This window comes from Lissotriton vulgaris, chromosome 3_1 (assembly GCF_964263255.1).
Source record: "Lissotriton vulgaris chromosome 3_1, aLisVul1.2, whole genome shotgun sequence".
In the NCBI taxonomy this organism is placed as follows: domain Eukaryota; kingdom Metazoa; phylum Chordata; class Amphibia; order Caudata; family Salamandridae; genus Lissotriton; species Lissotriton vulgaris.
The window spans coordinates 165,078,550-165,366,907 of record NC_141689.1 but is presented as its reverse complement, the minus strand read 5'-3'; positions in this window follow the sequence as shown (position 1 = coordinate 165,366,907).

The window sequence follows — 288,358 nt, the reverse complement described above, 5'->3', positions numbered from 1 at the left end:
TTTTTATTAACTAAACAAAGTCCATTAGCTGCAAAAGAATGTATTATTTAAGTAGGCATTCTTAAAACATAATGTGGTGACACATTTTGAAATGTGTGTCCCTGTATGTTCTCTCTAAGGCAAAGAAAAAAATGTGCTTTGTTTAAATGAAATTTTATCAACAATTAATATGATAAGGCTCTGAGGTTAGATGCTGTAAATTACGGCAGACGTCTCTATTTCTCAAGAGAGGCACATTCCATTTTATCTGGAAGGTCAAGTTAGAGCTCTACCAGCAAGTTTGCTGTTTTCTACACTTTCAAATGTTGTTTTAATTCATTACAAACTATATGCTACTACTTAACACATGTTTAAATATTTTTGTAAGTTAAAGCCACATTCTATAATGAGGACAAAATCAAAACTAGTCACATTAAGGTCAAACTATAAATGAATTATGCGGAGGGAAAGCTTCTGACTAAAGCCTGTGACTATCAAATCCCCATCTTTTCATTTGCAGCACCAAATGCCTGTGTGTCATGTTTTGAAATGCATTTTATGTTTGATGACCAAGGCAGGTTTGTCATTAGTAGGACTTCATTCTATAGTAAGTCTTTACTTTCTCTCAATCACTTTCTATTTGATGGCATCATTTGTTTTAGGCTGTTTAGTATGTCTTTATCTTTTCTGTGGAGCACACTGTCTTCTTCCATGAATACTCACTTTCTGTAAATAGGCGTTGAAATGTGGTCTTATCTTATCACATTTGCATTGCATTTGAAGGCAGATGTGCTGGATACTGGTAGAATGCCGGAGGAAGGCTGTACAATGTTATTGTTTCTATTAACCCCTTCCACACTCATGACGAGCTAGGCTCGTCATGGTGTAGCCTCCTCATACACTGATGACGAGCCCAGCTCGTCATAAAACAATGAAAATAGCAATTTCCCAGCACAGGAGGGGAATTGCCTTAGCAGCCATGGAGTTAACAACAATTGTTACATGTCTGTAAATGAACTGTGCAGATATTTCGGAATATATTAGACTTAGGAAAACACCAATGAAGCAAATGATTTTGTAATTCTGAAGTGTGGGGGAAACAAATATTTTAATACAATCAAACAAATCAATACACTAGGTTATGCCATTTCCACCTATTGTAAAGTTTTATTGGTAAAACTGTTTGTCCATGCAAATGTAACATCATTCCAATTGAAAATAAGTTGTCTGTAATGGCAGTGTGCTACCACACCCTCTACTCCACAATATTCCACAACACTATACTCCTCTCTACACTATGCCACTCTGCTCTATGCCAATCCACACCACCCTTCACCGCCCCACTTAACGACACTCTACACCAGTTCATGACACTATACTCCATTCTATGACACTCTAGTCCATTCTAAGCCACTCTACACCACTCCACTGTATGCCACCGTAACCCACTCTACTCCCCCTCTACTTTATGCCACTCTGTGCCGCTCTAGGCCACTTTGTGACACTCTACACCACTTCACTCTAGGCCACTTCACTCAATACCACTCAACTCCACCCCTTTCCACTCTACTGCACTCCACAATACTTCACTCTACTCCACTCTACTCTACTCTACATCCCTTTACTCTACTAAGTGCCACTCTATGGCACTCCGCTCCATGGCACCCTACGCCAATCTACACCACTTCACTCTAGGCCACTCTACTCCACACTATGTGACTTCATCCTATGACACTCCACAACACTCTAACCATTCCACTCTCCGTCACTCCACTCTTCAACACACAGTGCCACTGTACAACACTGTATGCCACTCTACACCACTTTACTCCACTCAACACTACTCCATGCTTCCACTCATCTCTCTGACACTTTACTCCCCTCTATGCTACACCACTCTGCTCTATTCTACTCTACACTACTCTGCTCCACTCTACTTCACTCTGTGACACTTTACTCCACTCTACAAAACTTTACTCCACTCTGTGACACAACACTCTATGCCACTCCACTCAACATCACTCCACTCTATGGCAACCTACTCCACTCTATACCTACTCTATGCCACTCCACTCTACTCTATGGCACTCCACTCTGTGACATTTCATGACACTCCACTCCACAGCTCACCACTCTACACCACAACACTCTACACCCCTCCACTCTACTCCTTTCCACTCTACTCCCATCCATTCTGTGCCCCTCCACTCTACGCCACTCTAAGACACTCTAGTTCACTCAGATTTACGCCCCACCACACTATGCCACTCTATTCCAATCTTCGCGCTTTCACTCTATGTCCCTCTACTTTATGACAATCTATGCCACAACAATCTGCAACACTCTATTCCACTTTATCTCCCTCCACTCTATGCCTTTGCCCACTTTGCCCCACCACTCTACACCACTCTATATCACTCCAATCTACACCACTCAACTCTACTCTAGGACATTCCATGACAGTCCACTCTACGACACTCCACTCCAGAACACTCCACAACACTCTATGCCACTCTACGACACTCCACTCCACTCTGCATCACTCCACTCCATGCCACACTACTTCACTCCCCACCACTCTACTCCATTGCACTATGCTTCTAACTTTAGCCATGCTGAACCACAGCTATGGTGGGGTACAAAATGGATAAATATATTGGCAAAGCCAATAGTTCTTGCATAGGCGAGACCTATTCGCTTTGCCAGTGCATGTTGACTTCTGTTGTTTTAACCCTGTCCCTTCTCTCTCCGCTCAGCAGAATCCTATTTCTTGCTCCAGTGCAAGTGAAGTGCCTTTCTTTTCTTTTCTACATCACAAAGCAAGTTGGCACCGAGAGGAACCTGCATTCGAAAGCCAAGAGGTGTAAGTTTCATTTTTAATTATAAGATAGACCTTTTGGCTATGGCAGTGCTTATTACTACCTGGAAAGCGCCCCTTTTATTTGCTCTGCTAATAATTGTGTAATTTGTCATGACAACAAGGCATTATACTCTGGATAGGCTGGCATGCAGCTGTTTTAGAGTGGGTGACATGTTATGTTATGTTATGTTATGTTATTTATTCTTTTGTATAGCGCAACGGTTACTCAAAAAGAGTGTCCCGGCGCTTTAGGTAAGGAGGACAGATTTCAGAATAACACAACACAGATAAAAGAGGTTAAAAAGTAAACAGAAAAAAAAAAAAAACAGAACTACTGGCAGACCTATTGGGAAAACAGCCAGGTTTTGAGACCTCACTCCAGGATAGACAAAGCAGAATAAAGGGGCCCCCTCAGGGTACTGATGCAGGGTAGACTAGCAGGGGAAAAAAAGAAGAAACAAGCAAGACACAGCAAAAGACTGCTCCCTGAATGATATATAGCGGCTCAAAAAGAGTCCATAGTTCAAGAAGATGCACAGAAGAGCTCACTGACTCCAGGAACCCGAACACAAATTTAGAAAAGTATAAACATATATTTATTCATGTTATCACTCCAGGATAGGCCGACAGTATTGTGGGTTATTCTACCCATTCAAGCACTTTAAAGTGCTAGGACCCTATACCGGGGGAGGAGAGGGGGGTGTTTATAGCTCAATAATCACCGACTTTTAATACAGAGTTTTTGGCTATTCTTTTGAGTTTTCTAAGCTCTTCATTTATCAAGTGTTCCTACCAACAAGTGGATTGCTGCTTAGTTTACCGACCTCAGAAGGACAGAAGCCAGAATCGGCTTTGCTGCTATTCACCTCGTATCCTGCGCATCGCCCCATGCTTCAACTCTGTGATCTGTGTACTGGAAATGTTCTAAATTTCATTAAAGACTGCATGCAGTGAAACCAATGCCCCCCTTCAAAGCAATGCAGTGCAGTCCACTGCACATCCAACGGTGCTTGACTGCAAGGACTCTGGAAGACGCCTCGATGGAATTCCAATCCGGAATTCTAACATTAGAGGGGCCCCTCTTAGAAGCCTGTGTTTTTGTGGTCCTAGGTCTGTGATCTACTGCACACTCATAACCAGGTAGTTTTCACGCACATTACAGACTTTTTAACATTTTATATCAGTGACCCTGAAATTGATCAAAAATATATTTCTACAAATAATTATAGCTGAGCGTCCATATTTTGTCCATACTTCGTTCTGTTTATTCATCAGCCAATGGTCAAAACGGCGACATCCTAACATGTGTGCAAGTTATTTTATTTGTAAAACACCCCTTAAGGGCCCTGCATGTACTGACGTTTCCCAAACTGCCTTGGCCATTTGTCCTCTAAGTGTAAGTGTAATTAATTTCAGAGATTTAATTCCGGTGCCATACATTCAAACTCAAACCCAAGTAGTATGTACAGGTTTAAATAAATGGATAGGGGCGCCCATACATTGATGGGAACCCGATTATGGGCTAAGCTGTCGTAGTCTATGCTCGTGGGGACATTTCGGAGTCGCCTTGTTTTCATAGTCCTTTATGTGTGTACATCTGGCCCAAAATCTACCCAGGGCCAGCTCATCCTCTTGACTGCTCACATTAGTGAAGGAAGGGGTGAATTACTCTCCACTGGTAACCCTGGGAAGAGCAGCAACAACTACCAATTATCTGACCTGCTCAGTTACCCATACCACCAGCCTACTCAACTCACACGAGCACCCTATCGCTCACTCATTCACCACTTAGCTGCTCATTTGGGGGCTTATTTATGAGTCCCTTGCGCCAGTTTTGCGCCGCCGTTGCGTCAATTTTAATGACGCAGTGGTGGTGTAAATAATGCGCCATGTTGCGCCTTATTTACGAAGTGACGCATCTAGGCAGATGCGTCACTTCGCAAGCCCAAGCGCTACATTATACCTGCGTCAGGTATAATGTATGCAGGGTGGGCGTTCCCCGGCAAGAAAGGGTCGTAGGAGTGGCGCAGCGAAATCTATGAGATTTCGCTGCGCCACTTCTAGGATGCTAATACGTCACAACCTTAGACCTGCCTCATGGCAGGCGTAAGGGTCACACAGGCCCTTTCACATGGTGCTTGCCCTATGTGAAAGGAACATTGCTGTATTTTCGTCGGGCTTCTGACACAACTCCAGCAATGCGCCACTTTTTGTGCTCACAGATACGTCAGTTATACTGATGTATCTGTCCTTCCTTGGGACATGATGCGTCATATTGTAAATATGACGCATCATTGGTGTCGCAAGGAGGGCGTACTGAGAAGTGGCACATCGCTGCTTTCACACAGCGATGCGCCACTTCTCGTAAATGAGGCCCATAGCCATTAACTCACTACATACTCACTAAACCTAATCCACCTAATCCAGCTCACTCTCTACTGACTACTCGCTCAACCCCTCAGTAATAACCCATTCACTCATTTATCACTTGTCATCCATTTATTCAGTCATTCACTGATTACTCCATTCTTACCAGATGTACTCCTTTACTGGCCAATGTCGTAACTCATCAACATAGTCCCACACACAGACTTCACTCACTTAGGTTGCCTGTGCTAATGAGCTCCATCCAGAAATCCTCAATTATAGAAGGCAAAGAATGTACACTAATTAATCATTCATTCCTCTGACCAAATAATGCGTTGTAATTGATGCAGTCTGGCAGATTAGGTTATTGGACCAATGAAACCCAGGGGGACTCAGAGATGTCCCATATAATTGGGTTCCCATCAATGTATGGGCGCCCCACACATTTAAATCAATGTACAAATACTACACTGGTTTGAGTTAGAATTTATGACAACAGACTGGAAAGGACATGCACACAAAAAACTCTGTCAAGCTACGCGGAGTTCTACAAGCTGTGGAGTGCGTTATCTTGCGCCGTTCACACTGAATTTTAGTGCCGGGTGTTTGTCCTGCACTGTAAAATCAGTGCAAACTGCATCGCATGCAGCACAAGAGGGCGCTGCTTCATTCTACCACTTAGGTACACTTTCAACTAGAGCGGCAGCTTCCTCAACGCAAACGAAAGGTTTCTCAACGCGTTCGGTAGCGACCATCTGCAACTGCCCGCATTGAGAAATCTCGCTGGGAAGCGGACTTACGGATTTTCCTCACTCATCAACTTACCATTGGTGAGAGCGAGCGGAGCAGAGTTTCTTGGAACTCTGCGAGCCCCGCGGAGCACGGAGTGCAAAAAACTCTGCACACTCTACAAATGGAGCTGAATTCACCACCCAGGCCTAGAAACTGGATCATCAAATATGAATTACAAATTTAAATATTCAATGATTTACTAAACAGTTTCAAAAAAAGCGACAAGAGAGTTTACAGTATGTTGTTAAAGAATTGTTTAATGACATTTGATCAATAGTGCTTGCACATTAAACATTCAGTTTTAATAGAAAACAATAATTTACTGTACATTCCACTAAAATATTAGGTAAAAACTCTTATAGTACCTAGTAGTTGCAAAAATAAAAAATTTAAAACGTGGGCCATCATTTAGAACTCTACAGAGCCGGAGCCCTACATGGTGGAGTTTCACTTTCCGCTCTGCAAACTCAGTAACCCGTTCCATTAGTAGGTGGGAAGGTAATAATATTATCATCTCCCCTCAGACATGGTATTTCTAATTTTCTCAGGACTTACAAATCAGCATCACTGGATTTTCCTTGCATTGCTCAGCTCCTTCCCTTTGCAGTCTTTGGCCCTGATTATAAATTGGTTGGAGTTTTCTGACCCCTGAATAAACCAATGTTAATGCAAGGATTGGAATTCTGGGTTGCATGATATTCACAGCATCCGGTAATTGCTACATATGTTAAATAGCACACTTTTCATTAAGTTCTGGTAGGTCAAACCTGCCAGAATTTAACAGGGAAAAAGTGTATGGAATTTACTATATCATGTGCACCAAAATCTGCATGCTTTTCCCCAAAAATCAGTGACCGGTGTCATTCAACAAACCTGCCTGTGCTATTATTTATCAAGTGCGATAAATAGCACCTTGATCCTGACAAACTCGAAATTGGGATCTTAGACATTTTTGAGGTGGGAAGGAAAAAATATGATGTCTGGGAGGGTGAGTGGGTGGGTAGGAAAGAAGGAAGGAAGGGATGGACGAATAAACTAAGGAAGTGTTAGAAATGGGGGTCTCTAGTTGGCAGTGGTACACACCCTGTTCAAGTAGGGACCCTTCCTTCTAGTCAGGGTAAGGGAGGATAACCCCTGCTTACCCCCCTTTGTAGCTTAGCACAAGCGGTCAGGCTTATCTCAAAGACAATGTGTAAAGCATGTGTACATAACACACAGGAACATAGTGAAAACACTACAAATGGACACCACACCAGTTTAGAAGAATAAATAATTTTTATCTAAACCAAAAAGACCAAAAGGAGAAAAATCCAGAATACATATATCAAAATAGCACTTTTAAAAGGAAAAAACAGTTCAGTCTTTTTAAAACTATGGATGCATCACATTTAGCACAAAGTACCTGGGATACATCGAAATTAAAGATGAAAACAGGAGCATGGAGGTGAGGCGCCGGAAAACAAAGCGATGCATTAGTTCCTTACATGCAGGGAAGGTGATGCATCGGTTCCTTGCTCCCAGGGGAGGTGATTCGTCAGTTCTTTAGTGCTATGCAGAGGAGGTGATTTGTCAGGTCCATTTTGTGAGAGGAGGTGATGCGTCGGTTTCTTACTGCGTGAAGAGGTGATGCATCTGTTCTCCGGTCATGCAGCCTTGGTTCCTTACTGATGCACAGTATTGCTGTAAACTTGGTGCATAATGATCTTCCGCAAGCAAACGGAACTCTGGGGCGATATGTGGTGGCCTCCGGAGTTGGGTCCCACGCCGATACCGGTGTTGGAGCTAAAAAATCTCAGGGTGTGGCTAGACCCTACCCTCAGCTTTGTCTGCCACACAAAGCGCATTGCGGCCTGCTGTTTTGGCATTCTGTGCGGTCTAAAACCTGTGCTAAAATTTTTTGATGCATCAACCAGGCAACTTGTAGTGCAGGCTACGGTGATCTCTCGGCTCGATTATGCCAGTTCCCTTTTGGTGGGGCTAAATCAGGCCGAAATCACCCGCCTGCAACGCGTGCAGAATGCGGCCGCCAGAGCAGTCGTGGGTCTTCCCAAGTTCTGCTCTGTTGTTAACACCTTGCGCTCTCTCCATTGGCTGCCGATTAAGCAGAGGATCCAATTTAAAGTACTCAGTGTGTCTCACAAGATCCTCAAGGGCTCTCCTGCCCCGATTCTTCTGAATCTTCTGTCTCCCTATACGCCGGTTCGCTCTTTAAGATCTTCTGACCTCGAACTTGCAGTAATCCCCCGCTTTAAGCGTAGCCGTGCTGGCGGCCGCTCTTTTCGTGCACGCGCTGCCGCCTTGTGGAACTCCCTTCCCTTAGAGATACGTGCCCTCGGTGATCTGCTCTCTTTTCGTAGGGCTGTCAAGACTTTTCTGTTTTCTTAAGTCTGCTTCTTTTCCCTATCTTCTTTAAGTTGTGTTGTGTTGGTACCTTGTCGGGCACCAGGATGCTCCTTCGCTGGAGCATCTGTGCGCATAATAAATAACCATAACATAACATAACATAACAAGTGGGTCGATGTGGCATTTGTAAAATGCACTACTCACCCGTGAGGGTCTCAAGGCGCTGGAGTGGGCAATGCTGCTACTGCTCGAAAGGCCAGGTCTTGAGGAGTTTTCTGAACATCAGCAGGTCTTGGATCTGCCGTAGGTGGATGGGGAGGGTTTTCCAGGTCTTTGCTGCGAGGAGGGAGAACGATCTGCCGCCGGAGGTCGCTCTTTGAAAGCGGGGTACTGTGGCGAGGGCGAGGTTGGTGGATCGGAGCTGGTGAGTGGGGGTGTAGAAGCTGAGTCATCTGTTGAGGTAGGTCGGTACAGTGTTGTGGAGTGTCTTGTGTGCGTGGGTGAGAAGCTTGAAGGTTATCCTCTTGTTGACCGGGAGCCAGTGTAGGTCTCTCAGGTGGGGTGTGATGTGGCTGTGGTGAGGGATGTCGAGGATCAGGCGTGCAGAGACCTTCAGGATGCAATGGAGCCGTCTCAGGAGTTTGGCCGAGGCTCCTGCGTAGAGGGCGTTTCCGAACTCCAACCTGCTGCTGACGAGGGCTTGGGTGAGCGTTCTTCTCGTTTCAGTGGGGATCCACTTGTAGATCCTGCGGAGCATGCGGAGGGTGTTGAAGCAGGAGGAGGAGACGGCATTGACCTGTTTAGTCATAAAGAGGGTTGAGTCGAGGATGACCCCTAGGTTGCGTGCATGGTCGATGGGTGTTGGGGCGGTTCCCAGTGCGGTCCCCCACCAGGAGTCGTTCCAGGCCAAATGGGTAGATCTGAAGATGAGGACCTCCATCTTGTCCGAGTTCAGCATCAGTCGGCTGTTCCTCATGCATTCAGCGATGGCCTTCATTCCTTTGTGAAGGTTGGTTTTGGCGGTGTGAGGGTCCTTGGCGAGGTAGAGGATCAGCTGGATGTCATTGGCGTAGGAGATGATGTTGAGGTCGTGCCGACGGGCGACGTGGGTGAGCGGTGCCATGGAGATGTTAAACAGAGTGGGGCTGAGGGATGAGTCCTGGGGTACGCCGCAGATGATCTCGGTGGCTTCGGAGCAGAAGGGGGAAGGGATGCTCCATGTTCTGTCGGAGAGGAAGGAGGTGGTCCAGTCCAGGGCCTTCTCTTGGATACCAGCGTTGTGGAGGCGTGTTCGTGGTGTGTGGTGGCAGACCATGTCGAAGGTTATATTGGTTGCTTCAGCTGTGGGCCGGTGCTGCATCAATTTCTTAAGCCATACGCTGGCGGTGCTAGGAAATTCCTCCCGCATGTCGGTGCTGTGTTGGAAAAACAGGCGCTGGAAGGGTGATACATGGATTTTCAGCAGCAGAAGCAGCAAATCAAGGGCCCAGAACTAGAATTGGCACCACAAGGCAGTTCAGAATTCCCAACAGTGGAATTCAGGGATGATGCAGGTGAAGTTGTTGTGTCCCTGATACTTCTTATTCGGATGCAAGCACACACAAGCCCTTGGAGAAACTTCACAAGCATAATACACAGCAAAGTCCAGTCATTGTCTTCTGCAAAGCATATACAGCAACTGCAGGCCAACCCAGCAAAGCAACACACAGCAAATGGGCAGTACTTCTCCTCACAGTTCTTCAGTTCTTCTCCTTGGTAACGGTTGCTCTGGATCCAGAAGTGTTCTAAAAGTCTAAGGTTTTAGGTCCACTACCCATTCCCCTTTTATTCTACGAAGTTGGCAGAACTTCAACGACAGTCTTTGTTGTTCACAAGTTGTTGCATTGGCCAACCTTGGCTCCAGACACATTTCAGGGGGGTGGAGACAGCATTGTAAGAGGACAGGCACAGCCCTATTCAGGTGTCAGTGACAACTTCTCCCACTAATCTAGTCCAGCAAAGACCCATCAGCCCGGTGATGGCTCCTCGGGATATACAGGAGACACCTCACCTCCTTTTGTGTGATTGACTAGGGTGAATGCACAAATAGCCCTTGTCAGTCCACAGGCAGGCAGAGACATGGAGACATATTATGGGAAAACAAAAAAATACCCACTTTCTAAATGTGGCATTTTCAAACATACAATTAAACAAGCATTTGTAATGCAATAGGTCTAGCATTCACACGAGTTTGAGCTATTGGCATTGTAAATGACAATGCCTTTAATTTATGTTTTGGATTTTAAAACATAAATAAAAGGCATTGTCATTTACAATATCAATAGCTTAAACTCTTGCACATACGAGACCTATTGCATTGCAATAAAATGCCTTTGTTACCGCTTGTTAGATTGTAAATATCAGAGGAAGAGACCGGCCTGCTATGTCTTCAAAGTTGTGATAAATAGTGCAGTAAAGAAGCTGTGTAAGTGTTGTAAATTACACAGACTCAAAGTGTGAAGTGAGTGTTACATATGATCAGAGCTAGAAACCCTAGCAAAGCATTCCAAAACCTTTAGCTCTGTGATTATACTGTCACAGCTCAGGAGGAAGAGTGGAAGGGGGCTATTTCCTGCCCTCTGTATTTTGAGTGTGCAGTGTGCATTGTGTAATGTCGTTGCTATCTTTGGCCTAATAAAAATCACTCCAGCTGTATTAGGGCCCTGGCTTCACCTCCTGGTGCAAAGTTGGCTGTGCTTCATGGCAGGCATGGAGAGAGGGAGGGATGGTCTCTCCTGCAGCTCTGGCATTGTACAGTGCCCCTGCTATTATTAGTGAGCGAGAGGTGCTGAGGTGGTTGTATTGGTATTGGTGGTTGTGGTGGTGGTGGGATTGGTGGGATTGGTAATGGTGGTATTGGTGTTGGTGGTATTGGTGGTGGTGGTATTGGTGGAGGTGGTGGTATTAGTGGTGGTGGTACTGGTATTGGTGGTAGTAGTATTGGTAGTGGTGGAACTGGTATTGGTAGTGGTGGTATTGTATTGATGGTGGTGGTATTGGTGTTGGTGGTGATAGTATTGGTGGTGGGGTATTGATGGTGGTGGTATTGGTAGTTGTGGTGGTAGTGTTTTGTTGGTGTATTGTCATTGGTGGGGCTGGTATTGGTGGTGGTAGTGGTGGAGGAGTTGGTATTGGTGGTATTGGTGATGCTGGTGGTATTGGTGGTGGTGTTGGTATTGATGGTGGTATTGGTATTGATGGTGGTGGTGGTATGGGTGGTGGTGGAGATTGTGGTACTGATTGATGGTGGTGGTGGTATTGGTAGTGATGGTATTGGTGGTGGTATAGGTGGTGGTGGTGATATTGGTGGTCATGGTGGTATTGGTGGTGGTTGTATTGATGGTGGTGGTGGTATTGGTGGTGGTGATATTGGTGGTTGTGGTGGTGGTGGTATTGGTGGTATTGGTGGTCGTGGTGGTATTGGTGGTGGTGATATTGGTGGTGGTGGTAGTATTGGTGGTATTACTGGTGGGATTGGTGGTGGTATTGGTATTGGTGGTGGTGGTGGTGGTGGTATTGGTGGTGGTGTTAGTAGTTGTGGTATTGGTGGTGGTGGTATTTGTGGTATTGGTGGTGGTGATATTGGTAGTTGTGGTATTGTTGGTGGTTTTGGTGGTGGTGGTGGCATTAGTGGTGGTGGTAGTGGTGGGAGTGTTATTGGTAGTGGTGGTGGTGGTAGTGGTAATAAATCTGTATTTGTTTTTTGTGAAGCGCAAACTACTCACCTTTACGGGTCTCAAGGCACTGATGGCCGTCTTGGAAATTAAGTGAGCTATTGCCCAGAGTCACATGGTGCTGAGCTGAGCAGCCGCCGGAGCCGGGTATTGAACCACGAACCCTGTGCTCTGAAGTCAGCTGCCCTGGCCTCTGCACCACGCCTCTCCACGTGGAGGTGATAGTGGTATTGATGGTGGTATTGGTGGTGATGGTATTAGTGGCAGTGGTATTGGTGGTGTTGGTATTGGTGGTGGTGGTATTGGTGGTGGTGGTGGTATTTGTTGTGGTGGTGGTATTATTGGTGGTGGGTTTGGTAGTTGTATTTGTGGTGGTGGTGGTATTGGTGTTGGTATTGGTGGTGGTAGTGTTATTGGTGGTGTTGATGGTGGTGGTGGTATTGGTGGTGGTGGTGGCATTGGTGGTGTATTGGTGGTGATGGTGGTATTGGTGGTGGTAGTGCTATTGGTGGTGTTGATGGGGTAGTGTTGGTATTGGTGGTGGTGGTATTGGTGCTGGGGGTATTGATGGTGGTGGTATTGGTGGCGACATTGGTGGTGGTGGTATTGGTATTGGTGGTGGTGGTGGTATTGGTGGTGTGTTAGACCTGGCATCTTTGGCGTGATTACCCCTATCTTTTTGCCTCTGCCTCCTGTATTTTTTTTGATGCCGTGCTGGATTCGTTTTTGCTGGTTTAGATGCTTTGGACACTCTGCCACTGCTGATCAGTGCCAGAGTGTAAGTGCTCCCTATGTAAATTGTTATTCTGATTGGATATACATGTTTGGCATATTTGTATCACCATGAAGTCCCTAGTAAAGTGCACTGGGTGTGCCAGGGCTGGTGATGTCAAATGCTACTAGTGGGCCTGCAGCACTGATTGTGCCACCCACAGGAGTAGCTCTAAAATGGTGTCTCGGGCCTGCCACTGCAGTGCCTACGGGCAGTTTAGAACTGCCATGTCCTCCTGGTCCGCGTCCCCCTGACCAGGCCTAACCCTTCCCTTTTCATGCACATCAGTCACCCCTATGGAAGGCCCAAGGTACCCCCCTGGGCAGGGTGCAGTGTATGTGAAAGGTAGAGCATGTACTAGTGCAGGTGACATGCTCTGGTAGTGAATTACAGCCATTTTCGTTTTTCACTATTGTAAGGCTATCTTGCTCCATAGGTTAACATGGGGGATGCTGGCTACAGTGGTTAACAGCATTTCTTCCCATAGGAACAAGATAGGACATAAGTATCTAGTATCCCTGAACTCAGAATTTAATAACACATCTTTTAGGAAAGGTGGTTTTTAAATCCTGTGTTTGAGAACAGCACTTTTAGAAAGTTGCTGTTCTCTTGTCTGACCCTTCTGTGTGCCTGGGCCTGTTTGTGTATTGACTGTCTGGTTTGTGAGTGACAGGGGCTGGGGAATTCTCCCAGAGGCTGGATGAGTCAGCACTAGGCTGAATGAATGCAATTGCAACCTGAGTGGTGGGAGGAGTTAGCACCTGGGCTGAATAGGGCTGTGCCTGCCTGCCACAATGCTGGCTCCACCTCCTGCTGGGCGGCTGAGGACTTTGCCCCTCACTCTGAAAGGAAAGATGCAACCAGCAAAACAAAGTGCTCAGGATCCACCCAGAACTGGTTCAGACCGGGCTCAGGGCCCACATGCACAGAGAGAACAAAGACTTTAGGGGTATAAGTACAGGACCCCTGACAACAGAAAATTAGATCATCCTGGAAATCAAGAAGGAACCTCTGCCAAGGAGAAAGCTGACTCTGAAGAAGGAAGACTGTCCTGCTGTTGCTCTGCTGGACTGACCTACTGTTGCTTTGCTGCCAAGGAGAGGGGAAGGACTTTGCTGTGAGCTGTGTCCCCTGTCTTGAAGGAATCTCCAAGGGCCTGAGAAGAGCTGGCTCCCTGTTTTTGAAGTCCCAGGAACAAAAGGACTTCACCCCCAGTCTCCCTGAACTCTGCTGAGAGAGTTCTGTCCTTCCTAGAGTGCTTGATCCAGTTGTTGGGCCTCTGGAAGTTGAACCTGAGCTGGGAAGCTTGAGACTAAGCTTGAGAGACTTTTGAAGCTGAGAAGTGTCGCATCGCTTGCTTGCGGAGCGCATCCCCGACAGTGCGAGAAGTTTCCCGCCGCTACGAAGGTCGAGATCGGCGCAGCGCCTGACGTCGCTGCCGGAGCCGTCGCACCCTTCGTTTGCGGGACGCACCAGACCGGTGCGGGAGACTCGAACATCGCTGCGAGTGTCGTCGCAGAGCCTGTCGTCGCTGGGTGAGATCACCGCACCGCTTGCTTGCGGACCGCATCACGTCGCTGCGAACATCGTCGCAGAACCATCGCATCGAGGAGCTGCGAGAGAGAGGATCACCGCTGGACCGCGCATCGTCGCCCCGGAGATCGTCGCAGCCCGTACGAGATCATCGCATCGTGCCTTTGCGAGAACAGACTTCCTACGGAACCTACGCACCGGAATCCACGCAAGCGGCCTTCCTCCCCATACAGACCGGATTTGTCGCAACACGCCCGCTGCTGCAGCGGGGCTGTCGCATCGCCTCCCCAGGGTCTCAGGAGTAACGCATCGCTTGTTTCCACTGCACCAGCTTCCTGCTTGTGGAACTTTGTTGCATCTAAAAGGTACTGTCAGTAAACGTGACGCAACTGTGAACTTTTCACGCATCTGTGGATTATTTGATCGCATCTTAAAGAACTTGGATTACAACCTTAAGAACTCTTTTGAAACCATATTCTTTTACTCTGTGTGTTGGATTTTTGTTGTTTTGGTCTTGTGTAGTTTAGAATAAATATCTTTATTTTCCTGAACTGTTGTGGAATCAGTTTGTGGTGTTTTCACTGTGTTACTGTGAGTGTTGGTACAAATACTTTACGCATTGCCTCTGGTTAGCCTAGACTGCTCAGGCCAAGCTACCTAGAGGGTGAGCAGGGGTTATCTTAGAGGGTTATCTCCTTGCCCTGACTAGAAGCAAGGGTCCCTATTTGGACAGTGGTACCTACCTCTGCCAACTAGAGACCCCCAGTTCTAACATGGTGATATTTGCATTGGTGGTGGTGTTGGTTGTGGTATTGGTGGTGGTGGTGTTGTGTTGTTATTTGGGGTGGTATTGGTGGTGGTGGTATTGGTGGTATTGGTATTCATGGCGGTGGTATTGATGGTGGTGTTGGTGGTGGTGGTATTTGTAGTGGTGGAGGTGGTGATGTTATTGGTAGTAGTATTGGTTGTTGATGTGGTATTTGGTGGTGGTGGTATTAGTGGTGTTGGTATTGATGGTGGTGGTATTGGTGGTGGTAGTGTTATTGGTGGTGTTGATGGTGATGGTGGTATTGGTGGTTGTGGTATTGGTGGTATCAGTGGTGGTGGTATTGGCAGTGGTGTTGGTAGTGGTATTGGCGATGGTATTGGTGGTGGTGGTGGAAGTGTTATTGGTGGTGTTGATGGTGGTGGTGATGGTATTGGTGGTGGTGTTATTGGTGGTGGTGGTGGTGGTGGTATTGGTGGGTGGTATTGGTGGTGGTGGTGGTATTGGTGGGTGGTATTGGTGGTGGTATTGGTAGTGTTGATATTGGTGGTGGTGATATTGGTGGTGGGTATATTGGTGGTGGTGGTGATGGTATTGGTGGTGGTGGTATTTGTGGTGGTGGTGGTATTGAAGGGTGGTATTGGTGGTGGTATTGGTAGTGTTGATATTGGTGGTGGTGGTATTGGTGGTGGGGGTATTGGTGGTGGTGGTATTGGTGGTGACATTGGTGGTGGTTGTATTGGTATTGGTGGTGGTGGTATTGGTGGTGATATTGACATTGGTGGTGGTATTGGTTGTGGTTATGGTATTGGTGGTGGTGTTGTTATTTGTGGTGGTATTGGTGGTGGTGGTATTGGTTGTGGTGGTGGTATTGGTGGTATTGGTATTCGTGGTGGTGGTATTGGTGGTGGTGGTATTGGTAGTGGTGGAGGTGGTGGTGTTATTGATATTGTTGATGGTGGTGGTGGTATTGGTGGTTGTGGTATTGGTGGTATCAGTGGTGGTGGTATTGGTGGTGGTATTGGCGGTGGTGGTGGTAGTGGTATTGGTGGTGGTGGTGGTGTTTGTGGTGGAAGTGTTATTGGTGGTGTTGGTATTCGTGGGGTTGGTATTGGTGGTGGTGGTGGTGGTAGTATTGGTGGTATTGGTATTCGTGGTGGTGGTATTGATGGTGGTGTTGGTGATATTGGTAGTGGTGGAGGTGGTGGTGTTATTGGTATTAGTATTGGTTGTTGATGTGGTATTGGTGGTGGTGGTATTAGTGGTGATGGTATTGATGGTGGTGGTATTGGTGGTGGTAGTGTTATTGGTGGTGGTGGTGGTATTGGTGGTTGTGGTATTGGTGGTATCAGTGGTGGTGGTATTGGCAGTGGTGTTGGTAGTGGTATTGGCGATGGTATTGGTGGTGGTGGTGGAAGTGTTATTGGTGGTGTTGATGGTGGTGGTGATGGTATTGGTGGTGGTGGTGGTGGTATTGGTGGGTGGTATTGGTGGCGGTATTAGTAGTGTTCATATTGGTGGTGGTGGTGATGGCGGTGGGGGTATTGGTGGTGGTAGTGGTATTGGTGGCGACATTGGTGGTGGTGGTATTGGTATTGGTGGTGGTGGTATTGGTGGTGATATTGACATTGGTGGTGGAATTGGTTGTGGTATTGGTGGTGGTGGTATTGGTGGTGGTATTGGTGGTATTGGTATTCGTGGCGGTGGTATTGATGGTGGTGGTATTTGTAGTGGTTGAGTTGGTGGTGTTATTGGTAGTGGTATTTATTGTCGATGTGCTATTGGTGGTGGTGGTATTGGTGGTGTTGGTATTGATGTTGGTGGTATTGGTGGTGGTGTTGGTAGTGTTATTGGTGGTGTTGATGGTGGTGGTGGTATTGGTGGTTGTGGTATTGGTGGTATCAATGGTGGTGGTAGTATTGGCGGTGGTGTTGGTAGTGGTATTGGTGGTGGTGGTATTGGTGGTGGTAGTGGAAGTGTTATTGGTGGTGTTGGTGGTGATGGTATTGGTGGTGGCGGTATTGGCGGTGGCGGTGGTGGTGGTATTGGTGGGTGGTATTGGTGGTGGTATGGGTAGTGTTGATATTGGTGGAGGTGGTATTGGTGGTGGTATTGGCATTGGTGGTGGTTTTAGTGGTGGTGGTAGTATTGGTGGTGGTGGTATTGGTTATGGTGGTGGTATTGGTGGTATTGGTGGTGGTGGTAGTATTGATGGTGTTGTTGGTGGTGGTGGTATTGGTGGTGGTATTGGTGGTGGTATCAGTGGAGGTGGAGGTGGTATTGGTGGTGGTGGTATTGGTAGTGGTGGTAGTGATATTGGTGGTGGTAATGGTATTAGTGGTGTTGATGGTGTTGGTGGTATTGGCGGTGTGGTGGTATTGGTGGTGGTATTGGCATTGGTATTGGTGGTGGTGGTGGTATTGGTGAAGGTGGAATTGGTGGTGGTATTGGTGGCGATGCTGTTGTTAATAAAACGGGCTTTTGAAAACAACCCGTCGGGTGACTTTAGTACAGATGACATGTAACACAGATCTGCTGTTGTCAGCTTCAGCACATTAGCACAGGATTATGTGCTACATGGAATTCACATGACTTAATTCGCTAATCATTTCTAAATCCATTTTACTTGGGGGTTGAAACTGACACAAGATGATGCCGGGTTAAAGTAATTGAAAGTAGGCCCCCTGTTACGAGGGCGGCCATGCTAAACCAAAAAACACAAGCGGTTTCAGCTGAAGCAGCACATGTCCGGTCTGTAGTAAGTGAAATTCAATTAAGTAAATGGTGCTAAAAGACTAAATAACAGGTCCCATGTAACAACCAAAGTAAAAGGGCCAGTTGCCATGTGATGGTACAAATGACAACAAGGCCGCACTAAGGAGGTACTAACAAGCCTATTATTGAATACAAAGGCAGAATTTACGAAAGACAATGATACAAGCCAATGACAAATATGGGAGAAGAGTGGGTGCAGCTTCTCTCCCATACTCCACTACAGCAGTCTCACAGAGCGAGCAGCGCATGCACGCTGTCGCTATGCTCAACCTAAAAATCACCTTCACTAAAAGATGTTTGCAAATCTGAGCTCAGAAAGCCCAAACTCCAATTCTCTCGCTGTTCCCAATTGAAAGTTACTGTTTTTACTTTTTTTTTTCTTTTTCTTTTAATTAAACAGTTCGACCAAAACACATCAAGTGGTTACAAGCAGGCGTCTCCATCGCTCCTCAGTAACATTTTACACATTTCAAAATTATACACAGTTATTACAGTAGGTAGGTCAAGGGGATTCAAGCGCATCGGCATCCACCGGATGGTCTGGCTGGGCACAAATATCCCCCATGTAACGGTTCTAAACTTATTTTATTTTATGTGGTTTATAGAGCGCACAGCTACCCCCGGAGGGGTGTCCCGGCGCTAGAACCTGAGTCTCCAGGGGGGAGGGAGGAGCAAAGAGAAAGGGGAGCAGCAGGGTAAAATCAGAGTCCAGAGAAGAGCCAGGTTTTGAGTTTGGCTCGGAAGATGGATTCGGAAGGACAGAATCTCAAATCAATTGGCATTGCGTTCCACAGTCTTGCCGCAATGACACTGAATCCTCTGCCACCCATTCTAGATAGTCTAAAACGGGGAGAGATCAGAAGGCGGAGGTCATTGGATCTCAAGGATCTGATGGAGCGAGATATAGAGACACGTTTTTTCAGGTAGTTGGGGCCGAGGTCATTGATGGCTCGGTAGGTAAGGGTAAGGATCTTGAACTTGATGCGGCTGGCCACTGGTAGCCAGTGAAGTTCCTTACGATACGCGGATACTGATTGGCGGTAGGGAATATTGCCAATCAATCTGGCCGACGTGTTCTGGACAATCTGAAGCCGGTCTAACAGATACTGGGGGGCACCAGCATAGAGGCTGTTAGCATAGTCCAGGTGGGACGTGATGAGTGCATGGGTAACTGTACGGCGGGAATCCAGAGGGAGATAGGGGAGTATTTTTTTGATCATGCGCAACTTCAGGAAGCAGGCAGATGTCACTTTATTGACCTGAGTTTTGCATGAGAGGGAGTCGTCAAATTGAAAGCCCAAGTTTCGAGCAGAGTGAACGGGAGAGGGAGCGGGATCAAGTGCCGTGGGCCACCACCAAGAGGAGGGGATGGGATCTTTCTGATTGAAAAACAGCACCTCCGTTTTGTCTGCATTTAGTCTTAGGTGGTTGTCAGTCATCCAGACACTAATGTTGTTGAGGCACTGGCGGAAGTTGGTGAATGCGGAGTCAGAGTGGTCTCTGAAGGAAAACACCAGCTGAGTGTCGTCAGCATAGGAGACCACCCTGACTCCGTAGGACTCCACAACGTCGGCCAGTAGGGCAAGATAGACGTTAAAGAACAGGGGGCTGAGAGCGGAGCCCTGTGGCACACCGCATGACAGGGGTTTTTCCTCCGATTTAAAAGGCCGCAGCAGTACCCTCTGACTTCTACCCGAAAGGAAGGACTCGATCCAGCTGAAGGCAGTGCCTCCAATGCCTATCTGTTTGAGTCGGTCAAGGAGGATGGGGTGGGAGACCGTATCGAAAGCTGCGGTCAGGTCGAGGAGAGTGGTTTTCCAGATATTCCGTGAGTTGCAACTGCACGGCTTTTTCCAGGACCTTTGCGGGTTTGGGGAGAAGGGAGATGGGGCGGTAGTTGGCGAAAACAGTGGGATCGGCATCCGCCTTTTCCCACCCCCTATTCCATTTCCCCGGACATCCCCTGGCGATATAGACTGATTTCTCCCTGAACATGCACAAGTCCAGATCCTCCATCCAAATCCCTACCTGAGCCGATTGGCTAACCCCCCCCCCCCCCCCCCCCCCCCCCCACAGATGAGAATTGTTACTCTTCCCTACCATGAATGCTAATGTTGCCCACTGCGTTGTGTAAGTGTTGAGGTCGGTGGGTTCCCAGACATTTAATATGCATCTATGAGCCTCTGGCTGCAAGTTAATTCCCAGAACCTCCCGCAATGTGCGATGGACATCCCTCCAATAGTATGTGTTGGCAGTGCCACAATATATGAATGAATGTCCCCTGGTCCCCACAGCCCCTTCTGCACTCTCCGCTTTCTGAATGACCCATTCGAACTAGGCGGGGACCCGTAACATGCGTCCTATGTAGTATTTTAAGCTGCACTAACCTCAGCCTGGCCTGGATTACAACCACACGTGGGGAAGAAACTGCCTCCTGGCAGTCTTCGTCATCTAGTTCTAGGTCATCTTCGTTCCAGTTTCTTTTGAGATTAAGCAATGGATCTTCCATGTTATTTATCAATTTCCTTTAAATCAGGGAGATGGTCTTCTCTGGAAGGTGTCCATCCAGCACCCTGTCTTCTAGGGGAGAGGCGTCTGGAAGTGTTGTTTCCCTAGGGATTTGGGAAAGTAGCGTGTGTCAAACTTGAAGGTAACGGAAGTACTCACTATCATTCAGATTGAACTGTAGTTTGAGTGAGTCAAAGGTGTGGACTGTTCCCTCCCCCCAGACGTCTTTTATTCGCGAGATCCCGATGAGGTTCCATTTGTCAAAAACTTTGGATCTCCAGAGGCTCCCTAGTTTCTCCGAGTTCCACAGTGGGGTGGCTAATGTAAGTTTGTTTTCCCACTTTAGGTGTCTATTGACTGCATGCCATATCTGGTCGGCGTGTGCCGTGGGTCCATTCAGCGGAAATCTGCGGGGCCCAGCATGTAACACTCTGGTGTATTCTCCCCCTGGGAGCTGCCGCCTATCCATGGCAAATCCAGGATCATTTGTTTGACCATAGATCCCGTGGTTGATAGCCGCAATCTGGGACGCCCAGTAATATTTCTTTAGGTCGGGCAACCCTATTCCTCCATCATACCAATTAAGAGTTAATTTTGAGAGCGCTGTACAGGGTTTACCATCCCAGAGGAGCTGTCTCTGGAGCCCCTCGATTTCTCTGAAATAGGACGCTGGGACTGGATCCATTGTATTTTGGAGTGCATATAAGAACCAAGGTAGAGCCATCATTTTAAAGAACACCGCTCTACCTAGCATGGAGAGCGGAAGGGATTTCCAATGAGCGATGTTGTTCCTAAGTCTCAATACGGGAGGGTTCAGATTCTTGGTGTAACATAGTTTCGAATCTTATGTAATGTAGATACCGAGGTATCTAAAACCTTCAAGAGCAATCTGGATCGGGCAGTACTTGGAATGGCCGGCGGGTCACCCAGAAGGACGTACAGCACCGATTTGGACATGTTTATCGCAAAGCCAGAGTATCTGCTGAAGATTGTCAGTACGTCCAGAAGGCAGATCAGTGACCCTCTCAGATTGGTGAGATAGAGCAGAATATCATCTGCGTACAGGGAGATCTTGTCCTCCCACTCCAATGACCACTGCATTCCGCATATAGACCGGTCCTGCCTGATCCACACCGCCAGCGGTTCCTAGGCCAGTGCAAAGAGAAGTAGGGGCAGGGGACAACCCTGTTGGGTGCCCCTGCTCAGGTGGAAATCGAGGGACTTGCAATTATTCACCACCACCCGGGCCATCGGGTCAGAATACAGGAGGCGTATCCAGCCCGTGAATTTCGAACCGAAGCCCAATTTGTCCAATACTGAAAACAGATAGGGCCACTCGACCAAGTCAAACGCCATAGTGGCATCTAATGATACTAGGACTGCCGGCTCCGTTATCGTAGGGGTCCTACCCTGCACCCCATGAAAGCGACGCGGATTGAGGGCTGTATTACGATGAGGCATAAAGCCCGATTGATCCGGGTGGATCAGGGTGGGGATGACTTTTGCCAAACGTGTCACCAGCAATTTCGCAAGGACCTTGGGCTCCACATTCAGCAACGATATGGGCCTGTAGGATGCGCAACTGGTTCTTGGTTGGCTTTCTTTAAATATGACCACTATGTTAGCTACTCGTTGGTCATACGGGAGCAGCCCCTTCTCCTTGCTTTCCTCTAACATGGAACGGAGGTATGGGGTGAGTTTTTTGGACATCAGTTTATATAGTTTGATGGGAATACCGTTGGGCCGTGAAGCTTTCCCCGAATGTACGACTCTGATGGCCTGGGCCACTTCATCGTCGGTCAGTGGGCATTCCAAATAATCTCTGTTTTTGCCCGATAACACGGGTATCTTAATATTCCTAATCATCTCCCTGTTTTCTACTTCAGTGAACCTGCCTGTTGTACTATATACCGCGCAATAGTGATCTGCAAACTTATCTGCAATGGCTTGCGGGTCCATAATAGCACTGGAGTCCTACCCCTGTATCTCGGGCACCAGTCTCAACGCCCACTCCCATCTGTCCAGCGAAAAAATCAGCTTACCTGCTTTATCTCCGTGTTCATAGATCCAACTCTGAACCTCTCTACTCTGCGCCCTGGCTCTATCCCTGACGATGCTATTAAATTCATCTTGCCGTAGCTTCAAAAGGAGAAGGCCCTCAGGGGTTACCGCTCGGGCCATCTCCTCTTCCGATTTTAACACGTCCTCTTCTGCTCTCTCAAGTTCAGCTTGTCATTCTCTCTTCTTCCCTGCAATCAAGGAGAGCGTCTCCCCCCGAATAACAGTTTTGTATGCCTTCTAGAGGGTCTGCGCTGAATCAACCGTACCCTGATTTTCCTGGAATTATCTATCAGTGGCTGTGGCAATGTTTTCCCTTGTAGTGGGGTCTTCTTAAGTACCATGGGTTAATGGGAGCTACCCTACCAGTGTTTACCTGGTCCAATTCCATCTTGAGCCACACAGGGGAGTGATCTGCGACGCCCTGACCCAGGTGATGTACCTCCTGGAGAGCATGGGTCTGCGCAGCCGGGACAAGTATATAGTATATTCATGACAAACTTTGGTGCACGCATGATAAGTGTGAGTACTGTGCTCTGCCTGGGTTGTGTTCCCGCCAGCCATCCACCAGCCCCATTGTGTCCAAAAAGTCAGGAAGCCACCTGTGTGCTGGCCTAAGTGCACGAGGCAGATATTGGTCTATTTCCCTAGCAATTATCGCGTTGAAATCTCCACCCAGTGCCAAGAGTCCCAGTGGTAGTATCAAGAAGATCAAACTCAGGTCTTTGAATGTGTCTGTCTGTAGGCCAGGCAGGACAACTATTGAGACAAATGTGGCTGTTTTCCCTTCCCTTTGGCTCGAAATCCCAACGTATCTACCCTGCTTTCCTGACCACGTGGCATGTATAGTGAGGGGGAATGAGTTTTTGATCAGTATGCCCACCCCTCGTGACCCAGAGGTGAATCCCGCATGTGCCACCAACTTATACCCTCCTGTATGTAGGGCCATACACTTGTTCCCAATTAATTGTGTTTCCTATAAAAGGACCACATCCGGGGGGTGTCTTCTAATAAACTGATGGACCATCCCCCTCTTTATTTTGCCTCCCAGTCCATTTACATTCCAACTCAGTACACTGATCCCCGATCCCCGTCTATCGCTTGTCATTATATCTGTGCGGAAGTCTCACCTGCTCTGCATTTTTGTTTGATGATGTTGAAACAATTAAAACTGTAAACAATTCAAATTTGTAATTAAGAAACAATATATACCCCTCCCAACTCCCCCCTCTCTTTATCCCTGCTTGCGGTAACCGCCCATTACAAAACTGACAGAGTGCCTGTCGCCCTACACACAAATACTAACTAATAACTAAAGGTAGTAAAAAGGAGGAAGGCCGGCATTCTATCCCCCACCCGCAAGTCCGTGTTCATATAAGCAAAGTGTTCCCTGAAGATTTACAAAGCTTGCGTCCCGTCCCTGGGCTCCCAACCCCTGTACCTGACCATTATCTATCCTTCTTTTCTTCCTGTTCTCAATCTTGTTCCTGGGTCGCACGTTCACCTCCGTTGTCTCGTGCCCCAGCGCCACCAGGGGGACGACTGTCCAGCCAGTCAGATGCCACTTCCGGATTGTCGAAGAACCATGCTCTACCCTCAACCTCAACTCAGAGTCTCGCCGGAAAGATCATAGCATATTCAAGTCCTTTGTCCCTAAGTTTCTTCTTGACAGCGAGAAAGTTTCTACGTTGTCTCTGCACCAGCTGCGTGAAGTCGGGAAATAAGGAAAGAGTGGCATTTTCATAGCGCAATGGGGGTGCCGCAAGGGCAGCCTGCAGGATTGCATACCTGTCTCTAAAGTTTAGAACCTGTGCAATCATGGGTCGTGGGGCGCTCCGGGCTTAGGTCGCCCACCTTGGACCCTATGCGCTTGTTTAATAGTGAAGAATTTGCCAAGCCCTTGGGCTTGAGATGCGTTAAAATAAGCTCCTCTACGAGCAAATCGGGGGCTGGGCCTTCTGATTTTTCAGGCACTCCCAGGATGCGGATGTTGTTACGCCTGGATCTCCCTTCATAGTCGTCCAGTTTCCGTTCGGCCGCTGCAGAGAAAGATTTCAGGTCACTTACTTCCTGCTGGAGCTGCGACACATCCTTAGTCAAGCTAATTGTCTTAATATCCAGTGATTTTACTTTTTCATTGACCTTAGTGAGGTCAGCCCGAATAAGATTCTCCTCGATTGAGACTGTGTCTAAGTTTATGATCCGCCAACTCCATTTTTTCCCCAATGACGATCTGACCCCATCAATGGCCACCATCATGTCCTGCAGGGTCAATTCCGAAGCGTGACTCGCAGAGTCGACCCCCTGCAGGGGCTTATCGAGAGTCCGTCAGCGAGCCTTTAGGCAAAGTGTAGTGGTCTACTTTGTTCAATTGAACTTGCTGCATACCCTTGGTCACCCTAGACTGAGTTTTCTCAGTGTCTGGCTTAGTTGTCATGTGTAGACCTAGTCTCACCACACTCACGTGTCTCCTGCACGGGGGTTTCTGTTTATGCTATCTATTGCCTGCAAGGACTCAAGGTGCACTCCACATAGGGCCAGATCCAGGGCAGGGCCCAAACCAACAGCACTCTAGTGACACCACTAGGGTCCGGGAACCGTGCCGAGAGAAGCAGCCCCTAGTAACTTCGAGCCGCACAACCCCGGCCTCTGTTGACCCCTCCACAGCTCAGGAGAAATGTCTTGTACACAAATTACGGAGAGTGTCTATAATATCTTCACCATAGTCAGGCACTTATCTTTGGGGGGGTTGCACTGGCCATTTTTGCGCCTCCTGTTTGGCTCCTTTCACTCCCTCACCTGCAGTAAAAAGGCACCTCTGGTCTCCCACAGCCGCCGTCCCCCACCGGCACCAGCTCTACCCCAGTGCCGAGAATCTTGGGCCGAAAAGCTGTTTGTTCCCCAAAATGGCGTCTCAGGCAAGAAAGAGGTCTATTTTCAGGGGCTCTGCCGCACCGCACCTCAGTCCCTTCAGGGGGTGGGGGGTGGGGGGGTGGGTCCGCAGTGTGATCCGCTCACTCCTGTCCTGGACCCGGGCCAGCTGAGCCCTGGTTTCACTGCTGCATTGTGGCGGGCTCCAGCGGCGCCGTATTAAGGGTCGTCACTCCGCTGCTGCCCCGGAGAGGGGGAAGGCAGACGCCAGCCGAGGGCCGTCGGGGAGGATAGGCGCCTCCCACAGTGCTGGTCCCAATATCTAGTCGGCTGCCGGATTTAGAGCCTCAGGAGACAGCGGCACCCGCTCAACTGGTGACTTCCGGTTCGGGCTGCCGAGGTCTTCTCGTCTTCCGGCAGCTCGCTCTGCACTCTGGTCCCCGCTCCAGTACGCCAACCAGGCCCAATCTTACGGGAGCCTTAACTTCAGTTCCCAGCCACGTCGGGACTCTGAAGTTTCACCCGATGGCAACGCAAGCGTCCCTCTTTCAATTCCAGTTCCTCAGGGGCAGGATGATGCTCATGATGTCGGATCCAAAGGATGGCAGTGACGGAGCTGAGGGGTTAAGCGGCCATCTTAGTCCGGCGCTAGGCTCTTCCTCTTCAAAAGTTACTGTTTTCAATGTCACAAGGCAGCTCCAATGGTAGAAGTAGTCCTTGCAATAGTGAAAAATTAAATTGGCAGTACTATACCATCAGGACATGTGAAATACATCAGTACATGTCCTACCTTTCACACACACTGTAACCTGCCCATGTCTTGGGCCTACCTTAGGGATGCTTTACATGTAGTGAAAGGGAAGGTTAGGGCCTGACAAGTGGGTGCACTTGCAATTTCAACATGGCAGTTTAAAACTGCATTCCTAGACACTGCAATGGCAGGCCTGAGACAGGTTTACAGGGCTACTCATGTGGGTGGCACAATCAATGCTGCAGGCCCACTAGTACCATTTGATTTACAGGCCCTGGGCACACATAGTGCATTTTACTAGGGACTTAAAAGTATATCAAATACGCCAATTAGGATAACCAACCAGAATCACAATTTACACAGAGAGCATATGCACGTCAGGACTGATCAGCAGTGGTCAAGTGCCCAGAGCCCTAAAAGCCATTAAAAAGAAACAGGGTCCGAAAAATAGGATGCAAAAGGCAACAAGTCTGGGGATGAACAGGACCAGGTCCAACAGAAAGGAAGAGAGGTAGAGAGGAACAAGGAGGGAGAGAGGCAAGGAAAGAGGGAGGAGAAAATATAGAATGGCTGAAACAAAGATAAAATAGTCCAACATATTACCTAAACAGCGTAGAAATATGTAGAAAAAGGCTAAACTACAGAAACGATACTGCAAATAAATGTAATGAAAATAATGAGAGAAAAAAGTGAGAATGGGCGGAGGGTGCGAGGAAAGAAAAAGCGGCGGGCTATGAAGGCGCGAGGAGGCTCCGGGAGTCAGCACTGTGCGCTCTAAAGAAATGCCAGCTCACGCGGAGAAGCAATTCAATGCCAACCAGGCTGTAACAGCAGCGGCGGTTTCAATACAGCAACAAAAGGCCGGCTCCTGATGTAAGGCAGTATGCGCTCGAAGCCAGAAGAAAAATACCACGGGTTAAAAGACAGCAGCACAAAGAAACGAATCGGCCTCTGCGCTGCAAGCTCATTAAAATCGAAGTAAAGGGGGCCCAGCTATGTCCTCCATCCTTCTATCTGTGAATGTTCCAAGAAAAGAAGGAATAATCATTTTCTCCTCATTTGAAAAATATATTTAAAAAAAAGAAGAAATGTTGCGTTTTCTAGTCTGCTAGAATCTTCCCTGATCGCTGAACAAGGAAAATGGATAGATCTGAGAAGTGTCTGGCAGGAAGATGTTTGTTAACATTAGACAAAATAATTGGTCCTTCTAACTCACAAGGAAGACTCACAAAGGGAGCGGGCTATCAGCAGCAAAACTGGCTAGGCCAATTAAGGCTAAAATATTTATTTAAGACCCTCCATGTTCTAAAGTTTTATGTAATAACACCCTCGTGTTCTAAAGTTTTTTAAAGAGATCTCAGACTTTACAAATGGCATTTTAAAAGTTCATTGGTTTAATGTCCTTTCGCTTAAAAAAGAAAGTTTCATTTGATTTGACATTTAAGTGCTTCGCCGTGCACGTCTGAGAGCAGTGCTTAATTTCATCAGGTGTTTGTCAGATTTCACCCCTGGAACTCAAGTCACATTAGCGAGCCTTGACTTAATTTATGTGTTTGTATTCATGATTACTCGCTATGTATGACATTGGTCCATGTATGTAATTGAAAGAAACTAATAAGGGCACGCTCGCATGGGGTCTGGTTCTGGCCAATTTTGTCCGTCACGTTAATGTCCTGTGTACCTTTTAGGCCCCCTGCCAGCGTATCCTTTGGAACCCGGATCTGTTTCAGAGCGATCTCTTGTATCCTTGATTTGAAAGTGACTCACAATGAGTGCTGCCACGATACTACCTGTGTCCCTCTTGGACCTCGAAGAAGTACTGTGCTGTGGTGTTGTTCTATAGCACCCCCATTGGTGTTAGGTGCATCCACAATGACTCTCCTACAGTTGCTGTTGTGCTTGGTTTATGAAGTACTGAAGTACTGCAGTATGAAGTACTGTGCTGTGGTGTTGTTTTACAGCACTCCCATTGACGTCAGGTGCACCCACAATGACTCTTTTACAGTTGCTGTTGTGCTTGGTTTATGATACTGAAGTCAAGGCATTGACCTTCCTGCGCTCAAGGTCATGGCACCATTGTTGTTTGTCGTTTATTGTTGCCAACATACTTGGCTTATTCCTTCACTAGTTTGGGATTGCAGCCCCAAAAGATTAATAGTAATGAGCAAGCTGCTCGGAGGCGGCCTCGTGGTCGTCATTCCCAAGTTGCCATGTTCTGTTGTTTCTACTATTGGGGAGGGAGGGGTGGGTTGTGGGTGAGGGAGGAGGGTGGAGGGAGGTTGGTGGGAATGAAGGGGGGGATTGTTTTTGCATTTTGTATATTGTTTTGTTTAGTTTTGTCCATCTTGCATCCTAATTTGCGTACATTGCACTAGATTGTGTTCCGGAGCTTAAACTCTGTCCGCCGATCCCCTACAAAGGGTACTAACCCTGTATTCAAGGCGAGATATGACTCTACTGGCTTTGACAAAGGTATGAGACCCTCTTCTCGATCCAACTTTTGCGCATACGCATGGGTCATGAGACGGTATCACTTATTGTATAATTGATGGCTCCTGTAATGGACACTCCAATAGGGACACCAACTATAGCTAATCTTCGAATATTATCATTAAATGTGAATTTAATGAATTTAATGAGTCAATGTATGAGATTGTTCTACATTCTGTCCATCAACTGTGTTTTTTGCAATTTTCACCCCGAGTGGGCTGGGTATGCTCAGACGTGAGCCCCAGGCTCTCCACACCACTGGAGTCGAGCTATCCAGGCTGATAGCCAGAAACCGGTCCTTGAATGCTTGATTCCAGTCTGGGAAAGACATGGCTTGGTAGTTCAGACTGGACTGTTCCCTTGAGGCACAGGGTCAGAGCTGATTTGCATATAGCCAGTGTCTAACCCAGGGTGGTGTGGAGTGCAAAAAAAGACGATGGATTTAGGCCCAGATCCTTGTACTGGGGTGAATATATGACATTGTTCTACATTCTGTCCATCAACTGTGTTTTTTGCAATTTTCACCCCGAGTGGGCTGGGTATGCTCAGACGTGAGCCCCAGCATCTCCACACCATTAGAGTCAAGCTATCCAGGCTGAATGAAGGCTGATAGGCAGAAACCGGTCCTTGGATGCTTGATTCCGGTCTGGGAAAGACATGTCTTGGTAGTTCGGACTGGACTGTTCCCTTGAGGCACAGGGTCAGAGCTGATTTGCATATAGCCAGTGTCTAACCCAGGGTGGTGTGGAGTGCAAAAAAACGATGGATTTAGGCCCAGATCCTTGTACTGGGGTGAATGTATGACAATGTTCTACATTCTGTCCATCAACTGTGTTTTTTGCAATTTTCACCCTGAGTGGGCTGGGTATGCTCAGACGTGAGCCCCAGGCTCTCCACACCACTGGAGTCAAGCTATCCAGGCTGAATGAAGGCTGATAGCCAGAACCCGGTCCTTGGATGCTTGATTCCGGTCTGGGAAAGACATGGCTTGGTAGTTCGGACTGGACTGTTCCCTTGAGGCACAGGGTCAGAGCTGATTTGCATATAGCCAGTGTCTAACCCAGGGTGGTGTGGAGTGCAAAAAAACGATGGATTTAGGCCCAGATCCTTGTACTGGGGTGAATGTATGACATTGTTCTACATTCTGTCCATCAACTGTGTTTTTTGCAATTTTCACCCTGAGTGGGCTGGGTATGCTCAGACGTGAGAACCAGGCTCTCCACACCACTGGAGTCAAGCTATCCAGGCTGAATGATGGCTGATAGCCAGAAACCGGTCCTTGGATGCTTGATTCCAGTCTGGGAAAGACATGGCTTGGTAGTTCGGACTGGACTGTTCCCTTGAGGCACAGGGTCAGAGCTGATTTGCATATAGCCAGTGTCTAACCGAGGGTGGTGTGGAGTGCAAAAAAACGATGGATTTAGGCCCAGATCCTTGTACTGGGGTGAATGTATGACATTGTTCTACATTCTGTCCATCAACTGTGTTTTTTGCAATTTTCATCCCGCGTGGGCTGGGTATGCTCAGACGTGAGCCCCAGGCTCTCCACACCACTGGAGTCAAGCTATCCAGGCTGAATGAAGGCTGATAGCCAGAAACCGGTCCTTGGATGCTTGATTCCGGTCTGGGAAAGACATGGCTTGGTAGTTCGGACTGGACTGTTCCCTTGAGGCACAGGGTCAGAGCTGATTTGCATATAGCCAGTGTCTAACCCAGGGTGGTGTGGAGTGCAAACAAACGATGGATTTAGGCCCAGATCCTTGTACTGGGGTGAATGTATGACATTGTTCTACATTCTGTCAATCAACAGTGTTTTTTGCAATTTTCACCCCGAGTGGGCTGGGTATGCTCAGACGTGAGCCCCAGGCTCTCCACACCACTGCAGTCAAGCTATCCAGGCTGAATGAAGGCTGACAGCCAGAAACCGGTCCTTGGATGCTTGATTACGGTCTGGGAAAGACATGGCTTGGTAGTTCGGTCTGGACTGTTCCCTTGAGGCACAGGGTCAGAGCTGATTTGCATATAGCCAGTGCCTAACCCAGGGTGGTATGGAGTGCAAAAAACCGATGGATTTAGGCCCAGATCCTTGTACAGGGGTGAATGTATGACATTGTTCTACATTCTGTCCATCCACTGTGTTTTTGTGCAATTTTCACCCCGAGTGGGCTGGGTATGCTCAGACGTGAGCCCCAGGCTCTCCACACCACTGAGTCTAGCTATCCAGGCTGAATGAAGGCTGATAGCCAGAAACCGGTCCTTGGATGCTTGATTCCGGTCTGGGAAAGACATGGCTTGGTAGTTCGGACTGGACTGTTCCCTTGAGGCACAGGGTCAGAGCTGATTTGCATATAGCCAGTGTCTAACCGAGGGTGGTGTGGAGTGCAAAAAAACGATGGATTTAGGCCCAGATCCTTGTACTGGGGTGAATGTATGACTGTTCTACATTCTGTCCATCAACTGTGTTTTTTGCAATTTTCACCCCGAGTGGGCTGGGTATGCTCAGACGTGAGCCCCAGGCTCTCCACACCACTAGAGTCAAGCTATCCAGGCTGAATGAAGGCTGATAGCCAGAAACCGGTCCTTAGATGCTTGATTCCGGTCTGGGAAAGACATGGCTTGGTAGTTCGGACTGGACTGTTCCCTTGAGGCACAGGGTCAGAGCTGATTTGCATATAGCCAGTGTCTAACCCAGGGTGGTGTGGAGTGCAAAAAAATGATGGATTTAGGCCCAGATCCTTGTACTGGGGTGAATGTATGACATTGTTCTACATTCTGTCCATCAACTGTGTTTTTTGCAATTTTCACCTCGAGTGGGCTGGGTATGCTCAGACGTGAGCCCCAGGCTCTCCACACAACTGGAGTCAAGCTATCCAGGCTGAATGAAGGCTGATAGCCAGAAACCGGTCCTTGGATGCTTGATTCCGGTCTGGGAAAGACATGGCTTGGTAGTTCGGACTGGACTGTTACCTTGAGGCACAGTGTCAGAGCAGATTTGCATATAGCCAGTGTCTAACCCAGGGTGGTGTGGAGTGCAAATAAACGATAGATTTAGGCCCAGATCCTTGTACTGGGGTGAATGTATGACATTGTTCTACATTCTGTCCATCAACTGTGTTTTTTGCAATTTTTACCCCGAGTGGGCTGGGTATGCTCAGACGTGAGCCCCAGGCTCTCCACCCCACTGGAGTCAAGCTATCCAGGCTGAATGAAGGCTGATAGCCAGAAACCGGTCCTTGGATGCTTTATTTCGGTCTGGGAAAGACATGGCTTGGTAGTTCGGACTGGACTGTTCCCTTGAGGCACAGGGTCAGAGCTGTTTTGCATATAGCCAGTGTCTAACCCAGGGTGGTGTGGAGTGCAAAAAAAAGATGGATTTAGGCCCAGATCCTTGTACTGGGGTGAATGTATGACATTGTTCTTCATTCTGTCCATCAACTGTGTTTTTTGCAACATCCTAGAAGGTGGCATCTTAAGCCCCTGCTTAACAGATATTTGTCGATAATTTACGACACAAACCCTAGAGGCGGAGTATGGGAACGTTGCTTATATTAGTATGGATTGTACTAAAGTTACTGGTATGAACCATGCTTAAAAAAATGAAAAAACATGGTTCAAACCAATTCAAATCTTTCAAACAGTGATTGAGTTGCCTCAATTTGCATATTTGAATAAAGAATACCATGCCCCCTTTTGCCAGTTCTATTTGGGTCCCATGCAGTTTCATTAGCTTGAACTTTGGACTCCTATTGACTTGAATTAGTTTGCAATCGGGTGGCATACTTCTGTTTTTCTCGTTTCCAGTTGGGTACGTAGGGAAATCTGGGAGTGGGGGTCGGGGGAGGAGATTGTAGTAACTCCAGAGACCCTGGATATATCCTATGGCTATCGGCTCTTTGTACAAGTTTGAGACAATGGGGCAAATTGCCAGACAGAATGTTACAATGTATCTGCCTTGCTATTCCACAGAAACATGGCCAGTTTGTGGAAACCCATAATATCCTCAGGGCCCGGCCACTTAGATTCAGAACTGGCACTGAAACCATCCTGACATTCATCAAGGAGAGTGCCCCACCCTTACTGGATGCAAATCAAACACGCTCATCCTTTTAGATTTATTGGTGGCATTTGGCAGACTGATCATGAAACGTCACTCAGTGGCATCTTCTTTGTTAGGGCACAGGAGCGTCGCCCCACTGCTCTATGAGCTGCGCAAAAAAAAAAAATTATAATCAGCTATTTTTATCTTTTTATTTATTTTTCTATGCAGGGCTCAGAGCCAGGTCAGGGAGGGGCTGAGTTCGCCAGAGCAGAGTGAGGAGTGGTTTGCATTCATTGAGTGCACATTACTGTTGGACTGGCCAAACAGTCATGCGCACTTAGCATGTTCTCCACTTGACTGTGTTGACCAGCACGGTGGAGAACATTCCCAGGCTCCCAGTCACTGCCTGAGCAGCCAAACAGGCCGATCAGACCAATCATGAAGCTGGGTGCTTCCGGCGCTGAGAGAAGAGGAGAGAGGAGTGCGGCAGCGGGGAATGTAGGTTAACCTATTTTTTCAGCAGCCCCCCCCCTAGCCTCACCATCTCCATACCGAGGCAGCCACCACTGTGTAAAACGGAACTGGCATCAGCAGGTTAGCCCTCCAATCTTTGCTTGCAGAACCCACCCTCACCTTAAAATAGGCAACTCAACTTCTTCCACCAAAGTTGTCTCATGTGGTGTTCCCCAGAGGTTATCCGTGTCATCGCCTCTTTGCAGGATATATATGTGGCTGCTAGTTGAAGCGATTTCACAAAATGAGTTACAATGTCAAATGTACACTGAAGATGAACCTGTTTAAGTGGAAAATATTACTACATTCCACACTAGGATTTCAGATGACATCAATCCCAGAGTTTTACTGGATGAGGAACCCTTTTTGTAACTTAATTGATCAAAACCAAGGTCATGATTGTTCGGAAACACAATCTATATAATCCTCTTTAACTGGCCATCAGAGTTCCACCCAATCGTTAATACAAAAGTGGCTGTATGCTTCTTCCAAGTCCTATCCTTGGAGCAAAGGGCCTTTGCTGTGCTCAGGAAGGCCAGTGCCCACTTGAGTGCCCACTTGAGTCCACGGAAGGTTCTCCCCTCGCTCCACGCAACCATGGGGTTGAAGTTACCAGAGCCCTAACTTTGCCCCGCTCAGACTACTATAACTCAATGTACTTGCTTGTACCAAAGAAATACACGTAAAAGCTGAAGAGGCCACATAAACAAGCGAGAAACCATTGATGAGATGCAAAAAATGGGAGGACAGGTGAAGTGACCTAAGCCACATGTTGGTATGAAATTATTAAATAAATAAATAAATATGTGATATCTGTGGCTGAAATCTGTTAATCAGGCCTGGTGCCATCAGACATTACTTGCAAAGACCCTCTACTTGTTACAAGTGAGTAGTTAAAGTGTCGAGGGAGCTTTTAGTGGGTGCTGGCATGAAGCTATGAGTAGGTGAAGTGTAGAGGCAGCTTTTAGTGGGTGCTGGCATGAAACTATGAGTAGGTGAAGTGTAGAGGCAGCTTTTAGTGGGTGCTGGCATGAAGCTATGAGTAGGCGAAGTGTAGAGGCAGCTTTTAGTGGGTGCTGGCATGAAGCTATGTGTAGGTGGAGTGAAGAGGCAGTTTTTAGTGGGTGCTGGCATGAAGCTGTTAGTAGTTGACGTGTCGAGGCAGCTTTTAGTGGGTGCTGGCATGAAGCTGTGAGTAGTTGAAGTGTAGAGGCAGCTTTTAGTGGGTGTTGTGCATGAAGCTGTGAGTAGTTGAAGTGTAGAGTCAGCTTTTAGTGGGTGTTGGCATGAAACTGTGAGTAGTTGAAGTGTCGAAGCAGCTTTTAGTGGGTGCTGGCATGAAGCTGTGAGTAGTTGAAGTGTAGAAGCAGCTTTTAGTGGGTGCTGGCATGAAGCTGTGAGTAGTTGAAGTGTAGAAGCAGCTTTTAGTGGGTGCTGGCATGAAGCTGTGAGAAGTTGAAGTGTCGAGGCAGCTTTTAGTGGGTGCTGGCATGAAGCTATGAGTAGGTGAAGTGTAGAGGCAGCTTTTAGTGGGTGCTGGCATGAAGCCACAAGTAGTTGAAGTGTAGAAGCAGCTTTTAGTGGGTGATGGCATTAAGCTATGAGTAGGTGAAGTGTAGAGGCAGCTTTTAGTGGGTGCTGGCATGAAGCTGTGAGTAGTTGAAGTGTCGAGGCAGCTTTTAGTGGGTGCTGGCATGAAGCTGTGAGTAGTTGAAGTGTAGAAGCAGCTTTTAGTGGGTGCTGGCATGAAGCCATGAGTAGTTGAAGTGTCGAGGCAGCTTTTAGTGGGTGCTGGCATGACGCCATGAGTAGTTGAAGTGTAGAGGCAGCTTTTAGTGGGTGCTGGCATGAAGCTATGAGTAGGTGAAGTGTAGAGGCAGCTTTTAGTGGGTGCTGGCATGAAGCTGTGAGTAGTTGAAGTGTAGAAGCAGCTTTTAGTGGGTGCTGGCATGAAGCTATGAGTAGGTGAAGTGTAGAGGCAGCTTTTAGTGGGTGCTGGCATGAAGCCACGAGTAGTTGAAGTGTAGAAGCAGCTTTTAGTGGGTGCTGGCATGAATCTATGAGTAGGTGAAGTGTAGAGGCAGCTTTTAGTGGGTGCTGGCATGAAGCTATGAGTAGGTGAAGTGTAGAGGCAGCTTTTAGTGGGTGTTGGCATGAAGCCACGAGTAGTTGAAGTGTAGAGGCAGCTTTTAGTGGGTGCTGGCATGAAGCTATGAGTAGTTGAAGTGTAGAGGTAGCTTTTAGTGGGTGCTGTCATGAAGCTGTGAGTAGTTGAAGTGTAGAAGCAGCTTTTAGTGGGTGCTGGCATGAAGCTATGAGTAGGTGAAGTGTCGAGGCAGCTTTTAGTGGGTGCTGGCATGAAGCTGTGAGTAGTTGAAGTGTAGAAGCAGCTTTTAGTGGGTGCTGGCATGAAGATATGAGTAGGTGAAGTGTAGAGGCAGCTTTTAGTGGGTGCTGGCATGAAGCCATGAGTAATTGAAGTTTATAAGCAGCTTTTAGTGGGTGCTGGCATGAAGCCATGAGTAGTTGAACTGTAGAGGCAGCTTTTAGTGGGTGCTGGCATGAAGCTATGAGTAGTTGAAGTGTAGAGTCAGCTTTTAGTGGGTGTTGGCATGAAGCTATGAGTAGTTGAAGTGTGGAGGCAGCTTTTAGTGGGTGCTGGCATGAAGCTATGAGTAGTTGAAGTGTGGAGGCAGCTTTTAGTGGGTGCTGGCAGGAAGCTATGAATAGGTGAAGTGTAACGGCAGCTTTTAGTGGGTGCTGGCATGAAGCTATGAGTAGTTGAAGTGTAACGGCAGCTTTTAGTGGGTGCTGGCATGAAGCTATGAGTAGCTGAAGTGTAGAGGCAGCTTTTAGTGGGTGATGGCATGAAGCTATCAGTAGGTGCAGTGTAGAGGCAGCTTTTATTGAGTGCTGGCATGAAGCTATGAGTAGGTGAAGTGTAGAGGCAGCTTTTAGTGGGTGCTGGCATGAAGCTATGAGTAGGTGAAGTGTAGAGGCAGCTTTTAGTGGGTACTGGCATGAAGCCATGAGTAGGTGAAGTGTAGAGGCAGCTTTTAATGGGTGTTGGCATGAAGCTATGAATAGGTGAAGTGTAGAGGCAGCTTTTAGTGGGTGCTGGCATGAAGCTATGAGTAGTTGAAGTGTAACGGCAGCTTTTAGTGGGTGCTGGCATGAAGCTATGAGTAGCTGAAGTGTAGAGGCAGCTTTTAGTGGGTGATGGCATGAAGCTATCAGTAGGTGAAGTGTAGAGGCAGCTTTTATTGGGTGCTGGCATGAAGCTATGAGTAGGTGAAGTGTAGAGGCAGCTTTTAGTGGGTGCTGGCATGAAGCTATGAGTAGGTGAAGTGTAGAGGCAGCTTTTAGTGGGTACTGGCATGAAGCCATGAGTAGGTGAAGTGTAGAGGCAGCTTTTAATGGGTGTTGGCATGAAGCTATGAATAGGTGAAGTGTAGAGGCAGCTTTTAGTGGGTGCTGGCATGAAGCTGTGAGTAGTTGAAGTGTAACGGCAGCTTTTAGTGGGTGCTGGCATGAAGCTATGAGTAGCTGAAGTTTAGAAGCAGCTTTCAGTGGGTGCTGGCATGAAGCTATGAGTGGTTGAATTGTAGAGGCAGCTTTTAGTGGGTGCTGGCATGAAGCCATGAGTAGTTGAAGTGTCGAGGCAGCTTTTAGTGGGTGTTGGCATGAAGCTATGAGTAGGTGAAGTGTAGAGGCAGCTTTTAGTGGGTGCTGGCATGAAGCTATGAGTAGGTGAAGTGTAGAGGCAGCATTTAGCGGGTGCTGGCATGAAGCTATGAGTAGCTGAAGTGTAGAGGCAGCTTTTAGTGGGTGTTGGCATGACGCCATGAGTAGGTGAAGTGTAGAGGCAGATTTTAGTGGGTGTTGGCATGAAGCTATGAATAGGTGAAGTGTAGAGGCATCTTTTAGTGGGTGCTGGCATGAAGCTATGAGTAGGTGAAGTGTAGAGGCAGCTTTTAGTGGGTGCTGGCATGAAGCTGTGAGTAGTTGAAGTGTCAAGGCAGATTTTAGTGGGTGTTGGCATGACGCCATGAGTAGGTGAAGTGTAGAGGCAGCTTTTAGTGGGTGTTGGCATAAAGCTATGAATAGGTGAAGTGTAGAGGCAGCTTTTAGTGGGTGCTGGCATGAAGCTATGAGTAGTTGAAGTGTAACGGCAGCTTTTAGTGGGTGCTGGCATGAAGCCATGAGTAGTTGAAGTGTCGAGGCAACTTTTAGTGGGTGCTGGCATGAAGCTATGAGTTGGTGAAGTGTAGAGGCAGCTTTTAGTGGGTGCTGGCATGAAGCCATGAGTAGTTGAAGTTTAGAAGCAGCTTTTAGTGGGTGCTGGCATGAAGCCATGAGTAGTTGAAGTGTAGAGGCAGCTTTTAGTGGGTGCTGGCATGAAGCCATGAGTAGTTGAAGTTTAGAAGCAGCTTTTAGTGGGTGCTGGCATGAAGCCATGAGTAGTTGAAGTTTAGAAGCAGCTTTTAGTGGGTGCTGGCACGAAGCCATGAGTAGTTGAAGTGTAGAGGGAGCTTTTAGTGGGTGCTGGCATGAAGCCATGAGTAGTTGAAGTGTCGAGGCAGCTTTTAGTGGGTGTTGGCATGACGCCATGAGTAGGTGAAGTGTAGAGGCAGATTTTAGTGGGTGTTGGCATGAAGCTATGAAGAGGTGAAGTGTAGAGGCAGCTTTTAGTGGGTGCTGGCATGAAGCTATGAGTAGTTGAAGTGTAACGGCAGCTTTTAGTGGGTGCTGGCATGAAGCTATGAGTAGCTGAAGTGTAGAGGCAGCTTTTAGTGGGTGATGGCATGAAGCTATGAGTAGGTGAAGTGTAGAAGCAGCTTTTAGTGGGTGCTGGCATGAAGCTGTAGTAGGTGAAGTGTAGAGGTAGCTATTAGTGGGTGTTGGCATGACGCTATGAGTAGTTGAAGTGTAGAGGCAGCTTTTAGTGGGTGCTGGCATGAAGCTATGAGTAGTTGAAGTGTAGAGGCAGCTTTTAGTGGGTGCTGGCATGAAGCTGTGAGTAGTTGAAGTGTCGAGGCAGCTTTTAGTGGGTGCTGGCATGAAGCTGTGAGTAGTTGAAGTGTAGAAGCAGCTTTTAGTGGGTGCTGGCATGAAGCTGTGAGTAGTTGAAGTATCGAGGCAGCTGTTAGTGGGTGCTGGCATAAAGCTATGAGTTGGTGAAGTGTAGAGGCAGCTTTTAGTGGGTGCTGGCATGAAGCTATGAGTAGGTGAAGTGTAGAGGCAGCTTTTAGTGGGTGCTGGCATGAAGCTATGAGTAGGTGAAGTGTGGAGGCAGCTTTTAGTGGGTGCTGGCATGAAGATATGAGTAGGTGAAGTGTAGAGGCAGCTTTTAGTGGGTGCTGGCATGAAGCTATGAGTAGGTGGAGTGTCGAGGCAGCTTTTAGTGGGTGCTGGCATGAAGCTGTGAGTAGTTGAAGTTTAGAAGCAGCTTTTAGTGGGTGCTGGCATGAAGCCATGAGTAGTTGAAGTGTAGAGGCAGCTTTTAGTGGGTGCTGGCATGAAGCCATGAGTAGTTGAAGTGTCGAGGCAGCTTTTAGTGGGTGTTGGCATGACGCCATGAGTAGGTGAAGTGTAGAGGCAGCTTTTAGTGGGTGCTGGCATGAAGCTATGAGTAGGTGAAGTGTAGAGGCAGCTTTTAGTGGGTGCTGGCATTAAGCTATGAGTAGGTGGAGTGTAGAGGCAGCTTTTAGTGGGTGCTGGCATGAAGATATGAGTAGGTGAAGTGTAGAGGCAGATTTTAGTGGGTGCTGGCATGAAGCCATGAGTAGTTGAAGTTTAGAAGCAGCTTTTAGTGGGTGCTGGCATGAAGCCGTGAGTGGTTGAATTGTAGAGGCAGCTTTTAGTGGGTGCTGGCATGAAGCTGTGAGTAGTTGAAGTGTCGAGGCAGCTTTTAGTGGGTGCTGGCATGAAGCTGTGAGTAGTTGAAGTGTCGAGGCAGCTTTTAGTGGGTGCTGGCATGAAGCTGTGAGTAGTTGAAGTGTAGAAGCAGCTTTTAGTGGGTGCTGGCATGAAGCCATGAGTAGTTGAAGTGTCGAGGCAGCTTTTAGTGGGTGGTGGCATGAAGCTATGAGTAGGTGAAGTGTAGAGGCAGCTTTTAGTGGGTGCTGGCATGAAGCTATGAGTAGGTGAAGTGTAGAGGCAGCTTTTAGTGGGTGCTGGCATGAAGCTATGAGTAGCTGAAGTGTAGAGGCAGCTTTTAGTGGGTGTTGGCATGACGCCATGAGTAGGTGAAGTGTAGAGGCAGATTTTAGTGGGTGTTGGCATGAAGCTATGAATAGGTGAAGTGTAGAGGCAGCTTTTAGTGGGTGCTGGCATGAAGCTATGAGTAGTTGAAGTGTAACGGCAGCTTTTAGTGGGTGCTGGCATGAAGCTATGAGTAGCTGAAGTGTAGAGGCAGCTTTTAGTGGGTGATGGCATGAAGCTATGAGTGGTTGAATTGTATAGGCAGCTTTTAGTGGGTGCTGGCATGAAGCCATGAGTAGGTGAAGTGTAGAGGCAGCTTTTAGTGGGTGCTGGCATGAAGCTATGAGTAGCTGAAGTGTAGAGGCAGCTTTTAGTGGGTGATGGCATGAAGCTATGAGTAGGTGAAGTGTAGAGGCAGCTTTTAGTGGGTGCTGGCATGAAGCTATGAGTAGGTGAAGTGTAGAGGCAGCTTTTAGTGGGTGCTGGCATGAAGCTATGAGTAGCTGAAGTGTAGAGGCAGCTTTTAGTGGGTGTTGGCATGACGCCATGAGTAGGTGAAGTGTAGAGGCAGATTTTAGTGGGTGTTGGCATGAAGCTATGAATAGGTGAAGTGTAGAGGCAGCTTTTAGTGGGTGCTGGCATGAAGCTATGAGTAGTTGAAGTGTAACGGCAGCTTTTAGTGGGTGCTGGCATGAAGCTATGAGTAGCTGAAGTGTAGAGGCAGCTTTTAGTGGGTGATGGCATGAAGCTATGAGTAGGTGAAGTGTAGAGGCAGCTTTTAGTGGGTGCTGGCATGAAGCTATGAGTAGTTGAAGTGTAACGGCAGCTTTTAGTGGGTGCTGGCATGAAGCTATGAGTAGCTGAAGTGTAGAGGCAGCTTTTAGTGGGTGCTGGCATGAAGCTATGAGTAGTTGAAGTGTAACGGCAGCTTTTAGTGGGTGCTGGCATGAATCTATGAGTAGGTGAAGTGTAGAGGCAGCTTTTAGTGGGTGCTGGCATGAAGCTATGAGTAGGTGAAGTTTAGAAGCAGCTTTTAGTGGGTGCTGGCATGAAGCCATGAGTAGTTGAAGTGTCGAGGCAGCTTTTAGTGGGTGCTTGCATAAAGCTATGTGTTGGTGAAGTGTAGAGGCAGCTTTTAGTGGGTGCTGGCATGAAGCTATGAGTAGGTGAAGTGTAGAGGCAGCTTTTAGTGGGTGCTGGCAGGAAGCTATGAGTAGGTGAAGTGTAGAGGCAGCTTTTAGTGGGTGCTGGCATGAAGCTATGAGTAGGTGGAGTGTAGAGGCAGCTTTTAGTGGGTGCTGGCATGAAGATATGAGTAGGTGAAGTGTAGAGGCAGATTTTAGTGGGTGCTGGCATGAAGCCATGAGTAGTTGAAATTTAGAAGCAGCTTTTAGTGGGTGCTGGCATGAAGCCATGAGTGGTTGAATTGTAGAGGCAGCTTTTAGTGGGTGCTGGCATGAAGCCAAGAGTAGTTGAAGTGTCAAGGCAGCTTTTAGTGGGTGTTGGCATGAAGCCAAGAGTAGTTGAAGTGTAGAGGCAGCTTTTAGTGGGTGCTGTCATGAAGCCAAGAGTAGTTGAAGTGTAGAGGCAGCTTTTAGTGGGTGCTGGCATGAAGCCAAGAGTAGTTGAAGTGTAGAGGCAGCTTTTAGTGGGTGCTGGCATGAAGCTATGAGTAGGTGAAGTGTAGAGGCAGCTTTTAGTGGCTGCTGGCATGAAGCTATGAGTAGTTGAAGTGTCGAGGCAGCTTTTAGTGGGTGCTGGCATGAAGCCATGAGTAGTTGAAGTGTAGAGGCAGCTTTCAGTGGGTGCTGGCATGAAGCTATGAGTAGTTGAAGTGTAGAGTCAGCTTTTAGTGGGTGTTGGCATGAAGCTATGAGTAGTTGAAGTGTAGAGGCAGCTTTTAGTGGGTGTTGGCATGACGCTATGAGTAGGTGAAGTGTAGAGGCAGCTTTTAGTGGGTGTGGGCATGATGCTATGAGTAGGTGAAGTGTAGAGGCAGCTTTTAGTGGGTTATGTCATGAAGCGAGCATCCAATAATTCATTGCCTAGGACTGCCAAACCTCTCACGTCCCATTCGAAACACTGATCAACTTTGTTCATGGTTCACAGTTGGCAGGACACACAGACAGACCCAACAGGTGACGGCCCAGTTATTAAAATGTAATTTACCCTCGGGTACTGGGACCACCACCAAGCCGTTTTAAATCACAACTCACCCAACCTCACTGCACTCTCAGCAATATACCAGCTCCGCTGTAATCAGGCGTCGTAGCACACCCGGGACATACTAGGTGTCACTGGGTGGGCCCGATGATGAAGCATGCCACCAACTAGGTTGGTGGGTGAGGGCTTCATGAATACACCAACAAGGTGCCCGTGACAGAACTAATTTGAGTACTGTAACACTTTGGTCAACTTAACCTAGTCCTCTTTGTTTAATCACGGTTAAATTTAGTGCCATTTCTGAGAGCAAAATGCATTCTTGTGTCCATTTTGGACGAGAAGAGGCATTTTGTGCTCACAAATAGCGCTAAATGTAGAATTATTCTTTTCTGGTTATTAAGCGTGATCTCATGGAATTCACAGGTAATTCTGCGTAATTGCGCTACACTGAATTATGCGAATTACACCCACCCCTAAATTGTAAACTAGAGCAAAAATCACATAGAAATCTGGAGCCTGAGATCCTAGTGATCCATGCTTTCTCAATTGACCACACTGTGTGACCCTGGGCAAATCGTGCATCTGGCTGAACCGTAATCGTCTTGTCTGCTTAAATCTGGAAGCGTTTAAAAACAGCATTTCTACAAACATTAAGCATTGTAACAAAAATGAACAGTACTCTGGACTGCAGATATGTTCTGGATGTGCCCAAACAGGTTGGTTGTGATACACTCCGAGTGCAGTCATTGAGACACTCAAATATATGTCCCTCCCCCACTCACTGATACAGAAAGAGCACGTTTTACTCACAGGTTAAATTAACAACTCTAACGCAAGCAAGGAAAGTGTGCCATTTGCCCCTGTTGCAATGTAAAAGACAGCCACGTCTACAATACGGCAGGCCCTTAACACCCCTGGGAGCTGGTGTCACTGCACCTTAATCAGTGGCGTAGCTTGGGTTTAAAGCACCTGGGGCATGGGAAGTATACTTCCACGTTTCTTTTACATTTTTACGCCCTTGAGAATGCCCCTGCACCCACGCCCCACCACTGACTTGAATAGCTGTGTTCACTGAACATTTAGGATGTATCAGTGATTACAATGCCAAGAATTGGCATGAATCGAAAGCAATGGGATTGCAGCTCATGGATGAGGTGCACCTGGCCATGTGTCACAGTTTGGGAGCAATTCTGCGATTTGATTACAGGCACTTCACGAGGCATCAGTGGCTGCAGCCTCATGTCGTTGGATGAATCAGCCTCGGAAGTATTCTAGAGCCGCTCGATACAGCACAGATTTCGCTATCATGACTTTAGGTGAATTCACAGCACTGGAATGACAGACAAGACGGAGGGCATTGCTGTGGGGAGGGGGGGCGGAGAAATGCGACACGGCCGCAGCAGGGGGCGGAGCAGGGAGAGTGGCCTTTGAAGTGCACTTCACACGGCCGGCTGGCCGTGAAACTAAAAGCACGGCCGGCCGGCCGTGAAAGCCTTTGATGCCGCAGGGGGTGGAGCGGCACCAAGCTGGGCAACAGATGGCTGACAATTAAATGCTGTGCACGCGCATTTTAGGTCAATGCGCTTGCGCAGTGACCTAAAAGTGCACAGGCACAGCACCAAATCGCCAGTTGGGTAAAATCTGTTTAAGTGCCCATAGTCTCGCTCTGCTCAATGCGCATGCGCATTGCAACTGGACATTTCTCCTGCTCGTTTCTGTGGAACTTCTCCCATATGCCGGGACAATGCAGAAGGTTATATGGTGCATCTGCAAACAATTCCAGGCAATTTGTAGAGGTGGTCGAGCCAACAAATTAACATGATGGCATATTTGCCAAGGGCCATATCTCGCTTATCTCGCCATATCTCGCTTTTTTGGCTTTTAAAGCTAAAAAAGCAGAGATAAAAATATCGCCCTATTTACAAGAGGGTGATAACATGCATTAGCGCGTGTTAGTAACCTCTTACCCGACGTCTCCCTTTGCCTCTCTAATGAGATGCAAAGTGGGCATCACTGGGCAGTACAATCTTGTAAATATCACTGATGTGCACATCGGATATCTACAAGGCTGCCCACGCATTTTAGCAGACGTTAGTTTTTGGAGAAAACCGCTATTTTCGCTAAAAACTAACGTCTGCTAAAATGCAGACTTAGCTATACTTATTATTTGGGGTGGATTATGCTGATACGACCACAGGGTCGTATCAGCAAGATTATCGCCGTTTTCCATGGAAAACCAGCGATGTTCCATGGCAAACACCACTATCGCTGGGAAATTTTCTGCGATAACTATTTTCCCGCTAAGCACGGCCAGCGATAATTATCGCTGCTGCTTGTAAATATGCTCAATGGAGATTCAAGCCAGAGTCAAACCAAGGGTCGGGCTCGGATATTGGAGCCCGTCCAAAGAGCTTAGCTCTGAAAATGTTTGCTATGTAAATTACATAACAAATATCACCTAAAATATTATAAAGTTATTCAAAATTGAAAAAAGTGTATTTCTTTAACATGTGGAAGCGTTGACATTAATACAATATATTATAGCACTGCACTGAGTAGTACTTACTAAAAGTGATAGTTCTTAAACCTGAACCGTGTCATACAAACCCTGTACATGGCCCATATTATTGTAGAATATCATTGTAGTCTATTAAATCAATGTAAAAGGTTTTTGCACAAAGGGTATTCTAAACTCACATCCTTGAAAGCGCTTTCATACGCGATACTGAAGAATAATACGTTTTGCCAAATAAAATATACGCCTAAAATCACACAATTTTAAATGGGGAGCCTACATTTATCCAGGTTTTTTGGTTTGACTTTGTACAAATAAGCCACCACATTTTACCTATTTATCTTGATTTATCAAGGCTTGTTATTGTCTCTTGTGAACTTTTCTACAGTTTTTATTTACTCAAAACTCGAACTGAGGGTTCTGAAGTTTTTTTTGTATGTAGCACAATTACATTGCACCAGTTTACATTTTTTTTTAAAGTAGGGAGATATTGAGTGATTTGTCCAAAATCACCAGGATGTTGAGTCAAAGTCAAGACTCAAATCTTGTCCACCAGGGGGGGGGGAGGGAGGAAGGGGCGGTGGCAGGAAGCAGCTGAAAGCTTGGCTCGTTATGGGCTCCATGGTCTAACAGGACTCGAGCTAAGCCAGAGCCAGGCTTCAGGCTCTAGCCTGGCTCAAGCTTTCAGTGGCTCACCCACTACTAAATGTTTGCGATGGTCCTGAACTACTGCCACGTGGAGCTCTTTTGCGACTGACCAGGATCTGATGAACCAGTCATGAAGATTTGAATTAATTTACAAAGAAAGAATATTGCTTGCAAAGTTGTGTCATTATAAGAATTTTTATTCAGTTGATCAGAGCAACCATAAAATAACAAAGTACATTGCAATGTCATTATGTAAATAAAACGCATATAAATAACACCATAAAAGTGCAATTAAAGCCGGTTAAAACACAGTACATACACATTATTATCTAGTGGGTCTTAAATGTCGAAATGAAAAAGCGGAACGTAAAAAACTCATCACAGCACATAAACCACGGGCGGTGGGGAGCAATACACGAGGGCAGGACGAACTTGATTAAAATTCAAAATCCTCAAGAATGGTGGCAGAAACCTCTTTCTAGGCCAGCTACAGTGATTACAAAACCTGACAGAAGGAAGTGTATCCTGCAGAGACTTGTTGTCGCAGCCACAGGATAGCCTGTTACCAGAATATATACCCAGGACTTAGGAGTGGCCAATAGATGGTGTATTCGTTAAAACGAAACCCCAACAAAATAAACTGGTCTTGCCTACAAGTCATTCAATAGCAAGGGGAGCTTAGAGGGAACTGTGGGTACTAATAGGGAAAAGCCCTCCACTCAGTGAAAATCAATCCAAAAAATCCCTGTACCCAGGGCACTGGTTAGTAATTATCTAGCGGGCATGAGACCCTTATCCGCCTGAATTTTCAATCGTAAAATTCCGGAAACACCTCTTCTTATTTCTATGTTTAGGTGTTCATTGTCTCTAATGCCCTACTGTCCCAAACAAACAAAATAGTTTGTAAATACTACTAATTGTGGGGGGTTCACTATGTTTTCAACTCGGCGCGACCTAAAAAATGGCAGCCCTACATAGGACCATACATATACCCACACATACACCAATTAATCCAGAAAAAATGTGTGGCGGAGAGGAAGGCACCTCACGGGCAAACACCCTCGGGGCGATCTGGTCAGATGTTTACCAGAGACTTGGCCCCTTTCTCATCATAGAGGACCATTCCTATTCCAGAATTTAGTGAGCAAGTGAAGAAAAAGAAAAGTAAAGAGACGGTGCAAAGCAAGGAGCTTAGAGCGTGGCTCCTAAAACAAACAAAACAGAGTGAGAATAAAATCAACAGTCAGACCGTATAAACTACTTTATTACTAACTGAGGTATGCACAGTTGAAATAAAAAGGTTGGTAGCTTAATGTCGCATACCACTACCTGCAACCGACATGTTTCACTGCCCAATGAACTTTATGGCAGATTCATCAGGGTTAGTACTCTGTTGCTGCACCCACTTCCAACATCTTTAAAACAGGAAGCTGCCGAGTTGAACAAATAATAATAAAATGTAATTAAGACCAATTCCGAACTCCAGACATCTTAATTATTATGCTTCTTTCAATATATAAACAATTTCTTGCTCCAAGAAATTGTTGTCCTCCACCAGATTACCGTATGTATAACACAGACAAGAACAAGCATTTACAATGCAATAGGTCTCGCAGCATTAAAGTTTGAGTTTTTGGCATTGTATATAACAATCTTTTGCATAAATTCTTTGTTATAGTCTATATTGATGTTTGATGATTATTTGGAAGTTGCTACTTGTTGTTGAATAGCAAGCAATGCTGTCAAACATATTTATAGTCATGTTTTTTTTCTGCGTTTGTTAGTTAGTATTGTAATAGTGAACAATGTTATTCATATTTGTGTTGTAAAGTTCAGGGAGCTGTAGAGTGCAGGGCGCTGCGGTGCGCTGTAGAGTAGGTGCGCTGTAGAGTGTGGTGCGCTGTAGAGTGCGGTGTAGAGTGCGGTGCGCTGTAGAGTGCGCAGTGCTGCGGGCGCTGTTGAGCGCAGGGCACTGTAGAGTGCAGGGCGCTGCGCGGCGCTGTAGAGTGCGGGGCGCTGTAGAGTGCGGGGCGCTGTCAAGTGCGGGGCGCTGTAGAGTGCGGGGCGCTGTAGAGTGCGGGCGCTGTAGAGTGCGGGGCGCTGTAGAGTACGGGGCGCTGTAGAGCGCGGAGAGTTGACAAATATGTAGTCACACGCTATAAATGTTTAAAAAGCCAGCTGCCCCTGAACAAGTAAGAACGAAACTGAAACTTACAAACTGCAACAACCTAACGAACTGTGGAAGCGCGTGAGTAAATCTGATTCTGCGGACGCGCTGTAGAGTGGCGGGCGCTGTAGAGTGGCGGGCGCTGTAGAGTGGCGGGCGCTGTAGAGTGCGGGGTGCTGTAGAGTGCTGGGTGCTGTAGAGTGCGGGCGCTGTAGAGTGTGGGGCGCTGCGGGGCGCTGTAGAGTGCGGGCGCTGCAGGGTGCTGCAGAGGGCGGGGCGCTGTGGGGCGCTGTAGAGGGCGGGGTGCTGCAAGGCGCTGTAGAGTGCGGGGAGCTGTAGAGTGCGGGGGGCTGCGGGGTGCTGCGGGGCGCTGTAGAGTGCGGGGCGCTGTAGAGTGCCGGCGCTGCGGGGCACTGTAGAGTGCGGGGCGCTGTAGAGTGTGGGGCGCTGTAGAGTGCGGGGTGCTGCAGAGTGCGGGGCGCTGTAGAGCGCGGTCGCTGCGGGGCGCTGTAGAGTGTGGGGCGCTGCGGGGCACTGTAGAGTGCGGGGCGCTGTAGAGTGCAGGGCGCTGTAGAGTGTGGGGCGCTGTAGAGTGCGGGGTGCTGCAGAGTGCGGGGCGCTGTAGAGCGCGGTCGCTGCGGGGCGCTGTAGAGTGTGGGGCGCTGCGGGGCGCCGGGCGCTGCGGGGCACTGTAGAGTGCGGGGCGCTGTAGAGTGTGGGGCGCTGTAGAGTGCGGGGTGCTGCAGAGTGCGGGGCGCTGTAGAGCGCGGTCGCTGCGGGGCGCTGTAGAGTGTGGGGCGCTGCGGGGCGCTGTAGAGTGCAGGGCGTTGCGGGGTACTGCGGGGCGCTGTAGAGTGCGGGGCGCTGCGGGGCGCTGTAGAGTGCGGGGCGCTGCGGGCGCTGTAGAGTGTGGGGCAATGCGGGGCGCTGTAGAGTGTGGGGCGCTGCGGGCGCTGTAGAGTGCGGGGCGCTGCGGGGCGCTGTTGAGTGCGGGGCGCTGCGGGGCGCTGCGGGGCGCTGTAGAGTGCGGGGCGCTGCGGGGCGCTGTAGAGTGCGGGGCCCCGTAGAGTGCGGGGCGCCGTAGAGTGCGGGGCGCCGTAGAGTGCGGGCTGCTGCGGGGCGCCGTAGAGTGCGGGGCGCTGCGGGGCGCCGTAGAGTGCGGGGCACTGTAGAGCTTGGGGCGCTGCGGGGCGCTGTAGAGTGCGGGGCGCTGCGGGGTGCTGTAGAGTGCGGGGTGCTGCGGGACACTGTAGAGTGCGGGGTGCTGCAGGGCGCTGTAGAGTGCGGGGCGTTGTAGAGCGTGGGGCGCAGCGGGGCACACTGAAGAGTGCGGGGCGCTGCAGGCGTTGTAGAGCACGGGGCGCGGTGCGCTGTAGAGTGCGGGTGCTGTAGAGTGCGGGCAGTGCTTAATTTGTGCCAGTGCTTGCTGATGCTTAACATCGGCACTTAATTATCAGGGCCGGGTCTACACGAGTTTAATGCCCTTAATTTATTTTATAGTATTACGTGGCGCACAGAGTGAGTACAGCACTGCTGTTCTACGTCATACGTCATAAGTGTTGTGCTGTTGTTACTGTAGAGTTATGTTCATTAAGTACTGTCTGCTTCACGACTAAGTCACAGCATAGGCTTTTCACTTACTTTGTATTTCAGTCTAATAATGATCAATCTCATTATCTCGACGACATGTTGAATGCAGAGGCTGCAGCTCAATGTTGCCAGCCCAGTGGGCGGGACACTGAGTTGGGCAGGGCTTTGTTGAAGGTCTTCTGCGGGGGTTGGGACTGTGCGCGGCAGCAGGCAGCGTGCGCAGATATTTTTTTAGAGTGAATGCGCGCGCATATGCTGCTTTGTCACCACTCCCCAGCATACCCGCACGGCCCTTCACCTCACCTAGTCATCATCGTGGACGGCCGCCCTCGCTCCCTCTGTGTAGTGAGAAGTGAGCGCGATCTGAACGACGTTGGTGGTTATACCAAAGTTACAACCAGTCAGGCAGCACAGCTTCAGGTGAGGCAAGGCCTGGTGGTAGGCCTAATCATCAGTTAAAAATAAATAAAGGTACGCAGCAGCACGTACCAGTGAGGGCGAGGCTGCGGCCCTGCCCTGATCAGTTAATGAAGCTGCGCAGCAGTCTGCCTAACAGAGTCGAGTAATGATTGTAATCCCGAGTGAGTGAGAGTCCGACTGTTTAATGTATTTTTCGATTCGACTGATAATAATATGTTGATTGAGTGTGGCGTGCCTGTGGGTGATTATGATTATTTGCTGATGACGATGGCGTGGCCCGGACGCCCGGTGGCCACGGGCCCTTAGTTTGATGTTGAGGTTGGATTCTGTTTTGGTTTCCATTTTACAAGTCTGTGGGTGACCCCCAGTCATGTTACAAAATAAGTCGTTTGTTCACACTATATTAGTTTTATTTATTCGAAATAAAACACTTACATGCAATGCTTCTTGCTGGCTGAGAGGCTGCTGCACTCGGGGACGTAGGTGCATCTTCTATTTCTGCTGATTTAAACATGTTGCCCCTGGTGGTCGGACCAGACTCGAGAGTATTTGCCGGGCGGCTGATCTCACATCCCTGTGAGGTCATCACTCGGCAAAGTCAGGGCCTTTCTGACCAGTCTCCACCCCCTGAAGACGTGAGGGTACAATTTGCCCTGGGCGTCTTAGACAGAAGCCCTATAATGCAGGGGCCTCACGTCAATCAGGGAGTAGATACAACGGTCACCCCACCCTTTCTCAACACGACACAAGCAGGTGGATCCCTCCCTGTGACGATCTGGAAAAGGGTGGGGTTGAGGCTACAGGCAGACAGAAAGCAGAGAAATGGAGTCTGCGCAGTCTGTCACTTTTGAAGACACTGCGCAGACTCGAGGTGTCTGCTTCGTGCTTCTCACGCTGCTGTTATGCAAGACGCCATTTCCAGCTCCAGACTCGTGGTTTCGGGAGAGGCTGTGTGTGCACTGCAGATGGCCTGTGAAGATTAAAGGAATCACTTGAAGGCTTGCAGCTTTCCTCAAGTTCCGACGAGCAGGTATGTAAAAAAAAAGGCGTAGCAGCCCCCATGGCAAAGCAAGTAAGCAATTTCTCGGGCCTGCCCTATTTAAAGTTTTTCGCATTAACTTCTCTTTCCTGCTGCTTCAACTCCCGAAGCATTAAAATGAATGAAACCTGCTCTTTTTTCATGGCGACAGCAATTAATACGTTTATTCTTTATGTGCAGCTCCCATACTCCTCGTTTTCCTCACAGCCGCTCCTGTAAAGTTAAAAGTGCAGTGTCATTTGGTGATGAGAGGCCTCTGCAGTGCTCAGTATGCTAACGAAGGGACTAATTCTCATGCACCAATATTTTTGGTGAAACCTCACGGACTGGTTATTGATGGATTCACTAATACTTTAGTATTCCAGATTTCCGGTCCTCCTCAGACATGGCGATTTATTGATGCATTTAAGATTTCTGGCAGTGACATTGATAGAAGTGTAAATCTATTGTATAACGAAATATCGCATTTTCTATGCGTTGTCACACCCGTGGTGGTGAAAACATTAAGATGTATTTTGTGTCTTAGTACATTTAACAAACTGTACAGTCGCCTAAACTAATTCTATTACACCCACTTTCCATGAAAGCTGTTTACTCGTAATTTTCAAAGGCCTTATGATTATAAAGGCAAGTGGCTGATTTAGAGCTTCAATACTCTTTCCCTGTTGGAATCATAAGGTAGGAATTAAAACAAGCACTGTTTATTTTACAGATATCGTGACTGAATTTTACAGCAGAACCACATTAATAAACCAAATGCCAACAACTTGTGAGTGGATGGGCAGGATAACTTAAGCGTTGATACTTTTAGAGTGCAACACACTTTTGCAGAAGGAAGATTTCTGTGATAGCTGAAGTCTTTTGAAATATAATAGCTGTATAATAGCTGTAATTAATCCCGTGATAAGCATCCCTGAGTTGGTGGGTAACGTGCTTTCTGGCACTTTAATTGAAAGACTGTTGAGTAAACACACCCTGGTTAGAGCACAGTGCCCCAATTCAACAAATGGAATAAATAGACATTCAGAGAGAACGGATTTTAGATTTCTGATTTTGTGTGATTGCTAATAATATAAACAGCCTTGCCTGCACGTGCTCATTGCTATTAACCTACCTGGTGTTGAAGAGTTATCTGTATAGGCTGTGCATGGAGCTGTCAGTAAGTTGTGGTACTAGCTCTCTATTAAGCTGTCCCATAGCTGCACACTTGGCTACTATAGTCTGTGTGAGAGGCTCGCTAAGCTTTCACTTATTTTGATATTAAAGCTGTGCGTTGAATGTGAATTCTTTTTGCTGTATGTTATGTTATGTTATGTTATGTTAGTGCTATTTGTATTGCGCACGGCTGCTCCAGAGAAGGAGTGTCCCGGCGCACCGACAAGGTGGCGAACACAACACAACAGGAAAACAGAAAATATTAATAAAAATGCGGGAGTTGAGGTTTTAACATAGCTCAGAAAATAGATGAGTTTTAGCGGCCTTGCGGAAAGAAAGCAAGTCGCCAAGGGTCCGGAGTTTCAAGGGGAGAGAGTTCCAAAGTGCGGCTGCCCGCACCCTAAAAGAGCGACCCCCCGCCCGTCTGAGTTTGAACCGAGGGGCTACCGCTAATTCTTGGTCCAGCAAGCGCAAAATGCGGCCCGGGATATAAGGGCACAAAAGTTGGCGCAGTAAGGGAGGCGATAGGCCCTTCAGAATCTTGAAGGAAATTCACAGTACTTTAAAGTGGATCCGCTGCCTAACGGGTAACCAATGCAAGGCTCGCAAAGTTGGACCGGCCGAGCAGAACCTAGGAAGACCTACGATTGCTCTGGCCGCTGCGTTCTGCACTCTTTGAAGTCGGGTTAGCTCGGCCTGGTTTAACCCTATAAAAAGGGAGCTGGCATAGTCCAGCCGAGCCAAAACCGTTGCTTGTACCACCAGTTGACGAGTTGCGGCATCAAAATATTTAAGGGCAGGTCGCAGATTGCGCAAGATACAAAAGCAGCACGCCGCCGTCCTTTTGGTGTGGCCAACAAAGTTGAGGGAAGGGTCCAGCCAAACACCAAGATTTTTGATCTCCGCAACCGGAGTGGGGGTCGGCCCCAACTCAGGACGCCACCAAGTATCTCCCCATAGGTCCGTCCGCTTCCCAAAGACCATCACCTCCGTTTTTATGGCGTTTAGTTGGAGACAGTTGGACGTCATCCAACCAGCCACCGCCCTAAGTCCTTCTCTGAATCTTGGGGCATCCACCCCAGAGTCCCCGCTGATCGTGGCCGCTAGCTGGGTGTCATCTGCGTACGACACCATGGTCATACCACAGAGCCTCACAACCTCAGCCAGCGGCCTCACGTAGATGTTAAACAACGTGGGACTCAGCGAGGAACCCTGCGGGACCCCAAGAGACAGAGGGTGACATTTGGACTGATAGGGCGGGGACGCCACACAGAAGGAATGATCCCCGAGAAACGAACGAAACCACTGGTGTGCAGTGCCGATCACCCCTATCTCCTCAAGACGCTGCAGGAGAATATCATGGGAGACCGTGTCAAAGGCGGCGCTTAGGTCTAACAAAACAAGCGCCGCCGTTTGACCTGCATCCAGAACTACCCGCAGGTGCTCGACCATAGATAGCAATGCTGTCTCCGTACTGTGGCCGGCCCGAAAACCATTCTGGGTGTCGTCCAGAATGTTGGCACGCGACAGATGATCAGTGAGGGCGGTGTTAACATGCACCTCCGCGAGTTTGGCTGGCCACGGGAGAAGCGAAATCGGGCGGTAGTTCTCCGATTTTGTAGGGTCGAGAGATGGTTTTTTCAAAATGGGCATTACTACCGCATGCTTCCATTTCAAAGGCACCTGGCCAGATGATAGCGACATGTTGATTAAGTCGCAAACCGGGCGAGCAAAAGTCTGGTCTCTGAACATTGGTGGCTTGAGCGGGTCGACCGGCGACCCAGACTTAACTCGAAGAGCCAGGGCCGTGTAAGACTCCAAAGAGAGATGGGGGAGAGAGTCTAGCACCACCTGATCCGGCAGGATGGGTGGCCCCATACTGGTTTGTGCAGTGGTGGGGAAGGCCCTATAGATGGTCTGGACCTTCTCCAGGAAGAAAGCCGCCAGCGCTTCACAATGGGTATTGGAGCTGATGGAATTACTGGCAGGCTTCCTTGCCACAAGGTCTTTAAGGGCCTTAAAGATGGTTTTAACAGGATTCCCACTGCTGCGAAACTCCAGAGCGTAATATGCAGCCCGGGTTCTACAAACCGCGCGGTGATAAAACTTGACCGTACTGTGTCCTTCAGATTAACATATTACATGCATTTGCCAACTCCACAACAGCTCCTATAATGCAGTTAAGGGACACAATCTGCCCATTGTTTGAGGGTCTAGATCTCGCTGGTGGCAGGTAACTTTATTCAAAGTGCATTTACTATTCATTTATCATAGGACACATCCAGCTAGTACTTAAAAACTGATTTCGGGTTATATAACTAGATGTATACTTGAGAAGTCTAACTGTTAATCAATTAGCTTTGAGATGAGCAAATAACTGTTTTGTTTGATTTCTCCATGATGTTCTTTGATTAACCATGAAAATAATTTACAGATCCTCTGTTGAAGCTTTTGCTGCATAAAGTGCCAAGCGAGCGTGATAATTTTCTTTTGCACAGCCATGCTTTCTCAGCAGCATGGTACCTGGCTGTTTGTTGTCTCTCAAAAGCCTTTTACTTCAACAGAGTTTGTTTGCTTCAGCTCATCACCACTATTATTGTGCTCAATTCTTAGCTGATTTCCTATGACATTTTTACTCTGCAGTGCATAAATATGACAAATGAATGGCTTCCATTAAGTTGGAAACAACTAAGATAAAAAACCTCACCTATTTTATAAAAAAATAATTACCAAAAGATGTGCATAGGGAATTGTGACTAGGGTCCCAAAAATGCATGCCCCCTAACGTGAACACCCCCCGCCCAACTCCAGCCCACCACTCTCAAATTTCACCAGCCGCCACTGGGTGACGGTGACCTAACCACAAGACCAAAGGCTGAGTGTATGATGCCAATTTAGGACCATATTCCACATATTACCCATTATGTATTTTTAAATTATTATTTTGGGGTAGTTACCTAACTTTATTCTTCAAATTGCACATAACAATTGGCACTGGTGGTTGTAATTAGACTATATAAGTAGTTTACCTTTCTTTTATGAATAAACATTTGATAAAAAATAATGTAAATCTGAGATGACACTGGCAGGCGCAAGTTAAGCGCTGTGAGCACCGAGCCACCTAGCTCGAATCCCTCTTCATTCTTTATGGCAAATAACGTGCATGCATCACCCTGCCATTCAGGACCCCTAAAGAAAAGGGGGCGTTGCTGATCCTGAGGGGGCCCAGACTTGGGTGTGCAGTGCCCTGAGGGTGGACCGAGTGCAGTAGGACTGGAAGGTTGCCCAGGTCCTGCTGGTGAGAGGGAGGAGCTCAGCTGCCCTGGACATGCGTCGTGCTGTGCGGCCTCCGAGGTGTCGCACTCTGACCAGCCTGCAGGTATCGCACACATGAAGGGAGCTGTCAGCCAAAAATCGATAATTTGCACCCTTGTGCAGCTGTAAAGTGCGGGGCGCTGTAGGGTGCGGTGCGCTGTAGGGTGCGGTGCGCTGTAGGGTACGGTGCGCTGTAGGGTGCGGGGCGCTGTAGGGTGCGGGGCGCTGTAGGGTTCGAGGCGCTGGAGAGTGCGGGGTGCTGGAGAGTGCAGTGTGCTGTGTACTGTAGAGTTGTGTGCTATAGAGTGCAGAGTGCTGTGTGGCGAGTGCTGGGCACTATTAAGTACAGAGCGCTGCAGAGTGCGGGGCGCTGCAGAGTGCGGGGCGCTGCAGAGTGCGGGGCGCTGCAGAGTGCGGGACGCTGCAGAGTGCGGGGCGCTGTAGAAAGCGGGGCGCTGTAGAAAGCGGGGTGCTGTAGAGTGCGGGGCGCTGTGGGGCACTGTAGAGTGCGGGCGCTGTAGAGTGCGGGGCGCTGCAGAGTGCGGGGCGCTGTAGAGTGCGGGGCGCTGTAGAGTGCGGGGCGCTGTAGAGTGCGGTGCGCTGTAGAGTGCGGTGCGCTGTAGAGTGCGGGGCGCTGTGGTGCGCTGTAGAGTGCGGGGCGCTGCGGTGCGCTGTAGAGTGCGGGGCGCTACGGTGCGCTGTAGAGTGGGGGGCGCTGCCTTGCGCTGTAGAGTGCGGGGCGCTGCGGTGCGCTGTAGAGTGCGGGGCGCTGCGGTGTGCTGTAGAGTGTGGGGCGCTAGGGTGCGCTGTAGAGTTTGGGGTGCTGCTGTGCGCTGTAGACTGCGGGGCGCTGCGGTGCGCTGTAGAGTGCGGTGCGCTGTAGAGTGCGGGGCGCTGTAGAAAGCGGGGCGCTGTAGAAAGCGGGGCGCTGTAGAAAGCGGGGCGCTGTAGAGCGTGGTGCGCTGTAGAGCGTGGGGCGCTGTAGAAAGTGGGGGCGCTGTAGAGTGCGCTGTAGAGTGCGGGGCGCTGCGGTGCGCTGTAGAGTGCGGGGCGCTGTGGTGCGCTGTAGAGTGCGGTGCGCTATAGAGTGCGGGGCGCTGCGGTGCGCTGTAGAGTGCGGGACGCTGCGGGGCGCTGTAGAGTGTGGGGCGCTGCGGGGCGCTGTAGAGTGTGGGGCACTGCGGGGCGCTGTAGAGTGCGGGGCGCTGTGGGGCGCTGTAGAGTACGGGGCGCTGTAGAAAGCGGGGCACTGTAGAGCGCTGTGCGCAGTAGAAAGTGGGGGCGCAGCAGAGTGCGGGGCGCTGTAGAGTGCGGGGCGCTGTAGAGTGCGGGGCGCTGTATAGTGCGGGGCGCTGTAGAGTGCTGTAGAGTGTGGGGTGCTTTAGAGCCGGGGCGCTGCGGTGCGCTGTAGAGTGCGGTGTGCTTTAGAGCGCTGTAGAGTGCGGGGCGCTGTAGAGTGCGAGCGCTGTAGAGTATGGGGCGCTGCGGGGCGCTGTAGAGTGCGGGGCGCTGTAGAATGCGGGGCACTGTAGAATGCGGGGCGCTGTAGAGTGCGGGGCGCTGTAGAGTGCGGGGCGCTGTAGAGTGCGGGACGTTGCGGTGCGCTGTAGAGTGCGGGGCGCTGTAGAGTGCGGAGCGCTGTAGAGTGCGGGGCGTTGCGGGGCGCTGTAGAGTGCGGGGCGCTGTAGAGTGCAGGGCACTGCGGGGCGCTGTAGAGTGCAGGGCACTGCGGGGTGCTGTAGAGTGCGGGGCGCTGCGGGGCGCTGTCGAGCGCGGGGCGCTGTAGAGTGCAGGGCACTGCGGGGCGCTGTAGAGTGCGGGGCGCTGTAGAGTGCGGGGCGCTGTAGAGTGCGGGGCGCTGCGGGGCGCTGTCGAGCGCGGGCGCTGTAGAGTGCAGGGCACTGCGGGGCGCTGTAGAGTGCGGGGCGCTGTAGAGTGCGGGGCGCTGTAGAGTGCGGGCCGCTGTAGAGTGCGGGGCACTGCGGCGCGCTGTAGAGTGCGGGTGCTGCGGTGCGCTGTAGAGTGCGGGGCGCTGCGGTGCGCTGTAGAGTGCGGGGCGCTGCGGTGCGCTGTAGAGTGCGGGCGCTGCGGTGCTCTGTAGAGTGCGGGGCGTTGCGGTGTGCTGTAGAGTGCGGGGCGCTGCGGGACGCTGTAGAGTGCGGGGCGCTGTAGAAAGCGGGGCGCTGTAGAGCGCTGTGCGCTGTAGAAAGTGGGGGCGCTGTAGAGTGTGGGGCGCTGTAGAGTGCGGGGCGCTGTAGAGTGCGGGGCGCTGTAGAGTGCTGTAGAGTGCGGGGTGCTCTAGAGCCGGGGCGCTGCGGTGCGCTGTAGAGTGCGGTGTGCTGTAGAGCGCTGTAGAGTACGGGGCGCTGTAGAGTGCGGGCGCTGTAGAGTATGGGGCACTGCGGGGTGCTGTAGAGTACGGGGCGCTGTAGAATGCGGGGCGCTGTAGAGTGTGGGGCGTTGCGGGGCACTGCAGAGTGCGGGGCGCTGTAGAGTGCAGGGCACTGCGGGGCGCTGTAGAGTGCAGGGCACTGCGGGTGCTGTAGAGTGCGGGGCGCTGCTGGGCGCTGTCGAGCGCGGGGCACTGTAGAGTGCAGGGCACTGCGGGGTGCTGTAGAGTGCGGGGCGCTGTAGAGTGCGGGGCGCTGCGGGGCGCTGTCGAGCACGGGCGCTGTAGAGTGCAGGGCACTGTGGGGCGCTGTAGAGTGCGGGGCGCTGTAGAGTGCGGGGCGTTGTAGAGTGCGGGGCGCTGCGGGGCGCTGTAGAGTGTGGGGCGTTGTAGAGTGCGGGGCGCTGCGGTGCGCTGTAGAGTGCGGGGCGCTGTAGAGTGCGGGGCGCTGCGGTGCGCTGTAGAGTGTGGGGCGCTGCGGTGTGCTGTAGAGTGCGGGGCGCTGCGGTGCGCTGTAGAGTGGGGGGTGGTGCGGGGCGCTGTAGAAAGCAGGGCGCTGTAAAAAGTGGGGCGCTGTAAAGTGCGGGGCGCTGTAGAGTGCGGGGCACTGTGGGGAGCTGTAGAGTGCAGGGCGCTGTAGAGCGCTTTAGGGTGCGGGGCGCTGTAGAGTGCGGGCCGCTGTAGAGTGCGGGGCGCTGCGGTGCGCTGTAGAGTGTGGGGCGCTGCGGTGCGCTGTAGAGTGCGGGGCTCTGCGGTGCGCTGTAGAGTGCGGGGTGGTGCGCTGTAGAGTGCGGAGCGCTGCGGTGCGCTGTAGAGTGTGGGGCGCTGCGGTGCGCTGTAGGGTGCGGGGCGCTGCGGTGCGCTGTAGAGTGCGGTGCGCTGCAGTGCGCTGTAGAGTGTGGGGCGCTGCGGTGCGCTGTGGTGCCCTGCGGTGCGCTGTAGAGTGCGGGGCGCTGTAGAAAGCGGTGCGCTGTAGAGTGCAGGGCACTGCGGTTCGCTGTAGAGTGCGGGCCCTTCGGTGCGCTGCGGTGCGCTGTAGAGTGCGGGGCGCTGTAGAAAGCGGGGCGCTGTAGAAAGTGGGGGGCGTTGTAGAGTGCAGCGCGCTGTAGAGTGCGGGGTGCTGTAGAGTGCGGGGCGCTGCGGGGCACTGTCAAGCACGGGCGCTGTAGAGTGCAGGGCACTGCGGGGCGCTGACGAGTGCGGTGCGCTGTCGAGCGCGGGGCGCTGTAGAGTGCGGGGCGCTGCGGTGCTCTGTTGAGTGCGGTGCGCTGTAGAGCGCGCTGTGCTGTAGAGCGCGGGGCGCTGTTGAGTGCGGGGCGCTGTAGAGTGCAAGGCGCTGCGGGGCGCTGTCTAGTGCGGGGCGCTGTGGTGTGCTGTAGAGTGCGGGGCACTGTGGTGCGCTGTAGAGTGCGGGGAACTGTGGTGCGCTGTAGAGCACGTGGCGCTGTAGAGTGCAGGGTACTGCGGGATGCTGTAGAGTGCGGGGCGCTGCGGGGCACTGTCGAGCGCGGGGCGCTGAAACGCGGTGCGCTGTACAGCGTGGTGCGCTGTAGAGTGCGGGGCGCTGTGTTGCGCTGTAGAGTGCGGGGCGCTGCGGTGCGCTGTAGAGTGTGGGGCGCTGTAGAGTGCGGGGCGCTGCGGGGCGCTGTAGAGTGCGGGGGGCTGCGGGGCGCTGTAGAGTGCGGGGCGCTGCGGTGCGCTGTAGGGTGCGGGCGCTGCAGTGCGCTGTAGAGTGTGGGGCGCTGCAGTGCGCTGTAGAGTGTGGGGCGCTGCGGTGCGCTGTGGTGCGCTGCGGTGCGCTGTAGAGTGCGGGGCGCTGTAGAAAGCGGTGCGCTGTAGAGTGCAGGGCGCTGCGGTTCGCTGTAGAGTGCGGGCGCTGCAGTGCGCTGCGGTGCGCTGTAGAGTGCGGGGCGCTGTAGAAAGCGGGGCGCTGTAGAAAGTGGGGGGCGTTGTAGAGTGCAGCACGCTGTAAAGTGCGGGGTGCTGTAGAGTGCGGGGCGCTGCGGGGTGCTGTCGAGCGCGGGCGCTGTAGAGTGCAGGGCACTGTGGGGCGCTGTCGAGTGCGGGGCGCTGTCGAGCGCGGGGCGCTGTAGAGTGCGGGGCGCTGAGAGCGCGGTGCGCTGTAGACCGTGTTGCGCTGTACAGCGCGGGGCGCTGTAGAGTGTGGGGCGCTGTAGAAAGCGGGGCGCTGTAGAGTGCGGGGCGCTGCGGTGCTCTGTTGAGTGCGGTGCGCTGTAGAGCGCGGTGTGCTGTAGAGCGTGGGGCGCTGTTGAGTGTGGGGCGCTGTAGAGTGCAGGGCGCTGCGGGGCGCTGCGGGGCGCTGTCTAGTGCGGGGCGCTGTCTAGTGCGGGGCGCTGTCTAGTGCGGGCGCTGTGGTGCGCTGTAGAGTGCGGGGCACTGTGGTGCGCTGTAGAGTGCGGGGAACTGTGGTGCGCTGTAGAGCACGTGGCGCTGTAGGGTGCAGGGTACTGCGGGACGCTGTAGAGTGCGGGGCCCTGCGGGGCACTGTCGAGCGCGGGGCGCTGAAAACGCGGTGCGCTATACAGCGTGGTGCTCTGTAGAGTGCGGGGCGCTGCGGTGCGCTGTAGAGTGCGGGGCGCTGTGGTGCGCTGTAGAGTGCGGTGCGCTGTAGAGTGCGGGGCGCTGCGTTGCCCTGTAGAGTGCGGGGCGCTGCGGGGCGCTGTAGAGTGCGGGGCGCTGCGGGGCGCTGTAGAGTGCGGGGCGCTGCGGGGCGCTGTACAGTGCGGGGCGCTGCGGGGCGCTGTACAGTGCGGGGCGCTGTAGAAAGCGGGGCGCTGTAGAGCACTGTGCGCTGTAGAAAGTGGGGGCGCTGCAGAGTGCTGGGCGCTGTAGAGTGCGGGGCGCTGCAGAGTGCGGGGCGCTGTAGAGTGCGTGGCGCTGTAGAGTGCGGGGCGCTGTAGAGTGCAGGGCGCTGTAGAGAGCGGGGCGCTGTAGAGCACTGTGCGCTGTAGAAAGTGGGGGCGCTGCAGAGTGCGGGGCGCTGTAGAGTGCGGGGCGCTGCAGAGTGCGGGGCGCTGTAGAGTGCGTGGCGCTGTAGAGTGCGGGGCGCTGTAGAGTGCGGGGCGCTGTAGAGTGCGGGGCGCTGTAGAGTGTGGGACGTTGCGGTGCGCTGTAGAGTGCAGGGCGCTATAGAGTGCGGGGCGCTGTAGAGTGCGGGGCGTTGCGGTGCGCTGTAGAGTGTGGGGCGCTGTAGAGTGCAGGGCACTGCGGGGCGCTGTAGAGTGCGGGGCGCTGTAGAGTGCGGGGCGCTGTCGAGCACGGGCGCTGTAGAGTGCAGGGCACTGTGGGGCGCTGTAGAGTGCGGGGCGCTGTAGAGTGCGGGGCGCTGCGGGGCGCTGTAGAGTGCGGGGCGCTGCGGGGCGCTGTAGAGTGCGGGGCGCTGCGGGGCGCTGTAGAGTGCGGGGCGCTGCGGGGCGCTGTAGAGTGCGGGGCGCTGCGGTGCGCTGTAGAGTGCGGGGCGCTGCAGAGTGCGTGGCGCTGTAGAGTGCGTGGCGCTGTAGAGTGCGGGGCGCTGTAGAGTGCGGGGCGCTGTAGAGAGCGGGGCGCTGTAGAGCACTGTGCGCTGTAGAAAGTGGGGGCGCTGCAGAGTGCGGGGCGCTGTAGAGTGCGGGGCGCTGCAGAGTGCGGGGCGCTGTAGAGTGCGTGGCGCTGTAGAGTGCGGGGCGCTGTAGAGTGCGGGGCGCTGTAGAGTGCGGGGCGCTGTAGAGTGTGGGACGTTGCGGTGCGCTGTAGAGTGCAGGGCGCTATAGAGTGCGGGGCGCTGTAGAGTGCGGGGCGTTGCGGTGCGCTGTAGAGTGTGGGGCGCTGTAGAGTGCGGGGCGCTGCGGGGCGCTGTAGAGTGCGGGGCGCTGCGGGGCGCTGTAGAGTGCGGGGCGCTGCGGGGCGCTGTAGAGTGCGGGGCGCTGCGGGGCGCTGTAGAGTGCGGGGCGCTGCGGTGCGCTGTAGAGTGCGGGGCGCTGCAGAGTGCGGGGCGCTGTAGAGTGCGTGGCGCTGTAGAGTGCGGGGCGCTGTAGAGTGCGGGGCGCTGTAGAGAGCGGGGCGCTGTAGAGCACTGTGCGCTGTAGAAAGTGGGGGCGCTGCAGAGTGCGGGGCGCTGTAGAGTGCGGGGCGCTGCAGAGTGCGGGGCGCTGTAGAGTGCGTGGCGCTGTAGAGTGCGGGGCGCTGTAGAGTGCGGGGCGCTGTAGAGTGCGGGGCGCTGTAGAGTGTGGGACGTTGCGGTGCGCTGTAGAGTGCAGGGCGCTATAGAGTGCGGGGCGCTGTAGAGTGCGGGGCGTTGCGGTGCGCTGTAGAGTGTGGGGCGCTGTAGAGTGCAGGGCACTGCGGGGCGCTGTAGAGTGCGGGGCGCTGTAGAGTGCGGGGCGCTGTCGAGCACGGGCGCTGTAGAGTGCAGGGCACTGTGGGGCGCTGTAGAGTGCGGGGCGCTGTAGAGTGCGGGGCGCTGCGGGGCGCTGTAGAGTGCGGGGCGCTGCGGGGCGCTGTAGAGTGCGGGGCGCTGCGGGGCGCTGTAGAGTGCGGGGCGCTGCGGGGCGCTGTAGAGTGCGGGGCGCTGCGGTGCGCTGTAGAGTGGGGGGTGGTGCGGGGCGCTGTAGAAAGCAGGGCGCTGTAGAAAGTGGGGCGCTGTAGAGTGCGGGGCGCTGTAGAGTGCGGGGCACTGTGGGGAGCTGTAGAGTGCAGGGCGCTGTAGAGCGCTGTAGGGTGCGGGGCGCTGTAGAGTGCGGGGCGCTGTAAAGAGTGGGGCACTGCGGGGCGCTGTAGAGTGCGGGGTGCTGCGGGGTGCTGTAGAGTGCGGGGCGCTGCGGTGCTCTGTAGAGTGCGGGGCACTGCGGTGCGCTGTAGAGTGCGGGGCGCTACGGTGCGCTGTAGAGTGCGGGGCGCTGCGGTGCGCTGTAAAGTGCAGGGCGCTGCGGTGCGCTGTAGAGTGCGGGGCGCTGCGGTGCGCTGTAGAGTGCGGAGCGCTGGGGTGCACTGTAGAGTGCGGGGCGTTGCGGTGCGCTGTAGAGTGCGGGGCGCTGCGGTGCGCTGTAGAGTGCGGGGCGCTGCGGTGCGCTGTAGAGTGCGGGGCGCTGCAGTGCGCTGTAGAGTGCGGGGCGCTGTAGAGTGCGGGGCGCTGTAGAAAGCGCGGCGCTATAGAGCGCTGTGCGCTGTAGAAAGTGGGGGCGCTGTAGAGTGCGGGGCGCTGTAGAGTGCGGGGCGCTGTAGAGTGCGGGCGCTGTAGAGTGCTGTAGAGTGTGGGGTGCTGTAGAGCCGGGGCGCTGCGGTGCGCTGTAGAGTGCGGTGTGCTGTAGAGCGCTGTAGAGTGCGGGGCGCTGTAGAGTGCGGGCGCTGTAGAGTATGGGGCGCTGCGGGGCGCTGTAGAGTGAGGGGCGCTGTAGAATGCAGGGCGCTGTCGAATGCGGGGCGCTGTAGAGTGCAGGGCGCTGTAGAGTGCGGGGCGCTGTAGAGTGCGGGGCGTTGCGGTGTAGAGTGCGGGGCGCTGGAGAGTGCGGGGCGCTGTAGAGTGCGGGGTGTTGCGGGGCACAGCAGAGTGCGGGGCGCTGTAGAGTGCAGGGCACTGCGGGGTGCTGTAGAGTGCAGGGCACTGCGGGGTGCTGTAGAGTGCCGGGCGCTGCAGGGCGCTGTCGAGCGGTGGGCGCTGTAGAGTGCAGGGCACTGCGGGGCGCTGTAGAGTGCGGGGCACTGTAGAGTGCGGGGCACTGTAGAGTGCGGGGCGCTGCGGGGCGCTGTCGAGCGCGGGCGCTGTAGAGTGCAGGGCACTGTGGGGCGCTGTAGAGTGCGGGGCGCTGCGGTGTGCTGTAGAGTGCGGGGCACGGCGGTGCGCTGTAGAGTGCGGGGTGGTGCGGGGCGCTGTAGAAAGCAGGGCGCTGTAGAAAGCGGGGCGCTGTCGAAAGCGGGGCGCTGTAGAGTGTGGGGCGTTGTAGAGTGCAGGGCGCTGCGGTGTGCTGTAGAGTGCGGGGCGCTGCGGTGCGCTGTAGAGTGCGGGGCGCTGCGGTGTGCTGTAGAGTGCGGGGCGCTGCGGTGCGCTGTAGGGTGCGGGGCGCTGTAGAGCGCTGTAGAGTACGGGGCGCTGTAGAGTGCGGGCCGCTGTAGAGTGCAGGGCGCTGTAGAGTGCGTGGCGCTGTAGAGTGCGGGGCGCTGTAGAGTGCGGGGCGCTGTAGAGAGCGGGGCGCTGTAGAGTGCTGTAGAGTGTGGGGTGCTGTAGAGCCCGGGCGCTGCGGTGCGCTGTAGAGTGTGGTGTGCTTTAGAGCGCTGTAGAGTGCGGGGCGCTGTAGAGTGCGAGCGCTGTAGAATATGGGGTGCTGCGGGGCGCTGTAGAATGCGGGGCGCTGTAGAATGCGGGGCGCTGTAGAATGCGGGGCGCTGTAGAGTGCGGGCGCTGTAGAGTGTGGGACGTTGCGGTGCGCTGTAGAGTGCAGGGCGCTATAGAGTGCGGGGCGCTGTAGAGTGCGGGGCGTTGCGGTGCGCTGTAGAGTGTGGGGCGCTGTAGAGTGCAGGGCACTGCGGGGCGCTGTAGAGTGCGGGGCGCTGTAGAGTGCGGGGTGCTGTGGGGCGCTGTCGAGCACGGGCGCTGTAGAGTGCAGGGCACTGTGGGGCGCTGTAGAGTGCGGGGCGCTGTAGAGTGCGGGGCGCTGCGGGGCGCTGTAGAGTGCGGGGCGCTGCGGGGCGCTGTAGAGTGCGGGGCGCTGCGGGGCGCTGTAGAGTGCGGGGCGCTGCGGTGCGCTGTAGAGTGCGGGGCGCTGCGGTGCGCTGTAGAGTGGGGGGTGGTGCGGGGCGCTGTAGAAAGCAGGGCGCTGTAGAAAGTGGGGCGCTGTAGAGTGCGGGGCGCTGTAGAGTGCGGGGCACTGTGGGGAGCTGTAGAGTGCAGGGCGCTGTAGAACGCTGTAGGGTGCGGGGCGCTGTAGAGTGCGGGGCGCTGTAGAGTGTGGGGCACTGCGGTGCTCTGTAGAGTGCGGGGCACTGCGGTGCGCTGTAGAGTGCGGGGCGCTACGGTGCGCTGTAGAGTGCGGGGCGCTGCGGTGTGCTGTAAAGTGCGGGGCGCTGCGGTGCGCTGTAGAGTGCGGAGCGCTGGGGTGCACTGTAGAGTGCGGGGCGTTGCGGTGCGCTGTAGAGTGCGGGGCGCTGCGGTGCGCTGTAGAGTGCGGGGCGCTGCGGTGCGCTGTAGAGTGCGGGGCGCTGCGGTGCGCTGTAGAGTGCGGGCGCTGTAGAGTGCGGGGCGCTGTAGAAAGCGCGGCGCTATAGAGCGCTGTGCGCTGTAGAAAGTGGGGGCGCTGTAGAGTGCGGGGCGCTGTAGAGTGCGGGGCGCTGTAGAGTGCTGTAGAGTGTGGGGTGCTGTAGAGCCGGGGCGCTGCGGTGCGCTGTAGAGTGCGGTGTGCTGTAGAGCGCTGTAGAGTGCGGGGCGCTGTAGAGTGCGGGCGCTGTAGAGTATGGGGCGCTGCGGGGCGCTGTAGAGTGAGGGGCGCTGTAGAATGCAGGGCGCTGTAGAGTGCGGGGCGCTGTAGAGTGCGGGGCGTTGCGGTGTAGAGTGCGGGGCGCTGGAGAGTGCGGGGCGCTGTAGAGTGCGGGGTGTTGCGGGGCACAGCAGAGTGCGGGGCGCTGTAGAGTGCAGGGCACTGCGGGGTGCTGTAGAGTGCAGGGCGCTGCAGGGCGCTGTCGAGCGTGGGGCGCTGTAGAGTGCAGGGCACTGCGGGGCGCTGTAGAGTGCGGGGCACTGTAGAGTGCAGGGCGCTGCGGGGCGCTGTCGAGCACGGGCGCTGTAGAGTGCAGGGCACTGTGGGGCGCTGTAGAGTGCGGGGCGCTGCGGTGTGCTGTAGAGTGCGGGGCGCTGCGGTGCGCTGTAGAGTGCGGGGTGGTGCGGGGCGCTGTAGAAAGCAGGGCGCTGTAGAAAGCGGGGCGCTGTAGAAAGCGGGGCGCTGTAGAGTGTGGGGCGTTGTAGAGTGCAGGGCGCTGCGGTGTGCTGTAGAGTGCGGGGCGCTGCGGTGCGCTGTAGAGTGCGGGGCGCTGCGGTGTGCTGTAGAGTGCGGGGCGCTGCGGTGCGCTGTAGAGTGCGGGGTGGTGCGGGCGCTGTAGAAAGCAGGGCGCTGTAGAAAGCGGGGCGCTGTAGAGTGCGGGGCGCTGTAGAGTGCGGGGCACTGTGGGGAGCTGTAGAGTGCGGGGCGCTGTAGAGCGCTGTAGAGTACGGGGCGCTGTAGAGTGCGGGCCGCTGTAGAGTGCGGGGCACTGCGGTGTGCTGTAGAGTGCAGGGCGCTGCGGTGCGCTGTAGAGTGCGGGACGCTGCGGTGCGCTGTAGAGTGCTGGGTGGTGCGCTGTAGAGTGCGGAGCGCTGCGGTGCGCTGTAGAGTGCGGGGCGCTGCGGTGCGCTGTAGGGTGCGGGGCGCTGCGGTGCGCTGTAGAGTGCGGGGCGCTGCAGTGCGCTGTAGAGTGTGGGGCGCTGCGGTGCGCTGTGGTGCGCTGCCGTGCGCTGTAGAGTGCGGGGCGCTGTAGAAAGCGATGCGCTGTAGAGTGCAGGGCGCTGCGGTGCGCTGTAGATTGCGGGGCGCTGTAGAAAGTGGGGGGCGTTGTAGAGTGCAGCGCGCTGTAGAGTGCGGGGTGCTGTAGAGTGCAGGGCGCTGCGGGGCGCTGCGGGGCGCTGTCGAGCGCGGGGCGCTGTAGAGTGCGGGCGCTGAGAGCGTGGTGCGCTGTAGACCGTGTTGCGCTGTACAGCGTGGGCGCTGTAGAGTGCAGGGCGCTGTAGAGTGCGGGGCGCTGCGGTGCTCTGTTGAGTGCGGTGCGCTGTAGAGCGCTGTGTGCTGTAGAGCGCGGGGCGCTGTTGAGTGCGGGGCGCTGTAGAGTGCAGGGCGCTGCGGATCGCTGTCTAGTGCGGGGCGCTGTCTAGTGCGGGGCGCTGTGGTGCGCTGTAGAGTTTGGGGCACTGTGGTGCGCTGTAGAGTGCGGGGAACTGTGGTGCGCTGTAGAGCGCGTGGCGCTGTAGAGTGCAGGGTACTGCGGGACGCTGTAGAGTGCGGGGCGCTGCGGGGCTCTGTCGAGCGCGGGGCGCTGAAAACGCGGTGCTCTGTACAGCGTGGTGCTCTGTAGAGTGCGGGGCGCTGTAGAGTGTGGGGCCCTGTAGAGTGCGGGGCCCTGTAGAGCGCTGTAGAGTGTGGGGCGCAGCGGTGCGCTGTAGAGTGTGGTGCGCTGTAGAGCGCGTTGCGCTGTAGAGTGCGGGCGCTGTAGAATGTGGTGCGCTGTAGAGCGCGCTGTACAGTGCGGTGCGCTGTAGAGTGCGTGGCGCTGTAGAGTACAGGGCGCGGCAGGGGCGCTGTAGAGTGCAGGGCGCTGTAGAGTGCATGGCGCTGTAGAGTGCAGGGCGCAGCGGTGCGCTGTAGAGTGCGGTGCGCTGTAGAGTGTGGTGCGCTGTAGAGTGCGGGGCGCTGCGGGGCGCTGCCGAGCGTGGGGTGCTGAGAGCGCGGGCACTGTAGAGTGCAGGGCACTGCGGGGCACTGTAGAGTGCGGGGCGCTGCGGGGCGCTGAGAGCGCGGGGCGCTGTAGAGATAGGGACTATGGGGTCACTGTGGTAGGTTATATTTAGCACCATTTAAGAGTTACCTGTGTACTAAAACAATCTGGAGAGGGTTTTCCATCAGACCCCTGCACATCACCTTCAGACTACACGAGTCAGGCTACCCTTGTTACAGGCATTAGCCATTGGTATGGTGGGGGTAAGATAGACCTTTCGGTTGTCCGTTGCTACTTCCAGCTTGCAGGTCCTTCGTGGTTTGTGCGATTAGACTCGAGGCACAACACGTACTATTGAGATAGGGACTATGGGGTCACAGTGTTAGGTTATGTCTAGCACCGTTTACGAGTTACTTGTGCACTAAAATAATCTGGAGAGGGTTTTCCATCACACCCCTGCGCATCACCTTGAGCCTGCATGAGTCAGGCTACCCTTGTTACAGGCACTAGCCATTGGTATGGTGGGGGTAAGATAGACCTTTCGAATGTGTGTAATAAAGAGGTTTTACTTCATTCTATTTTATTTTATCCAGATTTTCTCTGTGGATGTGCTTTCTGACTAAAGGTGTACTTTGGAGTGATAACTCTGTTAAAGTAATGATAGCCCATGCACCGGAGTTTTGATTCTATGAGCATGCTATTACATGCATGTTGTATTGACTGCACTTAAATGTTCTACAGGTTGATATTACAACCGACAATCAGGCGGAGAATTGCCTTTTCAGCTGGTGCGAGGGAGCATAGCTGAACTAGGGTAAATAAACACCCCCTCCTTTTTTCTTGTCTGTGTTATACATACGGTAATCTGGTGGAGGACAACAATTTCTTGGAGCAAGAAATTGTTTATATAATGAAAGAAGCATAATAATTAAGATGTCTGGAGTTCGGAATTGGTCTTAATTACATTTTAATATTATTTTTTCAACTCGGCAGCTTCCTGTATTATAGATGTTGGAAGTGGGTGCAGCAACAGAGTACTAACCCTGATGAATCTGCCATAAAGTTCATTGGGCAGTGAAACATGTCGGTTGCAGGTAGTGGTATGCGACATTAAGCTACCAACCTTTTTATTTCAACTGTGCATACCTCAGTTAGTAATAAAGTAGTTTATACGGTCTGACTGTTGATTTTATTCTCACTCTGTTTTGTTTGTTTTAGGAGCCACGCTCTAAGCTCCTTGCTTTGCACCGTCTCTTTACTTTTCTTTTTCTTCACTTGCTCACTAAATTCTGGAATAGGAATGGTCCTCTATGATGAGAAAGGGGCCAAGTCTCTGGTAAACATCTGACCAGATCGCCCCGAGGGTGTTTGCCCGTGAGGTGCCTTCCTCTCCGCCACACATTTTTTCTGGATTAATTGGTGTATGTGTGGGTATATGTATGGTCCTATGTAGGGCTGCCATTTTTTAGGTCGCGCCGAGTTGAAAACATAGTGAACCCCCCACAATTAGTAGTATTTACAAACTATTTTGTTTGTTTGGGACAGTAGGGCATTAGAGACAATGAACACCTAAACATAGAAATAAGAAGAGGTGTTTCCGGAATTTTACGATTGAAAATTCAGGCGGATAAGGGTCTCATGCCTGCTAGATAATTACTAACCAGTGCCCTGGGTACAGGGATTTTTTTGGATTGATCTTGCCTACAAGTCACCTGCAACAGAAACTGCTCCAGGCCCTGAACAAACTCGAGAAGCATATGGCCCCTCACTAGGGGTTTCATCAGTTCTGCCCCTTCTCTGGTTGACATTTCATGAGATTTTCTACATTTTGTTGGTAATTTTTGTTTTTTTTAACACTCATATTTTAAATAATTAGATAGTGACACATACATTCTTTACTTTCTGAACTGAATGTTTTTTGGGCTATTTTTTGCATCCAAAAAGTTGATGGCAGAGGAGCCTATGCACAAAGGCATTTTGGAGACTTTAAAAATGTAGTTTGTACTTTTTTTTTAAACCTTACATGCCTTTTCGAGTTAGCCTCAAACATGTTAAATGGGAATATTCAGGAATGATCCTTAAACAGTTAGTAGTGATGGAGCGAGGTGAGGAAACAAAGGGGCATATTACCAACAACTAGCGATAATTTTTGTCTCTAACTTGTTTAGAGACAAAAATTATCGCCGCACATCGGCGATTTTTATCGCAGATAAACCTTGCTATTAACAAGGTTTATCGCAAATGCGATAAAAAACGGCCGAAATGCATGAATATCGCTGAAAAGTCAGCGATATTCATGCATTATCGAGCAAATGCTCTTAGCCATGTTATCCACCTCCCATTGGATAACATGGCTAAGAACTGCTCAGGGCAGGTGTTAGCTTTTGGAGATATTCCCGCTTAGCGCGAATATCTCCAAAAGTTGGTAATAGGAGATAGCGATGTTAGCGACTGTTTTCAGTCTCTAACATCCTGGCACGCCCACTTTGCATCTCATTAGTGATAAATATCACTGACATGCAAAGTGGGGCCCAAGATGGTCGCTATCTCCTACTAGCTGTCGCTAACTGGTGTTAGCGACAGCTTGGTAATAGGGAGATAATTTTATCTCCGCTTTCTTGGCTTTTAAAGCCAAAAAAGCGGAGATAAACCCCCTTGATAATATGCCCCTCAATTTTGTATACACCTTGTGAAGTAATTTCCTCATAACTGTAACCTTTATTAATTGTGTGGTTTGATATACTAATCAACATAGTATAGAATGCACACACAAATACACGTGGGAATATTAATCTGCTTGCATGGAAAACTATAATTTGCTAATTTAGTAATGTTGTCATGGTGTTTATTAATGCAAAGCTTTAAATTACTCAAAAGCGGCATAAATGTGCTTTCTGTTTATGTATTTCGTGGCAAAAACATGGAGACAGGCGAGTATACCATCCATATGTGTTGCTTATTTGCTAGGTAACAACTAATAGGGAAAACCTTAGTAAGGGGGGTGGTAAGCAGAGGGGTTATATTTCAATAATTAACATTTATTTGTGTTTGTTTCTATGATAGTTCCCATTCTGGCTCGTGAGGCCTACCTAAAAAATTGAGGTTTTCGATTACTGTGACAGTGAAAGATACTGCGCACGCGCGGCTAGAGCCGAGATTGAATGTGAGCTGCCTGTGCCCGAGCGAGAGCGGTTTAAGGACAGCTTGCCCTGAAAGTCCAGATGACTGCCAACAAAATGTGAACGTCTGAATTTCAAAAACGTGGGAAAGGAACCACATATAACAAGTTGAGGATGTGACTAGGCTGGATATTTTTAAAACCATGAACTCTTTAATTTCCGCTGATGCTACAGAAATTGAATATTAGAATGATGAGGTGATGCTCATCCACCCTCAGATTGTCCAATCAGGACTTGAGTCTGTACTGATAGTTACTTTGTAGATAGATAAAGTTAGTGAAATAGGGTATAAAAAGACGTGGCTTTTCTTAAGAAAAACTCTCTTTTCGATTTCCTCCTGAAATGCGTTCGGAATGTACATTTTTTCTGAGATGTAAGACTTTGAATACATTTTCTATTTTCTTTGAATGAGAATTGAGTTTTAGATGAGGATGTTAGTTAGGGAGCTAGGAGAAAATGAACTTTGGGAACTATCTGTCTTTTGCGAATACTTGTGACCTGAAAACTAAATAATAATGTCTATTTCTGAATCTTTGAAATAAATGAATATAACTGTTTGAGATAAAACTTTACTCCTCTAAGGTTATTTTTTGAATAAAGAAATAAATAAAGCGAATTACCTGTTAGACATGCTAAACTTTGCTTTTAATAAAAATTAGACCAATGGAGAATTAATTTGGTCTTTTTTTTTCCTTAGCCTCATTTTTTACTAGCAGAATTATTGACCATAATGGTGGTGTGTCTGAAGAAAATGCCTCATTAATAAAAACCATGGTAAAATTCCTTTAAACTGCAGGTGTATATAGTATAAATATTTAGTTTTGATCTACACACTCCGCTATGATCCAGCAGCTCTCCTTTGAATCACACCGATCCGTGAAGTAGGGTGAAAGTGTTTGTGAGTAACTCGCAGTGTCATGGGCCCCACTGATGAGTAATGTATGATTTGGTACTTCAGGGAAAGGTGATATGGTTTTAGAAAACATTTCCGGAGTAGCGCTGCATCAGTAGCAATAGGAAAAAACTGCACCCTCTTGCACTTTTACTAACAGGGAGTTGAACGTTTCGGGGCCAATTCACAAACGTGTGCAAAAGTATGTACAAGAGGACTACAGGAGACACGTTTATGTCCTCCAAAGTGCCTTTGTGAATGAGTAGCCTAGAGTTCAGGTAATAGTTTTATTTTTTTAACCATACTCTCTCTAACAAAACAATAAATAAAACAATATTATAAAGTGCACAAAATTTTGTTAAAAAATGTAGACCAAAAGCAATCAAATTAATACAGATGTATTGACCATCAAACTTGAAAGCTGCTAAAAAAATCTTAAGGTTATAGCCATGTCCATAAAATAAACACTAGACTGCTTGCTCCCCGAGACACCAGTGTGCGTATCACCGAGGACTTCTTTGATTTGACAAGCTACTTCTTAGGTGTGCATGTCACTGTAAACTTCCACACTAAAAGAGGTAAGAGCATCACTGTGACATATGTGTGGTACAGACAGCACACAGAACTCATAGAATGTGCAGCACAGGTGCAAAAAGAGCAATGCCCTATCTAGCGGTGGCATTGTGGAATTAAAGATGGCTGGCGACCTCCAGCTGCAGTCAAGTGGTGATATTTGTGGGCATGTCACAGTCCCTGATGAAAGAGAGGCTTGGAATACCAAGCACCAAAATGAGGCTTGGGATACCTGTCAATCTTCTGCGAATATAAGCCTAAGCAAGCTAGTGCCAACTGGTGTGCATCGTACACTCCCTCTGTGATGGAAAATGAAAACATTGGGTGGTCCTCTGTGTTGTGTTCCACATGGACTGTTGGATATGAGGAGATTGAAAGCTAGCTTGATGCTCCCTCAATCCTACTTAAGTACTCTCTCCACCAGGCTACGAGCTACCTTCGTTAGATGACACCACCATCGTCTTAATCAATAGTTAAACTATGTAAGACCTTTGACCAATTGATGGAATGATCTTACCAATGCAAATGTCTGAATTTAATTGCGGTAACTCTCTGTACCCATGTGTCATTACTTTTTTTTTTAAATGGTTTTATTGGTATTTTCACATTACAGTATATGACATAACATATAACAAATAGCACAATTGGCAGATGTTTCCATCTGGGCGATCGCGTTACAGTTTTGGCTGCTTGTATTAGTGGGGTATACGTTTCGGCCTACCGGGCTTCGCTTATCCTCCCTACTGACCTGTACACATGTAACGTAGAACATGTAAGCATGTGCGGTTATTTTCGTGTCTAAAGGATACATATATTATAACACAAAACATAAAGGTCCTTGGCGGCTATTTTGTGGTTGACCGTCTGTCTCGCGTGCAGGTTTTAGACCACTACTCGTTTGCCACTTCGTCCTGTACCTACAGCCTACAGCTTAGCCGATTACTTGTGGGAGTGTCTTCCTACAGCTTTATCCGATCTCTTGGGGGAGTGTCTTTTTGCCGGTATGGCCTATTTTCCGTTTTTCATGGGGGTTTGTGTGGAACTAGGAATTTCTCTAGTGTCGACCACATCCCTCTGTTGGGGTTCTTCCATGGTGTGTTTCTTAGTGTTGTGCTGTCAGCCCCCCTTAGGTATGTCACCCAGTTCAGCCACCCCTTGAAAGTGGCTTTGGTGATATCCTTCCATTTGGCTAGCACTGTTTTGACTGCTGTTGTTGGGGGGAAGTCCAGGAGGTTTCTGTCCTGATGTGTGGCTATGTCCACCTTGATGTTTGCTGTGGATATTGCGGCAAATTCTACCTTTAGGTTGCAGCCTGGGGCCTTATTAATGAATTCAAACACCGTATCACAGAATTTTCTAACCTTAATGCATTGGAATGTGGGAACTTGGGCGACCAGGTTTCCAGGAGCCCTTTGATCTTTTCTAGGGTTATTTTTTTTCTGCTCTAGGGTGGTCTTTATATTCTTATAGAATTGGACTCCTAGGTATTTAACGAACCCTGGTTGCCAGGCTAACCCTGATCCGTTTGCTACCTCTCTGGTTGTGTGAATGTTGAGTGGCATACATTCTGACTTGTCTCTGTTGAGTTTGTATCCGGAGTGGTTGGAGTACCTCTCTATGGTGTTCATGAGTGCTGAAATGGAATGATCTGGGTCCTCTGTTATTATGAGTATGTGGTCGGCATAGGCTGCAAGTTTGGCTGTGGTCTTGTCGATGAACTATTGTAAAGCGCTCTGATGCCTTCAGGCCATGTCCGCACCACATAAAATTGCAAAAAAATAAGTAAAAGGTTTTTTTCCTAAAGGAAACCCATACCTTGCGTAGGGTAATGTTAGAAGGTAATACTCAAATCCCTTTATCTTCTATTTTACAAAACTTCTGTGAAGATGCTGTAATAGGCAGATGACACATGGGTTATTCGATGTGAGGTGGCTCTTCTGGGAAAACATTCGGCCATTAGTAAATATTAATGATGCATGGAGGCGCTTCATAGGATTCTTCCAAAAAAATATCCTTAAGTGCCAGTGATGATAGAGTCCCCCCAGTGCAGTGGGATGTCACAGCAGAGATGATGGAGTCCCCCCAGTGCAGTGGGATGTCACAGCAGTGATGATGGGGTCCCCCCAGCGCAGTAGGATACCAGAGCAGAGATGATGGAGTCCCCAGTGCAGTGGGATGTCACAGCAGAGATGATGGAGTCCCCCCAGTGCAGTGGGATGTCACAGCAGAGATGATGGAGTCCCCAGTTCAGTAGGATGTCACAGCAGAGATGATGGAGTCCCCCAGGGCAGTGGGATGTCACAGCAGAGATGATGGAGTACCCAGTGCAGTGGGATGTCACAGCAGTGATGATGGAGTCCCCAGTTCAGTGAGATGTCACAGCTGAGATGATGGAGTCCCCATTGCATAGGATGTCACAGCAGTGATGATGGAGTCCCCCAGTGCAGTAGGATGTCACAGCAGAGATAATGGAGTCCCCAGTGCAGCGGGATGTCACAGCAGAGATGATGGAGCCCCTAGTGCAGTGGGATGTCACAGCAGAGATTATGGAGTAGAACAGTGCAGCGGGATGTCACAGCAGAGATGATGGAACCCCCCAGTGCAGTGGGATGTCACAGCAGAGATGATGGAGCCCCCCAGTGCAGTGGGATGTCATAGCAGAGATGATGGAGCCCCCCAATGCAGTGGGATATTGCCACTTCAACCACTGTGGTCAGATTTACATTCCATCAATTGCAATATCTGAACTTGGGATCTTGATGACATTAAAGTCCTAACAGAACACTGAGCTATGGTCCAAGATCATCTGTGGACAACACACATCAACATACATAAAGAAATACAATTGAACTAAATACAGTTGCGACCGGCATAGCTCAGGGCAGGGGGGCTGGTGCAGGGTAGTGAAGAGGGCTTAATAAAAAATAAAAACATTTAAACCTACTTTTCTGCTGGCCCGGGTCCCGCAACAGGAACAGGAAGCAGGTATCCAGGCTCCCTCCCCTAAGCCAATCACAACACTCCAGTGGAGCGCTGTGATGAGTCGGGACGCCGCCCAGCCAGGTGCTTTAGGGGATCTCATGTTCTCCATGCAGGCTGCAATGCAGCCTGCTTGGAGAAGGGCAGAGTGCACATGACTTGTTTGGGTGGCCCAAAGGGGCTGACCAAACAGATTTTGCACAGTAAGAAGTGGGCAAAATACTCCTGCCCTGCTCAGAGAGCAGGGCAGCTCTGCCTGCAATGAGCAAAGAAACATAAAATGCTAATAATCAAAAGTTACTACCATTTTATGTTTTGCTTTCTTGCACTGCGAGAAAGCACTGGGGCGACGCTCCTCTGCCCTAGTGGATGAAATGCAGTAATATCATCAAACAAAGAAACATTCTAGTATGCTTATTGATGGTGATTGTTACAGATGCATAGCTTGGTAATGAAAACTTGTTTTTGATCTCTACACTAAATGGACCCTTTGAATTTAGTTTATGTTTAGAGGATTTCTGGAAAAAGCCTGTTAACAGGAGGCCTTCACTGAAAACAGTGTGTGCATCAGAAAGATACATTTCCTGGTTATTTCTGAGAGTAAATCCGAGAGGCGCCAACCTCCTCCGCCTGCACGCTTTGACACGCCATTCTCTTGACGCGTCTCAGATCTCATATCATGGAAGTGCTCTCGGCACCATTGATTTTCTCCATAATCAAAGGGTCAGTGGCCTCTCCTTATTGCTTCAGACTCCATTTGCTGGACCTCCACAGGTCAGTGGTTCCTCTACCTCTGGTTTCCTCTCAGCTGTCTCCTGCAATGATCCTCTTGCACGGAGAAATTCATATCTCCCTGTGTTGGAAGACCCACCCTTGTCCTTTAGAGGACACCATTATTGTTCTTGTGGGTGCGACTATTGGTGCTGTATAACAAACTACTGAAGAGTAACAGCATGCTTGTACACACAACGCTGTTCTAAAAGTATGCACAAATTACCTACATACTGTGTCGTGTTTTAAAGTGCTCCTGTTATCTGATGTCATTTTTGTTTCAGTCCCATAGCAAGCATATCCTGTCTTGAAGTACATTGGCCTGATTCACTGAAAAAGAGATACGTCACGAGTCAAAGGTATAGACAATATTTTTGGAAATGTACTCCTTGCTTTGGATCGGACAAAAGCAACACACCTATATCAACTGGACTTCTACATTTCCGCTTGTAACCTAAACTAATGCAGCAGGTCAGCTTAACATTACACTGTTGAATTGTAAGGATTAAAAGTAAGAATTGTCTTTTATAAGAAATGCTTATAAAATATTTATTTTCTATACATTCTTGGGGCTATGCAGTAATGCAAATATTCACAGAAGTAAAGCTGCACGTGTAAGTTTACTCTTACACTTTGTAGTACGTATGCTAGTTTAGACTATTTTCCATTTATGAGTGGATATTTACTACAAAGTGTAGACTTACAAGTCTCCACTCCACCCATTCACTTTAGGGGGTGCAGTCTGAAAACATGTAATTTCTGCCCATAACGTTACTTCTACTGCTACTTTGCAACCATACTGTTCATATGGTACACTTTATGGGACCACCGGACTTGAGGAAGAGACTATTGCATACTTTGCAGAAGCTCCACAACCAAGGCGTAGACCTCCACGTGGAATGAAATAGGCAAACTACAGACACCTGAAAGCAGTCCTAGTCACCTAAGACCCATTCCCTTCCAACAGCATAGACACTGCCCATACCAGAGGATCTGATTTATTACTCCTCGTCTTTCTTACGTTGAAACAGAAGCATGCAGATCACTTTACTCAAGGTGAGAATACATTTCACTGGGGAGGAGACAGCCCTTGTAGGTACGCTTTTGTAAAATACAACAAACTGATGCATAGGCCGCCTTCATGCTCCCTCAGTGGAACACAGAAGGCAGCCTTCTGTCAGGAGGTGACAGACACTCTCAGTGGAACCCAGAAAGCAGCCTCATGCCAGAAGGTGACAGACTATGCCAATGCATTAGGGGAAGAGGGGGAAGCCCACACCGTAGGGGACATTATAAATAAATAACAAGATGAGACAGGAAGGGTGAAGGAGAAGTTCTCCAGGTCTCAGCAGGCTGAAGTTCTCCCTGGAGGGCCAACTGGGTCCTGTCTCCATCTCACCCCACCACTTTGAGAAGACTCTACTCTCTGCAATGCACCTCCACCTGTTACATAGGTTACTTCTTTCTAACAGCACTAATTGGAGAGGATGTGGCGCAGCAGCCATAGCTGCTGCGCCACATCCTGGGGACTGGGGTTCGAGTCTCAGTGTTGGCGCAACATCATGTGGTTCTGGGCAAATCACTTAATCTGCCTGTGCCAATGGACAGTGCCTGGATCCCTCACAGGTGACAAGCTGTACTATATAAATCTACAAACTTACTAATGTGGTGCCAGGTAAAAATCTCTCTCTCGCTCGCTCTCTCTCTCTCTCTCTCTCTCTCTTTCTCTCTTTCTCTCTCTCAAAGCAAACCTGCTAACACTCACTAGTATCTGCCTGTTACTCATACCTGATTTGCTTGGCACTTATGTACTATTCTAAATCATCCTCTAACAGAACCACTATCAATAGCATGTTTTATAAAAAAAAATGATATAATCCTTTCATACAATAACTTTTACCAAGTGAAGCGGTAGCTTCAGCTGGAAAAGGAGTCATTGCAATAGCCACAACACAATGAGGGAGGTACCCAAAGACCAGTAAGGGACCGGGTAAACAAATATGCAAAAAACACAAAGAGTCCCTGGATGGTGGGGGTATATACCCTACAGCGTAGACTAACCCAACCAAAAGGCTCAATGGGTAGCTACGATGTCAAGGACAAGATAGTCTTCAGCTTCAAATACACATAATATTCAAATATAGGCTAACAGTCAGTATAGGAACCCTGTCTACAAGTAACCACATTAGTTAGGAGACTATAATCTTTACCAGTGTACAAAACAGTTTATTAAAAACAATACAGTTTAAGTTTGCATACATAAAACAATTATACATTCAATTATACAATATTTAAAAAAACCAAAGAGTCGACGCGGCGTTTCGGTGTCTTGTGTCGATGATAACACCTTCTTCAGGACAGGGTTTTTAGTTAAAAAAATCTCTAAAAGGCAAGATTACAAAAACATAATCAACAGGGGCCTATTGTATACTGACGTTAGCATTGATATGACATTATCGCAAATACAGACTTTTTTACAAAAATTAAAAACATTCATGATCCCTACATTCACATTTCCCATTTGTATGCAGAGGGAGACAGTCATTATTGTCTATACATTTATTACCGATATAAGCACCAGGTAAAGTTACATCATCTCTAGGGTCTCTGTTATTTATACCATAATTGAGTGTTTGATACAAACAGCCACATTCGACCCTGGTAACCAGAGATGTTGTCTAAGTCAGGGTTTTATTCTTCTATCTATTCATTGTTTGCTTGCATCACATATACCCTTTTGTCGCAACAAGATTAACTCTATATTATCTTATAGTTATCATTGTTGTCTCATGTAATATTCTATTTTATCAGTCAACACTTATAAACCTACCTCAGAGATTGAGGGATTTAGGGCATATGAGGTCTCATGAAGGTACAGTTTTTTTCAATCATTAATCTGACTCTCATGGACTTATCTTCATTCGATGTTGTATAAATAAAATTGTTCCACCTAGAGGGTAAATTTCATAAATCAGATAAACCCAGATTCTATTATGTTTACTGTACTTCTTACTCCATGGTAAAAGTAGGGGTTCATTACCTGGATATGGGTATTCATTTATATTATCTGTGCTGTATCAGGGGTGACCACCGTATATCATTTCAGCTTGTACAACATGTAACTGCAAAGGACAGAAATACAATGTTCCTTTTGTTAAGACACAATTATAGAACCAGAGTCTAATGAGTTAAGGTCAGAAAATTAATTATTATCCATGTTACCTTTAGTTGTGTACTGTTGGGGAGGATCCAACTTGTCTTGTGAGGGTAGAGGTCTTCAAGTTTGTTTCATTCCCTTCTACCACTGTGATTTCTATTCCTTCCTGATTCTCAGAATAGTGCTGTTTATAAATGCAAGAAATAGATAGAGATATCAATGAAATATCTGGCTATTTTCTTAACCTTTAGTTATGTCTTCAGATTTTATAACTCATTTGAGTAGTGATGTGGCTACCCTAATTGAATCGGTTATCGCTTAATGGGCTTTAAAGACTTATTAGTTAATTTGGAACATAAAAATTTAACACTTTTTATTGTTTTAACATGCTTCTATTTAAATTAGGATATATTCTATAATACCCCTACTTATCCTGGCGGCAGGAGCTTTTGCCAGGATTCAAGTTGTTTGACTTGGTACACATTTATGTTCACGATATTCCATCATTCGGTGGTCGCAAGCCGTGCCGTCATTTTTAGATAGGGGCGTATCATGGCACGATATATTCTTACTAGTTTCTAAGCAGGGTATAAGTACTTTTAATAAAATATGCGCACAACTTTTTGTTTGGGCTCTATTAATTTACTGCTACGCTATTTCCAGAGTCCCCTTGCTGCCTCTGCAAGTATATAATGGGGCGCTAAAGTATTGTCATAAACCAGGGCTTACATGTAAGATGTATAGTTCAAGGATATTCTATCAATAGTTTGCGGGTAGCGGTTGTCCCATCGTTCTTACCTTATTCCTGCGTATCGGCCTCCCTGTCACCTGGTCCTCATACAGCTTCCCCATGGAATGCTTGTTACTCGCTCCAAGCTCCCTTTTATTGGGAGATTGGGCGCAATGTTTTCCCTCGTTAAGCGTGTGTGCTATGTTTTTTATGGTCTGTCTCTGTACAGAGCGTCGGCCATTTGTATGGGTCTAAACAGTGTCTAACATCGATATAAGATACTCCCTTATTCTTCTGATGTTAGGAAATGTTACTGGAGTTCCTTTATTTTCTAATCGCCCATTTGCTGTATTTTTATTTATTATAAAGAAATTGGCGCGCAATGTATATAGTGTAAGAAACACGCGATGTAAAATAATGTAATATACCGGATTTTGCCTAGTATCTGATTCACCTTGTGTGGTGATTATTTTTAATATACGAATATTAGCACTCAGTCTATGGTATTTGCGAGCGTGATATTGGGATTGCGTAATCGCGTTTTGTAGCAGGAATGCGTCGGCCATCTTGGAGTGTTTAAACTCTAATTATCTATATTGGTTCGAGATCTATTTCGGCTGCAAGTTTAAGTTTTATAACATCCCAGGTGTTACTTTATGCAGATGTTAGACACACTAAATGTGTTACTATGAGTATCTATAATAATCACAGAAGCGCCTGTAAAATTAATTAGTCGGGTGTCTTCCGAGCAATACGTCGGCCATTATTAAAAGGGGCTGTCATCCTGGACTTCAATATACGTCCCCTGTTGTCCCTATTATCCAAGGGGCTATAAGTCTATGGTTAATTTAGAAGCAATTGATGCTTGTGTTTCAGGTGCACCTTTTATAGGATTCACAACAAAAAAAAAAAAAAAGGCTCAGTTGGTTGTTTAGTAGATATACCGGATTTTACCTATTATTGGATTCACCTTGTATGGTGATTATTTTTAATATATACGAATATTAGCACTCAGTCTGTGGTATTTGCGAGCGTGTTATTGGGATTTCGTAATCGCGTTTTTTAGCGGGAATGCGTCGGCCATCTTGGAGTGTGTGAACTCTAATTATCTATATTGATTCGAGATCTATTTCGGCTGCCAGTTTAAGTTTTGTAACATCGCAGGTGTTACTTTGTGCAGATGTTAGACAGACAAAATGTGTTACTATGAGTATCTATAATAATCACAGAAGCGCCCGTAAAATTAATTAGTCGGGTGTATTCCGAGCAATACGTCGGCCATTATTAAAACAAGGGCTGTCATCCTGGGCTTCAATATACGTCCCCTGTTGTCCCTATTATCCAAGGGGCTATGGGTCTATGGTTGATTTAGAAGCAATTGATGCTTGTGTTTCAGGTGCACATTTTGTAGGATTCACAAAAAAAGCTCAGTTAGTTGTTTAATAAAGGAGATCACATTGCGGCGTCTCGTATCTGCCAGATATCACGGTCTGGTGCGTCCATACAAGCTCCCCTGTTCTGGGCTATAGTGGATTTTTATTGTGGGGGTGTCTATAGGACCCTCTCCCAGTCTTCTTTAATATTAAGTCCCTGTCGTACGGTATTAAATTTAGACATATAAAATTGTTCACGTTTTTTGCGCTTGGTAATCACATCTCCTCCTCTTGTGTTCATTTTTATGGATTCAAGGACGCACCACTTAAGATCTTTGTTGGTGTGTTTGGCCAGTAACCAATGGTCTACCAAGGGTGCGGTGCTTTTTTTGGTTCTTATGGCTGACCTAAGTTCATTTAATCTGATTCTTATTTCCCTGGATGTTTCCCCTATATAGGAGAAATTACAGGGACACTGAATAAGGTAAATGAGATTTTTTGACCTACAATTGTAAAAATCTGCAAATCTGTGGCTTGTACCATTTATTTTTATTTCTGTGCCTTTAATAATATCATTACAATTGCCGCATCCACTGCATGGGAAAGTACCTTTGGGTAGAGGGTTCTTGTCTATGGTCGTTTGTCGTTCATGGTTGATGTCCCTATACGTTTTTACAAGACTATTTCTGATTGTTTTATTCCTCCTGTAGGAGAACATGGGTTTCAGAAGGATATTACCATTTTGGTTGGACACCAGATTCCAGTTTCTATTTATTATGTTCTTTATTTTGTTGTTAATACTGCTATGGTTTGTTACAAAAATCAGTGGTCTGTCTGTTTGAATCTTCTCACCTTTATTAAAAAAGTCATCCCTATTGTAGTATTTAGCCCTTTTGTAAGAGTGGCGTATTAGTTTCTTAGGGTACCCTCTTTCTAGGAATTTTTCAGTGAGGATTCGAGCGTGTTTATCATAGTCTGTGTTCTTGGTACAGTTTCTTCTCAATCTTAGAAACTGTCCATATGGTATGTTATTTTTTTGGCAGGCCGGGTGGTGACTATTGAAATGTAACATTGTGTTCCTGTCTGTTGGTTTCGTATACAGTTCCACCAGAAGTTTGCCCTCACTGTGTTTGATTGTTATATCCAGAAAGGCACATTCCTGGTTGCTAATGCTATGCGTGAATTTTAGGTTAGTGTCTCCTAGGTTGAGCCAGTCTATAAACTCAAGTAGAGTTGCTTCTAAGCCAGTCCAAATAAAAAAGATGTCATCAATGTAACGTGTCCATTGTGACATGTTTTCAAAAAATGGTGCTACAGAGTTGAAGATGTGCTTGTCTTCAAATCTTGATACGTAGAGACATGCTAGGCTCGGCGCACACGTGGCCCCCATGCTCGTCCCTTTGGTTTGCTTGAACAGGCTTTTTTCATACAAAAAAATATTATTTTTGAGTATCAATGTTGCACACTCCACTATGAAAGTTGAGTGTGAATTTAAGTCATGGTCATCAATTTGTAACATATCGGCCACCATGTCTATAGTGTCGTCCTGTGAAATATTAGTATATAAGGCCTCTATGTCTAGGGAGACCATAAGCTGGGTGTCTGAGTTAAAAGGAAGACCTTCAATCTTACCGATCATTGATGTGGTGTCTTTTATGTATGCCCTTTGGCTTTTAACGAGAGGTTGCAAGAAGATATTAATATATTTACTTAGGGGTTCCTTTATGGAGTTGATGCTTGACACAATAGGTCTCATCGGAGGATCTAATATATTCTTATGCACTTTTGGCAGGCCATATAGCGCAGGTATGGTGGGGTGTTCGTTATGTAGGAAGAGGTATTCCTCTTGGCAGATAACCCCATCTTCCTTCTCCCATTGTAATAAGCTAGTAATCTTATCTGCCAGTAGTTTGAGTTCCTCTTTTGTGGATGGGCAGTAATGTTCCTTATTATTAAGCATAGAGTACATACGAGCATTATAGTCCTGGGTGTCCATAATGACAATGCTCCCCCCCTTGTCTGCTGGTTTTATGGTGATTGACACATCCTCTTCCAGTGATTTAAGTGCATGTCTTTCTTTCTTTGAGAAGTTGTGTTCTACCCATTGTTTTTTATCTAGGAGTTCAGAAATACTTTTCTCCACAACGTGTTCAAATACTTCCACATCTTTTTTTACCATACTAATTTGGGGAGTCCATTTTGACCTAGGTTTTAAGCCTGATTTATTCTCATTTGTGGTCCTAGTTTTACCTTCAAAAAATGCATTCAAACGGACCTTTCTAAAAAAACTTTGTAGGTCGCGTTCTAGGCTATATTTATCTATAGGATTTGCGATGGCAAACCCCAGGCCCTTCTCTAAGACACTTTTGTCATCATCCGAAATTGATCGGGACGACAAATTGATAATGGGTGCTTTCCTATTTAATCCCAGTTCTTCTTGCTTCTCGTGTTGTAGTGACGTGGTTGGTATTGTTTCTGGGGGATATATGTTCCCCTCCCCCTTCCTCTGTCTCTCTGAGCTCCAAAATTCTTTTGACGTTCTTCTAAAAAAGGAAGACTCTGTCTTGTGTTATTAGTAGCTGGGTCTGCCTCTTTATTGCTATTTTCTTGTTGTGCTTCATTTTCTGATTCAGAACTCGTGTACGAGGTATCAAAGAAACGCACCTTTCTATTTTGGAAGTTTCTATTAGGATGTGTCCACTGTCTCTTATTATTGTAGTCTTCCTGAGGTTTCTCATAGAAATCCTTCTGCAGATAAGGATAGACCTTTTCTATATCATATTGTGCTACGTCCTTTCTGAATTTATTGGATTTTTTGTTAGTCATAAATTCAAGATACCCAGCTATGTTTGCTTGGATGTCTTCCAATTTACGCTTAGCGTCTTCTAGCGCATCACAGTCCTTCAGTTTGGCTTCTAGTTCTTCTATTTCAGCTCTTTCTATGACAAGGACATCTTGTGCTGTCTCAATTATGAGTAGCATCCAGTCTCTGCTACACCTGTTTGCTATTAACGTCCAGTTCTCAATGAATTTTTTGACCTTAACAAAGACTCCAGGTTCATTTGTTATCTGCAACCCCTTGGGGATAATACCTTTTTTGCAGTATTCAATCAGAAAGTCAGCATGTAGTTCTGTCCTTATGATTTTCTTTTTAAGGTTCCATAATTCTCTCCATTTTTCATCTTTACTGTTATTAATGATTACAGTTGGAGTTTTCTTAGAGGCACCATGTATCAATTATTAAATTGGTCCTCTGAGAATCCATACGTTTTAATACCTTCCATTTTTCTATGCCAGAACAAAAGCTCCCCAGCTGAAAAGCTGTATTAATTCTCACAACACAATGAGGGAGGTACCCAAAGACCAGTAAGGGACCCGGTAAACAAATATGCAAAAAACACAAAGAGTCCCTGGATGGTGGGGGTATATACCCTACAGCGTAGACTAACCCAACCAAAAGGCTCAAAGGGTAGCTACGATGTCAAGGACAAGATAGTCTTCAGCTTCAAATACACATAATATTCAAATATAGGCTAACAGTCAGTATAGGAACCCTGTCTACAAGTAACCACATTAGTTAGGAGACTAATCTTTAGCAGTGTACAAAACAGTTTATTAAAAACAATGCAGTTTAAGTTTGCATACATAAAACAATTATACATTCAATTATACAATATTTAAAAAAACCAAAGAGTCGACGCGGCGTTTCGGTGTCTTGTGTCGATAATAACACCTTCTTCAGGACGGGGTTTTTAGTTAAAAAAATCTCTAAAAGGCAAGATTACAAAAACATAATCAACAGGGGCCTATTGTATACTGACGTTAGCATTGATATGACATTATCGCAAATACAGACTTTTTTACAAAAATTAAAAACATTCATGATCCCTACATTCACATTTCCCATTTGTATGCAGAGGGAGACAGTCATTATTGTCTATACATTTATTACCGATATAAGCACCAGGTAAAGTTACATCATCTCTAGGGTCTCTGTTATTTATACCATAATTGAGTGTTTGATACAAACAGCCACATTCGACCCTGGTAACCAGAGATGTTGTCTAAGTCAGGGTTTTATTCTTCTATCTATTCATTGTTTGCTTGCATCACATATACCCTTTTGTCGCAACAAGATTAACTCTATATTATCTTATAGTTATCATTGTTGTCTCATGTAATATTCTATTTTATCAGTCAACACTTATAAACCTACCTCAGAGATTGAGGGATTTAGGGCATATGAGGTCTCATGAAGGTACAGTTTTTTTCAATCATTAATCTGACTCTCATGGACTTATCTTCATTCGATGTTGTATAAATAAAATTGTTCCACCTAGAGGGTAAATTTCATAAATCAGATAAACCCAGATTCTATTATGTTTACTGTACTTCTTACTCCATGGTAAAAGTAGGGGTTCATTACCTGGATATGGGTATTCATTTATATTATCTGTGCTGTATCAGGGGTGACCACCGTATATCATTTCAGCTTGTACAACATGTAACTGCAAAGGACAGAAATACAATGTTCCTTTTGTTAAGACACAATTATAGAACCAGAGTCTAATGAGTTAAGGTCAGAAAATTAATTATTATCCATGTTACCTTTAGTTGTGTACTGTTGGGGAGGATCCAACTTGTCTTGTGAGGGTAGAGGTCTTCAAGTTTGTTTCATTCCCTTCTACCACTGTGATTTCTATTCCTTCCTGATTCTCAGAATAGTGCTGTTTATAAGTGCAAGAAATAGATAGAGATATCAATGAAATATCTGGCTATTTTATATATACCCCCACCATCCAGGGACTCTTTGTGTTTTTTGCGTCATTGCAATAGCAGCAGGGAAACACACACGACAGGCCTTGCTTACACACTGTAGCCTATTTTTATAACTTGTTTAGATAAATCCTAACAGTATGTTAGTTATATATTAATGTATTTTAACTGTGGTCAAATGTAACCTTGACATTTATGACCTTACTCCATAATATAGTCACATGTGTTGTTATTACATCCACCAGCAGGTGACTGCTCATAGGAGTACACCAACACACACATCGTCACCTTACAGCAGTGGACGGTAGAGACTGGTAACTTACATGATTTCTCTTTTTGCCATTTTTCACACATCCTTATTAATCCAATATCCAATATGTTATGAATTTGTGTTTGATATTATATATTGGCCTATCAAATAACATCTAGATTTGCAAATTAAAGCGAAGAACTATTAGATATCTATTAATCTTTACCTTAACTTCCAGGACAGGAACACTTTTGCGTTTCAAAAGAGCATTTAAATCTTTTATATAGCACATTCCTGTATGATTTTGAATGTCTTACTTCCCTATGTATGTCTCTATGTCTTGTCAGATTCTGTGATATAACAGCCCCTGGCATCCACCTTCACTACATCAATACTGCTGATATCAGTGAACATCCTTGATGCAGGTATGATGCCCTCTACCATCCATCAGTCAGGTAAGTCTGGGAACCCTAGTTCTTTCTTTTGTTATCCCATCATTATTCTTTTCAATAAGCCACTTAGATATATGTTGAAAGTATTTTAAATGTTTAAAGTCTTTTGATTGGTGTTGGTTGTTTTTCTTTTATGTGCTTATATCTAATCTGTCATCATTTCTGCTCCTTGTGTATTTTATGGAGGGATAATGTTCATTTGTACATATTTTAAAACTCTGTGGCTTCTGGACATACTTTGACAGCACAAACTACAACACAGGCTCAGCAGCTGAACTCACAGGGGATATCAAACTCTTAAAGATCTGTGGTTGGAGCGGGTGAGTTCACATTGTTGAGATATAATAGTTCTATCCCTGGATCGTCACCTAATTTTATAACGTTTTTTTGCACACATGTTCATAACTTTATTTTTTATTTGCAGAATAATTCTTATTAAAGTACTGTGTTGCAATGTAGACAAAACTGGATTTGATGTACCTCAGCTGTTGAAATCCTCTTCTTTCAGGTACTGGGACATCGCGTTGGGTGATGACGCCGAGCCATCTACAAGCAGAGGACAGCGGCCATCTGAGGAGAGAAGCCAGTCCTCCTCCAAACAACGTCAGAAGCCAGTACTGATTGGCAAGAAGTGGAATAGGTTAAGGAGCTGGAAGAGGAGGTGGAGGTGGTCATGGATGAAGAGGAGGAGGACTTTGTTGGTCTGAGGGGGACGGTGTTCTGCTGGTTTAGATCTTTTTTGGCGGGGCGTTGTAAAACGGTCTGGGCCCCCCCTTTCTCCGCTGTGGTACCGCCATTGGAAGTCGGAGTTCCTCAGGGCTCTGTTTTGAGCCCTACTCTTTTTAACATCTTTATGACTCCTCTGGCGACACTGGCGGAGTCGTATGGGGCCCAGATCGTTTCATATGCCGACGACACCCAGCTCCCTTTCACTTGTGGGAAGGAGTTGGAGTTTGACGGAGAGAGCATCCGAGGGTGCCTTGGCTCTGTTTTTAAATGGTTCCAGCAAAACAGCCTCAAGTGCAACTCAGATAAGTCTGAGGTGCTCTTCTTCGGTTGTCGGTCTGATCTGAGTTGGCAGGACTGGTGGCCTGTTAATATGTTCCCTTCATCGGCTGCATCCACGATAGCTAAGAACCTTGGTGTGAAAGTCGATAACGGTCTGACATTGAAGCCCTAGATTCTTGGCTTAGCAGGAATATGTTTTGGCCTTCTGAAAATGCTCCGCAAGTTTCTTCCTCTGCTCCCGCTGGCGCATAGGAAGATCACGGTGCAGGCCCTCATTGGGTCGCGGCTTGACTATGCCAACGTCCTGTATCTGGGCCTGCCGGAGTACCTTTTGCAACGGTTGCCGGTGGTCCAGAATTCGGCAGCGCAGGCAATCTTTGGCCTACATAGCAGAACGAAAGATTCCGACCTCTTGCAGTCCCTACATTGGTTGCCTATCCGTAAACGGATAGTTTTTAAGGCACTTACTCTGGCCCATAAGGCCTTTCATGCCTCTGGGGCCAAATATTCAAAAACGGTTGGCTCTCTACCACCCTGTTAGATCTTTGAGGTCAGTGTCGCAGTCTCTTGCTGTGGTCCCAGCTATAAGAAGAGCATGGACCGGGGGCCGGTCTTTCAAGCGCCTGGCGCCTCAGCTCTGGAATACCCTGCCACTTGATCTTCGCAGGAATTCCGATCTGTTGGCTTTCAGAAAGGGCTTGAAGTCCTGGCTATTCACTCAGTAGGCCTCTGTTTCCTTGTTTCTCTTTTGCCTGCCCTTTTGTTTCTGTTGTAGGTCATAAAGCGCCGGGACACTCTTCGGAGTAGCCGAGCGCTATATAAAACACCCCTTAACATTAACATTAACATTAACATTGTTGACCCCACACAGAACATCATCAAGAAGGCATTCCTAATATAGGTAGCAGTGTTCCTTCTAAACCACTTATGAGGATTGCCAGTCCCCAGCCATTGGCTAAGCAGCTACGAATGCTTGTTCTGTCTACGCAGCCCTCAATTACCTGGTACCCATGAACAATGCCCTACACACTCCTCTCTGCATCTCTATTCTGCTCTTAATCATCTGAGGGACTGATTGTCCATGATGAGGAGCAGGCATTCCCCATTCATCAATTTCCACCTGCAATCACCCAGATGGCACCCCTCGCCAAGCTGGTCAACCTGATGGCCATGTCAGATTGTTACGCATGCGGTGGTTGGTATTGTACTTTTTTCCATCAACATTCTAATGTCACTACAAGGATATTCATGCAACAGGAGCTACTCTCTATGAGATAGCTGCCTCCTTTAATGGACTCACTCTGATAATTGACAGGCAGACTCATGCCTTGGATAACATTACAAAATGTTACTAAGATGTGGCAAAGACGCACCAAGAACATCTTTGACTTTTCAGGTAGAGAGTGCAAGGCAAATTGCTTTGGCCATGAAGATGATAGAGGCACTAAGCGAAAAATTCCAATATCACTTTCGGCCAATGCATGTAGGAGTTTTCGCAGAGGCATTTCATCCTAAAAGGGCAACACCACCTGCCAACCTCCCACGTATGCCAGCTCCACCAGCACCAACCCCACTTCGTTCACCTGCTTCCTAAATATGTCTGGGTGCTTACACTAATATTTTATAGTTCTGCCAAAATTATTCAGAATACTCCTGGTAATTTGATTTTCAATAGAGCAGCATGTTAGAGGTCATCTCTGACCCTTACATAGGCCAGGACTGCTCACTATATGAGGGTGTATTCTCACTGTGGCCAGTGGAGTGGGTGAGCAGCACCCAAAATGCGAGGGTCCCTACTCTTTTAAAGGCCACCAAGAGAAAAACACCCCACCCAAAAGAATCAGTACATCATAAACCTCTGGACCGTATCCTCTCTGGAAAATAATATGTTATTCAGGTGCATTTACAATCCCTATGGCATAGATGCCTTTATCCAGGAATACTCATGCTAATAATTCTATCTCATTTCGAAATACAACAACTAGTGATAGTAATGCTTAGATTGGTCTTAACCACCTCTAATTACTCCAGCAGCCTTCAATTGTTTAACCTTTTTTGCTCACCATGCAATTAGAAAGTCCAAGCTAGAACAGGAAGGCTGAAACATATCTAGGGTTCCAGAGTGTACCTGGCCTGACGATTCATTTTGGTTTACCCCCTTCGTCTTGGGACCACGTCAGATTTCTGCAAGCTTGCTTTGTAAGGCTCCGGCTGACTAAAATACAAATAAAATGGAATAAAACAGTAATTACGGATGGTTCATGTTGATTCAGACATTCCCATTGTTTAATTCAACTTAAACTGTTCCATCACAAGTATCAAAAGCAGAACACCATTCTCCACATTTGTGCTATCATAGTGGCTATATTGTATTGCCTTTTTGTGTAACTGCATTTAAATAGTGCTTGCTACTCCTGACGAGGCGTTGACATGCTTTACATCAGATAGCATTTTGCTAGTGGGTAATCCAGTAGTTATTGGCGATTGTTGGTTATTGTAAATTAGGTGGATTAATCTTGTGTTACAAAGCAACTATTCTATGCATTTACTTCAGTTGCAGATCCACCTAAAACCTATTAATTCAAGCTATGAATTAATAGGTCCTAGCTGTGATCATTAGTGGGAGCTAGGGAGGGAAGATGAGATCCTGCAGACGGTCGGATTCATAGAGGAGCTAGAGGAGGTTCTGTATCGTTAGGTTAAAGGCAATGACTTTCAAAGAAGGAGATGTAGTGATCTTTGAAATGGGGTGTGGGTAATTTTTAGAACTACAATAATATAGATTATTGCAAACATGCATGTGACTTACAAAAGGCTATGCTCAGAAAGAGGAGGCAAGTAGAGGATGCAAAGTAGAGTGTATCATAAAAAAGGCGACTATCAGATGTTTAAAGTCAAGCTCATTTTTTATGCACAGTTTTAGCAATGCAGAGGAGTCTATTGAAATAGCATGCAATCTGAGGATGAAAAATGTAGAAAGAAAATGACATTAGATGCATGTGATCTAGACTTATATTTGGTACTTTTCATAGGCACTGCAAGTAGGAGAACAGTCTGTCCACTCCTAGGCTACCCCTGGATCACCATGATGCTGCAGTGATCTTTGTATGTTCATCTTCGGGTGTAATTATTAAATAACCCCCACCACAGGTCATATGGACCTTTGTTCGTCAACAAAGAGAGTTTAAATGGAGCAATCATTTACATCAATCCTTCATTGTCAACAAATATTTTGACATTTGTAATAGTCAATAAAGAAAACTGGTATGAGTTAAAGGGATTTATTAATAATTCTAATAAGCTCCAATTGATTTATTCAGAAAGTATTAGCTATCATTATTGCAAATTCAAATAATCCATTAGTCTATATTTCAAAAAAAGGTAGAATACTATGCTAGTATATATTATGAATAATATAGAGATAATACTTGCGTGTTCCATGAAGGAATTTACCTAATCTAAATTAAGTACATTATCCTTGGAATCAGCTTTCCATCTTTGTTTACCTTCCAGAGTTCCTGAACATTTAAAGTTTTGAGTGAATGGTGAATGTAAGTGGTTATTTCTGCTCATGACCACTGCACATGAAAACCGCACATGTTGTGAAATCCACTTCTATTTTTCTGCAAACCTGTTTCTCAATGTGTGTGAATAAAAGGTCAGACAGGTAAAGATGCTATATGGCCGTTCAATTTACTGAAGTCTTTCTTTGAAAAGGACCATTACTTATTCAACTCCACAATTCCCCTCAGGCTTCCAAAGCCCTCATAGTTCATTGCCATTTGGGTTTTTAGACAGAAAATTGGAAACAGAAATATCGTAGACCAAAATATTGTGTCAAGAATTTCGAGGACAGAAAAATTGTGAAGGTTAGTTTCGATAGGCAAGCAAAGTTTTACTATATATAACTCCACATATATGTACTTAGACAATATATATCTTCAAGGTGGATCACTGAAATTATATCGACCTCAAAAATATCGAGTTACCATAATATCGTTGATAAAATATCGATGGGCAAAATATCGACTGGCTATCTTTAAACAGGTAAGTACTAAAATATCGACTCTAAAATATTGAGTTAGTAAAATATAGACTGTAAAAATATCGTTTTTTTTAACTGTCTTTAAATTAAGTTAAAACTAATGTAATAATAAATATATATATTATAAACTTACTTAACATTATTAAATTAATGGTATATTAATAAATATTTATTGTAAATTAAAAAAATATAAAAAAAATAATATATATATATTTATATAAAAAAATTATTAAATAAACATATATAATAATTTTACCATAGCATAGCAAAATGGTTAAAAATTATTGTAACAACTGTAGTGAATTCTACAATAGCTAAAGCGTTGGATAGCGTAGGGGTAAAATTTACTATTCCCACTCCAGTGGGTGCAACAGTAGGGAAAGCGCTGGATAGCGTAGGGGTAAAAATTACTATTCCCACTCCAGTGGGTGCAACAGTAGGGAAAGCGTTGGATAGCGTAGGGGTCAAAATTACTATTCCCACTCCAGTGGGTGCAACAGTAGGGAAAGCGCTGGATAGCGTAGGGGTTACAATTACTATTCCCACTCCAGTGGGTGCAACAGTAGGGAAAGCGCTGGATAGCGTAGGGGTAAAAATTACTATTCCCACTCCAGTGGGTGCAACAGTAGCGAAAGCGTTGGATAGCGTAAGGGTTAAAATTACTATTCCCACTCCAGTGGGTGCTACAGTAGGGAAAGCGTTGGATAGCGTAGGGGTTAAAATTACTATTCTGACTCAAGTGGGTGCAAAGGTAGGGAAAGCGTTGGATAGCGTAGGAATTAAAATACTATTCCCACTGCAGTGGGTGCAACTGTAGGGAAAGCTTTGGATAGCGTAGGGGTTAAAATTACTATTCCCACTACAGTGGGTGCTACAGTAGGGAAAGCGTTGGATAGCGTAGGGGTAAAAATTACTATTCCCACTCCAGTGAGTGCAACAGTAAAACAAGGCAAAACTTCATAATTAATTATTATTTATAGAAATATCAGTACCAAGTAAATTTAATTTCCTATACCAATAACTTGTATTTACCAATTAATTTTAATTTCATGGACAATTATTAATTAATTAAACAATTTAATTAATTTACTTAATTAATTCATTATTGATTTACTTCCCACCCTATTCCCCTATAAACCCACAACCCGCTACTGAAACTAATTTACTATAAATTAATTATTTATCAATTAATCAATTATTATTAATTACCAATTATTTTTTATTTAATTACCTATTATTAATTATTTTACAATTAATATTAATTTACATAATTAATTAATTATATTTAAATTACTTCCCACCCTATTCCCCTATAAACCCACTACCCGCTACTGAAACTAATTTACTATAAATTAATTATTTATCAATTATTATTAATTACCAATTATTTTTTATTTAATTACCAATTATTAATTATTTTACAATTATAATTAATAATTACATAATTAATTAATTATATTTAAATTACTTCCCACCCTATTCCCCTATAAACCCACTACCCGCTACAGATTTATATTACACAATTATTAAAAATTAGTAAAAACTTACCTTATTTTCCATTTTCTTTTGTCTATATTGTATCTAGTCGATATTATGTCTAGTCTATATTTTTGATTCGATATTTTGGCTATTAATATCGATATAACTCGATATTTTTGTAGTCTATATTATGTCTGGTCGATATTTTGTCTAGTCTATATTTTTTCCTCGATATTATGTCCAGTCTATATTTTGGATTCAATATTATGTCTGTTTAACCTGCAAGGTATGTAGATGAGTATGTAAGAATAGTAAATCTATACTTAACTATTCATTTTTGATATTTTTGTCCTCAGTATTTTTGACATAATGTTATGTAAACACAATATATTTGTTTCCGATATTATGTCAGTGACCTGTGTTTTGATAACATTGGCAATATACTGTAATGTTAAAACAGTTATGGGGTCTTTTTGTTTATGGAATGTGAGGAATTGGCCTGGATCACCAATTGTGCAAACAGCATCTTCCCCATCAAGAGCAACATCCAGAAAAAATCCTCCAAAAGGGCCAGTTGGTGCACCCAAGAACTGAGAACAGCAAAATTTAACAGAAAACAGTTGGAGAGGAGATGGCACATCAGGAAGGACACCACTGACAGGGCAGCCTTCAAGACCTCTCTCAACCTCTGCACCTGACTGCTGAGGGCAACAAAGAAGACAGCCCTTGCTGCACACATTGAAATCAGCACTAACAACACCAGGGAACTGTTCAACTTTGTTAAGTAATTCTCCAACCCAACTGCCAGTGAAAACAACATCCTACCTTCACAAGAGCTGTGCGACAACCTCACCCACTTCCTGCACAACAAGATCACAACCATATACAGAAACTTCAAACTCCAACCCACACCTACGGACCTTTTGACAGATAAGCCACCACTGTAAAACCGATACGAACCACAAACTAACCCTCTGGAGCATCCTCTCCACCCAGGACACCACCTCCACCATGAAGTTTATCCACTCGGGAGCTCCCACAGATCCATGCCCGCACCACAACTTCAACCTCAGAAACCAAAGGATTGGCCAGGAACTCACCACTCTACTCAACACAGCAACATTTCCCAATGCCTTGAAACACTCCGAAGTCAGACCAATGCTCAAAAAAACCTCAGCCGACCCCAACAAATTAAAAAACTCTGCCATTCTCCCTGCTCCCATTTCCAGCAAAGGTACTGGAAAAGATCATCAACAATCAACTCATGACACACCTTGAGCAGAACCAGAGACTGGACGCCACCCAATCTGGCTTACACAGTAATCACAGCACCAAAACCGGCGTGTTCGCAGACACCGATGATATCTGAACCCTCCTTGACTGAGGAGAACCAGCAGCTTTCATCCTCGTTGACCTCTTGGTAGCCTTCAACACTGTAACCCACCACACACTGATTGAAAGAATCCACTACATCGGCATTCAAGGGGACGCACTCAGATGGATAAACCTACTTCCTAACTGGAAGAACCCAGAGGATCCATCTACCACCTTTCACCTCTAAACCCAAGGATGTTACCAGCAGTGTCCCAAAGGGCTCATCCCTCAGCCATAGGCTCTTCAACACATATATGACACCAGTGGCCAACATTGTCAGATCCTATGGTCTCAACATAATTTCCTACGAAGGCAACACCCAACTCATACTCTCACTCACCGACGAATCTACTACCATCAGAACCAACTTCCACAGATGCATGACAAACGTCGCTGACTGAATGTAGAACAACTGCCTGCAGCTGAACACAGACGAGGCAGAAGTACTGATCTTTGGCAACAGGAGCAACACATTAAATAACTCTTAGTGCCCATCAGGCCTAGGACCCGCACCCTCTCCCTCCACCCACGCCAGAAATCTAGGATTCATAATTTACAACAAGCTCACAATGAAATCACAGATCAATGCCGTCTCCTCCGCCTGCTTTCTCACTCTACGCCTGCTACATAAGTTCTTCAAATGGCTACCCCTACACATGAGGCGCAGTGTGACACAGGCCGTCATCACCTGCCAACTGGACTATGGCAACACCCTCTACGTAGATGCCAGTGGCAGCTAGCAGTTATAAAATATGGTGGCACACTTTGGCGCCAAACTCACCATAAATGCTGCACCACCCCCCAGCATGGCACTTCTCCTCAGCATCCACAAGCAGGAATGGAAGGACTTCCTTCCTGCTCAGTGGAACGTAAATCAAACCAATCATGTAGCGGCTAGAATCAGAAGTTCCAGGTTTGGAGAAAGGAAGATAACCCAGCATTGCTTGGTCTACAAGACACATGTTGGGCTGGCCATAGGTAGCCAGTTGGCCAGCCCGACATGCAGTGGTGTAACAAAACCTGAGGGGGCCTTGGAGTGCATGGAGGGGCCCCCTTCCGGACTTAACTCCAGACCTCTCGGGGCATGGTACTGTCCTGAGGGGGCCCCACTGCCCTGTGGGGGCTGCGGGGGCATTTGTTACGCCCCTGCCGAAAGGGGCAGCATCAATCCTGCAATAGCACGATTCATCCCCACCCCCCGCATGTCGATGGCGCTGTACACAGCGCAAGCTGGTAGCAAAATAAAATGACATAATTATGCCATTTTATTTATGTGTGTTGCCTGCTGCTACAGCAGGTGGGGCGACGCTCCTCCGCTCTTGTGGAGGAGCCGCCGCTGGCTAGGCATAGGAGTTTGTACTGGAAGGATATACTTTAAGTAGAAATACCATGCTAGAGACCGCACACATCTCTGCACCATTGTGTGAGGCTGTGCGTCACGCAAGGCAGCCTGTATGCGTGCCAGCAAGGGGCGCAACCCCAGCAGCTGGCCACTCTGAGCACATATGGCTCGCCCTGCTCTTTGTTTTCCCCTTTGCATAACGCAGTTTAGGAAATGTGGCTGCCGAACTGCGTGACGTGAACATCTCGCCGTGTTGCTCAATAATAATTTTACATCATGTATGCCCCTTAATGTATTTCCCTTTCTGGGCCATGTTGTTTCTGGGTGCTCCAGGGAACGGAATGCATTTGTTCTGCTGAGTGTTTACACATTGATAGGAAGCAGGGAGGCCAGCCCAAGCAGCTGGTACCACTGAAAACCTACCCTGCGAATGCTACATTTAACTGGCAGCATCTGGGAATGTGCACGGATGGATGGATGCTGCTCAGCAGACTGCCACCAAAGCACCCAGGCAGAGACAGAGGCGCGTCGTGGAGTCTGTCGCAGTCTGGACAGACACCGAACCTATGGCTTTCATACGCGGAGCGAAAAACAGAAACTCCTGAATTGAATTACAGATACAAAGGACAGAATGATGTCCTTGGGTTTAATAAACACTTCACCACTGCATTAGAGCATTTAATGGGAAATCTGGAACCCTGCATCAGTTTCAATATCCCAGCACTGTTCTGCTGTTATGTTTGGGGGGGGGGGACATCAGCACCAGTGGAATATACATCAATTCTCTTCTTGTGGGAGCAAAGAAGGGAAGTGAATCCATCCGCTTTGTGTATAGCACTGTTTATATCACTGTGTATGCCACTGTGTATATCACTGTGTATGTAATTGAGTATATCACTGTGTATATTACTCTGTGTATCTCTGTGTGTGTCACTGTGTGGATAACTGTGTGCATCACTGTGTATGTCATTGTGTATATCACAACAACAATGAAATGAGGCGGTCTAATGATCTATGTATATCAGAAGTATAGTCTCTAGATATATACTGCTGTTCTCACTATCTATCTCCTGTCAGACTAGTAAGAAAAAAGGCACAATGATGCAGACGATTAAAATCAAGAATAACAAGAAAAAGGTGAGCCGTAGTACTCTAGGATTTTTGGTATCCCATCATTGCACATAAGTGTGTGCCCAGTGTAAGCATGGGCGAATTTTGCGAATCTCGCGTTCGCGAATTTTGCGGATTTGCGAACTCGCAATCCGCAAAATCCGCGAATTCTCGCGAATTTGCGGATTTTTTTTTTTTGTGTTTGCGCGGGTTTCTGCCAGTTCGCGAGGGTTTTTTACAATGTCGCAAATTGCGAACTTACCTGTCGGGTCGCAAGTTTCGCGAACTTGTTGTTTCTACGTGTCCAGCCTGTTTGGGACACTCTTCTTCATCACTGCCACTCTCTGTCACCACTGCCACTCTCTGACTACTCATGCCACCCTCTGGCCCACCCATGCCACCCTCTGTTTCATCACAGCACCCTCTGGTTGTCCAGTCAGTGTACATTATTGTGGCAACGCAAGCACACCTTCCCTGCCTCAAGTGACCTGAATTAATTTGGGGCTGATTAATGTGTCACAGAATATTTTTTTAGCTGGCACCTGCTTCCTTAGTGCTTCCTGATTAGTGATCTTTTGCACTTGCTAAGTGCTTTCATTGTTGCAAAATTAGTTACAACACCTGCCCTGCCCCAACTGACAATAATGCATTAGGGGCTGATTAATGGATTTGAACTTCCAGCCTGGCTCCTGCTTGTCTCCCTTAGCTGTAATTCAGGACCTTTGTGGCATATGTGTAACTATTCTGAGGTTCAGAGCAGGGTCACATAATAGTTTCAACTGGCAACTGAACTCTGGAGGGGCCCCTCAGGAAGCACTACAGGAAATGGCTACTAATGATGAGCCTGAACTTTTGAACCTGGTAAGTAGTTACTTTCAGTTTTGCTAAGATCGTATTTCTGCAATTTTGCACTTATTCGCGGGGCGCGAACTCACGCGAACAGTGCGAACAGTGCGAGCAAAATCCGCTGCTCGCGGATTTGCGGATTTTGCGGGAGATTCGCGAATCTCGCGGATTGCGAATTTACCGAAAATCCGCAAAATCCGCGAGCGAAACGGATTTTCCGCCCACACCTAGCCCAGTGTCATCATCTGGGTATTACCACACAACTATATCAAGTTCTCCCTTCAACATTAGGAAGAAACAAGAAAAATAATTGTATCCACTTGTGGATTCTCACAAGAAAAAAGTGCAAGACAAGGGAAACTTTACTTCCAAAGTTATTGTGAAAAAGCAGTGCATGAAGTGAAAACTGTGAGATAAAATAGGATAAACTCCTAAGGTATACAATACAACCGTTCCCTTGTTGTATATTCAGCAGAGTTTTCCAAGTTAAAATCAAAAGTGCAAGTGAAAAGAAAGTTAAGACTTAATCACTGTCTATTTGGTCAACATGTTTCAGCCTTTGGGACAGCGTTCCCATGGCTTTCGTCAGGACCTCTAAAGATATAATGTCACTGCAACATTAAATAAAGGATAAATACATACTTTGTATATCCTGTTTCAAACCCTTGAAACAAGCGTGATGATTCATGAAATCACTACTTGTTCACGTTTAGACCTCACCTCTCTTGGATCCCGCTCGAGTATCAGTATCTGAGGCCCCGCTCTCTCCGTCGGAACCTCAGCGCGAAGACTCTCGCTGGGTGGAAGTGTATATCACCCTGTATCTCTGTAAATGTTACTGTGTTTGTCACTGTGAATATCACTGGGTCAGTCACTGTATATATCACTGTGATATTCGCTGTGTATATCAATATGTATGTCAGTGTGTGTATTACTGTGTATGTCACTGTGTATGTCAAGGTGTATATCACTGTGTGTGTCACTGTGTATGTCATTGAGTACATCACTATGTGTATCACTGAGTGAATCACTGTATATGTCACTGTGTATACCATTGTGTATGTCACTTTATATAACTGTGTATGTCATTGTGTATATCACTGTGTGTTTAAAGCCGTGTAGAGGAGCCAACTTTATAGAACCTGAGACAGCAATTAACCAGTGACAGGGACTAACCATCATGTCAGGGGCTTTGAAGCCTCCTCTGAAAGGTCCTATTTGGGGCACAATCAGTCCTTAAATAGGCTAAGATAACGTCTCCTGTTTCCCTATAAACCTCCTCAACAAATTGATCAATTTCTTGAATCATGTGTCTCGAAAATGTTTGCCATGTCAACATGCAACAAACATCACAAACAAACATCCCCCAAAATATATGTATGTATCATTTACTTTAGAAAACGTTAGAAATTCACTGAAAAAGACCTATCATTGAAAAAGCAAAAAAACAGGGAACTTTGTAAGTTAAACGTAACTGAAATAAGAAAAATGCCTACGGCTGTGATGCTCTTTTTTTTTTTTAAACATATTTCATCGGGATTTTTGTAGTACCACTTGGGAAAGAGCCCGACATATACCATCATGAGACAAGATACTGACAAATTACCAAATAGGACAATATCATTGGGTAGAATTTGTATATACAGATATGAAGAAGTAAAAACGAAACTGTATGCAGACTCTCCGACCCCACCCCTATTGGCAACCATATGTGAATACAGATGTACGTCTTGAAAAGGAGAACCCAATGTCGTACATCATGGCCCCAACCTCTTGTGGAAGCTGCTGTTCAGGGGGTTTGCGAAGGAAGAGGAGGAAAGTCTATGCCCCTGTATGTAGCCCATCTCGAACAGATTTTCTTGTTTTTGAGGGCAACCCCGTGCCGGGAAAACCACTACCTTAGCACCCATGCAGTTATCTAGTTCTTTCTGCCATTTCCCTATTGTCGTTGGGGAAGTACCTTTTCATAGCTGGGCGATATCACGTTTGGCAATTGTGAGTTCAAGGAAGAGTAGGTGTTGTTTATAATGGTTCCCACCGATATCATCTGTGCTGTGGAGTAGGAACAATCTAGGGACGAGAGGGAGATCCCAAGATAGCACCTCTTTAAGGCAAGTTGAAACTTGTGATGCTCTGTTTTGACCTCACATATTACATCACTGATAACATCTGAAATCTAAGGTGGAAGAGCATAAAGGGTCTTTAGATTTTGGAGGCTTTTTTGACTAACTATAGGACTAGATAATGGTCACATTAAGTTAAAGTGTGAGACATGTTTGAGTGATAATAGCAAAGGTATACTGTAAAAAAAAACATTTGGCCGTGATGTGTTTTGAGGTTACGGCACCAAGCAACAAGGAAGCATTCCTATACCTACTTGGGCTCATTGAATGCCCCCATATATGCGCCAACATATGTGCATTTTGATCCCTTGTATTAGTACCTATATGCAAGAAATGTTTTGGTGAATGAATAATCCAATGTTGCAGCACTCCACATGGATGAATGTTAACTCCAAGGCTAAAACTGTGTTGACAGTGGATGTCAGAGTAGGAATTGGTGATGTATTGGATCCTGTGCAGGGTGGCAACTGGGTGACTACTCCATATGCTTCACAAGCACTGAAAGATACTGAGAGGCATTATTCTATTTAAGAGGAAGGCCATGGCATGCTGGAGGGGGTTCTCCGTGAACTTACAAAAAAACTCAGCTGAGTTCTGCATGTGGTGGAGTGTAGTGTGAACTCCCGTTCGCGCTGGTCTCCCTGCCGCTCGGGTAGAAATTCTACCCGAGTAGCAGCTCACGCTCATGAACTTACCATTTTGCGATCCTGAGCAGGGAAAAAAACTCAGCTGCATTATGCGAAGCAGAGTTTTCTGCCCTCTGCAAGCTCCGCGGAGCGCAGGGTGCAGAAAACTCTGCAAACCCAGTGAACAGGTGGTACATCACAGGTGCAACTTTTGAATAAAAGGGAGTAGCAAAGAAACCCCAAGAACAGTCCACATTATAGACGTTTACAGTAGCATCATTGTTGGTTGAATATGTGATTAAATAATCCCATGGCAGATTGTTTATGGTGTTTACAAGTCATGTGAAATGGCGAGCGCCAGGTAGAGGAATCTGTAGAATGTGCATGGGCTGCTGTAGTTGAAGCGAAGGTGAAAAAGATGGTGAGCAAAAATGTGTGGTACTGAAAATGAAGAGCTGCTAGTGGGACTCTGGGGTGCACTGCCTGGGGATAACCTTGTGCCTCCACAAGTGGGATGTAAACACATTGTAATTCTAAGTCATGGAGGCACAGGGGATGAGCCACATGAGAAACAATGTTGAGGGACAGATTCTAAAGGACAAAGGTGAATGACTAGGTTGAATTAGTTGTAAAGAATTGTTCTACATGCCGTTGAAGTGTTACGAGCCAGGCTAGCCATGTTCCACCCATCCACTATGTTGAAATGTCAAGTAAATTTTGGAAGAAGGTTTACATGGGCATTGGGGATATTTGCAGTGTTAAATTGTGGAGGAGAATTTGCTTTAATGTTATAATGCTAGTTTTGCTTTAATGTTATAATGCTAGTAGACTATTAGTTACTTCAGGTAGAGGTGCCATATATGGCATCAAGTTCTTGGAAATTGAGTTTAGGCATGAGGATTAAGCTAGATATTTGTTTTTGTAAAGGCTGGTGCACACTTTTTTAAATAGAATAAAGGCATACGGAGTTTCTGTTCCACATGGGTTAGTAGATAATATCAGCAATGCACTGAAAGGCATAATTTCATAGGCCATGGTGAGTGCTATTGATCAGCACGTTGTGACTGATGGGATCGCTGCCCATACTTGGAAGCAGGTTAGAGTTTGTTCACAATCGTTCCATTGTTAGAAAGTGGTCGCAAGTAGGTGGTGTACATAGCGAAGTAAGGTGAATCAGTTAATTCCCATAAAATACAAATTATGCCCGTAAATTTTCCTTAAATCTAAATTCTTTGGGAGTACGTATGCGTGTGTGAATCCATTCATCCGTGCTTGTGTGTGTGTGTGTTTGTGTGTGTGTGTGTGTGTGTGTGTGTGTACTCACACAGGCTAAACACCAATGTCTGCGAAGAGTTTCCACATTGTTGGAAATTGGGTTACTGGTTGAGGGGGGTGAAACCCTAATCAAGCAGCAACCACAATCCTTGTTAGGGCACAGTCACAAGCAAACCCCAAATAACCTGAGCTCAGCCCTCTGGTAGCTTGCCACAGAGCAGTCAGGCTGCTAACTTGGAGTCAATGTGTAAAGTATTCAGGCAGCACTTCAAACAGTAATAAAGTGAAAACACAGCACAAGAAAACCCCCAAACCTATTTAGAAAACAGATTTGGGGGTATATATTCGATGCCAGAGAATGTTCCAGAAGGGCCCGTGGCTCACATGGAAGGCGGGAAAGTTCCAAAGCAACCTGGGAGAGAGCATGCGTTAAATGAATGGATGTGACCTTTACTAATGGCAGGTGCGAAAGATCGTTGGAATCAAATAAACACAGCAGGTGGAACTAAAGAGCACTAGCTGTTAGAGTCAATAAGTCATGACAGTTGGCCCCAATAACAAAGGCATGTGGAACAAATAAGCATAAATTGTTACAGTCACAGGTAATGGTGGATTGAGCTTATTAACGAGGAAACACGTGATTCTCTTCCAAGAGTGCAAGCAGAGGGAACAACAGTGCAGGAGGTTCAAGGAGGTGAAGCGCTCTGGGAGAAGGACCATGGGTTGCAGGAGGCCATGAGATGCCATGGCGAAAATCAAGATGCACCCTGTGCACAAAACCCACAGTACAGAAGCAGTGGCGTAACGAAAGTTGAGGGGGCCCCCCTGCAAGGTACATGGAGGGGCCCGCTTCAGATTTAATCCGGAGCTCTCAGGCCTGAGTAGTATGCTGAGGGGGCTTCCTGCAGCTCGGGGGGCACCCACACCAGGGGGCTGTGTTATGCCCCTGAACCTGGCCCTCCATTATGGAGGCTGATCCCTCGCCCTAAGAGTCACAGTCGGATACGTTGAGGAAAGTGCAAGGACAACTAGGAGGATGACAGCCTCCCCTGCCCTCACTCGCCTGCCATCCTATAAAGAGAGTCACATGACCATTCCTTGACAAGAGGCTGGCTCAAAGTGTAGATTAGAAGATGCCTCAGAATGGAAAGCCACTAAAATATATGCCAGAACTTGCAATAAATACTTTGTTCTACAAATTCATAAGTGTGAGACGATCCACCGGGGTCCTGTCCTTGAAGAAGCACGGAAGAGCCAGAAGCTACACATGGCTCAGACACGTCGTGATGAGGAACATTCACAGGCCAGTAAGAGAGGAAAAGGCACTGTGTGACCTGAATGAGTCGAACAGGAAGCTGCCCCTAGGACGCCTGACCACTTGCTACCTAGAATTGCTCTTTCTCAGAGAAAACTGTGAAATCAAATCTGGGCACAGTCCTGCTTCGAGCCCGCGGAATACCGCTATGAAGCACCAGTTATTGCCCACAGGCCTGCTGCATCCGACCCCAGATAAAACAGTGGCGAATGAAGACTGGAGCCAAGAGAAAGGCTCTATTTAGGCGCTAGAGCAGGAAGATCAGCATGTTACTGAATCATTCTTTAAACATCCAGTGCTGCTTGAGAGTCGTGGATTGCTGCTGGTGGGCTCTGAGACTCATGTTAGAGTAATGAAACTCACTGTTTGCAGCCTGGCTGACCAGTGAGGTGCACAGACCGGACGGTGTTGTCATAGCAACAAGCGCATTTCCTCTAAATTAGTAAAAATAATGGAATTGTTGATTTGACTGGCTGCATGCATATTTGTTTTACAAGAAAAAAAAACATTTCACCAATGAAGTTTCCCACAAAACGCAAGGGTGCCCTTATATGTAACCTGGCGCCAAGAGGAAGGCCGCAGAGCCGGACAGTGTCCAATTTAGTTGTATAATGGGGCCCTGGCTGTCCCGGGAGTCAGCAACTTCTCTTCTGCAGTTCTGCGCCGCATCCCCCGAGCAGGGCACAGGGTCTCTCTACATACATGGCATAGTGCGTAGTGCAATGATTATCAAGGCCACCGAGCACAGGACCAACCGATGGTAGCCTGGTCCGGGCGGGCTGTGTGCGCATTGCGCATCAAGACTAGTCCCTCCTGGCACACACACCTACACGCAGTGGTACTGCAGGGGCTTTACACCTGGACCCAGCAGACGCTGCGCGACAGCCACCCCTGCGCAGCACGCGGCGGCAGCGGGAGGAAGGGGGGCAGAAGAGGGACAGGGCCTGCCTTCCCAGGCACTGCAGGAGCTGCATATGCCCTCCCCCGCACAGCAGCAGCAGCTCGAGCCTGGGGACCCGCCCTCTAGTCTTTTGCCCAGTTTTGCATGTTTTGCACTGTGCACAAACTGCCACATTCTGAAAGTGGGGAGCGCCAAACTAGTCACAGAGTCTTGCCTCAGGTCCCCTCAAAGCATCCATGGAACTCTATCAGGAACTCTCTGGACGAAAGGCTATGCTGAGGGGGCCCCCTGGAGCGTGCAGGCCCGCCTACACAGTGGGGGCTGCGGGGGCCTGTGTTACGCCCCTGTACAGAGGGCACAAGAGGCGGTTGTGACTGACTCACAGTTGCAGATTCTAGGTGCTGATTACAAAAGACTTGCCCTTAGAGGTACAATGGTTGTCCTGGGTACAGGTTAGAGGTCTAGTCCTTCTCACCCAAGTAAGAGGACAGCAGGTCCCCACAGCAGAGTACCATTCCTTCGAGGCAGTAGTCCAGCAGAGTGGCAGTTCACACAGCAGTATTTCTTCCTGGCAGTCTCTTCCACAGGTCCAGAAGTATACTGAAGAGTCGGGGTCTGAAACCCAGCATTTATACCTGGCACCCACTTTGATGAAGAGGAAACTTCTAGAGATTTCCACACACAACCCCCCACCCTGCGGTGCCAGCCATCCACTTCCTCACTGTCCTGGTCCCAACTTTTCTGGGGTCACAAAAATCACTGTTGACAAACTGTTTGTGAGAGTGTTTAAGCGGAGCCTTTCTGATGTGCAAATGTGGTAGGTGACAGCTCCTTCCCCACATTAACTCACCTGCTGGCACCTATACTGACTTGGTCTCAATATCTGGGCGCAATACTAAATGAAAAAACAGTTGCCAACTACACCTAATCATGTGACCCAGGATATGGGCAGCAGGAATTAAATGGCTGGGACAGAAAAATGGCCGCTTTCTAAAAGAGGCATTTTCAGAATTGTGAGTAAAAATCCGACTTTACTATTAAAGAAGGTTTTTAATACCAATTACATAGACACCAAACTCCAAACTCAATGGTTCTACCTGCTCCCACTTATTAAATGTAATAAGGTACCCCAATGTTATCCTATGGGAGAGGTAAGGCTTTCACTAGTGAAAAACAAATGTAAGAGGTTTTTTTTACTACCCGGAAACTTAAAAGTACATGTCCAATATTTTAAATATATTTCACCTTGCCCTATGGGCTGTTTATGGCCTACCATATGGGTGACGTATATGTATTAATAAAAAGGAACGTTTAAGCTTGGCAAAATATTTATTTTGCCAGGTCGCAATAGCAGATGAAAACTGCATACACAGGATGCAATGGCAATTCTGAGCCATGTTTAAAGGGCTACTCAGGTGGGTGGCACAATCAGTGCTGCAGGCCCACTAGTATCATTTAATTTACAGGACCAGAGCACCTTTAGTACAACTTTATTAGGGACTTACAAGTAAATGAAATATGCCAGTTGGATGTACACCAATTCTACCATGTTTAGAGGCGAGAGCACAAGAACTTTAGCACTGGTTAGCAGAGGTAAACTGCAGAGAGTCCTACAGGCCAACAAAAATGGGTTCAGAAAGCAGGAGGGTGAAGTCAAAACGCATGGGGATGATCCTATAGACAGGGCCAAGTCCAACACACATCCCTGGGAATTTTAAAGCGTTCATAGCTTTTGGGTACTGAAGAATGAGTTACAAATCTTTCATCTAGTTACAGTTTTTCCTCCTTGCATCAGTTATGTTGGATAATCATCACCCAGTTTCCCACTACCCCAAGAAATACTCCTTTCTGGAAACAGCTCTAAACAGGAAGTTAATGTGACCTATCCTCAAATTCTTTAAAAAAGTCTAGCAAACGTGTTACACATGGTGGTAACAGGTTTGTTTGTATTTGCAATGATCTCCCGCCGTTTACACTTGATGCTCAGCTGCATCTTACAGTCCAGAGCGGCCATTTTCAGCAGACATTGTGAACTGCAGAACCCCAGACCTGGGAATGCTCACCTGGTTACAGATTCATCCCCGCCGAGGCTGCTAACCTCAATTTCAATTCATTAGCATAATTCAGTGCTTTTGAATTGGAGTTTAAACTCATTAACATATTTTATTGTTTGCTGGCTAATGGAAGACCTCTAATTAATCAATGTCTGTACTGCATGGAGCTCAGGTCTGTGCTGGTGGCAAGTATGTGGGAGGAGGTGGGCGAGAGGAGGGAAGAGAGCTGTGATTGTGACAGGAGCTGGATAGACTTACTGTGGCATAAAAGGCTGGTTTTCTATGTTTGTAATTTGGAGCTACAGCCTCCATAGAAAGAGGAGTATGGTAGGCATCTGTGCCTTTTAAAGACACTTTACATGATCAGACTAGATACAGGAGGGGCAGAGAGAGAAATAGAAAGTGTGTGTTACTAATCAGTGGTAGTACTTGGAACATTCTGACAAATTCACCATTACTTGGGGCTTCTTTTTATATCTATTTATCTTTTTTGAATTTCTTCCCCCGGCTTTTGTTGCAAGAATACAATGTGGGTACCTTTCATTCGGCATGGAAGTGAATATAGTGTGCTCCTGAGTTGTTGTTTTTATTTTTGTTTCGTTCTCGCTAGGATGTTTTGGGCTAAGCCATAGAAAATTGCCTACTTCTACATACTGTAATGTCTAGGGCAGTCCTCCCTGTAGTCTCTAGCGGTTGATGACTGCACGTGGCACAGTGTGTGCTCTTGAATGATATTCTGCATCCTATTACAGACCAAAAAACTTCAGGTTAATATGCAGGTTTTTAAGTGTGCAACTCCTGAAGAGTGTGTGCACAAGAGCATGTGCGTGCACCGCCACAGATCAAGTCAAGTGGAGGAGGAGTGAACATGTGCCATTTCTGTATGTGTGGCATCTGGTTTCACACCTATTGGAAGGGCACAAGACCTGACCACCAAGAAAATGGGCATCTACTTTTCTCCACGAAGCACCCTTGGGAAAGGTAGTGGTAAAAACCTGCCTCCCCAACTCCCACCCAATTCAGGGGATATTATCAAGAACGTGTGATAACCATCACCAAATTAGCTTAACACAACTCTTCACATCACAGCCTATCGCAACAAAATAACACTGTTTTAATGTTGTATTCCCAACCCGGCGGCACCATGTGATAGTAGCAGGATAACCTGCCAAATGACTGCCCAAAAAGTAACGCAACCCCGAAAAAATTTGAAAAAGAAACGCGAAAAAAGATGCGATGCCCCAAATCGTGAGACAAAAATTAGCAACAACCAATGACAGGCCTGCTATTCCCACACATTATGCAGGAAAGTTCACTATAAAAGCAACAAAAAAACACGCCAAAACCAAAGCTAACTGGATGCACCGGGACCGAGTGCAGAAGACAACCCGAACCCCACAATCCCCAAGCAGGACCAGCCAGGAACCCGTGTACGGGGAAGGGCAAGGAGAAGAGGAAGAGGAAGATGGGGTTTAGTCCGCAGGAAGATCGGATCATCGTCACAGAGGTGAAATATGGCAGTCCATCGTGAACAACGTCAATGCAGTCGGAGTGTCGAGGAGGTCAATGGAGGAGGTCAAGAGGAGCTGACATGATGTGCAAAGCCAGACTACACAGAAACTCGCCGCCAACCGTAAGGCAGCAAAGGCGACAAAAGGTGGAAGTCCTGTGCTACAGGATGAGCTGGATGAGCTGAAAGAAATGGTGGCCACAGTCATCAGTGTAAAGATGGTGCAAGGAGTTGGGGGCTTGGACCCAGCTCAAAATGACGTGACCCAATAGCAACAGGGTGAGTAGCCACCAGGGACTGGGTGGTTGGAAGGTGATGGGCACCATGGCACACATGCACAATCATGTGTAGCACACTGCACAGGCACAATGATAGTGGAACAGGTCCCTGATACCCTTGGCACACTGCAGCACACATACAAACACCAAGTAGGCCCATGTCCACAATGTGCACAAATGGGCTCACTCCATATCACCAATGCCACAACCTACCCATGCACCTGTGCAGAATTCCGAAAAGCAGCTACTCCGTGAGCCACACTGACAATGCAAGTGACACTGCATGACCGATAGCATGGCTTCAGTCAAAATAATTGACATGATGCACGAGTCGACATTGAGGTGGCCCAGTGTGGAACACATTCGTAAAGCAGCAGGTCACACTCAGACACATCCATGTGCACCTGCAACCCATGACGTCAATAACACATCTGCAGACAAACAATGCACAAGACTACAAAATCTTTCCAAGAGCACAAATGACCCAAGTCGCAAACATCCCAGCACCCGAAAAGCACACAAGTCAAAGGCACACCGCCTCAAAGGGATAAGCGCCACTAAATCAGAGCTGCAGGGGCAACTCTCCCACAATGCAGCACGCACACATAGCAAACACAGCACATCAACATTGACGGCAATGTGGTACAAAGTGCAACACTTACACCACAGGACAGAGGACACAACTGGTGCAGCTTGTCCCTAGTAATTGGCCACTCACATCTAGCATTGCATGACACTGTGAGATGATAATGTATGAGTACAACTACACATTCGTCATGTAGTCGAAATGTCCACTGTCTCCCATCAAATAGCCAGCTCTACCAAAACAGGCACAATGTACATTGTCATGCAGTCTGTATGCAAACATCTACAAAGCGTCAGCATACATGGGACACTCTGTTAACCTGCATCTCCCCTTTACCTTGCAGAGGGACAATCAACACCTCCTGCAGAGCAAACCACACATCTCATCAATCAGTGATGATGAAGAGGACACCCTGCACATATGCTCAGACACCCTTCAACGGCTAATGGACAGCCTCCACACCCCACCCCCAGGAGCAGGGCAGCCCAGCTGCCTCGAGGTGACACCACCCCCTGCACAGACCACACAGCAGGAAGCACACACCACTACAACTGTCTCCCAGGACCCCCACAACCAACACATGGAATTCCAATGCCATGTGTTGGGTTGTCAGGAGGAGATGGCTGATCAGCTGCAGGTGGGTTTTGATCTCATGGCAGCCAAACTTGATGCCATACGTGGGTGTCTGAGTCCCATCAGGGACCACTTACAGTCCCTAACGGACACCCACTGTCCGCACCATGCACTCCGACAATCCTTGGCTGACATTGCTGGGTCCATTACTTGGATACATGAACAGTCTAGTCAGACAGGCACCAGCGATGATGTCACAGAGTTGTCACAGATGCGCAAGACAATGGAGACCATGGAGCTAAAGCAGGCTGGAAGTATGGCTTCCATGGCAGAACAAAAACAACAAGTGATGGACTGAATGTGGATCAATGTCACACACTCCCCCAGTCAAAAGATCTGGGCCCAAATCCATCGTTTTTTTGCACTCCACACCACCCTGGGTTAGACAATGGCGATATGCAAATCAGCTCTGACCCTGTTGCCCCATGGGAACAGTCCAGTCCGAACTACAAAAGCCATGTCCTTCCCAGAACGGAATCAAGCATCCGAGGACCGGACCGGTTTCGAGGTAACACCTCTCATCAGCCCGGCTAGCTTGACTCCAAGTGGTGTGGAGTGCCTGGGACCCACGTCTGGGCATCCCCAGCGCACTTAGGGCGGCAATTGCAAAAACAACAAGTGATGGACTGAATGTGGATCAATGTCACACACTCCCCCAGTCAAAAGATCTGGGCCCAAATCCATCGTTTTTTTGCACTCCACACCACCCTGGGTTAGACAATGGCGATATGCAAATCAGCTCTGACCCTGTTGCCCCATGGGAACAGTCCAGTCCGAACTACAAAAGCCATGTCCTTCCCAGAACGGAATCAAGCATCCGAGGACCGGACCGGTTTCGAGGTAACACCTCTCATCAGCCCGGCTAGCTTGACTCCAAGTGGTGTGGAGTGCCTGGGACCCACGTCTGGGCATCCCCAGCGCACTTAGGGCGGCAATTGCAAAAACAACAAGTGATGGACTGAATGTGGATCAATGTCACACACTCCCCCAGTCAAAAGATCTGGGCCCAAATCCATCGTTTTTTTGCACTCCACACCACCCTGGGTTAGACAATGGCGATATGCAAATCAGCTCTGACCCTGTTGCCCCATGGGAACAGTCCAGTCCGAACTACAAAAGCCATGTCCTTCCCAGAACGGAATCAAGCATCCGAGGACCGGACCGGTTTCGAGGTAACACCTCTCATCAGCCCGGCTAGCTTGACTCCAAGTGGTGTGGAGTGCCTGGGACCCACGTCTGGGCATCCCCAGCGCACTTAGGGCGGCAATTGCAAAAACAACAAGTGATGGACCATGGCAGAACACCAGTGAGATGTAGCTGGGATCTTCCATGCCTTGTAGTTCCTCATCTTGCCATTGCTGCCACTGAGCCTATCCCAGATAACTGCTGTGAGAACTTCGACACACACATCTCCGACCTCTGATGTGTCAGTGGAACACAGTGATGCACAACTATCACCTATACCCCCTAATGTGCCAGTGGCACACAGTGATACAGCCATAACACCACCACACACACCTGACACACCAGACACAGAAGACATATCAGAGGAGTAAGATGTGGATGGTAATGACTGTGTGAGGAAGGAAGTAGTAGGGGGAAGCTGCTCATTATGTTAGTAACAGAGGGTGTGGTTTCATTTGTGCATAAACCATTTTGACACCCATGGTGACACAAAGCATCACTAAAGGTTTTTTAAGAACTACAAATGGATATAGTGTTTGCTAAAAAGGCTGTTTCTGTTGACAAAAACTGCAATAGTGCTTTAGTTTATTTTAATAATTTTGTTGGAGGATACCATTTTCACTTTCGTGCTGAATAGATAAATCTATTTTTCTGTAATTTTTACTTAATTTCCTTATCTCTAGCAGTGTATTATACAAACATTAGTTGCTCTCTTGAAACGATGACCCTCTTTGCTGCAACGTGCAGTGATATGCCTGTTAAGCTCACAAGTTTGATAATGGCTGGCTCAGCGTTTCATTCTTCTTGAGGTCAGTAATAGAGTACCATTTACCCATTAAGTGCCTAGTTTTAAATATTGTTTTTTTAAATATACCTATTTGATCGTTTATACATGGCTTCAATGTCTTGTTCAGTTTGCAAAACACTCTAATACACTAAATTAAATACCAATACATTGAACGTTTTTGGAAGACACACGTTTCGGTTGCATGAATGTTCTTTCTATTGCACTCCTCTCCAAATGGGTCACAGCACAGTGAAGGTTCCTCCCATTTCCCCTCACATAAAGGTGTCCACTTCTACAGCTATTCAGAAATATCGGGATACATTTGGATCGGGGACCCAGTTTTCCTTCTTACATTTTCAATATGTATTCCAGGAGGTCCTCCTCTGTGACAAGCCGGTCAGCTACAAGGAAGGGATCAAACCCACAATGAGTCTGGAACTCTACATATGCTCAGCATGCCAACGAATGACAAATATTCTCAGCCAATCTTTATTTTCCAGGAGCTGCAGTGCTTTAAGAAACATTATCAAATCAAAGGAGAAATAATATCTAAAAGAGAACTATTCAACTTTTTCACATAAAGTAACTCTGTGTTCAGCATAGAATGATCGATTGCTCACATAGAGACAATATGTGGTGACAACTCTTGGAATCACCCTGACCCAGAGATGTATTTGAGAACTATGCCAAAGTCAGTTATTGAAAAGGAAGTATTAGCTGCAAGATGGTACATTAAGCGATTTAAGCTGTTTTTATAGGATGTTAGATTCAAAGTTCGAATGGATAACAAACAACTGTGTGAGATTTAAACCTCAACTGAGCTTGACAGCATTTCAGCTTGTGTTTGTAAATGGATGACTAGTCTGTAAGAATTCTGTTTTGACATTGCCTGTCTCCAGGTGTCATGAACAGGAGAGTTGAGTGTTTGTCATCGTGAAGTGGGGTAGATCACACCAAGAAACAGGACTAGTTGCAGGAAGATATTTGTATGGCAGTCGGATGTATGACGTTACAACGCATACTTTTACTCCGCATACCATTACAACGCGGTATTCACAACGCATACCATTACAACGCATAGCGCTTTGGGGTGCTGGATAGTGGTAAGTATAATTTACTATTCTAACTCCAGTCCCCGTGGACCCTAGGGAAGGTGTTGGATAGTAAATTAAACTTACCTCTTATCCTAGAGCGCCCCCCAGTGCAATGCGTTGTAATGGTATGCGTTGTAATGCCTGCGTTGTAGTGGTAGTGCGTTGTAAAAAATGCGTTGTAACAGGTGCATACCATGGCAGTCTATTGTTACTGAAGAGGCTATTTGAAGAGCTGAATATAAGATTATGGTGCAAGAAGATCAGGTGTTATCTAAATTGATTGTAGAAAGGATAAGCATTCTCAGGAGGAATTGATAGTGGGTCATTAGAAACCATTTGGGTTGGTCAAGGACAAGCTCACGGTGAGTTATGATTTTGTATTTTGTGGCACGATAGTTGCTGTGCCTAATGTATTACAAGAAAGGGTGATTGGGTTAGCTGATTTAGGGCATTTACGTGTTGTGGAAACCAAAGAGCAAATTAAGCCTGACTTGTGGGGTCTGGTGTTGACCTACAGCTGAAGAGAGCAGTTAAAGACAGCTTAGGGAGAGCATGCCAGAAGCAAACAAGATGACTGCTAGCTAACTTTCCCTAGTGGGAGTAGAGGAATCTTTTCTGCATTGTGGGGCGGTGTCGGCTCCCATTCGCATTTCAGTGGCATAAATCGCTGTTGGAAATGGCAGGGAGCAGCTTGGTAGGTTTTGAAAGCGCAAAAAAATATCTTTTTTGGGAGCTTTACCTGCTGGTCCTGTCCTGTCAGGAATATAGCTGCCATTTTGAATGGTCCCCAGCCTGCCTCCCTAATTACAATGGCATTTATTTGCTAATAAAATCTTTTTTTTCTCGACTAAAGGGCCTACACTTACACTATTTTTTCTTCACCTTTTTTCTCCTCTGAGAGATATCTCAACCTCCTACCCACTGCAAATCTTTGACTGCCTTGTCGTTATTTTCAGACACTTCCAGTGCTGGTCACATTTTGTTACCTGATCCATTAATCCTCGCTAGGCGAATGTACAATACAGAGTTTCAATATGGATGCTGTGCACTCCTCCAAATCTGTGGCCTCTTCTGTGTCAGGCGCTCGCAAGGAGTCTGGGGGCGCTGCAAATAAAAGAGTAATGGAGGATCCTTCTTCACCTACAAATCTCCAATAGCCTTGACTCTGGAGGATCATCTGGATGTTGTATCAAGTTTATAATCACTGGGCAGGTCTGTCCAGTGTTCCCTGGATATGTTAGATTCTATCCTATATCAGTTCTGCATCAAGTAACTTTTCCTGACTCCATATGCTTGTTTCTTATTATCCTAATGGCCTCCCCTTCAGGATGGACATCTTGCCTTACCCCCTCTCTCTTAAACTAGTATCCTTCCATTCCTCATTTCTTGGACGATATGACTGAAGTCCTCTGCCTTTTTGTCATCTTTTTACTTTTCTATACACTGGGGAGTTATTCTTTTCACTCCCCACTGTTCTATGTTGCTTTTTAATCTCTATATAATCTTTCTCAGTCTATTCTCCCCTTTTTCTTTACACTTACTAATTGAGGTTTTCTATTACCTTTTACTCATTCCTTTATATTCCTGTTTATTCCATCAGCCTACTGTACTTTATTCACTTGGTGTCAGGTTAACCATTGCAAAACTCATTCTTGTCTCTCTTTTTATGAATTAATGTACAAGTTTTTCATAGCTCATTTGCGGATTGTTTCCTGGAATGTAAAAGGACATCGTAATCCTGTCAAAAACAGAGTGTGGTAACTCACCTTTCTAAGATAAATTGGCAGATCGCTTTTTTACAGAAGTCACATCTTAAAGATATAGACATTGATTGTATGCGCAGGCAAAGGGTGGGTTCTGTTTTCAGTTCTTCTGCTGTTACTAATAAGAATCGTGTTTGAATTTTATTTCATAATTCTCTGCACATTTAAGTGATTTAGGAAGCCAAAGATGATGCTCGGAGGTGGTTACTATTGAATGTCAAAATGTATGAAACTCTTTTCTCATTATGTAATGGTTACAGCCCTACACGTGTGGATTTACAATTTTGGGATCAAGTCTCTGCTATCTTATGTGAATGTTCTTCAGATAATTTTATAGTAAAGGGAGATTACAACCAACTAATGGGCCCTTTATAGACAGACACTCTCTAGTTAGATATATTCTTAATAAAAAATTCTTCCAGAGGATTATTTCCTCTAGAGGTTTTATCGATGCCTGGCAAACTGTTCACCCAGACATGTTGGAATTTACAAATGTTTCTCATGCACAAGCCTCACAATCCAGAATAGGTTATTTGTTTGTCACACAAAATGCTCTCCAATCGATTTTAAATGTTGAGATTGGCTCCATTCTGATTTCAGATCATGCCACTGTTATTTTAGACTTAGATATTCCAAACAACAATTCACAGCCTAATAGGTGGAGATTTAATGATGTATTATTGAAAGATAAACAGTTTACTGATAAATTTGCTGATTTTGCTACCAATTGTTTTGCTGTAAATCTTCCTGGTGATTCACAGATGAATTACAAATGGAATGCCTATAAAGGGACTGTAAGGGGTTTTATTATTGATTATGTTGAGGTGAAGAAAAATAAATCTCTTAAGGAGTCTTCACAATTGCTTAAACAAAACAAAACGATGGAGCATGATTATTTTTCTGCCAAAAGAACAGACACTTTGCCTGAATTAATTCAAACTAAATTGCAATACAACAAACAATCTTGTATTGATGCATGTGGCAATGCAAAACCGTTTGGTGGGCGTAATATAGGTGGGAAAATATTGGCCAATTATTTGAAAATTAAAACACAAAAATCTAAAATACATGTCATCACAGACACAGATGGACTGACTCCCACTAAAGGCACAAACATTCTAGAATGTTTTACACAGTATTAGACTAACCTATATCCAGTAGAGTTTTCTCCCACGGCTGAGCGATTAGACTCTTTTAATTTAATCTATTCCTAAGCCAACGGTCAACACATTAGATTTCTCCGTCTTGGATGCCGACATAACTGAGGTGGAGCTCATAAATGCTGTTCTTCAACTTCCTAAAGATAAAGCTCCCAGTCCTGATGGTTATTCAGTTCCATTTACTTGCATTTTGCACATCTTCTACTTCCAAAACAAATTATTTTAATTTACCATTTCATCACTCAAGAATGCACACGAGGAACCTTTGAACAGGTGATGCTTTGCCTGCTTCCCAAGAAGGGTAAAGACTTATCCAAGTGTGTGAATTATAGGCCCATTTCTCTTACTAATAAGGACTGCAAAATATTTGCAAAGGCCCTTGCAATACCTTTTAGGCAGGCTATTCCAGATTTAATAGACATCCATCAATCAGGATTTCTGAAAGGAGATTTTATTTCAGATAACTCTAAAACCTTCCCTAATATAAACCATATGGTGTCTAAATCTGACATACCTAATGCAGCCATAACGTTAGACTCTGGAAAAGCTTTTGATCATGTTAATTGGGATTTTATGTTTGGTGCTTTAAAATGACATGGTTTTAGTCCCCACGTTCTTAGATATATTCATTTTTTGTACTCTCAGCCTTCCACTTCAATTTATGTTAAAGGCACACAATCTTCATATTTCCCTTTTTTCAGAGGCATCAGACAAGGCTGCCCTCTATCCCCTCTCCTTTTTATCTTTCTTTGGAAACTTTCTTAGAGACAATTTGTAGATCATCAGCTTTCTCTGGATTCAAATATAAGCAATTTGAAATTAAATTCACTGCTTATTCAGATGATGTGTTACTATATGTGTCTAACCCACCAAATATGGTTCCTGCTTTTTCCCTATTATTAAATGAATATTCCATGGCATTTGGATATAAACTCAATATAGAGAAATCAGAGGTACTGCAGTTAAATAAGTATTGTCTACCTGGTATGTTTAAGGATACTGGTTTTACCTGGACATCTAAAACCATTAAATATTTAGACATTCTATACTCTAAGACCATTAAAGAAACCATTCAAATAAATTTAGAGCAGGTAAAGTAAAACATTTCAAATATGCTGCTTTCTTAGTTTCCTCTTTTCTTATCTTGGTGGGGGAGATTAAAACGATGATGTTACCAATATGTATTTATTATTTGTACATGTTTCCTGTCAAAGAGGGAGAGGATGTAGCCTTACGGCTAGGGCGCTCGGGCGCTCGACCTCGGAACTGGGGAACCGAGTTCGGATCTTGGCAACAACACTCAACACTCAACATCCTCTGTTTCTGGGCAAATCACTTCATCTCCCTGTGACTAACAAACAAATGAATGTGTCAATCTGTAACAAAACTGGTTCTCATGTAAAGCACTCAGATATCCTATTTCTCAGGGCTAGATTGCGCTATATAAAACTCTTTTCAAGTCAGTTAATCGTCTACTTATATCTTTTTTATGGAGCAAGTGTAAATTGAGAATATCTCTATAAAGACTTCAACAGGCTAGGAATAACGGAGGGGTCAACTTTCCTGTGATCAGCCAATAACACTCCGCTTTTTATCGCAAGCAAATATGAACCTCTTTTTTAGTTCCTTCTCTGGGTGAATGTACAGTCTGGGGCCAACTAGAACAAGCTCGTATTGTATTTTTTTCACTTAAGGAGTCAGCCTACATATCCCAAGCTCCTACGAATCTCCTTTCACCCCTACTAATACACTCTCTCTGAGCTGTCACACCTTTACTTCTTAAGTCAAATACTCCACTAGAAAGATTTTTACAACCTCCAATATGGTATAATAAGCACATTAAAATAAATAATTTGGCCCTCTATTGGAAGGAATGGATAGATAAGGGAATATTAGTGTTTTACAATTTAATTTCAAATGGTTCTCTGTTCGAATTTTGGGAAATCCAACTTAAATATGATATTTCATCCTTTTATGCGATTCAATTTAACCGTATTAGGCCCACCATTCTTCAGCTTTATTGTCAATCCTTCTCTTCATCAAACCTTCCATTGCCTCTCCCATTGATTTTTCCTCAAAGGTGAAGGCTTCCTATATATACAACCTTTTATGTCTTCCGCCTAAGAATAGACCTAAATCGAAAATTGAATTACATTGAGAAATGCATTGATTTGACAATAGCCCTGGCCCTGGCTTTACACATGATCACACCTGATTGGAAAGACACTTCTAAAATCACTTTTATTGCCTGGTGGAATTTACTATGTTATCATCACAGGTTAAGCAAACACAAGGAGATGATGGACGGAGCGCTGAAACTTTTCTGACACACACCCCCAGTCACAGATCTAGGTTGAATCCATCATCATTCTTTAGCTCATTTCACCATCCCAGTTCAGACACAGCTAAATGCAAAGCAGTCTTGACCCAGTGCCTTCTGGGAACAGCCCAGACCAAACTGCCAAGCCATGTCTTCCTTGGTCCAGAAACAAGCATCCTGGTACCGGTTTCGGGATAACACCCCTCATCAGCCAGGCTAGCTTGAATCCAGTGTCAAAGTGAGCAAGGGACCCACGTCTGGGTATACCCTGGCAACTTAGAGCGAACAAAGCAACCACAAGGAGATGATGGATGGAGCGCTGAAACTTTTTAGACACTCACCCCCAGTCACATATCTGGGTTGAATCCATCATAATTCTTTAGCTCACTTCGCCACCCCAGTGCAGACACTGCTATATGTAAATCAGTATTGACCCTATGCTTCATGGGAACAGTCCAGACCGAACTGCCAAGCCATGTCTTCCCTGGACCGGAAACAAGCATCCTGGGACCGGTTTCGGGGTAACACCCCTCATCAGACAGAAAAGCTTGAATCCATTGGCAAATAATCACAGGTTAGACAGAGTCCATGCCACTACATTACCCTTAATGAATAAAAGAGATCTGTTCTGGCTTTCTCTAACTTCATACCTATCCATAACTGTTGCCCCTTCTAGACCTATATGCACCGCTTTGGACCCCCAACAGCAGCCACTATCTTGTTTGGTTATTCTGGTAATAACAGATAATTGTTAGCTATGTTATTTAATTATTGTTCTTAATATTCTTCTCTTTTCCTTTCCCCTTTCTTCTTCTTTTCTTTCTCTTCTATTTCTTGTTTCATCTCCATTCTTACAAATTGTTTATATTAGTGTTGTTCTTTTGACTCTAGGCATTATGTTTCCTCTAGCTATTTATTCTTAGTTGTTAATCCTTTTGTGATATATTGTTTTACTGTTTTATAGATTACGCTCACATTATGCTTGAGCAGATGTATATAATTTTACTCTGTATTGTTTAGAAATTCATTCAATAAAGCATCTCTAACAAAAAAAAAAAAAAAGACGTCTTAGAGTGTGCAGACAGGTATAAAACACTTAAAATCAATCTCCCTCCGTGTGTATTCAGGAACTATTAGACCAGTCGTGGAAGAAGGTAGTCTTTGAATTGCTGGTCCTTTACAAGGTAAAATAGATTAAATCAGTTCTAAAGGTGTGAACACATTTTTGGAGTTGGAGGGGGACGTGGAGGTGGTCTTTGCTAGTGAGGGTTTATCTATTATTGACAGACAGACAATGGACCACAGTTGTGTTCTTAGGAAATGGACAACATTCTGTAGGATTGTAGCATTAAAAACAAAAAAGCACACTTTATAACCCAAAGCCTAATGAGGTTGTAGAGAGATTAAACAGACCATTGAAATAGAGTATTAAACTTGCCAAGAGATCGAGGTTGGATCGGGAGGATGAAATACGTAAGAGCGTGATGGCGTATTGCCTTACTTCCCATCAGGCTACTACTAGTTAACCATTCAAACCTTTTAGGGGTAGCAAAGCTTGAGTAATATGGTTCCGGGTTGGATGGTGTGAAGGAAACTAAGGACAAGCTCTAGAATGATGAGTGGTGTGTCAGAGAACAAAAGATGCTTGTAGCTAGGAAGTTGAAGTATGATTGTAAAAAAAGCATCAAAGAGGTTGAGGTAACTATCATGTACATGTTGTAGGCGGCTCACATTGGAGCAGTAAAAAGTTAAAAGTGCTTCACCTATGAAAGTTGTGAAACTTTTCAGGAACGTGGTTAAGACATCTAATGGGAGGATTTGGAACCTCAATTGGGAAGCTTCTCACATGCTGGACATATCTGCCGGCACCATCCATGCCGCTTCAAAACATGCAGCAGAGTTGATGGATTTTCGTTGACGATCTAAAGGAGTGGCATGAAGCTAGTCTTATTCACCTCCATAAAGACACTATGATTTCTAATTGTAACAGAAATCAAAGTAGCCCATACATAAGGGAAAGGGGAACATGGAAGAGAGAGAAAACACTAGTGCTATGCTCATCACACTTCCCTTGGAACTGTTTATAGGAGGCTGCAATGAAAAAATACCAGATCGGAAAAGAACCTTGTCACATTTTAATCATGTACAATCTTTTAATAAAATTGCCTCATGTAATAAGTCTTTCTTCTCTAAAACATAATGTGGTTTTCTCACTAAAAATATATGAAAATAATTGTTATTGTGTTTCCTCTCTGTGTATAACTCTTTGATGTATGATGTAATAACAAGATCATTTAGATCACGGTACATTACATCGCTGTTTTACAATGCAAGTCGTAACGGCACTGAACTTAGGAATAGTATGATTTACTATTCCAACTCCAGCCTACGTACAGTAGGGAAGGTGTTGGAATAGTAAATCACACTATTCCTTAGTCTAGAGTGCCCTCAAGTGCAAGTCGTAGTAACGACTTGCGTTGTAAAAGCAGCAATCTAAATGTACTGCGGTGTTTTGACCGCGTTGTTAAGGTTGTTTCCCATAACTCTTATAGACTTAGTAGGGAGTAATTTCATATGAGTTCAATACAAGTTCCATTCTTGTGAATCCAGAAAATAATTATAGCATGCACAATGCCAACAATGAAGTAAGAGCAACCAGTGGGCGAAGTGGACGGGATCAGCAGGGCACGACATGTCCTTACTTCTTTAATTCAATAGATTCCGTTCACCAAATTTTTAAATTTTTAAACACGCCTCCCAGGACAGCAGAAATAGCCAAGACCTATAGATAAGGCTTAATGTTCCTGGCCATTCAGGCACGGGCGGGTTGGGCAGAGAAGGAAAAGGACTTAGTCTTTTTCCTCTTTCCCAGAGAAGTGGACACTTCAATGATGCTGAACGTTTCTTTGGGGACGTCATTCCCCTGTTCCAGACCAAAGCCAATGCCCGCTGGCTGCAAGTCACAAGATATGAACTAATGCAACTTGTCAACAACAACCATGATGGGTTCAACGCCGTGAAAGGAGAACTACGACCTCTACGACTTATGGTTCTGGAGCACAGATACGTTCTAGACCAGTTAACAGGGATGAATGGTGGTGTATGCGCCAAAGTGGAGAGGTCGTCCTGCTGCACTTTCGTTTTGGCCAATGATGTGGACAATGGAACACTTACAAAGGCCATTAAAGACTTGGACAATTTGGGAAGACAGATGCATGAGGAGCGAGGTGCACACGCAGACGTTTTGCCTAATTGGTTCAATTTGGACTGGATGCCTTCATGCCTGTCTGCAGTACTAACATTTTAAATGGCAATTTTTTGTGTGTTGTTGCTGCTATGTTTTGGGACACAGATATTGCTGCACTGTGTTAAGAGATCCAGCTCTAAGGTAGTTGGGGTGAACTACGCAGACTCAGGTGTGTACACAGGAATGCACAGGGAACAAGGGAATGAGGAAGTAGCAATGTTAAATATAGTAGAGCTTACCATCCCTGAATCCCGCACATTACAGGTTCCTCTTGATAGTCAGTACCAGGCCCAGGTGCATAGTAGCCCACCACTTCCCTCGGGGAGAGACTTGGTATATCCTTATGAGACAATGTGTCACAAACCAGGGGGTTCACATGAAGACTTAGGAGCTGCCCTGAACAAGAGCCCCGAAGAGCCGGTTCTTCATGACTCACCATGGCCATTCCCCCCAGCACCAGCTAAATATGCGGTTCGAATGGTGTTCAATAAATGAACAAAAAGGGAGAAATGAGATAGGGACCAATTTTACCGTATTAATATCCTGGGACATTCTTATCACTCAGCTAGCATAAACCCCTTTGTAGGCCCTTCTGTTCAAAATTATAGGCCTTGGGTTACATTGGCCAGAGTACTGCCATTTTCTGTTAAGCAAGCAGAAGGCATGTCTGATCAAGATTTTATTCAGCTCCACTGACTGTGAGGCTTCTCGCTCCAGATTGAGCCCCCACCCTACTCGTGTGCTAAGTTCATGAACGTTAAAGTTCAACATCCCCCCTGTTTTTTTGACAATGGACCACATCCTGGGTCTGTGCATGAGGAAAAGGGAACTTCCCACTGCAGCTACGACAAGCTGGAGTGATGGATGTGGAACAGGACGTACAGATTGGTACATACACATATAAATAAAATCCCTTTCTACAATAAAACACTTTTCTGCTGCCCAAAGCAAATTTATGATAAACTTCCTGTCTAAGAGGTGTGACCTTTAGTCTAGCATACGTGCCGCAGTTACAGGAAGGGCTGCATTTGAATGTATGGATGGGAAACGTATGAACTAGGCCGTAAGTGACGTAGGTAAGATAAGTGGCATGGGGTGGCATGAGATGACGCTAACATAGACTTCTCACCACCTTAAAGTATATAAAAAGAGGTTCACAGAGGCATCTTTGAATTACTCCTCGTAAGTGAGTTTTTCCCAAGGGTTACTTGAGAGCCCTTGTACATCTACTTTAAATGTGCTGATTTATTTTATATTCTGCCATATGAAATGTTGCATTTGCTATTTTATCTTTTAACCCTGCTTTTTCCCTTTATTACATCTAAAAGTGTTCAAATTGTCATTGCAGGATTTCTCACTTATAGGCAGATGTGAGTATTCCCAGATAAAATGTGCTTTGCTTTTTGACTACATTTTGCCTCAAATTATAAATGTGTCTTTAAGGTTTAGACTCTCTCTAACTGTTTAAAACTGTAATTCAGTAATGAAATTTGATCCATGTGGCTATCTGAGAATGCGGAGCACTGGATTCAGAACTAATGTGATTTTTATGCCTTTATTTTGATGTTTCCTGAAGTTGCATCTTCTTAATAAAACTGTTACACTTTCAGCCTCAGTTTCCATGGCTCACATATCTGTTGTTTCTATTTTTAGAGCAAGGGTTCCAGGACACCCCGGTACAAATTAAGGTGCCCCTTTTGTCCCTAGCTCACTCTCGCGATCTTCCCAGCAGGCACTCAGAGCGATGCGCCCAACCCCTTGCCCTTCTGCCCTGTAATAAATCTCCCTCTAACACTTCTCCTGCTCTGCTGCTATAAGCTGCCCCCCTCTCTTTCTTACACTTCTCCCTCTGTTTCTGTCCTGCTCTTCCTCACTTACTGAAAGCCATGACTTCAAGATGCAGTTATTACTCCCTCTTTCCTCTCCTTTTGTTTATTTGTTCCTCCTTGAAATGGATCCAAAATAGAAAAACACTTTTGCTGGAAATGTCTTTTAAAAAATTTGAAAAATAGCAAAATGAAGCAAGATAGAGAAGTCACAAAGTAGCCAGGTAGATTTTATTCACACCCAAACACATGAGCACCACTTTACAGAGTTTGTCAATGAAGCACTACTTTTATTTTCTCGTCTTTCTTTTAACAACATTGTTTTCCCTGGGTGGGAAAGTGCACCATTCGTGGAGGTATTGTGCAATGTATGCTTAATGGGGGGATTGGAAAACAAATTGTTTTCAACGCCTCTGTGTTCAGGGATGTGGTCTTTTTAAACCATGCTGCTTACGTTTTGTAGACCATAAGCAATGGACATTGAAACGAGTTCCTTCTGGGCCCTATAGTCGTGCCCTTAACTTTTCAGGCAAAAACACTAATTGATTTCTGAATAATGAGTGTAAAAGTGATAAGGTAACTCTGTTGTTCCTTCTTATATTTCACATGCTTTACTTAATCTTACATTCCCCTAAGTGTTTTCTTTTTCCAGGATGTTTTTACTTTTTTTTTAGGCAGCATATTACTCTTGTCTGGTGTGTAATTTGAATTGAGTTATATCCAGGTGTTTATAGCAGGGCACATTTGAGTTGAAGGCAGTGCTTGTTTCTGTCAGTGGAGCAGTATGGTGTTCAGTGGGGCAGAGGATGTGGCAATATGGTCAGAGCTACTGAATTTGGAACTAGGGAATCAGGTTCAGCTTTCATGACCAGTCCACTCTCCAGAGGGAGCACATTCCTTTGCTAGACCTTAGAAGGCCTCGCAAGACCTTAGAAGCCCTGGTATCTTAGCACCAGCAGGTGGACCCTAGCGTTGGCAAGTGTGGGTTAGCCTTGAAGGCCTGTCCACCACAATCCATGCTGAAGTTCCCCTCCAGTCTTGCGGGCAGGCCTATGAAGCAGCATACCCTAGAGCAACAGTGACTCTGACAGCGTGTCTAGGCTGGTGCAAAAGGTGCTGCCGCAGGCGCTGACTTCAGTTGGGGGAGTTATGTTTGTAAGTATATTATGTTTCTAAAAACACTTGGTGCCTCCTTCCAGGCCTCCAGCAATTTTTGCCAACAATACAAAATTAATGATAACCCCGGTAATTAATGTTCTTCCCAGAGAGAGATGGAGTTTTGTCAAATGGAAGTTTTGACTCATGGAAAGGTAGCGCAGAGGGTAAATGTGCCTGCTGCAAAGAACATGTACCATGCAGATCACAAAGTGCACATAATGTAAGTAGGTCAGTGGGTTACTGCTTTTGTCAGTGAGTTCCTTTGGTTACTTGCAGTTTATAGGTCAACATCCTAAAATAGAACAGTGAGCTATTAACTGTCATCTAAGAGCTGCATGCAAACAGCAAGTTATAAATCAGAGCTCTATAGTTTTTTTCCCCAGCCTTTGATTATCCTGATGTTGCAAAAAGGGTTCATTTGGATAGAAATCAATTCTGGTTATTAAAGAGAATTGCCAATCATGGTATCACGTTCTAAATTCAGAGTCTGTGTTTCTCCAGACAAATCGCTATTAAACTCTACTGACTACTAGTATGGTTGTCATGTGACTCCTACACCTTGTAGTCATTAGTCTTATGTAACATTTCCTATACAGTGATTTACACACATATGAATGATTGTCTCTGTGCAATGTGTGTGATATAAAGTGCTCTGACACCCTGCACTGGCATCAGTGGTGCTGTAAATCAATTTAAATGCATCTGAGCGAGAGTGTGGTTATGGAGACTTGAGAGGCACAGTTAAATGGTGGTAGTGAGGGAATCCGTGCTGGTAGGAGTCATTGGGGGACACCAACAAACATTGTCACACAGGGCTCCACCAGTGCTAAAGCTGGCTCAGTCCTTGAGGCCAGTTTGCCTCACACATTGGTACCTACATTGGCCTTGTTTCAGCAGTACTAGCTGCAACTTACTTACACCAAACTAAGTTTACAAACTTCATGGTCTCTCTGCTTCATGCACAAGCACTTTTAACATGTGCTGCCTGCTTTGGGGCCACTATAATTAAGCAGAAAAATTATGCCACGGTGTTGACTAAATTATGCAGCCAAAAAAAGCTTGCAGCGTAATGCGGTATATTTTCTGATACTTTATTATTTTGACATTTTTACACACGCTAACAGTCTCTGCAAAGATTTTGCCTTATTATTATCAGTGCCCCATACAAATGCAGCAGTGAGAAAGGTGATCAGTCTACCTTTGCAAAGGGCTGTCCCCTTCGCAGAAACACACGTCACAGTTTTTTGTAACTTTTCATCCGTTTGAGCTACAAACAATTTATTAGTTAAAATCATCAAATTATGTAGCAGTATATGCATTATGTGGAAAATATTGCAGAGCATATTTATATTGAAAACATTTGAAAACTAGGATATTTTGCCATTCATTTTTGAACTGCTCTTGTGGAAAAAGGGAGGAGAAGTGCTGATGGCAGAAAATCCAGGGCTCAGAGACAAAAGGCTTGTGATTCCACTTTTAAGCGTGTTTTGGACATTCGATGATAGGAAACGAATCCCACTTTGTGATGTATTTTATTGTCAATAACTAATATTAAACCATACGTAAACGTGTATCTATGGGTTGATTTAAATAACGTAATAAGCTGTAACTGGGTAGTGAAATGCCAAACAAATACTAAAAGTTAGAATGATTTGCTCTTTCTGGCCACACCTCTGACTTCGTCCACTGAACTAATCCTTGGGTAATTCCCACCCTCTTATTCTCAACCCACAGTTCCCCTATTTTTTTCCCACACGTCCACCACTGGGAGCAAAACAAGAAGGTGCCAAAAAAAAACCCATGAAAATAGTGCGTGCACAGAATAGGTAAAAATATTCGAGGCCTTGAAAATGGTAATGATCGTAAAAACGTTCTCAAGGGCAATCATTAATTGATTAGATGGTGGTATCTTACCAGAGCTTTGGTTTTTGTACTGAATTTGAGGTAACGAGGATGGATCTAAGTAATCACAGTATTCTCATGGTGGCTAATAACTTATAGCTCAAGGCGCTTAACTCCTGGAACTCTAGAAATAACACCATAGTTTATGACAAAACAAATGGGCCTACTTTTTGGTCAAGTAATAATGTATTGAATTTGGCCTCTCATATTAAAACAATGAGTTTAGGCACCTCTGCTACATCATTAGATAACCCTATCACCTAGTTTGAAAAGCAGTTGTCCCTTTTTCTAACCTTTAGGTGTAAAAACAGAAGTCTTAATGTTAAGTTCCCTGTGAGTATCATTTGGGTGGTAAAAAAGTTAAACCGTGAATTGAACTCTTTGGTAAGAAAACAATTTCAGTTGCCGTCATTATTGAGGCAAAGGCAAAGCAACCATTTGAAACCTGTAGTATCTAGATTGAAGGCGTAGGATCAGAAATGGATTAAGCTGAGAGTAGTTGCTTTGTCTTGTGACTGGTGTAAATATTGGTCTTTAACAGCCGAATACTGTGATTCCAGAAATAAGGCTAAGGCAATTTCTATTTCCGATGAAGAGTAGAGTTAATACATTTCGCAGTTATATGCCTCTAATTCTAGCGATGGATTCCGTTGGAGTTTATGTTGAGGCTGCTTCTTTGGAGATATATGGTCGTATTCTTGTGAGGAGGTAGAGGCATTGATTAAGGGTGGTATGTCTTCTGGGGCCTTGGGCCCAAACAAACTTCTGATATCTCTCATCAAACAAGAACTTTCTGCATTTGGTTCTCTTTTTGTGTTCTGTGTTTCAATACTGTTATCTGACTGGGGTTTATTCGTCTTTCCTGGAAGGGAAGTGTGGTACCTTTATCTAAAAAGGACCCTAAAACCTCTACTGCCAGTTTCAGCAGATTGCAATATTGAATGTGATTGGGAAATTGTTTGCCAAGAGTATTCTTATTCACCTTCAGGAAAGGCATTTGATAATAATATTATTCCTGTTGATCAGGCCAGTTTTCATAAGAACAATGGCACTTTAGATAACATCACAGCCCTTCAAACACTGATCGAAAAGTACCCTGTGGGTTAGGGAATGGATCTATACTCTGATTTGAATGATTTCTCCATAGATTTTGATAGGGCTGACCGTGGGGCAGTGTGTAACGTTAGGAAAGATTTGTACTGGTTTTTCGGGAATGTTAAGTTGGACATGGTGAAAATGGACCCCTATCTGGGCAGACTTTTTTCCAGCAATTCGTTAAATAGAAATCATATTAGTCAGTGCAGAAGTAAGGCATTATCTCAAACTTTATACATTTGTAGACTGTAGAAGTGCTATGGGGAAAGACACTTTGCCCATGCTCTTGGGGTTTGTAAAATCAAAATCCTGCTCTCACTAAGTTATGCCTGCTAAGTAAGGGAAGAGTGGTACTGGTCCTTTTTTGAAAAGGTTGAAGGTCATATTTGGTGTCAAATTTGTAATTTGAACAACTCAGCTGCTGATTCTGCCATCTGGCTTGAATTTGGGCTCCTTTCTACATATGTGTTTACAATGGTATCTGTTTTAAGGTGTGGGACCAGTTTCGGGTAGTATCTGTCTGCACTAAAATATGAAACATTTTATGGTTTGAGAGGAAGAAGTGCTCTTTTTAAAATATATTTGAACGCTTTGAATAGGTTTGAAATTGGTCACAATGAGGTGACACCCCTCCCCAATTTTATTTTTAAAAACCTGATTAAAAAATCAAATTATGTACTTTGTGCCCAGCATCTTCTGAATGAAATGTTTGTTGAGAGCAACATTTGTAAAAAAAAAACCTTAGCCGAATGTTCTATGGATCTTTCCCCAGCGAGTGCGCAGAACCATGCTATTACTAAGGTTGAACTTGCTCCCTTTATGAGTGGTTACGGGATCTTGGGAAGGGATACCTAGGGATGAAAGGCTTTGTGACATTTATTTGAACTATGTTCAAGATTTAAATTATGTGATATTCGTTTGCCCTTTCCTACATTCATTGTGGCGTCAACTGTTAGAACCATTGTTTATAAAGTACAATAAAACGGTGGGAGCTTGACAATTTCTCTTCTACTCTCCAGCAGAATCAGGTTGTACAAATATGTAAAAACAAATATAAACAATTCTTAATTATTTTTTTATGTGTTTGTAGATTCTAGTTTTAATGTTAATGACATTTGGCTTTGCACTTGTATGAAGGGGGTATCATAGGTTTAATTATAAGAGTACGCATTCCATGACATAATTATTAGTACTGCACCGTAAAGTTGAATGTATTCCTTTTTTGTTTTTGCTCAGCTTTTCCTTTGCCATTTGTACACTATTTATCTGCTGTATTGTATTATGAAGGCATAGTCTTTAGCATTTTCCAAGAACTGTAATTGATCCCTTCCCACATTTGCACTTTATCTGTATTTGTTATTATTCAATTAGAGCATGGTACTATGTCGGATGGCTTACTTTTGTTCTTCATGAATTTGTATACTTTTATTGGATGTGTTTCTGTACTGCTGTTTGCTTACTTTTGCTTGTATTTATGTGGACCTCTTTGAGTTCCAAATCTTGGTAAAAATACTTGACTTGTAAAAACGTTCTGAATAGCAACATAGTGCAAATGTTGGAAATCAAGAGTTTCAAGAGACACTCCATCGAGATGCTCGCTCCATGATGATCCTCCCACAACTGCCAAACACTGCTTTGGAAAGTAATGAGGCTCTAAATTCACTCTCCTGTAATCGGATCTCAATACAGGTTGACTGCTCTATCCAAAACCCTACTTTCCATTGTCGTAAACAGGGCCGGACTGGGAACCCAAAGCAGCCCTGGCAATTTTTTCAGACCAGCCCCTGATGAAGCACTTCCATCCCCGGGAGGCTGGACATGCTTGCTTGCTGCTTTTGTTACTGGGGGCCAATATTGCAGCACTGCTGAGAAACCGGCCCCCAGTAACAAAACTGGGCCCCTCTGCTGCACCAGTGGCTCCCACCCTTCCGACCTCTCAGGGAAATGCTCGATGCCCGGTCCGGCCAGTCCTGCCCTGTTTGTAAAGACCGAAAGGCCAGACTCCATTGTATGCAGGAGAGACTCCATGTTTTGTTTGCTCAATGGCCTATTTACCTTTGACCCAGGTGCCACCCTCCATTATCTTTCGAAGAACCTGGGAAGGTATCAAATCATCCAGATGACGCCCTAGACAAACACCTAATGTGACCTAAAGTTCCTTATTATCTATATTTTAAGGTCAGACAGTAAAAATAACCCAAAATGTCATCTAAATTGGTGGATATTTTTGTTATACTGGTTTATAGTAGTTCATCTTTAGCCTGTCATATGATGCATACAAGTAATATCTGAAATTTGATGCAAATCCCCCTATCTAGGGTTACGGTCAGTGGCCAATAGTATAAAACAACATGAAGAGGCCACTAACTCAGAGAGGCCTTTGCCCAAGATTATCGCATGCGATTCTGCCAGAGCTCCTGCCAAAGACTGTTAGACTGCGGTACTGCCACAGCGTGCTTTCTATGCTGAAAGCTGATACCGAGCCAGTTCCGACAGGGGAGGAGCTGAAGTCAACAGATGTGGATTTTCCTTTCAAGGAGCTTCTTTGCTGTAAACAAGTATGCAGTGCACTGAATCCCTCTGAATTATTCTCTCTGTTAGTGCCATGTGTTAGTGTTGTTTTAATTATATTCCATGTGGTTATCAATCATGTGCTAAGCAACAGCATAGCAAAGACAGAATGATCTGCGTTAGTTATCATTCGGTTTCTCTTATTGATGCTGATGTTTAGTCTTGAAAAAGACCCTCAGGTCAGTCCGAACCTGAATATGCATCCAGAATCGATGTATGTATCCTATTCAACATCAGGTGGCAGGCATGAAATGACATGAGAAAAGCCAGATCCAGATCACTTGATGCAGAGGCAGCCTTCAACCATGTCAAGTCAGGCCTTCTCTTCATGACTCTGGAGAAGTCAGAAGAAGGCCACAACTGTATCTACAAGGTGAAGTGGCTGTATGAAACCCCTTCAGTACAAATGTATTATTGGTGTTACCCATTTGACACATTAGGGGCATAAGACAATATAAATCCCTTGTTTCCAGCTGTTCCCTGCCCGCATCACAGCAAGTTTTAAGATGCCCGTGGCTGGGCTGGGACTACATTCCACACAGGGCCAGACTGGCTACCGGGCAGTTTGGAATGCTGCTGAGCTGGGGGCTGTTTCGTTCATGGAGACCTGCGTGTACTAAACGAAATTCGTTTTGCTTTCATTATTTCGAAGCACACACAGGTCTCCATGAACGAAATCAGCCCCCACTGCAATGAAATCAGCTCCCAGCTCGGCAGCATTCCAAACTGCTAGGTAGTCAGTTCCGCCCTGATCCTACAGCTAAAGCAGGGGCTAGGCGAGGCCGCAAAATTCCTCATTGCGCTCAAAAGCGCAGGACTAATCCCACAGCATGGGACACGCTCAAGGTGCACCCAGGCATGTGCCCGGGTGAAGGCTGGCCCAAGATGGGCCTGTATGCATCCGTCATCGCCCAGAAAACGCCAGTCCGAGACCACCCTTTTTCATAAGTTTACTTACCTTTATTATTCTGTTGCTGGTACATTTGTTTGGTTTCTGGTTATTTTCTGTTTGGAAGTCCCTGGCAATCATTTGGTCCTGGTGTAACTTCAACCTTAATAATTGGGAAACAGAGAGCATCTATAAATGCCTAAAACTTTAACAAATGCCAAACAATTGAGGAAACCTGCTGCGGGTGGTACCGGCCCTATTACTGAAGGTGGCAGAAATTGTACTAGGGATGATATCAGCCATTTGATTGAGAAAGTCGAGACAATATTGAACACTGAAACAAGCAATACCAGAGGCAAAACAAAATCTGCAACAGTGCCAGATAGGTTCAGGAAAAGGAAAAGTATATCCAATAGTGCACATTTTTCTGTGACTGGGGGTGAATGTTTTATTTGTTCAGCATTTCGTCCATCATCTGTTCTTTTTTGCTTTTGTCGTCCTAAGTAGGAAGAGTATGCCCAGACGTAGGTCCCGTGCTCACGGCACCACTGGATTCAAACTAGCCTGGCTGATGAGGTGTGGCAGCCCGAAACCAGTCCCAGAATGCTTGTTTCCGGTTCAGGGAGGACCTGGCCTGGCAGTTCGGGCTGGACTGTTCCCATGAGGAACAGGGTCAAGACTGACATGCATATGGCTGGTTCTAAACTGGCATGGCGACCAAATAAGTTATGGATTAAACCCAGATCTGTGACTGGGGGTGAATGTATGATTTGTTCATCATTCCATCCATCATCTGTTATTTTTGCTCATAGCAACAATGGTAGCCTGCATAGAGCTGATTTGAGTACCTTAAGCATTCCTAAAACTACTGCGAGACCAGACGATATGGCGTTGGAAGCAATAGAATCTTCTATTGGTGATTTGCTGCCAAAATTAACCCAGCTGTCGATGTCATCCAAAATAGATATTGTCTTTAGCATTCCCTGTTCTAATAGGAATTCTCCTTTAACTGTTATTGAGACAACCAGCCAGTCACTTGCCACCTCTACAGATCAGTTCTTAGTTCCCTCTGTATCCACAGGTAATACTGCCTCCTTAGGTCCTACTGCTACCATTCCCTTGGTTCCTCCATCATATGTTGGACGATCTGAAATGTCTAATCATCTCACGATCTGAACAAATTACAAATATAAAAAATAGTCCCCCTAATAACTGTTGCTGTAGAATCATGATAGCCCAGGGATTGTGGGACAGCAGCAGGGGTCCCTACCTGAAAGGGAACCCTTCGTACCTATGGTTCTACAGCAGCTTTACTCTCGAGCCTAAGGTAAGCCTAAGCCTAGGGGAGAGGAGTTGGCCTAATGGCTAATGCGGTCCTCATCGAATATGGGGAACTGGGTTCGAGTCTCGGCAACGACTCTGAACATCCTGTGATTCTGGGCAAATCACTTAATCCCCCCGTGCCTAAAAAAAAAAAAATCAGTGTGTCCGCATGTAACAGAGCTGCTATGTAAAGCACTCTGATACCCGATTTGGGTCAAGTTTGCGCTATATAAAAATCTCCGTAAAAAAAAAAGGTTCGAAGTGCACTGATTAGCCATTCCATCTGGGTATTAAATCAATCCAGAGTATGGATCACCTGAAGGGTCCTTTGTGCCCCCAGCAGAACCTGGTGCATTGCAATTGTTCTATACCTGTTGTTAGACAACCTGATTGCTAGTTTGGCCCAAGATCCCCTTCCACTTACTGCATCTATCAGCCTAATAATCAGTCTACCTTTGGGGCAAGAGAATCCACTGCTATCAGGTATCAAGACCTGCATCATCCATACTTTTTGGCAAAATAATTTCAGGAGACTGATCTCTCTGACCCTGATACCCAAACTGGCTTCAGGTACTATTGACAATACTGAACCCCTGAGTAACAATGTCACACACTGGATCAGGATAAGGCCTGATTGCCTTCCCATAGTAAGATCTGATGTTGAATATGTTAAATGGTGCAGGGCCGGCTAACTAACCTCCAAGTATATCCTGGTGTCATTAAAAAATGAGATGCTGGTGGAAGGTCTCATGAATTTTGGACTTCGTACTTGTCAACTCGCAGGACCATTTAACTCTGAAATCAGGCTAAAATTGTTTCCTACTAACACCCAGCCCATTATTGATACCCAAGGCACCTTCCTGACTACCCACCCGGTCCACCATTGATAACCCAACAAACCTTTTTGACCATCCGAGGCACTCCTCTGATCCAACCCCCAGGTGCTCTGACTCGCTGCAGGAACTTAGGCCTCTAGCCTATCTAAATCGATTGACTGAGACAACAAACCAAGTCTTACCCATTGGCTCATTGCATTGGGACAAAAACTGCGGCCCCATTCAGTAGTGCTGGTACAAAGGGATATGAGAATCTGGAACTACAAGTGACAAAGGATATTGTCAAATCAAGTGGTATTGGTCTGGTATCAAATGAGCAATTGGCTGAAGACCTTCATCCCAAAGTTGTGTGTGATCCACAAGCTGATTTTTCCTTGATCTCGTGGAATCTGGCAGAGGGATTAAATCCAAACTAATTAACACTGAATGGGCTTTCTTTACAGGGGACTATGATGTTTATTAATCAAGAAACCGGGGCAGTGAATAAAGTGTTTGTAAATGATTTTGTGACATATAGTCTGGGAGGTAAGCCCTCAGGTAAATTTGGGAGGGCTGTTTGAGGCTGTTAATGTTAGTAAAAATAATGTTCTGTGCTTGCATACATTATTGAAGGTTGACTCCCCTGATCTAATGGGCATCTCCTTCAAATTCCCCTCAGTGATATAGCATTAATCAATGCTTATATAAGGTCTGTGCCTGCTAGTAATGACTCCTCTGTTTTAGTCTTCCTTGATGAATCTATACAAGAAAAATGCAAGAAGACTAGTGGTCGATTTTTCTTTCATGAATCTACCTGTAAGTCTTTGTTGGAAGGTAGTTCTGACACTATGGGCCGCCCGGATTTTTTGCTTTTTGAGCACCTAATTGTTGAGCTTTTACTGTGGGGGAGCCTCATAAGTTAGGACTCACCCACAGTGAACTTAAGATGTAAGAGACTGCATGGGGATTTTACTGGTGTCCCCCTGGCTTGACTAGGCCACCGCGTAGCAGCTGGAGTAAAAGACACCGGGCTGGTTACATGAAGACACATGTCTACATGCGAGTGCATACTTGTAGGGGCTGCGCAGGGGAGATTCCTAGTGTGTGCAGTCCGGAAGCAGCTACACAATGAGGGGTGTGGAAGGACTTGTGCAGCATTGGGTGGTGACATGGCTTATACACTGGGAAGGAACATGCCAGGGAAAGTCAGTGTGTTTTACTGTTTTTCACTTCATTATGCCCCTATGGGGATGTGGAGCCCATGTTCTAGATTAACTTTCATAAGGCCTACAGATTCCAGACAAGCACTGAAGTCCACTGTAGCAGATGTGAAAAGGAATATTCTGCAGAGTCCACAGTCATATTTGTACTGCTTTTGGGTCATCCAGAAATGTCACATTTCTCTGAGTCAGTCAAAACCAGGGCCAGGCTGAGGGCTGACCTCAGCTCGATGTATTGATAACCTTTGTCCACAAGCTAAGACCTCCTCTCCATGAAGAGAACATGGGTGGGGCTACAGGCTCCCCCATCAGCAGCTATCACTGGGTGCCTGGCACCAGGCTTCACAAAGGAGGGAAAACAGCGAGGGGGGAAGGGATTTTGCTTCAGAGACCATGTGGCCAGAGACCCAGAACGACACCATTTTGAACAGACCCAGAGGCTGGACGAGAAGGAGGGAGCAGGGGCAGGGAAGTGATGTGTCACTGTTGGATAGGACCAACAGAGACTTCCTGCCAGGCCACCACTCAACTTTTAAAAAGTGCTTGCACAGCAAAAGAAGCTCTCTCTGGGATGTGGTCTGCTGAGGCGGAAGGTGATGGAACCTGGCAATGGGCAGTTGGATGGAGAAACCTCCTGACTGCCCCAGGGCCCTAACAGTGCCAGAAGAAGAGCCCAGGACCGGTGCTCAGAAGCAGGGGCCTCTGCGCAGGGAGAAGAGAGGCTCAGGAGGAGAGCCAGGCAAAAGGATAGCGCAGGGAGCCAATGAAGACCGCTCCCTGCAGAATGTACCCTCTTGGAGACCCCGAGGGCGAAGGAGAGTGCTCCCAGAGGCTTTCACCACCAGGAGCAATAAGACTTGAAAATGGGGCAGATCGGACTCCCAGGGGCTGAGATATGGCCCCCGGATGGTAGGCAACATTTGACCCCTAAGAAGACCGACGACAAAGAGCGTGGGGCTCCGTCACCGGTCTCAGAGATGCCCCCAGGGTGGGGCAGGTCCCCGGGGGCTGCCCCCAGAAGAAGGGAAATGGGGGAGCGCTGTTGCGCTCCCCTTGAAAGTGCCCTGTAGGGTGGCTAGGAGCCCATCCTGGCCCCCACCGAAGATGGAGACGGGGGTATGCCATCGCTCCCCAAGTGAAGAGGTCTGTAGGGGCCCGGGACCCCATCCCCAGGTGCCAAAGCCAAGCCGGGGAGCGCCACGGCGCTCCTAGTGAAGATACCACCTGGGGGGGGCCAGGAACCCACCCTGTCCCCCGCTGAAGAAGAGGAGGAGGGGCCCGGGACCCCAACCCTTTGCCCCGAAGCAAAACCGGGGGAGCGCCGCCAGCCCTCGTGAAGATGGCTGGGCCCCTATATGAGGAAGAAGGCGGGGAGTGCTGTTGCACTCCCCCGAGGCCCAGGAGGACCAGCAGGATTCCCAGCGTCTACCCACCGGAGCGGGCAGTCCCGAAGAAAGGCGCCGGCTCCCGCGGCAGCACAGAAGAGTACTGGCAAGACGGGGAGCCGGCGAGCTCCCCGGGATGCCCTCCAACCAATGGGCATGCGGGGGCCCAGGGATCCCCAGAACGATCCAAGGAGGTGCGAGGGGCCTAGGTGGGACCGGGCCCCGGAAAACCGAACGAGCAGCCGGGGGTGAACTCCCCGAGCCGCATACAGTCACCTGGGGGTCCGGGTGGGACCGGGCCCCCCACCAAGGGCAGAAGATGAGGTGGGCACAGGGCTCATCGTTGAGCCCTACTTTGTTCAATGCATATATGACTCCACTTGAAAGAGTGGTAGCCCCTTCGGGGTTGAAGATCATCAGCTATGCTGATGATACTCAGCTGGTGGTGGGCCTCACTCAGCTGGTGGAACAACCCAACTTGTTGCATGACTGCCTGGCTAATGTCTACCAATGGATGTCCAACTCGGCTCTTAAGCTCAATGGAGGAAAAACTGAGTTGATGCTCTTGGGCAACTCTAGTCCCTCCATTATTGCCAGCTGTTGGCCCCGGTCTCTTGGCGATCCTCCATCTCCCAAGAAGGAGATCAAGTCCTTGGGAGTATGGTTGGAGGAAGATCTGTCCTTTAGGACCCACGCCAGAAAGACCGCGGGGGTTTGCTTCGGTTTACTGAAGTCAGCCCGTAAGGTACTCCCACTGCTTCCGGATCCAGCTAAGAAGCTTTTGATGCGTGGTTTAATCCTCTCAAGGCTTGACTTTGGTAATGCTCTGTTTCTTGGTGCCCCTGAAGCCACCTTTAAAACCCTCCAACAGGTGCAAAATGCAGCTGCCAGAGTTCTGATGGAGATCCCTAGAAGGCAGTCTGCTGCCCCGGCCCTGAAAGCACTTCACTGGCTCCCTGTTAAGGAGCGAGTGAAATTTAAGGCGTTGTGTACGGCCCATAAAATTCTACATGGCAAAGGCCCCCCCATCCTTTTTAACATGGCCCGTCCTTATAAACCTCCACGCCTATTGCGCTCGGACCAGCAACATCTTTTGCAATCTGCGAGAGTCAGGAGAGCTCGGACTGGGGGCAGGCGTTTCTCGGTACAGGTGGCATCTCTGTGGAACTCTCTGCCCCTTAAGATTCGCTCAGAGCACAAGATCCTAATATTTAGGAAACTTCTTAAAACCTACTTGTTTCCACAGTAGCGAGTCATCGAGTTCCTCCTTCTCTGGTCTGTTGCGCCGGGATGCCCCCGGGTAAGCTGAGCGCATTACAAATTTCATATAATAATAATAATAATAATAAGCCACCAACTGCAGGATAGGGGCTCCCCCCGACGCAGCGAGGGAGCCGCTACTATGAAATGCAAGCCTTCCCATAATGCCTTGCAGGCCAGGACCGGTCTGCAAGGTCCAAACAGCATTTTCTCGACCTGTAGTGACCCCAGGAGGACGGGGTCACCACCACAGGAGTGCATAGGTGCCGGGGGAGCTGCAGGAGTAGTACCGTCACCCCCCAGCACGAAGAGAAAAGTCCCACCCTACCCCTCAAGAGCTCAGCCAGGATTGTATCACCTCCTGGGCTGGAACTTTTGTTCTACAGCTGGGAGAAGCATTGAGAAATGCATTAAAGAGTGAAGGGTTGAGTGGGAGATGTCTGGAGAAGGGCATCCCCTGGAGGTGAAGAGTGTAATTGCACCTGTAGTGCATTTACTAATGTTATTTCTTTTAGGGGAACTGAAGTTCACATGGGTAATGTCAAGTATCTATGTAAGGTGACGTCATAAGCAAATTGGGGATATGTTGTCAGACATTCCTTCTAGGGTGTCTGGCTGTGTATGTGTAATCCTGTGATCATCTGCGATGCCTTTAGGGGCTGTAATTGCAACACATTTTAATGATACCAAAACGCTATAAGTACTATCATTCTAAAGTGGTGCTTAAACATGTATTCTTGCTGCTGTGCTTAGGTGAAGAGCCCAGACTGCTAGCCCTTAAGATGTAGAGGAGCATACTTCATGGTCAGTAGGAAATGTGCAGTCAGGGTTGTGTGTCACCAAGACAGTGTTACCTAATTTAAATGCTAGTTGACATACTGGGGGGGGGCGCGGTTGCCATTGGGATGGTGCCAGTGCGCAGGGCCCTCACTCCAGACTATGTTCAACAAACTGCATTGGGGGCAAGATGATGTGCATACATGGTAGTGGTGGTACTAGACCCCACCACCCGTTAGGAAGGGGTGGAGATGTTATGCAATGTCACATAGTAATTCCAACAGCTTATTTATATTTGTAAATTGGTGCATGGTATTGAGTAGTGTGTGTGTTTAATAAATGTACTCTTACTTTTGTACAGCAAAGTACAGACAATCAATTATTGAGTGTCATTTTTGCTCACCTGCAAATGGCAATTACTAGCCCACACCATCTCCCTTGAGTAAGACTCAGACTGCTCTGCAACTCTACCCTCTGAGAGTCAGGCGCTACAATTGGGTGTTTGGTTCCCAGTGAAGGACAAATGTAGTCATGTTATTTGTGCAGGCCTCACAGATGCTGCCTCATTTTCCAACAGTCTTATAATAGTACTTATTCTTGGGCCTGCTCAGTTGCTTTTATGTCTACTGTTTTAAATATGATGGGAAACTATATCAGTATCTCCAGATCCTGTGATTGATTTGTATATGAGCTTATGTATTGTCTGCTCAACTTGATCCTTTCAAAATATCCCATGGCTGCTTTCTTATGTAGCAACAAACACATTTTAATAATATCCTGTGACTGTTTAATTTGTTTATTTTTATGTATTTTATTAAATGCTTTGATGGTTATGGCAACCGAATAAAGTACATTTGAGACTGAGATTGAGACAGGGTTATATTCATTCCCTGCTTCGTTTTTTGCTGGTATTAACACCCCTTCCGACCACCATCTGCCAGGTTCAGTACATTATGGCAAAGGCATTGATACCCCTGTTTGCATCTCTAAAATAAATGTTATGTAGATGCCATGTTACTCATTCCCATTGCCTCTTCTCCGGTGATGTCTCCGTCAAAAGACCTTGACTGAGTGTCAGTGCTGGGCTAGGATGTTAAATGAGGGATGAGTTATTTGAAATATCTTGCTGCTTTTGTAAACAGGAGTCTAGAAGGAATTTATTTGGACAACTTCGACCCTATGATTGACAAGACTAAATAGCCCAACAGTTGCTCTAGGTGGAATCCAAGCGGTAAAGATCCTGGTAGCAGCCCAAGAAAACTGCTTGTTGAGCAGGTTGACCATGTCCATTCCTAGATCTAGCCTACAGGCCTTGCCGGCTCCATAGGCTTTGGTCTGGGCAAGGAGAAATGTTCTAATAAAATCCGCCAGATTCTATATTTCCGTAGCATTGGGGGATATCACACGCCCATCATTTGACACACCAACTCTCACAACTGGTGTTTATGTCTCCAGCCCACCCCTCCCCTCTGCTCTCAAGTAACCTTGCTAATGCCACTGAATTGGGTATCCAGGATTGTGAGAAAATCCCACCTCATGGAAATGTCCAACTGAGTGGCCTGGCTATGTTCAAACCCTGTACACATGCAGGTTCACTCCGGTGGAGGTGCCTGCATGGCACAATGCAGGCCTCCAGATTCCTTAGGTGACATTTTGAAGATCTGCTTGTGCCTGCCACAGATAAGAAAAACAACCCTGGACTCTGCAGAGTGTGGCAGTTTGTATTGCCCAAGTTCAGCCACAGACGATTTGAGAAAATAGGCTGTTTTTGCCTACTGCTCAGACGTGAGTCCCGTGCTCTCCACACCACTGGAGTCAAGCTATCCTGGCAGAAGACGGCTGATAGCCAGAAACCGGTCCTTGGATGCTTGATTCCGGTCCAGGAAAGACATGGCTTGGCAGTTCGGGCTGGACTGTTCCCATGACGCACAGGGTCAAGGCTGATTTGCATATGGCCACGTCTGAACTGGGGTGGTGTAGAGTGCAAAAAAACGATGAATTTAGGCCCAGATCTCTGTACTGGGGTGAATGTATGACATTGTTCTGCATTCTGTCCATCAATTGTTGTTTTGCGAATATTTTCAAGCAGATTGTCTGTGTAACACTGGTAAGCATTGCCATTCAGGACTCTATACCACAGGCATGCCAAAGCTCTTTTCCTCTCTGTTTCAAATGCATTATTTTCGGTTTTGATCTTTGCATGAATGGGCTGGAAGGATGACTGACAGCATTAATGAGCGACTGAGAGATTGGCTTCAGGCTCCACTGACAGGGTGCATGAAAGAACCTCCTCTTTTGATTTCCCTGCACAGAGGGATTCATGGCACAGGCAGCTTTGAATGAGGCCTGTTTCAAGGTCTCACATTGGCCCACATTTCAGGCCTCTGCTGTGCGGATCTCATTTATCCGCCGGAGGCCCTTTCATTGAAACAGAGAGCTGCACACATGTGAAAACCACCACAATGCCAAAGTTAAAAAAAAGCCAGCAAGGGTTCGGGCACAATGATCAAGACATTGTGTTTTTGCCAGCATGTCATTGGGGGGATTATGGGTTTGCGATTCAGTTTTTGTAAGGGGCGTGTTTAGGGAGTCCCCCCCAAATATCGAATCGTAATAGTATGTATGAATGTTTTGTGATCATGAATGAAGTCGCAAAACATTCACAATGTACCACCAACTTCAAGTAGGTGGTAACCCATTCGCAGACTGAAAGGGGCCCCTAAGGGACCCCACCCCGTTTGTGAATGTAGGCAAAGACATTTTTTAAGAGCAGGCAGTGGTCCCACAGATCACTACCTGCTCTGTAAAAAATGAAAGGTACATTTTCAAATTTTCCTTTTGTAAAGCGTTCTGTTTTCCTTTAAGGAAAGCGGGCTGCTTTACTAAAAAAAAAGATTGCTTTATTTAAAAGCAATCACAGACATGGTGGTCTGCTGACCCCAGCAGGCCACCATCCCTATGATTTTAGCGATTCCTATGAGGTCGCAAATTGAACCTACCTCATTAATATTAATGGGTATGTGGATCTGTGACCCCAGAGGAATTGCTAAATGAAACTCTTGGAGTTCAATACCTTTGTAATAGCGATTACCTAATTGTGATTCCCTGAAAATAGCAATCAGGTAATCACTATTACAAATTTTTATACATGTGGCCCTAAGTGTCTTGAAACAACCTTGGACTACCCTGAAGTTATAATTTATTAACTTTACAATAGTACAAAAAATAGTTTAGCCCTTTGCACCATTTTCTCTGATTAAATAAAAGCTAATGGCTAAAATATTATTTGCAAGTGTTTTTGTATGGTTGCCCGCAGCCCTACAATTCAGTTTGTCATGTTTGGCCTTCTGCAAAAACCCTTCTGTAATGTGGATTGAGCAGAATTTGTTTGTTCCATTCCATATTATACAAGCTGCAAAACAGTGCGTCTGGTGGCTGATAGGACCAATGCTTCCATTCCAATCTAATGTCATTAACACCATAAATATAGGATAAACGTTTAGGCTTTCAAATCTCAAATCATTATTGTTGTCAGCTAAAAACTATAACACATGAAAGTACATAAAACAAGTTTTAAATTGTGAACACACATCTGCCTATAGACGAAGAGATTTCATGAAAATGGGATTGCCAATTTATCTCTTAGTTAACTCCTTGAGTTCTAAGGACGTGCTGGACATGTCCTCAGCACTGACGCTTGGGTGCTGATGACGTGTTCAGCATGTCCTAGCACCCACCAACAGGAGTAGTACCGGTGCTCCCCCGCCACATGCCCCCACCAGAGATAACTTCTGATAGCACCCCCTACTCTGGCGTGATGATGACATCAGCACGCACATGGCATGTCAACATCATCATGAGGAGCCAGGACGCACTGGAAGCCATTTGGTTCCAGCACATTGTGGATCTAGGATCTTTTTGAGGTAGGTCCGCTTGCTGGGGAGGGATTGGGATTGAAGAGGCACACTGGGGAAAAGGAAAATGTTTCCTTTCTGCCAGTGTCTCTCTTCAGTGCATTCCTGCTGCGGCATCGCGACAGGAACCAGTATCTTGCAGCAGGACTGGTCCCACTAGATGCCAGGGATGTCTTTTGGTGCGGGGAGTAGCCCCTTGAGCAATGGTCACTCCCCAAAATATCTAGGCATTTGTTTTGCTCGTTTTTCCCATACCACTGGAGTGGAAAGCCACAAGACATATTGGCTATATATTTTATGGAGAGCGGCCCCTCGGGCAAGGGTTTCTCCCCTTCAGGTGCACAATTTCCCTTTGTTTTTGCCCCCCCCCAGGGGTAGAAAGGCTATGCTACCCCCAGGATGGTTGTGGAAACATACCAGACACCAGTATTTAACATTTCTGCATCTTAGGGAGCTCCCCAAAATATTCGGGCATTTTTTATGGCCATTTCTACCCCTCCCCAGGCTGGGCAGATGGTCCACTCTGCCCTCAAGGGAGGGGAACACTGCTAGACACCAGGGATCTTATCACACATGTATGCTCTGGAGTGACTCCTTGGACAAGGGTCGCTCCCCAGTTTTGGAAACACGTTTTGGCCATTTTTTGCACCCTCTTGGAGTAGATAAGCCATTTTGTTGGCCAATATGTCACCAAGGGGGCAGAAAACCACTAGACACCAGAGACTTAATTGTATGTGTGTCCTGGGGAGCGGCTCCTTTGGCAAGGGTGCCTGCCCATTTTTGGTGACCTGTTTTGGTTGCCTTCTGCCCCCCCACCTCGGGGACATATGTTAGGTCGAGTGGAGCAGACAACTGTTAAACCCTAGGGATTATATTTCTATATATATGTTGGTGAAGCCGCCCCTTGGTCAAGAGTCGCTCCCTAATATTGCCAACACATTTCCTTTGTTTTCTGCTCTCTCTGGAGGAGATCAGACTTTGCTTCGGCCAATCTGCCCACAGGAGGGGGCAGAAAACAACTAGACACCAGGGAATATGTTTCTGTGTGTGTGTGTTTGAACTGGCATTTGGCTGGCAGAGTGTGTGTGTGGCATGTGGCTAGTGGTGAGTTTGGACTGTGTGTGGCTGGCGTTCGGCTGATGATGTGTTTGAACTGGAGTTTTTGCTAGCGGTGTGTGTGAACTGATGTTTGGCTTGTGTTTGGTTGGTGTCTGGTGAAGAGTCATTCCCCTTTATTGTGCTAATTTCTTGCCTTTACTTTGTGCCCCCTTGGGGGCAGATCGGAAATTTGTGAGGTCTATTGACTTCATAGTGTTTTATAATGTTAACGGCTTTATTTCTTGTTATAATTTGCATTTGTGATCTTAATGATTTTTTTTCTCCTTTTAATTGTAGTTTAATCCATTTGATTTCCTCAGTGGCAACTCCTGCTTGCAGTTTTGGCGCTGGTAGATCTGCCGTTTGTGTATTGCATGTGTTTGGTAAGAAAAAATGTATGCAATGTTTACTTCAAAAGAGTATCCTTGCCCTGCTTCAATGTTTTTTCTTTAACAATTGTAATATTATTAGCATATTTAGCTTATGATATAGGAATGTGTTCAAGAAGTGGGAGCACCGTTAGGAAGGCTGTACTGAAGATTTGTGTGCTGAAAAATAAAAATATTTATAAAACACGTCTGACCGCGTCTTCCCTTGCCATTACACTTTATTGTTGCCCTGTGTGGTGTAACACATTCTGCAGAGATCAGATTAATATAGGGCTGAGTCTCTATAGATTGAGAGAGCAGTATGGCGCCCAACTGAGGACCTCTCCGCCTGCTTGCTTTTTCTTGAGGTAGAAAGTGTTCGGGCTGAATTTCTCTGGCCAGGCTGGGGCAGAGGCAGCTGACTGCAGCAAAAAGCGTCAGTTGAAGGATGAGTGTCTGAATGGAATTCAGCTAGAGTCACAGGCAGCTCTTTGCTCCCCGCACAGGAGTATCTCACTCTAGCTGGCCGGCAGCGATGATCCTAAATATTTAAATAATTCCTATGTGATCAAGTCGCACAGCAATTTCAAATTGCAATGTGACTTGCTCACACAGGAGTTATTGAAATATTTAGACTCACTGCTACCGGCCAGACAGCTAATAATTGTTTACAGGACCCCCTGCATTTCAGAGGATGTTTGTGGGTTGAAATCTCCTCCTGTGGTCACTTTGCCGAGAGGCCACAGATGCCAGCCAGAGACCCCCACTCCCATAACGCACAATTTAGCTGGCCCTCGAGTGCTGGATGCGGCAGTAGCAACACGTGTGTCTCATAGAGGGGAGGGGCAGGGCTACCATCAGAAGCACCATTTGTCTTTGGTAGTGAATGTAAAACAATGTTTCCAGCTGTTCTGGGCCCACATCGCCATAATGAGTCGGAGTAATTTACAACACAGAATTTGGGAGTGCTAAGTGATCTCTAAAACCTGCCAGGTTGCTCTTTATAGGCGACAAATGCATTTGGCAATGCGTCACTAATGCATTCGCACAAGGCAATAATGCCGACACAGCGTTTTAAATGCATTAGTCTAACCCGTGATGTGTGGTACTTGGCAGGGCTGGATATGTGGAGACAAAGGGCCAGATGTACGACCATAGCGTTTTGCGACTCGCAAATTGCGAGTTGCAATTTGCGACTCACAATATAGGGTTGGTATATGGGTCACACTTTTTTTGCGGTCACAAACGGGCCTAAAACCCCTTTGCAACCGCAAAATATGGTCCTACATCTGGCCCTAAAAATAGTGGAGGCATATTTTGCAGTCAGGCACAAGTCTTTTTTTCTAACACTGTGAGGAGGGGACAATTCACAACTGCCTCTCACTTTGAAGTTTAGTTCAATGCCCCCATGAATTGGTCCTTCATAATTCATTCATACTTTTTTATTTATATATATGCTAGGGGGTGTCACTATTGAATGCTGAGTGCATTTTTGTTTATTGAGCTGTGAGTGGGTTTGTGAGTGCAGGGATCCACTGGACCTCATGCGTGGATGCTGCACGAGATGGTGGTCTAGGGCTAGTGTTGTCGTTTTAGGTAGGCCAGCCCACACATACACTTTACTCGGCAAGAGCAAAACTCACGGCTTCCCTTTCCAACCTATGTCCAATATTCCCTGAGAAAATGGCTCTCCAGATGGAGCCAGTATGCCTGCCCTACTAGCCAATCAAAATTGGTCTCAGGAGAGACATCAAAGAAACTGGGCCACACCTTCTAGAACGAGTCCCTGATCCACAACAGAGAGTGTTAAAATCTATCCTTGTTTCCAGCTGCCTGGAAGAACCTGTAGGCAAGACAGCTTGAGGGACAGAGACTACCACGAATCCACAAGGTCACCCAAGCTCAGTTGAGATACAGGATGAAACCTGGCTTAAGGAACTGCTCTATTGCCTTCGTAAGCCCTATAGGGTGAGCCAACATTATCTGCATCCAAACGTCTATTGCTCTGTGAGATCTGGCTGCATCTCATCTTTGGCCCCTGGTCACTGGTCCCATCTCATCAGCTGGAGGCGGTCTTCCTGATTTGGAACTTTGGTATCACCTTTCTAGTTGTTAGGGTCCCAGAAAAAAATGTGTTGTGACCGTCCAGTCAATACCTTCTGTGTGCAAGCCAGTAGCTCCTGACCAATAGATCCTCTAGTTCCCAGCAAGGGGTGCACTAATCAGTTGGTGCCCTCACCACTAGAAAATCTTAACTTTGTGGCTCTCTGAAATCTACCCTTAACTATCCCTTAAGGGCCTTAGTGTCTACTATCACACCTGCCAGCCACTGCTCCCAGCTTAGGGCCACATGTAAGTATTTTTAACATAGCGATTTCCAAAATAGGGTTCTTTTACTGAATCACTATTTGGTATTTGCTGCTCCTATTTTTATAAAGTTTTATTCTTTAAATGAGTGATTCCCAGTGGGTTACGAATCAACCTACCTCATGGGTATTCATGAGTGAGATGCCATTTGTGACCAGCGCGGAATCACCACCATCACAGTGAGGGTGCTTTGCTTGGACTAGCAGATCACTATGTTTATGACTATTGTTTTATAAAGCAATTTTTTTAAATGAAGCCTGTGTCCAAATTGAAAAGTTTTTTGTGTGTTTGTTTGAGAAAATGCATTGGTCCTGTGGATAAATGCCCCCTCTTAAACAACATTTATTTTTTCCATTCAAAAAACAGATGGGGTCGCCAATTGACCCCTTCCAATTTGTGAATGGATTACCACTATATGCTTTTAGTGGGCAAAACTTTAATGTTTTGGGACTGGAATTCTGATGTAAATCATTAATACATACCATTTAGATAAAGTATTTAGAAGGAACGCCCCTTTTAAATACCGAATCAATATTATTTAGCAAATTGTAATTTGACAACCGAATACCTTATCGTAGGTTAGGTTTCATACATACCAAAATGCTTTTTTCCAGTAGAAAACTTATGAACACAAAACAACTTAGTACATCTGACGCTTAGAGTGCAGAAGAACTACTGGTCTCAGACTATAGACTCCAAGTAACTTGGATTTGCACCAACAGGACACTAATTAACAAACACTTGGTCGCCCCTCACCCCCTTCAACAGACACCAACAGGAACAACCCTGGAAACTCCAACTGCATTTTGTGAAGAGTAAGCACTTGCTTTTCTTTAGTGCTGAGATTTTTTAGCAGGGGGGCTGTTTATATTCATGATTGCATTTCTACAGCTCAAACTACTGCAATGAATTCCACACATTTACACATACAATGTAAAGAAATGTAACATTACATTGTATCCTTTTGTCTACCTATGAACTATTGACTGAGACTAAAGAAACCAAACACACCCAGCTGTTAATGAGAGTTAAGGGAGTATTTATAGCAGGCCTGGGTGCAGTGCTTAATTTGTAAAATAATAAGTGGCAGGGCTCTGCCCAGGAGGCCACTGCAGCTTGCACCACCCATCGCCCCTGCCATCGCTGTCAATGACAGTATCAAAACAGCAACTGACCATCTCTCTCCTGCAAGTGTGGCCGTTCATACTATTCCAGGTACCAATGGAACCAGACAAATGGCTAGGGAGGTAGGTATTAATATTTTTTATGTATATTGTATTCATAAACAAAGGTTGTTGTGCTTGTCTCTGAATTAGAAGAGCAGCGTCACCATGTGGCAGACTGTCATATGTGCCGGTGTTGACAACTGAGGGCCGGGCACTGGAAACCAGCGGCTAAAATTAAGCACTGACTGAGTGGAATTTAAATTTCACTAGCATAATTTACATAATTTCGGGAATTTTGTGTTGTGCTTCTGATGGGGAATTCCTGACATTATGTCATTATGCCACGTTTACAAGTTCTTGTATATCTGGGGATGCGTCAAAATCCATGGGAGTAGCATGGGGACACCCATGCAATGTCTACACAGGGCAGAGTAACACAATGCAGCAATTTGCGCTGTGTTACGTTTCTTCTGATTTTTTAAGCCACTCAGAGCCACGCAAGTGGCTTTGCTTGGCGTCAAAGATCTGACATCGAGGTTTGCTTCACACATGTACCTTGTTGTGTGGTGCAAACGCGACGCAACCCTCTCAAAAATAAACCCTTAATTGTTTGTGCTTGTACGTGTTGGTTCAACTAGTCAAGCTGGACCATGGGGAAGTTATCTAAAAGCAGGCGCAGCAACGCATAGTGTCAGCCTGAGTCACGTGCCAAGCGCTCTGTAAAGTAGTTTTCAAACACAGTAATTGCATCTCAAGACGAGGCTTCCCTTATCAGCAGGTACTCTGCAGACATCCCTGAATAATGCATGAGCAGCCAGCAGCAACCGGGCGGGAGGAAAGATTAATGAGCATCCAGGATTTATAAGGCTCGATTTATCTCTATATGTTTGATGTATTTATACTCATTTTACCAAGTGCGGGACATAATGGGATCAGAGTCTTTGTGTCTGCGGCGGTGTAGCCTAGCAGGAGAATTCGCCACATGTCAGGCAGGGAACTCAGGCTTATCTTGAAGTTCCACATAATTGTCTCACCAGAAGGCACATCTGCATGTTGCTGTTTGGGTTATCTCGACAGGATGTGTGTGGTTCACGGCATGGAGTGATTGCATGTCCCGTCTGAAAGAATGTGCATCAATTCAGTGTTGTCACGAAGCAGTAGGACAGTACTAATAATGAGACGAGCAGATGCAAAACCTCCTTTACCACCTCAAGCAGGAAAGACAAACACAGACTTCTGGGGAAATAAAAGGAAAATAGAAATGCAACCTGTGATTGAAGGATGAGTCGACCATCAGTTATTGCTTAACCTCTAACTCTGGTAACCAACCCTCTGATCATCATTCAATCTTCCTATCAGAGAGCCAGCTCTCCTATCATCTTCTATCCTCATTCCTCATTTAGAGGCCTCAAATCTTTGCAGGACCTCTATTCAAAGTACTCAGCCTTCCAATCCTCACACATCCTCCTTCCAAGTTAACAAGCCCTTCAAGCATCGCTCATCACCTTTCTAAGTACCCGCCCATCTATCATCATACATTATCCCTCTCCAGTATCCAACCCTAGAATAATCACCCAAACTCCTTTCCAAGAAACCAGGGCTCCAAACATCTTGCATCCTTCTTTGTACATACTCAGCCCTCAAATCTTTGGCCAACCTCTTTTTGAGGTAATACTCCCTCCAAATATCATACATCTTCCTTTCTAGTTACCAAGCCTTCAATTCATCTTTCTATCTTTCCCAGGTATCCAACCCCTTTATCAGCACACAGTGTCACTCTCAAGTACAGAACCTCCAATAACCACCCAACCTCCTTCCCAATTATTTATCGCTGCAGGCATCACTCATCCTCCTTCCCAAGTTTCAAGCACTCCAATCAGCACCGAGTATAAGTCTAAGGTAACTAGGCATCCAATCAAAACCCAGCTTTATTTCTACGGACCCGACAATCCTATTATCTTCTGAATCTCCCTCCCAGGGACCTGGCTCTCCAATCATCACCCAGATCTTCCTCCCAGGGGCCTGGCTCTCCAATCATCACCCAGATCTTCCTCCCAGGGGCCTGGCTATCCAAATATCACCCATATCTCATTACCAGGGAACCCTCCCTCCAATCATCGCCCATGATCCTCGAATTCTCATACAGCATCACCCCAGTTAAGCAACCCTTCATTCATCCCTCAAACTTCTTACCAAGTCAATGGTCTTCGAATCACCACTCTAAAACCACTGCTCATTGCCCTTCCCAGGTACCCAGCTATCCAGCCTCCTGGATACCCACCCCTCAAATCACCAGCCATCTTCCTCACTTGTGAATGCTCTAGTAAGTACAGCATTGTGCCTCTGTCATTTCTGAACAATTTGCTGCATCGTGTACATCATTTACATAGTTCCTAAAAAATATATTCCCATGAACATGCTCATTAGATGCAACATTGCTTATTCAACCTTATAAGCCTCATGATTAAAACAAATTCATGAAACACAAAAGACAGTACTTTCATTCACAACTGATGCTAAACAAAATGTGGGGAAGAAGAGTTTCCTGAAATAAAAGTCACATAGGTTGTTGTATACTTACCAAGTCTTACATCTCTATTTGACCATCTACTCAATGACAGAAATCAAATGTAGCTAGTTTCACACAGATTGTAAAGGTTTCCCTAATTTGGCCCGGCTCTTTCAGCCAGCAATTCACACTCAGCGTTAACCACTTTCCAGCTTTTCAGATGCACCTTTTTGCAATTGCTGAACGTGCTCAATAAAAGCAGGTGTATCCGCTACCTTGGTACATAATTTTATTGTGTTTATTGTGTCCTTTTGTATTGTTTTACTTAAAACCAATAAAAAATATTTGAAATAGAAAATCTGTCTCCAGGCTTCCTTAAAGCTAAGCAACCAGGCCCCTCTGGCCATTGATTTCTGCTTGACAACTCCAGTAAGAATTGTTATCCTGAATCCCCAAATCAACCATTTGCCCAGGAAAGATGTACCTACGATTTGTTCAAACTCTGAAATAAAATGACTTGAACCCGTCAGATCTTTCCTGTGTCACTGCCAGCTCCAGACTCATTTACCACGTTTATTTGAATTTAGGCAAGAGGTCTGTTTCATACTGTCCATGGAAATAATCATTATAAAACGAAATTTGCCAATTTATTGGGCAAACTGATTTATGCTGCTTTTTTTTTAATACATTCTTCTGTAAGTCAGACAGCTGTACCCTGCAAAAAAATGAGTTGTGTGATTGGCTCCAAGCCTGCCGACATCTTCCCAAGAGATTAAATGCTAGACAGGCCTCATTAGAGATGCACAACTCGCTTGCCACTGTGGCTTCGCCCCTAACAGCTATCTGGAGGATCACAGAGTTCTAAGAAAGAATTAGAGTATTCATGTAGGTCACATCATGTGCCTGCTCTTGGAGACAGCTTTAGAATCATTATCATTCACTGACTTGTGCTAAAGGCTGAATATTCACAAAATGGTTCTCATCGCTGCTGCTACAAGTTCCTGAAATTAGTGAGTCCCTGAAACCTTTCCATTCCACATACTAGTGTTATGTGTTTAAAGCATTCCCAGCCTGTGGAAGTTTGCCAGTCCTTGACATTTTTCACCGTGTTTTAAAATATCTGCCTAATAGTCCAGTGTGATGTACAGCATTATTTACTTTACAGTATTTTAAAAGAATTACCTTTGAATGGGGTTGTTCGTCAGGTGTTTATGTTTCAAATGTGTATTATCATTTCCTTATATTTAACACTAAGGGCCCAATTACGAGCCTGGAGATCCTTGGACAACCAGACTCATGGTGGCGCAGCGGCGCAGGTCTCTTGACCACCTTAATACGATTTGGGTGGTTGGACTGCATTGCCACTCAGAAGCTGCCAGGGAACCGCCGTTTCCTGGTGGTGTTGCAGAGGTCAGGAGGCATCAATTTGCTTGGCAGGCGCCCTAGTGCCCCTGCACACTGGGGGGGCTTGCAGGAGGGCACAACATGCGGCCCCTGTGTGCATTCACGCCAGTTCCTGCATAGTATGACATTTTCAGTCCATGCCGTGCCGGAACTGTTTTTGGCATTCCCATTGCGGTGTCCTGCCAGACACAAATTACACTCGTAATCTGGTGGGCGGCCCGACCACGGGTTTGGCGGTGGCCAGACCCAGCGCCGCACTGCCAAAACTCACAATCAGGCCCTTAACAAGAATGACTCTGATGCCAGTCCGCATTTATGCAACAACTTACCAAAGAAGATGGGCGGCGGCACTGAAAAAGAAAAACTAATAAATGCCCAAATGCAACTCATTTGAAGGGTTTTGCTGCCACTAGGTGCACAAACTTAGGGCCTGATTTCGAGTCAAGCGGTCTTCCGACCACCAGACTCGCGGTGGCGGACTTTGAATGTCGTTGCTGTGGAAGACCCCCGGCTGCGCCAGGAAACATCCATTCCCTGGTAGTGGAGCATCTGCGCCACACTGTAAGATGCTCAGCAGGACTGGTCCAGTTCCACTGAGCATATTTCAAGTTCCACCACTGCCAGCTATTTCATGGCTGGAGCCCCACCATGAAAAGGCTGGCTGTGGAGGAACAAAGGGGACCCTACTGGGCCCCTGTGTCCCCTCACCATAGGGATCCATTTAGGGGAGCACAATATGTGCCCCCTTGTCTGCATACCATGTGGAGAAGTGTGGCTCAATGGTTAGAGCGGCAGACCCTGATGCAGAGGTCTAGCCCGGGACCAGGGTTCGATTCCCCACCTTGGCGGGTCTTGGGCTCAAAAATTCCTCGGACCTGATAATTCTCGCCTCGGTGCCTATTCCAATCATGGAGTCCCACTCTGCAACTCTGGGCAATAGCTTGCTTAATCTCCACAACGGCCCCCACAACGCTAAGGATGCCTGGCCTCCACCTTGGGGGTGCCCAGGAGTGGATGCCTTACAGTGAAAGCCAGGATTGGTTCCACAGCAGTATTCATACAAGCGCCTTGAGACCCTTGCGGGTGAGTAGTGTGCTATACAAGTATCAATTTACATTTACCTCCAAAGTTCCAGCATGGCATGAACATCACCGGCCATGCCGTGCTGAAACATTTTTGCCGTTCCTAATGCAGTGCCTGTTTTTGACGCACCACCATGGACCGCCTGGAGTACACAAGTTCAGTTTGTAATACGGTAGATGGTCCTTGCACGGGTCTGGCTCAGCTGTGCCGGAGGAGAGCCTGCGCAACTGGGCCTCACTCGTAATCAGCCTCTTAGTCATTTTAAAAAGTAGATATATCTGTACATAGCTTATTGATCCCCTAAAATCTATTTCCATACATTTAAATACAAGATAAACTAAAAATCTGTATTTTGGCTGTAACCTAAGATGCACCTTAGCTGCACCATTGCAAATTACCATCCAGTGCTGTGGCAGCAAATGGTGGAAGAGGAGGTGGGGAGATCTCACTGTCTTTCTTTCGTTAGACAGCTCAGCCTGGTGTTTCGGTGGAGGCAGCGGTCAGCAAGAACATGGGGAGAGGTGAGTGGGCTTTGTATAACTTACTTTTATCATTCCTGTTAATGCTACCATACCTCATCAACAGACCTCCAACAGACCTGGGGAGGTTTGCCACCTAGAGTACTTATCTGTTTGAGGGGGCGTTAAACCCCTCTACTAAAAACGCCAGGAGGTGAGCCTGTAGTGCTGGAGAGCACGCCCTGTCCTCGCTACTGGAGCCAGGACTCTTCAAAGCATCCCCAAATGTCTCCAACGCCCTCTTCAAAGCTCAAGGCTCTGTGACTCTGTGGCTCTGCACTGTGCTGGCTTTTAGGCAGCCCCTGAGCCCCACACAAGGATCCCAAAACTCAATTTGTTTTCTTTTTCCCTGCATGCCCTAAGAGATCTCTTCAGCTCTCCAGATCCCTTGGCGTTCCTCCCTCCCCAGTGAACATCTGCTGCCCGCTTGTACTGGTACTGGTCTGTTTCTCAAGACCTGTTGTGCCCCATTGTGTAGCCTGTCCGAGTTGCCTGTGCCTGTGCCAATTATGGGGAAGAGAAAGGTCATGGAGGGAGGGCTGAGTACACCAAAGGGGAAGAAATTACACAAAACATGGAAACCTGTCGGAGATAGACAGAATAGATAACCTACTATCAGAATGTGAGCAGATTTGAGTTCTCTCTACGACTGTATCTTGTACGGGTGTTCACCCAGAAGGTTCTATACCAATGATGCCCCTAGTGCTGCCCTGCATAGGAGAGTCCCCGGGATGTTTACTAGGTCATGCAGATCGAGTAAACCAGGCTAATCAGGCCAGGAACTTGTTGATAGCCTTAGTGTATATCCATCCCTACCTCACCCTTCTGTTTCCCCTTCCATTTCCACCTTATGACATCCCTCCTAGCAGTAACAGTTTTGCCCCTCTGACTGAGTCTCTTGCACAACAAATGTTCATTCGCACTATACCATCCCCTACTGTGCACGTAATAAATAAATAAAATAAATCACCCAAAGTCAGTGGACCTAAATCACTAGTACCACCTGGTACGACCCTTGAGGATCTTAGCTTATTCCCTAAAGAACTCCTGGATACATTCTTAGCGGTCTCTTTGGAGACGTTTAGGGCTTTCATGGTAGCTGAGATTGTCCCCAAGCTGATCTGTCTTGATCGCCTGGAGGGGGAAATGTTGGTTATGAATCCCATCCTTAATTACCACTGGAAGAGAGGGCCTGCCATCTACCCCAGGCTCACTCCCAGCGAGTAATAAGTGATTCAAGTTCTCGTGTCCAAACTCAATTACCTCCCCTATTGGAAACTACTAGTAACCAGAAAATAACAGGGATTCGGGAGGGGGATGGGTGAGTTGGGCAGAGGTAGAGCCAGTAACTTGTCCCAGCACCCGTGTAAAAGTGGGAAACCTCATTCATCATCCTGCGGTAGTCCCCCCTTAGCTTATCCACAACTCCCTCTTGAGTGCAGACCATATTTAATTGTTCTTTGTGATGTCCCTGAACTACTTCCTAACACTAGCGAAAGTCTTAAGTCATTGAGGAACAAGTCAGCACATTGGGTACAAACCAATGCGAGGTAGTCCTAAGATTAAACCCAAGAGGTCCTCTTGGTCAGATGTTCACGTAGGCTTTGCATCCATCCTAAGCTTATTGGGGGGATTGTGAATTGGTGACTTTTAAGTACCCCTTACTGTAGAATCTTTATTTAGTCAGTTAAACCTGCTGGCACCCTTGTCAAGCCGTCTTATAGCACTTCCGTTGGCGTACTTTTATAGGTCCTTCTCTCCTCTGCTCCCCACAAGAGCCGAGATGAGATCAGACATTAGGTATGAGAAATTCCCCCTGTAACTGTTTCACCTATTGATGTCTAGGACTGATGCTACAGGATCAAGTACCTGGTGAACCCATTCCTTTAGTGGCTACCGACTGCCAGTGCCCTTCACCTTGCCCCTTTTTCGCCCAGAAGCCTGTTTTGTCTAGAACTCTGTCACCTGTGGTCAATGACCTTAAAAATCTACTTGCTGAGGTTGCAGCTTCATCGCATGGATCTTCCCACAGGAGGACAACTTCAGTCACCACAATTTCTATTTTTTTTTTTTTTAAACCTTTATTATGTAAAAAAGGAGACAGTTACTGACCTACAACCATGGAGGCTGGTCAGTCAAACACAAAGACATCAACATCAAAATACACAGCTCTTCAGCCGACAACCCGGGGGTCCGGCAGCGATAAGTCATGATCATGTAGAAGCAGGTGGTATAACTAGGATCAGTGAAAGGTTTCACATTTTATCTTTTATATAAATAAAATCACAACCAAAACACAAAAAAGATCGAGGCATTACTGTGTAAAAACTGGCTGTCCCTCAAGGCAGTGGGAGGCGGGTGAAAGACGTGTTACAGTATAAGAGAGGAAAGATATCCGGGAGGGTGGCGGGGGGACTCTGGGAGCAAAATCATACAGTGTAGTCAACAAAAACTAAGTACAGGGAACGCACGGTCAAGGGAGAAGAAGTGGATCCGGAAGGTCGGTGAATGGGGGGGTGCAGATCTCTCCACGGTATGCGTTCCATTGACCCCAGATCCTACCCCATTTCTTGGGTCTGCCGCGGGAAACATATACTGTTTTCTCTCTGAACATGGACCAGTCCATATTTTCTTTCCACGCTAGGAGCGTCGGCGGCCTTGGGGAACCCCATAACTGGGCAATGTCCCGTTTGGCAACCATATTACCCAATGTGACCCATTGAGTTTGAGCAACAGTACAGTCATTTGGTTCCCAGACATTCAACAGACAACGTCTGGCCTCAGGCAACAACACAACCCCAGTCACTTCACCCATAACCGCATGCACTCGGCGCCAAAACGTCGCCACCTCTGGACATTCCCAGAGGATATGCAAAAAGGTAGCCAGGATACCACATCCGCGCCTACACAAACCATTCATAGAAAAGCCCATATGTATCAGTCGTGGACCCGTGACATATACCCGATGCAGTATTTTGAGTTGCACCAGCCTAAGACGTGCCGGAATCGCAACCTCCTTAGGGGAAGATATCGCCGCCTGCCAGTCTTCATCATCCAGTTCTAACCCATCACTGGTCCAAGCATTTCGCAGTTGTAGAAGGAGATCCGAACGATCGTTGATCAGTTTCTTATAATTGAGAGATATAGTGCTGTCGGGGACGTATCCATCAAGCACTCTATCCTCAAGAGGGGAGGACTCAGGGATAGAAGTATCAGCCGGGAAAACCGAGTTGATCGCATGGCTAATTTGGAGGTACCGGTAATATTCCCTGTCGCTCAGTTTATATTCCCGCTGGAGTGCCTCGAAGGTCTTGACTCTGCCCTTGGCCCAGAAGTCACCACAATTTCAAAACATCATCACCACTCTTTGTCATCGCCCAATTCATGGTCTCAGCAAAGGATTTGGAACATTCTTTCGTGGAACTTAGTCGGACTCAAATCTGATCTGATAGACTCGGACTGTGGGACCTTTATTGACACATTTCAAGAGACATTGCGTGTGGAGCCAGAGGACAGGTCTGGGTTTACCACTTATTTCAGGCCCACATCTTCAGGGTCAGGGGTCTGCCTGCTGGAGGCTTAATTGTGTGGCTTAAAAATTATTTAGCGCTCCACATCATGAGGCCCGATATAAGCTCACCAGATGTTGTGGGGCTGTTTTTTGCTGGGGGTGGCTCTTTTTTGGTATGCCTTTATTGTTTACAAACAGGCCCAATGGGGGAAACAGAACATCAGGTACTCTGGGTATTCTAGAGACAGCCTTATATTCCCTACCACAGTATAACAGGGTAATTATTGCCAGAGAATTCACTGCTACTTTTGAACCCTTCGGCCTTGAGCCTTCTAAATTTACAGAAGAAGAAGATTCAGCCTGGGGTGTCCTCAGCTAGATTTGGGCCCTGCAACAAGATGCTCTCCCATTGCTGACCAATTGATGAGCCTAACCCTTAGTTTTGGTCTCAGGGCTTTGAATGGTATGTAAGACCTTAGTGGTGCCCACACTTAAGTGTGCATCACAGAAGAGCTGCATCTATTACATATTCCTGTCCTGTCCTTCCCGCTATGCCAATCAATCATAGATATGATAGTTGTTGAGCGCCACAACAGTGACCACAATGCTCTACATCTATCCCTCAATCTACTGCTCATCAATGTGCTTCTCCGAACTTTGGGGTTGCCCTGTCAATCTGTTCCTGGTTTAATTCCAGTTTCAGGAACTCCAGTGGTAGTCTCATACAAAGCTTAAAAAAATGTAGATAGGCAAAACATTGTTTCTGCTAGGAATGAGTATAAAGTGACATTTCACCAGTCCACAACTGATTGGGAACATGAGATGTGGGAGGACGTAGTAGCTGCAGTTTGGATAGGAGATGTTAAAGCTTTCTGGGGAATAGTGGCTCACAGCAGGCGGAATGCCACTACCAGTGTCGATTATAATTTACAACCACAGACCTGGGTTGATCATTTCATCAAAGATGTATGTAGCTAAGACCTACCCAGAGAATGCCCAATAAGAAGTGCCCTATGTCTTACCCTAGATGGAGGTCTCCCTCTATCCTTCCATCGTTAAGATATAATGGCGGCATTAATGCTACTCACAGCACATAAAGTATCCGGCCAAAATTTCCTTTTTGGGGATCTTTTTCTTTCAGAACCTTTGATCTGGGCACATTTTTCCAGCTACTGTTTCATTCTATACTTGCAGGTGGCCTGATCCCCAGCTCTCAGGTGACTGCAGAGATAGTCCCGATTTACAAAACAGCCCCAAAGAAGACCCTGGGAACTACACGCCCATCAGTCTTATTGACACATCACAGAAACGATTCCGTCATCTCATATTGGATCAACTGCTTGACAGGGCAAAGGATAACTCTGTCTTCTTAGAGCTCCGGCTGGGTTTCAAAAACAGGGTCAGTACGGTGGATCAAATACTCTGTTTCTGTGCCCTATATTGAAAACAGTTTCACTACATAATGGCCAGCTTTATGTGGTCATTGTTGACCTGAAGACAGCTTTCGATTCTTTTTCCAGGGCCAATCTGTGGGAAGTTATGGAAAAGATGGGTGTTCCCTGTAATATTCTCTCTGTACTTATTAGGTTGCCTGCACATAATACTGTTAGATATGGCAACTGTGGTGAGCTCACAAACACTTATAAAATTGAAACTTGTGTTTGGCAGGGTTGTGTGCTGGCCCCAACATTGTTGACCCTTAAATTACCGATCTGGTGCACGCACTTGATTTTTCAGGTAACGATACACCCAAACCTGGCCTTCATAAAATTGTGACGCTACTTTTTGCAGATGACACACTTTCATTTTCCAAAACCCAACATGGTCTGCAAGCACTACTTGATAGCTTTTTGATTTTCTCTAGCGATAGTGGTCTTGATCTAAATGTTAATAAAACAAAACGTATGGCTTTTAATCAATATACATCTGTTAGAGCAAGTATTTCGGTGCAGGGCATTGCTCTAGAAAAGTGCAGGAGTTTGTGTATTTTGGGGACTGTCGGAATCACAAAATGAGTTGGTCCTCTCATACCAAGAGATGTTCACTAAAACTTCAGCAAGAAGTTGATGCCATAGCCAAACTGTGCAAACTGGCCAATGCCTACTCTCTAGAACCAGTGGTGGAGATCCACAACATCAAGCCAAAAAGCTCAGCCATGTATGGTGTAGAACTATGGGGACACGTCAAAAGCAATGAACTTGGTAAAAGTGAAAAAAGGTTCATGAGGAGCATTCTCAACCTTCGGCAGAGCGCTCCTCAACTCCCCCAACTCCTGGATTTTGGGAATTGAGCCTATAGACCAACTTATCATGTGTCGCCCTATCCTGTACTGACTGCGGTCCATAGATGAACTACAATCGTACAGAATTGTGGTTAGGTCACTCCTTAACTCTCCAAGCTGTGAGAGGATTGCTTGGTTCACTTATAGTAAAGCCATATTGTATAAGATAGGCTTGCCTTTGCTCTGGCAAACCCCTACCATGGCAAAACAATTCTATCGTTCCTTGGTCAAACAACGCCTGAAAGAGTTTTTTTTGGTTGAAGGATCTGAAAGGTGTCAAAGCGAGTAGTCAACCTAACTATTTTTTAGACATCAAGCTCTCACCTGCATATGAATCTTTTTTGGATATTCTCCCATGTCCCATTCCCCTGCAACTCTTCTTAACCCCTTCGCTGCGGTGGGAATTCAGTCGCAGCGCTAAGGGGGCGGGGGGCCGAGCGGCGCTCGCATGCTCGTGACGGAGCCGCTCCGTCACGAGCCGCGGTTGAGCTGTGCTCATGACGGAGCGGTTCCGTCATGGCCCCGCCCGCTCAATGGAACGTCCAGCGCAGGTGCGGAATTCGCGCCGCGCAGGTGCGCCGAGCGGGCCATGACGGAACCGCTCCGTCATGAGCACAGCTCAACCGAGGCTCATGACGGAGCGGCTCCATCATGAGCATAGAAGGGGTTAAAATGGAGGTACAGGATCTTGCTTTTAAACGGCTTCTGTATTTTTATTCATTTATCTTTTTTAGGAATTTTATATAGAGCTAGCTGGACCCAGGGGTATCAGAGCGCTTTACAGCATAAACAATATGTGCAAAAATGCAGTACCGGTAATTGTTAGAGCATGAGGGGTCACACTGGGTAGGGGACAGGCGCATAAGCTAAGGGGCAAAGGGGAGGATGGTGCAAGACAAAGCAGACAATCATCTGGGCGTAGTCATTGTTCAATTAGTTTGTACACGGAAAGTTTTCTTGATCCGAATCAGTGTCATCGATCTCAAAGTTAAGGAAAGGTGGAGCGTCGGCTAAGGAACTTCCTTGGCTTTATCAGTTCGTTCGAGAGCGGTCGAGGAAGAGGGCTTTGAGTAGTGGCTTGAATTTTGGAAACGAGGGGGTTGTTCTGATGTGGAGGGGATGGAGTTCCAAATTTCTGGTGCGTTACCAGCTAATGATTTGTCTGCGGTTTTCTGCATGCGAGTTTTCAGCTGGGGCCTCGCAGTAATGTAGCTCTAATGTGTGTTACGTATGCAAGTCAGTGGAAGGAACTCCACATCACTTTGCCTTTTGTTGTCCAGCCTACGTTAGCCCACAAAAACAATGGCTGAGGCCGCTGTGTCACCTTTTGGATCTCCCCTACTATGCTAACGCCGTTCCTACATTATTTATTTCTAGATGCTGCTCCTTTTCCCTTCAAATCTCCCCTTTTTAATTTTTGTCTCTCGTTTCACTTCTTTTCTGCTTTTTCCTACTCTGATTGTGGGATGAGGTTTCATGAGATTGGTGTTTTATGTGATGTTGAATATATTGAAATCTATTTATTTCTTTTCACCTGATTATTGTTGTGCTGTGTTTTATGGATACTTGTATCCGAAAGAAACAGTTCATACGATACGATATGAAAAGTTATTACATTTAACTGCTCCTGTTCCAGCAATATAGTACCCCGAAGTGGCTCACTTTTGTCACAAATTCGGAATGCTAACATTTTAGTTGTTCAATCAAGAGCTCTGATGAAGTTTGATTAGTACACTGGGGGAATAAATTAACAGACTGCTGATACTATTGAAACCATATACTAGACACTTTAATGAATGTTGGCTCCAAATTGTAAGAGTCTGATTTATAATAACAATATAATGCAAATGACAGGAAGGACACATCCAGGTTATTGTTCATTGGGTGAGGTGGGGCCTCGGCTTTACCTTGGGCCAGTTGACTATATCCTGTGTGCCTGCCCTTTCAGATTATAATGTTTAAATACGTGTATTTTCAGTGAAAGCGCAAGTATTTTTTTTCACACAAAGTTATTTTCAACATTTTCATATTTTACATCTTTTGCAAAGGTTGCAAAAATCAAGTTTTCTGCTTAATATTACTTTTACTGGAACAATTCGCTTGGATATTTTTCATGTGTATGAAAAAACTTCTTGTAATTAAAGTTTTGCACAGTTAAAAAGGTTGTAGATGTCAGGAAGTCTGAAGTTTGATAACTTTGAAAATGTTTGCAGGGTGAATCTATTTCTTGTAAACACCTCTCAACACCTAACAGAGAAATTAAATAGCTCCAGGGTTTTAATTCCCACGTACACCTAGACATGATTCGTTGACAGTGGCGGAGTTCAACACCTGTCACTGGCAGAGCTAAAGGGGGGAGGGGCATAGAAGGGTTGATGTTCCCCTTTTTCCAGGGACCATGCTTTCCTTATTTGCCTAGTCGCCTGCTGGGCACATTCACTACATGAAAGTAAATTTGTAATGCAAATAATGTGTTTACATAATTTCACACACCATAATAACTACTGCTGTTGTCATAAAATGATGTGTGTGACAATTAAGAATAATTGCTTTAATTTTGAATATAAATATATGCAAATCATTTTCGGCTTCCAGTCACCTTTCGCTGCAGAAGAATGCAGTAAGTGGCTGCACTGCAGCCCAAAAGCTGCAAACTCCAGGCCTCACCACGAGTCACTTGGCACTGAGTGTAGTATTCTGTGTCCTTCATGGGTTTAACATGTCATGGGCTTTGGCTCAAGGGAGTAGATACATTGCCAATTACTTCTTTGATGGCAAACATATTGTATTCTTTACATACTCCGTGGGGACTTGCTTCAGCATCATTCAAATACTGGCTCATTTGATGCAGGAACATTCAGCCAATGGCCAGATGTACAAAGGTTTTGCGTGCGCAAATGGGTTTTAGACCTATTTGTACCCCCCTAAAACTAGTGGCCCATGTACTAATCCCATTTTACGAGTCACAAATCAACTTGTGACTCGCAAAATAGTATTAGCAACTCGCGAATAGGAAGGGGCATTCCAAGGGCGTCCCTTCCTAATAGCGACTCCTTAAACTGTGTAAGAATATTTTGCAACTGCAAACACTTGCAGTTTACCACCCTTCTCACCCATCTGGTAAAGCACTCGCAAACAGGAAGGGGTCCCCAGGGGACTCCTTCCCATTTGTGAATGCATGCGCAAATATTTTTTGAGGGCAGGCAGTGGTGCATTTTTATTTTTTAAAAGCATCTCGTTTTCCTTTAAGGAAAACGGGTTGCATTTTTTTAAAAACTGCTGTATTTGAAAGCAGACCCAGACATGGAGGTCTGCTGACCCCAGCAGGCCACCATCCCTGGGAGGGCCAGCCATTCCCAATGGGGTAGCAAATTGTGACAGCCTCATTAATATGCATAAGGCATTCAATTTGCGACTCCATTGGAAATCGCAAACAGTGTCTCAGACACTGTTGTGCATCCCAATAAGCGAGTCGCAAATAGCGAGTTGCAAGTGTGACGCAATTTGTGACTCGTTTACAGCCTGCCCATTACTTCCCATTCGTAGGCTTCGCCGGTCACTCTCATTTTCTTGTTTCTCACTGGTCAGCAACAGCTTTCCACATCAGCAGGTTGCTCTTCCTCTCTCTTTCCTCTGGTTTGGCTGTTCCCTGAAGTTTGGACAATGTACCCTTTCCATTGGTTGTCAGTGGCTGGCAGCAAGTGTCCTTCAACTGGCTGCGTGCTTCTGAAGACCTTTTTCAAAAATGTCATTCCGCACTCCATACTACTGCATGTGTCCTGTCTTTTCACTGCCCATTGTTTGTGCTCCCTATCACCTCCCCACTCCCACTGCTGCTTTCCATACTCCCTTGTGTTTATCACTCCCCTCCCACTGTTTATTCTTTTTTTTTAGTTTTTAGTTTTTGCAATTATAGATAGCTCAAACTTGATGTTACATTTTTCATATTCCCTGTTTGACCTTGTTCCCCTTTCCCTTCCTTTCCCTCGTGACATCTTTGGTTCCATGTTCCACACGGCAGTTACTGCTTACTTCGTACTATGAATGGATGTACTGTGCCGCATCTACAATAAATTTGAATTTACTTACATTTCTGGATCGTCACGTCTTTACAAGTGGCGACGAAGGAAAGAAAATGTTGCCAGTTACATCTCTACAGCGGCACAGGTGCAGCGAAATTTTCAAACATTTTCTGCGTGCTCCTGTTAGTTTTTACGTCTTCTGGAACTTTGTTTCTGATGACTGATGATTTTCCTGCTGTGCCTGCGGTTTCTATTTTCTCAAATTTTGTGCATTTTCGTCTTCTTCTAGACCAATGGATTACCTTCAAGCTGAGCTGTGACATCGTTGTGTCTTCCTACTGTTGTTGCCTGGACAACGTCACAGAGTCTCCTTCTGTTTCTTGGGTTGTTGCCTGGACAACGTCACAGAGTTCCCTTCTGTTTCTTGGATACCGCTGAGTGGACATCTGTTGTGACGCGTTCCTGCTAAGTTCACAGTTGCGTCCTTCATGTCATTTGTGTTCCTTACGCAGGCCACGTCAAACGTCATCACGTCAGCGGCCATTTTGAAGTAACTTTACCTACACTATATTCATCGCTTTTGCCACATTGCCTTTATGAATATTTAACGCTTGAAAACATTGTTTTTTCATGTTTGAAGGGCTCAGTTTAAAGTTTGAAGCTTAATTTAGTTTCCTTTGTACTTTTGTGAGCAAATTGACTTGGAGCCAGGTAAGAGGCCTACAGTGACAGGCACACCTTTTTAATAATACAGAGATACACCTTTATTCGTTACTACAGTATACGGTGACAGCGACATTTTTTTTCATTAATACAGAGACACTGTGACTGTCACTCGTCATTGCGTATCCACATTTCGGTGCCAGGCACACCTTGTTCATTTTCTACATTAGCCTGTTTTCCACGGTGATAGCTCACTTTCACTTACTATTTTGCTTAAATTTTCAGTGCTTTGTTTCTTGCAAAACATTCCAATGCTTTAAGTATTTATTACTAGTAATATTTTATTGTATTAATTTTTATTTTCCTCTTTCTTTGTGGTTCATTCCAGTGGTGTGTAGTTTTTATATACTTTGTTGCCATACTCTTACACAATGCAATTTGACCCACCCAGCAAATTTTTACAGAGCAAAGGAGAACCTCCCATTCCGTGGACTGGATGGAAAGACGAATTATTCACCATTTTAAAAGCAATTGACGGAGAACGTATGTCGGCTGAAAGAAAAAAAATATTTTTCTCCATTGCTTAGGGTCTGAAGGGCAAGTAGTGTACAGAACTCTTCCTCCAGTTAGATCTGGAGGTGATCATAATGTTTATGATGAAGCTGTGTTACGTATCGAAGGCCGATTTAAACCTACCACCAGTGTTGCCCTCAATAGGTTTAAGTTTTATACTAGAGACCAAGAGGAAGGGGAAAGTTTTGACGAGTTTTTGTCTGCGCTCCGTGCTCTTTCTTTGCATTGCAACTTCGGTTTTATCACTGAAGAGATGATCACGGATCAAATCATTGTTCATGTAAGGAGTAAAAAACTTTCAAAGCATTAGAACAATCAGAAAAGTGGATGAAGTCTCTCGACAAAGAAGTCAAATCTCCACCTTCTAGTGAAATTAATAGTATCACCCCTGGTAACTCTAAGAATTCTCACAATCCTTACCACAAGAGTAATTCGAACACCAAACGTTTTTACTGTTACAGATGTGGAAATCCTGATCACTTAGCTTCTTTTCCACGTTGTCCTGCCATTGGGAAAGAGTGTAGTAAGTGTGGACGTGTGGGTCATTTCTCCAAGATGTGCAAAGACATAAAAACAGGCTCTAATTCCTTCTTCAATCACTCCAAGGTAAAGTTTAATGTCTATCTCAAGATATATCTTTATGTAAGGACTCACAAGACAACTTAGAGACTAGTATTGTTGTTTCCATTCGTGGTTCATTTGATATTTCCAAAACTGATGAAATTGATCCCCCTAAATGTATTGTGTCTATACTGGGGAAGAAACTCAAATTAATGGCCGACTCTGGTTCGCCCTGGACCATTATCACAGAAAGGTACTGCTCTGAATCTTTTGGAGATGTCATTGATTTGAACTCTCTGTGCAAACCAGACATTGTGGCGCGGAATTTTGATGGTTCTAAAATTGATTTTATTGGTTTTAAGGAGGTTTCCATTGAGTTCAAAGAAAGTACTGCTCTGATCAAACTTTATATTGCTTTTAAGGGTGTGAATGTTCTAGGATTGCATGACTAAGCTAAGCTTGGTATTGTGTTAAACCCTAGGGAAAAAGAACATGTGTCTGTCCTCGCCATTACTTAACCTGATGTGTTCTCACAAAATCTAGGGAAACTTACAGACTTCAGACACATGATCAAACTTAAAGAAGGTGCTGTACGTATTAAGCAAAAAGTTCCCATCAGTATTAGAGCTGAGTTAAAAAGAATGTTGTATGACATGGTTGAAAGTGGTATTATTGAGGAAATTGAGACATCTGAATGGGTTTCCCCCATTGTTTTGGCCCAAAAACCTGATAAAAGTCTCAGTTTGTGTGTTGACATGAGAGCATTGCATGCTAACTTAGTTACCGATTGCCACCCCTTCCCAATATCAATGAGATGGTGTGCATGTTAGATGGTGCCAGTATTTTTTCCACTCTTGACATTCGTTCTGCGTACCATCAAATTGAGCTCACGAAGGATTCTAAACATTTCACTGCATTTATCACACCTCATGGTTTATTTCAGTTTAGAAGGATGCCTTTTGGCCTTGCATCGGCCGCATCAGTGTTCTAAAGGGCCATGTACCATGTTTTTAAGGATGTCAGTGAGTATGTCAAATGTTTCCAGGACGACATTCTTATATTTTCTAAAAATGATGATGATCATTTATGCCATGTTAAGGAATTCTGCCAGAGATTGAGAAAGAGTGGGTTGACACTTAAAGTTGGGAAATGTAAATTTTTCCACAAGTCAGTTGAGTACCTTGGACACACTCTCTTGGGTGATGGTGTTGTGCCTAAAAAGTCTTTAGTGGATGCTATCATTAATGCTCCCTCTCCCGACAACAGAGAGAAACTACTTTCTTTTGTAGGACTCTGTGAGTGAGATAGCAAGTTTGTACAGAACTTTGCCACCAAAATGAGCCTCTCAGGGAGTTGACCAGTAAGTCAACTGAATTTATTTGGTCAGATAAGCAGGAAGCTGCTTTTAAGGATATACAAAATTAAATTGTAAATGCTCCCAATCTCAAATCCTTTTGTTTATGGAAAAAATGCATCATTACTGTGGATGCCAGCCTTTATGGTTTGGGAGGAGTTTTGAGTCAGTGTTCCGGAAAGGAAAAATGGTGTGTAGCTTTTGCTTCAAGGACTCTTTCGGCTACTGAGAGAAGGTATACTGTCGTGGAGAGGGAATTACTGGCATGTGTTTGGGCCATTGAACACTTGCGAAACTACATCTGGGGTAACAGATTCCTTATCCTACCTAGGACTGACAATAAACCTCTTGTTGGTATATTATCTCCTGGGGGGGATGGAATTCCAAACTCGTTTTGCCAGACTCAAATCTAGATTACAGGAATATGATTTAGAAATTGTCTACGTTCCTGGCAAGAGTAATGTTACTGCTGATTTCTTATCAAGGCTGCCCTGTTACAGTGATTGCACTCCCCATGTTGAGCAGGATGTTGACATATTTGCCGGTGTACAGACAAAATATCGACTCCAAAATATCGACTGGACATAATATCGAGTTTTAAATATAGACTGGACAAAATATCGACTGGACATAATATCGACTACAAAAATATCGTTTTTCAGGTAAGTGAAGTAATATCGACTGTATAAAATATAGATAGCAAAAATATCGAATTTTTAATAAGATATAATATTTTATAGTGTATTTTTATGTAATAATATGTGTGAATAGTGTGTATTAATGTCATAAAATATTTTATTAAATGAATTTTGTTTTTATAATAATTGCGTAATGTAATTCTGTAGCGGGTTGTGGGTTTATAGGGGAATAAGGTGGGAAGTAATTTAATAATAATTAATTAATTAATATATGTTTGTTAATATTTTTAATTAATAATTAATTGATAGTTAATTAATAATAATTCGTTAATTAATTAATATAATTTTGAACATATTTTGTATTAGTAATTAATTGTTAATTAATTAATTGTAATTAGTTAATTACATTAATTAGAGTAAATTTTTTATATATATAATTTTGTATTATTTTTAAGTAAATAATTTGGAAAAAATAATATTAATTATTAAAATAATTACAGCTAATGTTCTAATATATTTACTTTAATTGTTATTGTTAATTAATAATTAATTGGTAATTAAATAATATTGATACATTTTGGGTAAAGGAGCATTTTTAGGGTTCAGGGTCAGTTTTCAGTTTTAGGGTAAAGGGGTATTTTTGGGGTTCAGGGTCAGTTTTCAGTTTTTGGGTAAAGGGGCTTTTTTAGGGTTCAGGGTCAGTTTTCAGTTTTAGGGTAAAGGGGTATTTTTAGGGTTCAGAGTCAGTTTTCAGTTCATGGGTAAAGGGGTAGTTTTAGGGTTCAGGGTCAGTTTTCAGTTCATGGGTAAAGGGCTATTTTTTGGGTTCAGGGTCAGTTTTCAGTTCTTGGGTAAAGGGGTATTTTTAGGGTTTAGGGTCAGTTTTCAGTTTTTGGGTAAAGGGGCATTTTTAGGGTTTAGGGTCAGTTTTCAGTTTTTGGGTAAAGGGGTATTTTTAGGGTTCAGGGTCAGTTTGGGGTTTTTGGGTAAAGGGGTATTTTTAGGGTTCAGGGTCAGTTTTGGGTTTTTGGGTAAAGGGGTATTTTTAGGGTTCAGGGTCAACAAATAAGATTGTAAAAAATTATTTTTATTATTTTCATTTATTATTTAATTATTATAATTTAATTTAAGTAGTTTTAAGTATATTTTAGTAATAAAAATGTAATATTAATTTAATTTAACACTGTTTTTAATAAAGTCGATATGTTTTACATCTATATTATTGTTAACGATATTTTGTACTCGATATTTTTGTACTTACCTGTTTGTAGATACAAACTCGATATTTTGACTGTCAATATTTTGTCCACGATATTTTGGCAAGTCGATATTTTGTCCCTCGATATTATTTCAGTGATCCATATTTGCCACCATCAAAGACTTTATTTCTGATGAGTTTGTGAGTCTGTCTGAATCTGAGTGGGTCACAGAGATGGGTAGTGATGTTGTATGTCAACGCATCTTTGAATGTTTGGAAAAGGGTTGGCCCAAGGACAGGTCTGCCATTGCTAATATTGCCTCTTTTTGCCAGGTGTCTGACGAAATTGAAGAAAGTTGTGGTCTACTCTTTAAAGCGGGTAAGGCAATTCTCCCTGCTTCTATGCAGAACATGATTTTAGTGCTTGCTCATCAAGGACATCTTGGAATGTCCTCTATGAAACGTCTCATCAGGACCAATTTTTGGTGGCCCGGTCTTGATAAAATGGTTGATAGAATGGTTAGAGAATGTTCTGAATGCATCAGCAGTGACAAGATGCTTAGTGTTGCTTCTGCCCCTCTTAAGCCAGTGCCTTGGCCTAAGTTTCCCTGGCAGAAGGTGGCTTTTGATATATCTGGTCCTTTCAATCATTTACCTTTTAATGCGCATTTTGCCTTGGTGATGATTGATTATCATTCGAAGTGGCCAGAGGTGAAGTTTGTAGTGAATGCCACTTCGTTAGTCATTGTCAACTGAAGGACTGGATTCTGCTAAGACCCAGCGGTGCCAGGGATAACACCTAAAACCTTCGTGGGTAACCTGTTCCGGCGTACAAATGACAGAGACACGGGACACTTCCTTCGGCGTCAAAGATTCGAGGTTTATTACAGCAGGGAACACAGAAGTCACAAGAAGTACAACATGTGTAAGTCGTGGAGTCTGTTTCGAATTGCTACTGTGGGTCGCTCCTTTTTATACAGTTTTTCCTCATAGGTTAACATGGTACACAAAGGTTTACGACTTGGTTCCCATCATAAAAACCATAAGGGGTTGCTTTCATGTATTCAAGGCCCGGAACATAAGCACGGAAACGTTTGGTGGTTCCCAACTGTAAAAACCCATCTTCCCACCATTAGTACATTCCAATCAGCAGTAAACAGATCGAAGAAGGAACAGAAACAGGTGCAGAGGAAGACAGAAACAGTGGGGAGATCGGAAAGGGTGTAAAAGGGGTGGTATCGGGAAACACGAGCTGCAGGCATCAAAGGGACGTGCCTAATGAGATGCACAACTAAGACAATAGACCGGCACGGCAAGATGAGCCTCGAGCGGGGCCATCTGCCTTACAGTGTCATCCCCCTCATCATAAAGACACTTTCAAAGGAAACGTGTCTTCCGCAAAAGTCTTTGGGGATCCCAGGGTTGCGAAGCGGACAGCGTCCGTTCGCTGGCTACTTGAGGGCAAGAGACAAAATGGATGCCGCATCTAAGATGGAACCCGTGGGCTCGGATCTAGAAACCCACGAAACAAACGAACGGTTTAGGCTAGCACAGCGAAAATGCGTACACCCACTAAACTCGTCATTTGCGGTTCATAGATACCAGACTCGACCATATTCGTGCGAGTCGAAAACACCACTTACGATCGTCACGGAACCTCAGACGCTCCTTTTGCCCTCATGTAGGCAAGCACTAGTCGGAATCATACTCGATATTCATCAGACCATCCAGATGCTGCTGTAACATAATTCTATCCGTCAGAGTTCCTTTGGTAACAGGCGGCTGTCTTATACACGTCGTAGCACAGAGGCCACATAAGGCAGGACCACACTGCACACAAAGACAACACGTGAACAGGAATGCTACAACAGCCCCGATGATCATCAGAATTTTCCAACCCCAAGTCGACATTAAGCCCCAAAACCACCCAAGTAGCGTCCAATCCCCTACGTCCACGTGTATGGACTCGGAGATTTTATGCAACTTTGAAATGGCTTGATAGACAGTCGGAGCGTTATCTGGAATGAAAATACAGCAGCTCGAATGGATCACCTTACATACTCCACCTCGATCTGCTAAGACCACGTCTAAAACCATACGGTTTTGTAACGTCATAAGCCTATCCGCCTGAAGTTCTGCTGTGATGTTACTAAGGGCACTGGCAGTGATATTAGCTGTCGATTCCACTACTCGGGTCAACTGTCTCAGGTTCCTACTATTGACCATAGGTCCCCAAAACGGAAAGAAACCCTTGAAAAAGTCTCCTGCCTCTTGACCGGCAGTGTCCTCTTTGCTAATCACGCCCCTCACAATTCGAGTCTTGTGGTAATCGGAGGCGACTGTAAAAGTCGGGGGCAACAAATTTGCAATGTAACATGTGCCCGCAAAGTCAGAGGGCAACCACGTATACGCACGATCATGACAAACAAAGTACGTATCCTTGGCAGTCAGAAACACAGGGGAAGAGAGCATCGGCAAGACATACGTCTCGGAGCAAGCACTCTCTCCAAGATGTGCTCTCGGACTTCGGCCACGACCTTTCAGACAGAAATTACCAAGGTGGGGTACGATCCATATTGGAGACGAGCTTTTAAGCTGTCTTTCACCCACGAGCGCACTATACTCAGCCTCACTCAGATCCCTATAGGCTCGCACCTCGTCCTCTGGGATGAGCGACGGCTCATAGATATCCCTATCTAAATCAGCGATCGCTATAGCCAAAGGCTTGTGGTACGGACCGGGACCAAAGTGCGGAGGACGTGGCTCTCGATTGGGGTAGGAATCTAGTGCACTTCGAAACATTGTTTGGAATGCTCGAGCTGAACCCTGGGAACTATAAGGAAGGACCAAGTACGGAATTCCCTTATCGGTGGTATGTGGCATCAACCCACACACCCAACAATTGGTAGTGTTAACCACCAACTGATGTTGATGAAGGAGCTGAATGAAGGAATTGTACATAAATTCCGCACGTCTAACCTGCTCGTGTTGGGGTAAGATGTGGAAGGAATGAGGAGAAACAGTGGAGGTAGTTTTAGGTTCGGGAGAAGGGGTAGGTGAGGCAGAGGGCAAGAACGTCAATATCAGATAATACACCCCACCCACCAATAGCGAGGAAACAGTTAGGAACAGAAGGAACACTTGAAACATGAAGCATTTGGTACGAGTAATTTGCTGCAACTTGAGTCTTTGCGCCTGAGTTTTTCCAAATCCACTAGCTTAGAGAACGGCATCCTCTAAAACCGTCCGCAACGTCTCTTGACGCACTTCGTTCTGTGTAGCAGTAGTCAATCCCCAGGAGTTCCCAGGAACCGACGGCCTTCGACCTAGTGTCAAGACCTACTAACCAGAAGGAAGTACACGCGCGGCCTTATGGTTCACCCGGATGTAAGGTATTTATTTACAAATATATACGAAATCTCCTAGCTGTGGAAGCAAAACGCATATGTGGAAACAAACTCACAATATTTACAAAAACCAAAATCATACGAGTGTTTTCAGACTGAATGGTATCAATGGGGTAATGCGGATGTCAAAAGGGGGAAAGCAAAAGCTTTTTATTAGTCCTTGGGATTGGATCGCAAAAAGTATCGGCTTCTCCCGGGACGTGTCTGTTCATCAAACAACTGATCCGATGGTGGGACAGAGTTCTGCTGATCAGTCAATTGTTCAGTTCTTGAGTTTCTCGATGGTAAGGGTTCAACAATGTCGTTCTGCTGCACTGAGGGCTCTCCAACAGGCCGGGCGTCGCTGAAAGGGACAAATGTCTGTGTCGTTTCTGTTTCCGATGAAGCAATGCCTTTCCTCACCCACGAGTCTGCTGATAAAGGTATAGGTACCTTTTTGGTGTGGGTGGCATGCACCCAATGCTTACGACCTTCCAAACGAACAGCAGTCCTCGTGGCGAGTAACACCTGGTAGGGTCCAGTAAAGCCAGGTTCAAGATTTCGTTTTCTTCCGAAATTTCGGGTTACCACCCAGTCTCCGGGCTGGAGCTGGTGGCCTGGACCCTCCGTCTGCGTCGGCAGTGCTTCAAAGACCTGTTGATGAATTAACCTCAGTTTAGCAGTCAGATCATGAAGATAATCGATCAACATTGGGTACTCAAGATCAGAAAACACACTCGGTGTAGGGACCCCCAAACATTTGCAGGACGGCCGAACACTATTTCGTAGGGACTGAGCCCTACTCGGGAGTGTACAGTCGCCCTAGTTGACAGAAGAGCTAGAGGCAAAGCGTCAGGCCACGAAAGACCAGTCGTAGCCTGAATCTTCTCCAACTTCAATTTGAGCGTGCCATTGTACCCTTCAACCAAACCCGCTGACTGAGGATGATTGGCGCTGTGGAATTTTTGAGTAATTCCAAGGCCCTTACACACACTCTTCATCACACTCCCCACAAACTCACTTCCGTTATCAGACCATACAATCCGTGGCATTCCATACCGAGGAAAGTATTCCTTCAGTAGGATTTTCGCAGTGGACAAAGCAGTGTTATCTTTGAGAGGGTAGGCTTCAATCCATCGGGAGAATGCGCAAACCACAACTAAAACGTACTTCAGGTTATTGCATCGCTCCATATGGATGAAGTCTAGCTGAATTACTTCAAAGGGACATGAAGGGGGAGCAAAATGGCCAGGAGGTGTAGGGGTTCCTTTTCCAGGGTTGTACATCATACATATCATACAATTATTGACCAATCTCTCAGCACATTTAGTAATACCATCATTCTTCCATACAGGGGATAACAACTTGCAGATACCTTTCGCACTGATATGTGCCAAGCCGTGTGCCATCGTCACAACAGCCAGCACATACGCATCCGGCAACATCCATCTCTTATACTCCGACAAATCAATCCAACAACCATTCGCATCCAACTTTCCCGTACTCTCTTTCCACTTCGTCTTTTCAGTCTCAGTGGCTTCGTTCTGTATCGCTCTCACACTCTCAATAGTGTCCTCACACATACCAGTTTCTGCAGGCCACCTTACCGAACTCGTCACATACATTCTCGTGCTAAGGTTCCGGGCAGTCTCTTTAGCAGTCTCATCCGCAAACGCATTCCCACGACCAACATCATCTATCACCTTTTGGTGCGCACTACATTTAACAATCACCACCTGTTCAGGCAAAGTAAGTGCATCCAAAAGATCATTCACAAGCTGTCCATGCTGAATCTTAGTGCCATGCGACGTCATAAAACCTCTCTCTCACCACAATCGTCCAAAGCTATGGGCGACGCCAAAAGCATATTGGCTGTCGATAAACACATTCACCCGTTTCCCTTTTGACAACACACACGCTCTAGTCAAGGCAATCAGTTCTGCTGCCTGGGCAGAATTCTGATTCAATCTCGCAGCTTCCACAACCGTACTCAATGTCACTATAGCATACGCAGTCGTTACATCACCATTCGGCAACTTAAAACACGACCCATCCACATACAGAGTCCCGTCAGGATTTTCCAAAGGAGTATTTTTCAGGTCCACACGACCCTTCGTTTCCTCCTCAGTTCGTAAGTAACAGTCATGAGGTGCTACTTCATCCGATTCCATACTGATTGGCAACAAAGTCGCCGGGTTCAGGACATTACAACGTTTTATTTGAATGTGACTTGCCAAAAGCGTCAACTCATAACCGGACAACCTTGCACTCGTCAAGTGCTGAGTTTTCGTACGATTCAAGAGAGTGTCAACTGCATGCGGAACCATCACCGTAAGCATATTATCCATGACCAATCCTGCAGATTGTCGAATGGACACCGCAACTGCCGCTGTTGCCCTCAGACAACTCGGCAATGCTCTTGCTACTGGGTCCAAGGTCGAGGAAAAATATGCACATGGACGCTGCTTACCGCCGAATTGTTGCGTCAAAACACTCAACGCACAACCTTCCCTCTCGTGAACGTATAGTGTAAACGGCTTACTGTAGTCAGGGGTACCTAACACAGGAGCCGAACACAACGCGTCACGCAGTTCAGAAAAACTTTTCTGACATTCTTCCGTCCATGGCAAAGGAGTTGGAACATCCTTGCATGTAAGAGCCACCAATGGTTTCGCTAGCAATTAAAAATTTGGAATCCATTGCCTGCAGTATGACGTGATACCTAAAAAGGCACGCACATCTCTCTGAGTTGTTGGCACAGTCATACGAGCAATCGCTGCAATTCTCTCTGGGGTCAACCTTCTTCCCTCCTTTGACAATAAGTGACCTAGATAGGTTACTTCTTGACAACAATATTGAAGTTTAGAAGGAGACACCTTGTGATGTAAGTCACAGAGATGTTGCAACAACGATACCGTAGCGATTCTGCAAATGTCCTGAGTGTCTGCAGCCACCAATAAGTCATCGACATATTGGATTAAGGCCGCACCAGCCGGCAACATAAACGCATCAAGTTGACTCTTCATGGCTTGGCTGTATATCGATGGACTCTCACAGTAGCCCTGAGGAGCACGTTTAAACCTCAAGCTGCGGCCACCAAGAGAGAAACCGAAAAGGTCCCTACTCTCTTCAGCAATCGGAATACTGAAAAACGCATTTTTCAGATCGATCACTGAGAACCAAGATGCAGAGGCTGGAATCAGAGTTAGTAGAGCCGTAATGTCAGGCACCACAGGGAACTGAGGAATTACAATTTTATTCACCTCCCGTAAATCGATAACAAAACGATAAACAGGGGGTTTCGATGGATCAGTGCGTTTCAGAATGGGCAGCACAGGGCTATTGCACACATTTCCCCGAGTCTCTTCGATAACGTCTTTCTCGATCAAATCGTAGATGATAGCTAACAGTGCTCGCTCGCCATCAAGGGAGATACGATACTGGGGAATACGTGGCAAACGCACATTAGATTTCAGATGAACAACATAAGGGGAAATGTCAAGCAGGCCCACGTCATTGGGACCTGTTGCCCACAAAGATGCAGGAAGAGAACTCAATTCCGGTGGAAGCTTATCGATGGATAAGTACATAGGAGAGATGACTCTCTCCCCCAATGTAAGCTTTACTCCCGCAGGAGAACAATACAAAGTCGCATACAGACGTTTCAGCAAATCCAGGCCCAAAAGATTCTCACCACAACCAGTAGTCAAAATCAAAGGAGCTTTCAGCTCACGAGGCCCAATTGTAAGGGGCAAAGGGCACGAAACCGGATTACTAACAGGGGCGCCAGAGAATCCAACGGAAACATTTGTTAAGCCAGACAAAGGTGCGCCAGGGAGTTTCGAATGCATGATGGAACTTTTCGCTGCACCAGTGTCCAACAGAAAAGGCTCAACGACGCCCGAGGTGGCAACTGCGATGTAAGGCCCACTCTGATCGACCGGAACTGATACTACTCCCTCTCTTTGTCCATGGCTGTCCTAGTAATTACCATCGTCAGTGTTCTGATCAACGTAATAATCGTCTACATTATACTGAGCAGATCTGCTTTGTGATGATCCACGCTGATCAAAACAGTTGTTAGAATCGGAAGAATTATTGGAACGATCAGTCTGAACAACACGGCCTCTACCGCGTGATGCTTGTTGGGGGCCGCTACGACCTCCTCTAAATGAATTACCGCTGTTTCGATCGCGCAAGACTGAACAATCGAATTTCAGATGACCCTCAATCCTACAATAGGCACACTGATTGTACCCCAATGAAGATCTGTCAGAAGAGGAGTCATTTCGAGATTGCGATCTATTCGACTGAGACTGCGATCTATTCTGCTGTTGCGAATCGTTCTGATTCGAACGTGGAGGATACGCTTGCTGTAACAGCACTTTCGTTTTGAGTTCTTTCATTTTCTTATCAGCACGATCATTCTCTTCTTTCTCTCGGTTCTCATAATATTGTGCTGTAGCCAATATTTGAGCAGAAGTAGAAACAGCCCACGCACTTTCAGAATTACGCAATTTGTTGCTTAAGTCAGGCAGCAAATTTGAAACAAACTTATCCACAAACAATCGCTGACCACCCTCAGTACCCATATCTTGACCACTATGATCAATGAATGCCTCTTCAAATCTCGTAAAGAAGTCGAAGACACTCTCGTCCTTCTTTTGTTTGCAGGCGGACAGTTTGTCCCAATTCACCTTCATGGCTGGCATAAGCGTTTTTATAAGAGTGATAATTCTCTGAGGCAAAGCTGTAATTAGCTGCTCAGGTTTAGCCCCACCAACTTGTAAGGCATCCGCCGCTATAAGAGCAGCCCAATCACCACCTAATTCTGCCACATGGTTTTCTTGACGGATCTTTGCCCATACCGGTTGCGGTACGACATTACCAAACAGCATATCGATATCGGCAAGATTCATTACCGTAGCATCCACAAGCTGTGATAATTCTTTATAATACCCTGCAGGATTTTTGCGAGGGTCAGGCAAAGATTGTTTTACCTGTAAAACTTCCGATCGTTTCCATGGGAGGTGTATCCACACTCTCTGAAAGAATGGTAAGATTGGAGGGTTAGCACCAGGGTTACCTGGCATCCACACTGGTGGAACCTCGCGCATGGGATACTGACCAGGCGCTGCTGACAACCCCTCAATATCTTCTACGAACAATGCTCTAGGCATGATAGATGGACGAAAAGACAGCAACTGCGCGACAGCACGTCGAACATTGCTACCCACTATCATTCCGTTCGCAAACTGAAGCTGAAGATTAGTTAGAGCAGTCAATGTATCGTCAGATGCATCGACAGATATTTGGTCACGCAAAACCTTGCACATCTCCTCAAACACGAACCTCTGTGTCGGTACGTTGAACTGAGAGAACGTATCAAGTACCACACGTGGAGGATTCCTAAGGGGATATTTCATCCAAGCCATCGCCATATCACATAGACAGTCACGTTCCCGACTACCGGGAAGCTGACTTCGTCTCTGAGGACCATCGGTACCAGCGGTCTCAAGAATCGGTCCAAGAGAATTGAAGAAGTTAGCAGCAACAGAAGGGACACGTCGTCCAGTAGACGGGGTAATAGAGTAACCTAATGGGGTAACAAGAGAAGTATCAGAAGCAGAGGGAACAGCAGGAGAAACCAGAACAGTAGAGGCAGCGGGAGCAGGAGTATGTGGGAGTACAAGCGGAGGAGCAGTAGGGACAGAAGTAGGTAGAGGAGCAGGAACAGCTGGAAGTACGGGAACAGGAACAGGTTGGGGAACAAGGACAGGGGGAACCACAGGAGCAGTGGTACCCTGTACATACGGTGGTGGTGACTTCATGAGATAAGACATTAAAGGGTCCTCTGTACCTTCCTCCTTTTTATCTGTATCCGCCGGTAAAGCAGGATAGCACTTGTCTACAGACATACGCTGCAATCTATCAAAAACTTCCTTTTCCTTTTCCTCCTTATCTCGCTGAAACTGCTCTGCGTTTCTTACCGTAGTAATAATTCCTTCTCTCTTATTACGTTTAATTTCTTTGATTTCTTTCTGTTTGGCTTCTTTTCGCCACAACCGAAAGGAATCAAACATGGCCGGCCTTGATTTTTTCTGAAACAATTTAGCTTCAAGATTATCTAGAATCGGGGTCTCAAAACTACCATGAGGTGGCCAACGAAGCTCTCCATCCTTTTTAGTATAGCGAACCCAACACTCATTGAATGTAATCGGACCTAACCCGTGCTTGCTATACAATTCATAATTTGGAGTTCCAATCGGAGGTATCGGACGCGAGTCCTCCAATCGGGAATCCGCACCACAACGACCAAAGCAACTGAACAAAGTACTACGGCTAGGCATCCTGCACACTAACCGAGTTTCACAAACTTCAAGGGTTATAGGATTAACAATGTCCCTGTAAAGAGCAAAAACCCTCGGTTTTTGGCGACTGCAGACGTCAAATATCACAACAAAAAACCAAGTACCAAGAACCACAAATGCAATGGAACCATGCAACAACTAAGCACCCACAACTAAGGACTCTGGGAGTGACCCACAAATACTTAACTCAAAGATCGATGGCGTCACCAGGAAGGCCCGTCTATCGTCTCGCTGTACCAAGGTCTACGCCAGGCGCCAAAACAGGTCTACAGTTAGGGCAGCAGTCCGTCGCAGCCGTCAGGAGGCGGGAATCTTCGCGGGAAAAGTCGTCGGGCCACTTGTTTCGACAACAGGATCGATGAAGCGGAGTGCACCTTCCCTCGGAGATTTCACACGAAGTTCCTCACGATCGTCGGGCTTGGACCGGTACCACTGATGCAGCCCCTCGTTGGGCGCCAACTGAAGGACTGGGTTCTGCTAAGACCCAGCGGTGCCAGGGATAACACCTAAAACCTTCGTGGGTAACCTGTTCCGGCGTACAAATGACAGAGACACGGGACACTTCCTTTGGCGTCAAAGATTCGAGGTTTATTACTGCAGGGAACACAGAAGTCACAAGAAGTACAACATGTGTAAGTCGTGGAGTCTGATTCGAATTGCTACTGTGGGTCGCTCCTTCTTATACAGTTTTTCCTCATAGGTTAACATGGTACACAAAGGTTTACGACTTGGTTCCCATCATAAAAACCATAAGGGGTTGCTTTCATGTATTCAAGGCCCGGAACATAAGTACGGAAACGTTTGGTGGTTCCCAACTGTAAAAACCCATCTTCCCACCATTAGTACATTCCAATCAGCAGTAAACAGATCGAAGAAGGAACAGAAACAGGTGCAGAGGAAGACAGAAACAGTGGGGAGATCGGAAAGGGTGTAAAAGGGGTGGTATCGGGAAACTCGAGTGCAGGCATCAAAGGGACGTGCCTAATGAGATGCACAACTAAGACAATAGACCGGCACGGCAAGATGAGCCTCGAGCGGGGCCATCTGCCTTACAGTGTCATCCCCCTCATCATAAAGACACTTTCAAAGGAAACGTGTCTTCCGCAAAAGTCTTTGGGGATCCCAGGGTCGCGAAGCGGACAGCGTCGGTTCGCTGGCTACTTGAGGGCAAGAGACAAAATGGATGCCGCATCTAAGATGGAACCCGTGGGCTCGGATGTAGAAACCCACGAAACAAACGAACGGTTTAGGCTAGCACAGCGAAAATGCGTACACCCACTAAACTCGTCATTTGCGATTCATATATACCAGACTCGACCATATTCGTGCGAGTCGAAAACACCACTTACGATCGTCACGGAACCTCACACCTACTTCAAAGAAGTTCTTGCACGTGAGGGGGTTCCAGAGGTTCTTGTGACGGACAACGGGGTTCAAATCACGTCACAGGAGATGGAATGTTTCCTCCATATTTGTGGTATTAAGCATGTCACCACATCTCTTTACGAACCAAGGTAAAATGGACAAGTAGAACGTTTCAACCGGGTTTTTAAGGATAGTGTTGAATCTGCTTGTAAATCTAGTGTACCTTGGAGAGATATGGTAAGGAAGAGATTGTGGATGTACCGCATTACCCCCCATTCTGTTTCTGGGGTGAGTCCTTTTAGGCTCCTGAAAGGCAGAGAACCCATATCAGATAACTGTCTGTGGTGGATCAAGAAATTTAAAAAAAATGTTGACAGCCTTGATCTTAACCTTATTGCGGAGCGCATAGAGGCTACGCAAGATAAAAATAAAACTTTGCTTGATGATGGTATGAAAGGGAAAGTACCTGATTTTTCTATTGGAGAATGGGTTAGAATCAAGAAACCTGGTTTCTTAATGAAAGGTGTTTCTAAGTTTGGGCATCCCATTAAAATAGTCAAGGTCTGCAAGAACAGCCTTGTAACCCAGGATGGGAAGGCATGGAATGTTTGGAGAGTTGCTAAATGCAAGTGTAATGATTTTGGTGTGGACAATGAAGATACTTTGCCATCATGTGATTATTCTGTGTTAAGGGGTCATCCCCAATCTGTGGCATCAAGAGTCAATAGACCTAGTGTTCTTCCTGCGAGAAACTTGTCTTCATTATTGGATATTTTATTTCTTCATCTGTTCTATTTTTCCTGTTTGGTTGTTAGGGGTGAGATGTGTTACATTTTTTCATATTCCCTGTTTGCCCATGTTCCCCTTTTCCCTTCCTATCCCTCTTTTTTCATCTTGTGCTTATAGCATGGAACCTTGTACCTGCGTTGTACATCTTTGGTTCCATGTTCCACACAACAGTTACTGTTGCTATTTTCGTACTATGAACGGATGTACTGTGCCGCATCTACAATAAATTTGAATTTTACTTACATTTCTGGATCTTCACATCTTTACACTCGACACTAAGGTACTGGAGCGCTGGCTGCTCTCCAGTCATGCCTCCTGCCCAATATAAACGCAAGGCCTTTGGTTTCTCGAGTCCTCCCAGCTTGACAGCATTCGTTTGCTGGCCCCTTTCTTCTATCCCTTTGCTTCTTTACATTCGCTTCAACCCGTCAAGTGTGGTAAAACCTCATCATGTGAGTTAAAAATGAAACAGTGCAGTGCTCTTTTGCCATTGCCGAAAGCGAGAATGTTGTATTTTTTAAAACTAGGGGCCTCATTCTGATGTCGGTGGGCCAGCCACTGGCAGGCCGTCAGTGGGGGGGCCCCCCGACATCCATTGATGCGGTGCGACCTGGCAGTCAGAGGGACCGTCGGAGCAGCAGTGGGACCGTAATCCGTCCAATAGGGGTGGTGCCTACTCAGGCACTGCTGATTGGATTATGATGTCCGTTTATGTTTCCCGGTCTATGGCAGTCGACCACAACAGAAAAGCATACGTAAAGGGACTTTGGGGGTCACAAGCAGATTCTCCATCCCCCCTGGGTCTCCACTATTGGGCCCTGGGGCATCTGTGATGCCCCCCCACCAACACACATGCACCGTCTGGCAGGCACCGATGTTTGAAAACATCCATTTTTCTATTGCAGCTTGTGCTGAGGCCCTTTTCCGGCCGCTGCACAAGCCGAAATGGAAAAATTGATATTTCTGACCACCCAAAGGGCAGTTGCATCCTAATTCCGTGGGTGGAACCGCCGACTAATTGTTGGGTGGATTCAATCCTGCTACGGTGTCAGTCAGACTGGGGCTAGAGGAAGAGCTATGCATCCAAAGGCTGAAGAGAGAAAACCTATTAGTTTGATGGTTTACTTCGTACCAGTACAAATGGCATTATAGGATTTTTTTACTAGATTCTTGTGACGCAGGCTGGGCAAGTTTTTTAAAAAGGGTCGGTTTTAGGGACACTGATCCACACAGTCCATTGTTTATGTGAACATGCCATTTGATTTCAGTTTCCACCATTTTGCCATCTTTGTTGCAATTTTAGATCATTCAAACTCGACACAAAGGTATCAGAGCACTTTACATGAGCACCAGATCCACGCTCATTTTTGTGAGGTACAGGGAGATTACGTGATTTGCCCAGAAACAAAGGGTGTTGAGCGTCCCTGCTGAGACTTGAACCTGGTTCCCCAGCTCCGAGGTTAACTGCTCTAGCTGTTAGCCATTATTTATATAGTGCAAACTACTCACTCCGAAAGGGTGTCTCGGTGTTATAGCACATAAAAAGGAAAGAGGGCTTGAAAAAGAATCAGAAGAGACAGATTTTAAGAGTTTTTTTGAAGATGGCCAAGTCAGGGCAGCCTGATTGTGTAAGGGTAGTCTGTTCCAGTGGGGAGCTAGATGTGAGAATGACCTTCCCCCACATCTGGCCATACATATGCGGCAAGGGAGTAGTAGTAGTGATTGCCCACTGGACCGAAGGTTGCGCATTGATAGGTAGGGCTGCAGCTTGTTTTGTAGGTAAAAGGGATTGTTTTGAAATGGAAACTTGTGAACTTGATGGAGGAGTTTGAAGAAGGAAATCTTTTTTTACTGATAACCAGTGCAGAGATTTGAGTGTAGGCTTGGAGGGGGTGCGGGTTAAAGGTTACAAACAAGATGGGTAGTAGTGTTCTACACTACCTGAAATTCAACTAGAAGATCTTTATTTGCTGCTACCATAAGAGCCTTACCATAGCCTAGGCGATTTACAATCAGTGCTTGAGTGAGGAATTTTCTGGTCTGAGGGACAGCCAATGGAAAGTCTTTCTAAGAAGGTGCATGATCCCAAAACAAGTACCGTAGGTGGAGTTAACCTGCTCTTTCAAAGAAAGGTTGTCATCTATCAGGATGCCCAGATTTCTCACTATCTTTTTAGGGAGGGGGCAGGCCCCAGTTCTGGGGGCCACCAGTCCCCTAACCAGTGAGCGTGAGCCTTACCAAAAAGAAGGATCTCTGTCTTTCCACTGTTCAATTGTAGGCAGTTGGACAAAATCCAACGAGCAAATTTCTTCATGCAATCACTAAATCTGTTCTTTGTGGATTCAGGATTAGATCCCATGGAGATAATTTATTGTGTGTCATCAGCTTAAAAGATAACATCAAACTTGCAGGATCGTACCACTTGAGCCAGGGGGGCCACATAGATATTAAAGAGAGTGAGGCTTATGGATGAGCTCTGCAACACCCCTATGTCACAGTTAGATGCACAGTTTGGGTCTGGTCACAAAAATGTTTTCAAGCCATCCCAAATCTTTTCAGCTGACATCAATCTCAACAAGTCTGTAGATCAAGATAGGGTGTGAGATGGTGCAGATCGGAATGAGGTAGATAGGTTGAGTAATACCAGCAAGGCTGGTAGACCCCTGTCTAGAGAAAGTCTGATGATGTCTACTACTGCCACCAGCACTGATTCGGTGCTGTATGAGGAATGAAACCCCAACTTGGAGGGGTCCAGTGGGAAGTGATACTGAGAAAAGGGAGCAGCGATATCGGCCCATAGTTAGATAGCTCTAGGGGTGCGCCGTAGGTTTCTTTAAGATTGGTCTGACCTAAGCTGCTTTTCATCTCGTCGAAAGAGTTAATGTGCTGATGAGTGGTTATACAGACTGGTAATGAATGGAAGGAGTGCTGGAGCAAGGGTCGCCATGCTGTGTGGAGGAGAAGGATCCTCTGTGTAATTCTGTTCACTATGGGGGACCTTCAGGCTTCCCTAATGTTTTTATGGTAGATGCCTAATGCTGCTTCAGGCAGTTTTCTCAGGAGGGATTTTGTATTTCTCCATTTCTGTTTCAGCTTTCGACAGGTGGTTTTTTTGTTTTGAGAGCCTCCATATGCCAGGGGGAGAGAGCTTTATTAGGTTTTGGGTGGCTAAGTCTGGCAGGTAATGAAAAACCAGAAAGAAAAGAGCTCTGGAAATCTTCCAGTGCGAAATTAATATCTAACTGCAATGTGGAGGGTTGGGTGGGAAAGTGTGGCATGAAAGAGAGAAAGGATGGCTTCCTCCACGGTCTTATCATTTTAGTTGCTGCCATTTGATGTTCCCCAGATTCCCCAATATGGATTTGCAAGTGGGAGATCAGAGGGATAGAAAGATCTGCCTGTAGAATTGACGAATTGGTAAAAATAAGGTCCAACGTATGACCCGCTATATGAGTGGGGCCTGCAACTTTTTGATACCCTCCTAGCTATTCACAGTCTGAAAGGAGAAGTGCAGTTTCTCGATCTGAGTCCAGTTCTGCATTGTAGTTAAAATACCCAATCTGCATAAAATTGGCAGAAGTAAGATTGTAGGGTGCGTTGCATTTGATCAGTCTATTACTGAAATCAGGAGGGCAATTAATTAAGGCATCCTTCCAGACCGCATTTGAATGTGGCTCCAGTTGGAGCCCGGGCCGGGGATTGCGAATCAGGACCCAACAGAGGCCCGGGCCAAACGCTGTCCGGGGGTGGGAAGCCGCTCCTCCCCAACCCCCTGGGGGTGCAAGCCTAGGAAAAAGGGGCGATCGTGATTGGACACCCCAAAGCGAACGTGCCCCCCCCCCCCAATCAGGGGAGCAGGCCGCTAGGCACGGAGGGGGTTAAGAAGGGCCCAAACGGCCCCTTCTGGCATTGGATCCTGTAATATAGCAGTCTTCACCACAACAATTGTAGAGAAAGTGTGGTTTTAATTAGAAGATATAACCACTCAGCATTAACCAGCCTGGTCCTGTCAGCAGCTCTGGAAACTGTCCACAGGCACCAGCTTCTACATTCTATGACATGGTTAAGTTCTGCATGGCAACATCCTTAAGTAAATTACAACATATCCCCTCCGTTTGGGCTAGAAGAGGAGGAATCCCACCCACCCACTCCAAAGAAAGGCAGAAAAGTAGGCGTTGCAGCCGTGAGAGGGATAGGGGAGGCAAAGACAACCTAGAAAGATAGAGAAGGAAGAGAGATAGATAGAATTAGATGGAAGGGTCACGCAGTGTCTTTGAGATGCCTCACGTCAGTGACACTGAGGGAGCGAACCATGGCCAGTAGCCATGGAGAGAATAGATGGAAGGCTCCCGCAGGGCCCTTGGGATACCTCACTGCAGGGGTACCAAAAGAGCAAGAGGTAGACCCCAGCCGCAGGCTGAATGGTTGGGATGCTCACGGCATCCTTGGGATGCCACATGGTAGGGACCAGGAAGAGGAGGGTGGGGTCAGGTTGGCGCTGAAGGCAAGCTGGATGGCACTTGTGGCCCGGGAAATTCAGGACGGAAACCCACCAAATTGGCAGCAAGTTTCAGCCTAACCCCTTGGGCAACAGTAGCCGTGGTATTGGGGCACCACCCCCCAGAAGGTGATCTGACTAAAAGCAGATGACCACCAAAACGGACTGAGTCAACATTAATGTTAGTGATCAACATATGAAATTGTATGAGATGTGAAAATGTTAAATAAACTGGGACCTTTTTTGGCCCCAAGCAAGTTGTCCAGGATGTATGTTGAGATTGAAGAGTGCAGTTGGTAATGATGAGGGGAGGGGGAGGCAACTCGCCACCTGGGAGGGGTTTGAAAATACTGAGCTTGGCCCTGTCAGTAAAGAGAGAATCCAGTAGAGGGATTTTGGCTCGGTTGTGAAAAGCAATAGCAATACCGCCACCAGTTTTAACCTCTCTATCTAATCTGGCCAGTCTATACTCAGGGGAGGGCGGAAGGAGGGGAGGGTGGATGGATGCTGTAGGAATGCTGGGAATTGCTGAGGGATGAGCCCACGGTTCGGAAATGAAGCAGATATCAGGTTTGTCAGTAGTGAGCACTTCCCATAATTCATCAGCATGTTTGGGAATGGAATGGGCATTGCAATGGAGGCCATGGAGTGGAGATTGGTCCATGGTGAAGTTCAGCAGTGGTAATGCTGCTGTGCCCTGAAAGGGAGAAACTATTGTGTGCTCTGCCTAACTGAGCTTATTGTCACTATGAACGCCGCAGATCTCCTTGGGGGGGGGGGGGGGGTGGGAGGGGGGCAGGAGAGGCGGGGTGGGGGTTCGTGCACATGAAATTTCAAGATCTGCAGGCATGAGGGCCATTCTGTTCCAGAGGCTGTGCAGGAGAAAAGTTAGACTTATCCCTAATGCCTATAAGGTTTGCACTGGTGTATCGTATAAGAGGCCCTTGCTTATCTTTTATATAAAAAGGAGCAGGGTTGCATTACAGATGGACCGGGAGGCACGGAGAGATTAAGTGATTTGCCCAGGATCAAAGGATGCTGAGCCTCCCACCGTGACTCAAACCGTGTTGCCCAGCTTCAAGGTCAGCATTTCTAGCCCTTATGCTACGTCCTCTCCCTTTCTCCACATCTGCTCTGTATTAAGATTCTAGATCAGCATATACGATGCCTGGCACTCCTTTGGAATGCACAATTAAAATGCATTCCCATTTTGCTTGCCAAAGCAAATCTGGCAATCTTGCTTTTGTGTGACGCTTGAAATTTTAACAATACCTAGGACTACAGTAACCTAACAATAATGACAGCCCCCCACTATGAAAATTGCCAGGACAAATGCGACTCTCAGACTGCAGGTTTGACTTCTTCTGATTCAACGCACTTTTGTTACCCCATGTGTGACTCCTCTGGAGATGAGCCACACCCAATACCCACCCTACAGCATTTTGTCCCACCCTGTCATTTAACTGTCTGGTTTGATATATAAGCTAAATCTGTGATGGATGGTTGCCATTTCTTGGGAAACATCCTTTATGGCGCAACTTTTACCACGCAGTACCTTTACAATGCAGGTTTTTCAACGCAAGTCATTACAACGATTTGCGCTGGGGGGCGCTGTAGGATAGGTAATAGTTTAATTTACTATCCAACACCTTCCCTACTATCCACGGGGACTGGAGTTGGAATAGTAAATTAAACTATTCACTATCCAGCACCCCCCAAAACAAGTCGTTGTAACGACTTGAGTTGAAAAACCTGCGTTGTAAAGGCATGCGTGGTCAAAGCATGCGTTGTAACAACGGACATCCCCATTTCTTTAGTTTGCAAATACGTTGATTAGTGTGTGGTTTGCTCTGTTTGAGTATTGTGAGATGTATCCTTTTCTTTCAATTTTTTTTTTTACCTTGGATCATTGCAGTTTATTAGAGGTAAGTTTTCCATTATTTAAGGCTGGTATGGGATCTTGCGTCAGATTGCTTGCGCAGCTCACTTGTTCCATTGACTGATGGTGACTTCACTGGCGTTCTGTCACCCTGGAACCTTATCCACTCCTCATTGTTCACCATGGCTGCGGGGAAGCAACTGCACCCTGTTGTATGCTTTATGGTTGATGTTGGTCACACTTGCTTGGAAGTTTGGATGCAAACTGTCTTTATGAAGGTGATAGTTCCGTGTGCTTGTATGTTTTGTGAACATTCTTAAGTACATTAATATTTACCAAGCATTTTTTTGTTACTTCAAGACTAAATGATGTGTAACAAACGTGACCCAAAACTGTACGCAAATGGTTGTCCAACAAGCACTGGCAAGGGCAGTAGGATTTGCCTATGCAAAATCTATTTGCTTTGTCAATGTTTATTTGTTCATTTAGCCCAACAGTTGAGCTGCTGTGCAACATGGGAACTGGCAGGGAGGCAGCACAAGATGGAATACCTGAATTAATGTCAGCCACTGGTAATTATCCTGGGCCACATTCCAATCCATCATTTTTAGCCCATCAGCGCCAACACTGCCAACCATGCAGTACCAAGCATACGTAGAGTCGTGCACCTGTTTAGGCCCCATCACTAAGGGATACTTACTCTCACAGTAACTTGCTCAGTAAAATGACGCTATCGACGTTCCTATCGGCAAATTGTCAGATGTAGATTCTCTTTGAGCAGTTTCATGCTGTGCTCCCTTCTGTGATGAGCTGCATCTTAAACACGTCCAGGATAAATGAGAAACGGGTGATGTATACCTCTCGAGTGCAGCAGGCAGCTGTACACTGGCACAACCTATGGCTGATCCATTATTCAGAACGGCTGCGCAATCACCAGCTGTGTGTGTGTTTGGGGGAGGGAGGGGGGGGCTCAAGATTTATATTCTGCATGGAGTACTTGCCCAGGATACAACTGATGAAGGCTGTGCTGCTGTGGAATGTGTTTCCTCATATCCAAAGACTTCTGTTATCATAAATAATTATAATAATATTAGGCAACTCAGTCAGCGCGCACCATCTGCTCTCTATGGCCCGGCCTCACAGAGCATGTCGCAAATCCCAGAATGCATTGCGCAGGTCTACACAGCTGATGGATTTACAGCCGGTTAGGTTAGCTGAGTCACAGACCTAGACATATGCATGACCTGTGAGTTTCAGCGAGCATGGAAATGAATCACACTCATTTCCATTCCTGCCATGCTCATTTCAAGTCAAGTCAATTGAGCTTTATTTCTATTTAGAATATAAATCATAAAAAGCGTACAACAATCAATTACATTAAACTTAGATTAAAATAAAAATCAATATATACAGATAAAAAATGGCGGACCGAGTCTCACAGATATGTAGCTCAATTGAAAATAGGAAACATGTCTTTATCCCTTTTAAAATCAGCATAAAAAACTTTGCCTGTTGCGTTTTGCTTTTACTTCATAAAAACATAGTGAGACTACACAGGGTTTATCTATAATTATTTTAAAAATTAGTTAAAAGATCATGAGATAACTCTGACTTTTATAAGACAGTTAATTAGTTTAAATTCGCTCGATGTCTAACAATACATTTAAGAAAGTTCGCTACTAAATAAACTGTCTTCTCTCCCTCCAAATGCTGCAAAAAAAGGAAAGCTACACGACATTTTCTATAACCAATTTGCTGTAACAATGGAACCAACCACTTTTTCCTAAAACCATGGTAAAATGTACAAATGAGAATGGTGTGTATAGTAGATTACGAAAAAGAGTCATCGCATGGACAGGGCGGAAGATCTTTAGCCCAATTGCTTCGGGTGGGGAATGTGACCAGGCGGTGAAAAAAGTTCAACCTAAACCTTACCAAGAGGTACCTCTCATAACTTGTGATGTTAAATGTAAGGTAGGGTTGAATAGTGGCTACCATTTGTATTAGCAGACTATGGGCTACTGTTGGTTTTGTAGCCTCGTTCGTTAGTCTCAATTCCTCAAACTGGGCTAGGCATTTTGTTTTTAGTGTCTTCCTTGATACCTCACACATTAAGGAGGGATCGTGATAGTATCTCTCACATCCCAAATCGTGTAAAGACTTTTTGAAATAACACAACCACCTGGAATTGTGGACATTATCCAGAGCTAGGCAATCAGAAAGAATAGACTGGGTGAGAGTAGCTTTATCAGAAGTCCAAATTCTGCGCCCTAATAATATCGGTTCAACCTTCGCTAAATCTATTACATATGGCAAACCCAACTCCATATGACAAGCCATGGTACCCATACTCCTAAGGACCGCCAAAAGGTACCTCAAAAAGGTATTTTCCACTTTTTGTATTTCTTCTGTGGTCACATAGCCCCAAAGCCCTGCCCCATACAGGGCCACAGATAGACATTTGGCATTATAGATCTTGACAAGTTCAAGGGGAGGTCACTTACCCAACTTCCTGGAAAAATTAACAAGAGCTGCAGTGGTTCTTAACAAAAGTAATTTTCTGGTTTCTACAGCCATTTTCCAGGATAGTTTATAATCTATTGCTATGCCCAGGTAGGAATAATTTTGTGTGGTCGCTAATTTTTGGTCGTCTAAGTAGATATCCCTCAATCTTCGTTTATGGACGCTACCTGCCCTCATGACAAAGGTTTTACTAGTGTTAATTTTCAGGTCAAGGCCTGCCATGAAGGTGGAGTATCTATTCAGGCTCTTTTGGAGTTCTAGGGGGTACGGGCCAGTATGACAGCGTCATCTGCGTAGAGCAGCGCAGGTATTGGCCAGCCATTCACCATAGGGAGGTCCCGGCATCCCTTGATCAACGCTCCCTCCAAACCATTGGTGTATAGAGTGAAGAGCAAGGGAGCCAGGACACAACCTTGCCTAACCCCTTTTTCCACTGCAAATTCCCCCGTCAGCTCCCCCCCCCCACCCCGTAGCGAACCCTAGCTGTGGCATTGGAATAGAGTTCCCTCAAAAACTTGATCAGGTTCGTTGGTACTCCCATGTCCCCCAATAAAGTCCAAAGTTTTGAATGGGAGTCACAATTGAAAGCAGACGAAAGGTCCACGTAAACCATATACATATCACCCCTTTTAATGTGCACATACTTGTCTATTAATAGTGTCAGATTCAAAGCCTGCTCAATGGTCCCCAACCCTTGACGAAACACATACTGGAGGTCTGAGATAATCCTGCCATCGTCCGCCCAGTCCTGTAATCGCTCAAGAATAAGGCGGCCCGCCACCTTTCCCAGCGAGTCCAGGAGTGAGATTGGACGATAGCAGGTTACCAACCCCCTGTCCCCCTTTTTGAAGATTGGTACTAGTATGGATTTGGACCATGACTCCAGTAGGCCTATATTGCATGTTTTGTTCAATACTCTAGTTAGAAGGGGGATCCAAATGGCCGTCTGTGCTTTAAAAAGATCGATGGGGACACCGCCTGGGCCCGGTGCCTTGCCACTTTTGCTTGCACGCAGGGCCTGGTCCACTTGATTCAGTGAGAACTGAAGGTCGATGGGGAAAGGTTTGCCGCTGAGTGTGGCGTTCTGGGGGGAATAGTCATAAGACGTGGGATCCTCTGAGGTAGACTTAAAAATCTTAGAAAAGTGATGGACCCAGTCCTTTTCCTCTATCGCTACATCTATTTTTGGGTGGGCAGTATTATTTGCTAGAAAAGGAGACCTGACCACTTGCCAGAAAGCGGCAGAGTTTTTAAGAGCGCAGCTTTCATGTAGTTGAGCCCAAAGGTAGGTCTTTAGCTCTTTTTTCCTAATCTTTAAGGCGATGTTGTATTTTTTCCTGAGGGTTCTAATTTCGAGTGGGATCCTGACCGCTTTCCTTAATGCAGATTTTAAATTTAGGTAAGTGGTCGTGCATTCATGATTAAACCATCCCTTCTTTGGTTTGGATTTATGTTTAATTTCTATCCATAAGGCATCATTTATGGCTTTAATGATCCTACCAAAGTTAGAAATAAGTTCCTCGTCTGGCGTGTCAGGATCGAGACATTTCATGATAGAAGGGAGAGCCCCTGATATCACTAGCCTTGTCATTTCCATTGGATCGACTTTCCCCCATTTCAGTGCGTATCCATTTAATCTGTTCAACATCAAATTGTTTTGCTCTAGAATGGACCCAAGATTAGCTTTAGGATTACAGGCTAATGGGAAAGAGCTGCTGAGTGGATAGTGGTCGCTCAGCATGCTGATGTGCCTGGAAAACAGCGTTTCCCTTATCCTCTCCCCATTTGAAACCAGGATGTAATCTATTGTTGTTTGGTGACCCTGCCCGTGAAATGTGGGGCCAATGATGACATCTCATTTTCCAGGTTATTTGCTTGGACAAGATCTAAGTCAAACAAGGTTTCGTTTAAGTGGCTTCCAAGAGTGGAATGTCTAAAATGAGAAATTGGGTTGTCCTTTTCATCGAGGATGCCGCAGGTGTTGTTATTGCCAGCTAGACAAGGTCCTAAGTTGAAATCCCCCCCCCCCCAGATTATTACTTCTTCTTTGGTGGACTTCCTTGTGTATGGTAGCAGGATAGCGCGGATCGAGGATACCAGGTTTACTGCCTCTTTCTCCGGAAGATTGTTATAATAATTCACTATGAGGAACTTGTCCCTATTATTTAAAGTTAGGGCAAGAATCTGAAAATTGGGCTCTAGTTTTATAGTGACTACTTCCATCGCTTTCAGGAGATTGGAGACAGAAATGGTTAGACCTCCCTTAGCTCTACCTGAAGTCGACGATTTGGCTGGTGAAAAGTAGGTTTTAAACCCTGTAATATGTATTGCGTCGAGTAACTATGTCTCTTGAAGGGCTATGACATCGAAGTTGGAAATAAATGTCATCCACTCTTCAATTGAGGTTTTTGTACGTTGCCCTGCTATGTTCCAGAACAAGGCGAGAATGGAAGGCCTGGTTCCTCTCTCTTTAGATCTCCCATTACCTTTGTTTATTGGGGTGATATTTAAATCCTGTACAGGATCGGCAATATGAAGGGGTTGATTGGGTCCAGTAGTTCTGGTCAACAAATCAGTGAGTGTAACCTGGAGCTCGTTGTGTTTTAACTGGGGCTCATAGAAGTTAAGGATACAATTTGACGTGATGTTTTTAGAGGGCACAGCCGACATACTGCCGACAGTGTCATGTGATGTAAGCTTATGGTGCAGTCAATCCACTCCCTCCAGACCCGAAAGAATCGCATAGCGGTTTTGGAGGGGTATTAGGTGATTAGCCTGGGAATGAATATTAGGTCTAGAATTGGATATGGGAATCAATCAATCAATCAATCAATCAATGCATTTATATAGCGCACTACTCACCCGGAGGGTCTCAAGGCGCTGGGGGGAGGGGGTCCGCTACTGCTCGAACAGCCAGGTCTTGAGCTGCTTCCTGAAGGCGAGGTGGTCTTGGGTCAGGCGGAGGTGGGTCGGAATGGAGTTCCAAGTCTTGGCGGCCAGGTAGGAGCAGGACCTTCCTCCTGTAGTGTCTCTTTTTGGATGCGTGGGACGGCGGCGAGGGCGTGCCTGGTTATCGGAGCTGGCGTTTGGGAGCGTAGAAGTTGAGGCGGCTGTTGAGGTATCCTGGGCCTTGGTTGTGTAGGGCTTTGTGTGCGTGGGTGAGGAGCCAGAAGGTGATTCTCTTGTTGACCGGGAGCCAGTGCAGGTCTCTCAGGTGTCCGGAGATGTGGCTGCGGCGGGGGATGTCCAGGATGAGTCGTGCTGAGGTGTTCTGGATCCGCTGGAGTCTCTTCTGGAGTTTGGCGGTGGTTCCGGCGTAGAGGGAGTTGCCGTAGTCCAGACGGCTGTTGACGAGGGCCTGGGTGACCGTCTTCCTGGTCTCGGTGGGGATCCATCGGAAGATCTTACGTAGCATGCGCAGGATGTTGAAGCACGACGAGGAGACGGCGTTGACTTGTCTGGTCATGGAGAGGGAGGAGTCCAGGATGTAGCCCAGGTTGCGTGTGTGGTCTGTGGGTTTGGGTGCGCTGCCCAGGGCGGGGGGCCACCAGGAGTCGTCCCAGGCGGAGGATGATGATCCCAGGATGAGGACTTCCGTCTTGTCCGAGTTCATCATCCACTTGGCAACGTCTGTCATCCCTTTGTGTAGGTTGGCTCTGGCGGTGGCGGGGTCGTTAGTGAGGGAGAGGATCAGCTGGGTGTCATCGGCGTAGGAGATGATGTTGAGGTTGTGCTGGCGTGCGATGGCTGTGAGGGGGCTCATGTAGACGTTGTAGAGTGTTGGGCTGAGCGAGGAACCTTCAGGAACGCCGCAGATGACTTCGGTGGCCTCCGATCTGAACGGGGGGAGGCGGACTCTCTGTGTCCTTCCGGCGAGGAAGGAGATGATCCACTCCAGTGCCTTCTCCTGGATTCTGCCGTTGCTGAGGCGCTGTACTAGGGTACGGTGGCAGACAGTGTCGAAGGCCGCGGAGAGGTCAAGGAGGATGAGGGCCGCTGTTTCTCCGTTGTCGAGCAGGGCTCGGATGTCATCGGTGGCTGCGATCAGGGCGGTCTCGGTGCTGTGGTTGGCCCGGAAGTCAGACTGGGAGAGGTCGAGGGATCCGTTCGTCTCGAGGAAGGCGGCCAGCTGCTTGTTGACGGTCTCCTCGATGACTTTTGCCGGAAATGGGAGCAGCGAGATGGGGCGGTAGTTCTTGAGGTCGGTGGGGTCGGCTGATGGCTTCTTAAGTAGGGCGCTGAGTTTGGCGTGCTCCCAGCTCTCCGGGAAGGTAGCGGTGTCGAAGGAGGTGTTGATGATGTGCTGCAGGTGGGGTGCGATGACAGCGTTGGCCTTGTTGAAGACGTGGTGAGGGCAGGGGTCCGTCGGAGATCCGGAGTGGATGGAGTTCATCGTGTGGACGGTGTCTTCAGTGCTGATCGGGGTCCAGGCACGGAGGATGGTTGTGGGGGGCGGTGGTTCGGTCGTTGCGTGCGTCGGTTGAGTGCTGAAACTGTTGTGTATGTCCGTGATCTTGTTGTGGAAGTAGGAGGCGAGGGAGTTGCAGAGGTCTTGTGTAGGGGTGATGTCGTTGTTTCCGGCGTTGGGGTTGGAGAGCTCTTTCACGATGTTGGAGAGTTCTTTGCTGTTGTGTGCGTTGTTGTCCAGTCGTTCCTTGAATGTGGTTTTCTTGGTGGCGTGGATCAGTTGGTGGTGTTTTCGGGTGGCGAGCTTGAGGGCAGTCATGTTGTCCGGAGTTGGGTCTCTGCGCCTGGTTTTCTCGAGTGCTCTGCAGTTCTTCTTGGAGCTCTTGAGTTCGTCGTTAAACCATGGTGCTTTCTTGCTGCTGGGTCTGCTCGGCCGGGTCTTCATAGGGGCGAGGTCGTTTGCGCAGTCGCTGATCTATTTCGTGAGGTTTGTGGCCGCTTGGCTGGGGTTCGTTGTGCTGGTGGGAGGGTTCTTGCTCAGGGAAGTAGCGAGCTGGTCTGCAGTGATCTTGTTCCAGCTTCTGCGGGGAACCTGTTGCTGGTGATGGTGGGACATGGTCCTTCTGAAGCTGAAGTGGACGCAGCTGTGGTCCGTCCAGTGGAGTCCCGTTGCGTGGCTGAAGGCGATGTCCTTGCTGGAAGAGAAGACCGGGTCGAGTGTGTGTCCGGCGTAGTGGGTGGTCACCAGTTGCTTGAGTCCGAGGTTGTCGAGGTTGTCCAGCAGGGTGGTGGTGTTACGGTCGTTGTTGTTCTCCAGGTGGAAGTTGAGGTCCCCGAGGAGGATGTGGTCGGCGGAGGGGAGGGCGTGCGGGCTGATGAAGTCGGCGATGTCTACGCTGAATTGTGTGCGTGGTCCTGTGGGTCTGTAGATGAGGGTGCCTCTGAGGGTGGTCTTGGGGTTGACGTGGATCTGGAAGTGCAGGTGTTCGGCGGGTGCGAGGGTGCCGTCAGTGTCGGTCGTGATGCGGATGGTGTTCCTGTGGATGATGGCGATGCCTCCTCCTGTCTGGTTCCTGTCTGGTTAACTCGGTCCCTCCGGATGATCTTGTAGCCGTCCGGGATGGCGATGGCGATGTCGGGCGCTGAGGAGGCGTTCATCCAGGTTTCCGTGAGGAAGGCGACATCTGGGGCTGTGTTGTCGAGCAGGTTCCAGAGCTCGACGGCGTGTCTGTGGACGGAGCGGGTGTTGAGCAGGATACACTTCAGGTGGTTGCTGCTGGAGTTTGGCTTGGTGGGTGCTGGTGTGGCGAGGGTCCGGTTGCAGGTGAACTTGCAGGAGTGACAGCTGAAGGGTCCGTGGGTGCGTCTCGGTGTGGCTCGGTAGCAGCCCGGGGTTCGGCCGGTGTTGAGTGCGTTGAGGTCGGTGGCGTTGTAGGTCTGTCGGGTCGGCTTCCTTCGGTGAGGGCCAGGGGTCCTGGCACTGGGCGCGGTCCAGGCACGGACGGGCGCAGACGGGCTTACCTTTGGCGCACCTTCGGCGCACAAACGGCGCGCCAGCTGCACGTGGGCCACTCTGCCATATGTGGGGAGTGGGGGGGCGGAGCGAGGGAGGGGCAGCTGGGAGGCGGGGAGCGGGGCGGCGAATGGGGAGGGCTGCATAGGGGAGGGGTGGGGAGCGGGGAGGTGGCGGGAAGCGCGGCAGGGGCCGGGGCGCCGAAAACACAGGGGTACAACATTACAATACTCCAAAACTACAATTCTAAACAGAACGGGGATACAAAAAATAAACAGGGGGCTGACAGTACACCGGGGGATACAACAAACGGAGTCACAGGGGTACAACCTTATCAGGAGCAGAGAGCACCATGGAGAGACAAATGGAACGCAATAAAAGCAGCAATCAGCGGGTCACAGGGTCACAGCTGGCAGGGTCCCGGCTGCGGGCAGCGGCGGCACTAGAAGGAACAAGGGGCAGCCTGGTCGCAATCACGAGGAGTGTGCGAGGTGCGTGGGGGTGACCGGCCCAGAGGGCCAATAAAGATCTAGGATAAAAATAGGTCAGTTTTCTGGGAACCAGTTTAAAATATGGCTAACTGCTCTGTGATCCCTGAAATTAATGACGATTATGTCTCCCTTTTTATCCTTTATTCTGCTTCCAAGCCATGGAAGACGGCGAACACGTAATATCTCGCCGTTTAGGTTTGGAGGAAGTGGGCGGTTCTGCCTGAGCCAGTACGTGGTTTTATTTTTTAGCTGGGAATAATTTTCCCTCTTACCATCTTCTAGTATTGGGCCTCCTGTAAGGACCACCACCAGCGGAACTACTTCCGGTGGCAATTCCACTTGACGCCCCCTAGGCTTTGTGGTCCTATCTGGACTTTTTCTAGCCTGCTTACTTTGTACATTTCCTGAATCGGGCAGTTTCTCTCCCCAAGGGGCCTCTCTAGCAGCATGTTGTACAGCTTGATGCAATGGTTTATCAGTAACTGGCCTTGGGGGTTTTGTTTTTTTTGACTCAGTAATTTTAAGCTCTTTTTGGGCAGTGGAATTTAAGAGTGCTACCGTGGGCGGAATTACTGGTACGGGCGTAGAAATGGGCTTAGTTAACCCTATGTTTGTGGCTATTGTCTCCTCTAAAGTTCTAAGCCGAACTTCTATTCTTTTCAGTCTCTCTATTAGCGACAATGTCGAGGATCTGATTAGATGTTCCATTGTTCCTATTAAGTCCTTACAGGGAGTTTCTAGTGTCAAGCGTTGTGGTGGAGTTCCTGGTGCAGGTGTTGTGGTTGTGTTTGGTATGGGGCCTTTAGTGGATTTACCAAAGTCGGTGTGGCTAATCTTTTTTCTCTGTAGTTCATTCCCTTTTTTCCTTCTTTTTCTTGGCGGTGAGCCCTGTGCTCGAAGTTGCTTTAAATTTTTAGACTTTTTTCACGTAACCTTTACTACAGGTAAGGGCGTATCGGGTATAACTTTTATTTCCGGTGATGATTTACAAGGGGAAGGTAAAACTAGTCTATGCAATACATTAACTGTGTCAGGAGTAGAAGTTACGTCTCGTAAGAGGATTGGAATGCTGTTGTTGGTTATATCAGGGTCCTCATTATCAACGGGACAGCTAGTATGTGGTGAAATGTCTATCTGTGACCGACCAGGGGAGGAGCGTTTGGTTTTAATCAATTCGACTGAGCGTCGTCGCTCAGCGCGTCGTTCTGCAAGTATGCTCTCCCTTTCGGTATCAGAGGTAATCCTAAATACATAGTTGTCCAGAGTTCCTTTGTTAGCACCACTTGCCACTGGTAGTAGTCCTTTCGTGCTAATCGAGGTCACGGTATGTTACAACTATTATCAAAAGCAGCACCAAATACGCCTAGATGCAGGAATGACCCCGAGGTAACAGGAGCACGACCAAAGAGTCTATCAGGCCACTGATCGCACAAAGGGTAATTTGAGCTTAGTACCTTACATCACGATTTTTCTTGGGTGAAATGTCAATCTGTAGGCCCAGCCTTCGGCTCCTGAGGGCTACTGAGGGCCCGCCCTTTGCCAGGGCTTTGCCCGGCGTCCCGCGAGGCGGGGCTTACACCAGTTTTATGCTCCTCCTGGTGTGGTCGGGTGATGCGAGGGCCGCAGAGGTTGCTGGTAGTTGTGGTCCCCAGCCCGCACTCCGCTCGGCGGTCGCACCGGTAAGATGTTAAAACCAGCGGGATGGCGGGAGGCAGGCTGGGGATCCGATGGCAGAGGAAGAAACAGGCAGCAACCACCCACAAGTAGCGGGAACGGGTCAGCAGAGATACCCAGCTCGGCAGGGGTTTACACCAGTTTTATGCGCCTCCTGGCGCAGTCGGGTGATGCGAGGGCCGCAGAGGTTGCTGGTAGTTGTGGTCCCCAGCCCGCACTCCGCTCGGCGGTCGCGCCGGTAAGATGTTAAAACCAGCGGGACGGCGGGAGGCAGGAGGGGGGATCCGATGGCAGAGGAAGAAACAGGCAGCAATCACCCACAAGTAGCGTGAACGGGGCAGAGGTCACAACCAGCAGGCTAGCAGCCAGTGAGGCATGAAGTGGATGAGTTTTCTCCATCGTGACGTGTAACACACATGATCCAAGCAGTGCCACGGTCCAGGGAGGACTCATCAACTCTTACTTTCGTTGAGTGCAACACTGGGCTCTTTAAATGGAATGGATTATCCTATTTACTTCACAATTAATGCTCGCGTGCACTTTTTATACAATTTGATGACCCTATAAACTACACAACGATGCCTCCTACCCACTTTATAAACATGCTCATTTGTATTCCTGCTATAAGCTTGTTATTCCAATAGCCAGGCTACTCAGCTACAGGGACAGAGACACTTGACTGTGCACAGCCTGATCATCCGGCCTCCTAGTAATCTGGTAACAGCATGCTCAACATTTTTCCGGACTACACCCTGGTGGTCCGGCATAAGAGGACCTCTTATTTGGAGTTATAACGCACACTCCAGGAGTTGGGCATCCAGTATATACTCTTGTTTCCTGCCCGCCTCAAAGGTCGTGATAGATGACTGTTCACATTTCTTCGATACACCAGCGGACGAGTGGGACTGGATTGAGAGACACCCCCTTGCTACCCACCCTGGATGCAAATGTTCGGTTATTTACCTGTTCCAGTCCACCTTCTTCCTTATCCCTCATCGCTGGTTCGCAGGTCACTCTCTGCATCCATTTAGAGGCCAATTGCTTCCAATGTTATTTCATGCTTGTCACTTATTCCCCAAACAAGTGATCCACATTGTTTTCAGAAGTTGTTGCTCTCCAATTTTATTTTTCAGCCGTTCTGTGGCCACTTATTTTCACTACTTTATTTACTATGTACCTTTTCCTCGGGTTGCACGTATGGCTAAGGTAATAGTCTTTCCTTTACCCCACTCACTTTGGCGCGGCATTCCCTCACCTCCATCACGCTACGCTTCTAGCACAGACGTCACATCTGTCCTGCTATTTAGCGTATTGGTTCAGTTGCGGTTCGCGCCCTGTATCCCAGCGTCCGGCATCCTTGCCATCGAGCTCCGGACTCTATTGATCATGCATTCGCTAAGTCCTCTTTAGCCGCCCTCGCAACCCCCTCGACCCCGCCCTCTGGATAATTTGCTCTTACTTCCAACCCTTACCGCCCTCCCTAACTTTCACGGGTCCATCTGGCGTTGCCTCACGAGACCGCTTATCCTGATTCCCAACTCCCTGGAGGTAAGCGCGTTGTTAGTCCAATAGGCCTATTTACCCACTAGCATCTCTTACTTTCCCTAAAAACCTCCGTCTAATCCCCAGTTGCCACACCAACCAAGGCATCCACACTGGGCATTGTCACCGCGCCCCTCCTCCTCCCCATCCCTTCCGGCCTTCCATGTCAGGTAAGCAGCTCCCTTGCAGAGCGTGTAATTCGTTCTTCTCACATACACCGTTGTACCTTAACTCAGGTTTTCAATCCCCCACAGGCCATGATTAGAGCCACGATTGCCTCACTTTACTATACCAGTGGAGGAACGGCCTTCCGTTTCCACCTTGCCTCATAATTAGGTAAGCTTCTCATCTTCACTACGCTTCTACTGCTCCCGTTGTGGCATCACTTCACTACCTCCGCATTATTAATTTGTATACAAGGTATCAGTTTTTTCAGTTCACACTCTTGATTAGGCCATTACCCATCGCCGGTCACATGACCTACCCGAATCACCTATGTCTTCCATGGCACTGGTGCTTGCACGTACGAGTGTCATAGTTTACGCATTAATATCATGCACAAGTACACTACAGCACTGATCCCTTACAAATTATACCCACGCGTAAACCTCCCACCCATTCCCTGGCTTAAATTTTGGTTTAAATAACCTTTCTCAGTCCGACATAACTATTCCATTGTGCACTTACTTGGTTGATTGCTAGTCACACGTCGTTATGTGCACAAAATTGCAATAGGATTGTGTTCCTGTGTCTTATTCGTATCTAAAATTTCTTGTTCTTGCCTGTTTTCCTCCCCGTTTCTTTCTCAAATGTTTTACAGGCACCAAGTTATTCAGGCTTGTATTAAACTGTCCTGATGATGATCCTAGTATGTTGGTTATAGAGCGAAACGTTGTCGACTTGTTAAAACACCTTGCACCTCAATCTATTTGATTAATCGGGTGTCTTCTTTAGCTTGTTCCAACCACCATTACTATATACAAGCTGCTTTTGTCTTGCCTAAATGTTTTGTTTAAATATACTTGTTATGTGACTTTGTAGGACGCAGGACTGTGTCCCACTTTATTGTTGTGAGTTTAATATTTTGCCTTGATCATTTATTAAATTCACTGTCTGGCTGGACAGTAGCATTACAGCACTGATTCAAGTCTATAGTAATTACATATTTATTCGAGCTTTTTCACAAGGACTACTGTTTACTAAAAATACTGATGCCCAAGGTCCTTGGCTACCTTGTGGATTCCCTTGTCTTTTTTGAAATATGGACAACATCCGAGTCATACTCGACCGAGGTGAGACAGCTGCACTCATCCTCCTTGACCTCCCCGCAGCATTCAACGCCATCTCACAACATACACTCGTCTCCCAACTCCACTACACCGGAATCCAGGGAACATCACTCAAGTGGATCACCTCCTTTCTCACATGAAGAAACCAAAGAGTATGCCTCCTCCTTTTACCTCAAACCTAAGGAAATCATCTGCAGATTCCCAAAGGGATCGTCTCTCAGCCCATCGCTTATTCAACACCTACATGACTCCACTAGCCAACATCGTTTCCTAAGCAGCCTGGATGAAAGAGAACTGCCTGAATCTCTATACTGACATGAAGGAGGTGTTGACCTTTGGAAGCAAGAAGTCCCCATGAGACTCCTAATGTTGGCTCTCAGAGCTTGGCCCTGCACCAACCCCACTGAGCGCACCAGAAAATATGGAATTACCCTTGATAGCAAATTCTCCGTGCTATAACAAATCAGTGCCTTTCCATTCTCCTGCTTCTTCATCCTGTGCATGCTACACAATATCTTCAAGTGGCTCCCCCAGGACTCAAGGCGCACCATCACCAAGGCCCTTGTCACAAGCAGACTGGATTACAGCAATGCACTACGCCATCTCCGACCCAACCTGGACCAGCCTCGCCACATTTATCTGTGCCAGCCACCGCTGATTCAGGGGACTGCAAAACACTTGACCCTCCTACCTCAACGACTGCCTCAACTTTCACTAAGGCTCCAGGCACATTTGCTCCGCCTCTCTTTCACTCGCTCATGCACCCCTTGGATGCAGAAGCAGAGCCGGACACCGATCCTTCTTCCATCTCCCAGTAAAGTCCTGAAACGACCACCCCCTCCTCATCAGGACCTCCACATCAATGATGGAAATATTAAAGAAGCTAAAGGCCTGGCTCTTCGTCTAGTACCCTAGTCCCTCGATTGTCATCAGTCAGACTCTGATAATACCATCCTAGCGCCAGGATACCCTCATGGGTGATAATTGAAGGTATACACATCCACTAACATAACAAGATAGCTGAAAGGCTGGGGTGGGGGAAAGAACATTGGGTGGGGTGGGAAGGTGAAGGTTAATAAAGGGAGGGTGGAATTAGGAGTAAGCCTGAGCATTTTCTTGTGGAAATTTTGCTAAATGTACAAATAATGATGTGAAATTATGCAACTTGCGGTCTTGTGTCCACTGAATGCAAGGATGTATTTTGAGCAAATAAAAGTTCAAAATTAGCTGTGAAGCGAAAAACAGCCACTTGAGATATGTTTGTTGCCTTGATTCCTGTGCTCCCGTAGTAGGATTTTAACCTAAATGATAATTCAATTTTTTAGATGTGGCATAATGGCATAATTCAGGGCATTTTGCGCAACAAGCGTAACATGAAATTGTATTATAATTGAAGGCCAGAAATTATGCAAGATCCTGCTTCCATAAACAACATTTTGTTCAGGCCTAGACAGAAGAGAATGGTGAGCAGATGTGAAGGGGAAAGAGGGATTGAGGGAGGGGAGAAAATAGTCGGTCAAATCCCAGTAATGCAAGGTGTGATGTTAGCAGTGGAAGAATACATCATCCAGTCACAATAAATGAAGCCAAAATGCTTAAGTGAGAAAAATACAAGAATTGGGAGATATGCTTTTGCATCAGGAGCAGGGTCATGAGATAGTCAACAAAGACATCCAATTCTGAGCAAGGTGCGGCACAAAGCTCACTCCAACTATATTTAAAGTATTATAAACAACAGATCGGCAAAAGAAGCGAAAGCTGACCTTAGCCAAGCACTAACAAAAGAATGAAAAGATTGAGAAAAAAATTCCCCATCCTGCAGATCGAATTTCATGCAAATTTGACTGATGTGCAATATAGTTTCCAGTTTGACAAAACTGCCAGTGACCAAATGGTCTAGTTGCACAAAATATTGAGTTTTTAATAGCAGGCTACAGAAATATAAAAAAAAATATTGTGATACAAAAATATTGTGTTGCAGGAATATCATTGTTAAGAATATCGTTTTTTTGGTAAGTTACATCGTTATTAAGAATATCGTTGTTCTTAATATCATTTTCAATAATATAGTTGTAAAGAATATCTTTTTTAAATTATTTTAATGTGTTTTAGTTCATATATTAATTGTATGTGTTGTTATTGTTTGTATAATTGTTATTCCTTTTTTAAATATAGTTTGTAATTTTAATTCATTTAATTTTTTAATTTTTTATTCTAATTCGCTAATAATAATTTATTGTGTCATAGTGGGTTGTTGGATTTTAGATTCCTAAAAAGAGGATACAAATACAATGACGTAAGAAAAGAAGAACTTAAGGCCAGAGCATTGGGCAGAACAGAAACTTTGATCAACAAAATGGAAGGTGAGAAGACACAAGCACAACCTGAACCTATCAGGATGATTATAACATACAGTAAAGAGAGTCAAAACGTAAGAAGAATACTGAATAAGTATTGGAATGTCATCAAGAAGGATCCCGACATCGGTGGTCAATTGGGCGAGTACCTCCTTATGACATTTAGGAAACCACCCTCACTACAAGACAAACTAGTAAGGAGTCATTTCCAGTTAAAGAAGAAAAAGGACTGGTTAACATCTAGGCAAAAAGGCTTTAACAAATGCCATCAATGTAAGGCATGCACAATAGGGCAATCTCTAAAATCATTGATAGACCCACAAGGAAAGGTCTTCAATATCAAGTATACTATCACAAGCAAAACCACGCATGAGGTATATATGCTGACTTGTGCATGCGAAAAACACTATATTGGAATGACTACTTGTCCTTTACATAAAAGGATACTAGAACACATCAGAGCCATTCAAAATGGCGACATGTCTTATGCCATAGCGAAACACATGCTCCAACACACAGGAAAAACATGGAAAGATGTATGCTACAGCGGTCTGGCGACCATCCTTCCAGATGAAAGAGGAGGGAACAGAAAACTCCAACTGAGACGATTGGAGTCACGCCTCATTATCAGATTTAAAACTAAGACACCAAAGGGATTAAATATGGACGAAGAAATGTATGTCCACCTGTGAAAAAGTATGTGAGGGACATGAATTGGACTATGATTGTTTGCTTGAAAAACCATGGATGCCAGAATTTGATAAAATACAGGTCACATTAAAAGACTATATGGGCACTGAGCCCAATATCACATTTGAGAAAAAAACAGTTGGTTCAAAAGGGAATCGCAAGGGCACTGAGCCCTAAACAAAATAACATCAAAACTGACAGCAAAAGTCTGAAAACCACAAGATGGATTGCCTGTCAATCGTCTGTCGCTGTAAACCCCTACAAAGGTATGATGGGATGATCCTATCGTGAAAAGCGACGAATAATGGCATGAGATAACCTTACAAACCAATTGGAAGGTATTAAAAAACCTAAGTGATCTTAAGAACTTAAAATTGTTATAGGACTCACTTCAAAACAAACGTTAAAGTTTCCAAAAGTGATTGAAAAACTACCTCACCCAGAATGCACCATCATGTGCTAAATGGACTATAAGGTATATAAGTTAGAAAGAGACAATGGACTAGTGCCAACACTGTGAACAAGACCTGCGGTCGAAAAGCGTAGGTGAAGGGGGCTGTATTGAAGTCTCTGTTGAATAAACCCAATTTATCGAATTGAGCGAGTGCGGACATTATTTTCTTTTGCTGTATAATATATATATACATATATATATCCAAGACAACTCTTCCCGAAGAAAAGAGATGAGGCCCAAATGAGGAAACAAGGGGGTCTTTATTCACAGCGTAGGCAATCGAAAACTGCACAGATATTCAGGCGTATGCATTTTGGCTCCTGCCTCCTCAGCGCCTGTAGTGTAAATGAGGAAAGGGCGATATTTCCGGATATAAATATCCCGCCCCCTCTCATTACTGATGAGCCGCTCCGCCCAAGGTGAATGAGTCCATCACCTGCGATATGCGTGGTGCACCTGGTGTCCTGGCGCCTACATGTCCCAAGATGCAGCATTCTAACCGCGTTATGGAAATGGGGCTGAACGAGCGTGCTGGGTAAGTGCCTCCAGTCCAGCGCCATGAAGCAAAGTCCCCCAAGTCCTCAAACCCACACCAACCTCCAAAAGCACAGGGGTCCATCTCTGCGGGGGCTCAGCGGGAGTGTGCCTCGCCCAACGTGCAGCTGATAGCTGCAACACCGCTGCAATCTTTCCCGGTGTGAGGAGGTGGGCCCAGGTCATCCAGTCACCTTGAAAAAGTAGCAAATCCACTAGAGTGGGAGACCAATAGTACCGGGGCCAGCTTGTGGAGTGGTGGCCTCATGCACGCGATACTGGTCACTCGCGCTGCCAAATCCAAGACAACTCTTCCCGAAGAAAAGAGATGAGGCCCAAATGAGGGAACAAGGGGGTCTTTATTCACAGCATAGGCAATGGAAAACTGCACAGATATTCAGGCGTATGCATTTCGGCTCCTGCCTCTTCAGCGCCTGTAGTGCAAATGAGGAAAGGGCGATATTTCCGGATATAAATATCCCGCCCCCTCTCATTACTGATGAGCCGCTCCGCCCCCAGGTGAATGGGTCCAACACCTGCGATATGCATGGCGCACCTGGTGTCCTGGCGCCTACATGTCCCAAGATGCAGCATTCTAACCGCGTTCTGGAAATGGGGCTGAACGAGCGTGCTGGGTAAGTGCCTCCAGTCCAGCGTCGTGAAGCAAAGTCCCCCAAGTCCTCAAACCCACACCAACCTCCAAAAGCACAGGGGTCCATCTCTGCGGGGGCTCAGCAGGAGTGTGCCTCGCCCGACGTGCAGCTGATAGCTGCACCACCACTGCATTCTTTCCCGGTGTGAGGAGGTGGGCCCAGGTCATCCAGTCACCTGGAAAAAGTAGCAAATCCACCAGAGTGGGAGACCAATAGTACCGGGGCCAGCTTGTGGAGTGGTGGCCTCATGCGCGCGATACTGGTCACTCACGCTGCCAAATCCAAGACAACTCTTCCCGAAGAAAAGAGATAAGGCCCAAATGAAGAAACAAGGGGTCTTTATTCACAGCGTAGGCAATGAAAAACTGCACAGATATTCAGGCGTATGCATTTTGGCTCCTGCCTCTTCAGCACCTGTAGTGCAAATGAGGAAGGGGGGATATTCCGGATATAAATATCCCGCCCCCTCTCATTACTGATGAGTTGCTCCGCCCCCAGGTGAACTCCCTCCAAAGTTTGCCGGGACGCCAGTACAGCGGTGCACCACAGGGTTAGAGGTTTCCCTGTCAATAATATCCAGTTTCACCAAGCACAAAAGTACTATGCCAAAGCACTCCATCCAAGCGAAATTACCACTACAATGAGCTTCTTGCAGTTCAAGGTCTATTTATTTAATTCATTTCCAGCATGATGAATCGTAGCAATGGAAAAACAACCCAACGCGTTTCAGCGAATCACTCACCTTGCTCACGAAAATGCTCATGCTGGAAATGAATTAAATAAATAGACCTTGAACTGCAAGAAGCTCATTGTAGTGGTAATTTCGCTTGTATGGAGTGCAGTGGCATAATTCTTTTTTGCTTGGTGAAACTGGATATATATATATATATATATATATATATATATATATATATATATATATATATATATATATATATATATATATATATATATATATATATATATAAATAATTCCCTTGCAAGCATAGAGTGATGCATAAATGATGCAAAAAAAGGAGAGAACTCTGGATAGGTGTACAAAACACAACAGATTACATTGCAGAAGCAAATAGACAATTGGAAAATAAAGATCACTATGAGCCACTAAAGAATAACCCATTAGAAAATTGGAAGAATGAATACCACTCTCTTTTGTTGGCATGGAAAGACAAAGGTCTAATTGACTTTGATGAATATTCCTACCTAAAAATGGACAATCCCATTACAGTCACAATTTACTTTCTACCGAAAGTACATAAAGCACTTTTAAGACCTCCAGGTAGACCGATTGTGAGCTCGATTGGATCATTACTCGAAACGACATCAAGGTTTATCGACATATTTCTTATGAATTATGTAATGACATTACCGTCCTATTTAAGGGACACAATGGACTTCCTTAACCACATGGCTGCTAGGCGTTTTCCCGTCCTGTGCTGGGAATTGCTTTATTACTTTATTTCATGACGAGCTGGCCTTGTCATCCGAGCACGGCAGGTAAGCGCCATGACGAGCCCAGCTCGTCATTAGCTTCGAAGGGGTTAATAAAATTTCAGGGATCCATTGGAAATCTAGTTACCTAAGGGCGAGTATAGATGTAACATCACTATACACGTCAATACGCCATGAAGACGGGATTAAGGCCATCAAGAAAGTTCTGGAGACAAGATCTATCAGTTATTTGGAACACTCGGCAATGCTGATAGAAATGCTCACCTATTGCTTAACGCATAATGCATTTCTATTCTTGGGCAATCTATACCTGCAGAAATAGGGTACAGCAATGGGTAAATCATTTGCGCCCACGTATGCGAACCTTCTGATGGCCATGTGGGAGACTGGAGTGCTGGAAGAAGAGAAGAAGCAGAAATCAAGAATTACATTCTGGTGTTGTTTCATAGACGATTTATTCATAATCTGGGAAGGTAACATCAATGACTTGCAAATGTTCATAAATTCATTGGAGAGGAATGATCTCAACCTCCACTTTACCTCATCAATCAGCGCAACTACTTTGATCTTTCTTGACGTTGAAGTTTTTGTCAGAAATGAAACTTTGTGTACAAAAATTCATAGAAAGCCAACGTCTCGCAACAGTTTGTTGCATGGGAAAAGTGGACATCCAAGTAAACTTAAATGGAGCATTCCTTATGGCCAAATGCTGCGAGCCAAAAGGAATTGCTCAGAAGATGTTGATCTGGAAAAGGAGCTTGATGGATTGAGTAAGCGATTCCAAGAACGGGGTTATCCAATAGAAGTAATCACAGCAGCAAAAGAAAGGATGAACCTGAAGAAAAGAAAAGACCTCCTTCTACCTAAGGAGAACAAAAACAATGACAGGAACTATAACCCAGACAATAAGAAAAGGAAAATGTAACTAGAATAATTGTCGACTATAACAACCAGAGTCAAGAACTAAAAAAAACTAAAAAAAGCTTTGAAAAGAAATTGGAACATCTTAATGCTTGATGAAACATTGAAAGAAAATTTGACCTCTAGTCCCAGCATTTGTTATAGAAAAACCTCATCGCTAGGCGACATTTTAACTCAAAGTCACCTACAGCTAAAAATCCCCCAAAAAACATCATGGCTTACAACACCGGGGTTCTGGAAATGCTCCAAATGCAAGGCCTGTGAACATGGTACGAACTTAACAGAGGACAGACTACAGTGCGGCCGTATTGAAAAAATGAGGGACGACATAACGTGTGAATCTAAGTGTGTGGTATACAGACTGTCGTACCCTTGTGAAAAATTCTACATAGGGAGTACAATCAACAAACTTAAACTCAGAGTCTTGCAACATCTGAGAGCGATCAAGAATGCAGACACGAGTTACCCTATGGCAATACATTTTGCTAAGTACCATCAATCCAATCCAAGTTTGCTGAGATATGCTAGAATAAAACTATGCAAATTATCTGAAAGAGGGGGAGACCAAACACTACTGTTACGCAAACTTGAGTCACGAATGATATTAGCAATGGGCACCGAACATCCATTTGGGCACAACTTGGATGCCGAACTGCACGTACATCTGTGAAATTAGTATGAAATCACAAAATGCCTTGCCGATCCAAGAATCCTTCTGTATCTTGATTTATATATCTGCAATATTGTGAAATCATTTAATAAGAAAGGTCGCCACATCAAATCAAGTTTGTTCAATCTATATACGACTTTTTGACAAAACTATAATCTGTACATAGAGAAAGACTATAATTCAGTGAAATTCAAAATCCAAAGTATCCCGTACTATGTTCTAATTTTGAATGTACTTTACAAAGTTTAAAATTGCAAATACCAGGTAAAATGTTGAACTGTGATAGTTATCTGAGAGGGTAGATCGCAATGTACATATCAGGGAATTGGTGATGAAAAATGACCGAATCGTCTTGTAAATAATGTGAAATATATACAGTCCAAGTGTACTTCACACCTAGTTTTGTCTATCGGATTTTATCAATGGGAGGAGCTACAGTACTTAACTGGACATCAGAACCAAAAGTTGTGTATAAAACATCCACCCCCATAAACAGAAAATCATACATTGTATATAGATTGTAAATATGTACGTGCCATATATATATAATGCAATCATCTAACAAAGAGTACTTCACAATAATGTTTGATTTGATTTGTAAAGCGTTAGTACAATGCACTTTTAAACCATCTATAACATGGCAACAATTTCTGTTTCTAAAAGTGAATACAAGGTTGACAGTCTAGACTTTTAATAGAAATGGAAAAGGGGACTTAATTTTTGTACTGCACATTGCACTTTAAAAAGGGTCTAGTCATCAAGGACTCTATGGTCCAGTGGAAGGCTTGTAGTAGCCGAAACGCGTAGGCCATCCTAATCGTTGCACGCTCTTTTGCACATGGTGTGCAAATAAATACTTTTGTTTAAAAATCTACCTGTTGCTGTGCCTTGACTTCAATCGCCAGGAGCGAGGTGAGAAGAACCCAAGAAATATATATATGTTGTGTTTGGAACACAACCTTTTCCTTTTCAATAAGCAAATGTACCGTCAGGTTCAGGGTGTCGCCATGGGGGCCAGCTTCTCCCCCAGTTATGCCTGTCTGTTCATGGGATGGTGGGAGGAGTTGGTCCTCAGGGAGAAATATCGGGACATCTGCATGAACAATATAGTATCTTACCTACGGTACATTGATGACTTGATCATTGTGTGGAAGGGCAGCAAACAGGAGGCGCAGACTTTCATAGACAACATCAATGTTAATGATATTAACTTATGTTTTACATCTGACATAAGTGATAGGCAAGTTTCCTTCCTTGATGTTCTAGTCAAAACTGATGAAGGCAAGATAAAGACCACCCTGTACAGAAAGCAGACTGCAGGGAACACCCTGTTACATGCCAGTAGCGCACATCCCAGCCATCTAATCCACAGCATCCCCTATGGGGAAATGCTGCGGTTACATAGAATATGCAGTGACGAAGGGGAACTCAGGAGACATCAACAAGAGAGTAAGTGTAGGTTCCTGGAAAGAGGCTATAGTGCCAAAACAATTGATGCGGCAATGGCCAAATCAAGACTAAAATCCAGAGAGGAACTCCTACAAAATGCAGAAATCCTGACGGTAGAAAAAACCAGTAGCATAACAATATCTGAAGAGGCACCCAGATTAATTATGAGCTACAACCGTCAGCATAGGGAACTGCGAAAAATCATCCAACGCAACTGGCATCTTGTAAAAGAGGATCCAGTAATAGGAGACTCTCTTCCTGAATACCCCTCTATCACTTATAGAAAAGCAACATCGATGGGGGATGTGCTGGTAAGAAGCAGTCCAGAATACAAGGATAGCACAGGCTTGTCCCTAGCGCGTAAAGGATTTTACAAGTGCTCCAGCTGTAAAGCTTGTTCATTTGGGGTGAACAAAACTTCCTATTTAACAGCTTTCAGCTCTAAACCACAAAACATCAAGTTTCACTTAACATGTAAAAGTGAATTTGTGGTATACATACTAGAGTGCACTTGTAATTTAAAATATGTAGGCAGTACCAAGCTTCCAAGCCACAAGAGGATCTTACAACATATTAGGGCTATCACCAACAACGACCCCAATTATCCCGTGGCAAGACACTTCCATGAAGTCCATGGTGGAAATCTAAAAGATCTAAGATATTACATCATAGACACAGTCCCCGCGCAGAGAAGAGGAGGGGATAGGGAAGGCATGCTGCGTAGGCTTGAGACACATTATATCCTGACCTTAGATACTAAGCAGCCAAAAGGTCTCAACATGACGGAAGATCTGTACACATTTTTAGAATGAGTATTGGGAAGTAATTGCTTACATGAAGCACCGCACAAATTGGACAGTCCTCATCAGTTTAATATATTAGGATGTAAAGTTTGAATTATCCATTACTTTCTGGTTGCAAATACCTTATGAACTTATTTTGTATTGTAAATAATGGATTTTACATGGTGATAAGGATAAATATTTATATATATATTTTTGATACTCCAAAAGGGATTTTAATTATTTATGCAATTTTAATAGAGCCAAGAGTGGATTGAGCAACAACAATTATCTATCAAATTTGGTGGAGGTTGGTCAATTGTGGGAAACACTCGTTTGGACAGTTATATTGAGTTGCATCTGTTTGGAAGAACCCCTTGTGAATCAGAGATATGTAGATAATATTTCCCTTGCATTTGTCTTGAAAGAAGAATAGAAACTGTTTTTCGAACTGCTTTTTGGTTAGGTACCTGTATGTGTATATACAATCTTAATCAATTTTTTCATTATTCACATAGGTTATCATTTTTGTTTATTGGAAAAAAGAGTTTTTCTTTCTATCACGTTTTGAAAAATGTTTTAGTTTCAATTTCTCTTTATTTAGATTCACGGTGATGCACTATAGTATTTAGTGAATGGATATTTGGAAAACAGCAAACATTACCTTATTGTATTATACTAAAAACACTCTTTGAGACTGAATCCTCATTTATGAATTTCAGCAAATGTATTTTACAAATATTTTCTGTATTTTACGTACCACACTATGAAAATGATGGAAAAAAGCTGTAAATTAGTATTTTTTCTATGTCCATTTTACGCACTTGCACTTTAAAAGGAGGTGTATCCCACGACACTGTTGTCATGTGATCAAGGCAGGGATCTGCCGAAACGCGTCGTGGCTGATATGGTTGCACTTTAAGCTAAAATAAAAAAGAAGAAGCACGGAATTGGGTCTACCTCGTCTTTGCTTGTGTGGCTGTTGGTCTCGTGTGGAGACTGAGACGAGTTCTTGCAGCATATATATATATATATATATATATCAAAATAATTCCCTTGCAAGCATAGAGTGACGCATAAATTATGCAAAAAAAGGAGAGAACTCTGGATAGTTCCCAAGTTTATGTGGAAGGCAGCTGCTGTATAAAGCACCCTCAACATCAGCGACACTCTAAATTTGCTCACCTCAAATGTCTGCTTTTCTATCAAACTTTTTAAGCATAGGATAGCACAGTGTGTAGTGTCCTCTTCACTAGTTCTGGAATGCTTGGCTTAGGTGTTCTGTAAGAGCATTCCATTTAGAGTGTTTATTCAAATATTGAGTCAGTTGACTGGTGTCTTGCCCTTTGTGATCTCGCTGCTGCGCAGCACCTGCTTGTGATATGAATAAACCTCTCTTCAAGTAACCTTTGCGTGTCATCGCAATTACTACATTTTTCATGGCGACGATCGCAGGTGTCTGCTGGACTCACTGCGTTTTGAAGGAAGAAGGAAAAGTTTACACTGTGACGATCCCCACCTCATCAGTTGCAGGCGTGGAGTTGGAGTAGTGAAGGAGTTTTTCTTCACCGCATTTATCTCTTATTTCTACCCGTCGGAGCAAAGCTGTGAGGTACTAATTTAATTTATTAATAGCAGCAGCAAAGAGCGTCACATCGGCATACGTCACGAGGGTAGGGGTTTCACTTTTGTTTTCAAACGCCATCTTGGACATATTATTTGGCAATCGTTCATTGGCTATTTACTCTGTCAAGTTATGTCATTTTGTCCAACGTCGTAAGCATTTTGGAACTTTCAGGGGACATTTTGTCTCATGGTTTAATATTGGTTGAGTCAGCAACGTCACAGCAACTGCCATTTTGGATCAGGGAAAGCAGTCGGATTCACCTCATACACTACTCACGAAGTATTTTTAAAGCAGCATAAAAGAGTTATTGTTTTTTTTCAGAAAGCTGAAACGCTGAAGCGATCGCTGAAACGCGATAAGAGCTGTGGAGGTATTGGTGAAATCGAAGCTGATGTGGAAGAATTGGTGAAGTTGAACTTTCATATTTATAATACCAGACAGTGAATTTTTACCAGCATTCTTTGGTAAACACGGATGGTATTGTAAAAGTCAAGTAGTGACAGTTTCATTTAGAACATTTTGGTCTGGATAGACTTCCGACATTTTTTTTGTTCAAGCTGCAATTGGAACTGCTACATATTGACTTCTCTGTGTGTTAATTTTCTATGACACACAAGTCTCTACGTTCATGAAGACTGAATTATTAATTTATTCATAAATTACATGTGTTTTTTTTTGTTGGCTTCAAGTGGAAGTTTTGTGGAAAGAATTGTAATTTGTTTTCAAAATGCAGTCTGTGTCTCCACCCCCATTTTTTTAGAAACGCCATGAGATCCACCAATACAATGGAAAAAATGGTACAATGCTTTCATTACTTACATTGGTGCTATAGGGGGATCACGCTATAGGGCGGAAAGAAAAAAATGTCTTTTATTGAATGCATTGGGGTTTGAAGGGAGAGAGATTTTTAAACATTTACCCGCATTAGTACGTGCAGCTGGTGATGAGGAGATAGATGAGTTTACTGAAACTCTAAAGAAATTGGAATTGCATTTTGACTTCCAACCTAGTTTAGTAGTAGTAAGGCACAAGTTCTTTAAGGGAGAACAAAAAGTAGGAGAAAAAATAGAAGATTTTTTTCAGCATTGCGAGTATTAAGTGCTGAATGTCAATTTGAAGGCTTCAGAGATCAGCTCATAAGGGACCAGTATATTTGTAAGTGTACTGACAAGAGTATACAGCAAAAACTATTGTCTTTAGGTAACCCTACTCTGGAGGAAACTATTAAGATAGCTAAGAGTATTGAACTTTCAAAAGTTTCTGTGAGAAAATTGGATGAAAAAGGATCATCCACTGCTACAAAGGAAGAGTCTATTAATGTTGTGAGGTCAAAGGATTCTAAATCTTCTTCACATTTTGTTCGTAATGATAATAAGTTTTTCAAACAAACAAATATTTGTTTCAAATGCGGCAATACTCCCCATTTTAGGTCAGGACGCCCATGTCCTGCTAGAAATGTCACGTGCAGAATGTATCGTAAATTTGGACATTTTTCTAAAGTTTGTCAAAATGGGAAAAAGAGTCCTGAATTTCATCAAGATTCAAAACAATTTACCAGATCATCGTCCTCAGTTGAAAATGTGTCTGTATCAGAATCTAAATGTGATGATTTTGATCAAATTCAAGATGATTTGAGAGATATGGTGGTTGTGGTGAGTGATGTAAGTGTGGTTACAAATCAACCTTCTGAATGCGTTGATCCGTATGTGGAATTTGAGGTTGGAACAAAGATTTTATGCTTACTGGTTGATTTAGGTGCGAGAATCACTATAATTACTCAAGAAAAGTTCCATGAAGTTTGGGGTTCACGTCCATTACTACCTCCGGATAGATCTCCTGTTTCATACGAAGGAAGAACAATTGAATTGGCAGGATATATTGAAGATACTTTGGAGTTTAGAGGTATGAAAATCTTTGGAAAAATATATGTGGCCATCAAGGGACTAACTATCCTTGGTTGGTTTCATCAAGGACTTTTCAAGATGATACTTAGACCTGGCACAAAGGACCAAGTTTCCATTCTTCAGAAGATTTTTTAGATATTTTGTGTGAAAGATATCCTTCTGTTTTTAGCAACAGTCTTGGACAGATTAGAAGTTTCACTCATTGTATTAAGGTTAAGGAAGGTGCCATACCAGTTAAGCATAAACTCAGGAATGTACCTTTTAGTGTGAGAGAACAACTAGAAAAAGAACTTAAGGATCTTTGTGAAAAGGGAATTATCGAACCGATTGAGTCTTCTCTGTGGCTTAGTCCATTGTTTGTAGTTAAAAAGAAAAATGGTGAGCTTCGCGTCTGCATAGACTTACGCAGTCTAAACAAAAACATATGGATTGATTCTCACCCCCTGCCAAAAATTTCAGACATGTTGTCTTTAATTAATGGGTCATAGTGGTTCTCATAATTGGATTTAGCTTCAGCATATCACCAGGTGGTGTCGGATCCATCATCAAGGCACTTAACTGCTTTCGTTTCACCCATTGGAACCTTTTAATACTGCCGCATCCCATTTGGGTTGGCCTCTGCCGCAGCGTTTTTTCAAAGAATCATGTCAAATTTACTTAAGAACATAAAGGGAGTTGTCGTTTTTCAAGATGACGTTTTGGTGCATAGTGCAACATCTGAGTCACATGATGATGCTGTCTGTTGTGCATTGGAGACCTTGCGTGATGTGGGTGCAGTCTCAAAAAAGGAGAAATGTGTTTTCAAGGTACAGAAGATAGAGTATCTGGGTCATGTCCTATCTGAACATGGTGTGGAACCTAGACCAGGATTGGTTAAAGCTATTGTCGATTCTCTAGCTCCTTGTGATAAAATGGGCCTCAAATCGTTCATTGGTTTGTGCGAGTTTTATTCTCGATTTTTACCGGACTATGCCTCTAGGGTTCAACCGCTTTCTAATATGCTTAAGAAAAATGTTCCTTTCATTTGGGACAAAGAATGCGGTGATGTTTTTAATTGGATCAAAGATTGTTTGGTTAGTCCCACAATACTCAAGCCTTTCAATCCCAATGTAATGTGTACCATCACAGGGGATGCTAGTGGAGTGGGTTTGGGTGCTATTCTCACTCAAAATGAAAAGGGACATGAACACACTTTGGGTTATGCTTCAAGAGTTTTGCATGGTTCTGAATTTAATTTTTCAGTAATTGAAAGAGAATTGTTGGCATGTTGGTGGGCCAAGAGAAAATGTACTCCCTATGTTTGGGTTAAACACTTTAAGTTATGCACTGATCACAACCCACTTGTTTCCATTCCGTCCGGTGACAAAATTAAAGAACATACTCCTAGAATTGCACGGTTAACAACTAAACTTTTACAGTATGACTTTGAAGTTTCCTATATCCCGGGTAGCAAAAACATTAGGGCAGATTATTTTTCAAGACATCCTGTCGAATGTGAAGATCAAAATGATGAGTATGATGAGGATAATTGTTTTGTGGCTGCTGTGGTTTTGGATGACATGTGTGCAATCAGTGAAGCAGAATGGAGGGGAAAATTGGCTGAAGACATACTACTTGGAGAGGTCATCAAGTGTGTGAAAAGTGGTTGGCTGAAAGAGAAGAATGCTCACCTGTCCTTGCAGACTTTTATTAAAGTAGCGAACAAAGTTTCCATTGAGGATGGATTACTTATGTGTGGTGATAGATTGATTCCCCCGGAGTCATTAAGGCTCAGACTAATCCAGGGTGCGCATGAAGGCCATCTTGGTAAAACATTTACAAAGAAAAGATTGCGCGAACATATGTGGAGGCCACAGATGGATAAAGATGTCAAAATCTTTGTGGGGGAATGTATTGTGTGTTCTAGTTCAGAGAAAAGTTTGAAGATACGTACACCACCTCTACAACCTATTGAATTTCCAAATAAGCCGTGGGAGAAAATTGGAATTGACCTGGTGGAACCTTTTAATACCCTTCCCTCCAATGCAAAGTTTGCCATTGTGGCAATTGATTAGTACTCAAAGTGGCCAGAGGTTTATTTCATCAGTGAACCTAATTCCAATAATGTCATTGATTTTCTGAAAGATATTTTTTTACGAGAAGGTTTCCTGGCTACAATTGTAAGCGATAATGGTGTACAATTTGTCAGTCAAGTTTTGGAAAATTTTGTGCACCAAAGCGGGATTATGCATTTAAGAAATGCGCTCTATCACCCAAAACCAATTGTTTGGGGGAGCGTATGAACAGGGTCATAAATAATTGTGTGCAATGAACCTTAGCTGGAAAATGAAATGTTCAAAATGCTGTTAGATCCATGCTTTAGTTCTACTGTACAACACCCCATTCCTCCACGAAATTTTCCCCTTTTGAACTTCTTCGAGGAAGGAAACCATGTTCGAAGATATGTCCTGAATGTATGGCTTGATGGGTAAAAATGAACACTGTGATTAACATAGACAATGTTGTTAGGTCTAATGTTCTACAAGCTCAATGTCAACAAAAGGATTATTTTGATTCTAGGAAAAGATCTGTTTTCCAGGATATTAAAATTGGTGATATTGTACAAGTTAAGATACCTACTCATGCGGAGAAAGGTTGTTCAAAATTCTCTAAACCTTTTACGGTTGACAAAGTGTGTGGTAATGCTGTAAGAGTCAATTTGAAAAATTGGTGGAATTTGTCTAGAACTGTAAAAGTCACTGGTGGTTCAAGACAGATTTCTTCTTCTTGTTCTAATAAGTCCGACAACAGGTTTAGTCCTGCTTCTCCTGGTGCAGTGAGTTTGCAGAGGAGATTTCGTCAACGTGGTATTCCAGTCAGATATCGTAACTAGAAATGTACATTATTTCTAATGTTATCTTTAGTTTCATTTTTGATTGCTATTTTGTTGTTTGTTTTGTTTATTTTCATTTTCTTTATTATTTTCTTTATTATTTTGTTTTTTTTTTTTTTTTGAAAGGAGGAGGATAATGCAGTGTCCTCTTTACTAGTTCTGGAATGCTTGGCTTAGGTGTTCTGTAAGAGCATTCCATTTAAAGCGTTTATTCAAATACTGAGACAGTTGACTGCTGTCTTGCCCTGTATGATCTCGCTATATATATATCAAAGCTCCAAGGTTCCCATGAGAGGGCTCATATTTTTAAGTGGGAGGTGTGGCCTCAATGCCAAAATGACTGTCGCGCCGCTGACGAGTAATGAGCACGATACGCGTCCAGGGTGAATCGACAGGCATGCTGTAAACTGGATCCGCCCGCCATTCTGGCTTTTACCTCATGAAGGTTGCTGCAGTGGATGTCTGAGTGCGTCTCCAACAGGTGGGAACCTTGGAGCTTTGATATATATATATATATAAATATATATCCAACCACATCCAGGACCCAACATTGGACTGGCCACTCGGAAGCTGTTTGTCAGACATCATCTTTATTGCAGCATGCTGGTGAGGCTGGGAACAGAAAGACACTCTCAGTCTAATATCAGTGCCAAACGCGTTTCGAGAGTCAGAGGCTCTCTTCATCAGTGGCTTGGTAAGTTTAAAATGAAGCAGCAGCATGATACATTTTCAAATAGTTAGCACCTGCCCTCCCTTGGGCGTGGCCTTACACGGCTTTCTGGGTGCTGTAGTTTCAAAGTTATTAAATCCAAGTGGATGCGCCCTTCATAAACATTGTCCAAATATACTTCCCAGTCTGGTGACAGTGACATATTCTGACCTCGACTCACCCTGCTTTGTTGTTGCAACAAGGTGCGGGAACGCACGCACGCCTGGATAGCGTTCGCTCCCCTTCCGCCTGTAGAGTGCTGTAACCAATGTTCGTAACAGCCAGGTTGAAAAATTCTCTCAAAGGGCCAAGTCCGCGACTTTGGAGAGCCGCTATAAATCCAACCACATCCAGGACCCAACATTGGACTGGCCACTCGGAAGCTGTTTGTCAGACATCATCTTTATTGCAGCATGCTGGTGAGGCTGGGAACAGAAAGACACTCTCAGTCTAATATCAGTGCCAAACGCGTTTCGAGAGTCAGAGGCTCTCTTCATCAGTGGCTTGGTAAGTTTAAAATGAAGCAGCAGCATGATACATTTTCAAATAGTTAGCACCTGCCCTCCCTTGGGCGTGGCCTTACACGGCTTTCTGGGTGCTGTAGTTTCAAAGTTATTAAATCCAAGTGGATGCGCCCTTCATAAACATTGTCCAAATATACTTCCCAGTCTGGTGACAGTGACATATTCTGACCTCGACTCACCCTGCTTTGTTGTTGCAACAAGGTGCGGGAACGCACGCACGCCTGGATAGCGTTCGCTCCCCTTCCGCCTGTAGAGTGCTGTAACCAATGTTCGTAACAGCCAGGTTGAAAAATTCTCTCAAAGGGCCAAGTCCGCGACTTTGGAGAGCCGCTATAAATCCAACCACATCCAGGACCCAACATTGGACTGGCCACTCGGAAGCTGTTTGTCAGACATCATCTTTATTGCAGCATGCTGGTGAGGCTGGGAACAGAAAGACACTCTCAGTCTAATATCAGTGCCAAACGCGTTTCGAGAGTCAGAGGCTCTCTTCATCAGTGGCTTGGTAAGTTTAAAATGAAGCAGCAGCATGATACATTTTCAAATAGTTAGCACCTGCCCTCCCTTGGGCGTGGCCTTACACGGCTTTCTGGGTGCTGTAGTTTCAAAGTTATTAAATCCAAGTGGATGCGCCCTTCATAAACATTGTCCAAATATACTTCCCAGTCTGGTGACAGTGACATATTCTGACCTCGACTCACCCTGCTTTGTTGTTGCAACAAGGTGCGGGAACGCACGCACGCCTGGATAGCGTTCGCTCCCCTTCCGCCTGTAGAGTGCTGTAACCAATGTTCGTAACAGCCAGGTTGAAAAATTCTCTCAAAGGGCCAAGTCCGCGACTTTGGAGAGCCGCTATAAATCCAACCACATCCAGGACCCAACATTGGACTGGCCACTCGGAAGCTGTTTGTCAGACATCATCTTTATTGCAGCATGCTGGTGAGGCTGGGAACAGAAAGACACTCTCAGTCTAATATCAGTGCCAAACGCGTTTCGAGAGTCAGAGGCTCTCTTCATCAGTGGCTTGGTAAGTTTAAAATGAAGCAGCAGCATGATACATTTTCAAATAGTTAGCACCTGCCCTCCCTTGGGCGTGGCCTTACACGGCTTTCTGGGTGCTGTAGTTTCAAAGTTATTAAATCCAAGTGGATGCGCCCTTCATAAACATTGTCCAAATATACTTCCCAGTCTGGTGACAGTGACATATTCTGACCTCGACTCACCCTGCTTTGTTGTTGCAACAAGGTGCGGGAACGCACGCACGCCTGGATAGCGTTCGCTCCCCTTCCGCCTGTAGAGTGCTGTAACCAATGTTCGTAACAGCCAGGTTGAAAAATTCTCTCAAAGGGCCAAGTCCGCGACTTTGGAGAGCCGCTATAAATCCAACCACATCCAGGACCCAACATTGGACTGGCCACTCGGAAGCTGTTTGTCAGACATCATCTTTATTGCAGCATGCTGGTGAGGCTGGGAACAGAAAGACACTCTCAGTCTAATATCAGTGCCAAACGCGTTTCGAGAGTCAGAGGCTCTCTTCATCAGTGGCTTGGTAAGTTTAAAATGAAGCAGCAGCATGATACATTTTCAAATAGTTAGCACCTGCCCTCCCTTGGGCGTGGCCTTACACGGCTTTCTGGGTGCTGTAGTTTCAAAGTTATTAAATCCAAGTGGATGCGCCCTTCATAAACATTGTCCAAATATACTTCCCAGTCTGGTGACAGTGACATATTCTGACCTCGACTCACCCTGCTTTGTTGTTGCAACAAGGTGCGGGAACGCACGCACGCCTGGATAGCGTTCGCTCCCCTTCCGCCTGTAGAGTGCTGTAACCAATGTTCGTAACAGCCAGGTTGAAAAATTCTCTCAAAGGGCCAAGTCCGCGACTTTGGAGAGCCGCTATAAATCCAACCACATCCAGGACCCAACATTGGACTGGCCACTCGGAAGCTGTTTGTCAGACATCATCTTTATTGCAGCATGCTGGTGAGGCTGGGAACAGAAAGACACTCTCAGTCTAATATCAGTGCCAAACGCGTTTCGAGAGTCAGAGGCTCTCTTCATCAGTGGCTTGGTAAGTTTAAAATGAAGCAGCAGCATGATACATTTTCAAATAGTTAGCACCTGCCCTCCCTTGGGCGTGGCCTTACACGGCTTTCTGGGTGCTGTAGTTTCAAAGTTATTAAATCCAAGTGGATGCGCCCTTCATAAACATTGTCCAAATATACTTCCCAGTCTGGTGACAGTGACATATTCTGACCTCGACTCACCCTGCTTTGTTGTTGCAACAAGGTGCGGGAACGCACGCACGCCTGGATAGCGTTCGCTCCCCTTCCGCCTGTAGAGTGCTGTAACCAATGTTCGTAACAGCCAGGTTGAAAAATTCTCTCAAAGGGCCAAGTCCGCGACTTTGGAGAGCCGCTATAAATCCAACCACATCCAGGACCCAACATTGGACTGGCCACTCGGAAGCTGTTTGTCAGACATCATCTTTATTGCAGCATGCTGGTGAGGCTGGGAACAGAAAGACACTCTCAGTCTAATATCAGTGCCAAACGCGTTTCGAGAGTCAGAGGCTCTCTTCATCAGTGGCTTGGTAAGTTTAAAATGAAGCAGCAGCATGATACATTTTCAAATAGTTAGCACCTGCCCTCCCTTGGGCGTGGCCTTACACGGCTTTCTGGGTGCTGTAGTTTCAAAGTTATTAAATCCAAGTGGATGCGCCCTTCATAAACATTGTCCAAATATACTTCCCAGTCTGGTGACAGTGACATATTCTGACCTCGACTCACCCTGCTTTGTTGTTGCAACAAGGTGCGGGAACGCACGCACGCCTGGATAGCGTTCGCTCCCCTTCCGCCTGTAGAGTGCTGTAACCAATGTTCGTAACAGCCAGGTTGAAAAATTCTCTCAAAGGGCCAAGTCCGCGACTTTGGAGAGCCGCTATAAATCCAACCACATCCAGGACCCAACATTGGACTGGCCACTCGGAAGCTGTTTGTCAGACATCATCTTTATTGCAGCATGCTGGTGAGGCTGGGAACAGAAAGACACTCTCAGTCTAATATCAGTGCCAAACGCGTTTCGAGAGTCAGAGGCTCTCTTCATCAGTGGCTTGGTAAGTTTAAAATGAAGCAGCAGCATGATACATTTTCAAATAGTTAGCACCTGCCCTCCCTTGGGCGTGGCCTTACACGGCTTTCTGGGTGCTGTAGTTTCAAAGTTATTAAATCCAAGTGGATGCGCCCTTCATAAACATTGTCCAAATATACTTCCCAGTCTGGTGACAGTGACATATTCTGACCTCGACTCACCCTGCTTTGTTGTTGCAACAAGGTGCGGGAACGCACGCACGCCTGGATAGCGTTCGCTCCCCTTCCGCCTGTAGAGTGCTGTAACCAATGTTCGTAACAGCCAGGTTGAAAAATTCTCTCAAAGGGCCAAGTCCGCGACTTTGGAGAGCCGCTATAAATCCAACCACATCCAGGACCCAACATTGGACTGGCCACTCGGAAGCTGTTTGTCAGACATCATCTTTATTGCAGCATGCTGGTGAGGCTGGGAACAGAAAGACACTCTCAGTCTAATATCAGTGCCAAACGCGTTTCGAGAGTCAGAGGCTCTCTTCATCAGTGGCTTGGTAAGTTTAAAATGAAGCAGCAGCATGATACATTTTCAAATAGTTAGCACCTGCCCTCCCTTGGGCGTGGCCTTACACGGCTTTCTGGGTGCTGTAGTTTCAAAGTTATTAAATCCAAGTGGATGCGCCCTTCATAAACATTGTCCAAATATACTTCCCAGTCTGGTGACAGTGACATATTCTGACCTCGACTCACCCTGCTTTGTTGTTGCAACAAGGTGCGGGAACGCACGCACGCCTGGATAGCGTTCGCTCCCCTTCCGCCTGTAGAGTGCTGTAACCAATGTTCGTAACAGCCAGGTTGAAAAATTCTCTCAAAGGGCCAAGTCCGCGACTTTGGAGAGCCGCTATAAATCCAACCACATCCAGGACCCAACATTGGACTGGCCACTCGGAAGCTGTTTGTCAGACATCATCTTTATTGCAGCATGCTGGTGAGGCTGGGAACAGAAAGACACTCTCAGTCTAATATCAGTGCCAAACGCGTTTCGAGAGTCAGAGGCTCTCTTCATCAGTGGCTTGGTAAGTTTAAAATGAAGCAGCAGCATGATACATTTTCAAATAGTTAGCACCTGCCCTCCCTTGGGCGTGGCCTTACACGGCTTTCTGGGTGCTGTAGTTTCAAAGTTATTAAATCCAAGTGGATGCGCCCTTCATAAACATTGTCCAAATATACTTCCCAGTCTGGTGACAGTGACATATTCTGACCTCGACTCACCCTGCTTTGTTGTTGCAACAAGGTGCGGGAACGCACGCACGCCTGGATAGCGTTCGCTCCCCTTCCGCCTGTAGAGTGCTGTAACCAATGTTCGTAACAGCCAGGTTGAAAAATTCTCTCAAAGGGCCAAGTCCGCGACTTTGGAGAGCCGCTATAAATCCAACCACATCCAGGACCCAACATTGGACTGGCCACTCGGAAGCTGTTTGTCAGACATCATCTTTATTGCAGCATGCTGGTGAGGCTGGGAACAGAAAGACACTCTCAGTCTAATATCAGTGCCAAACGCGTTTCGAGAGTCAGAGGCTCTCTTCATCAGTGGCTTGGTAAGTTTAAAATGAAGCAGCAGCATGATACATTTTCAAATAGTTAGCACCTGCCCTCCCTATTATATATATATATGTATGTATGTATATATATATTCAATGAAAAAACCATTGGTTTTAGGCCATATATAGTTAGGGATTTGCATTTACAAAACCTTATTTTACTCGCATAAAACCATTGAAATTCCATATATAGTTATAAGCGCTAACTATATATCGCGCACCCGCAATCCACTGCTGATGATGTCACATATTACATCATTCATGACATGGTTAGTGACATCACTGATGACATCACTGATGACATCTCAAATGACATCACTGATGACATCACTGATGACAACACCCAGTGACTGTATGTTTCTGTAAAGTTAAAATATGTTTTACATATTGAAGAATGAGTGGATATATAAGTGTCTGGATGAAGGATTTACTAGGTGCATGACTGACTGATTGAGTGAGTGATTAAATGTGTCTCACTGAGTGCATGGGTTAGTGACTAAACTGTTTTAATTTGTGCATCATTATATCTGTTGTTCTACAAACTGCTGCATATGTTGATCAGTAGCTATATGAGTAACTGTATGGGTTATTGATTGGTTGTCCAAGTATTTGTATGGGAAACTGAGTGTGTGTGTATGGGTGGCTGGGAGGTGTGTGACTCTGTACATAGATGTGTGAGTAGTTGATTCACTATATGTATAGATTCAAAAGTGCATGTGCAAACAGCTGTATGGGCGGTTGACTGTGCATGAGTGTATTAGTGAGTGAATGGATATCTCAGTGCTACATGTCAAATTAAGTACATATGTAAAACACAGTACATGTGAGAGTTGACATCTATAAATAACTGTGCATAAGAGCCAGTAAATGTGTGAGTGGTTGTATGGATCATTGTGAACATGTATCAGAGATTGTATAAGAGAGTAAAGTAAATATGTGTTAGTATATGTTTGAATAAGTAAGGTGTGTATAACTGTATAGTTGAGAAAATGGAGGTGTGATTGATTTTTGGCATAACTGACTAGGTGTGTGAGTAACTCCATGGATGAGTGACAGTCTGTGACTGTCTGTTTACACTGATTGTATCTAAGGTTATATTAGAGTCTGAAGAGGTTCATGGTATTATCACATGAATGATATCATCAGTGATGTTATCAGTCATGTCAAATAAGATGTTTTCAGTGATGTCATCAGTGATGTCATTTGAGATGTCATCAGTGATGTCATCAGTGATGTCACTAACCATGTCATGAATGATGTAATATGTGACATCATCAGCAGTGGATTGCGGGTGCGCGATATATAGTTAGCGCTTATAACTATATATGGAATTTCAATGGTTTTATGCGAGTAAAATAAGGTTTTGTAAATGCAAATCCCTAACTATATATGGCCTAAAACCAATGGTTTTTTCATTAAATTTTCAAGGTTTTGTAAATGCAAATTCCTAACTATATATCCACTATAACCTATGGTTTTTTCTGTGAATTTCATTGGTTTTTTAATAGCAAATATGAAAAGCTTTAAAATGTCAAGTACGTGATAGATAAAAACATTTTCGTATTTATGCACGCTGATGTGCTTTGAACGCTGCCCCCCCCCTCCCCTCTTTTCTCTTAGTAGTACTCTCTCTTTGCAGATAGTGAACGGTAGTTAACGCAGGCCTTTGCCCCCGTTGTAATCCGTCGTGCCTGCTTGTCTCTCCATTTGATTGATTATTATCCAAGCATTTACTGTTTTACAATTGATTCTCTTTGGTTCATTCTCTATTTACAAACAAGCACAAAGTCGCAATACTCTGTTTAGTCTTTGCAGATCGGGAAAAATCGTGTAAAAAAATAAAAGTAATCGAGCAAAATCAGTACGCCACTAATTGGATCTTTTTTTGACCTCGCTAAAATAGAAATATTATAAACAACCCTTCATGAGAAATACGAAAATAGTGAGATGAACTGAGCTCCACACCATGAGGGCTGCAAGACAGCTCGGCTCCATCACCCATCCCGCACAAAATAACGACAAACCCTATGCAAATATTAAAAATATAGACAACACACCAGCAAAGAAACAGGGTAAAACATTTTATTAAAAAACTATTTACATAACGTTGGTTTATAAGATGATGTCAGTAGTGGACCGATGTGTGAATAGGTCGAAAGCAGCACAAGGCTCCAAGATCCGGATGGCAAGCTCCTGGATGTTGGGTGCCATAGTTCAGAGTTCTGAGTTTGAGCCTTTTTCAATGCCTGTGCTTTGTTGTTTCCCCTCCATCAAAAACAAAAAAAATATATAAAACTGTGCAAAAATACAAAAAAAACAAAAAATGTTTACAAAAGCAGTGCTTGTAAGACTGTCTGAAGCTTATTTCCACCTACTGCAGCTTCACTATTCTCAAAGTAAGTGGGGGTCGTTTGTGGACCTGACTGCATTTGAAAACAATGTTATATGATACCTCCCTAAACCGCTTGACGGAGGCCCCCGAGGGACGGTGTGATGGCACGGACTCGGAGAAGACGCTTGGCTCCGACACCCTCCCCAAGTCTTATAGCACTGGTATAGCCTGAGATCGCCCCCGACATAGGCGGCCGGCTTCAGGGGTCCGGCGGAACTTTTTGCCTTTTGATGACTCTTCAATTCTGGACCTTGTCCCACAATCCGTTTGACCTGAAGACAAGCTCTAGTGGGGCGCCCCTTTACCGTTTCAGTTGCCATTCCGCCCGCTTTTGCTACACTGTGCCTCTTCCGCCATTCAGCTGTTTACCGCCCGCTCTTGCGACTACAGCGTCTCGCTCATCATGTAGTTGAGTTGCTCCCACTCTTGCGGTGCAGCGATAGGCGGCTGCCACAGGACTCTCAAAATGGCGGCCGGCTCTTCGGTTTTGGGCCTGGTCCACTGAAATGGCCCTGGGACACCTTTGAACTCGGACGCTTGTCTGCTAGGGCTTGGGTCCCATTCTCGAAAGCGTCCCCTCAGCCGTGAAGATTCTACAAAAGTCTTGGGGGCCTCCGACTCCCGCAGGCTTCTGGTGGGGAGCGGCTGCCATGTCTGCTCGTGGAATGGCCACGACGGAGCTACGAGATGGAAGTGCTCTCATGCTGACGCCAGCTTTAGTCTGAAACATCCAGAAACACTGTAGACTACCAATTCGATCAGTTCCGGTAGCGCCCCAACATGACCCGGAAGAGAAGAACTTGCCCTCCCCTCTTTGACTGATGGTTCTTGTTGCCTGTCCCCTCTGTTGTCATTTAACAGAACTTTTTGGACTACTGAAAGGGGTTGTGTTCCGAACGCTGGTTGGTGGAGACATTTTGACTATATTCTTGACCTACGTTGTCGCGTAATGCGTTATATGACACGCCGCGTTAGCGCACCCGGAAGTGATCCGAGGCGCGGCGCGCAGCGCGTAACGTAAGCATAACAGGTCATGTGACTTGTTAATAAAACTTTTCATTGGTTCATTTTACTTTTGTTATTTTAATGATGAAAAGCTTGGTCATATGACCTAAAAATTACGCTTTTTATTGTTTTCGAACATTATTTTTTTTAAAACATATGTTATAATATTCCAGGCTAATGTACTTTCCCGGAAAATGTACAACTGTCCTGCAAGTAAAATATATTCCTTTTTCGAGAAAAAGGGCATTTCTTCGTTCCATGACGGAGCCGTTGAGTAAAAGATACTCGGCCTGCTGTCTTAGTCGCCGATACGCCTGATTATCAGATTCTTATCGATCACTTTATGTTGCAGGAGTGGAAAACACAACTGCCCTTGACCATTTATCTTTACTGCGTTCCTACATATTATACCTTTTATCCGTCATGTAATTGGACTGCTTTATTTCACTTGCCTTTTACTGATTTGAAAACAGTGACTAAAAGTAAAAACTTTACCAATGTAAATACTACTACCGTGTTTTGTTTTAAAAACCTTTATTGTGAAAATGTCAGTATACAAATACGGGCCTATAACCACGTGGGCCGGCCACGGAGCAAACTGAAATCGTATATGATGAGGAGACATTTACACTGTAGAGGAACGTAACGAGCGGGCCATTAGGTTGCAAGAACTAAGGTGTCTAACAGTTGCGGAATCGGTGGACGTACATTTTGTAATTAAAATAAGACAGGGCCACTTACAATAACATTTTCTAGATATACATTTGCGGGCAAGGAGTTACGAGTCCCATTTATACCGGCGCCATTTTGGGCGAGTCCGGGCAGGTCCAAGATATAGTCAAAATGTCTCCACCAACCATCGGCAAGCCCAGAACCCCTTTCGGCCCTTTATGCTACAAGATGGTGTCTTCCATTCAGAAAATATTGTTGGCAGCATTTTGAAAGGAAACAGAAACAGCCGTTCTCCTAGTGAGTTTCACATTGTTACATTTAGGAAGAATGTTGAAGAGTAGTATGTGGAAAATCTGAAGCCATTTTTCTACAAACTCTCAATCAGACTTGGATGGAAAAAAAATCCTGAAGAATGTACAAACTGAAAACCAATTTTTGTCTGTATAGCATCAACAGCAACGCTTGAGTCAGCTTTGTGTCAAGCCGCCATTTTCATTCAATCAATAGCGTCCCCCTGCACACATTCAGGGACCTGGTCGTGTCTTCAGATGAAACGGATTGTAGGAAAAGAAGCAGAAAGGAAAAGGCAAAAAGTTCCGCCGGACCTCGGGAGCCGGCCGCCTATGTCATGTGCGACCTTTGGCCACACCAGGGCAATAGTGAAGCTGCAGCAGGTGCAAATAAGCTTCAGACAGTCTTACAAGCACTGCTCAGAACTCTCAACTATGGCACTCAACATCCAGGACTTGCCATTCGGATCTTGGCGCCTTGTGCTGGTTCCGACCTATTCACACATCGGTCCACTACTGACATCACCTCATAAGCCAACGGGGCACCCCACGCCGACTTTCGGCGCAGCATTGTAGGATGGCCACACCAGTGCGGCAACTCGCTGGACACCACCTCGGTGCCATCCGGATCTCGGCGCGTTCGAGTCACTGTACCGCAAAAGTGACCGGAACTCAGCTGGACACGCCGTCTTTCGGCGCAGCATTGTAGGATGGCCACACCAGTGCGGCAATTTGCTGGACACCACCTCGGTGCCATCCGGATCTCGGTGCGTTTGAGTCACTGTACCGCAAGAGTGAACGCAACTCAGCTGGACACGCCGTCTTTCGGCGCAGCATTGTAGGATGGCCACACCAGTGCGGCAATTTGCTGGACACCACCTCGGTGCCATCCGGATCTCGACGCGTTGTGCTGCCTTCGGCCTATTCGCACATCGGTCCGCTACTGACGCCGCCTCACGTGCCAACGGATTTTCTACGCTTTTTGTAGCCCTATGCCGCAGAACAGGTCATGTGACTTGTTTATAAAACTTTTCATTGGTTCATTTTACTTTTGGTTTCCTAAAGATGGAAGGCTTGGTCATATGACCTAAAAATAACACTTTTCATTGGTTTAGAACATTTTTTTTTCCCAAACGATGAAAGCCCCACCTTGTTTCTGGATCATTCAGACTGAAGCTGGCGTCAGCATGAGAGCACCACCATCTCGTGGCTCCGTCGTGGTCATTCCACGAGCAATCATGGCAGCCGCTCCCCACCGGAAGCCTGCGGGAGTCGGGGGCCCCCAAGACTTTTGCAGAATCTTCACCGCTGAGGGGACGCTTTTCGAGAATGGAGCCCAAGCCCTAGCAGGCAAGCGTCCGAGTTCCAAGGTGTCTCAGGGCCATTTCAGTGGACCAGGCCCAAAACCGAAGAGCCGTCCGCCATTTTAAGAGTCATGTGGCAGCCGCCTATCGCTGCACTGCAAGAGTGGGAGCAACTCAACAACATGGTGAGCGAGACGCTGTAGCCGCAAGAGCGGGCGCAACTCAGCTGGATGGCCGCCACCTGGGGAGGCCCGTTCACGCCGCCTCCCCCACGCCCCCCCCCCCCGGGCCGCCGCATGCCAATTTTCGGAGCAGCATTGTAGGATACCAAAACCAGTGCGGCAGTTTACTGGACATCACCTGGGTGCCATCAACATCTCAGCGCGTCCTGCTGCCTTGGGACTATTCGCACAACAGACCGCTACTGACGAGGCCTCCCCCCGCACCACCCGGGACGCCCCACGCCAATTTTCGGAGCAGCATTGTAGGATCCCAAAACCAGTGCGGCACCCAGGCGACATCACCTGGGTGCCGTCCAGAACTCTGCACGTTGTGCTGCCTTGGGACTATTCGCACAAAAGACAGCTTCTGACCATTGTTGCTTTTTTGGGTGAAAAATGTTTAAATGTTTTTACAGTTTTTGTTCCGTTCATTATAGTTAAATGTTAATAAAGTTTTAAAATCTAACTTTGTTGGAGTGCTATATATGTTTAAAAAATCGGGTGAATGGGGCCTTGAATCGGGTTATTGTCATGTGTGGGCTTTGCAAGTGTACTGCTACAAGATCGGACATTTCAAACTCAAATGCACGTTCTTTTTCTTACCTTTCCGAAGCATGGAGCGCAAAAGCAGGCAGAGAAAGGGTGATGCACGTGTTGAACACTGCCTGGCCTGGCAAGTTGCTGGCAGTGTCCCCCCCGCCCGCTCCTGAAAGAGGGCACACACACACCGCCGCCCCGAGTACTTCACAAATCTTTAAAAGACCATGCGCTTGTTCATGAGGCTTAAATGGTTTATCACCTCTTCTAGAACCCCTGCATCGACCCTCTGACGTTTCCTGGAAAAATTAGCACGTAACACAATACATTTGAGATGTCATCAGTGATGTCATCAGTGATGTCACTAACCATGTCATGAATGATGTAATATGTGACATCATCAGCAGTGGATTGCGGGTGCGCGATATATAGTTAGCGCTTATAACTATATATGGAATTTCAATGGTTTTATGCGAGTAAAATAAGGTTTTGTAAATGCAAATCCCTAACTATATATGGCCTAAAACCAATGGTTTTTTCATTGAATTTTCAAGGTTTTGTAAATGCAAATTCCTAACTATATATCCACTATAACCTATGGTTTTTTCTGTGAATTTCATTGGTTTTTTAATAGCAAATATGAAAAGCTTTAAAATGTCAAGTACGTGATAGATAAAAACATTTTCGTATTTATGCAGGCTGATGTGCTTTGAACGCTGCCCCCCCCTCCCCTCTTTTCTCTTAGTAGTACTCTCTCTTTGCAGATAGTGAACGGTAGTTAACGCAGGCCTTTGCCCCCGTTGTAATCCGTCGTGCCTGCTTGTCTCTCCATTTGATTGATTATTATCCAAGCATTTACTGTTTTACAATTGATTCTCTTTGGTTCATTCTCTATTTACAAACAAGCACAAAGTCACAATACTCTGTTTAGTCTTTGCAGATCGGGAAAAATCGTGCAAAAAAATAAAAGTAATCGAGCAAAATCAGTACGCCACTAATTGGATCTTTTTTTGACCTCGCTAAAATAGAAATATTATAAACAACCCTTCATGAGAAATACGAAAATAGTGAGATGAACTGAGCTCCACACCATGAGGGCTGCAAGACAGCTCGGCTCCATCACCCATCCCGCACAAAATAACGACAAACCCTATGCAAATATTAAAAATATAGACAACACACCAGCAAAGAAACAGGGTAAAACATTTTATTAAAAAACTATTTACATAACGTTGGTTTATAAGATGATGTCAGTAGTGGACCGATGTGTGAATAGGTCGAAAGCAGCACAAGGCTCCAAGATCCGGATGGCAAGCTCCTGGATGTTGGGTGCCATAGTTCAGAGTTCTGAGTTTGAGCCTTTTTCAATGCCTGTGCTTTGTTGTTTCCCCTCCATCAAAAACAAAAAAAATATATAAAACTGTGCAAAAATACAAAAAAAACTAAAAATGTTTACAAAAGCAGTGCTTGTAAGACTGTCTGAAGCTTATTTCCACCTACTGCAGCTTCACTATTCTCAAAGTAAGTGAGGGTCGTTTGTGGACCTGACTGCATTTGAAAACAATGTTATATGATACCTCCCTAAACCGCTTGACGGAGGCCCCCGAGGGACGGTGTGATGGCACGGACTCGGAGAAGACGCTTGGCTCCGACACCCTCCCCAAGTCTTATAGCACTGGTATAGCCTGAGATCGCCCCCGACATAGGCGGCCGGCTCCAGGGGTCCGGCGGAACTTTTTGCCTTTTGATGACTCTTCAATTCTGGACCTTGTCCCACAATCCGTTTGACCTGAAGACAAGCTCTAGTGGGGCGCCCCTTTACCGTTTCAGTTGCCATTCCGCCCGCTTTTGCTACACTGTGCCTCTTCCGCCATTCAGCTGTTTACCGCCCGCTCTTGCGACTACAGCGTCTCGCTCATCATGTAGTTGAGTTGCTCCCACTCTTGCGGTGCAGCGATAGGCGGCTGCCACAGGACTCTCAAAATGGCGGCCGGCTCTTCGGTTTTGGGCCTGGTCCACTGAAATGGCCCTGGGACACCTTTGAACTCGGACGCTTGTCTGCTAGGGCTTGGGTCCCATTCTCGAAAGCGTCCCCTCAGCCGTGAAGATTCTACAAAAGTCTTGGGGGCCTCCGACTCCCGCAGGCTTCTGGTGGGGAGCGGCTGCCATGTCTGCTCGTGGAATGGCCACGACGGAGCTACGAGATGGAAGTGCTCTCATGCTGACGCCAGCTTTAGTCTGAAACATCCAGAAACACTGTAGACTACCAATTCGATCAGTTCCGGTAGCGCCCCAACATGACCCGGAAGAGAAGAACTTGCCCTCCCCTCTTTGACTGATGGTTCTTGTTGCCTGTCCCCTCTGTTGTCATTTAACAGAACTTTTTGGACTACTGAAAGGGGTTGTGTTCCGAACGCTGGTTGGTGGAGACATTTTGACTATATTCTTGACCTACGTTGTCGCGTAATGCGTTATATGACACGCCGCGTTAGCGCACCCGGAAGTGATCCGAGGCGCGGCGCGCAGCGCGTAACGTAAGCATAACAGGTCATGTGACTTGTTAATAAAACTTTTCATTGGTTCATTTTACTTTTGTTATTTTAATGATGAAAAGCTTGGTCATATGACCTAAAAATTACGCTTTTTATTGTTTTCGAACATTATTTTTTTTAAAACATATGTTATAATATTCCAGGCTAATGTACTTTCCCGGAAAATGTACAACTGTCCTGCAAGTAAAATATATTCCTTTTTCGAAAAAAAGGGCGTTTCTTCGTTCCATGACGGAGCCGGTGAGTAAAAGATACTCGGCCTGCTGTCTTAGTCGCCGATACGCCTGATTATCAGATTCTTATCGATCACTTTATGTTGCAGGAGTGGAAAACACAACTGCCCTTGACCATTTATCTTTACTGCGTTCCTACATATTATACCTTTTATCCGTCATGTAATTGGACTGCTTTATTTCACTTGCCTTTTACTGATTTGAAAACAGTGACTAAAAGTAAAAACTTTACCAATGTAAATACTACTACCGTGTTTTGTTTTAAAAACCTTTATTGTGAAAATGTCAGTATACAAATACGGGCCTATAACCACGTGGGCCGGCCACGGAGCAAACTGAAATCGTATATGATGAGGAGACATTTACACTGTAGAGGAACGTAACGAGCGGGCCATTAGGTTGCAAGAACTAAGGTGTCTAACAGTTGCGGAATCGGTGGACGTACATTTTGTAATTAAAATAAGACAGGGCCACTTACAATAACATTTTCTAGATATACATTTGCGGGCAAGGAGTTACGAGTCCCATTTATACCGGCGCCATTTTGGGCGAGTCCGGGCAGGTCCAAGATATAGTCAAAATGTCTCCACCAACCATCGGCAAGCCCAGAACCCCTTTCGGCCCTTTATGCTACAAGATGGTGTCTTCCATTCAGAAAATATTGTTGGCAGCATTTTGAAAGGAAACAGAAACAGCCGTTCTCCTAGTGAGTTTCACATTGTTACATTTAGGAAGAATGTTGAAGAGTAGTATGTGGAAAATCTGAAGCCATTTTTCTTCAAACTCTCAATCAGACTTGGATGGAAAAAAAATCCTGAAGAATGTACAAACTGAAAACCAATTTTTGTCTGTATAGCATCAACAGCAACGCTTGAGTCAGCTTTGTGTCAAGCCGCCATTTTCATTCAATCAATAGCGTCCCCCTGCACACATTCAGGGACCTGGTCGTGTCTTCAGATGAAACGGATTGTAGGAAAAGAAGCAGAAAGGAAAAGGCAAAAAGTTCCGCCGGACCTCGGGAGCCGGCCGCCTATGTCATGTGCGACCTTTGGCCACACCAGGGCAATAGTGAAGCTGCAGCAGGTGCAAATAAGCTGCAGACAGTCTTACAAGCACTGCTCAGAACTCTCAACTATGGCACTCAACATCCAGGACTTGCCATTCGGATCTTGGCGCCTTGTGCTGGTTCCGACCTATTCACACATCGGTCCACTACTGACATCACCTCATAAGCCAACGGGGCACCCCACGCCGACTTTCGGCGCAGCATTGTAGGATGGCCACACCAGTGCGGCAACTCGCTGGACACCACCTCGGTGCCATCCGGATCTCGGCGCGTTCGAGTCACTGTACCGCAAAAGTGACCGGAACTCAGCTGGACACGCCGTCTTTCGGCGCAGCATTGTAGGATGGCCACACCAGTGCGGCAATTTGCTGGACACCACCTCGGTGCCATCCGGATCTCGGCGCGTTCGAGTCACTGTACCGCAAGAGTGACCGCAACTCAGCTGGACACGCCGTCTTTCCGCGCAGCATTGTAGGATGGCCACACCAGTGCGGCAATTTGCTGGACACCACCTCGGTGCCATCCGGATCTCGACGCGTTGTGCTGCCTTCGGCCTATTCGCACATCGGTCCGCTACTGACGCCGCCTCACGTGCCAACGGATTTTCTACGCTTTTTGTAGCCCTATGCCGCAGAACAGGTCATGTGACTTGTTTATAAAACTTTTCATTGGTTCATTTTACTTTTGGTTTCCTAAAGATGGAAGGCTTGGTCATATGACCTAAAAATAACACTTTTCATTGGTTTAGAACATTTTTTTTCCCAAACGATGAAAGCCCCACCTTGTTTCTGGATCATTCAGACGGAAGCTGGCGTCAGCATGAGAGCACCACCATCTCGTGGCTCCGTCGTGGTCCTTCCACGAGCAATCATGGCAGCCGCTCCCCACCGGAAGCCTGCGGGAGTCGGGGGCCCCCAAGACTTTTGTAGAATCTTCACGGCTGAGGGGACGCTTTTCGAGAATGGAGCCCAAGCCCTAGCAGGCAAGCGTCCGAGTTCCAAGGTGTCTCAGGGCCATTTCAGTGGACCAGGCCCAAAACCGAAGAGCCGTCCGCCATTTTAAGAGTCATGTGGCAGCCGCCTATCGCTGCACTGCAAGAGTGGGAGCAACTCAACAACATGGTGAGCGAGACGCTGTAGCCGCAAGAGCGGGCGCAACTCAGCTGGATGGCCGCCACCTGGGGAGGCCCGTTCACGCCGCCTCCCCCACGCCCCCCCCCCCCCCGGGCCGCCGCACGCCAATTTTCGGAGCAGCATTGTAGGATACCAAAACCAGTGCGGCAGTTTACTGGACATCACCTGGGTGCCATCAACATCTCAGCGCGTTCTGCTGCCTTGGGACTATTCGCACAACAGACCGCTACTGACGAGGCCTCCCCCCGCACCACCCGGGACGCCCCACGCCAATTTTCGGAGCAGCATTGTAGGATCCCAAAACCAGTGCGGCACCCAGGCGACATCACCTGGGTGCCGTCCAGAACTCTGCACGTTGTGCTGCCTTGGGACTATTCGCACAAAAGACAGCTTCTGACCATTGTTGCTTTTTTGGGTGAAAAATGTTTAAATGTTTTTACAGTTTTTGTTCCGTTCATTATAGTTACATGTTAATAAAGTTTTAAAATCTAACTTTGTTGGAGTGCTAGATATGTTTAAAAAATCGGGTGAATGGGGCCTTGAATCGGGTTATTGTCATGTGTGGGCTTTGCAAGTGTACTGCTACAAGATCGGACATTTCAAACTCAAATGCACGTTCTTTTTCTTACCTTTCCGAAGCATGGAGCGCAATAGCAGGCAGAGAAAGGGTGATGCACGTGTTGAACACTGCCTGGCCTGGCAAGTTGCTGGCAGTGTCCCCCCCGCCCGCTCCTGAAAGAGGGCACACACACACCGCCGCCCGAGTACTTCACAAATCTTTAAAAGACCATGCGCTTGTTCATGAGGCTTAAATGGTTTATCACCCCTTCTAGAACCCCTGCATCGACCCTCTGACGTTTCCTGGAAAAATTAGCACGTAACACAATACCAAGCCCTGTCAGCTGAAACCCCCGAGAAATCATGGGGCATATTATCAAGGGGGTTTATTTCCGCTTTTTGGGCTTTAAAAGCCCAAAAAAAAGAGATAAAATTATCTCCCTATTACCAAGCTGTCGCTAACACCAGTTAGTGACAGCTAAAAGGAGATAGCGACCATCTTGGGCCCCGCTTTGCATATCAGTGATATTTATCACTAATGACATGCAAAGTGGGCGTGCCAAGATTTTAGCGACTGGAAACAGTCCCTAACCATCGCTATCTCCTATTACCAACTTTTAGAGATATTCGCGCTAAGCGCGAATATCTCCAAAACCTAACACCTGCCCTAAGCAGTTTTAGCCATGTTATTCAATGGGAAGTGGATAACATGGCTAAGAGCATTTGCTGGATAATGCATGAATATCGCTGACTTTTCAACGATATTCATGCATTGCGGCCGTTTTTTATCGCATTTGCGATAAACCTTGCTAATAGCAAGGTTTATGTGCGATAAAATTCGCCGATGTGCGGCGATAATTTTTGTCTCTAAACAAGTTAGAGACAAAAATTATCGCTAGTTGTTGGTAATATGCCCCCGGGTTTTTGCTTGCAGGAATCGGGAGGCGGGAGACTAGCACTGAAATCAGTAGTCTCACGCCTGAATCGGGAGGGTTGGCATGTCTGGATACTCTACAGCTGGGGCCATAAACTACATCCGCAGGGCTAGGTGATAGCCTAGGTCCGGCCTGGACAATCGGACACAGAGGAAGAGGAGTGTCAGAGGGTGCGGTAGTGAATAGGGTGAAAGGGAGGTGTCGGGCGGGCACAGGGTGTGATTCTCAGAGAAGAGCAGCGCAGATGGGGGGAAGTATATGGCCCATGCATGAGAGAAAGAGCGGGGGTGACCAGTGCGTGGGGGAGATGCTTGCGAGGGTGGGGAGCCATGCTGAGGATCGGCGGAGTGCAGAGAGTGGCCCTGGTCAAGGCATCTAAAATGGCTGCCGTGCACGACAAAATTGTGGCATTGGACAAAAACGTAAGATGGCGCAGACAATGTTTATCAATAAGGATTCATTTATAACAAAATATTTACTCGCAGTGACAAAATGGTGGTCAACACTTCCTGATTTCCATCGAATCGAACGTTAACACACGTCACGCAGCAAAAAAAAAAAAAAAAAAGCTCACGCACAGAGCAGTTTTTAGCCATGTTATCCAATGGAAGGTGGATAACATGGCTAAGAGCATTTGCTGGATAATGCATGAATATCGCTGACTTTTCAGCGATATTCATGCATTGTGGCCGATGTGCGGCGATAATTTTTGTCTCTAAACAATTAAAACGAAGCACAAAATGGCGAATTCCCGTTTCGCTACCAGTTTGCGGCCCAGTTCGCGGCCCGTGAAGCGCTTCTACCGTGAAAAATCATTTTTTTTTAATTTTCCCCACGGGACCCTTTAATAACCCCAACAACATTCCTAGGGGGTCAAGAGGGGTATACCTTGCCCCCTTTCAATAAATTCCCCCTTCGTTTTTCACCTCTTCTTCTCTCTCGATCCTACCGAGAGATAAGATGGCGGCCGCTCCGGACTGTTTAGAATGTTGACAGACACCGGAGAGCCAATCAGCTTTCTGCGCTCAAAGTTCCGTTTCGCGAAAAGTAAGCGAACCGGAGCGCAGCCTGGAGCGCTGTTACAGATATATATCTTGATTTAAACGTTAATTTCTCAAAAACTACTGGAGCACATATATTGAGACCTAGCAAAGGCACATCAGGCTAACAGTCCCTACAATTTTGCCAAGTTTCGTGCAAATCCATTCAGCCGTTCGAGCTAAAAGTGAGTCCAACCGCCCTATGGAAAAATGAATGGGAAAAACGCGTTTTGGGACCCCCCTTTTTTCTCGGCCCCCCTTGACGAAACCCCACCAAATTTTCAGGGGCTGCTCAGAAACAAAATGTGCCATTTTCCTGAAAATTTCAACCGATTCCGTCCACAAACGCCAAAGTTATTAGACATAGAATTTTCAAAAATCCCATAGGGAAAAAATCCTAACTATATATACCTACTGGCGAACGCCAGTAGGTAATATATATATATATATATATATATATATATATATATATATATATATATATATGTATGTATATATATATATATATATATATATATATATATATATATATATATATATGTATATGTATATATATATATATATATATGTATATATATATATATGTATATATATATATATATATATATATATATATATATATATATATATATATATATATATATATGTATATATATACATATACATATATATATGTATCACTATCAAGAAGTGTCCCTCTTCAAAGACACACTGGAGCACACTGGGATTCCAAAGCTTTTAATGCAAACAGCATGACGCGTTTCGTCTTGCGACTTCCTCAGACGCTGTGTGCACAGATTTAAAAGTTTCACATTGTCAAAGTTTTAAAAGTCAGCCTTGCTCCACCCCTTCTGGCAACAACGAAGAGGGACTATTGTTATGTTCCTCCCCCTTCTCATTCACTCTGCTTGTAGCTGCCATCTTTTAGTGTGTTTGTTGGGCATTTAACATTCGTGCCTTTTACCAGATATATATATATATATATATATATATATATATATATATATATATATATATATATATATGTATATATATATATATATATTCACTGAAAAAACCAGAGGTTTCACACCAGTTATAGTTAGCTGGAAATTTTACTGTCATAAAACCATTGAAATTCCCACGTTATAGTTAGTCGGACTCACTATAACTTGCGCGTACAATGCACTGCTGATGACATCACATATTACATCACTCATGACATGGTCAGTGATATCACTCATGACATCACTGATGACACCATCCTTGTGACACAGTGACAGACCTGGGGCGCGTAGCGTAAGCGCGTCGGGTCATGTGCCCTAAAAATAACACTTTTGATTGGTTCATAACAGTTTTGGTTTCATAATGATAAAACCCCTAGTCATGTGACCTAAAATTAACACTTCTCATTGGTTCAGGATATTTTTTTTTTCCAAATGAGGAAAGCCCCCACCTTTTTTCCATATTCTACCTTTTTGCTTTGAGAGAGGAAGACCTTTACTTTTATCTATAGAAAATGGCTACATTAGCTGCAGCTGCTGGATCTTCTGGACCACCACCACCACCACCACCACAAGGACCTCCTCAACTTCACAGTGGTGGAGATCCAGAACAGGAGGAGGATGAGGACGAAGAGGACAGTAGATTCGTCCCAGAGGACAACATAGCATACAAACCAAAAGAGCACATCATTTGGCAAATTTTTTCTATCCCGAGTGACAAAAAAAAAGTGAATGCACCTAAAGCAACCTGCCTTATCTGTCATCAGGAGATGTCAAGGGGGAATCCCAACAAGAAGTACTCCTTCGGCAACCACACAATGATTAGGCATATGCTAAGAAAACATCCCAACAACTATTCTAGGGCAGAGGTCAGGGAACTGGCCAAAAACCCTGTACAATCTTCTGCCAGCACCTCCAAAACTACTGTTCCCACCCCATCAGGACCGGAAGTTAGGGAGACATGCTCCATCATACAAACCAACTTTTGAAATTTTAAAATGGTTTGTAAATTTTGTGGTCAAACGATTTGCTATGGTGAGCAATGCATCACTCTTATTACCTCCTCGTTAGTCTTCCTCGCCCCCTGAGTTACATAGTGAGCTTTAGCTCCACAACAGAACCCTCCAAAGCAAAAAGAAACCACCTCCCACCCCCTCCCAACATGGCCGACCAGTCCCACCTGACCTCTATAAGAGGCGGGCCGGCCCAACCAATCAGCCTGTTTTTTTTGTTCTGCACGATTCTCTCCAGAGCACGGTTCAGGTAAGATGGGCCGGCGTGAGCTGGCCCTTGGGGTTTAGGGTGGAGGACCTGCTCTAGCGGTCTCGAGTGCCTTATGCCTGAAAATCCCCCCCCCTCTTCCTTCCCCCGGTCCTATGGGGCCGGTTAGGTGCTGCTCTAGCGTGCCAGGGGTTTACAGGGGGGGGGGGGCGGCACGGGGATGTGGGGTGTTTGGTCATCCCCTGGTATCCCCTGGTCGTTACTAGTGGGCCCTGGCCACTAAGTGGGCTTTGGGTCCGGCGCTGGGGGTTCTCCTGTATATATGTTGGGGCCCCGGTTGCCTTCGAAAAACGCCTGGCGTGGGTCCTTGGGGGCTCGCACTGTCTGGCATTGACTCTCATAATATAGAGATTCATCCTGCATTAGACGTGCAATAGCTCCCAGCCATTGTGTATACCGTTGAGAACGAGGACAACGGATATTCCAATGATAGAGTCACTCTGTATGACTCCACTACGCATTTGGCTTCCTGTCTGCTGGTGATACTTTGCATGTGGGAGACGCCGTGTTCATTCCCCGGCGTCTCCAGTCTATGGCATATGCGCGTCGCATGTGGCCCCTGGCCATGCCCCCGTGTTGTTTGGCCTGCCTGCGTGTTTCGGGCCTCGCACGAGCTCGCGTCGGCACTTGCAGGAGTGTGAGACTCTTACTTTAAGGGTCGTGGGTTCGAGCCCCACGTGGGGCGAAAATGTGTAATTTTTGCCTGAATATTGCAACGAAGCCCTGCTGCGGTCTGCACCTACCTCGTCGGTCGGCGGGTCCTCGGGGGCTCTGCTGGTCAGGTCCGGGTGTTTGGTCGACAGCCTCGGGTCACGGCGCTGGTCGCTCCGCCTCCTGACGGGGTTTTTGTTGTGCATTTTCTGGGTCCCGCGGCTGGTTGCAGCACGGGGGTTGGTCCCGCCTCTTGGGGGCGGGGCGTCGCTCGGCCTGGTGCGACCTCTGTAACGGCCACGGCTGTGGGTTCGCTTGCTGACGGCGGACGCGGCGGCACGCGGAGCGGACCGAGGCACGGGAGCTCACAGGTGAGGCTTCAGCCGTTGGGGGGGTCTGCCCCCACGTGGTTCCGTTCCTGTAGGGGCGGTGAGGTTTGTTCTGTTACCGGTCCCACCCACTCCGATAGTTTCTGCCGTCCTCGGCCGGCTCTGCTGGTGCGAGGAATTGTCCCCGGCGCCCGGGGGCGTGTTCAGGGGTCACGGCAGTTCCGGTGGTCATCCGGGGGGCCCGTGTTTCCCCCGAGGACGGTCTGGGGCGTGGAGCCAGATTGTGGGCTCAATAGACTGTTGCGTCCACTACAGGGTGCCATTATCGGCCTCATGAAGCCCTGGCCCCTCTTCCGGCACCATCGACGGAGCCTCCCATTACCGGAGGGGCTCGCTGCGGCGGCATTTTTTTGCTCCAGGGGATAGGGTACTGTGGTGCTATGGATCACAGGTAGGTCTTGGCCCTTCGGGGCGATCAGCCCTCACAGGCCAGGGTTCGTCTCCTGCCATGGCTGCAGCGCTATCCCATGGTTTGGCCCGGGTGCCGGAGTCGGTGCCCTGCCGCGGCGGGTCTTCGACCCGGTCTTTTTCCTCGCCTCGGTGCCTTTCCCACATGTGGCCTCCCATTCTGCTTCTCTGAGCATAGGCGTGTGTTTGTCGCAGGCGCGACTCCCACGGGGCTTAGGTGGCCTTGCCTCCACCTGAATGTACTCGTACGCTCTCAGTAGAAGAGCAGGGTGGGGCCTGGATGGTCCCTGGAGGGAGTCGGCCTGGGCATACCGGGTGCGGTGGCTTTAGGCATTCATTCCGGCGCCTTGTGACCCTTAGGGGGTGTTGTGCGCTTTTCTTGGGTCGCTTACGCGACGGTAGTTTTGGCGTGGCCCCTGGGCTGGGTGGTCACGCGCCAGGTTGTGGAGAAGGGTGGCTCACTGGTTGGAGCAACGGCCCCTGATGCGGAGGTCTAGCCCGGGTCCAGTGTTCAATTCCCCGTCTCGTCGGGTCTGGGGCTGATTCCGCTGCCCTGATTGTCCTCGCCTCGGTGCCTATTCCTACCAGAGAGTCCCGCTCGGCATCTCGGGGCAATGGCTTGCTTGACCTCCGGGTGGACCCCCACATCGCTAAGGAGGCATGGGCTCCACCTTGTGGGTGCCCAGGGGCTGACGACTCACCGGTATTTTGCGTCCCTAGGGGTGAGGGCTCGCCTTCTCTTGGGAGGGGGCCCTTCGTCTTTCCCCCGGTTTTCGGGGTGTCAGCCTTCATGTGGGGTGTTCTGGGCTTCCGGGCCCGGGTTTTCGAGTGCTCGCTTCGGCAGCACGATTGCTTGGATTGGCTTTTCCCGGTCTCGTGCTGGTGCGGCCGCTCCGGTTAGGTTCGCCCCTTGATCCTGGCTTTCGGCCGTCTCCCTCCCTGGGATTCCCGGGGGGGGGCGGGGGGGGGGAGCATGTCGCCTCCGTTGCGTCCCTTCTTGGGACGTTGCTGTCAGGGTTCTTGGGCTCTTTGGGCTTACTGGCCGGTGTCCAGTCTTGCGGTTGTCCGCGGGATCCGCCTTCTCGGAAGGTTAGGGTACCTTCTCCTTCCCTTGTCTCGCCTGGGGATTTTTTTCTGAGCCGTGGGTGGGGTCGGTGCTCCTGGCCCGCCTGGTGGAGCTTCTTCGCCGGGTGTGGGTCCTGGGGTTCCCTGTCTGGCCGTGGGCTTCCTCACGGCCTCGCCCCCCCCCCCCATGGGTATGAGGCTTCACAGCTGGCGGTGTCTCTCAGCCGTCGGCTTCCGGGCCTATGTACGGTGGTCCCTTCGGTCCTCGTCTCGGGCTTGTCCTCCTTCGGGGGGGGCGTGTGCCTGGTCCCGGTACTTCCCTCTGGTTCTTTCAGGGGGGGGGCGTCCTTTGGCGCCGGGTCGTTGGGTTCTCCGGCGGCCGCTCAGCACCTCGTGCCTCGGGGGTTGCAGGGGGATGCCTGGAGACCTGGCCGGCCGTTTTTTTGGCTGTGCTCGCTTCGGCAGCACTTTTGCGCCCTGATGGGGGTGTCACCGGTCCTGGCCCTTCGGGCTGTCTTCCCCCAGGGTCCGACGGAGTCGGGTCTGGCCTTCGTGGCATGGTCTCGCCCTGCCCCGGTGGTGTTTCGACGCCTGGGGCCTCGGCGCGGTCTGCCTCCGAGGTCTCGGTTCACGGTGGGGGGCTCGGCCCTCCGGCCCGGGTTCTGATCCTCCTTCCGGGTCCTTATTACCTGTCTTTCGCGTGGCCTTTCGGTCTGCTGTACGCGTCGCCCCCGTGCCCTCTGAGATCGCGGGTCCTCGGCAGGAGGCGCTTGGGCAGGGCCGGGGTGCTCATGGGCGCTCGGCTCAGCGGTACATGGCCTTGTTTTGGAACGGGCAGTGGTGTGGTGCCTGGCACCCGTGCATGGTTGCCGCGCAAGTCGGGTGCGTTCCTGTTTTTGGGTTCCCGGCGGGGTCCGCCGCCCCGGGTACCCTCTCCTGTGGCGAGCTGACGGTTCGAGCCTCCTGGCCGATCCCAGTTCTTCCCATACCTTGGTTGGATCCCCCGCTCGCGGCATCGGTGTTGTGCCGGCTCTTGTCGGCTGGCCTGCCTCTTTCGGCAGGCCCAGTTCTTGTGCGGATGCTCGGGGTTGTGGCTTGCTACGGGGTTCCCGCAGGTCTTCCACGTGCTCTGCCTGGGCCCGGCGCTGGGCGCCCTTCTCGCGTTGGCGCGGTCGGCTTGGTGCTGTCCCCGCCTCCGTGGTCCCCTTGCGGGTCTTGGTTTTCCGGTCTGAGGGGGTTCCTGGAACGTGGCCACTTCTTTCCTGTGGGACCGGTGGACGGCCTTGCGGGCCTTCCACAGTCCGGTGTTCGTCGGCCTGGTTTCCTTGATGGCTCGCTTGGCTCCGAGGATATTTCTCCTTCGCCCACGGGCGCTCTGCCGGTCTCCCCCTTGGGTGCTCGCTTCGGCGGCACTTATCCTAATATTGGTGAGGCGTTCCACGGGTGTTTTCTCTCCCGTTCTACGAACTCTTCGGGGTCCGCCCTTTTGGGCCCCGGCCCTCGGTGGCTTTGCGGTTCCTCGCCTTTCAGGGGGTTTCCCTGGTGGCGATGGTGTCTGCTGGGCGGATGGACGTGCGGGGGTCGTTCCTCCGCTCCCCGCCCTTCTTGCGGGCTTTGCCGGACGGGGTTGCTCCTCCGGCATGTCCCCCGTGTCCTCCCCGGGGTCCCTTCCCTGGGGCCTCGGACTCAGGTGGTATCTATACCGCTTTTTCCGGCCAACGTGGTTCCTCCCTGGTCCGGGCTGGTTGTTCGGCGTGCTGTTTTGGCTTCTCTTAGCCGCACGTTTTTTTCCTTTCCCGGTGGGATGACCTGTGTTATGCCTTTTGGGCCCGGTTCGTTCGGGCCGCTAGCCCTCGTTCCTCCTTGGTTCGCGGGCTTACACAGGCTGGCATCCTTCCCTACGCTTCGCTGGGTTCGGTGGATCCGGCGGGGGCCCAGGGTCGGTCCGCGAGGTGTGGCTCTGTTCCCTGGGCCCCCTTAGTGGGGTCTCCTCTGTGGAGTTTTGTCTGACTTCGGCGTGGTCATCACCCGCCTGGTACGTGGGTCTCTAGCAGTCCCGGGGGGGCTTCGCTGGGGCCGTTCTGAGTGCTGGAGCTGCGACTCCTGGTTGGCCTCCTTTTTCCTGGAGGTCTTGATTTCAGGTTTCCTGTGGTCCCTGTTTTCTTTTCAGTTGTTTTACATCAACCTTGGGTTGGTTTCTCTGCATCACCGTGTGGTGTTGTGGTTATGGTGGTCAATGAAGCCTTGTTGGCTTGGGTATTTGCTCACTATGTAACTCAGGGGGCGAGGAAGACTAACGAGGAGGTAATGCCCCGGTTACTTACCGGTAATCTTCATTACTCCGAGTATAGTCTTCCTCGCCACATGAGTTCCCTCCCCCCCTCCCTGTCTGGCTATCGGCTTCATTGTTTGCTTGGTAGATCAGGCTGATTGGTTGGGCCGGCCCGCCTCTTATAGAGGTCAGGTGGGACTGGTCGGCCATGTTGGGAGGGGGTGGGAGGTGGTTTCTTTTTGCTTTGGAGGGTTCTGTTGTGGAGCTAAAGCTCACTATGTAACTCATGTGGCGAGGAAGACTATACTCGGAGTAATGAAGATTACCGGTAAGTAACCGGGGCATTAATCGTGCTTGGGAAAACCACAAGTGCCAAAGGAAATATTAATTTGTTGCCCTTTTTTTTTTCTCCTGTTGAGCCCTTTTGAAATGCTTGGTTTTTGTTTCTCTCCTTAAAAAATACAAAAAAAACAAAAAATGTTCAGAAAAACCAAAAAAAGCAAAAAAAGTTTAAAAACTCCGAAAAAAAATATAAAACAACAAAAAGAATAAAAAAACAGTTCTTTTCAGAACTACCTCCCATTTATATAAAATGACTTAAATTTTAAAACTCTGCCATTCTCTTTTCTCCCTGGTGCGCTCCCCGGTGCGCTCCCCGGTGCGCGTACCGGGCGCGCCCTCCGCGATACTCAAAAAAATATATATTTTTTTTTACCCCGCGGGGCCCTTTTATGGCCCCCACATTAAACCTAGGGGGTCAGGGGGGGTCTACCCTGCCCCCTTATGGTCAATTCCCCCCTTTGTTTTTGACACCTCTTGTGTCTCGATTTTACCGAGACACAAGATGGCGGCCGCTCCGGTCTGTTTCGAATGTTTTCAGACACCCGACAGCCAATCAGCTTTCCGTGCGCACCTCACGTGGCGCGACCGGAGCGCTCGCCGGTGCGCGCACCGGGGCGCGCTTACAGATATATATATTTTTTTAAACTTAAATTACTCAAATTCTACTGGAGCACATATCTTGAGACATAGCAAAGGCACATCGGGCTACCAGTCCCTACAATTTTGCCAAGTTTGGTGTAAATCCATTCATCCGTTCGGGCTAAAAGTGAAATCGACCGCCCTATGGAAATTAACATGGAGAAAACGCGTTTTGGGACCCCCCTTTTATCTCGGCCCCCGCTTGACGAATCCCCCCCAAACTTTCTGGGAAGGACCGGAGCTCGACAAGGCCATTTTCAGGAAATTTTCAGGCAGATTCGTCAACCGGCTCCAAAGTTATTCCAAATAGAATTTTGAGATTTAACATTGAAAAAAATCCTAACTATAACTTTCTACTGGCGACCGCCAGTAGGTAATATATATATATATATATATATATATATATATATATATATATATATATATATAATCACAACGTTTTATCCACTGCATCGAGACGCACTCCACAGCAAGGTCATTCCACTGAATTCTTTAATGAGGCAAACCAGCACTGGCATCCAGATAGTGAATTGCCTAACACGCTTGGGAGCTGCCTCGCTCCTTGATCACAGGCTGTTGGTGCACCTGTGCAGAAACAAAAGACACTTGTGTTATTTCAAATTTATTGCCCTCTGGTTGGCCTTTCTAGTAAGTTCCATTGTTAGTGCAGGCTGGGACCTTTAGTGTCCTTTGTACAATTCTCGCCCTTCAGTGAGTTCTGCACCATGACACACTGTAAATTCAAAATACCCTTCAGTGGGTTTCCGGGTAACCTGAGCCAGTTTGTTTTATTATGACCAGTTGTCCCGCATGACAGGTTTCGACACCTCTGCACCTGTGCGGCCCCTTTAAAATTCATGGTGGTGCAGTCCTCCCAAACTGTACTAGCTGGAAAACATCTCACAAAGTTTTATCCACTGCATGGAGGAGTGGCCTCTATGCCAAAATGACTGTCCCGCCGCTGAAGAGTGCAATGAGCACGAAACGCGTCCGGGGTGAATCGACAGGCATGCTGTAAACTGGATCCGCCCGCCATTCCGGCTTTTACCTCATGAAGGTTGCTGCAGTGGATGTCTGAGTGCGTCTCCAACAGGTGGGAACCTTGGAGCTTTGATATATATATATATATACATATATATGAGATCATAAGGCCTTCTAGGAGTTGGAGTCCTCTAAGTGAAACGGACTGCAACAGGTGAGCCTTATTGCTAGGGGGAGGAGCGGATCGCGCCAGTATTTCATCGGAGGCAGCAGGATTGAAACGCAACAGATGAGGGCTCCCGGTGTTGGGTACTGAGGAAGCCACGACGGCGAAATGCATCTACCGCCACTGGGACTGCCTATTTGTTAATAAAGCCCGTCTTCCTTGTCCCCCCTGGGCTCCTGCTTCATTCATTCTTTGGAGGAAGGTTTCGTATATATATATATATATATATATGTAATACAAAGGCTTTCAGCTTTTAGAAAAGCACTCCACAGCATTTCAGGATTCACCTTATTTATTGGCATACTGAAGGTGGTTTCAAATCCGTCATTTTAACTTGCTTGCCAACGCGTTTCTGAGCTGTCTGCTCCTTCGTCCTGGGCTCCGGCAGTTCGGTGTGTTTAACTGTTTACAGTCCTGGCTGCTTTCTTTAGTAGTAGCAGTTGTAGGCGTCACAGCCTTGTCGCTTAGGTTGTTGGGACATGTAGTGCAGTCTAATTAATTACCAACAGTGGGTTCCGTTATTGCCGTTTTATTTTGCAAGATCACAGGGGTTGAATCCGGCACCGCTGTGATAATTCAGGCACTTCAGTGTGCCCCGGTGTTTGATTCCATCTTCACAATTTTGCCAAATGCTGTGCCGTATGTTAGACCACAGGAAAGTACTGGTCTACGGCCCCTTACTCCAGAGGCTCCCTCCTTCATAACACCTGGGTGGTGCTTTTCCCACGACGAAGCTGTCGTGTTAAATGTTTGTAATACAAAGGCTTTCAGCTTTTAGAAAAGCACTCCACAGCATTTCAGGATTCACCTTATTTATTGGCATACTGAAGGTGGTTTCAAATCCGTCATTTTAACTTGCTTGCCAACGCGTTTCTGAGCTGTCTGCTCCTTCGTCCTGGGCTCCGGCAGTTCGGTGTGTTTAACTGTTTACAGTCCTGGCTGCTTTCTTTAGTAGTAGCAGTTGTAGGCGTCACAGCCTTGTCGCTTAGGTTGTTGGGACATGTAGTGCAGTCTAATTAATTACCAACAGTGGGTTCCGTTATTGCCGTTTTATTTTGCAAGATCACAGGGGTTGAATCCGGCACCGCTGTGATAATTCAGGCACTTCAGTGTGCCCCGGTGTTTGATTTGACCAGTACTTTCCTGTGGTCTAACATACGGCACAGCATTTGGCAAAATTGTGAAGATGGAATCAAACACCGGGGCACACTGAAGTGCCTGAATTATCACAGCGGTGCCGGATTCAACCCCTGTGATCTTGCAAAATAAAACGGCAATAACGGAACCCACTGTTGGTAATTAATTAGACTGCACTACATGTCCCAACAACCTAAGCGACAAGGCTGTGACGCCTACAACTGCTACTACTAAAGAAAGCAGCCAGGACTGTAAACAGTTAAACACACCGAACTGCCGGAGCCCAGGACGAAGGAGCAGACAGCTCAGAAACGCGTTGGCAAGCAAGTTAAAATGACGGATTTGAAACCACCTTCAGTATGCCAATAAATAAGGTGAATCCTGAAATGCTGTGGAGTGCTTTTCTAAAAGCTGAAAGCCTTTGTATTACAAATATATATATATATATATATATATATATATATATATATATATATATATATATATATAATCACAACGTTTTATCCACTGCATCGAGACGCACTCCACAGCAAGGTCATTCCACTGAATTCTTTATTGAGGCAAACTGGCACTGGCATCCAAATAGTGAGTTGCCTAACGCGTATCGGAGCTGCCTCACTCCTTGATAACAGGCTGTTGGTGCACCTGCGTATAAACAAAAGACACTTGTGTTACTTCAATTGTATTGCCCTCTGGTTGGCCTTTCTAGTAAGTTCTATTGTTAGTGCAGGCTGGGACCTGTAGTGTCCTTTCTACAATTCTCGCCCTTCAGTGTGTTCTGCGCCGTGACACACTCTTTGTAAATTAAAAATAACCTCCAGTAGGAGGGATTTCTCAATTAACCTTAAGTTTTGGGCTTAAATTTAACTTAAGTAAAACTTAAGATTAACTAAGACAAAATCCTAACTTTACTACTCGTGAATGCCCTTTGTGAATACAGAAAGTCATAAAGTTAGGATTTTTGTCTGAGATTGCTTTTGTGAAACAGGCTCAATAAATGTAACCCCTCTGAAGTTCTGCACTCTCTTTACTGTTGCAGAAACTGTAGTGGGGATAGTGTATGTATTATTCCCAGACTCAAACACATTTCGTAATATTGTTTAAATATATTTTTTTTCAGTATTTGTTTACAATTTAAATTTTATAGTGCTTGTCTATATTTTTATTTGTTTCTAAATTTGTATCATATTTGTTGTAAAAAATGTTTTAGGTTTAACTCTTTTTTATTTGAAATCTGCAACTGGAAGGCAAACCATTCAAAGTAGACCATACAACTTCGACAGTAATAATATGCGTGAGAAAGGAAAGGAAAAGCATGATAAATCATTAGAACAGTCTAGTATTCTTCTGATCTGTCACTGCGTTGATCTGCAAGGAAAGGTGCTTCGTGCCCACCAGGTGAAAACCCCCTTACTCCCTCCCCCCCAACATCCCCAAACCCCTTTCCCGTCCCTCCCCGTCCAGTGCTCAAATCGTTCTCCCTTTGTGTCTCCCCATCAGTCCTCAGTTCGGAGCCCCCTCGTTTCCCTAGAGTTAGGCCTCGCCCTCTGGTTCCGTGAGACGTAACAGGCGGAGATACCGTGGGCATGTGAGTTTCCTGAATTTGGTGATCAATAAAACGCAAAAAGGTTGCTAAAGCTCGCAAAATTGATCTTTATCTCCGGCTAGAGTGAGGGACATCTTCTCCATCCCCAACACCCCCTATAGTCGATGGAGCCAGCCTGTTGTGGAGGGAGTCGTAGCAGTGCGCCAGTGTATCAAGATGTTTTGGATTGCTGAGCCTAGGGTGATAGCCATTTGACGTCCTCTTCGCGAGCGTAGGGGGTATGTTAATGGGTTAGGGAGCCCCATTATGATGTAGGCGGGGAAGCGGGGCAACTCGGTGTGGAAATGAGTATCTACGTCATCGATCACTTGCGTCCAGCATGGTTGTATTAGGGGGCAGTCTCACAAGATGTGCATTAATGTGCCCAGCTGGCGGCAAACCCTCCAGCAGTTCTTGTCTTTGCTGCGGTCCATTTCATGAACGCGTTCTGACGTATAGTACCAATATGTGGTCACCTTAGTCAGGGTCTCAGTAAGTCCTGAGTGATATGCCGAGTGACGTGCTCTGTAGGATATTTGGCTCCATTCTTTTTGGCTCAGGGCCCTGCCTAGCTCCCTCTCCCAACGTTCCCTTCCTGGGTTGTAGAGATGGGTTGAGTGCGGTTGGAGGAATTTATAAAGGTCTGATATGAGTTTGGTATACGAGGTGCGAGTCAGTAACCATCTCTCATATGGCCGGAAATGACGATCGGCTGTTTCCCTCACCTGTGGCTGTAGAGCCCAGTGGCAAACCTGAAGGTAACGCATGCGTTCCGGGAAAGTTGTATTCTTGTCGTAAGAGGGGGAAGGGGAGTACACCCTCCGGGCCATAGATGTGACAGAGGCAACGACATCCCGCCGACCGCCAGTGTGCGTAAGCTCCCCCTACCATACCCGGGTTGAAGTCTGGGTTGTCGACCAGGGGTGTAAGCGGGGAGGGAAAGGTAGTGCGATCGTGTGTCATGTTAGTGGCATCCCACGTTTGCAGTGAGACCCGTGTGACAAATGATGCGTATAGGTTAAGTGGACAGGCTGCTCTGCGAAGGAATGGGATTTCCTGAAGTGGACATCCCGCTATTGCTTGATCCTGGAATAGCCAGGGTTTTTCGGACTCCCACCTGCTCCATTCCACCAAATAGTGCAGCTGCGCCGCTTGGAAATATTTGAGGAGGTCTGGTATTCCCAGCCCCGCCTCCTCGGGGGCCAGTGTGGTCAGGGCCTTTCGCATCCTTGGCTTCCAGCCCTACCAAATAAAACGGGCTAGATTCGTCTGCATTTGTCGGAGCCAACCCACTGGCGCTGGAGTGGCAGTGCCCGGAAGAGGTACAGAATTTGAGGTAGAATTGTCATTTTGACCTCCCCAATTCTGCCCAGACATGAGAGGCATTCGACGCCCATTGGAGGGAAAGGGTGGTCTGCAAGCAGTCCCTGGTAGTGGGTTTCAGGTAAAGGTCAAGGGCCAGTGATTTATCTGTATTCATTTTAAAGCCGGCCACTGCTGCAAAATCCTCCAGTTCCGCCAAGCTCGCGGGGAGGGCCGTCCGCGGGTTTTCAAGTGTGAGCAAGACGTTGTCCGTGTAGAGGCTAATGGTATGTGTGTAGCCACCGAATTTTATCCCTGTCACGGCGTTGTTTTGACGGATCTTCTGGGCTAGTGGCTCCATATAAAGGGCAAAGAGCAGAGGCGATAGTGGGCAGCCCTGCCTCGTGCCTCTTTCAATAGGAAAGCTCCGGGAGCTGTGGCCGTTAACTCGGACCGCTGTTGTTGGAAATTTATAGCAATTAAAGATGAAGGTGCAGAATTTTTCCCCAATGCCAAGTTTCTTCAGGACCGACTCTAGATATGGCCAATGGACCCGGTCGAATGCCTTTTCGGCGTCAACTGCTAGTAGCATATGTTCTCCCGGAGTTCGGGATTAACTCTCTTGGTGTGGTAAACCGTTTGGCAGTCCGGTATGAATCCCACTTGGTCTGGGTCTATGAGGCCCAGTAGGAAGGGACCTAGTCGAGCTGATAAAATGCTTGTGTATAATTTGAGGTCGACGTTGAGCAGCGAGATAGGCTGGTACGAGCTGCATTTAGATTTGTCTTTCCCCGGTTTGGGGATGACTGAGAGAGACGCCCGCAGGAGGTCCTGGGGAATGGCACCAGGCTCCGAGAAGGTGTTGAATAGACAGGTGAGGATCGGAGCTAGGGTAGTGCAAAAGGTCTTATAGAAGAGGCTTGTGAAACTGTCAGGCCACGGGGCCTTCCCCGGTTTAAGTTTAACTATGGCCGAGATCACTTCCTCTATGCGGATGTCTCTATCAAGATCCTCCGCCTGTGAGGGCTCAAAGGAGGGGAGCACTACCGTATCTAGATACTCGGCCGCCGCCTGTCCATCAAGGCGGTCACCGACATAGAGAGTGGTGTAGAAATCTCGGAACGTGTCCGCAATCTCTGCATCTTCTGTGATTGTAGCTCCATCGGTGCGGGAGAGCTCTTTCACCGTTTGCTGGTGACGCAAAACACGGAGTCTGCTTGCCAGCAGCCTGCGGCACCTGTCTCCTCCCGTGTAGTATGCATGTCTCAGCCGTAAGGCTGCATATTCAGCCCGATCCATGTCTAGCGCGGACATGAGGTGTCTGGCCGTTTTAAGCTGTTTCCAAATCCGGGGGGCGCCTGTCCGCTGGTGAATGCGTTCTAACTCCTGCACTCATTGGGTAAGTTTGTCTCGCTTGAGCTGCCGATCTTTGTTCTCCGCTGTGGAGAGGGCAATGAATTCTCCACGAAGCACAGCTTTCATGGCTGCCCATTGCGTCGCCTGCGTTGTGTCGCCGTTAGCATTATGTAGTTGATAGTCGTGGATTGCGTCCTGGATGTGTTTCACTACCTCTTTTCTGTGTAGTAAAGTGTCGCGAAGGCGCCACACCCTGAGGGGATTAGTGGTAGGCGGTAACGTAAGAGTGGTAGTAACCGGTGCGTGGTCTGAGAGTGAGAGCACCCCTATCTCTGTCGTGGTGGCTAGTGTGCAGACCGGGCCCGAGGCCAGGAGGTGATCTAGTCTGGCGTAGGTCTTGTGTGCGTTAGAGTAATAAGAATGTTCTCTGTCATTTGGGTGAGTGCGGCACCAAAAGTCATGAAGATCCATCTCGGTTAGCCGGTCTGTGCAGTTGGTGGAAAAAGTCCCAGCCTGGGGAGTGCGTTGCGTTGACCTATCTAAAACTGTGTCGAACACCATAGGGATGAGTGCAGGAAGCGTTCCTGGCCTTCGTTGGGACTGTAAATGGACCCGATTGTGAACAATAGGCCTCCCAGAGCGAAGCGGAATGCTAACAGCCTACCTTTCTGTTCTGCGCATTTGTGTAAGACTTTACCTTTAAACGTCCGTGCTACTAAGATTGCCACTCCAGCGGTCTTATTGGGGTCAGAAGAAAAAAGCTGAGTGGGGAATTTTCGGGACCGTAGGCGATGGCAATCACGTGCTATCAGGTGTGTTTCTTGCAGGCGGCAGATGTCCTCTTGAGTGTTCTCAAGACTATTGAGACCCCGGACGTTCAGAGTCAGAATCTTAAGGGTTGTAGGTGGCATGGTGTCTGTGAGACTTGAACTGGCTGGCTTGAGCACCTAACGGGAAGCGGGACAGTCAGAATTTTAAGGGTTGTAGGTGGCATGGTGTCTGTGGGACTCGAACTGGCTGGCTTGGACACCTAACGGGGTGCGGGATGCCGGGATCGGACCAAGACCCTTGTGTACAGAACTGAGCACTGGACAAACCCTCACAGAACTGTAATAACTTGATCAAGGGCCCGGTATTGAAACACCCCATGAAGGGTACAGATGTGAGACTCAGATTGAATGCCACTTGCGACACTGAAAATGTCATATACATCATCAAATGTCCGTGTGGACTGATGTACACCGGCAAAACTACACGCAAGCTAAAAGTAAGAATCAACGAGCACAAGAGCAACATAAGGACAGCGAATATTAAATCTAATCTGGCAGTACACTTCAAAGAACACAGACACAACATCAGCCAATTGAGGTTCGCTGCAGTAGAAGTGGTGAATAGGCGAGACGACAGAGACAACAACAATTTCTTGTTACAACGTGAAAATCACTGGATCAAATTTCTTCAGACCATGAAACCATCTGGTCTGAATGATCGGATGGAGTTTCAATGTTATTTATAGTGCAACTTCTTTAACTGATGTGATACTTAACATTCACCTGTGTACTATTTGCTATTATGTTTTAATTTTTCATTTGTCCGTTCATGTCCACTTGACATTTAATATAGCTTCCATATGCTTTTTCTTATTCATTCTTTTAACATTGGTTATGTGTATACTTGGTCACTCTCTTTTTTCCTCACTAACCCTCTATCTTCGAGGTTAGCGTCCTATTTTACCACTCTAACATGGCCGCCACACCATTGGTCCTTTCTCTATGTTTACTCGGTATCTTCATTATACTTCCGCGTTCACCAAACACCACGCTTCTCAGCTGATGGCGAAGAGCGCTAACGGCAGGACGCGCGTTCTTGCCTGCAGTTTTCCGTAAGTGCACTCTAAATCGGGTTAACGTTCACGCCAGTCGGGCAAGCTTAACTCTTTCACCTTGGGGAGATTCTGGACTCGTTATCTATGTGTTGGCATGACACTGGTGTATTTGCGAGTAGCTATTTCTTTACACATCATGTTTCCCGAGCACCATGATTTTTCGCTTTCATCTTACAGCGCTAATCTTTCATTTTTGCATGTATGAGTACGTTTGTTTCTGGTATCTTTTTGTCACCGTTTGACTTACGTTTTCGTGCACCTATCTGACTGGATTTCTTTCACAGTGATTATCTTTTTACATTTATCTTTTGGCACATAAATGTTTGTACATATTGTTCCACCGTCGAGGATCATACTTAGTTTACTTATTTTATTTTTAGGATTCCCCTGATGAAGGATCTAGTATCCGAAATGCATTGGGAAATAATGTGCATTCATACTTTGTGATATCGGATACATGCATGACATGTTTATCTCATTGATTCGAACAAACAACACATGTGAAATTAAACATGGATGATCAATGATGAACTTGATTTAATCTTTGACTACAACTTGGAATGATTCATTTAAGAAACTTATTGGTTTCAATCAAGGTTGTGCGCTGAGAGTTGGCATCTACACTAGGTGCCACCAACCACACTGGACAAACCCCCCATCCCTCTTCCTGAGCCAACCCACCACCCCTTCGTACCCCCCCACACAACTGCCCCAACCCCAAGAAAGTCCCTCCCAACTCCCATGATCTCCCCCCCAACCTCCCCAATGCAATCCCCAAAAGAAATACTACTCATAGTCTCTGGCCTACTGGTGAGTAGCGCAGGTCCGTAGGAAGTCTTTGTGGAGGGTAATGTGGCAGCGGCCGCATCGGCGGCTCCCCGGCCCTTCCCCCCAGACGAAGCTATAGTGTGAAAATATACCCCTGGATAATATAGTCTTACAGTTTAGTCGCTGTGTTATCTGCCACTTCTTGTACTGCCGCCTCCCATTCCTGAGCAACTGTGGTAGGGTCAGGTTTCGGTATGGACCTCGGGGATCTTCTCCGCCATACTGTCTGCCAACCTTCGCCTGGTCATCGCAGGGGACCATCTTGTGATATGCCTGGGGATGCTTCTCTAGATCCTGCTTCGTTCGGCATGTCAATGCCTAGCAGTGCACAGGTGTCGCGGAGTGACTTGAGTTGGTGTAGTGATCCTTTTCGTCTGAAGATGAGACGAAACGGGTGTCCCCAGGAATATGGTATTCCATTGTCCCTCAGAAAGTTCGTTGCAATCCAAAAAGATTTGCGCTTCTGTAGGGTGATAGTGGAGAGGTCTTGAAAAAGGGCTATCGGATTCCCCCGGAAGGAAAGTGGTTGTTTCGATCGGGCTTCCCTCAGTATACGTTCTTTCAAGGAGAAGTCCGGGAGGAAGGCCAGAATGTCCGGGTGGGGGGGCCGGAGCTCTTCGAGCCATACCGACTCTATGTGCGCGGTCAATTCGTATATCAAACTCCTCAAGCTCTCCCAAGATCTCCCGGAACAGCTCCTGCAGATATTCGACCATACTGTTCCCCTCGGATTTCAACGGGACCCCTCGGACCCGTACATTGTTCCACCAAGAGCGGTTCTCAAGGTCCTCCGAGTGTGCCTGCAGGTCTACTTGCTGATCTTGAAGACAAATAATTTCCTGTTGCAGCCGTTCAACCTCCATGCTGCGGGATTGGTCTGCTTCTTCCACCGACGCCACACGTTCGCCTAGGCCGTCTAAATCACGAGGCAGCTCCCTCTGTTCTCCCGCCAGTTCCTGCTTCAGGGCCTGGAAGTGTCTCTCAAGGTGTTAAAGAGGGAAGCTAAGAAGGCTTTGGTTATGGGAGCCATCTCGTCGTCTTGTCCTTGGGAGCTGGCTGTAGTCTTCAGGGGCGTTGACGCCTGGGTTTTCTCCACTTTTGGCGCTCCTTTGTGGAGTAGGTCCACTATATTGCGGGTTCCCTTGCGTCCTGCGTGCGCCATGCTGCTGACATGTGGGGTCCTGTGTGTTCAGGCAGGAGGGCGCAGGTGGTACTGTAGCGGGGTCGGCGCATAGTCCTGCTTGGCCGGGGTGCCTGGGGGCCTTCTCGCGGTGGGTCAGATTCAGGCCGGCCGGCAGAAGTCAGATGTGATGGTGAGGGGTGGGCGAGTGAGGCGTGTTAGTCCGTCTGGGTGAAGGTGGAAGCGTTATTCCACAGTTGGCGTCGTCGATGGGCAACTCGCCACGTGCTGGAGCTGTGGGTTGAGGAGTGCCAGTCAGGGTCCGGTATAAGGCCCCCTACGGGTCTGAGATTCCCACGGCCAGTCCTCCACAGTGGGAGCTCTTGATCGGATCACAACCGGGGGACCCCCGTGTAGTCAGTGATCGAGGGGTGTCTCTCTTCAGGGGGTCATTGGCGTCTGCTCCTTAGCCTCTCTTAGGCCATAAAATGGCGCCTAGTCTCTGGCTGTTTGATGCCTCCACGAGGCAGGCTCCAAACGGTGGTCGTGGGCTCCAGCCCCCTGTCACAGGGCAAGCAGGTCTGGGGCCCCTCCGCCGTTCCCCGGGGGACGTTGCTGTGCTGTAGTGTGTGGGGCGCCCAGGTCACAGGTGGTACAGGACCTCCCCGCCTCTGTCTTCTGGGTCGCGACCGTGGCCCTCTCTAGGTTGAGGCCCGGCCTGTCACCTACGTCGCCTCTCACCCCGCTCACCTCTAATCTGGCTTAGTCTCGGAGCGGCGGGTGGAGCTGCTGCATCCTACGCCGGGGGTCTGATGCTTCCCTCAGGGCCTCACGAATGCTTGGGTTGCAGGAGATGCTTCACGGCTCCAGACACCTCCCCAACTAGGCCCCAAGCCGGGGGCTCAAGTGCTCCAGCAGTCCGTCTAGGCGCAGGCCTGTCCTCCCTCCGCCCGTCTCCATCGGGGGTCCACAGCGCGGGCCTCGGTCGGTCACTCGTTGCCTCAGGGGCGACGGGGTAGGTGTCCATCTCCCCGACTGCTCCACCTCGGGTCCTACGGCCCTGTATTCACTCTGGGCGGCGAGCGCCCGCGGCCGCCATTCCTCTGTTGTCTGTCGCGGGAGCTCTCGGGAGGTGTTTCCAGGCTCCGGGAGGCTGCGCCGTCCTGGTTTTCAACGGAGAGGCGCCGGGACCGGGCGTTTCGACCCGGGCTGAGGAATTATTGTATTTTGGGGGGCAAATCACTCAGTTAGGAAGGTGCTTTGGGGTTCAGGGCCGGAGAGATACGCAGGAACGCATCCGCTCAGTCCGCCATCTTGGCCACGCCCCCGTAAAAAATGTTTTAATTATTTTTGTTTAGCAATTTATTTAATGTTTTAGAATTGCATTGTTAATATTTTTGTTTCATTTATTACATTTATTTATTACTTAAATGATTTAAGATCTTTATTTAAAAAAACAAATTTTCCATCTCTCTCAATATATATATATATATTGACTGTCCTCCTTGTCTGCATGATGGTGTTGTGAAAATAAAAATTCACCTTACCTAAAAATCGAGTGTTGGACCCTGTTTGTGCTGTGGTGTTTCTGGACCTCCTGGCTGCGTATTGGAGCTTGTTTTGGGTCCGTTCTTTGCCGAAGAATATATATATATATATATATATATGAAGAAAGGCTCCTCCCCAGCCTGCTCTGCGCTCGCAGCCACTGCCTCCACGCCAGCAAGGAAGAGGGACGGACCAGCAATTCAGCAAGATGGTAATTTTTTATTGCAGATTTAAAACAGAACCAGCGACGCGTTTCGGGCGGGAAGCCCTTGGTCACGCTGCAACATGTTTACAATCAATTATGCTCTTTTTATAGGTGTATGCAGTGATTTGGGCGCCACCCCCTGGTGACGCCCACCATGATCTTGTGGTGAATAATAAACAGTGAAAATGCACTACCGCTGATATATGGTTGCCATTGCTGAATAGACATACAAGAAATTATCACTGGTTAAATCCAGTAAATTATCAACACATAATCAATTATATGCAAATCTACCAAGGTACAATCCTTTCCTGTTGAATTTCATTTAAGAAAAGAAATGTCTTTCATATGTGCAAATAAGCAATCTAATACCTTTAGCAGCAAAAATAGTAAAGTGCATGTGCCTAAAAGTGCATAAGTGATGATAAAATTCTAATAAAGTGCAAGATTTTAGCGGGAAACATATGGAACTACCACTGAAACAGTTATTAATAATTAGGCATCAGTTATCAATGTTTAAATACAAAAATTCATCATCCTAGTTACTAATATTTCTATTTGAAAGGTCAAAATAGAACAAGAAGGACCATTCTAGCAGGAAGCTAAAAATTACAGTATGTATAAAGAGATATCTAATTCATGTATATACATATCTATACACATCCCCACCTATATACCCACCACCCCACAAACCTAGCCCATTTTATAACAAGTGAATGTTTCAATGGATTACTAGAATCCTATGCGTTTGTATAAAGCAAAATAAAGCAACATAAATGGCAATAACTGTATATATACACACCCAACTGAAAAACTATATATACACACCCAACTAAAGAGCCCTCTCATAATTATTTACAAAGTACTAATCTGTGTCGTTCAATATATACATACGCTCTTTCCTGTGCAACACTAAGCCCAAGATCAAAATAATATCAATATCAAAATTCTATACATGATACTCACGAAATGGTAAAAGTCACTGTACATTTAAAAGATAATACATTTTTATCGAAATATAGTACGTGATATGTGAATAAGAATGTATGAAAATTGTGTATATATAACGATGCCTAGTGCCTAAGAGTTGCCAAGTAAAGTGCATGGATGTCCCTATGGGTGAAGGTCGATGTGAGTTTCACCAGTTGTAATAGCAGAGTAAGGGACATGTATATGGGACTTCTAATAGGGAACCTAACTAGAAGATCCCTGAATCAGAACACAGATGCAGGTGGAATCAGAGGCTGGCAAGGTCCAATGATTTTATAGAAAGTGATGCATCTCCTCAATATTGTTGAGCCCGTTAGGCCAACGGCTATCGAGCTCCAATATATATTTAGACTCCAATTTTCTAAGTTGGACCTCACGATCTCCTCCTCTTCTAGATAAAGGAACTGCCCCTATCACGAAATAGCTTAAACAGCTAAGGTCTTTGTTGTGCATTCGTTTAAAGTGACGGGCGACAGGGTACGTGGGGTCACTATGCAAAATGGCCCTGAGATGCTGTAAAATTCGGGCGTGCACCTGGAGCTTAGTGCTTCCAACATATCTAAGCCCACAGGTGCACGTCAGAACGTAAACAGCATGATCAGTCTTGCAGTTGTAGTTGCCATAGATGTTTTTGGCAACTTTACTGAATGGGGTGTAGTACTGGGTGGTAGTGACCCCAAACTTACACGCCCTACAACTGGAGCATTTAAAGAAGCCGTTGGTTGGGCGAAGCCATGGAATTTTGGATTTCAATTCCGGTGTTGCTTTATCTAAATGGCTGCCCATGGTTCTAGCTCGCCTGAAGGTTAATGTGCGAGAAGAGGGCAACCTAGTGTTGAGAATATGGTCGCTCATAACAATCGGCCAATGTTTGTTCAAAATCGACCTAATTTTTCTGTCTTCTCTACTGAAGGTCGTAATCAGACGTGGGCACTCCAGTTGGGGTGTAGTTGAAGGAGGAGGTTCGATTTCCAAAGATGAGTCAGGGAAGAGACTCTCCCTAGATCTAGTCAAGGATTTTTTTAAAGCAGTATTTAATATCTGCTCAGAGTAACCCCTGGCCCTCAATCTGGCCATGAGTTCTGCCAAGCAGGCATCAAAATCCGAGGGAGAGCTGCATATTCTTTTTAATCTAAGGATTTCACCGTAGGGGATCCCCGAGATTGTGTGTCTGGGATGCATGCTGGAAGCATGCAATGTGGCATTGCCAGCCGTCTGTTTTCTGTGGAGGGTGGTGTTGACTATTCCATTGGAGACATATACCTCCACATCCAAAAATTGGATGCGATTTTCACTGATGTTGGCCGTGAAATGAAGGTTAAGCGAATTATCGTTGATGTCATCAATAAAACGCAAAGCTTCCTGTTTGCTACCCTTCCAGATAATAAAGATATCATCTATGTACCTTAAGAAGTATCTAACATGATTCTCCATCCATGTCTTGTGGCGCACTTTAAGGACCCGCTCCTCCCACCAGCCAACGTGCAAGCACGCATAGCTGGGGGAGAAGCAGGCCCCCATCGCCACGCCCCTTTGTTGCTTGTAAATTTCTTTCCCAAAAGAAAAGAAATTGTTGTTGAGGCACCATTTAATCAAGCCCATGATTATCTTATTGTGCTCATAATAATGGATGGGTCTACTGGAAAGGTAGTGTTGTACTGCTGCTAACCCTTTGTCATGATCTATGCTGGTATACAGCGATTCCACATCAAGCGAAATTAAAAGCATTTCATTTTCCCATTCCAGTGTGGATATTTTAGATAAAAAGTCACTAGTGTCTCGGATGAAACTGGGAAGTTGTATATATATATATATATATATATATATATATATATATATATATATATATATATATATATATATATATATATATATATATATATATATATTCTTCACAAATGCCCGAAAGCTTGCAGGGGCACACTCTCAGCAAATGCACCATCCGGTTTGCTTTAGAGGATGGAACTCGCATTTGTTGCTCTTCGGTTTTAATTATCTAATTATCAGACCTAACGCGTTTCGAGGCTCCTGCCTCTTTGTCAAAGGTCGCTTTATCAAATGAGTTGAATTGAATCTGAATTGAATTACATTGGTTTTTATTAATTACATGCCCCACCCTAAGTGGCCTGTGCTCGGTTCGTGCTTAATACTGCATGCTGTGTTTTATAGTCCCATTCAGAAATGTTATTATTTCCTTTTAGTAAGTCCAGCATGTCATTCTATTAAAAGCATCTTTACTTTGCCCTCAGTGGGCCCACGAGCAACAAACCAAGTTCATTTAGCCTCCATTTGCTGTACCACTAACAGGTCAGGATACAGTTCCAAACCAAGGTCTCCTCTTCAGTTTGAGGATGTTGCTGCCCCCCACGGCAGGGCCGGCGTGCCAGTAGATTCTTCACCAAATGCCCGAAAGCTTGCAGGGGCGCACTCTCAGCAAATGCACCTTCCAGTTTGCTTTAGAGTACGGAACTCGCATTTGTTGCTCTTCGGTTTTAATTATCAGACCTAACGCGTTTCAAATCTCCTGCCTCTTTGTCAAAGGTCGCTTTATCAAATGAGTTGCACGCCAGCATTTCTGAATTGAATTACATTGGTTTTCATTAATTACATGTTCAAACAAGTTCATTTAGCCTCCATTTGCTGTACCGCTAACAGGTCAGGGTCAGTTGGTTTGTTGCTCGTGCCGCTCCGAGCGCTCACCGGTACACGTACCGGGGAGCGCACCCGGCGCGATATGGGAGTGCGCGTGCGTAAAGGTGATTGGCTGTCGGATGTCTGTCAACATTCTAAACAGTCCGGAGTGTCCGCCATCTTGTGTCTTGGTAAAATCGAGACATCTGAGGTGAAAATAAAAAGGGAAAAATTATTAAAAGGGGGCAGGGTAGACACCCCCTGGCCCCCTAGGTTTTCCGAGGGGGGCCTAGAAGGACCCTGAAGGGCAAACAAACTATTATTCTATTATTTTTTATTTTTGCGGGGTAAGCGCTGGGTGCGTTCCCATGTACGCTCTCCGGTACGCACACCTGGAGCACACCACAGGGTAAAACAGTGAAAGAAAATAGTTTTAAATAAGAATTTGGATTGCTTATAGGTAGGGTAGCTCTAAAAAGAGCTGTTGTGTTATGTGGGTCATTTAAGTACCTACAAGTAGGTACTGATGTAGAGTAACCCTGGGCGTAGTGGGCGTAGTTGGGCTTGCGGAGCTACGTGAAGTGGGCGAGAAACTACGCCCACCTCCGCACTCCGCGTAGCCCCACTACGCTCCGCAGGCCTCCCTCCCTCCCGCCTTCCCTAAATACTTTAATTTAAATTAAAGTATTTAGGGAGGGCGGGACGGAGGCGGGTGGCGGCCAGCTACGCACCGTCTGCGGAGCGTGCGTAGGGCCGAATTCTACGCCTGCTACACAAAATGAGTAGAAGCCGGCACTACGCACACTCCGTGCACGGAGCGTAGCTGCCCGCCCACCCTTAATGTAGAGTCTAAAATTCAAGAGCAAAACTCTGTTCTCCTCATCTGAGAAATGTACATCGTCTCCTCTGTAGATATCTTGCATGTTGTAATGCAAGTTATTGTGGTATATTGAACTCATACCATAGTTTCTCTGGAAAGCTGAAACAGATCCTTTTGGGAATTCCTGAGAAGGTCTAGAGGGTGAGGGGCACTCTACCCTGCTCTCTTTTTAAGTTTTGAAGTATTACATTTCACTCTCTTCTGAAACTACTCAAAATGGCGGCGATAGGGTGCATCAAAGACAGACAGTGAGAGAAAGGAGGCAGGAGATGAAGAAGAGATGTCAAATATACATTGGTAAAAATACAGTGGGAGAAGGGCATTAAATAAGAGTAAACTTACTATGTAACATAAAAATGTTGCACTCTTTACTATAAGTGTTACATTATACCACAATCACTTCCCTTTTACCTCATAAATTAGAAATAAAAATGAATAATATGTCAACTAATTTTTATTTTGTAATTAATAATTTATTGTTCAGATTTCTAATAATGTAATAGAACTTGTAGCTTGATCACGGGTAGAAGTCTCTGCCTTTTGACTTAAATCTGCCTTTTGACTGGCCACGTGAGTTACCACCGTGGTTTAAGTCCTCCTACAGAGTGCAAATCCAAACAGGTGTGTCAGTTTTTTCTTCACTTAAACAACAGCATGGAAAAACTTTATTTGTTCATTTATGCCCCATCGCTGCTCTTCGGTCTTAAGTGAAGACAGTTTGTGAAATGCAGTTCGTTTCTAACCTGTTATATCTTGCATCTTTCTTTCCCACATAGCAGTTTTTAACACATTCCACCAGCAAGCGGAAAACATCCATCTCACATCCCTTGCCTGCTCACCTTCCGATTTTCGTTTTGGAAAGTTTCCGTGTTTCCTACCCGTGATCAAGCCTCGCAGGAGGAGAAACGCGTTGGGTGTATGTTGCCTGTGCAGCTTCCCACTTGGATTAAAAGCCTTTTTACTTATTTCCATCGGGTGGCGGTGTGCCTTTCTTCCGAAAGTGAGGCATAGTGTGGATGTTTGAACGGGAAGCTCCGATCCCAGAACACTGACCCACCCTGCAGGGATTGAGGCTCATTTATTGGAGCACTTTTGTGGATGTTATTATTTCAATGAGCCCGGCCCGCTCAACCACCTAAAGAGCAAACACGGAACAGAAATTTGTAAAGAAAATACAGGCCAACAATCTCAATCTGAAATTCACCAGTGAAATTAGTGCTACTTCCCTTAACTTCCTAGATTTAACAATCTATGTGAAAGATGGTCGACTTCATTCTCAGTTATTCAGGATACCCACAGCAGGGAATACACTGCTACACGCGGACAGTTTTCACCCCAATAGCCTCATTAGAAGCATCCCCTATGGGGAGAGTCTGCGTGTAATTCGTAATTGCAGTGACGCTGAAGGTTTAGAAAGGGAGCTCAATACCCTTGAGAAGAGGTTCAAATCCAGAGGTTATTCGCACTCTAATATCACAAGTGCCATTCGGAAAGCCAAAATGAGAAGCAGGGAAGATAATCTGTTTAAGAAACCTCCCAAGGGCAATGTAAAAAATCAACCTGAGAACCAAATTAGGATGATTACGACCTACAACAAACAGCATAAGGCAGTAAGGGGAATAATAAACAGACACTGGCATCTCATAGCCAATGACCCAGTACTTCAAAATATGGTGAAGAAAAGACCCGAGAGTACCTTCAGAAAAGCCAGATCCTTTAAGCAAATGCTGGTCACCAACATGCTTCCGGCAGTACCTCAAAAACAAAGAAGTGGGACAGACTGGCTTAAAAAGAAATCAGGCTTTTTAAAATGCTCAAAATGCAAAGCATGTACAGCGGGAGTAAATACACGCATATACCAAGCGGGAGTCTCCAAAAGAGTAAAGCTAATAAAAGGTTTCTTCAATTGCAAAACGGACTATGCTGTCTACGTGCTTCAGTGCCCTTGTGGGCTGAGGTACGTGGGCAGCACAATCCATCCAGTTCATGTCCGTATCTTGCAACACATGAGGGCCATTAAGCATGCAGACCAAACGTACCCGGTAGCCCGACACTTTGAGGCGTTTCACAAAAAAGATGTAGCAGGGCTCTGCTACTTTGTTATTGACTCCATTCCTTTCAGCATTCGGGCTGGGGATCGCCTACACAAACTGAGGCGACTGGAATCCAGGTATATTCTGGAACTCAATGCCAAGGCCCCTGGGGGCCTCAACTTGGAGGAAGACTTTAAAACACACCTCTAGATAGGGTTTCGTAACAGGGTGTGATCAGTTTTACAGTGGAATAAGATAATATGAAATAATTGGACTTTTTGATCTGTACAATCCTAGAAGATGGGGGGAGGCAGGCTGATGATTCCCGCTCCTTCAATGAAGTTGTTGTTTATATTTTCACAATTTTGTTTAAGTGAGGCACATTTATTATGGGCAAATATCGGTAACCAGCATATATGTAGATGCCCACTTGGGATTTATTTTTGTAATGACTGCCACCATAGAAAAGCTTTAGTATTGTAATTGTCGCATTGTACCTAAATTACAGTGATTGTATTGTGTGTGGGGTTATAAGCCCACTTGGGCGTTATTAATAACAGGACTTGTATATTGTAGTCCAGATAAGATCGTGCGAGTATTGAACGCAAGTGATAATTTCCTTGTGTACAATAAAGTTCAGTTGAGCAGAGAAAGTGAAAAAAACACATTATCGCACGAACAGGCGGCGCAGGCAGGCTACTGCCGAAACGCTCGCCCACTAGTTAAAGCTAAAATATTTAAATTTGCTGACTGTAATATTAATGAAATGTGAACAGTGTTTATATCAAGTTTGTAATAAGAAGAACTATAAGTCTTACTTCTATTGCCACTGTTATTGACTGGTCCCGATCACGTGACCCAACACTTTTACACTTTAAAGGGTGATTGGTTGTAATGATACTTTGGCGAACAAGCCTGCGGGACAGGTGAAACGCGTCCGAGGGTTGACAAATAAACTTATTTGTCTGGTACACAGTCTCGCCAGCGTGTGGTTTTTCTACTTGGTGACTTTGTAAATATATATATATATATTTTCGGCATAAGGCGTCCGTAGCAGCAGCATGCAGCAGCAGCAAAGTAGACGAGGCAAACCCGATTTTTGTGGATGTGGTAAGTTTTATTTAAGTAAATCCCTCATCACCACTCCGCCATGACGCGTTTCGGTGCACACAGCACCTTGATCACATGACAATCGCTGCAAGGCGGGCGTGCTCATTATAAATTGCCTGGAGCCAATCAGAATAACGTCACAAACATAGAAGACGTATATTACAAACAATTACTGCATAAATGCATTGCTGTATATGTATACATATGTGCGGCAAAACCTCATATATTTTTACACAATGTAATACAATTAGTAAAATTTCTGAGTAATGTGCAAAATCATGCTGTGCAAATTTAAATTTGAATATAAAATCCAATAAATAAATACATATAAATATATACTACTAAAATCTCAAAATTCATATATATATATACACACATGTAAACGTAATTTATAGTTTCTCACAGGCAGAAGACGGTTAAAATAAATAAATATAAATAACCACTGCGCTAAAAGCTTAAAGCCCTTCCTTTGAAGAATTCTATACTGCCTGAGAGAAGTGCATGATATAGTAATATTCATTGCATAGTGCAATTACTGATCCTATTATGTACACATTATTGCCTGCTAACATATACAATGCAAAAATTATATTTTATCGATTACCTACTCCAAGGCAAATGTGCTACCCTGTGACAAATTGTGAAGAAAATAGTGATATTAAAATGTGATATATGGTCTGAGGCAGCTACTATTGTTTTAAAATATTAGTATGCAAAATGGACTAGAGACAGATTTTATTCCTTACAGATAAGTGTGGCAGTCCTCCCCTGCATTAAAACCATTGGGGCTCTTGGTGTCGAGTAAGATAATATGTTGTGTTTCTAATCTGCGCAGTAAAAGGTCACGGTCTCCACCTCTCCTCTGGGGAGGGACTGTGTCTATTACGAAATAGCGCAGATCAGCAGCCTTCTTATTGTGCATGGACTCAAAGTGTCTGGCTACTGGATACGCTGTATCGCCATTAGTGATGGCCCTGAGGTGTTGGAGTATCCGTTTGAAAACTTGTGGCCTTGTACTTCCCACATATCGTAGGCCACAAGGGCACTCCAACACGTACACAGCGTATTCAGTACGACAAGTCAACTTATACCTGATGGTGGTTGGTATTTGGTTGAAAGGTGTAGTGTATTACTTCTTACTGACTCCATTCTTGCATGCCTTGCAAGTAGGACAGCGCAAGAACCCTTTGCTTTTGTCTATCCAAGGAGTCACTGCACGGGTTTCAGGACTGCTTGAAACCAGATAACTGCCCATAGATCTAGCACGTTTATAGGCAATCAAGGGAGCCCCCTTAATATGATCACCTATAACTGGATCACTAGTAATTAGGGACCAGTTACGTTTGATAATATTTCTGATGGTGCGGTGCTGGTTACTGTAAGTTAAAATCAGTCTGGTTGTATTGTCATCCTGCTGTTTAGCTTTCTGCACAGCAGTGGAACTTATCACAGTGGTTGTATTAGGGTCATTAACAGGGATGTTTAATAGTGAGGCTCTAGACTGTGAGTTAGCACGATTCATGGCCCTCATTATTATTTTGTTACTGTACCCTCTTTCTTTAAATCTGACCGCACACGCTTGCTGTGCGATCAGACAGCTTTGTTCAGTACTACAAATCCGCCTGATGCGGAGCATCTCGCCATAAGGTATGCTGTTAATTAAATGGACAGGATGGTGACTGTTGGAATGGAGGATACTATTGCCAGCTGTTTCCTTTCTAAACAGCCTAGTTTCCAGTTTGCCTCCATTTACAATAATTTCCACGTCAAGAAAGCTGATGGAGGTATCACTGATTTGGCTGGTAAATTGTAGATTCATGTTATTTACATTTAAACTGTCAATGAACCCCACAGCTTCCTGAAGACTTCCATCCCAAATCACAAAAAGGTCATCTATGTACCTTAGCCAGGAAATAACTTTGGTAGCCATAATCTCCGAGTAGTTCACCGATAGGACCTGCTCCTCCCAGTACCCCATGTGCAGACAGGCATAACTGGGAGAGAAGCAGGCCCCCATCGCTACTCCTCTGGTTTGTTGGAAATATTGCTTACCGAATAGAAAAAAGTTATTTTCTAAGCACATGGTGATCATGTCCATGATCATTTGTGTGTGTGTATCGCAATGGTCTGGCCTAGTACTCAAATAATGCTGCACAGCTCTTAGGCCATCCCTGTGATGTATGCTGGTGTATAGAGCAGACACATCTAGTGCTATCAACAATATATATATATATACATATATTTATGCTGAGGATAAAGTAAACTACTGAGCCATACCTTCCTGTGGTCCGTGTCTCTCTAACCGATCGAGATGCGAGCTGGAGAGTCGTTTGTTGTTGATATATATATATATATATCAAACACCAAAGGTTGCCTGTGATGGAACAAGCCCACGAACAAGTAAGTATCGCCCCACAACCTTTATTAAAAGCAGCAACGGGAACGGTGCTCAGAAACAACAAATACATTGCAATGGAATATCTTTATCTAGTGAGCTGCCATGCCATTGCAACCTATTCCTAATCAAATCCACAGTGGGTCGTGCAGCGGAACCACATAGCTCGTTGCTGTGTCTCTCCTTTCAATAACCGGCAACTTGTTCCCAAATGCAGAGGCATCGGTGGCGTCTCAGCTGGTGGACTGAAGCCAGTCCCAGGGCTTCACTGTGCGGCTCAGGCAGGCCGCTGAACATCAAACACCAAAGGTGTTCACTTTCTCTGCTCAACTGAACTTTATTGTACACAAGGAAATTATCACTTGCGTTCAATACTCGCACGATCTTATCTGGACTACAATATACAAGTCCTGTTATTAAGAACACAAGTGATAATTTCCTTGTGTACAATAAATTTCAGTTGAGCATAGAAAGTGAAAAAAACACATTATCGCACGAACAGGCGGCGCAGGCAGGCTACTGCCAAAACGCTCGCCCACTCGTTAAAATTTTCCTCACAGTGCGGGTTTTATACAATGTGACAACTAAAGCTAAAATATTTAAATTTGCTGACTGTAATATTAATGAAATGTGAACAGTGTTTATATCAAGTTTGTAATAAGAAGAACTATAAGTCTTTCTTCTATTGCCACTGTTATTGACTGGTCCCGATCACGTGACCCAACACTTTTACACTTTAAAGGGTGATTGGTTGTAATGATACTTTGGTGAACAAGCCTGCGGGACAGGCGAAACGCGTCCGAGGGTTGACAAATAAACTTATTTGTCTGGTACACAGTCTCGCCAGCATGTGGTTTTTCTACTCAGTGACTTTGTAATTGTAAAGAGACCCGGCATCGGAGGTCTCTGTTTCAGGCGAGACACCCGTTGGTTTGGAGGCGGTGGCGATTTTCTGAGGCGAGGAGGAGTGATATATATATATATATATATATATGTTTGGTAACGATATTAGTGTGAGCTGATATTTTTCTCCTCACCATTTTAAGAAAAGGGAAACAATATTATTGCAAACGATATTTTTGACGGAATATTTTTGTTACATGATATTGGGGCTAACTATGTTGTCTGCCCAACACAGTTGCAGATTGGGATCCGTCCGACCTCAGGTCGCTGGTTCGGACTTCATTATGTGGATACAACCGCCCATAGGGTGGTCGGAAACATCAATTTCTCAATGCAAGCTCGCGCAGCTGGCGAAAAAGGCCCGCAGCACAAGCTTCCATTGAAAAATTTATGTTTTCATACAACCCTGCACCGTGTGGCAGGAATCCTCACAGTGCCTGCCACATGGTGCAGGCATGTGTAGGAGTGAACCATAGGTGCCCCCAGGCCACAATGTGTAGGGCCAGGAGGCATGGGGCCTCCATGAAATGGCTGTCGGAAACCAACATCATAATCCCGATGGCAGTGCTGCCATTATGAAGGGATTATGATTTGTTTCTGATTCACTGACGGGCTCCTTGAGCTCGTCAGAAGGCGTTGGATGGTTCCTCCGCCTGTTGCCTCCGACCGCACACATTGTAATGCGTCAGTCGGAACGCAGCAGCAGATGGTTGTGGTCCGACAGCCATCAAAATTGGGCCCATTGTTGGTTGCAATATTATGTCAGTGATCTATCTAAATGCCTCTAGGGCAGCCTTCAATTAGCTGTCTTTGATGCAATGGATCAGATGGTTATATTCTCTCTATCATTGTTGATATCAGTAGGCATCACAATTTTTGATGGATTTAGAAAGAGAAGTGCAACATGGCTCACCCTTGGCTCAACCACATTTTATCTTGTATTTCAAACTTTTGGAAACAACTTTAGCGCAGAAGACCTTCTTACTTCCAGAAAAAGACTACATTGCTTTTCACAGTTTGGTTCACTGTTTTGTAGATATCTGTTAACAAACTTGCAAGTCAAATATTATGGAAGAGTATGTATATGGTAAGGAATGTTTTACTTAAATGATTTATGAAGTAGAAAAACATAGTGATAGATGAAATGCTTGTTTTAATTTTAGCCACCTGAAATTACTCTGCGCTGCGTTCCAGCCCATAATTGTGATCTCATTCTGACATCCCAGTTACCAACGTTATACAAATGAGGCTTGCTCCTGCTCTGCCAGGAACAGTCTAGCTCAAAGTGTCAGCCAACGCCAATGCCCCATTGGAGACCAGATTTGGCCTTGTCCAGACTCATTACTGAGATGCCACTTGAATTCTATATTAGATGGAACACACACCCTATCTCTGGACATACTAGTTGGACTTAAGGTGCCTCACTGAGAAAAAACAAAAAAAGTGGCTCATGAAATATTTAAATTAATCTTAACATTTGGGAATTTCTCAAGATTGCTTTCTAGTCCTTTGGGTTTTTTCACTGTGCCCCTCCACACAGAACTAAAAGTATAATAAACCAACGACCCAGTTGCGTCACGCTTGCACGCGCAATGTGGTACATGTGTGATGCAACTGAAAAATTAGATTTATGAAACCACACAAGGCCACTTCGTGGTTTACTCTCAGTAAACCAATGCAGCGCGAATGGCTGCGTTGCCTTACTCTGAGCTAGGGAGGCGGTCCATGGGCGTGGCATGGGTGCTCCAATGCAACTCCCATGGCTTCTGGCACATTTTCAGATTTACCAGAAGTGAGAAATCTGGGAATACAAAAAAAAAAGATACACCTTCCCAGGAGATGCGTAACGAGGAATAATATCTTTATTTCTCCTCATTACTTCCTCTTTCTATGTTTGCTGCATTCTGCAGAACACACAGAAAGAGGAATATGCCTCTCCGGATTGTTTTTGTTAAGGAAGTTGCCCCTTTTTGCAGAAAAACAATCCTGCATGCAACATGCCTTGCATGCCTGCCTTGGCCCTAGATTGCTAAAACAGTGCCATCCCAGGGGAAAAGGCAGGAATATGCAGTATTGTTTTAAATACGGTGCATTCGTTCCCTTTCCCTGTCAGGCAGGACAGCACAGCAAGGTGACTCATTGCATTCCACTGCCTGACAATTCTCATAAATATGCCCCTAAATCCATGTTTAAAGCAGTTTATGGAGCTGAGGGGTGGCCCATTAATGTGAGTTACTCTTTGGAAGTGACCCAGAGCAAGAAAAAAAAACAGGACTGGACAATCCGCCCAGCTTCAGTTCCTAGGTTATCAATTATGAGCCAGTGTGTCATTTCGGAAAGATACTTTAAACATTTTACCTACAATATTGCACACCATACTGTGGACCAAAGAAAGCACTGCTCTAAAATGTACTATTAACACACATCTCCATCATGTAGCAAACAGAATTAGAATCCTGCAGCTAAAATGCGTGGCCAATGGTTTAATGACCTCTAAACCTCTGTGAAACACCAGGCTAATGCTGGTGAAACTGCCTTTTTAAAAAAAATAATAACACTATATACACGAGTTCAGTCATTTCTAAAATGAGTGATGCTCATACACCAAGCATTATGGCTTCAAAAAAGATACTGACACTGAACTTCACCCTTGCACTGCAGTAATAAATATTGAATGCAGGTTTATTAGTGCACTTCTTGCAAATGCTTGATTGTGCCATATTTATTTTAATGGCCAAGTCATAAAATTGTTTATTAAAGTAATCTTTTTACAGAAAGATCATGTTGTGATTACATTGTGTATTACTGTCTGACAGAATCACATATAACCTTATTATTATATTATTGTTTAGCCTTACATTTGTGATGGTAGCTATATTAACATCATGGCAACCGGCCCCCACCTCTCATATCATTATTCCTTATGGGAATTCCACCCGCTCAGCTCCCTCTGGTGAAGCCCCCTAGGCATACCAGCATAGAGGAACTGTCTGATACAATACAGAGCCCTCTGTCGGTAATATGGTGCCAAACATATAATGTGGGGGATCCCATGCACCGCCTGGGTCATCTGAACCTAAAGGAGCGCACCATTTTCCCCCAGGCGCACCTCTAAATTGGACTGGCTCCACCCCGCTGTGACGCTCCTAAAGGGTAAATGCAGCCCAGGATGACTTTAAACCAACAGCTATGCCCATGATGCTTGGCGCCCTGCTACCCCATTATTGGGACGGCAGCACACTAGGTTGGCTGACCGCATCCCCACCAAGCATGGTCAGTGTCGGAAACCCAGTTTCCCAGTTTCATGCTAGCTGCAGCACACATCCTGTGTGTCCGCCGGGAGGTACCCCAACCGCATTGGTCATGAGAACATAAGAAGCACCCTGGTCTTGCCTGGGCATGCCTCTAAAGATAGTGGCGTCACACAGCTGAAGGCCAACGACCCACCTTTTACATCTACTTACTGGTTCTTGCTACTTGGCACCTTCGTGGTTGAAGCTCTCTGATTGAGCCGCGCAGAGCTGGTGTCTGGTACCCACTTGCTGGTACTTATCTACAGCTAACTGCCCTTACTTGGATTGACAGAATGCTGGATGCTACCTAAGGGCTGTAGACTAATGCTCCCACCAAGATTGACCCCATTGCTGTGGAAGACCCAGGTAGTAGTCAGGCCCTTCGTGGTACATCTACCCCAGCGAGACTATCACGAAATAGGGGCAGGAGATGCCCCTACAAGTCTCAGGCTCTAACCCGTAGAAGTAGCATCCAGGGGGAATGCATGTTCCGTGCAAGTGTGGTATTTTTATAACACAACCCTCGCCGGAAAGACAGCAGAGTGCTTTGTAGCATCAAAGACAGAGACAAGTGACTTGAAGTGTTTCTGGGTTTAAGAGTGAAAGTGGTCTATCACTGTGTTGTGATAAAGTGTTCTTTAAAGAGATGTGTCATCAACTATTTAGGGAATTGAAGCATGTTTGAGCTGTCCAAATTTCTTTCCAGAGACTGCGGAGATGTAAAAAGCCTGTTGTCTTGATTTTCCTCTTTTGCTCTTCTTCACCTCCAGTCTGATGGTGTCCTGGCGTAGGATGTGCTGAGATCCTCTGGAGGTGGTGAGTTTATGCACCAGGTAGGTGGAAGTGATGGTTGTGATGTATTTGTAGATGCTGCAGCTGGTTGTGAGATGGTGAGGGGTGGGACAGGGAGACGTTGGAGTTCCATATGGGTGAGGATGACATGGTCATATTTCTTCAAGCCCTTTCTGAGGCTTGTTGTCGCTTAAGGAGGAGGGGCATTGCGGAGTCTGAGAGGCCATTGAACATGTGAGCAACTGAGGATTTAAACAGCAGTTCTGAAGCCGCTTTCCAGGAGGAACGGTGTTGCTTTCTTTAACAGAGATGTGTTTCTTGAGAGTGAGGCCAAAATCCAGGCTAAGTTAATGGTTTTTATTTTAAACAAGTGAATTGAATGAATTTTATTTAACTGATTTACACGTTTATTTTTTCCCAAAGAAGTGTTACCCATGTTATTGTCTTCAGAAGGATTAATGGCTGTGTGGACCAACTGGGATTCGAATCTGGTACCATGGGGTAAAATGCAGAACCATAGCGCCATGGACTATCAGATGAATAAACTTCACCTCCCAAAGAATCACCAAAAGAGCCTACAGCTCTCTCCAGGGGCGTAACACAGGCCCCCGCAGCCCCCGCATTGCGGGGGGGCCCTCGCGCTCCAGGGGCCCCTCGTGCTCCAGGGACCCCCTCGTGCTCCGGGGGCCCACCCACTCAGCTGAGCCAGCAAGCTCGCCTGGCGGTCCTTCTCCTTCTCAGTGCGGTTCGTCAGCTGCTCGGATCGCCCCTTCTCCTGCAGGAATCAAGAGACCAGAGAGCTGTCAAAGCAGGTCGTCAAGGGCACCAGGACAGCTTCCCGAAGGGAACCGCTGCCCTGGTTCGCTCACCACACTTTTGTAAAGGAAGGGTTAATTGGAGCTCAAAATGACTGCCCTACTCATTGGTGAGTATGCAACCTCTTGAAAAATAAATACAATATTGAAATTAAATTTTTAAAACCGGGTTTAAAAGAAGACAAGGAAGTGTAAGAAATTCTTGTTGAATATGAAATCCTATAACGGTAAAACATTTACACACAGGAGCTCAGTTATGAAAGTGTTCCTGCAATGGCTGTGCTGTAATCAAGCTGCAAGAATAGCTGGTTCATGAAATGTATTCCCGCTGCAGACCGCTAATACTCCGCACAAGGGTTCAATGGGGCAGGAGGCAACCTCGAACAATACCTCAGAAAATTCAGCACTGAGTGAGTAAATGTAAAGTTTTATAATACGGTTGCGATTTCTGTAAGAGGTCATCGGGGCTCCGCCCCCTTTTCTTTAACCCCCCAGAGTCAGCAATTATAAACGTGAAAACAAAATATGTATCTATCTTGCTAATCAAAAAATACTCGCACCTCCTGCTTGGGGCCGGGGCTTGAGGTTATGATGAGTCACGTGGCACTGACAGAGACACCTCAGCGTCATGCTGTTGCATCGGATTCTGCGCAGTTTCTCTTCTGCACAGACTCAAAGGCCCCTTTCAAGAATGGATGCCATGATTTGCAGCTCCGGTGTCTGCCAGGAGCTGAGGATGAAGCAGACAAGTGGGTGCGCACCTTCAGGTGCATGACTGTTAACATCAACAGCCTCAACATCAACAGCAGTATGTGGTCTAGTTGTTGGGTGGGCGGGGCCAGGGGGATAAGGGAAGAGGCGGAGCAGTGACAGGAAAGGGTCAGTTAGAGTAGGTGACAGGGCGAGCAAGGAGGCACGAATAAAGCTCCTGATTAATACAAGATTGGTGTTTTGTCATAATTGGTAGCACAACGCTACAGCTGGCGACGAGGGTGGGACGGGGCACATCGTGCACCCAACATCGATCCCGTGACGCTGTGTGACCTTGTCCACTGGTGGAGCTGATGAAGAGTCTGCCATCGTGACCACCGCGATATAAAGGAGCGCCGCGGCAAAGAGTAAGCCGCCTGAAGTACTGTCTGCCTGCCCTGAAGCTCCGTGGCTGAGAAGGCTGCGTGGAGTGTGCTGCGCTGCGAGTGAATCACTGAAAGAAGCAGCGGGCGCAATCGCGTGCCAAAACGGACTTAAAAACTCACCCCTGAAGCGTGAGTCAGAGGAAGGGGAACGTGACGTCGGGAACCCATCCCGATCTTCCCCGTGGTGTCCGCTGCTGGAGTGGAGATAGTGGAGGCCTCAACATTCAGAAGGGAGCCCCTGCACCCGGTGAGTGGGGCCGAGTGAATGCCAAATTGAGGGAGAGCCAAATCTCGTGAAGGCCGAGATTTCACAGCGGTGGCCATCTTTGAGTCAGGCGGCTACAGACATCCCCTATGTGCAAACCATAAGCGGCCATCTTGAAGTCAGGCAGCAAGAGAAAAAAAAGAAACAAGCAAATGCAAAAGAGAAACAGCAAAGAAGCACAAGCTCCTACTGAAAACAAATCAAAAACAGAAACATGCACAAGCAAATGTAAAGAGAGAAACAGTCAACAAGCACAAGCTCCTGCAAGAGCCAGATCGGAAACAAGCGTAGGCAACTGTAAGAGATAAGACACGAAAACAAGCATAAGCAAAGACAGTGAGATAAAAAGAAAGATAAAGTAATTCATCAAAATGTCGACGTCACCGCAGCGGAACGGTGCAGCCACAGCGGCGACCACACCTAACACGGCGGGCGTCTCATTTCTGCGTGCCCCAGAACCACTAGCGCTGATAGCTGGAGGAGCCATGGGTCCCAGATGGCAAGAGTGGTTTGAGGATTTTGAGGACTATATGAAAGGGTCAAAAGTCACTGATGATGATGAAAAGTTGATTGCATTACGAAATCTAGCTAATAAAGGAACTGCCGACTGCGGAAACCGGATCATACACCAAAGTACGTGATGCGTTAAATAAAAGATTCTTACATAAAAGAAATGTGGACTATGAGAGATACATGTTTCATCAAGCCCGTCAAGAAAAAGAGGAACTGATGATGATGTTCATAATGAGACTAAGACAACTGTCTCGATACTGTGCGTTTGACACATTCTCCACGGAGGACGCCATACGACTGTGCATAATTGAAGGATGCCTATCTGAAACGCTCCGAAGGCGGTTGCTAAGGAAAAGTCACAACCTTGATGAGATTGAAGAAATGACCCGGGTGCATGACCAAGCAGAGGAACATGCCAGAAGAATGGAAACGGGACATGGTGAGAGACGGGAACAAACCTATCGAGTACAAGCCAAGAGCACACGCAGACATTCTCGAGATCGACGGAGGTCATCCCGGCCGTCTTCCCGCCAACAGTTCACAGGGCGCAGACGCCATGAATCTGGCCGTGGGGACAAGAAACGAGATCGCCCGCGAAAATGTTATCGATGCGGCTATGACTTTCCACACACAGACGGATGCCCAGCGATCGGTCAGCAGTGCCGTAAATGCAGAAGATTAAATCATTTTGAGGCCATGTGTGGAGAGTATCGCAAAGAAAGGATGAAGGAGCCAACGAGATCCTCTCGACCGGACACCAGACGCCATCATGCAAAGGCAGTGCAGGATCGGCCGGAGTCGTCATCGGTTTCTTCACACTCCAGCAGAGAGTCTCGCAGGTCCCAATGGGTGAGAAGGTCCCCATCCAGAGAGTCTCGGTCCGCGTCGGTGGAGTTGGTGTACACTGACGAGTATGCCAGCATGGTAGCTAAAGCTAAAGAAATACCCAAGACTAGATATCAGTGTAGGGACTCATGAAACCAAGTTCGTACTAGACAGTGGGGCCTCACTGAACTATATTCCTGTGACTGAATATAATAAGATGAAACCACAGCCCACGTACGGCCCGGCCAATGTCAGAGTGTTCACGTGGATGTCGAAAAAAAAACTCCCCTGCCCGGGGAAATTTGCAACTACCCTGAAGCACAAGACCACCTCAGTGCCGGCTTATATACATGTCATCGAGGGCCCGGAAGCTGACTGTCTCCTCAGTCTGCCCACTGCGGAGCGTCTTAGGCTGGTCGAAATTTTATATAGGGTAAGCGATGATCCGGACATTCTGCACAAGTTTCCTAAACTATTCACCGGACTGGGAAAGATGAACAAATGCCAGATACAGCTGCACATCAAGGAGCAAATACGCCCCATCGCACAACATCACAGGCGGGTGCCGTTCCACCTTCAGCAAGCTGTAGAGAATGAAATCCAAGAGCTTTTGAGAACGGACATTATTGAACGGTCTGAAGGGCCAACACCATGGGTTTCACCAGTAGTCATCGTGCCAAAGAAGGGCACGACCGAAAAGGTACGTCTGTGTGTAGACATGAGGTTTCCCAACACTGCCATCGAGCGGGAGCGCCACCCAGGGCCTCATTTAAGCGACATGATTTCATCGCTAAATGGGGCAAGAGTCTTTTCCAAACTAGACTTGAACAAAGGTTACCACCAGTTGGAACTACATGAGAAATCAAGGTATATAACAACTTTTGCAACTCATCTAGGTTTGTTCCGCTACAAACGCCTCAGTTTCGGGATCTCGTCTACGGCAGAGACTATCCATCATATACCGAACACTCTAAACTACAGTGATGACATTCTAGTCTACGGCTCAAATGTTCAAGAGAATGATAAAGCACTGGACCGGGTGTGCCATGCCCTACTGGAAGTCAATCTCACGCTTAACAAAGATAAGTGTGAGTTTCATCAATCGACTCTAAAGTTCTTTGGACATGTGTTTTCTGGTGCAGGGATGAAGCCTGATCCTGAGAAGGTGATCGCACTGAACGATACCAAAAGCCCACAAGATGTGAGCGACATCAGATCTTTCTTAGGCATGGCGAGCTATTGTGCCAGATACATAAAGGATTACGCCACTATCAGTCACCCATTGCGTGTCCTCATCAAACAAGGGCAACCATTCAAGTGGACACAGCAACTTGAGCAGGCGTTCCAGGAAATTAAGCGAGCTGTCGAATCAGCAGACAATTTAGCGTATTTTAACCCCAAGTGACACACTGAGATCACCGTGGACGCCAGCCCGGTGGGGCTGGGTGCAATACTGGCTCAATTTGACAATGAAACAGACCAGAGACACATCGTAGCTTATGCCAGTAGGAGTTTGTCGGACACTGAAAAGGCTTACTCTCAACCCGAGAAGGAAAGCCTTGCCGTTGTGTGGGCCTGTGAGCACTTTCACATCTTCATCTACGGAAAGCATTTTACGCTAGTGACGGACCATCAATCCCTTGTCACTATATTTGGCAATCCCAGAGCCAAAATGCCACCTCGGATTGAGCGCTGGGGTTTGCGCTTACAGGAGTACACCTACACAATAGTGCACAAACCAGGAAAATCAGCAAATCCAGCTGACTATATGTCAAGGCACCCTCAAGCATCACAAGCGTCACATCCATCCGTGGCGGAAGAGTATATCCACTTCGTAGTGGACCAATCCAGACCACCGGCGGTCCCCCTAGAGGCAATATGCGAGGCCACGGCGCAAGATGATATCCTTCAAAGAGTGATGCATCAACCGCGAACCAACAAATGGCGTCATGACAACGAGGAGGAAGGGTGCGATCCAAAGGTCCGTCAAGAGATGCAAGCTTTTCGGCATGTGAGTGATGAACTGTCTGCCACTTCAGAGGGACTCTTACTGATGGACCAACGAATTGTCATCCCTAGACAACTCCGCCAAGGTGTCATTAATTTGGCATATGAAGGCCACCGTGGAGTGGTCGCTAGAAAAAGAGCGCTCAGGGAACGTGTATGGTTTCCGCTCCTTGACCAGATGGTGGAACTCACACTAAAGGACTGCCCCCAGTGTCAACTGGTCAATCAAGGAGATCCTCCAGCACCACTACAGATGTCCAAGCTACCAAGCGGAGTATGGCAAGAACTCGCCATGGACTTTTATGGACCCATTCAGTCGGGCAATTATGTTTTGGTAGTAATGGATGAGTATTCCAGATTTCCAATAACACAGTTTGTATTGTCCACCAGTGCCACCAGCACCATTTCTGTGTTAGATGAAGTGTTCGCTGCTTGGGGTGTTTCGCAAGAACTCAAAACGGATAATGGTCCCCCCTTTAATGGTCGTGAATTTGGAGAGTTTGCGAAGCACTTAAATTTCAGTCATCACAAGATCAATCCCCTATGGCCTCAGGCCAATGGAATGGTGGAGCGATTTATGGCAACCCTAAAGAAGACATTCCAGCAAGCCACCAGTGATAAGAAGGACTTACAAGTAGCTCTCAATGAAGTCTTGAGAGCGTATCGAACAACACCTCATGCCACAACAGGAAAATGTCCTGCCACTCTCATGTTAGGACGACCAATCAGGACACGGATACCCACATGGGAAGGAGTGCTGCGACCGGTGTCACTTACCAAAGTACACAAGGAAATAGTCGTAGCTGACCACGCGCACAAGAGCAAAATGAAGTCCTATGCTGACACCCGAAGAAGAGTCCGATCCCCGTCTCTTCATGAAGGGGACTGCGTACTGGTCAAACAAGAACAGCAGAAAAAGACAGATTGCAAATTCAGAGCTGAACCTTTAATGATTACTCAGCAGAAGGGTACCATGGTGACCGCTGAGTCAGAGAATAGGAGGATTACGAGGAACGTTTCACATTTTCAACGGTGCGCTCCTGCTGTTAAGGATGCCAAAATGAAGGACCAACCAGGCCCTGAGAAACCTAGCAGTACAACTGTCACACAGAATCTTGAGATCCCAGCTGAAGCTGAAGCTGGAGAGAGGGGTGTAGTACTGAGACCCAGAAGAGACATTCGACAGCCTGTACGGTTAATTGAAGAACTATGAGCAAGTCATATTCCAGTTCATTAATTTGTTAACAAAGGGGGAGATGTAATGCAGTATGTGGTCTAGTTGTTGGGTGGGCGGAGCCAGGGGGATAAGGGAAGAGGCGGAGCAGTGACAGGAAAGGGTTAGTTAGAGGTGGGGACAGGGCGAGCAAGGAGGCACGAATAAAGCTCCTGATTAATACAAGATTGGTGTTTTGTCATAATTGGTAGCACAACGCTACACCTGGTTGGACTGTTCATCACCAAGATGACAAAGAGAACAGTGGCAGAAAGAGACAGCCCGTCTAGTTAATGGAAGATAGTTCAGCGACTTAACAGGCAAGAAAAAGTGTGGATATCTTCTTTTGCGCCAAAATATTTTGTACTGTGTATGCATCCACACTGCTGTCCACGCAAGAAATAGGGGCTCAGAGTATGGCTATCGTTGGCTCTTAGCCTCTTTTCTTCCCCACCAGGTGCACTGCTGTACGATCAGCAAGCGCATTCACCTCTTTATTTTCTTAACCAGGGAGCATAAAAGTCCTACTGGGCCTCTTGTTTCAAGTCACTGTAGAAAGTTAAAGACTTGAGGGGCCAGTCATCATGTGGTATTAAAGCACAGAAATATACAGGCTACACCAAATTCACACAAGCATTAATTAAATGTGTGAAATAAATAATTCATTACATGATTACAGGACTGAAAAATATAATCCATTCCTTTCTTGCTGCACCTTTTAAAATTATTTCAAACACTTCAGCACAACTTGTATGATGCCAATGTGGGAATATTTCAGTGTCTGCAGGCTTGATTTTCATAGAACTTATTGCGTATTGTCATTACGAACATTTGCATGTCTTTGGTGTCAGGTGCTTCATAATTTACCAATTGAACGCTAAAAAATGGGATACATTTCAGTTTAAATTAAGACTAATAATATAATCTGTACTTGCAGAAATTTTATGACAAAGATAGATACGTGGCTGACCTGACCAAGCGAGGGCTAGAATATCTGGGGAGATGTATTGTTAACATACTTAGTTTTCTTTTTATGTGGTTTGTATCCTGACAACCGGCATCTATCATCTAGCCAAATTATGCTGCATTTTCCATTAGAAATGGAGCAGTGGCCATAACTCCATGTGCACCATGCTTCTAGAGCTGTGTATTTGTGTGTATACTGCTGTCATTTCTTCTGCTTCTGGATGGCTACCGCATACCCACGGGTGCTGTCGGAGTTGTGCACATCAGTGCACCCCCGGCTTCCTATAGCTCCTGACAGGCCTACATACTCCTGTGCATCTTCAGCATTCTAAGATTTCTACAACTAGGAACCATTTCCAGAGTTGGGCTCCACCGTTCCCTGGAGCCATTCAATACTAGGCTGCAAATTTCTCCTTCCTTTAAGACCATTTCCACTGTTCTCCAACTGAAGTGCTTTGTACATTGAACCATTTTAAAGACTGGATTATTAGATCAACTAGGTGGAAGATCTGTGTATGCTCCTGTACAGCTGCTGGGGCAGCTCCAGGGCTGCATAATTATGTAAACTCCAAACTCGCATCTAGAGCAGTCTGCAGATTTGTTGCTGCACAAAGTACATCTCGTTTAATTTTGTTTTTGCCTTTTTAAATGTTTTTGAAGTAGTTTCTTCCTTCATTGCTCCCACATCAAACACATCCTCTTACAGCGCTGCATGCACTCAGAGGGCCAGGAAAGTCTGTTGAAGCAGCGATTCCTACACAATTGCCTTTCATGGCCCAATTTTTTTGTTTTCATTGCTTTATTTTTCTATCTTTTACATTTATAACTAAAGAATAATATGCGTTATCATTGCAAGGTGAGCCTGGCGGATTAGCACTTGTGAAGGGCATCTTTTCATTGTCACTCTAAAAAGCCTTTTATTTTGCACAGTTGCAAAAGGAATTTCAAAGGAAAGCTCTTAACCTTCCTCCTCAATGATCATTCTCCAAACAAGGGTTCACTGTTTGACGCTCTTATCAATAATCCTTCCTCTTTCCATTACACTAAGGGTGTGTATGGCAGGAGCAGTCCTGCTACTCTTTCAGAGTGAGTCAGATCTGCAAATCAAGTGTATTGACATCCAAGATTGAGTCTTATAGTGAGTCATTCCAGTATTGGATTGAGAGAACCAGTGGTCTTATTTTTCTCCAAGAGATACCACCAGAACATAGCATTATAAAAACTAGCCTCCACCTGGACCTGTGTCCAGTAAATAGAAGGTCCTGTGACCTATCAAGATGGGCCTACTTGAGTAGTTAATTTTAGTAACAATGTGCCACGCCGAATTGGTGTGAGGTACGTTTACCCCATGACCTCCTGGTAAGAATATTTCACTTGGTAGTCTTCACTTCATGGTGATCCGGATGGTCCTCATAGAAAACGTTTTGGGAAATATTCTGCAGTCTGTGGTGCCCAAGTTAGAGACGCTTGCTCCATTGAGTCACCAGGTGATCCCTTCACTCCTGTGTTCCCAAAGGTGAAGCCACTCCTAGAATCAGTGTTGAGGTGGATAATGCAATCTATGGTGCCCAAGTGTGTTTTGATGGTTGAACACCCTGTTAATGTGACCTTCTTGATGATGTATTTGGTTGTACACTACCTTCCAATTATCTGAGAGTTTTCTTTAAAAATAATAGCAGGCTTGATTCCTCTTCTTACCTTTCCTTTTAGAAATGTGGTACTGTAGAGGGTACACTTAATTTCACAATGCTCCAATGTGAACTACTCCCTCAATGGTTCTCCAGGGTGGCCTCACAGAATAGGTATCTTGAGAGACGTTACACTCTGAAGCATCCTCTTAGACCAGGTTTTGGGATAGACACTGAGCTCTCAGCTCGGTTAGTGGAACTCCTGGAGTAGGTGTTTAGGTAGAAATTGCTGTCAGTAACGTTCCTGAATGAGTGCCTAGCTGTGTGGTTCCCAAAGGTGGGATGGCACTGTGCTCTATGGAGTCTCTGCAAGTGTTTGCAGAATGGGTGGCTTGACAAACACTATTTCAAGAGGGTTCCAAGGTGGCTAATGGGATGTCAATCCTACCAGGAGAATCTTACTGGTGTCAGCACAGAAACTGCTCTCCTTGTGATATGATGGCGCCTTTCTAGAATGGGCGATAGTGTGGAGCATGCAATTCTTGTAATCTCAGAGCAGGCTTACTAAAATAGGTGTCTGGGTGAACACTCATCTCCACTGTGTTCCAGGGTGTCTGCAGAGAACATGTCCCAATAAATACCATTTTCCGTGGTGCAACATGAGTTGACTTTGGCAGGTGAAAGTATTGGACACACCACAGCATCACTCATTGTTGGCCCCCTTTTTGCAGAGACAGTTTACAATTGCTTTATGAAGTTTCTTGCTTTCTCGAATTTGCTTGAAAATGCACCATTTGCCCACTTCTTTTTCAAAAGTTTACCTGGAAGAGAAACCCCCAGGACTCACCTTATAGCAGTGTGGCTCGTTAGCTTGCCAGAGGGCACTCATCCCAAACTTTTACACCACACCACTTTTAAATGTCACCAGCCGCCACTGTTGAATAAGTTGGTGTATGGGGAACCCGGGGGAGCCTATGCCAGCCTCCCCTCCCAGGGGTATTTAGGAATGAGGAATGGGCCACTGACCCCATGTCAGGGAAGGTCAGTTGTAGGCTATCATGTACTAGGTGTGGGGTCCAGGGCAAGCCTCTCTAGCTGACTCTTGATCGATTGGACAGTACAGGGCAGCTGGATGCAGGGGATTTCTGCGGGATAAATAACGTGTTTTTTTATCAGTAATGCAGCTAAGTTCAACACTCAGGGATGCTTTGTGCACTTTATGTATGGCTGGTCGAGACAGTTGTGCCCAAGGGTATTGGGGCAGGCTTGGGTGGGCATGGATCATCAGTGTAGGCAGGTGGTTGAGGGTGTGGCACTGCTTTCGCCACACTTGTGTAGTTGGCAGCGCTGCAAGACCCCATAGCTCTAGGGGTCCCTCCCAGCACAGTACCCCGGCCTGAGCCTCCTGAGTGAGTCCAGAGGGGGGCACTTCCATGTACTTTGCAGGGGGGCCCCCTCAAGTGTCGTTACGCACCTATTCACTGTAGCATCTGCGACCGGTGCGCATGACCCCTAATTGCGCATTACTGCTTGGCCGGCTGTGTTGGGCCGGCCAAACAGTCATGCACACTTTGCATGTTCGCCCCAAGACTGTAATGCACAGCCTGGTGGGAAACATGCACAGGCTCCCTGTCCACGTCTGAGTGCCGATCCACAGCGCTCAGACGAATCACAACGCTGCATTGCAGCATTGCGATTAGCTTTGGGGAGCCTTTTTGGTTCCAGCTTCTTCCGGACTGGCGTCAGGAAGAGAAGAGAAGGGGAGATGACGAGGAGAGACGGCAGAAAAGGTGTTTTTTAAATATTTATTTTTCAAACGTATGCCGTCTAACCACTCCCATTCCATTCCAGCCTCCACTACATGGACGGCCTCCAACTTTCGACAGTGAGCAGCATCACAAATTATGACAGCTGGTGGTAAGCACTCAGTTTGGTCTAATAGCCTGTGACTTGCCTACATGAGAGATGTGAAAAATAAAACACTACACATTTCGAAGCTTAAAGTTCAACTGGTGCTAAATGCAAAATAGGAGGCATCAAAGCAAAATACCAAAGACAAATGTCAAAGTCACCACTGGGTAGTTATAGTTAAGACCATGTTTCTATAGGAAGTGGATTTTTTCGCTTACTAATAACTTTTGCGCAGTTTTACAACTCATCATGAAGACTTCTAAAGAAAAAGTCGCTTCCACCTCAGGTTCTTTCTAGAAACTTTTGGAGTGATCCGTCTACAGGGGGCCGAGAAAAAGGTGGGAGTCCTAAAACACGTTTACCCATGCAATTTTCCTTAGGAATATTAAACACAGCTAAAGACAAAATGGTTGAATGGCATTATGACAAATTTGGCAGAAAGTAATATCTTTACTGAGAAAGTGTGCTTTATGTGATTTGGTGTAAACCCATTCAGTAGTTTTTTCAAAAGTAAGTATATTTCACACCGCTGAGGATCCATGAACCCGGCAGATCCAAACATACGTTCTGAATTGCTGCCATAACATCAACAAAGATACTGCAGCAGCCATTTTAGGATTCAGGGATTCAGTCCCCTGCCATATAAGTAGGGGAAAAATACATATAGGTGGACAGGGAATGGATAACATGACCGTTCTAGGCCTGGTGGGGACACTTCCAGAAGGACTCCCACAGGGACCAAAAGCACATTTTAAGCAGTACCACAGATCTGCTGAACATTGTAAAAAACTGGTGTGCTCCAGCCCTTTTTAAATAAAAATCCTCCAAGGTGAGCCAGGGCCTTGGGGGTTGATGGAGTGATTACATTCGGGTAGGATGGAGTGAAGTACCCCTCTCCATGCCACCGTTAGGCCCCAGGGACCCTATTCCTCGTGCCTAAATAATTTTTAGACAGGGGTACAACTATCCTACCTGAGCCTCTGGAAACCTCTGTGGACCCCATCTCCCATGGCCAATGTATGTTTTAAGGAGAAGGTGCATAGTGCCCATCTCCAAGCAATTCCAGGATCCCAGAGGATCCAATGCCCTGGGGCCGCAGTAATCCTTATGAGGAGGGGCATGCAACCACCCTCTCACAGCCTCAATATGACCCTGAACCCCATCCCCTGGAGCCAAATTGTTTTGACACAGTTTTGTTCCCCTCCCAGGAAGTGTCGGCAGGCAATATGAATCTAATTACCAGACCGGCCTCTCCTGGGCAGGGAAGATAGCTTAGCTCTCACCTAGGTGGGAGCAGAAATAAAAGCTGCTCCTAACAGGGTGGGGCAAAACAACAGAGACGGCTCCCACTAGCACCCAGTATAGGTGCCGACTCAGGAACTAGCAGGGGTTGTGGCGGCCCTAGGGCTCCCCCTATGGCCCCAACATGTACCAAAATTGTAGATGCTCAGGGTGGCAGTGGGGTACCCACTGTCAAATAATGGCACACTCCCACTGGCATCCAGTATGTGTGCAGGCTGGGGTGCTGGCAAGTGCCTTGGGACTCCTCCCACAGCCCCAAAATGAACATAAAGTATGCATGTCACAGGCGGGACCGGACCACCCAAACGAAAAAAAATAATAAGGTAACTGTAGGTGCCGCTCATTTATTATTTACTACTCTAGGCGAGGATTTCCCCATAATACTCTGCGAGGGCTTTTTAATTATATCTTTTGATCCTTCTGATTTTCTCAAAAGGGGCAGGGGCACCGCCAAGTATTTTTTGATGTTGAGCTGCAACGAGCTCAGCAGCCCTCGGCAACATTTACAAAAAACACACAGTGAGTCTCCTCGATCATTGAATCCATGACCCTAGAAAAGCTTACCATAATTTTTTTAAGCACTCCAAGCTGGAGACGTATGGGGGCATATTATCAAGCGAGCTTTCACTAGTTTAACGGCACTTACCGGCAATAAAGCAGTGATTTTTATATCGCAACATTAACAAGGACTCGCTAACAAGACGATATTAGCCATTTTCCTTTTCGCTTTGCATGTCAGCGATATATATCGCTAATGACATGCAAAGTAGGCGTTGCTGACTAAAACTCCATTGAAACAGTCGCAAACACAACTTCCCTCTATTATCAATGCCCGCGATAAGAAAACTCACGCTAACCGCGCTTATCTATGGAATTTAACACCAGAAAAAAACTTGACTTAACCATCTCGTCAATGGGAGGTGGATTGTTAGGTTAAGTACACACTTGCCTATTATCAAACTTTTCATTAGCACAGTTGATTCATCGCTGGAATTCTCACGCTATTGCTGGTTTTACAAGCTATCACTGGATTACCTATCGCCTTTGCGATACGCGTTGATAATACAGCGCTATCATGGCGAGGAAATCCAGCGATAGCCGGCGATAAAAAAAAGAGCAAAACGCGCTTAGCGATAATTATCGCAAACCGTTGATAATATGCCCCAGGGTCTTTAGCTGCAGTGCAGAGACCCCTTGTGGTTGGTTATATTGCTGCACTTTGTGGCCTGAAAAATAGGGAATAAAAGATGTGTTTAAGGCTGTTTCAAAAAATACTTTATTTAAAATATTTTGTGAAATTAAGTATTATTAATATCACATAATGTGTGTATTTAAAATACACATTTGATTATACTTATTGATGAATTTTTGACAAAGTCCATAGGTCTGCATTAAATATACTGATGTACCCTTCTCCTGATAAAGCCAATGTGCCTATCTTTATATTTATATGTTTAATAATACATCTCTCAGGACATGTTCTAAGACATTATTTATACCATTGAAATGATGACATTGATAACATCATTGCAACATCTGAAATTACATAATTGATGGCAACACTATGCATGGTGGGGTGAGACTAATAGTTACTTTAGAGCATGAGTTATAGTTACTTGAGATAACTATAAATGGTGAATTTCAGTGCTTTTTTAAATTGGAGATTTAACTGTTTAACTGGCATATTCACCTAACTTTAACAACAATTAATATTTGTTTTTTTCAGTGATGTGCTGTGTGCTCAGGTTTGTGCACCTTTCTCAGAGTATACTTGCAATCTCTGCCTCAGATAACCCGTGGCCTGATCTTTGGTGGCTCTGTAGGCCAAAGTGTGCGCCTTAAACTCGATCTTCCTACTAACAGGAAGCCAATGGAGTTGCCTCAAATGCAGTGAAGTGTGATTTTGAATTTTCGGCAGCCTGTGGATAAGAAAGGCTGGCAATTCCAGATACAGGCTGTTAGAATAGTCCAGCTGGGAGGTCACTAGAGCATGGACCATAGTCTTTCTGAAGTCCTCTGGCAGGAAGTGTAAGAATTTTGTCAGAGCTTTTAAGCTCCAGAAGCACGTAGAAGAGACATGGCACACCTGTGTCTTGAAAGAAAGGTTGTTATCAAACTGGAACCCCAAATTCTGGCCAAATCCATTGGGCTATGTGGTGGGTTCAGCTCTGAGGGGCACCACGACTAGAGGGTAGTGGTGCCTGCCGACTGAAGAACAAGACCTCATGTTTCTCTGCATTATGCTTTAAGCAATTCTCATTCATCCATTCCGACATGTTCTTCAGGCGTTCCTTGAAGTTGAAGTTCTTTGAAAGAGAACACCAGCTGAGTATTTTCAGCATAGGAGACAACCCTCACACCCCATGTCTAAACCAGGATCGTCAGAGGAGCAAGAAATACATCGAATAGGAGAGGGCTCAGCATTGAGCCCAAGGGTACCCCGCAAACAAGGGTTTTCTGGGAGGAGACTTAAGGACGTAGAAACACCTGTTATGAGCGATTCTCCAGGAACGACTGGAGCCAGGACAGAGCTGAACCCCTCACTCCCACCTGTCTCAATCTCTCCAGCACAAACGGGTGGGCCACAGGGTTGAAAGCTGCGGACAGGTCAAGCAGCACCAGCATAGCTGAGGCGCCGTTACCCATAGATTCACAAACAGTTTCAGAGAATTCAAGGAGTATGGTCTCCGTGCTGTACCCAGCTCTGAAACCCAATTGCGAGTCATGTTCGATTCAAGGAATTCAGCCAGGTACTTCTGGACTTCCTTCTCCAGAATTTTCGCCAGAGCTGGAAGTATGAGAATGGGTCTAAAATTATTGTGCTCTGCTGGATCTGCATCTGATTTCTTTAGTAAAGGCAGCAAGAGTGCTTGTTTCCAGGTAGCTGGGTATATACCCGTTTTCAGGGAGGAGTTCCAAATCTGGTTCAGGAGCGGATTAAGCCAAGGGGCCAGTAGTCTGCAGAACCTCCTGGAGAGCCCGATTTACACTTGTACAACTCCCTGAGTGACTCCTCAGAAGCAACTGGCGGAATTCAGACCAGATGCCAGGAGAGTCTGGAGTTAGACTTTGCAAGTGGGAGGAGGGCACGTCGGTAGAGGAAAGGCGGAGTAGATCATTTGGATCTTTTCCTCAAAGTAGTCTGACAGGCCAGCGTAGAGGGTAGAAGAGGGCACAAATTTACTGTCCAGAGCAGTGGGACTTGAAAAGCTTTATACAATTTTAAACATTTCTTTAACCAAGTTGTCAGATTGTTTGATTTGTTTTGAGAAGTTTTCCCTCATTGTACTGCGCTTAAGCCTATGGAATTTTTTCAAAGCCTCTTTATAGAGGCATTTAGCCACCGGCTCATTGGACTTTCTCCAGGAACGTTCTAATGTCTTGCAGAGACTTTTCTCTGTTCGTAGTTCCATGGAGAACCTGGGGGCTGGGGGTTTTCTTCTTAAAGACATCACTGGCCTAAGTGGGATAACATTGTCTAAGGCGAAGGTGACACAGCGATTGAAGCTGGATACATCACTGTTGGGCACACTGTTCAGCAGAGGGATAGATTCTTGGCGTGCCGGCCCCATAGCTTCTGAGGTGATCCTCCTCCAGTTTCTCCTCCTGTCAGAAATCGAATGGGAGTTAGGACACCTTAATTCTAGCCAGAAGCTAAATGGTACCAAAAAATTGTCCGACCAGATCAGGCGTACAGGCGCCTCCACTTTAAGGTTGGGGTTGTTAGAGAAGATAAGGTCAAGCATATTATCATTATTATTATTATATTCTTATATAGCGCCAGAATAGACCCCCGAAGGGGTATCTCCGCACTTGCCTTGGGAACCCGTCCTGGTTTTTCCCTGTGAGATAGCCCCTACAGGGCATCCCCAAGGTGAAAGCCAGGCATCCCGCCGCGGGGGGCCGTTGTGGAGATTAAGCAAGTTTAATGCCCAGAGTTGCAGAGTGTGAACCCATGATTAGGTCAGGCACCGAAGCGAGAATTATCGAGTCCATGGACATTTGAGCTCAAGACCCTGCCGCGTCGGGAATTGAACCCTGGTCCCGGGTCTGACCTCTGCTTCAGGGTCTGCCTGCTCTAACCAGTGAGCCACACTTCTCCACATATGGCCCACTGTGTGAGGAGTGGCGGTCACCAATTACGAGAGATGTAAACCCTCTAGAGTTTCTACAAACAGTGATGCCTAGGAACAGTTATCATCATCCGCATGGATGTTGAAGTCGCCAATCACAGTTAGATTGGCATACTTCAGAGATAGTTGAGTGATGATGTTGCAGGGCTCTAACAGGTGGCTAGATGGGCTGCCAGGGGGTCTGTATACTAACATCTCAGCCACCAAGAAGGAGTATGATTTTCTGATACAGAAGGTAAGAGCCTCAGTGTTCCCAATGTGCTCTACTCTCTTGGTGGATATCTCCCAACCATCCCTCAGGATAACTGCTACACCCCCACCTATCTTGTTACCACACCAATTTACACAAGTAACCCGAAAGCCGTCGGGTCCTGCCAGCATCAAGTCAGAGTTAGTGCTGTCCCTCAGACAGGTTTCTGTTAGAAACTTAAGATCCCAAGAATATGACTCTAGGGAGAGCCAGATATCATCTGCATATTTGGGTAAGCATCTACATTTGATCAAACAGGCCCTGGTGTTGATGCTATTTGCCAAAGTGATCACCAAAGGGGGATTGGAGCTGTAATTTTGCTTCTAACCCTACCTCCGCGAGTACTGCAGCAATACTCAGAGGTGCCAGTCCCCAGGTCTATCTTGGCCTCACCCGAGCAGGCCGCTTTGTCCTGGTTTAAAAGCTGATCTCTGGTCCAGGCAATACGAGTCCAACTCGAGGTTTGGGCAGCAAGGCTGGCGTAACCGCGTTCCAAATGCGGACATGTGCAGAACCGCTTGACTGTGGCAAACCAGTGGCACGCCCGCTGCTTGCGTCTGATGCACATCACGGTTGTGGCTCCCATTGAATAGGGGGTTGGGCGGCCGGTCGAAGACTAGACTACCGACCCTCAAAATGGTGCCTAACAGTGTCCCTGGCGGGACGAAAGAAAATGTCTACACCTAAAGAGGCAAGCTGGTACGACAGGAGCCCCTCTTCACCAGCGCCAAACAGGTGAGAGAGTTTCTTAATAATTACAGCAGGAAACACTTTACAAATCAAAGATCAAAGCTCCTGCACCCTGCAGCACACAGCAGTGCAGCTGCCTCACCCACGCCTAAAGTGTTAAAAAGATAAAAGGGTTTTAAAAACAAAAGTACAAACAAGCAACAGCAGGGTTTTTAAAATAGCAGTGCAAATTATCAGGCGGCAGGAATGATAATAGCAGGGGCAGCAAGACCCGCAATTACCCCCACTGGAGTCCGCTGCGCGTCCGCATCATGGCTTCCATTATATATGGGGTCGGATTGGCCAGTCGAAAACTGGACCGCTGACCCTCATATCATGAAGTAATAATATAAAGGGGCACTATTTAAAATAAAGCTGACCTACAGGCTTTGTCAAAGGGCCAGAACATCCAAATATAAAAGGTAAGCCCACAGGCTTTATTAGGGGATGCACACATTAACATATCCAAAACAGACCCACTGGCTTGGTCAAAAATCACCATACAACTTTGTTTTTTTTTACCCCTACGGCACTTTGCTCCCCTGGCATGCTCCCTCTACAAAGAAACCTTTCAAATAACTACAAGAAGTCTCCGCCTTTCAGCTGAAGAAAATACAACCCCAAATGGAATGCTTTAGAAATATAATTAGCTCTCCTGAGGTCATGACTTCATTGACCCAGGAGACTTAGATTGTTTTTCCTGTGGGGCTGCTGGGCTCCTTTTAGCCGCGACAACACTTCCAAAAAGCATTGGTTGTGTCCCTACCAATTTTTGGGGGCACCAAGACAAATAAAACATTCAAGAACAACGTCCCTGCATGACATTATGGGTGCTTCCAGAGGGAGCAGTGAATATTTTGTTGGTGACCTTGCTGTTTCAAAAGTGAAGCAGTGAGGCTGCTCCAAATTGTCATTTTTGCATATTATTTTTTTGTGAGTGACACAATCCTATCTGGGGTGCCCACAATCAAGTTTTTTTTTTGGCAGTGTGGGGTGCCCACTACCACGGTGCCAGTTGTGCAGTTTTTTTTTTGTTTTTTTTTTTTGGTGACGTAGGGAGCCCACTCCTGCACTGATGTTTCCTTTGTGTTTGTTACGTGGGCACTCACACCATTTTCACATTAAGGGCTCTAGGAGGAGGCTCATGGCCCCGCGGACATGCCTACTTTCCTGCCAGCACACTTCTTGGTGTCCTGGGGTGAGTCAGTTTCTCTTCTTTCCTCCTCTTGCAGAAGGGTTGTACACGGTACAACACAGGGAAATAATTGTAGGCCTTTGCCACGCATTTTTTGCACACGTGGGGCCTCATTTATGAGAATTGACGCATCGCTGCGTGAAAGCAGCGAAGCGTCACTTCTCAGTGCGCACTCCTTGCGACATTCCTGATGCGTCATATTTAATGTATGGCGCATCATGTCGCAAGGAGTTACAGATAAGTCAGTATTTCTGATGTATCTGTAAGCGCAAAAGTGACGCATTGCTGGAGTGTGTCACAAAAGTGACGCAACTCCAGCAATGCGTCCTTTCACATGGGGCAAGCCCCATGTGAAAGGGCATGCGTCAGTCTTACGCCTGCTGTGAGGCAGGTGCAAGATTTTGACGCAACAGCGTCCTAAAAGTGGCGCAGTGATATCTCATAGATTTCACTGCGTCACTTTTAGGACCCTTCCTTGCGGCAATACGCCCCCCTTACATACATTATACCTGGCGCAGGTATAATGTGGCGCAGGGGTTTACAAAGTGACGCATCTACCTAGATGCGTCACTTTGTAAATATGGCGCAACGAGGCGCATATTTTACGCCACTGGTGCGTCACAAAAAGTGACGCACCGGCGGCGTAAAAGTGACGCACAACCTCATAAATGAGGCCCCGTTTTTTACAGCAAACGTGAATTCTTAAAATCATACCAATACCATGCATTGTTTTTAGATTTAAAAACAATGTATTTGTGGGGGGACACTCCCAACCCAGACCAACTTACCTTAAATGTGAGGTATTGGCATGCGTTGTGAATGCATATTTGGGGTAAAAATATGTGTGCTAAAAAATACGTGGTAAAGGCACAACGAGGTAAAAACTTTGTTGTAAATGCTGTTTCCCTTGCAGAAGCAGCTTTTACAGTGGAGGAGGAAAAATGAATGCAGGCAGAGGGAAAGATTTTTGCCCAGGGGATGCTCCAGCTCTCAAGTACTCGGTCATGAGGGCCCCATGAAGGGCCACTCGAATCTGACGTTTTTTTAGGGCACTTAGTTTATCCCACGCCACCTAATAACCACTGCTGTGCTCTGTTTGTCTTTTTTAATATATGCATGTGTACAGGTCCTCATATGAAAGGTGGAGGATTGTGAATAGAGACCCAACTATTTGCCCTGACGAAGTTGCCAATGACAAGGCAATGAAACATGTCGGTCCAGTCGTAAAAACTTATGGTATCAGTTGAACCATTTTTAAACGTGGAGTTTGGCAGCACCAGAATAAAATCGACTCAGCCAGCCAAACTACACATTCTTAATTAATTTTTTTGTTTGTTGGGTGTGGGCACTTCTGTTTTCAATAACTTTGTCTGTCCCACTAGGAAGTGTAACTGTACACTCCTTGTCTGTCTCCTTCTCTATTCTTTCTGGTGCACATCTCCTTTGCACTTGTTTCAATCTCCTTG